Source organism: Pristiophorus japonicus, chromosome 2, assembly GCF_044704955.1.
Source record: "Pristiophorus japonicus isolate sPriJap1 chromosome 2, sPriJap1.hap1, whole genome shotgun sequence".
In the NCBI taxonomy this organism is placed as follows: Eukaryota; Metazoa; Chordata; class Chondrichthyes; family Pristiophoridae; genus Pristiophorus; species Pristiophorus japonicus.
This window is the reverse complement of record NC_091978.1, coordinates 152,652,982-152,941,339: the sequence shown is the minus strand read 5'-3', so window position 1 is coordinate 152,941,339 and position 288,358 is coordinate 152,652,982. Positions and strand designations below refer to the sequence as shown.

At 44.1% G+C, this 288,358-nt stretch overlaps 2 protein-coding genes across 2 annotated transcripts; both read right to left on the bottom strand.

Moving 5' to 3' along the window:
- Positions 1-11,284: 11,284 nt before the first annotated feature.
- Positions 11,285-12,202, bottom strand: LOC139228981 (spore coat assembly protein ExsA-like). Its single transcript, XM_070860621.1, has one exon. The coding sequence runs from the start codon at positions 12,200-12,202 to the stop codon at positions 11,285-11,287; it is 918 nt and encodes a 305-aa protein (XP_070716722.1).
- A 131,682-nt stretch (positions 12,203-143,884) lies between these two features.
- On the bottom strand, positions 143,885-261,337 carry kdr (kinase insert domain receptor (a type III receptor tyrosine kinase)). Its single transcript, XM_070869976.1, has 30 exons — positions 261,031-261,337; positions 254,301-254,382; positions 247,351-247,553; positions 232,772-232,896; positions 232,207-232,375; positions 225,069-225,208; positions 216,635-216,806; positions 214,914-215,031; positions 213,113-213,288; positions 210,980-211,133; positions 202,048-202,180; positions 201,650-201,758; positions 197,139-197,489; positions 196,657-196,803; positions 195,600-195,731; positions 189,879-189,985; positions 189,295-189,430; positions 188,598-188,702; positions 183,115-183,228; positions 179,528-179,616; positions 170,656-170,812; positions 170,270-170,361; positions 169,650-169,772; positions 168,895-169,006; positions 168,664-168,763; positions 167,689-167,794; positions 163,269-163,414; positions 156,684-156,777; positions 154,730-154,815; positions 143,885-146,978 (listed from the first exon to the last, which is right to left on the bottom strand). The coding sequence occupies exons 1-30, from the start codon at positions 261,092-261,094 to the stop codon at positions 146,780-146,782; spliced, it is 4,041 nt and encodes a 1,346-aa protein (XP_070726077.1). The 5' UTR covers positions 261,095-261,337; the 3' UTR covers positions 143,885-146,779.
- Between the last annotated feature and the right edge of the window lie 27,021 nt (positions 261,338-288,358).

Genomic DNA, 288,358 nt, shown 5'->3' with positions numbered 1-288,358 from the left:
CGGTTAAGTGTCAAAGACCTTTCTAAGGTCAAAGAAGGCCATGTACAAGGGTTGGTGCTGTTCCCTGCATTTTTCTTGGAGTTGTCGCACCGTAAAGTTCATGGGCTAGACTTTCCACGTTTTGTGCATGCTTAATACCCATTTAACATCCATTTTACTGCTGAAATGACGTATATCGCCCTTTGAGCCGCAAAATGGAAACTGACAGGCATTCTTCAGAAACTTATTGCCGAGCGTTACTTTCCGCATGTAATTAACGCCGTGATTCAATAATACCGACTTCCTTTTTTTTTGTCAAAGACAACATTTTGTGAAACTAACGCCCAGGAGATCGCTCACTGCTTCACATCACCCACAATATCACTCGCCCAAAACACCGCCCAGAAAAAGTGGAACTGTTCTGAATTAAAGCCAGCAGTGTGGCTCCCATTTTTAAAATCTCCAGTTGCTTCATTCAAAAGGCTGCTTCAACTTCGGGGTTGTTTGCATTGACTCTAGACTTCTTGGGTGTAGTGACCATCTCAACAGACATATTTTCAGACTCTGCACTATTGGGGGAATACACTAGGTGTATTTTAGATGAAATTATTGCTTCTGACATCCCTGCGGACATGCACCTCACTTCCTTCCCCTTCCCCTTCTCCTCACCTCTAACCCTTCCCCCTCCTCGCTCGTCAGCGCCTGGCTGAGGAGCTCCTCAAGCGGTGGCTCATTTGGGGGGATGAAGGCAGAGGCGGTGGTTGCACGGGAGCGGGGGTGCCGAAGGGGCAACATTCTCTAATGCAGAAGCAGGATCTTGGTCCTTGCTCTCATCTGTTGTTCGCAGTCGTGGTGCGGAACTTGGGGGTGGAGTGCCATGCTCTGGGAGGCCTGCAGTGTTCCTGGCTATCTCATCCAGGGCCTCCTCCACCTCCAGAATGTACTCAGTCATGGTGGCCAGCTGTCTGGATATACCCCCCCAATGCTTCAATGAATTGGTCACCAAGGTCTACAGTCCTCCTGGATAACTGTAGCATCTCTCCGCTCTCATGTGGTGCTCGTGGACGTGGCAGGTCTGGTCCACAAGGCCTCCGTGGGGTCGGCGCCGTCTTGGGGACAAATTGGGTGCCCTGTGGCGAGGTGCTTTGGGCCGGTACCTCCCAGAGTGGAGGCGAGAATGACCCAAGGACCACTAGATGGCTTTGGGGTGGAATGGCTTCTGGAGCGTGGCGATGCAGGTTCCTCGAAATCGACGCGCTCATCCATGGAGAACAGACTCAGCGGATTGATGGGCGAGAATCGGAGCTCGTCAGCTCCAGATGTAAGATTGTCCGGAGAGTTGGGCCCCGCACCCCCACCTTCTGGCCTCTGTGGTCTTGCCTGGGGCCGCGCTGCTGGCTGAGTTGCAAAACACCAATGAGGTTATTCGAGAAGAGGATGCTAGGATCACAAGGTGAGTCCAGCGCTACACACAGCATATGCACAACAAAAGCACCACCGCTCTCAATCATCAGCCATCACATTTCATGACCAACACATTTGCATTGCAATGATTTTCATTATGCCAGCATTATTTCGAGATCAATTTTAGAAATCATGTATCATATGATTGGGTGTGGCATCTATTGACTTTCCATCACACAAAGAAAGCAGAAAAGGGGTACTGAGGTGAATGATCGGCCATGATCTTATTGAATGGTGATGCAGGCTTGAAGGGCCGAATGGCCTACTCTTGCACCTATTTTCTATGTAAACTTTACTCACGTGGCATCACTTCAAGGTCTGCAGATGCTTCCGGGGCTGTCCGGGTGTGCTTCCCCATGAGTGCGAGCACTCGCTCCTCCATGTCAGTGAATTTGCTGGGGACTGATGGCCCCCCACCCGTTCACCTCTGCATGGACCTCATCGTCAATAGCTTCTTCTGTAAAAGGCGACAGGATGACATGGCATGAGATCATTGCGTGATATCATTGCTAGGTACCGTCACAGAGACTGATACATAACCGACAGATGTAACCATGGTTATGATAATTATCATTCTTTACCTAAAGACGGGCAGCGTGACCGCAGGCTTTGAGTAAAACATTCAGGGTAAAAGTGGAAGACCTCACATCTGTTGATGGTCACTCATGACTGTTACAAATCAAATTATATAAATACATGCACTTATGTAATATTTACTCTTGCGGATCCCACAAGGCATTCCATCATTTGCGGCATTGGTTGCCCTCACGCACCCCGTTGGCCACCGATGAGATCACCTCTGCTATCTCTGTCCATATCTTCTGGTATGCCTTTGGGGTGGGCTTCCCACGCCCTCCCTGTGCCAAATCACCCCAGCATAACTCGACCTCCTGCAGGAAGGTGACATTGGCCTCATCCGAGAACCTCCTGGCTCTTTTGCGCCTTCCAATGTGCTCCTCTCCCACCTCACTGCTCACTCTACCATCAGTCTTCACAGCGTGCAGTGATGCCTCCTCCTCTCCCTCCATTATAGGCCAAATTCAGGCAAATATGTGGCTAGTAACAGCTAATTTTTGTTTCCCTATTTTCTGTAAAGCTCAAGCCTCCCTCCTTCCTCCCAAAGCAGCCACATCACACCCAGCCACGCCTTCAGTCCCTCAGCTCTCTCTCTGTCTGTCTCTCTTGTGCATGTCATGATGACCCTTGACCTCTTGAATCGCAGGAATCGAGCGTTGCCATGCCGTTGCTAAGATGGCAACACTTTACGGCAGCAGGTCAGCGAGATTTAATGCTACCGCCTACTTCATATTGCTCGCGATAATGCCCAATTTCAAAAATGGAGACTAGGTGCGTTTGAGACTAGGCGATGGTAAAAACCCATTTTTACCACCCACGCTGGAAATAACTCCCATTTTTGTGCAATGCACAAAAGTGTGAAATCTAGCCCCATGTCCATTGTACCCCGTAGTGGACGGAATCCGCACTGTGACTCCGGGAGGAGGTCCTCAGCCACAGGGAGAAGACGGTTGAGGAGGAGTCTAGCGATGACCTTCTCAGTGGCTGATAACAACAGGGAGATTCCTCTGTAGTTGCCGCAGTCGGACTTGTCCCCTTTTTAAAAGATGGTCACGATTACTGCATCTCGGATCACCTGGCATGCTCTCCTTCCAGATGAGGTCATTTATTCATGCCAATAATGCCTCTCCGCCATACTTTAGCGCCTCAGCGGGGATTCCATCCACTCTTGCTGCGTTGTTGTTCTTGAGCTGACAAATGGTCTTTTCGACCTCGTGCAGGGCTGGGGTTTTGCTGAGATGGTGACGGGTAGCATGCTGTGGGATGGAGTCGGACACACATTTCAAAGGCAGAGTCTCGGGTTAAGGAGATCTTTGCAGTGCGCCTTCCAGCGGGTCCTGACTGCCTCGGTGTCCTTGAGTGTCTCCCCATTCTTGGCCAATAGTGGGATGGGTCCTTGGGCCGTAGGTGGACTTGACTACGGTTAAGAATCCTCACACATGACTGTCGGTCAGCTATTGAATCTCCTGTGCTTTCTCCACCCACCATCTATTCTTTCGGTCACAGGTTTTTTGTTGGATATCGGCCTTAAGCCATCTGCAAAGCTGCTTTGCTGCTCCCGAGTTGGATTGTTGTTTTGGGTTCAAAAATGCCATGCACTTGCGATTTATTAGCTCTTGGATCTCCTGGTCATTCTCATCAAACCAGTCCTGGTGTTTACTGGTTGAGTGACCAAGCATCTCTTCGCAGGCACTGGTTATGGTGGTCTGAAGGGCAGACCAAGTGCTGTGGGCATTCTGCGTCTCAGTTATCAAGGGTCACTAGATAAGCAGTGAGGTGCTGGCTATATAGGGTCTCTTAGCTGGGTCTTTGAGTGCCCCGGCGTAGGTTTTTTTTTGTGGTACTGCTTCTGCTGCTGTCACCGCTTTGGGGCTATGTTGATGGAACAGATTAGGCGGTGCTCCATCCAGCAGTCACCAGCTCCTGTCATGGCGCCGGTGATGCGCACATCCTTGCGATTCCTGGCTCAAATGATGACGTAGTTGAGCAGGTGCCAGTGTTTGGAGCAAGGGTGTTGCCACGATGTTGTGCACTTGTCCCTCTGGTGGAACAAGGTGTTAGAGATGACAAGCATTTTGTCAGGAGCAGAGTACCGCTGGAGTTGGATTTCCCTACCCCTTCTCTGCTGATAACCCCTCCCCAGAGGTTTGTGTCATTATATTAAGAGCATGGGGATAACTAAAGAAAGGGTAGGGCCTATTAGAGACTGAGGGTAATCTCTGTGTGGAGGCGGAAGATGTTAGTATGGTTCTTAATGAATACTTCGCATCTGTTTTCACAAAGGAAAGGGGCAATGCAGATACTGCTATCAAAGAGGAGTGTGAAATTCTGGATGAAATAAACATAGAGGAGGTATTAAGGAGTTTAACAGCTTTGAAAGTAGATAAGTCCCCAGGCCCGGATGAAATGCATCCCAAGCTGTTGAGTGCAGTAAAAGAGGAAATAGCCGAGGCCTTGACCATCATTTTCCAGTCCTCTTTGGATTAGGGCATGGTGCTGGAGGATTGCTAATATGGTACCCTTGTTCAAGAAAGGGATAGGCCAAGTAATTACAGGCCAGTCAGCCTAACTTCAGTGGTGGGAAAATTATTGGCAAACATCATAAAAGACAGGATAAATCTACAATTTAAAAAAAGCAAGGAATAATTAGGGACAGTCAGCACGGATTTAAGGGAAGATCGTGTTTGACTGACCTGATTACCTCCTTGAATTTTTCAATCAGGAGGGTCAATGTACGCACTACCCTCAATGCAGTGTACATGGACTTCAGCAAAGCTTTTGATAAGGTCCCACATGGAAGATTGGTCATGAAGGTTAAAACCCATGGGATCCAGGGCAAAGAAAAAAGTTGGATCCAAAATTGGCTGAGGTTGGAAGCAAAAGGTAATGGTTCATGTTTTTTTGTGACTGGAAGGATGTTTTCAGTGGGGTTCTGAGGGCTCAGTACTGGGTCCCTTGCTTTTTGTGACATCAATGCTCTAGATTTGAATATCGGGAGTATGATTAAGAAGTTTGCGGATGACACTAAAATTGGCTATGTGGTTGACAATGAAGAGGAAAGTCATGGACTGCAGGAGGATATCAATCTACTGGTCAAGTGGGCAGAACAGTGGCAAATGAAATTTAATTAATGATTTAAGAAAGGGAAAATAGACTAAAAGTAAACTAGCACAAAATATAAAAACAGATAGCAAGAGTTTCTATAGGTATATAAAAAGGAAAAGAGTGGCTAAAGTAAATGTTGGTCCCTTAGAGAACGAGACTAGGGAATTAGTAATGGGGAACATGAAGATGGCAGAAACAAAATATTTGTTCAGAGTATCAGTCTTTATGGTAGAGGATACTGACACTATTCCAACAGCAGATAATCAAGGGGCTATGGGCGGGGGCGGGGGGGGGGGGTGGGGGGGGGTGGGTGTGGAGGAGGAACTTAAGACAATCACTAAGGAGGTGGTACTCAGTAAGATAATGGGACTAAAGGCAGATAAATCCCCTGGACCTGATGACTTGCATCCTAGGGTCATAAGATAAGTGGTGGCAAGGATTGTGGATGCATTGATTGTAATTTACCAAGATTCCATGGATTCTGGGGAGGTCCCAGCAGATTGGAAAACTGCAAACGTAATGCTCTTATTTAAAAATGGCATCAGACAAAAAGCAGGCAACTATAGACCAGTTAGCTTAACATCTGTGGTTGAGAAAATGTTGGAGCTAATTATTAAAGAAGCAGTAGCAGGACATTTGGAAAACCTTCAGCATGGATTTATGAGGGGGAAATCATGTTTGACAAATTTGCTGGAGTTCTTTGAGGATGTAACGAACAGGGTGGATAAAGGGGAACCAGTGGATGTGGTGTATTTGGACTTCCAGAAGGCGCCACGTAAAAGGTTACTACACAAGGTAAAAGTTCATGGGGTTGGGGTAATATATTCGCATGGATAGAGGATTGGCTAACTAACAAAGAACAGAGAGTCGGGATAAATGGTTCATTCTCTGGTTGGCAACCAGTAACTAGTGGCGTGCCACAGAGATCAGTGCTGGGACCCCAACTATTTATGATCTATATTAACGACTTGGAAGAAGGGACTGAGTGTAACATAGCCAAGTTTTCTGATGATACAAAGATGGGAGGAAAAGCAATGTGTGAGGAGGACACAAAAAAATCTGCAAAAGGACATAGACAGACTAAGTGAGTGGGAAAAAATTTGGCAGATGGAGTATAATGTTAGAAAGTGTGAGGTCAAGCACTTTGGCAGAAAAAAATCAAAGAGCAAATTATTATTTAAATGGAGAAAGATTGCAAAGTACAGCGGGACCTGGGGGTACTTGTACATGAAACACAAGGATAGTATACAGGTACAGCAAGTGATCAGGAAGGCCTTTATTGCAAAGGGGATGGAGTATAAAAGCAGGGAAGTCTTGCTACAGCTATATAAGGTATTGGTGAGGCCGCACTTGGAATACTGCGTGCAGTTTTGGTTTCCATATTTACGAAAGGATATACTTGCTTTGGGAGCAGTTCAGAGAAGGTTCACCAGGTTGATTCCAGAGATGAGGGGGTTGACATGAGGAAAGGTTGAGTAGGTTGAGACTCATTGGAATTCAGAAGAATGAGAGGTGATCTTATCGAAATGCATAAGATTATGAGGGGGCTTGACAAAATGGATGCAGAGAGGATGTTTCCACTGATGGCGGAGACTAGAACTAGAGAGAATTATCTTAGAATAAGGGCCAGCACTTTTAAAACAGAGATAAGAAGAAATTTCTTCTCTTGGGGGGGGGGGGGTTGTAAATCTGGGATTCACTGCCTCAGAGCTGTGGAAGCTTGGAAATTGAATAAATTTAAGACAGAAATAGACAGTTTCTTAAATGATAAAGGGGTATGGGAAGCGAGCGGGGAAGTGGAGCTGAGTCCATGATCAGATCAGCCATGATATTATTGAACGGCTGAGCAGGCTCGAGGGGCCGTATGGCCTACTCCTGTTCCTATTTCTTAGTTATTAATTCAGAGAAGTGTGAGGTAATGCACTTTGGGAGGGCTAATAAGGAAAGGATATACACATTAAACTGTAGACCATTTAGATGAACAAAGGGACCTTGGAGTGTTTGTTCACAGATCACTGAAAGTAACAGGCCAGGTGGATAAGGTGGTTAAGAAGGAATACGGAATGCTTGCCTTATTTGGCCGAGGCACAGAATACAAGAGCCGGGAGGTTATGCTTAAATTGTATAATACTCTGGTTAGGTCACAGCTGGAATACTGCGTGCAGTTCTGGTCGCCGTATTATAGGAAGGACGTGATTGCACCAGAGAGAGTGCAAAGGAGATTTACTCAGATGTTACCTGGAATGGAAAATCTTAGCTATGAGGACAGATTGGATAGGCTGGGTTTGTTCTCATTGGAATAGAGGAGACTGAGAGGAGACCTCATTGAGGTGTATAAAATTTTGAGGGGCCTGGATATAGTGGATAGCAAGGGCCTATTTCCCTTGGTGGAGGGGTCAATTATGAGAGGGTATAGTTTTAAGGTTGTTGGCGGAAGATTTGGAGGGGGTTTGTGGGGAAGCTTCTTCAAGCAGATGGTTTTGGGGGTCTGGAATTCTCTGCCTGGAAGTGTGGTTGATGCAGAAACCCTCAGCATATTTAAAAGGTGCTTGGATGGGCACTTGAAGTGCCATAACCTAGAGCTTGTAAGTGAGATTAGACTGTGTAACCTCTTGTTGGCTGATGCAAATACAATGCTAAGTACTGCAGGGAATCGAATATGGCCAGGGTGATCCCCTGGACTAGTTTCCATCATCTGGATGGGTCGGAGAGGAATTTTCCCAGATTTACTTTCCCTAATTGGCCTGGGTTTTTATCTGTTTTTGCCTCTCCCAGGAGATCTCATGGCTGTGGATGGGGTGGAGTGTAAAATGTTGCGGTGTAAGGGTATTGTAGTTGTTTGGAGCAGACTGGATGGGCCAGTCTTAACCTTTCTGCCTTGTTCATTGGTTTATATGTAACTTTCAAGGCTGCTGACCGAGGGCCGTGTGGCCTTTTTGTCGGCCGGCGTGGACGCGATGGGCCGAAATGGCCTCCTGCACTGTAGATTTCTATGTTTCTATATTGAAACCCATTGAAGCAGTTACACCATATGCACAGGTTTGATACTGGTAATATTTCTGAAGTTATACAGTCAGACAATGTCGAGCTATATTACTCGCCAGCACTTTTCTCATCAGGGAAAGCAAAAATGTTTAAAATTTAAAGCAATTACTTGGACAATCTTTTTTTAAAAAAAAGTTTGTTTCACACTGATGGAGCAAACCAGAAGCAGCATAAGACTATTTGCGTCAGTTAGACTTGCAGTAAAGCAATAATCTGAATTAATTAAAATTTGGTGAAGTTAAACTGTGGTTATCCTGCTCATTCTGCATCAATAACACACAAACTGCATCTCGCTGAGTGGAGACATGCAACATAGCTGCCTAATAAAGTAAGAGTAACTGAAGCTGTAACATAAGCACTAAAGTGTATTGCAGAAATCCCAGTTGGGTGTAATAAAACATGTTTTCAGGTTCCTTCCTCATGCCCCTAATTAACACCCGGGCTGGCTCATATATCGAATAACTGCTTCAAACATGATACTGATGTTGTTTGCAGGTTACTGACAGTTTTATTTTCAAAACAAACTGCAAAAGGAGAGGTTCCAAGTTAGATGACTGCTGTTTTGAGGATTAGGAAGTCCATGCCGATAGATAAGATTTAACTGCATCATAACAGAGGCTGTCAAAAAAACTTATCTTTATAATACTCTTCCCTTGGGTGAATTTTGGCTTCAGTGCTCCTGATGCACTGTTTGACCCTCTGGGAAACTGTATTGGGAATATAGGGAGCGTGTCCAAATTCCTCACAAAGGTGTCAGCTGTGGCTCACTCTGTCCTGAGTCAGAAGCTTGTGCATTCAAGTCCCATGCCAGAGACTTGAGCGTCAGCCTAGAATTTGTGCACCAGTGCAGTACTAAAGGAGTGCTACACTGTCGAGGTGCCACCTTTTAGATGAAACGTTAAACTGAGCCAGATGGGCCCAAAAGATCCCATGACACTATTTTGAAGAGCAGGGAAGCTCTTTACGCTGTCCTGGCCAATATTTATCCCTCAACCTACATTACTAAAGTAGATTATCTGGTCATTATAATTATGTTTAGAATAACTCCTCAAGACTGTACATCTTCAGCTCAAACTGTTGTGACCTTGGTGTCTTTTTATTATAACTCCAGAGTGAGGGAAGCAGCATGGTAGATTACCTTTTTTTAATACCTGCTTGTCTAGGGTGCACAAGTGACCCTTGGGTTGCCTGCAGGTGTGCCCTCTGGTGGCAAGTCTTACACATTGGTGAGGTTTACATACATAACATCACTTATTTTTCCCCCTCCCCTAAAGTCTTGTGTACAAGTTATTTACAGGTTGTGGCACTCTGCATTCCCGGGTTGATCGCCTGAGTTGAAGTCCTGGCATGGGTGAGTTGGTCAGATCATTGCTGCATGGCCGAGCTGCTGGTCTGATTGGATTGTCGAGCATGGTGGTTCATCCTCGTGGTTGACAGCGAGCTAGATTGTGTTGCTGGGGGTCAGATCCTTTCACAGTAGTTCCTGGTTATCTATAGTTTGCAGTTTGATCTGGTCCAAATGCTTTCTTCGTTTGCCCATTGCATGGTTTCACAACAAATACTCGATTTTCATCACAAAAACTCCATTCCCCTCTTTGGCTAATACAATGCCAATCTGGGGCTATGATCATGATCTACATCATTTATTCTGATGTCGCGTGGAGGAGCCGTACAATCATGGTGCATTCTCTGCTGATAGCATACGGAAGGCTCGGTTCTGAGTAATTCAGTCCGGTGACTGCATAGCACCCGGGATAGCCCGGTCTGTGGGGAGACTACCGTGACACATGTGGTGCTCGGCTTTGATTTAGGCTGCCCACTCTGGACTATTGTTGCTGACCCTAAGGTCCAGCAAGCCAAGGATGGCAGATATGGCCTTGAGACTTTCAGTAGTGGCGGGAGGCTGCATGAGCCCCGTGGATCCTGGGACATGGTATGGAGGCTGAGGACCACCAACTGTGTGTAGCCTCCCTGCCTTTCTTGACAACGTTGCAGGGATTGCACCATAGGGGCCAATCTGATGGGATGAGCATTAAGTCTTTGCGACGGATAAGCTGCAACATCCCGTCTAGCGGTTCGCCGTTAGCAGGCGAGAACTTGGGATCCTGGGTGGTCCAAGTCCTAGTCTGGGGAGCCGTTACGGTTGACCCTTCAGTTTCTAGCACTTCCATAACAACGAGCAGGTCTTCAGGCTGCGCCGTTTCCACCCCGGTGGTGGGCAACGGTAGCCAACTGAGGGCATTAGCGCCATTCGCAGTGCCTGGCCTGTGGCGGATCATGTTACAGTGTTAGACCTATTCGAGAAAAGGCAATGATAATAGTGCCTGAGCTCTCCAAAAACTGTAATTGACAGCTTGTCTGACTCGAGCAAATATTGGGACACTCTTTGGTACGTCTCTTTTGTCCCGTGAACGCAGGCTACTGCCTTGGGTAACTCATTGGATACATGTACAACCGGTTGGGGTTCACCCGCTACTTTGGCTTGTTGTAAGGTGCCTCCGTCCCCATATGATGCATCATTTGCCACGAATGGGCGCTCACATGAGTTACACAGTGCAAACAACTTGGAACGTAGTGGGTTCCTGGCCTTCTCAGCGGCCGCCACAAGCCCCAAGCCCAGTCGTCTTCCTTGCTGGGCAACACCTGCCTTGGTTTTGTTGTGGCGACATCTCGAGGTCTGGGCGCCCTCTTGTCTATGTCCGTGATGCCAACTATTAGGCTTCATCGTCATCATCATATTAGGCATCGTCGTCGTCTTCATATTAATCATCATCATTATCATATTAGGCATCATTGTCGTCATCATCATCATGGTCGTCATCATCATATTGGGCATCATCATCATCATCATCATCACCATCATATTAGGCATCATCATCACCATCATATTAGGTATCATCATCATCATCATCATATTAGGCATCATACTCATCATCACCATCATCATGTTAGGCATCATATTAGGCATCATCATCATATAAGTCATCATCATCATCATATTGGGCATCATCATCATCGTCATATTAGGCATGATCATCATCATCATATTAGGCATCATTGTCATCAGGCATCATCATCATCGTCATCGTCATATTAGGCATCATTATCATCATTATCAACAGGCATCATCATCATCGTTGTCGTCATCATCATCAGGCATCATCATCGTCATCGTTACATTAGACGTCATCATTGTCATCGTCATATTAGGCATCATCATAGGCATCATCAACGTCGTCATCGTCATATTGGGCATCATCATCGTCATATTAGGCGTCATCATCATCATCACCATATTAGGTGTCATAATCATCGTCATAATATTCGGCATTATCATCGTCATCATCATATTCGGCATCATTTTTGGCGTCATCATCTTCATCATATTCGGTGTCCTCATCGCCATCATATTAGGCATCATCATCATCATCATCATGTTAGGCATCATCGTCATCATCATATTAGGCGGCATCATCATCATATTCGTCGTCATCATATTAGGCAACATCATCATATTAGGCAACATCATCATCATATTCGTCGTCATCATATTAGGCAACATCATCATATTAGGCAACATCATCATCATATTAGGCATCATCATCTTCATCGTCATATTAGGCATCATCATCGTTATCATAATCGTTATCATAATCATCATCATATTGGGCATCATCATCAACAGCATCATCATATTAGGCATCATCAACAGCATCATCATCATATTAGGCATCATCAACATCATCATTATCATATGAGTCATCATCATATTAGGCATCAGCGTCATCATCATATTACGCATCATCATCATCATCATAATATTAGGCGTCATCATCATCATATTCGGCGTCATCATTGCCGCCATCATCGTCGTCATCATTGGCATCATATTCGGCGACGTCGTCGTCATTGACATCATCATCATCGGCATCATCATTATCATATTCGTCATCATCACCATAATCGTCAACGTCTTCATCATCATATTAGGCAGCATCATCATCAGCAACATCATATTAGATGGCATGATCATCTTCATCAACATCATCATCATGTTAGGCATCATCATCATCATCATTATCATAATTGGCATCATCATAGAAACATAGAAAATAGGTGCAGGAGCAGGCCATTCAGCCCTTCTAGCCTGCACCGCCATTCAATGAGTTCATGGCTGAACATGAAACTTCAGTACCCCATTCCTGCTTTCACGCCATACCCCTTGATTCCCCTAGTAGTAAGGACTTCATCTAACTCCCTTTTGAATATATTTAGTGAATTGGCCTCAACTACTTTCTGTGGTAGAGAATTCCACAGGTTCACCACTCTGGGTGAAGAAGTTTCTCCTTATCTCGGTCCTAAATGGCTTACCCCTTATCCTTAGACTGTGACCCCTGGTTCTGGACCTCCCCAACATTGGGAACATTCTTCCTGCATCTAACCTGTCGAAACCCATCAGAATTTTAAACGTTTCTATGAGGTCCCCTCTCATTCTTCTGAACTCCAGTGAATACAAGCCCAGTTGATCCAGTCTTTCTTGATAGGTCAGTCCCGCCATCCCGGGAATCAGTCTGGTGAATCTTCGCTGCACTCCCTCAATAGCAAGAATGTCCTTCCTTAGGTTCGGAGACCAAAACTGTACACAATACTCCAGGTGTGGCCTCACCAATGCCCTGTACAACTGTAGCAACACCTCCCTGCCCCTGTACTCAAATCCCCTCGCTATGAAGGCCAACATGCCATTTGCTTTCTTAACCGCCTGCTGTACTTGCATGATAACCTTCAATGACTGATGTACCATGACACCCAGGTCTCGTTGCACCTCCCCTTTTCCTAATCTGTCACCATTCAGATAATAGTCTGTCTCTCTGTTTTTACCACCAAAGTGGATAACCTCACATTTATCCACATTATACTTCATCTGCCATTCATTTGCCCACTCACTTAACCTATCCAAGTCGCTCTGCAGCCTCATAGCAACCTCCTCGCAGCTCACACTGCCACCTAACTTAGTGTCATCCGCAAATTTGGAGATACTACATTTAATCCCCTCGTCTAAATCATTAATGTACAATGTAAACAGCTGGGGCCCCAGCACAGAACCTTGCGGTACCCCACTAGTCACCGCCTGCCATTCTGAAAAGTACCCATTTACTCCTACTCTTTGCTTCCTGTCTGACAACCAGTTCTCAATCCATGTCAGCACACTACCCCCAATCCCATGTGCTTTAACTTTGCACATTAATCTCTTGTGTGGGACCTTGTCGAAAGACTTCTGAAAGTCCAAATATACCACATCAACTGGTTCTCCCTTGTCCACTCTACTGGAAACATCCTCAAAAAATTCTAGAAGATTTGTCAAGCATGATTTCCCTTTCACAAATCCATGCTGACTTGGACCTATCATGTCACCTCTTTCCAAATGCGCTGCTATGACATCCTTAATAATTGATTCCAGCACCTTACCCACTACCGATGTCAGGCTGACCGGTCTGTAATTCCCTGTTTTCTCTCTCCCTCCTTTTTTAAAAAGTGGGGTTACATTGGCTACCCTCCACTCGATAGGAACTGATCCAAAGTCAATAGAATGTTGGAAAATGACTGTCAATGCATCCGCTATTTCCAAGGCCACCTCCTTAATTACTCTGGGATGCAGTCCATCAGACCCTGGGGATTTATCGGCCTTCAATCCCATTAATTTCCCCAACACAATTTCCCGACTAATAAGGATATCCCTCAGTTCCTCCTCCTTACTAGACCCTCTGACCCCTCTTATATCCGGAAGGTTGTTAGTATCCTCCTTAGTGAATACCGAACCAAAGTACTTGTTCAATTGGTCCGCCCTTTCTTTGTTCCCCGTTATGACTTCCCCTGATTCTGACTGCAGGGGACCTACATTTGTCTTTACTAACCTTTTTCTCTTTACATATCGAGAGAAACTTTTGCAATCCCTCTTAATGTTCCCTGCAAGCTTCTTCTCGTACTCCATTTTCCCTGCCCTAATCAAACCCTTTGTCCTCCTCTGCTGAGTTCTAAATTTCTCCCAGTCTCCGGGTTCACTGCTATTTCTGGCCAATTTGTATGCCACTTCCTTGGCTTTAATACTATCCCTGATTTCCCTTGATAGCCATGGTTGAGCCACCTTCCCTTTTTTTATTTTTACGACAGACAGGAATGTACAATTGTTGTAATTCATCCATGCGGTCTCTAAATGTCTGCCATTGCCCATCCACAGTCAACCCCTTAAGTATCATTAGCCAATCTATCTTAGCCAATTCATGCCTCATACCTTCAAAGTTACCCTTCTTTAAGTTCTGGACCATGGTCTCTGAATTAACTGTTTCATTCTCCATCCTAATGCAGAATTCCACCATATTATGGTCACTCTTCCCCAAGGGGCCTCGCACAATGAGATTGCTAATTAATCCTCTCTCATTACACAACACCCAGTCTAAGATGGCCTCCCCCCTAGTTGGTTCCTCGACATATTGGTCTAGAAAACCATCCCTTATGCACTCCAGGAAATCCTCCTCCACCGTATTGCTTCCAGTTTGGCTAGCCCAATCTATGTGCATATTAAAGTCACCCATTATAACTGCTGCACCTTTATTGCATGCACTCCTAATTTCCTGTTTGATGCCCTCCCCAACATCACTACTACTGTTTGGAGGTCTGTACACAACTCCCACTAACGATTTTTGCCCTTTAGTGTTCTGCAGCTCTACCCATATAGATTCCACATCATCCAAGCTAATGTCTTTCCTAACTATTGCATTAATCTCCTCTTTAACCAGCAATGCTCCCCCACTTCCTTTTCCTTTTATTCTATCCTTCCTGAATGTTGAATACCCCTGGATGTTGAGTTCCCAGCCCTGATCATCCTGGAGCCACGTCGCCGTAATCCCAATCACATCATATTTGTTAACATCTATTTGCACAGTTAATTCATCCACCTTATTGCGGATACTCCTTGCATTACGACACAAAGCCTTCAGGCTTGCTTTTTTAACACCCTTTGTCCTTTTAGAATTTTGCTGTACAGTGGCCCTTTTTGTTCTTTGCCTTGGGTTTCTCTGCCCTCCACTTTTCCTCATCTCCTTTCTGCCTTTTGCTTTTGCCTCATTTTTGTCTCCCTCTGTCTCCCTGCATAGTCATCGTCATCATATTAGGCATCGTCATTATATTAGGCATCATCATCATATCAGGCAACATCATCATCAACATCATCATCATATTAGGCGGCATCATCATATTGGGCATCATCATCATCATCATCATCATCATATTCGACAGCATCATCATATTCGGCATCATCATCTTCATCATCATATTCGGCGTCATCATCATAATCGGCATCATCATCATAATCGGCATCATCATCATAATCATCTTCTTCGTCATTGTATTAGGCATCCTCATCATATTAGGCAGCATCATCAGCGGCGTCATCTTCATCTTCATCATCATCATATATGGTGGCGGCATCATCATCATCATATTTGGAATCATCATCATCATATTCATCGTCATCATATTAGGCATCATCATGATATTTGGCATCATCATTATATTAGGCGGCACCATCATCATCATCATATTAGGTGGCATCATCATCATCATCATATTAGGCATCATCATCTTCATCCTCAAATTCATATTAGTCATCATCATTATATTAGGCATCACCATCATATTAAGCTTCATCATCATTGTCATCCTCATAATCGCCGCCATCATCATCATATTAGGCATCATCACCAGCATCATATTAGGCATCAGCATCATCATCATATTCGGCATCATCAACATATTAGGAGGCATTATCATCATCATCATATTATGAGGCATCATCATCATCATCATATTAGGCGTCATCATCATATTCGGCACCATTTTCATCATCATATTCGGTGTCATCATCGTCGTCATCATATTCGGCATCACCATTGTCATCATCGGCATCATATTCGGCATCATCGGCATCATCATCATCATTATCATATTCGTCAACATCATCATCATATTAGGCGGCATCATATTAGGTGGCATCATCATATTGGGCATCATCATCATCATATACGGCATCATCATCATCATATTCGTCGTCATCGTCATCATATTAGGCATCGTCATCATATTAGGCATCATCATCATATCAGGCAACATCATCATCGGCATTATCATCATATTAGGCGGCATCATCATCTTCATCATCATCATTATATTAGGCGGCATCATCATCCTATTAGGCATCATCATCGTCGTCCTCATCATCATATTAGTCATTATCATCATATTAGGCATCATCACCATTATCATCATCATCATATTAGGCATCAGCATCATGATCATCATCATATTAGGAACAATCTTCATATTCGGCATCATCATTGTCATCATCGTCATTGTCATATTAGGCATCATCATTGTCATCATCATATTGTGCATTATCATCGTCATATTAGGCATCATTATCATCATATTAGGCATCATCATCAACATCATATTAGGAATCACCATCACCATCATCATCATCTTCATCATCATCATTATATTAGGCGGCATCATCATCCTATTAGGCATCATCATCGTCGTCCTCATCATCATATTAGTCATTATCTTCATATTAGTCATCATCATCATCATATTAGGCATCATCATCATCATCATATTGGGCAGCATCATCATCATCATATTGGGCATCATCATCATCATCATCATATTAGGCGGCATCATCAGCATTATCATCATCATCATATTAGGTGGCATCATCATCTTCATCATCATTATATTAGGCGGCATCATCATGATCCTATTAGGCATCGTCATATTGGTCATCATCTTCATATTAGTCATCATTATCATCATATTAGGCATCATCACCATTATCATCATCATCATATTAGGCATCAGCATCATGATCATCATCATATTAGGCACCATCTTCATATTCGGCATCATCGTCATCGTCATCGTCATATTAGGCATCATCATTGTCATCGTCATATTAGGCATCATCATCACCATCATATTAAGCATCATCGTCGTCATCATCATCAGGCATCATCAGCATCATCGTCGTCGTCATCATCATATTAGGCATCATCATTGTCATCATCATATTGGGCATCATCATCGTCATTGTCATATTAGGCGTCATCATCGTCATCATCGTCATCATCATATTAGGCGTCATTATCATCATCATCATATTCAGCGTCCTCGTCACCATCATCGTCAGCATCATCGGCATCATATTCGGCGTCGTCATGATCATATTCGGCATCATCATCATATTAGGCAACATCATCATCTTCATCAACATCATTATATTAGGCGGCATCATCCTATTAGGCATCATCGTCATCCTCATCATCATATTAGGCATCATCATCAGCATTATCATCATCATATTAGGCATCATCAGCACCATCATCATATTAGGCATCATCACCAGCATTATCATCATCATATTAGGCATCATCATCAGCACCATCATCATATTCGGCATCATCATCATCATCATCATATTAGGCATCGTCATCATCATATTAGTCATCATCATCATCATCATATTAGGCATCATCATCATCATCAGCATCATATTAGGCATCATCACCAGCATTATCATCATCATATTAGGCATCATCATCAGCACCATCATCATATTAGGAGGCATCATCATCATCATCATCATATTAGGCATCAGCATCATCACCATCATATTAGGCAGCATAATCCGCATCATCATCATATTAGGCATCAGCATCATCATCATATAAGACATCATCATCATCATCATCATATTAGGTATCAGCATCATCATCATCATCATCATATTAGGCATCATCTTCAGATTAGGCATCATCATCATCATCAGGCATCACCGTCGTCGTCGTCACATTAGGCATCATCATTGTCATCATCGTCATTGTCATATTAGGCATCATCATTGTCATCGTCATATTGTGCATTATCATCGTCATATTAGGCATCATTATCAGCATATTAGGCATCTGCATCAACATCATATTAGGAATCACCATCACCATCATAATCATCATCAGGCATCATCAGCATCGTTGTCATCATCATCAGGCATCATCATCGTCGTCGTCATAATAGGCATCATCATCACCATCATTGTCATCGTCATATTAGGCATCGTCATCGTCATATTAGGCAGCATCATTGTCATCGTCATATTAGGCATCATCATTGTCATCATCATATTAGGCGTCATCATCATATTAGGCGTCATCATCGTCATCATCATATTAGGCGTCATCATTGTCATCATCATATTAGGCGTCATCATCGTCATCATCATATTAGGCGTCATCATCGTCATCCTCATATTAGACGTCATCATCATCATCATATTAGACGTCATCATCGTCATCATCATCATATTAGGCATCATCATCATCATCATATTAGGCATCATCATCGTTGTCCTCATCATCATATTAGTCATCATCAAATTATTCGGCATCATCATCATATTAGGCATCATCATCATTATATTAGGCAGCACCAACATCATCATCATCATTAGGTGGCATCATCATCATTATCATATTAGGTGGCATTATCATCCCATTAGTCATCATCATCGTCATCCTCATCATTATATTAGGCATCATCATCATATTAGGCATCATCATCATTATCATCCTCATAATCATCATCATCATATTAGGCGGCACCAACATCAGCATCATCATCATATTAGGCATCATCATCATCATCATATTAGGCATCATCACCAGCATCATATTAGGCATCATCATCAGCATTATCAACATATTAGGCATCATCATCATATTAGGAGGCATCATCATCGTCATCATCATCAGGCATCATCATCATTGTTGTCACATTAGGCATCATCATTGTCTTCGTCATATTCGGCATCATCATCATCATCATATTAGGCATCATCATCAACATCATGTTAGGCATCATCATCAGCATCATCATATTAGGCATCATCACCAGCATCATATTAGGCATCATCATCAGCATCATCATCATATTAGGCATCATCATCATATTAGGAGGCATCATCATCGTCATCATCATCATCAGGCATCATCATCGTCATCATCATCAGGCATCATCATTGTATTCGTCATATTCGGCATCATCATCATCATCATCATATTCGGCATCATCATCATCATCATCTTCATCATATTAGATGGCATCATCATCTTCTTCATCAGCATCATATTAGGCGGCAGCATCATCGTCATCATCATATTAGGCGTCATCATCTTCATCATCATATTAGGCATAATCATCGTCATCATATAGAGTACCATCATCACCATCATCATATTCGGCATCATCTTCGTCATCATCATAATCGGCGTCCTCATTGCCATCATCGTCGTCGTCATCATCGGCATCATATTCGGCATCGGCGTCGTCGTCATCATATTCGGCATCATCAACATCATCATCATGTTAGGCATCATCATCATCATGTTAGGCGGCAGCATCATCATCATATTAGGCGGCATCATATTGGTCATCATCATCATCATCATCATCATATTCATCGTCATATAGGCATCATCATCATATTAGGCAACATCATCATTGGCATCATCATCGGCATCGTCATCATCATCATATAAGGCATCATCATCAGCATCATCATCATATAAGACATCATCATCATCATCATATTAGGCATCAGCATCAGCATCATCATCATATAAGACATCATCATCATCATCATCATATTAGGCATCATCATCATATTAGGCATCATCTTCAGATTAGGCATCATCATCATCGTCGTCGTCATCATCATCAGGCGTCGTCGTCGTCACATTAGCCATCATCATTGTCATCATCGTCGTCGTCATCATCATCAGGCATCGTCGTCGTCACATTAGCCATCATCATTGTCATCATCGTCATCGTCATATTAGGCATTATCATTGTCATCGTCATATTATACATTATCATCGTCATATTAGGCATCATTATCATCATATTAGGCATCATCATCAACATCATATTAGGAATCACCATCATCGTCGTCATCATCAGGCATCATCAGCATCGTTGTCATTATCATGCATCATCGTCGTCGTCATAATAGGCATCATCATCACCATCATCGTCATCGTCATATTAGGCATCATCATCGTCATCGTCATATTAGGTGCCATCATTGTCATCATTGTCATCATCATATTAGGCGTCATCATCGTCATCATCGTCATCAGCATATTAGACGTCATCATCGTCATCATCATATTAGGCGTCATCATCATCATCATCGTCATCATCATCATATTAGTCATCATCATCATCATATTAGGCTCATCAGCATCATATTAGGCATCATCATCAGCATCATCATCATATTAGCCATCATCAGCATCATCATCACATTAGGAGGCATCATCATCATTATCATCTTCATATTAGGAGGCATCATCATCATAGGCATCAGCTTCATGATCATCATCATAATAGGCTTCATCATCGTCATCATCATATTAGGCATCATCATCGTCATCATCATATTCAGCGTCATCATCATCTTCATATTCGGCATCATCATCATCAGCATATTCGGCATCATCGTCATCAGCATATTCGGCGTCATCATCGTCATCATCATATTTGGCGTCCTCATCGCCATCATCATCATCGACATCATATTCGGCATCATCATCATCATTGTCGGCATCATCATCATTATCATATTTGTCAACATCATCTCCATCATCATATTCGTCAACATCATCACCATCATCATCATATTAGATGGCATCAGCATCTCCATCGTCAGCATCATATTAGGCATCATCATCATCATCATATTAGGCGGCATCATCATATTGGGCATCATCATCATCATATTCGGCATCATCATCATCATATTCGTCGTCATCGTCATCACATTAGTCATCGTCATCATATCAGGCAACATCATCATCATCGGCATTATCATCATCATCATCATATTAGGCGGCATCATCATCTTCATCATCATCATTATATTAGGCGGCACCATCATCATCCTATTAGGCATCATCATGGTCATCATCATCATCATATTAGGCATCATCATCATATTAGGCATCATCATCAATATCATCATCATCATATTAGGCAACATCAGCATCATCATCATCATATTAGGCATTATCATCATCATCATATTAGGCATAATCATCATCATCATATTAGGCATCATCATCATTATCATCATCATATTAGGCATCATCAGCATCATCATCATCATATTAGGCATCATCATCATCATCATATTAGGCAACATCATCATATTAGGCCATCATCATTATCATCATCATCATCATATTAGGCATCAGCATCATCATCATATTAGGCATCATCAGCATCATCATCATATTAGGCATCATCATCATCAACATCATCATCATATTAGGAGGCGTCATCATCATTATCATATTAGGAGCCATCATCATCATCATCATATTAGGCATCAGCATCATGATCATCATCATATTAGGCATCATCTTCATATTAGGCATCATCATCATCGTCATTGCCATCATCATCGGGCATCATCATCGTCGTCGTCACTTTAGGCTTCATCATTGTCATCATCGTCATCATCATATTAGGCATCATCATTGTCATCGTCATATCAGGCATCATCATCATCATATTAGCCATGATCATTACCATCATTACCATCATATTAGGCATCATCGTCGTCATCATCATCAGGCATCATCAGCATCGTTCTTGTCATCATCATCAGGCATCATCATCGTCGTCATCATAATAGGTGTCATCATCGTCATCGTCGTCATCGTCATATTAAACATCATCATTGTCATCATCATTTGGACATCATCATCGTCATAGTCATATTATGCGTCATCATCGTCATCGTCATATTAGGCGTCATCATTGTCATCATCGTCATCATCATATTAGGTGTCATCGTCGTCATCATATTTGGCATCATCATATTCGGCGTCCTCATCGCCATCATCGTCGTCATCATCGGCATCATATTCGGCGGCGTTGTCATCATCATATTCGGCATCATCATCATCATCAGCATCATCACCATCGGCATCATCATCGTCATCATCATATTCGGCATCATCATCATAAGCGGCATCATCATCATCATCATCATAATCATAATCGTCATCGTCTTCGTCATCATATTAGACATCATCATCATATTAGGCAGCATCATCATATTAGATGGCATTATCATCTTCATCATCATCATATTAGGCGACATCATCAACATCATCATCATGTTAGGCATCATCATCATTATGATCATCATGTTAGGCGGCGGCATCATCATCATATTAGGCGGCATCATCATATTGGGCATCATCATCATATTCATCGTCATCATATAGGCATCATCATATTAGGCAACATCATCATATTAGGCATCATCATCATCATCATATTAGGCATCATCATCATCATCATCATATTCGACATCATCATCGTTGTCCTCATCATCATATTAGTCCTCATCATCATCATATTAGGCATCATCATCATATTAGGCATAATCATCATTGTCATCATCATAATCGTCATCATCATCATCATATTGGGCATCATCATCAGCATCATCATATTAGGCATCATCATCAGCATCATCATCATATTAGGTGGCATCATCATCATCATCATCATTATCATATTAGGCGGCATCATCATCATCCTATTAGTCATCATCATCGTCATCCTCATTATATTAGGCATCATCATCATATTAGGCATCATCATCATTGTCATCCTCATAATCGCCATCATCATCATCATATTAGGCGGCACCAACATCAGCATCATCATCATATTAGGCAACATCATCATCATCATATTAGGCATCATCATCAGCATCATCATCATATTAGGCATCATCATCATATTAGTAGGCATCATCATCGTCATCATCATCATCAGGCATCGTCATCGTCGTCATCATAATAGGTGTCATCATCGTCATCGTCATCATCGTCATATTAAACATCATCATTGTCATCATCATTTGGACATCATCATCGTCATCGTCATATTAGGCGTCATCATTGTCATCATCGTCATCATCATATTAGGTGTCATCGTCGTCATCATATTTGGCATCATCATATTCGGCGTCCTCATCGCCATCATCGTCGTCATCATCGGCATCATATTCGGCGGCGTCGTCATCATCATATTCGGCATCATCATCATCATCAGCATCATCACCATCGGCATCATCATCGTCATCATCATATTCGGCATCATCATCATAAGCGGCATCATCATCATCATAATCATAATCGTCATCCTCTTCGTCATCATATTAGGCATCATCATCATATTAGGCAGCATCATCATCATATTAGATGGCATTATCATCTTCATCATCATCATATTAGGCGACATCATCAACATCATCATCATGTTAGGCATCGTCATCATCATTATGATCATCATGTTAGGCGGCGGCATCATCATCATATTAGGCGGCATCATCATATTGGGCATCATCATATTCATCGTCATCATATTAGGCAACATCATCATCATTGGCATCATCACCGGCATCATCATCATCATTATCATATTAGGCAGCATCATCATCATCCTATTAGTCATCATCATCGTCATCCTCATCATTATATTAGGCATCATCATCATATTAGGCATCATCATCATTGTCATCCTCATAATCGCCATCATCATCATCATATTAGGCGGCACCAACATCAGCATCATCATCATATTAGGCAACATCATCATCATCATATTAGGCATCATCATCAGCATCATCATCATATTAGGCATCATCATCATATTAGGAGGCATCATCATCGTCATCATCATCATCATCAGGCATCGTCATCGTCGTCGTCACATTAGGCATCATCATTGTCTTCGTCATATTTGGCATCATCATCATCATATTAGGCATCATCATCATCAGCATCATATTAGGCATCATCATCAGCATCATCATCATCAGCATCATCATCATATTAGACATCATCATCATCATATTAGGAGGCATCATCATCATTATCATCATCATATTAGGAGCCATCATCATGATCATCATCATATTAGGCATCAGCATCATGATCATCATCATATTAGGCATCATCTTCATATTAGGCATCATCATCATCAGGCATCATCATCGTCGTCGTCACTTTAGGCTTCATCATTGTCATCGTCATATTAGGCATCATCAATGTCATCGTCATATCAGGCATCATCATCATCATATTATGCATCATCATTACCATCATTACCATCATATTAGGCATCATCGTCATCATCATCAGGCATCAACAGCATCGTCGTTGTCATCATCATCAGGCATCATCATCGTCGTCATCATAATAGGTGTCATCATCGTCATCGTCGTCATTGTCATATTAAATATCATCATTGTCATCGTCATATTGGGCATCATCATCGTCATCGTCATATTATGCGTCATCATCGTCATATTGGGCATCATCATCGTCATCATCATATTAGGCGTCATCATTGTCATCATCGTATTCGGCATCATCATATTCGGCGTCCTCATCGCCATCATCGTCGTCATCATTGGCATCATATTCGGCGTCATCGTCATCATCATATTCGGCATCATCATCATCATCGGCATCATCATCGGCATCATCATCATCATTATCATATTCGGCATCATCATCATAAGCATCATCATCATCATCATCATAATCGTCATCGTCTTCGTCATCATATTAGGCATCATCATCATATTAGGCAGCATCATCATCATCGGCAACATCATCATCATCATATTAGATGGCATTATCATCTTCATCATCATCATATTAGGCGAACACATCAACATCATCATCATATTAGGCGACCACATCAACATCATCATCATGTTAGGCATCATCATCATTATCATCATCATGTTTGGCGGCGGCATCATCATCATATTAGGCGGCGTCATCATATTGGGCATCATCATCATCATCATATTCATCGTCATCGTCATCATATAGGCATCATCATCATCGGCATCATCATCATCATATTAGGCAGCATCATCTTCATCATCATCATATTAGGCATCATCATCGTTGTCCTCATCATCATATTAGGCATCATCATCATATTAGGCATCATCAGCATTGTCATCATCATAATCATCATCATCATCATCATATTGGGCATCATCATCAGCATCATCATCATATTAGGCAGCAACATCTTCATCATCATCATATTAGGCATCATCATCGTTATCCTCATCATCATATTAGGCATCATCAGCATTGTCATCATCATAATCATCATCATCATCATCATATTGGGCATCATCATCAGCATCATCATCATATTAGGCATCATCATCATCATCATCATCATATTAGGCGGCATCATCATCAGCATCATCATCATATTAGGCATCATCATCATCATCATCATCATATTAGGCGGCATCATCATCATCCTATTAGTCATCATCATCGTCATCCTCATCATTATATTAGGCATCATCATCATATTAGGCATCATCATCGTCATCCTCATAATCGCCATCATCATCATCATATTAGGCGGCAGCATCAGCAGCATCATCATCATATTAGGCATCATCATCATATTAGGCATCATCATCATATTAGGCATTATCATCATCATATTAGGCATCATCAGCATCATCATCATCATATTAGGCATCATCATCATCATATTAGGCATCATCATCATATTAGGCCATCATCATTATCATCATCATCATATTATGCATCATCAGCATCATCATCATATTAGGCATCATCATCATCATCATCATCATATTAGGCGGCATCATCATCAGCATCATCATCATATTAGGCATCATCATCATCATCATATTAGGCGGCATCATCATCATCCTATTAGTCATCATCATCGTCATCCTCATCATTATATTAGGCATCATCATCATATTAGGCATCATCATCGTCATCCTCATAATCGCCATCATCATCATCATATTAGGCGGCAGCATCAGCAGCATCATCATCATATTAGGCATCATCATCATATTAGGCATCATCATCATATTAGGCCATCATCATTATCATCATCATCATATTATGCATCATCAGCATCATCATCATATTAGGCATCATCATCATCATCATCATCATCATATTAGACATCATCATCATCATATTAGGAGGCATCATCATCATTATCATCATCATATTAGGCATCATCTTCATATTAGGCATCATCATCATAGAAACATAGAAACATAGAAAATAGGTGCAGGAGCAGGGCATTCAGACCTTCTAGCCTGCACCGCCATTCAATGAGTTCATGGCTGAACATGAAACTTCAGTACCCCCTTCCTGCTTTCTCGCCATACCCCTTGATCCCCCGAGTAGTAAAGACTTCATCTAACTCCCTTTTGAATATATTTAGTGAATTGGCCTCAACTACTTTCTGGGTGAAGAAGTTTCTCCTCATCTCGGTCCTAAATGGCTTAGCCCTTATCCTTAGACTGTGACCCCTGGTTCTGGACTTCCCCAACATTGGTAACATTCTTCCTGCATCTAACCTGTCTAAACCCGTCAGGATTTTAAACGTTTCTATGAGGTCCCCTCTCATTCTTCTGAACTCCAGTGAATACAAGCCCAGTTGATCCAGTCTTTCTTGATAGGTCAGTCCCACCATCCCGGGAATCAGTCTGGTGAATCTTCGCTGCACTCCCTCAATAGCAAGAATGTCCTTCCTCAAGTTAGGAGACCAAAACTGTACACAATACTCCAGGTGTGGCCTCACCAAGGCCCTGTACAACTGTAGCAACACCTCCCTGCCCCTGTACTCAAATCCCCTCGCTATGAAGGCCAATATGCCATTTGCTTTCTTAACCGCCTGCTGTACCTGCATGCCAACCTTCAATGACTGATGTACCATGACACCCAGGTCTTGTTGCACCTTCCCTTTTCCTAATCTGTCACCATTCAGATAATAGTCTGTCTCTCTGTTTTTACCACCAAAGTGGATAACCTCACATTTATCCACATTATACTTCATCTGCCATTCATTTGCCCACTCACCTAACCTATCCAAGTCACTCTGCAGCCTCATAGCATCCTCCTCGCAGCTCACACTGCCACCCAACTTAGTGTCATCCGCAAATTTGGAGATACTACATTTAATCCCCTCGTCTAAATCATTAATGTACAATGTAAACAGCTGGGGCCCAGCACAGAACCTTGCGGTACCCCACTAGTCACTGCCTGCCATTCTGAAAAGTACTCATTTACTCCTACTCTTTGCTTCCTGTCTGACAACCAGTTCTCAATCCACGTCAGCACTCTACCCCCAATCCCATGTGCTTTAACTTTGCACATTAATCTCTTGTGTGGGATCTTGTCGAAAGCCTTCTGAAAGTACAAATATACCACATCAACTGGTTCTCCCTTGTCCACTTTACTGGAAAAATCCTCAAAAAATTCCAGAACATTTGTCAAGCATGATTTCCCTTTCACAAATCCATGCTGACTTGGACCTATCATGTCACCATTTTCCAAATGCGCTGCTATGACATCCTTAATAATTGATTCCATCATTTTACCCAATACTGAGGTCAGGCTGACCGGTCTATAATTCCCTGTTTTCTCTCTCCCTCCTTTTTTAAAAAGTGGGGTTACATTGGCTACCCTCCACTCGATAGGAACTGATCCAGATTCAGTGGAATGTTGGAAAATGACTGTCAATGCATCCGCTATTTCCAAGGCCACCTCCTTAAGTACTCTGGGATGCAGTCCATCAGGCCCTGGGGAATTATCGGCCTTCAATCCCATCAATTTTCCCAACACAATTTCCCGACTAATAAGGATTTCCCTCAGTTCCTCCTCCTTACTAGACCCTCTGACCCCTTTTATATCCGGAAGGTTGTTTGTGTCCTCCTTAGTGAATACCGAACCAAAGTACTTGTTCAATTGGTCTGCCATTTCTTTGTTCCCCGTTATGACTTCCCCTGATTCTGACTGCAGGGGGCCTACATTTGTCTTTACTAACCTTTTTCTCTTTACATACCTATAGAAACTTTTGCAGTCTCTAAATGTCTGCCATTGCCCATCCGCAGTCAACCTCTTCAGCATCATCATCATTGGCATCATATTCGGCGTCGTCGTCATCATCATATTCGGCATCATCATCATCATCGGCATCATCATCGGCATCATCATCATCATAATCATAATCGTCATCGTCTTCGTCATCATATTAGGCATCATCATCATAATAGGCAGCATCATCATCATCGGCAACATCATCATCATCATATTAGATGGTATTATCATCTTCATCATCATCATATTAGGCGACCACATCATCAACATCATCATCATGTTAGGCATCATCATCATTATCATCATCATGTTAGGCGGCGGCATCATCATCATATTAGGCAACATCATCATATTAGGCAGCATCATCTTCAGCATCATCATCATCATATTAGGCAGCATCATCTTCATCATCATCATATTAGGCGGCATCATCATCAGAGAGACAGACTATTATCTGAATGGTGACAGATTAGGAAAAGGGAAGGTGCAACGAGACCTGGGTGTCATGGTACATCAGTCATTGAAGGTTGGCATGTAGGTACAGCAGGCGGTTAAGAAAGCAAATGGCATGTTGGCCTTCATAGCGAGGGGATTTGAGTACAGGGGCAGGGAGGTGTTACTACAGTTGTACAGGGCCTTGGTGAGGCCACACCTGGAGTATTGTGTACAATTTTGGTCTCCTAACTTGAGGATGGACATTCTTGCTATTGAGGGAGTGCAGCGAAGATTCACCAGACTGATTCCCGGGATGGCGGGACTGACCTATCAAGAAAGATTGGATCAACTGGGCTTGTATTCACTGGAGTTCAGAAGAATGAGAGGGGACCTCATAGAAATGTTTAAAATCCTGACGGGTTTAGACAGGTTAGATGCAGGAAGAATGTTCCCAATGTTGGGAAAGTCCAGAACCAGGGGTCACAGTCTAAGAATAAGGGGTAAGCCATTTAGGACTGAGATGAGGAGAGACTTCTTCACCCAGAGAGTGATGAACCTGTGGAATTCTCTGCCACAGAAAGTGGTTGGGACCAATTCACTAAATATATTCAAAAGGGAGTTAGATGAAGTCCTTACTACTCGGGGGATCAAGGGGTATGGCGAGAAAGCAGGAAGGGGGTACTGAAGTTTCATGTTCAGCCATGAACTCATTGAATGGCGGTGCAGGCTAGAAGGGCTGAATGGCCTGCCCCTGCACCTATTTTCTATGTTTCTATGTTTCTATCATATTAGGCATCATCATCGTTGTCCTCATCATCATATTAGTTATCATCATCATATTAGTCATCATCATCATATTAGGCATCATCATCATATTCGGCATCATCATCATAATCGTCATCATCATCATTATCATATTAGGCATCATCATCAGCATCATCATCATCATTATATTAGGCGGCACCAACATCATCATCATCATCATCATCATATTAGGTGGCATCATCATCATCATCATCATCATTATCATATTAGGCGGCATCATCATCATCCTATTAGGCATCATCATCATCCTATTAGGCATCATCATCATCATCATCATTATATTAGGCATCATCATCATATTAGGCATCATCATCATTGTCATCCTCACAATCGCCATCATCATCATATTAGGCGGCACCAACATCAGCATCATCATCATATTAGGCATCATCATCATCATATTAGGCATCATCATCAGCATCATCATCATATTAGGCATCATCATCATATTAGGAGGCATCGTCATCGTCATCATCATCATCATATTAGGCATCATCATCAGCATCATTATATTATTCATCATCATCATATTAGGAGGCATCATCATCATCATCATCATCATCATATTAGGCATCATCATCAGCATCATCATATTAGGCATCATCAACATATTAGGAGGCATCATCATCATCATCAGGCATCATCATCGTCATCGTCACATTAGGCACCATCATTGTCTTCGTCATATTCGTCATCATCATCATCATCATATTAGGCATCATCGTCAACATCATGTTAGGCATCATCATCATCATCATATTAGGCATCATCATCAGCATCATCATCATATTAGGCATCATCACCAGCATCATATTAGGCATCATCATCAGCATCATCATCATATTAGGCATCATCATCATATTAGGAGGCATCGTCATCATCATCATCATCATCATCATCAGGCATCATCGTCGTCGTCGTCACATTAGGCATCATCATTGTCTTCGTCATATTCGGCATCATCATCATCATCATATTAGGCAGCACCATCAACATCATGTTAGGCATCATCATCATCATCATCATCATCAGGCATCATCATCGTCGTCGTCACATTAGGCATCATCATTGTCTTCGTCATATTAGGCATCATCATCAACATCATGTTAGGCATCATCATCATCATTGTCATCGTCATATTAGGCATCATCGTCATCGTCATATTAGGCATCATCATCGTCATCATCGTCATATTAGGCATCATCATCATCGCCATCATCATCATCGTCATCATCATATTAGGCATCATCGTCGTTAACATCATATTCAGCATCATCAGCGTCATCATCATATATGGCACCATCATCATCATCATCATATTCGGCATCATCATCATCATCATCTTCATCATATTAGATGGCATCATCATCTTCTTCATCATCAGCATCATATTAGGCGGTAGCATCATCATCATCGTCATCATCGTCATCATCATCATCATCGTCATCATCATATTAGGCGTCATCATCGTCATCATCATATTAGGCATCATCATCGTCATCATCATATAGGGTACCATCATCATCATCATCATATTAGGCATCATCGTCATCATCATATTCGGCATCATCATTGTCATCATCATATTCGGCGTCCTCATCGCCATCATCGTCATCGTCATCATCGGCATCATATTCAGCGTCGTCGTCGTCATCATCATATTCGGCATCATCATATTCGGCATCATCATCGTCATTATCATATTCATCAACATCATCTTCATCATATTAGATGGCATCATCATCTTCATCATCATCAGCATCATATTAGGCGGCAGCATCATCATTGTATTAGGCGGCATCATCATCATCATCATAATATTAGGCGGCATCATCATCATATTAGACGGCATCATCATCATATTGGGCATCATCATCATAGAAACATAGAAACATAGAAACATAGAAAATAGGTGCAGGAGTAGGCCATTCGGCCCTTCTAGCCTGCACCGCCATTCAATGAGTTCATGGCTGAACATTCAACTTCAGTACCCCATTCCTGCTTTCTCGCCATACCCCTTGATCCCCCTAGCAGTAAGGACCTCATCTAACTCCTTTTTGAATATATTTAGTGAATTGGCCTCAACAACTTTCTGTGGTAGAGAATTCCACAGGTTCACCACTCTCTGGGTGAAGAAGTTCCTCCGCATCTCGGTCCTAAATGGCTTACCCCTTATCCTTAGACTGTGACCCCTGGTTCTGGACTTCCCCAACATTGGGAACATTCTTCCTGCATCTAACCTGTCTAACCCCGTCAGAATTTTATATGTTTCTATGAGGTCCCCTCTCATTCTTCTGAACTCCAGTGAATACAAGCCCAGTTGATCCAGTCTTTCTTGATAGGTCAGTCCCGCCATCCCGGGAATCAGTCTGGTGAACCTTCGCTGCACTCCCTCAATAGCAAGAATGTCCTTCCTCAGGTTAGGAGACCAAAACTGTACACAATACTCCAGGTGTGGCCTCACCAATGCCCTGTACAACTGTAGCAACACCTCCCTGCCCCTGTACTCAAATCCCCTTGCTATGAAGGCCAACATGCCATTTGCTTTCTTAACCGCCTGCTGCACCTGCATGCCAACCTTCAATGACTGATGTACCATGACACCCAGGTCTCTTTGCACCTCCCCTTTTCCTAATCTGTCACCATTCAGATAATAGTCTGTCTCTCTGTTTTTACCACCAAAGTGGATAACCTCACATTTATCCACATTATACTTCATCTGCCATGCATTTGCCCACTCACCTAGCCTATCCAAGTCGCTCTGCAGCCTCACAGCATCCTCCTCGCAGCTCACACTGCCACCCAACTTAGTGTCATCCGCAAATTTGGAGATACTACATTTAATCCCCTCATCTAAATCATTAATGTACAGTGTAAACAGCTGGGGGCCCAGCACAGAACCTTGCGGTACCCCACTAGTCACTGCCTGCCATTCTGAAAAGTACCCATTTACTCCTACTCTTTGCTTCCTGTCTGACAACCAGTTCTCAATCCATGTCAGTACACTACCCCCAATCCCATGTGCTCTAACTTTGCACATCAATCTCTTGTGTGGGACCTTGTCGAACGCCATCATCATATTCGGCATCATCATCATCATATTCATCGTCATCGTCATCATATTAGGCATCGTCATCATATTAGGCATCATCATCATATCAGGCAACATCATCATCATCATCATCATCATATTAGGCGGCATCAACATCTTCGTCATCATCATTATATTAGGCGGCATCATCGTCATCCTCATCATATTAGTCATCATCTTCATATTCATCATCATCATCATCATCATCATCATCATATTAGGCATCATCATCAGCATTATCATCATCATATTAGGCAACATCATCAGCATCATCATCATATTAGGCATCATCATCATCATCATCATCATATTAGGCATCATCATCGGCATCATCATCATATTAGGAATCATCATCTTCATCATCATCATATTAGGCATCAGCATCATCTTATTAGGCATCAGCATCATCATCATCATATTAGGAGGCATCATCATCATCATCATCATATTAGGCATCAGCATCATCACCATCATATTAGGCATCATCAGCATCATCAGCATCATCATCATATTAGGCATCATCATCATATTCGGCATCGTCATCAGCATTATCATCATCATATTAGGCAACATCACCAGTACCATCATCATATTAGGCATCATCATCATCATCATCATATTAGGCATCATCATCGGCATCATCATCATATTAGGAATCATCATCTTCATCATCATCATATTAGGCATCAGCATCATCATATTAGGCATCAGCATCATCATCATCATATTAGGAGGCATCATCATCATCATCATCATATTAGGCATCAGCATCATCACCATCATATTAGGCATCATCATCATATTAGGCATCATCATCAGCATCATCAGCATCATCATCATCATATTAGGCATCATCATCTGCATCATCATCATATTAGGCATCAGCACCATCATCATCATCATCATATTAGGCATCATCATCATCATCATCATCATATTAGGAGACATCATCAGCATCATCATAATCATCACATTAAGAGGCAGCTTCATCATCATCATATTAGGAGGCATCCTCATTATCATCATATCAGCTGAGCAGGCATCATCCTCATCTTATTCGAGGCATCATCATCATCATTATCATCATATTAGGAGGCATCATCAGCATCATATTAGGAGGCATCATCATCATCATCATCATAACCATATTAGAAGCCATCATCATCATCATCATCATCATATTGGGAGATATCATCATCATCATCATCCTCTTCATCATCATCATATTAGGAGGCATAATTATCATCATCATATTAGAAGGCATCATCATCATCATCACATTAAGAGGCATCATCATCATCATCATCATCATATTTGGAGGCATCTTCATCATCATCATCATATTAGGAGACATAATCATCATCAACTTCATCATCCAAATTAGGAGGCAGCATCTTAATCATCATCATCATCATGATATAGGAGGCATCATCATCATCGACATCATCACCATCATGATTATATTAGGAGGCTTCATCATCATCATCTTCATATTAGGAGGCATCATCATCATCATATTAGGAGGCATCCTCATTATCATCATATCATCTGAGCAAGCATCATCCTCATCTTATTCGAGGCATCATCATCATCATCATCATTATCATCATATTAGGAGGCATCATCAGCATCATATTAGGAGGCATCATCATCATCATAATCATATTAGGAGCCATCATCATCATCATCATCATATTGGGAGTTATCATCATCATCATCATCCTCTTCATCATCATCATATTAGAAGGCATCATTATCATCATCATATTAGAAGGCATCATCATCATCATCATATTAAGAGGCATCATCATCATCATATTAGGAGGTATCATCATCATCATCATCATATTTGGAGGCATCTTCATCATCATCATCATATTAGGAGACATAATCATCATCAACTTCATCATCCAAATTAGGAGGCATCATCTTAATCATCATCATCATCATGATATAGGAGGCATCATCATCATCGACATCATCACCATCATGATTATATTAGGAGGCTTCATCATCATCATCTTCATATTAGGAGGCATCATCATCATCATCATCATATTAGGAGACATCATCATCATCATCTTCATCGTGATTATATTAGGAGGCATCATCATCATATTAGGAGGCATCATCATCATCATCATATAAGGAGGCATCATCATCAGCAACATCATCATCATCATAGTTAGATTCATAATCATCATAGTCATCATAGGAGGCATCATCATCATCATCATCATATTAGGAGGCATCATCATCATCGTATTTGGAGGCATCATCATCATCATCATAGTTGGAGGCATCATCATCAGCATCATCGTCATCATATTAGGGGGCATCATCATCATCATCATCATATTAGGCATCAGCATCATCACCACCATCATCATCATCATCATATTAAGAGGCATCATCATCATTATCATCATATTGGGAGGTATCATCATCATCATCATCATCATATTTGGAGGCATCATCATCATCATCATCATATTAGGAGACATAATCATCATCAACTTCATCATCATCAAATTAGGAGGCATCATCTTAATCATCATCATCATCATGATATAGGAGGCATCATCATCATCAACATCATCATCATCATGATTATATTAGGAGGCTTCATCATCATCATCATATTAGGAGGCATCATCATCATCATATTAGGAGGCATCATCATCATCATCATAATCATCATATTAGGAGGCAGCTTCATCATCATCATCATATTAGGAGGCATCCTCATTATCATCATATCATCTGAGCAGGCATCATCCTCATCTTATTCGAGGCATCATCATTATCATCATATTAGGAGGCATCATCAGCATCATATTAGGAGGCATCATCATCATCATAATCATATTAGGAGCCATCATCATCATCATCAGCATCATATTGGGAGTTATCATCATCATCATCATCCTCTTCATCATCATATTAGGAGGCATCATTATCATCATCATATTAGAAGGCAGCATCATCATCATCATCATATTAGGAGGTATCAACATCATCATCATTTTAGGAATTATCATCATCATCATCATAGCAGGCATCATCATCATCATCATCTTATAGGAGGCATCATCAACATCATCATCATCATCATTATCATATTTGGAGGCATCATCATCAGCATCATAGTTGGAGGCATCATCGTCATCATATTAGGGGGCATCATCATCATCAGCATCATTTTATGAGGCATCATCATTATCATCATCATCATAATAGGAGGCATCATCATCAACATCATCATCATCATGATTATATTAGGAGGCTTCATCATCATCATCTTCATATTAGGAGGCATCATCATCATAATTATCATATTAGGAGGAAGCTTCAGCATCATCATCATATTAGGAGGCATCCTCATTATCATCATATCATCTGAGCAGGCATCATCCTCATCTTATTCGAGGCATCATCATCATCATCATCATGATTATCATCATATTAGGAGGCATCATCAGCATCATATTAGGAGGCATCATCATCATCATCATCATAACCATATTAGAAGCCATCATCATCATCATCATCATCATATTGGGAGATATCATCATCATCATCATCCTCTTCATCATCATCATATTAGGAGGCATCATTATCATCATCATATTAGAAGGCATCATCATCATCATATTAAGAGGCATCATCATCATCATATTAGGAGGTATCATCATCATCATATTGGGAGACATAATCATCATCAACTTCATCATCATCATCAAATTAGGAGGCATCATCTTAATCATCATCATCATCATGATATAGGAGGCATCATCATCATTGACATCATCATCATCATTATTAGGAGGCTTCATCATCATCATCTTCATATTAGGAGGCATCATCATCATCATATTAGGAGGCATCATCATCATCATCATCATCATATTAGGAGACATCATCATCATCTTCATCATGATTATATTAGGAGGCATCATCATCATCATATTAGGAGGCATCATCAACATCATCATATAAGGAGGCATCATCATCATCAGCAGCAACATCATCATCATCATCATCATATTGGTTAGATTCATAATCATTATAATCATCATAGGAGGCATCATCATCATCATCATCATATTAGGAGGCATCATCATCATTATCAACATATTAGGAGGCATCATCATCATCATATAAGAAGGCATCATCAACATCATCATCATCAACATCATCATCATCATCATTATCATATTTGGAGGCATTATCATCATCATCATAGTTGGAGGCATCATCGTCATCATATTAGGGGGCATCATCATCATCAGCATCATTTTATGAGGCATCATCATTATCATCATCATCATATTAGGAGGCATCATCATCAACATCATCATCATCATGATTATATTAGGAGGCTTCATCATCATCATCTTCATATTAGGAGGCATCATCATCATAATCATCATATTAGGAGGCAGCTTCATCATCATCATCATATTAGGAGGCATCCTCATTATCATCATATCATCTGAGCAGGCATCATCCTCATCTTATTCGAGGCATCATCATCATCATCATCATTATCATCATATTAGGAGGCATCATCAGCATCATATTAGGAGGCATCATCATCATCATCATCATAACCATATTAGAAGCCATCATCATCATCATCATCATCATATTGGGAGATATCATCATCATCATCCTCTTCATCATCATCATATTAGGAGGCATCATTATCATCATCATATTAGAAGGCATCATCATCATCATCATCATATTAAGAGGCATCATTGTCATCATATTAGGAGGTATCATCATCATCATATTAGGAGACATAATCATCATCAACTTCATCATCATCATCAAATTAGGAGGCATCATCTTAATCATCATCATCATCATGATATAGGAGGCATCATCATCATTGACATCATCATCATCATTATTAGGAGGCTACATCATCATCATCTTCATATTAGGAGGAATCATCATCATCATATTAGGGGGCATCATCATCATCAGCATCATTTTATGAGGCATCATCATTATCATCATCATCATATTAGGAGGCATCATCATCAACATCATCATCATCATGATTATATTAGGAGGCTTCATCATCATCATCTTCATATTAGGAGGCATCATCATCATAATCATCATATTAGGAGTTAGCTTCATCATCATCATCATATTAGGAGGCATCCTCATTATCATCATATCATCTGAGCAGGCATCATCCTCATCTTATTCGAGGCATCATCATCATCATCATCATTATCATCATATTAGGAGGCATCATCAGCATCATATTAGGAGGCATCATCATCATCATCATCATAACCATATTAGAAGCCATCATCATCATCATCATCATCATATTGGGAGATATCATCATCATCATCCTCTTCATCATCATCATATTAGGAGGCATCATTATCATCATCATATTAGAAGGCATCATCATCATCATCATCAACATATTAAGAGGCATCATTGTCATCATATTAGGAGGCATCATCACCATCATAATGGGAGGCGTCATCAACTTCATCATCATTATCATCATATTAGGAGGCATTATCTTCATCATCATATTAGGTGGCATCATCATCATCATCATCATATTAGGAGGCATCATCATCAGCAGCATCAATTTATTAGGCATCATCCTCATCATCATCTTCATATTAGGAGACATCATCATTATCATATTTGGAGGCATCATCATCATCATCATAGTTGGAGGCATCATCATCATCAGCATCATCGTCATCATATTAGGGGGCATCACCATCATCAGCAGCAGTATATTATGAGTCATCATCTTCATTATCATCATCATCATCATATTTGGAGGCGCCGTCATCAACATCATCATCATTATCATCATTATCATATTAGGATGCATGTCTTCATCAACATCAACATCATCATCATATTAGGAGGCATCATCATCATCATATTTGGAGGCGTCGTCATCATCATCATCATCATCACCATCATCATTATATTAGGAGGCGCCATCATCATCATAATCATCATCACCATATTTGGAGGCATCATTATAGTTGGTGGCATCATCATCATCAGCATCATCGTCATCATATTAGGGGGCATCATCATCATCAGCATCATATTATGAGGCATCATCATCATTGTCATTATCATCATATTAGGAGGTGTTGTCATCAACATCATCATCATTATCATTATCATCATCATATTAGGAGACATGTCTTCATCAACATCTCCATCATCATCATATTAGGAGGCATCATCATTATCATCATCATCATCATCACTATATTCGGAGGCGTCGTCATCAACTTCATCATCATCATCATATTAGGAGGCATCATCATCATCATCATCATATCAGGAGGCATCATCATCATCAGCAGCATCATTGTCATCATCATATTAGGAGGCACGTCGTCGTCATCATCATCATCATCATCATTATCATACTAGGAGGCACATCGTCGTCGTCATCATCATCATATTGGAAGGCGTCATCGTCATCATCATCATCATCATATTGGGTGCGTCATCGTCATCATCATCATCATCATATTAGGAGGCATCGTCATCATCACCATCATCATATTAGGAGGCATCATCGTCATCATCATCATCACCATTAACATATTAGGAAGCAACTTCATCATCATCATCATATTATGAGGCATCATCATCATCATCATAGCAGGCACCATCATCATCATCATTATCAACATATTAGGAGGCATCATCATAATCATCATATTAGGAGGAATCATCATTGGCATGATTATATTAGGAGGCATCAACATCATCATATTCGGAGGCATCATCATCATCATCATCATATTAGGAGGCATCATCCTCATCAGCAGCAGCAGCAGCATATTAGGAGGCATGATCATCATCATCATATTAGGAGGCATCATTATCATCATCAGCAGCAACATCATCATCATCATCTTCATATTAGTTGGATTCATCATCAGCATCATCATATTAGGAGGCATCATCATCATCATACTTGGAGGCATTATCATCATCATCATAATAATTGGAGTCATCATCATCAGCTTCATCGTCATCATATTAGGGGGCATCATCATCATCAGCATCATATTATGAGGCATTATCATCATCATCATATTAGAGGGTGTTGTCATCAACATCATCATCATTATCATCATCATCATATTAGGAGGCACGTCTTCCTCAACATCATCATCATCATATTAGAAGGCATCATCATCATCATCATCATATTCAGAGGCGTCGTCATCAACATCATCATCATCATCATATTCAGAGGTGTCGTCATCAACATTATCATCATCATCATCATATTAGGAGGCATCATCAGCAGCATCGTCGTCAGCATCATATTAGGAGGCAGGTCATCGTCGTCATCATCATCATCATACTACGAGGCACGTCATCGTCGTCATCGTCATCATCATCATATTGGGAGGCGTCATCGTCATCATCATCATCATCATCATATTAGGAGGCATCGTCATCATCATCATCAACATATTAGGAGGGATCATCATCATCATCATCACCATATTCGGAGGCATCGTCATCAACATCATCATCATCATCATCATATTAGGAGGCATCATCATCATCATCAGCAGCATCATCGTCATCATCATATTAGGAGGCACGTCATCATCATTATCATCATCATCATACTAGGAGGCACATCGTCGTCATCATCATCATCATAATCATCATATTGGGAGGCGTCATCATCATCATCATCATCATCATCATCGTATTAGGAGGCATCGTCATCATCATCATCATATTAGGAGGCATCATTGTCATCATCATCATCATCATATTAGGAGGAATCATTATCATCATCTTCATCAGGATTATATTAGGAGGCATCATCATCATCATATTCGGAGGCATCATCATCAGCATCATCATATTAGGTGGCATCATCATCATATTACGAGGCTTCATCATCATCAGCATCATCATATAAGGAGGCATCATTATTATCATCATCAAATTAGGAGGCATCATCATCATATTAGGAGGCATCATCATCATCATCATATTAGGAGGCATGATCAGCATCATCATATTAGGAGGCATCATCATCATCATCATCATCATATTACGAGGCTTCATCATCATTATCATCATCATATTAGGAGGCATCATCATATTAGGAGGTTTCATCATCATCATCATCATCATCAAATGAGGAGGCATCATCATCATCATCATCATCATATTGAGAATCATCATCATCATCATCATCATATTGGGAGGCATCAACATCATCATCATCATATTAGGAGGCATCATCATCATTGTTATCATCATATTAGGAGGCATCTTCATCAACATCATCCTCCTCATCATATTAGGAGGCGCTGTCGTCATCATCATCATCATCATATTAGGAGGCTTCATCATCATCATCAACATCATATTAGGGGACATCATCAACATCATCATCTTCATCATCATATTAGGAGGCATCATCATCATCATCATTTTAGGAAGCATCAGCATCATCATATTAGGAGGCATCATCATCATCATCATCGTCATATTAGGAGGCATCATCATCATCATCATTTTAGGAATTATCATCATCATCATCATATTAGGAGCCTTCATCATCATCATCAACATCATCATCATATTAGGAGGCACCATCATCATAATCATCATATTAGGAGGCAGCTTCATCAACATCATCGTCATATTAGGAGGCATCCTCATTATCATCATCATCATCTGAGCAGGAATCATCATCATCATCTTATTCGAGTCATCATCATCATCATCATATTAGGAGGCATCATCATCATCATCAATCATATTAGGAGCCATCATCATCATCATCATATTAGGGGGCATCATCATCATCATCCTCTTCATCATCATATTAGGAGGCATCATCATCATCATATTAGAAGGCATCATCATCATCATCATCATCATATTAAGAGGCATCATCATCATCATCATCATATTAGGAGGTATCAACATCATCATCATTTTAGGAATTATCATCATCATCATCATCATAGCAGGCATCATCATCATCATCATCTTATAGGAGGCATCATCATCATCATTATCAACATATTAGGAGGCATCATCATCATCATATAAGAAGGCATCATCAACATCATCATCAGCAACATCATCATCATCATCATTATCATATTTGGAGGCATCATCATCATCATTATAGTTGGAGGCATCATCATCATCAGCATCATCGTCATCATATTAGGGGGCATCATCATCATCAGCATCATTTTATGAGGCATCATCATTATCATCATCATCATATTAGGAGGCATCATCATCAACATCATCATCATTATCATCATCATCATATTAGGAGGCACGTCTTCATCAACATTACTATCATCATCACATTAGGAGGCATTATCATCATCATCATCATCATCACCATATTCGGAGGCGTCGTCAACAACATCATCATCATCATCATATTAGGAGGCATCGTCATCATCATCATCATCATGTTAGGTGGCATCTTCATCATCATTATATTAGGAGGCATCATCATCATCATCATCATATCAGGAGACATCATGATAATCATCATCATCACATTAGGAGCATCATCACCATCATAATGGGAGGCGTCATCATCTTCATCATCATCATATTAGGACGCATCATCATCATTATATTAGGAGGCATCACCTTAATCATCATCGTCTTCATATTAGGAAGCATCATCAACATCATCATCATCATCATCATCATATTAGGAGGCATCATCATCATCATCATATTAGGAGGCATCATCATCATCATCAGCATCATCGTCATCATCATATTAGGAGCCACGTCGTCATCATCATCATCATCATCATGATCATCATACTTGGAGGCACGTAGTCGTCATCATCATCATCACCATCATCATATTGGGAGGAGTCATCGTCATCATCATCATCATATTAGGAGGCATCATCACCATCATCATCATCATATTAGGAGGCATCATCGTCATCATCATCATCATCATCATCATATTAGGAGGCATCATCATCATCATCATATTAGGAGTCGCCGTCATCATTATCATCATCATCATATTTGGAGGCGTCGTCATCATCATCATCATCACCATCATCATTATATTAGGAGGCGTTATCGTCATCATCATCTTCGTCATCACCCTCATATTAGGAGGCGCCATCATCATCATAATCATCATCATATTATGGTGCATCGTCGTTGTCATCATATTAGGAGGCGTCATCATCATCATCATATTAGCAGGCATCGTCTTCATCATCGTTTTATTCTGAGGTGTCGTCGTCATCATCTTCCTCATCATATTAGGAGGCGTCGTTGTCGTCGTCATCATCATCATCATAGTAGGATGCGTCACCGTCATCATCATCATCATCATATTAGGAGGCATCATCATCATCATCATATTAGGAGGCATCATCATCATCATCATCATCATCATCACATCAGGAGGCATCATCATCATCATCATATTAGGAGGCATCATCATCATCATATTAGAAGGCATCATCATCGTCATCATCAGCATAATTATATTAGGAGGCATCATCAACATCATCATCATTTTTGGAGGCATCATCATCGTCATCATCATCATCGGCATTGTATTAGGAGGCATCATCATCGTCATTATCATCATATTAAGCATCATCATCATATTAGGTATCATCATCATATTCGGCATCATCATCATCATTTTAGTCATCATCATCATCATATTAGGCATCATCATCATCGTGATATTCGGCATCATCATATTAGACATCTTTATCATCATCATCATCATCACATTAGGCATCGTCATATTAGGCATCATCATCATCCTCATATTCGGAGGAATCATCATCATTATCACCATCATCATCATCATCATCATCATATTAGGAGGCGTCATCGTCATCATCTTCATCATCATCATCATATTCGGATGCTTCTTTGTCATCATCATCATCATCATCATATTAGGGTGCGTCATCGTCGTCGTCGGCATCGTCATCATCATATTAGGAGGCGTCATCATCATGATCATCATCATATTAGGAGGCGTCGTCGTCATCATCATCATATTAGGAGGAGTCATCGTCATCATCATCATCTTCATCATATTCGGATGCTTCTTTGTCTTCATCATCATCATCATCATCATATTAGGGTGCGTCATCATCGTCATCGTCATCATCATATTAGGAGGCGTCATCATCGTGATCATCATCATATTAGGAGGCGTCACCGTCATCATCATCATCATCATATTAGGAGGCATTACCATCCTCATCATCATCATCATATTAGGCGGCTTTGTTGTTATCATCTTCATCATCATATTAGGAGTCGTCATCGTCATCATCATCATCATCATATTAGGTTGCGTCGTCGTCATCGTCATCATATTAGGAGGCGTCATCATCATCATCATCATCATATTAGGAGGCGTCGTCGTCGTCATCATCATATTAGGAGACATTGTCGTCATCATCATCATCATCATCTTATTAGGAGTCGTCTTCGTCATCATCGTCATCATCATCATATTAGGGTGCGTCATCGTCGTCGTCATCATATTAGGAGTCGTCGTCATCATCATCATCGTCGTCATATTAGGAGGCGTCGTCATCATCATCATCATCATCATCATCATCATCATCATATTAGGAGTTGTCGTCATCATCATCATCATCGTCGTCATATTAGGAGGCGTCGTCGTCATCATCATCATCTTCCTCATCATATTAGGAGGCGTCGTCGTCATCATCATCATCTTCCTCATCATATTAGGAGGCGTCACCTTCATCATCATCATCATATTACTAGGCATCATCATCATCATCATATTAGGAGGTGTCATCGTCATCATCATCATCATCATCATATTAGCTTGCGTCATCGTCGTCGTCGTCGTCATATTAGGAGGCGTCGTCATCATTAATCATCATCATATTAGGAGGCGTCGTCGTCATCATCATCATCATCGTCATATTAGGAGGCGTCGTCATCATCATCATCATCATCATCTTCCTCATCATATTAGGAGGCGTCATCATCATCATCATCATATTAGGAGGCGTCGTCGTCATCATCATCATCATCATATTAGGAGGCGTCATCGTCATCATCATCATCATCGTCATATTAGGAGGCGTCGTCATCATCATCATCATCATCATCATCATCTTCCTCATCATATTAGGAGGCGTCGTCGTCATCATCATCATCATCGTCATATTAGGAGGCGTCGTCGTCGTCATCATCATCAGCATCAAATTAGGAGCGTCACCATCATCATCATCATCATCATATTAGGAGGCATCATCATCATCATCACATTAGGAGGCATCATCATCCTCATCATCATCATCATCAGCATCAAATTATGAGCGTCACCATCATCATCATCATCATATTAGGAGGCATCATCATCATGATCATCATCATATTAGGAGTCGTCGTCGTCATCATCATCATCATATTAGGAGTCGTTGTCGTCGTCGTCATCATCATTTTAGGAGGAGTCATCGTCATCATCATCATCATCATCATATTTGGATGCTTCTTTGTCATCATCATCATCATTATCATCATATTTCGGTGCATCGTCATTGTCGTCGTCATCATATTAGGAGGCATCATCTTCATCATCATTATCATATTAGGAGGCGTTATCGTCATCATCATCATCATCATATTAGGAGGCATCATCATCATCATGTTAGGAGGCATCACCATCATCATTATCATCATCATATTAGGAGGCTTCATCGTCATCATCATCATCATCATCATATTAGGGTACGTTGTCGTCGTAGTCATCATATTAGTCGTCTTCTTCATCACCATCATATTAGAAGGCGTCGTCGTCATCATCATCATCGTCATATTAGGAGGCGTCGTCGTCTTCATCATGATCATCAAATTAGGAGGCGTCACCGTCATCATCATCATCATCATATTAGGAGGCATCATCATCCTCCTCATCATCATCATCATCATATTAGGCTACGTCATCGTCGTCATCGTCATCATATTAGGAGGCGTCATCAACATCATCATCATCATATTAGGAGGCGTCGCCGTCATCATCATCATCATCGTCGTCATATTAGGAGGCGTCATCAACATCATCATCATCATATTAGTAGGCATCGTCGTCGTCATCATCATCATCTTCCTCATCATATTAGGAGGCGTCGTCGTCATCATGATCATCATCATATTAGGAGCCGTCGTCATCGTCATCATCATCAGTATCAAATTAGGAGGCGTCACAGTCATCATCATCATCATATTAGGAGGCATCATCATCATCATCATCATCATTATATTAGGAGTCGTCTTCGTCATCATCATCATCATCAACATAATCATATTAGGGTGCGTCATCGTCGTCGTCATCATCGTATTAGGAGGCATTGCCGTTATCATCATCATCATCATCATATTAGGATGCGTCATCGTCGTCGTCGTCATCATATTAGGAGGCATCATCATCATCATCATCATCATCATCATCATATTAGGAGGCATCATCACCATCATCATCATCATATTAGGAGGCATCATCGTCATCATCATCATCATCATCATATTAGGAGGCATCATCATCATCATCATATTAGGAGTCGCCGTCATCATTATCATCATCATCATATTTGGAGGCGTCGTCATCATCATCATCATCACCATCATCATTATATTAGGAGGCGTTATCGTCATCATCATCTTCGTCATCACCCTCATATTAGGAGGCGCCATCATCATCATAATCATCATCATATTATGGTGCATCGTCGTTGTCATCATATTAGGCGGCGTCATCATCATCATCATATTAGCAGGCATCGTCTTCATCATTGTTTTATTCTGAGGTGTCGTCGTCATCATCTTCCTCATCATATTAGGAGGCATCGTTGTCGTCGTCAACATCATCATCATAGTAGGATGCGTCACCGTCATCATCATCATCATCATATTAGGAGGCATCATCATCATCATATTAGGAGGCATCATCATCATCATCATCATCATCACATCAGGAGGCATCATCATCATCATCACATCAGGAGGCATCATCATCATCATCATATTAGGAGGCATCATCATCATCATATTAGAAGGCATCATCATCGTCATCATCAGCATAATTATATTAGGAGGCATCATCAACATTATCATCATTTTTGGAGGCATCATCATCGTCATCATCATCATCGGCATTGTATTAGGAGGCATCATCATCGTCATTATCATCATATTAAGCATCATCATCATATTAGATATCATCATCATATTCGGCATCATCATCATCATTTTAGTCATCATCCTCATCATCATCATATTAGGCATCATCATCATCGTGATATTCGGCATCATCATATTAGACATCTTTATCATCATCATCATCATCACATTAGGCATCGTCATATTAGGCATCATCATCATCCTCATATTCGGAGGAATCATCATCATTATCACCATCATCATCATCATCATCATATTAGGAGGCGTCATCGTCATCATCTTCATCATCATCATCATATTCGGATGCTTCTTTGTCATCATCATCATCATCATATTAGGGTGCGTCATCGTCGTCGTCGGCATCGTCATCATCATATTAGGAGGCGTCATCATCATGATCATCATCATATTAGGAGGCGTCGTCGTCATCATCATCATATTAGGAGGAGTCATCGTCATCATCATCATCTTCATCATATTCGGATGCTTCTTTGTCTTCATCATCATCATCATCATCATCATATTAGGGTGCGTCATCGTCGTCATCGTCATCATCATATTAGGAGGCGTCATCATCATCATCATCATCATATTAGGAGGCGTCACCGTCATCATCATCATCATCATATTAGGAGGCATTACCATCCTCATCATCATCATCATATTAGGCGGCTTTGTTGTTATCATCTTCATCATCATATTAGGAGTCGTCATCGTCATCATCATCATCATCATCATCATATTAGGTTGCGTCGTCGTCATCGTCATCATATTAGGAGGCGTCATCATCATCATCATCATATTAGGAGGCGTCGTCGTCGTCATCATCATCATCGTCATATTAGGAGGCGTCGTCATCATCATCATCATCATCATCATCTTCCTCATCATATTAGGAGGCGTCGTCGTCATCATCATCATCATCATCGTCATATTAGGAGGCGTCGTCTTCATCATCATCATCAGCATCAAATTAGGAGCGTCACCATCATCATCATCATCATCATATTAGGAGGCATCATCATCATCATCACATTAGGAGGCATCATCATCCTCATCATCATCATCATCAGCATCAAATTAGGAGCGTCACCATCATCATCATCATCATATTAGGAGGCATCATCATCATGATCATCATCATATTAGGAGGCATCATCATCATGATCATCATCATATTAGGAGTCGTCGTCGTCATCATCATCATCATTTTAGGAGTCGTTGTCGTCGTCGTCATCATCATTTTAGGAGGAGTCATCGTCATCATCATCATCATCATATTTGGATGCTTCTTTGTCATCATCATCATCATTATCATCATATTTCGGTGCGTCGTGGTTGTCGTCGTCATCATATTAGGAGGCATCATCTTCATCATCATTATCATATTAGGAGGCGTTATCGTCATCATCATCATCTTCATCATATTAGGAGGCATCTTCATCATCATATTAGGAGGCATCACCATCATCATTATCATCATCATATTAGGAGGCTTCATCGTCATCATCATCATCATCATCATATTAGGGTGCGTCGTCGTCGTAGTCATCATATTAGTCGTCTTCTTCATCACCATCATATTAGAAGGCGTCGTCGTCATCATCATCATCGTCATATTAGGAGGCGTCGTCGTCTTCATCATGATCATCAAATTAGGAGGCGTCACCGTCATCACCGTCATCATCATCATCATCATATTAGGAGGCATCATCATCCTCCTCATCATCATCATCATCATATTAGGCTGCGTCATCGTCGTCGTCGTCATCATATTAGGAGGCGTCATCAACATCATCATCATCATATTAGGAGGCGTCGTCGTCATCATCATCATCATCGTCGTCATATTAGGAGGCGTCATCAACATCATCATCATCATATTAGTAGGCATCGTCGTCGTCATCATCATCATCTTCCTCATCATATTAGGAGGCGTCGTCGTCATCATGATCATCATCATATTAGGAGCCGTCGTCATCGTCATCATCATCAGTATCAAATTAGGAGGCGTCACAGTCATCATCATCATCATATTAGGAGGCATCATCATCATCATCATTATATTAGGAGTCGTCTTCGTCATCATCATCATCATCAACATAATCATATTAGGGTGCGTCATCGTCGTCGTCATCATCGTATTAGGAGGCATTGTCGTTATCATCATCATCATCATCATATTAGGATGCGTCATCGTCGTCGTCGTCATCATATTAGGAGGCGTCATCATCATCATCATCATCATCACCATCGTCATATTAGGAGGCATCATCATCATCATCACCATCGTCATATTAGGAGGCGTCGTCGTCGTCATCATCATCATATTAGGAGGCATCATCATCATCATCATATTAGGAGGCATCATCATCATCATCATATTAGGAGGCGTCACCGTCATCATCGTCATCATTATATTAGGAGGCATCATCATCATCATCATATTAGGCGTCATCTTCGTCATCATCATCATCATCATCAACATATTAGAGGCGTCATCGTCATCATCATCATCATCATCATATTAGGGTGCGTCATCGTCATCGCCGTCATCATATTAGGAGGCGTCATCATCATCATCATCATCATCATATTAGGAGGCATCGTCGTCGTCGTCATCATCATCAAATTAGGAGGCGTCACCGTTATTATCATCATCATCATCATATTAGGAGGCATCATCATCCTCATCATCATCATATTCGGATGCTTCTTTGCCATCATCATCATCATATTAGGGTGCGTCATCATAGTTGTCGTCGTCATCATCATATTAGGAGGCATCATCATCATGATCATCATCATATTAGGAGGCGTCGTCGTCATCATCATCATCATATTAGGAGTCGTCATCATCATCATCATCATATTAGGAGGAGTCATTGTCATCATCATCATCATCATATTCGGATGCTTCTTTGTCATCATCATCATCATCATCATCATATTAGGGTGCGTCATCGTCATCATCGTCGTCATCATATTAGGAGGCGTCATCGTCATCATCATCATCATCGTCGTCATATTAGGAGGAGGCGTCGTCGTCATCATCCTCAAACTGGAGACATCACCGTCATCATCATCATCATCATCATATTAGGAGGCATCATCATCATCATATTAGGAGGCATCATCGTCATCATCATCATCATCATCGTCATTGTATTAGGAGGCATCATCATCGTCATCATCATCATATTAAGCATCATCATCATATTAGGTATCATCATCATATTCGGCATCATCATCATCATTTTAGTCATCATCATCATCATCATCAACATGTTAGGCATCATTAACATCATCATAATATTAGACATCATCAACATCATCATCATATTAGGCATCTTTATCATCATCATCATCATATTAGGCATTGTCATATTAGGCATCATCATCATCATCATCATATTAGGAGGAATCATCATCATCATCACCATCATCTTCATCATCATCCTCATATTAGGAGGCACGTCGTCATCATCATCACCTTCATCATCATATTCGGAGGCGTCGTCGTCATCATCATTATCATCATCATATTAGGAGGCATCGTCGTCATCATCATCATCATATTAGGAGGCGTCATCGTTATCATCATCATCATCATCATCATATTATGGTGCATCTTCGTCATCGACGTCGTCGTCATCATATTAGGAGGCGTCATCATCATCATCATCATCATATTAGGAGGCGCCATCGTCATCATCATCATCATCATCATCGTCATATTAGGAAGCGTCGTCGTCGTCGTCGTCGTCGTCGTCATCATATTAGGAGGCGTCATCATCATCATCATCATCATCATCGCATTAGGAGGCATCATCATCATCATGACTCCAATGCTCACCAGTCTTTCTTTTCTGAAATCATCGTAGAGCGGAATGGGCTGCATGGTAGCCTGACATAGGTTTCCGGTGACCTCATTACAGTCCTGCAGTCTGCTCCCTTGCGGATTGAAAATCATACTGAGGGAATGCCCAGCAATAGGAACATGGCAGGAACAGATGAGAGAACTGTGTCTCAGAGCCGCTCAACACATGATATTGTCCTGTTCCACTCGCATAATCCTTACTTTCGCAGAAAGAGGGCAGAACCAGGCAACCAGCACAGCATCAATTGTGGCATCAGCAGTTGCAGGTTTATCTTATGACCCAGAAGAAGGAGGTATGGAGCCAGCACCATCCCAGAGTTACTTGATGGTGACATCCATCAACCAGCTACCTCACTTCCTTCCCCCACCAGGGTAACACCTAGAAGAAACACTAAATTAGACAGTAGCACAAACTCACCATGTAGTCACACAAGGTACCACTGGGTTAAATAAAAATTCAAAACAATTACTTTTAGGGCAATTAAGTTATTTAACCTGTGTTTACACTTTTTCCAAGTGTTCATTTGTACAGAGGCGAATCTCTGCAGCAGAAGGTGAATGGCTGCTATGCATTATAGATGAGGTCAAATAGATGGTAGCTGTGGTGCATGGAGGGCCAGTTTAATGATGAGATGCATTCAGTAAATGTTCGTCCTGGGCCAACTTTGTCGATGTTTACACTTCTGGATTTGTCTCCTTGACTGCGGCTCTAGTGCAGCCGCCAACTTTTCAGCCTTGAGCTCACTATCAACCTCCTCAGGGACAGTCTGACCTGCCTCTCCCCTCCTGTTTTATATGGTTGTAAAACAACACATCTCGAGACTTGTTCAAGCAGCTGAATCTTTAATTAAGTATGCCAGTAGTGTGCCCTGTTTTTATTCTTGTAGCAAGATGCGCCTCATTATATTTGGTTACAGCCATGGTTCATGAATTTCAGACTGACATCTGCACAAGATAAAAGCTCACGGGGTTGGGGGTAGCAATACGGTGGAGGAGGATTTCCTGGAGTGTATTAGGGATGGTTTTCTGGAACAATATGTCGAAGAACCAACGAGAGGGCAGGCCATCCTAGACTGGGTGATGTGTAATGAGAAGGGACTAATTAGCAATCTTGTTGTGCGAGGCCCCCTTGGGGAAGAGTGACCGTAATATGGTAGAATTCTTTATTAAGATGGAGAGTGACACAGTAATTCAAAGACTAGGGTCCTGAACTTGAAAAGTAATTTCGATGGTATGAAGTATGAATTGGCTAGAATAGACTGGCGAATGATACTTAAAGGGTTGACGGTGGATAGGCAAAGGCAAACATTGAAAGAACAATTGTACATCCTGTCTAGAGTAAAAATAAAATGGGGAAACAGAAATATAGAAAATAGGTGGAGTAGGCCATTCGCCCCTTTGAGCCTGCACCACCATTCAATAAGATCATGGCAGATCATTCACCTCAGTACCCCTTTCCTGCTTTCTCTCCATCCCTTGATCCCTTTAGCCATAAGGGCCATATCTAACTTCCTCTTGAATATATCTAACGAACTGGCATAAACAACTCTCTGCGGTAGAGAATTCCACAGTTTCACAACTCTCTGAGTGAAGAAGTTCCTCCTCATCTCAGTCTTAAATGGTTACCCCTTATCTCTAGACTGTGAACCCTGGTTCTGGACTTCCCCAAAATTGGAAACATTCTTCCTGCATCTAATCTGTTGAGTCTGTCAGAAGGTTATATGTGTCGATGAGATCCTCTCTCATTCTTCTAAATTCCAGTGAATTCAGGCTCAGTCGATCCAGTCTCTCCTCACATGTCAGTCCTGCCATCCCGGAAATCAGTCTGGCGAACCTTCGCTGCACTCCCTCAATAGCAAGAACATCCTTTCTCATATTCCAGGTGAGGCCTCACCAAGGCCCTGCACAACTACAGTAAGACCTCCCTGCTCCTATACTCAAATCCCCTAACTATGAAGGCCAACATGCCATTTACCTTCTTCACTGCCTGCTGTACCTGCATGCCAACTTTCAATGCCTGATGTACCATGACACCCAGGTCTCTTTGCACCTCCCCTTTTCCTAATCTGCCACCATTCAGGTAATATTCTGCCTTCCTGTTTTTGCCACCAAAGTGGAAAACCTCACATTTATTCATATTATACTGCAACAGCCATGCATTTGTCCATTCACCGAACCTGTCCAAGTCACCCTGCAGCCTCCTAGCGTCCCCGTCACAGCTCACACCACCATCCAGTTTAGTGTCATCTGCAAACTTGGAGAGATTATACTCAATTCCTTCATCCAAATCATTGATGTATATTGTAAAGAGCTGGGGTCCCAGCACTGAGCCCTGTGGCACTGCACTAGTCACTGCCTGCCATTCTGAAAAGGACCCGTTTATCCCGACTCTCTGCTTCCTGTCTGACAACCAGTTCTCTATCCACGTCAATACATTACCCCCAATACCATGTGCTTTGATTTTGCACACCTATCTCTTGTGTGGGATCTTGTCAAAAACCTTTTGAAAGTCCAAATACACCACATCCACTGGTTCTCCCTTGTCCACTCTACTAGTTACATCCTCAAAAAATTCCCCATCATAAATCCATGCTCACTTGGATCTATCCTGCCACTGCTTTCCAAATGCGCTGCTATTTCATCCTCAATAATTGATTCCAACATTTTCCCCACTACTGATGTCAGGCTAACTTGTCTATAATTACCCACTTTCTCTCTCCCTCCCTCTTTAAAAAGTGGTGTTACATTAGCTACCCTCCAGTCCTTTGGAACTGATCCAAAGTCGATAGACTGTTGGAAAATCATCACCAATGCATCCGCTATTTCTCGGGTCATTTCCTTAAGTACTCTGGGATGCAGACTATCAGGCCCTGGGGATTTATCGGCCTTCAATCCCATCAATTTCCCAAACATAATTTCCTGACCAAAGGATTTCCTTCTCGCTAGACCCTTGGTCCCCTAGTATTTCTGGAAGGTTATTTGTGTCTTCCTTTGTGAAGACAGAACCAAAGTATTTGTTCAATTGGTCTGCCATTTCTTTGTTCCCCATTATAAATTCGCCTGATTCTGACTGTAAGGGACCTACGTTTGACTTCACTAATCTTTTTCTCTTCACCTATCTATAGAAGCTTTTGAAGTCAGTTTTTCTGTTCCCAGCAAGCTTCCTCTCATACTCTATTTTCTCTCTCCTAATTAAATCCTTTGTCCTCCTCTGCTGAATTCTAAATTTCTCCCAGTCCTCAGGTTTGCTGCTTTTTCTGGCCAATTTATATGCCTCTTCCTTGGATTTAACGCTATCCCTAATTTCCCTTGTTACCCTCGGTTGAGCCACCAGTACAAACTGGATGGTCTGCACTCAGGCAGGACCGGAACCAATGTCCAAGGGGGAGTGTTTGCTAGTGATGTTGGGGAGGGGTTAAACTAAGATGACAGGGAGAGGGGAACCTTTGCAGGGAGACAGAGGGAAGTAAAATGGGGGCAGAAGCAAAAGATAAAAAGAAGAAAAGTAAAAGTGGAGGGCAGAGAAACCCAAGGCAAAAATCAAAAAGGGCCACATTATAGCAAAATTCTAAAAGGGACAAAGTGTGTTAAAAAGACAAGCCTGAAGGCTCTGTGCCTCAATGCGAGGAGCATTCATAATAGGGTGGAAGAATTAACTGCGCAGCCATCTATTAACGAATATGGCATAAATAGCATCACGGAGACATGGCTCCAGGGTGACCAAGGCTGGGAACTCAATATCCAAGGGTATTTATGCTTGAACTGTATAAAACATTGGTTAGGCCGACCCCCTATGCTGAGACAATAGGGCTGGATTTTCGGTTGGAGGCTTCTTAGAGTGCTAATGGCGGCAAGGTGGCAAATTTTGCACCCTATAAAAGTTTGCACATCCGTCCGGAAAATTCACCCAAAATTCAGCTGCAATAATCGAGGATGCTAAATCAGGCATTATACACAGGCATTAAATCGGCCTTCCCAACCGAAAACTGCCACGCAAAAACATTACTTGCGCATGTGCAGAGGTCCACTATAGTTCCTGAGCCCAGCCGAATGTTTAGAGCGCGGTACCATAAGTTTGCGCATGCTCCGTTTCACCTGTGCACTTTGAGCAGAGCGGGAAAATGGAGGAGCAGGAAGGATGCCAGAGAGCACGCCACTTCTCAGCCACGGCCGCTGAGGCACTGATACAGGCCATTGAGAGCAGGTGGCCCGCCTTGCATCTTGCTGGAGGAAGGAGGCATGTGCCAAGAGTGTTTCGGAGGATTTGGAGCGAGATTGTGCAGGAGGTGTCTGCGACAGACGTGGTGCCTCGAACTGCGACACAATATCACAAGAAGTTTAATGACTTCACGAGGATCGTCAGGGTGAGTATCCTTTACATTAATGCACCCCTGCCATAGTTGCAAGATCACTGTCTCACACAATGTAAAGTCTTTGACGAAGCTGCCCCTTCTCTATGTGTTGTAGACCATGGTGTGGGTTGGTGAAGTCACCTAAAAGTTGGAGGCTCACTTCACCAGCCATGCCCTGCACATTCAGGTGGCGCAGACCCTCTTGTCCCCTATTCATTCTCACCCCACCTCGCACTACCATTTAACTCTTGATATGCGTTTGCCAAACGTCACCCTGAGCTGCAATCCTAGGTGGTTCCCACCTCCTCCCAGCCTTCCCATGTGCTCTGTGTGTAAATAAGCAGATTAAAATGCACATCTTTACACTTCCAGATAGTAGCAACTACTCAACTAAGAGCTGCATGAAGAGCTGCACAATCACTCACACCTTCTTCTTGTAGGTGAAATTGGTGCACAATTGTCAGGAGCAGCAGGATACCAGAGGTGGGGAGTCTGAACTTCAGGACCTCAATGAGGTTGAGCAGCAAGTGTCAGCCCTCATAGGTACCCCAGTTCGTGCGGTGGCGGGTGGCGAGGCAGGGCCTCCTATAGGTAGTGACGGTAGCCATCACAGACTGCTGCCATCGATGCTGAGGCAGTGGAATACACAGCCGGGCCTTCCAGGCCCAGAGCTGGTAGAGGGCGTCCAAGTAGTCCACCCATATTGTCTTGCCCACATACACAGCAGCCGTCAAGCAGCCTTGTTGTCGGCACTGAGGTCGCACACCAGCTGCACGTTTAGGGAGTGGTATCCCTTTCAGTTTCTGAATACCTTTGCATTGTGTAATGGTGCTCGCAAGGCCACATGTGCAGTTAATGAATCCTTGAACCCTCGGGAAGCCTGAAATTCTGCCAAACCCACATGCCCGCTCACTCTGGCTCTCCCTGCTCATTGGGAATGTTATGGTCCATTCTGCAGGAGTAAAGAGCCGTTGTGACATGGCGAATGCAACGATGTGCAATGTATTGAGAGATGCTGCATATATCCCCATCTGCAGCCTGGAAGGAGCCGGAGGCATAGTAGGCCAGCACCACAGTCACCTTCACTGCAATGGGCAGCGCAGTCATGGTGCCAATCTGAGCCTGCAGGTCTGCCTGCAGGAAATGGCATATCTCTGTCAGCACTTCCTTTCTGAAGTGCAGCCTTCTCACACACTGTTCCTCAGAGAGCTGAAGGTATGAGCGTTGCTGACTGTAAACCCGTGGGGGGGGTAAGACTCCTGTCCAGACGTCTACGGCCTCTCCTCATCCGTGGCCCGACATGGCCAACAGCCCTTCTATCTTGATGCCGCCTAACAAAAGCATGGAGTAGGAGATGCTGGCGAACCATTAAATTATTTTACTGAAGTTGTAAGGATCTTGTAATGGCAGATAAATCTGCTGCTTTTATGACAGAGGTTCACGCAGCGTTCTGTGTGGAAACGTTGCACTCAATGTCTCAGCATCAATTCTGACAATCCCACTCAGAATCTTATATGTTTCAATGAGATCACCGCGCATTCTTTGAATCACCAGAGAGTATAGGCCCAATCTACTCAATCACTCCTCTTAGGACAACCCTCTCATTCCTGGAATGAATCTAGTGAACCTTCATTGCACCGCCTCTAAAGCAAGTATATTCTTCCTTAGATAAGGAGACCAAAACTGTGCACAGTACTCCAGGTGTGGTCTCACCAAAGTCCTGTACAATTGTAGCAAGATATCTTTACTTTTGTACTCCAACCTTTAAAAATAAGATGGTCACCGGGGTGGCAGCTCCCTAGGGAGCTCCTCTGCTACAACAATTTTAACCTCATCATCTTCCATCATCCGACAACTTTTCAACCTCAACCTCCCCCCTCCCACTGTCTAAACTTCCCCTAGCCTTAATAGACCCTATTAAGGGGTCCATTTTCTTAATAGTTTACTTTAACACTAATGCTACAAATCCCACAAATTCAGGCCTACCTCGGGCATGAACCTTCCCTCCAAACGCCCACACCTCTCATCGGCGACTACGACGAACAGGCTACCAGACTTCCAGCGACCGAGCCTCCTACAACAGCGATCTGGGCCTGGACCTGGACCTCTTTCTTCGACGTCGACTCAGGTGCCTCACCCGATCCCCAATCCTCGACGATGCCCAGCGAGCCAGGTGAGCCTCCGCCCAGGCAATCGGGCCCCCTCCAACGTCGATTGGACCTCCACCCCTCCAACGACGATCGGGCCATTCCCAATGACAACTGGACCACCTCCAGCGGCGATCGGGCTTCCTCCAATGACGGCGGCTGGGCCTATCCTCCTCGGCGGCAATTGGGCCTCCTCCTCTCCAGCGATGATAGCTGACCTCCCCTCCTCCTTCAACGGTGGCTGGGCCTCACCTCCTCAACGGTGATTGGGCCTCCTCCCCTTCAGCGATGACTGGGCCTCTCCTTCCCCACTGGTGACCTGACCTCTTCTCCCCCAGCACGTGGTGAGTACCATGGCTGTGACCACCCTGACCTTCCACACTGAACTCCAGTGAACCGCTGACCATCTCAATGCCAACCAAGCTGCAGGCCACCTACCACCAAGGGCACTACTCGGTGCCGAGCTTGCGGCCAACATCTCGCCGTAGGCAACTAGGCTCATACAGCAGTGCCTGGTCTACAGTCGTCTTGGACCCCCTTGCCACTGGACCAAGACTTTGCTCAGCTAAGCCCATGTGGTAGTCTGTGTGCAACGACCACCCCACGCTAAAAGAACTCGTGCACACGCATCTTCCACTCATCTAATATGAAGTTTGGGACCTGGAACGTCAGGACCCTCATGGACAACTCCAACAGCGACAGACCGGAACGCCGCACCGCCATAGTTGCCTGGGAACTTAGACGCTTTGACATCAACATCGCTGCCCTAAGCGAGACCCAGCGGGCAGGGAAAGGCCAGCTCAAGGAACATGGTGGAGGTTATACCTTTTCCTGGAAAGGAAAACCAGAGGAAGAACGCTGCCTTCATGGAGTCAGCTTCGCAGTCAAAAACGAACTGGTTGGCCGCCTCAAAGACTCCCCCTGCGGGGTTAACGAACGCCTCATGACCCTTCGCCTTACCCTATCCAGGAACCAATGCGCTACAGTCATCAGTGCATACGCCCCAACACTCGGTGCAAAGGATGAAGCTAAAGAGGGTTTTTATTCCAACCTCGAGACAACCCTGTCCCGCGTACCCACGGGCAACAAATTGATCCTCCTAGGTGACTTTAATGCCAGGGTCGGCAAAGACACAGCCCTCTGGGGCGGCATGATTGGCAGAGAGGGGATAGGGAAATCCACCTCCAATGGCACCTTACTCCTGACAAAATGTCTAGAACACGAACTCCTCATCACTAACACCCTGTTCAGCCAGAGGGACAAATACAAAGCATCGTGGCAACACAATTACTCCAAACACTGGCACCTGCAGGACTATGTCATCGTCCGAGCCATGGATCGCAAGGATGTGCGCATCACGCATGCCATGACAGGAGCTGACGACTGCTGGATGGACCATCGCCTAATCCGATCCATCATCAATATAAACATAACCCCAAAGCAGAGAAGACAGCAGAAGCAGTGCCGCAAAAAAGTTAATACCGGGGCAGTTAAAGACCCAGCTAAGAGAGCCCTATAAAACCAGCGCCTCACAGCTAATCTGGCGTGCCTTGATGATCCTGAGATGCTCAATTCCCACAGTGCTTGGTCTGCCCTCCAGGCCTCCATAACCAGTGCCTGTGAAGAGACATTTGGTTAATCAACCAGAAAACACCAGGATTGGTTTGATGAAAATGATCAGGAGATCCATGAACTAATAGATCGTAAGCGCAGAGCATTTCTGAGCCTCAAGCAATAACCCAACTCGGGAGCTACAAAGCAACGTTACAGGTTGAGGTCCAACAAAAAACCCGGGACCTAAAGAACAGGTGGTGGATGGAGAAAGCGCAGGTGATACAACAACTAGCCGACAGCCAGGACATGCGAGGATTCTTCATTGCAGTCAAGGCCACCTACGGTCCAAGCTCCCAAGGCCCCACCCCACTGCTGGCCAAGAACGGGGAAACACTCATCAAGGACACCGAGGTGTCAGGGCCCGTTGGAAGGAGCACTTTGAAGATCTCCTCAGTCGAAACTCTGCCTTTGAGTCAAGTGTTCTCATCTCCATCCCACAGCATGCAACCCGCCACCACCTCAATGAAACCCCAATGATGCATGAGGTAGAAAAAGCCATAAAACAGCTCAAGAACAACAAAGCTACGTGAGCAGATGGAATCCGTGCTGAGGTGCTAAAATATGGTGGAGTGGCGCTGCTGGCGCAGATACATGACCTCATCTGTCTCATTTGGAGGGAGGAGAGCATGCTGGGTGAAAGATCAAAATTCATGGGAACCCCCCCCCCAGTGTTTGGGCTCATTGGAAAGGAAATTTAATTTGGGACTATCTATCTAAAGTTTGAAATCCTCAAGTGCTTATGAAAGAAACTACGAACTTTAATCGAACTTTGAACTTTTACAAGACAAATTCAAGTCTGTGGGCAGGCCTAAGGAACTAAAGGAGCCAACTTGATTATTGGAACTGTCTGGGTGTTGAGACTAAAGTAAATTGTCTGGAGAAATGGATATTCGAAAACCCTTCTCCAAACGAGACATTAACATTACAACAATAACTCAGATGGCCAGCCATCAAACGGAACCGAGAGAAGCCATCTTCAGCATGAATAAGAACAAAGGGCCCACTACAGCCTGTATGCAAATACCTAGCAAAAAAGGACATTGCAATTACCAAGCTAATATTTCCATCAGGATACAGATTTATGAGCAACCCACCCAAGATATATTAACTTTTAACGAGCCCGCCAAAATATTACAAAGAAATGTCAAGCCCGCCAAATTTAAGCAAAGAATTCTGGACTGATTTGGTGCGAAGATTAGGACAACTCAAATCGTATAACTGGCCCCCTGTTTTAACAGAGGGTATGCCATACTATGCCTGTGCCATACTGCAACTGTGTCATCAGAAGGGAGAGAAACCAATGCGACAGTTGTAAATTAACTTCTTCAGCCTCGAATTCCTGAAGTCCAAAAAGGAAGGAAGAATATTGCCATTGCGGCAGCAACCAACCACAGCCAACGTGGTACCTCCGAAAAATCACCACGATCGACCAATTTTGAAACAAAACTCCACAAGGAAGAAACCGAAGAATCGGAAGTTTCCACTCTACAATCTAAGTTCTGACTACCAACAGGTGAAAACATTACCTAAAGACACTTTGAACCTATTTCTAACGAAGGAAACCGAGTACTTACCCCATAGATCCAAAACGCGCTTTACTGCATCAGCGGACTCAACCCAACTGAAGATTGCACAGTAAGAAGTCTTCTCCGACATTCGGGGTATGGCAAGCAGAACCTACAGAATTCAATGAACCCCGAAATCGCGAACTACCGCTAACTGACCAGAAAGGATTGGTAAGCATAGTCCCTGCCTGCCCTGGAGTCGAACCTAGCTAGGATTAGGTATTTTGAGGTGGGAGGTGTAATTGTTACTGTAACCCTCTTTGCCTGTGTAATGTATTGTTCTTTATTAGAGTGATTATAAGTTTGACATTGTACTTCCTTGTCTGTAATAAAATCAAAGTTCTTTTGCATCAAACCAGTTGTCCTTTGCACTTTATCACCACCCCACCCCAAATAAATCCAGAGTCGAGAACCCAAGGGAGTGATTCAAACCACTCAAGTAGGTCAGAGGTGAACATGACCCCCGGGACCACCCCTTACAAAATGGCGACCGCGGCAGGACACTGGTATAAGGGTGTGATGCAGAGAGTGCTGGTTTGGGGGAAAGAACCAAGATGGAAGAGAGGATTTCCTCTTACATGTATAAGAAAGTGAATGTCACTAAGGAATGGGTGCTTGGCGTATTGCGCGCTGAGCGTCCAACGGACGCTGCAGCCCAGTGGACAGCAAGTGAGGATCACAAAGAAGCAGTAGAGAAGGCAATTTGGTTGGTCTGTCTACAGCGACAGGTCCAACTCCTAGACAAAACCATTGAGTCACTACAGGCAGAACTATGGGAATGCACAGAGGCCCACCAAGAAAAGGCTATGACAGAAGAGAGGTTATGGGGAGAACTCCATAAGCTAAAACAGGAAAAGACCCAGCTAATGGAAAGGTTTAAAAACAGTCAGGACTATTTTCAATGTCAGGTTACCGAGGCCAAAAATAATGAAAAGTTACTGCGGGAGGAAAGCACTCGCCTCACCCTACAAGCAAAAGAGCTCCAGGAAAAATTAAAAGATGTGCAGGCAGCGTATAAAGTAGCTAGCATTAATTGGTTTGAATCGGGAGACCACGGTCCCTGCCAGTAACAAATCAAAAGTTTAAACCTTGCTCTGTCCAAGGCAAAAGGCATGGCATGCCTAATAAACCCGGGTACGGCCCAGGTAAACCTGGAAGAGAAGGATGAAACTGTTCGACCACCACCTGTGGCACCGGTGACTACACTGGTGCAGCAGCAGGAGGGGCAAATGAGTTGCGAGGCAGACAGGGATAGTGAACCACCACTCCCTGTGGCACCAACTTTCAGCTCGGTCTGGCAGCAGGGAGGAGGGGTAGGCGAACCAGAACAAGGAGAGCCAGAACCAGGGCCAATGTGCCCGGTCCGGCAACAGAAGTTTCGCCTGCCCACCAGTGGCGGGGGTCAAGGGGCCCTGGAAAGCCAGTTTGTTGTTCCCCACACTCCCCAACAGCTTAGGGCTATGATAAGCCACCTGGGAAAGCTACCTCCAAAGGGAGACCCCTCGGTTCACTTTATGGAGGTGGAACAGGCAGGGGATATTAATGGGTGCAATGATGCAGAAATGACAAAGATGCTCCTCCTATCCCTGGATGGCAAGCTGCACCAGTCCTTCGCTACTGAGAGCAAAAGGGGACAGACAACATTTTCCGCCGTCCAGAAAGATATTTTAGAAGCCATGGGCTGCAATGATGGGAGTCCCTTCTCCAGAGTAGAGAAAACAGTGCAGCTCACAGGGGAAACCCCACAGGCTTTCGCAGACCGACTGTGACCTGTGCACCAGAGCGATTGTGTTGGGGACCTCGACCGAAATCACTTAAGCCCGGACGAGTTAGCCCACTGGTTCCGTAGCCTACTAGTTAATAGTTTACCCCGAAAGAGCCAAGGCTGAGGCCTGGTTTGACCCGAGAGATCCCCAAGCCACCGAATTGGGAGTGCTTAGGCAACTGACCCTAGCTTACCGGAACGGCAGAGGGACGGAAGAGCACCCACAAAAGGGAAGGGTCCACGAAATCCAACCTAACCAGGATAAGAGGGAATGGCGCCACAAGGGGGGGGGGGGGCAACCCCTCCGATACAAAATGTACCTGCTTTGGGTGCGGAAAAAGTGGGCACTGGAGAAAGGATTGTAGAAATCCTTGGAAGAGCAACGCAGGAAAGAGTTCTCCAGCCCCGGCCAAAAGGGCCGAGACCAATAAGCTAGTCCCTTCCCACTCGTTCGATACCTTCCTAACCGCACTCCGAACCATGTTAGATGGCCCTGGGAGGGTAGCCACTGCCACCGGTATCGAAATCCCATCTGCCTCATCCCACCCAAAACCGTGACTAGGTAAGGCACTGCCTGTCCACCTGTGTTCCCTCGAGTATGATGTGTAAGGGAGACCGACAGTTCAGATGGAAGTGGAAAAGGTGAAAGGGACTTACTGCTGGACACCGGTGCCTCAAGCACCCTTGTCTATGCAACCATCCCCGCCACCACTGTCTAGTGGGGTCCCCTACAGCCTGGTGGGTTTCACAGGCACTGAACAGACTGGCTCATTCTCCGTTCCACCCTCCATTCATTTAGGTGCACTCCACACTAAGTGGACTTGTGTCCTGATGAAGTGGGAACAGGAAGGGAGAGGGATCCTGGGGGCTGACTTCATCCTAGGCTACGGGATCCTAGTGGATTTAAGAACCCACTGTCTTTGGGGGTCAGTCTGTACGGGACAGGAGAGTGAGGTGATGGTTATCCCAGGAAAATGGGGAAAAGGGATGGTGTGCACATGAAGCCAAAGGAGGGTTCCGACCTTGAATCATTGGTTGGTAACACTCCGATAGAATACCAAGAATATGTGAGGAAAAACCTTGCAGCTTTTGCCACTCACAAACACGACTGTGGGAGAATAAACGGGGTCGAGGTTAGCATAGATGGGGACCCCATAACCCGATCACAGAAACAGTACAACTTCCCCAGGGAGGGAGAGGCAGACATGGAAACAGCCTTTGGTTCACTGGTTAAACAGGGGGTATTGAGACTAATAGCTACCCATGTGAACTCTCCATTGTGGCCGGTTAAGAAACCGGACAACTCCTGGAGAGCCACGGTGGACTATCGAGTACTCAACCGTAACATCCCCGCCTGTGCACCCATCGTTGCTGCTGTCGCCGACCTCATTGGAAGTATCCCAGCCTCCACGACCATCTTCACGGCGCTGGATATTTCCAACGGGTTCTGGTCTATACTTTTAAGAAGGGAAGATCAGTACAGGTTTGCTTTTACCTTTTAAAGGACAGCAATACACTTGGAACTGTCTCCCTCAGGGCTTCCACAACAACCCCAGTATTTTCCATCAGTGTGTGGCCAACTGTTTAAAGAGCTTCAGCAGACCCCAGCAGCTAGTACAGTATGTGGATGACCTGCTCCTGTTCACCGATGGGGGGGAGGAGCATGGCCCACTGCTGGCTGAGCTGCTGGAGCTGCTGAAAGAAGAAGGGTTTAAAGTAAACCCCAAGAAGGCACAGATCGGCCTGAAGGAAGTAAAATTCCTGGGACTGGCTGTGCGCGCTGGGGAAAGAGTCATTGGCAAAGCTAGAAGGGAAGCAGTGCAGAAGTTACCAGCCCCCAACACAGTAACAGAAGTAAGATCTTTTTTAGGGCTAACCGGGTACTGCAGAGATTTCATTGAGGATTATGCAGCCACCGCAGCCCCTCTGCTCCGACTCCTGCACAAGGGAGTGGAGTGGGAATAGGACAAAGGTTACGAGGCAGCATTTATCCAACTTGAGATAGACCTGCAGACCGCGTCAGCTCCAAGGGCCATCGATGGGGGTAAAGAGTTTTTCTTGGAGGTAGCAGCCAGTGCGGACAGCCTGAGTGCAGTACTGCTCCAAGAGCGGCACGGCCAGCTGAGTCTTGTGGTCTACTCCTCCAGGATACTCACGGACGTGGAGAAGGGATACTACAACTGTGAGCAGCACCTCCTAGCCACTCACTGGGCTGTGAAAAGATCACTGATCTTCACATGGGGGTCCCCTATCACACTCCTTACCCACTATACACCCACCCAAATGCTCCTGGATGGGAGAATCAAGGACGGGACAGTGAGCAGTGCCCGCATTGCTCGCTGGACCTTGCTCCTCTTACAAATGGACTTAAGGGTAAAGGGTCTCCACGAGCCAAGACTCACAACCAACATGATTTATCCAGGGGCAGCCCACCGGTGTTCCGTAGAAGGGGTATGGGAAATTAACATAAGCTTTCGGGCTGGGTTACACCCCACAGGCCGAGGGATCTATGTAGGCGGTTCAAGCACAGTATCTGCTCACGACTCACGGGCTGTGGAGTTTATGACCCCGAGGCAGGCATTGCCCTGCCGATTAAACTCCCCAGTACTATGAGCACCCAGCACGCTGAACTGTCTGCGGTGGTGTATGTAGTCACCCACCCCGAAGAATTCCCTACCCCATACACGATTTGCTCGGACAGTATGTTCACATGCAATTCATGTACAAAGTACCTGGCTGTCTGGTCCCGTCGCGGGTACACATCCGCGGGCGGGAGACCCCTGGCAATTAAGCCCCGACTGGAAAAGATCATGAAAGCCGTAGGGGAGGAAGGGAATATCTACATACATAAAGTGAAGGCACATTCCACCACTGAACCCTGTAGCAAGGGAAACCAGCAGGCTGACATGTTGGCCAAGCAAGGTGCCCACATGGGCAAGCTCTGGGAGCCGTACAACCCAGGTCCCATTGCAGCAGTCAGGGGCAGGATGGGGACGGCAGGGAAGGCAGGGATAGCTTTGCCCCCGGACCTAAAGGTGGTTCAGACCCAAAACCCCATCCTCAAAACTGAACACACTAGAAATAGGGGAAAGGGTAGATGGCCCGTACGGCACCGCAGCAATTGCCATTAAAGAAGGAATGCTGCTCAGGGGGGAGCAATGGGTAGTACCGCAACAACACCAGAGAGAATTCCACCAGCTGGCCCATGACGGTCCAGGAGCAGGACACTCCAGACCTGAGATCACTTGGCAACGAGTGGAACAGGCAGGGTGGTGGTCAGGATTCAGGGAAGATGTCCGCGAGTTCTATGCTAGCTGTCTGGTGTGCGCGGCCAACAACCCCGACCCCCAGAAAAGAAAGGTGTCGATGGGACATAGCAGGACGGTAGAGTGACCCTGGCAGTCGATCCAGATCGATTACATTGGGCCCCTATCCACTGTCCAGGGAGGCTACAAGTGCTGCCTAGTATTGGTGGACGTATTCACCAAATGGGTGGAAGCCTTCCCATGCCGAACAGCCACTGCCCTGGGAACAGCTAGGATCCTGGTCAGAGAAGTATTCTATCAATGGGGACTACCACAATATGTGGAGTCCGACCAAGGGAGTCACTTCACCGGGCAGTGATGCAGGAGACCCTTAAGATACTCGGCATCAAAGGGAAATGGCATGTCGCCCACAACCCGCAGTCATCCGGGCCTGTGGAGCGTTTAAACCGCACCATCAAAGAAAGGCTGTGCAAAGAGACAGGGGACTCACCCAAGGGGTAGGTAGAGGTCCTACCACTGGTCCTCATGGGGATCCGGGCCAGCCAGTCAAAGAGCACGGGGTACTCCCCATACGAGCTCATGACCGGCAGAGCCATGCGAACCCCCACCCATGTATTCGCCCCGGTACTCACGGAAGGTCAGCTTAGGCAAGCGAACCGGGACAGCTTTGTCAGGAATCGATTTGAACACCTTAAACAGATTCACTGGCAGGCTGCTAACAACATGGGAAAACAGCATCGGAGCAACCGGCTGCTGTTAGAACCCCGCAAGCATCATGAGTGGGAGATAGGGGACCAGGTTATGGTGAGGAACTACGCTAGAGGAGGGGTCTTTGAGGCACTGTACATGGGACCGTACCACATTGTGGACAAGGCAAGCCCCATTGTCTATGCCTAAAATTGCCCCGTCGTACAAAGTGGCTCCACATAAATCAATGCAAACTTTTCAACCCAGGGGCAGCAGCTATACGTAAGGGACAGCCAAAAACAGTGAACCGTGCTAAAGACAGGGAATTCCCACAGGGGGCGTGGCAGACCCACAGGCTGCACCTAGAGTGGTGGTGGACTGTGTTACTGGAGGAGCTATCCCCCCAATCATTTTGGACTTGGATGCATACACAGTAACCAGAGCCTTAAGCAGGACTCCCCGCACACTATGGCCAAAAACACCGTGGTCACCAGCGCCCCAATTTGAATGGTTCAGCCCCGGGAAAGAGACCAGCTGCGAAAGGGTACCTAAGGTCAGAGACCATTCCACGAGCAGGGACACCCAGCCAGTAGCCTCGGGCAATGAGGGAGCCCCAGAAGATATAGCGGTGGACCAACCATCAAGTGGGAGTCCCGAGCCCATCGCCCTTGACCAGGCAGAACCTCCAGGGGACGAAACAAACCTGGCAGCCACCCCCAAAGGAGTGTTGTGCTGCAGCACCGGAGGGGACGTTTCCCCCAATAGTGTGGGACTCAAACCCAACTCCGGTCAGGACACTCCGGGTCCTCCGGTACAGGCCGACTTACTACCGGCCCCGCTGAACACCCAGAGGCAAAAGAAGAAAAAAAGAAGGCAGGAATTAACCTGGCCACCCGGAGACGGGTGGCAGATGTACATATATAGCACAATATGAATTTAAGAATGTCTAGTGAGTAATTTAGAGTAGTGTAAGATTCATCCATGTAATGATAGTGATATATGTATTAGTTGCTGGAGTAAGGAAAATAATCTTCCTGTGCAGCTATTAAAAGAGGCACAGGCCGGGTAATACCCAGGAGTAAGAAAAATCTACTGGCATGACTATTAAGGGAAGCACCAGTGAGATAACAAGCAAAACGGCTGTGAGATAAAAGTTAGAAGCAGACATCAGTCCATAAGGAACTGAATAAGACAGTCAGCCGATTAAAGAATATACTATGTCTGAAAGGAAGAGAGCCCAAATTGGAACTCGGTCACCTTTGTCAAGCCAGAAAGCTTTCTCAGGGCTAGACAATCTGTTTAATGTGCCCCTACAGGAAAGAGAACAACATGGAAAGGGTCCTGATTCTGCTCACCCTGATAAGGATGAGCAGCGGCGGCCGAGGAGACGTGGAAGAATCCTTCATTTATGGGTGACTGCAGGGGGCAGCACAACGGGTGTGGAAGAACTCGCCATTTACGCCCACGAGGGAAGGTGGCCAGGGTGGCTGGGATCTAATTCTACTCGCTATTCCAGCCAGGAAGGTTTTACCTTCGAGTTCCATGCCCCCAGATATGGATCGTCGCTGCCTGAGTCAGTGTAATAGAGAGAAAACGTGTATGTTTGATTTGCAAAGGAAAGATTCCCCTGGGAAGATGGTGATGGCTCAGAAAACTCAGCAAGGATGCATGGGACCAGGAATCGGACTGGGAAATACTCAGTAATGATATGTGCCACACCATCACGGGGACACGGGGAGGAGTAAAAGTGTGTTGGGACAAATGGTGGGAATCTGAACAGGGAATTTACGTTTGCATTTGGGGATCAGAGAATATTTGTCCCACAGGCATATCGATCACCTTCGCCAGGCAACGGCAAGATGAAGGGGAAGGGATGGGGTGGGACTCCAGCCTACACAGGTGTGCAGTCCCACACTCCCCACTCCCAATTAACGGCACCGAACTAAAAGCACACATTAAGAAACCCCTGCCCACAACCCCGCCAGTATGCACAGTAATAGAAAGGTGTCCTACCACCACCAAGGGACCAGGGGACGGATTAGTATTGGTACCGACCGAAAAGGTGTTATATCAGGAGGTACATTATGCGGTAGCTTCAGTAATTTTAAACCTTACCGAGTACACCTACCTGCATGGTGCCCGAAGGAAACAGAGCTGCTATACCAGGCCCTACTTAGAGAAATGTTCAAGAAATTTTATGAGTTAGACTTTGGAAATGTAGACAAAGCAGACCTATACACCCTAAATGCTCGGGACACCATGGGCACGGGGAATCCTAGAAGGGGAATCATAAACGACGTTTTCACTGTCTACAATACAGGATCCTCTGTAATAAATAGCCAAGACGACATAGAACTGCAAACACAGATAAACAGTTTAAAGATCCAATTGAGCTCTTACAATCTGTTTTTATATTTCATGCTAATTTACTCTCATATTCTATTTTCTCCCTTTTTATCTTCCTTTGCTGGTTTCTAAAGCTCTCAGAATCCTTAGGCTTACTACTATTCTTTGCAACATTTTAAGCCTGTTCCTTTAATCTTAACTTCTTTCGTTAGCTGCAGATGGATTACCTATCCCGTGATAATTTCTTAATGGAATGTATGTTTGTTGAGAATTTTGGAATATTTCTTTAAATGTTCGCTACTGCTTATCTATCATCATACCTTTTAATCAAATTTCCCAATCTACCTCAGCCAACTCGCTCCTCATACCTATGTAATTGGCTTTGTTTAAGTTTAAAACTCCAGTTTCGGATATAAGAAAGTCACTTTGAAACTCAATATGAAAATTCCTAATTTATTCTGTCTCGTTACACAAAACAAGATCTAAATTAGCCCATTCCCTGGTTGGTTCCATGATGTATTGTTCTAGGGAACTGGCTCGAATGCATTCCATGAACTCATCCTCCAGACTTCCTTTGCCAATTTGATTTTCCTGATCTATATTAAGATTAAAATCCACCACTCGATTGCATATTGCATTACCTTTGTTACAAGCTCTTATTATTTCTTGACTATCACTTTGTCCAATGGCATATCTACTGTTAGGGGTCCTACAAACTACTCCCACCACCCTTTTCTGCCCCTTGATTCTACTTCCTGATCTTCTGAGCCAAGATCCTTTCTCACTACTGCACTTATGTCATCCTTTATTATCAGGGCTATCCCCTCCTGTTCCAGTCTACCTGTCTTTTCGAAACATCAAGCACCCGAGACTATTTAGTTCCCAACCTTTCTCCTTTAGATTATTACATTTCCCCTCATCTGCCCCCTCCCCCCACTTTTTAGTTTAAAGCCCTACCTACAGCCCGAGTTATTCGATTCGCCAGGACACTGGTTCCAGCCTGGTTTAAGTGGAGTCCTTTCCAATGGAACAGCTCCCTTTTTCCCCAGTACTGGTCCCAGGACCCCATGAATTGAAACCCCTTCCTCCCACACCACTGTTTGAGCCATGCATTTAACTCTCCGATCTGCTTGTTCCTACGCCAATTTCGCTCAGATAGTAATCCAGAGGTTATTACCTTAGAGGTTCTGCTGATTAATTTAGACCCTAGCCATGGCTAACTAAAGAAGTTGAGGAGAGTATTAGATTAAAACAAGTGGCTTAAAATGAGTAGTACAGGTTGAACCTCTCTTAACCGGGACTCCGTTATCCGGCACCACCCCTCGTCCGGCACCATTCCCAAGCACCATGTGGCGCATGCGCAGAAACTTCTCGGGGCCCGCCAGTCCGCTGTCACTTCTCAGGGCCTGCCAGCACTTCTCAGGGCCCGCTGGTCCACCGTCACTTCTCGGGGCCCACTCGGCCCGCCGACCTCCTCCTCCACCTCCCCCCCCCGCGATCTCAGGTGACCTTCCCCCCCCCCCCACCCTCAGGCGACCTTCTCTCCCCACCCCCCTCAATCCGGACCACCTCCCCCCACTGCCCCCTTCCCTAGGGCCGATGACCTCCCCTCATCAGGCAAAATCCCTCATTCGGCACAGGCCAGGTCCCGAGGGTGCCGGAAAGGGGGGTTCAACTTGTAATCGTAAGGTTTGGGAGAGTTTTAATAATCAGCATAGGATGACCAAGAAACGATGAAGTGGGAGAAAACAGAAAATGAGAGTAAACTAGCAAGAAATATAAAAACAGGTTGTAAGAGCTTATACAAGTATGTAAAAAGGAAGAGAGTAGCAAAAGTGGGTCCCTTAAAGGCAGTGACAGGAGACATTATAATGGGGAGTGAGGAAATAGCAGAGGCATTAAACAAATAATTTGGGTTGGATTTTCGGCTGGCGCGCACCTCTGTAAGCATCCCGGAGGAATGGTAAAGGGTGTCTAAATTCTTACCGCCGGGTGACCAGCTTTTACACCCTGGATGGCAAATTCGACTTAGGGATTCCAATGGCACAAAAACATACCGCCCTGTCCTATAGTTTCATTCAGATCATGGCGTCAATCGTCGTGCAACATTTCACTAGTGTAGCTGTTGCAAAATTAGGTGGAACGCCGCATTTAACGTCCACCCCAAGTGATGCCTGAAAAACCAGGTGGTCCCATGATTGAGTAGATGCTATTTGCCGCATGTTTAAATTGAAGGAGGAGGATCTTAATTCAGAGATCACATTGACTGCAACGTTTGCATACAGCACACTGTGTGAGCCTCAGACTTTAAATCAGTAGCTTTATCTGCCATTACAACCTCACAACCTCAGTGAAATAATTTAATGGGGGCATTACTAGTTCACCAGTGTATCTTGCTCCATCCTATTGCTAGGCAGTGTCAAGATAGAAGGGCTCTTGGCTATGTCGGCCCATGGATGAGAAGAGGTCAAAGATATCTGGGGAGGAGGCCTTACCCCCCATGGGTTTACAGGCAGAAATGCTCATATTCTTCTCATACACTCTGAGGAGCAGTGTATGAGAAGAATTGCTGCATTTGCCATGTCACAAAGGCTCTGTAGGCCTGCAGAATGGACTTCATAATGTTCTCAATGAGCAGGGAGAGCCAGAATGAGCGGGCATGTGGGTTTGGCAGAATTGCAGGCTTCCCGAGGGTTCATCAAGCCATTGACTGCACACCTGTGGCCTTGCAAGCACCATTACACAACGCAAAGTTATTCAGAAACCAAAAGGGATACCATTCCCTAAGTGTGCAGCTGGTGTGCAACCACATGCAGTGCACCCTCGCAGTGAATGACCGTTATCCAGGGAGTGCACATGATGCTTTCATCTTGCATTGTACAATTGCACTGTCTCACAATTGTTGCGGCCATCAGGGGAATGGCATGGCTGGCTGCTCGGGGTAAAGGATATGACCTGGCCACCTGGCTCATGACCCCCCTCTGCAACCCCACCACAGAAACGGAGCAGCGCTACAATGAGAACCATGCGGCCACCCGCAACATCATTGAACAGGCAATAGGGGTGCTCAAGCAGCATTTTCGATGCCTAGACCTGGAGGCAGCCTTCAATACTCCCTTCAACAGATCTCGGAATTTATTGTGTTGTGCTGCATGCTACACAACTTGGCCATCATGAGGGGCCAGGCATTGCCAGTGGGGATTGCAGCCCTATCTCAGGAAGAGGAGGACGACGAACAGGAGCCTGGCGAGATAGCAATACTATGGAGGAGGATTTCCTGGAGTGTATTAGGGATGGTTTTCTAGACCAATATGTCAAGGAACCAACTAGAAGGCTGGCCATCCTAGACTGGGTGATGTGTAATGAGAAAGGACTAATTAGCAATCTTGTTGTACGAGGCCCCTTGGGAAAGAGTGACCATAATATGGTAGAATTCTTTATTAAGATGGAGAGTGACACAGTTAATTCAGAGACTAGGGTCCTGAACTTAAGCAAGGTAACTTCGATGGTATGAGAAGTGAATTGGCTAGAATAGACTGGCAAAGGATACTTAAAGGGTAGATGACGGATAGGCAATGGCAAACATTTAAAGTTCACATGGATGAACTTCAACAATTGTACATCCCTGTCTGGAGTAAAAATAAAACGGGGAAAGTGGCTCAACCGTGGCTAACAAGGGAAATTAAGGATGGTGTTAAATCTAAGGAAGAGGCATATAAATTGGCCAGAAAAAGCAGCAATCCTGAGGACTGGGAGAATTTTATAATTCAGCAGAGGAGGAAAAAGGGTTTAATTAAGAGGGGGAAAATAGAGGATGAGAGGAAGCTTGCTTGGAACATAAAATATGACTGCAAATGTTTTTTTGGTATGTGAAGAGAAAAAGATTAGTGAAAACAAACATAGGTCCCTTGCAGTCAGATTCAGGTGAATTTATAATGGGGAACAAAGAAATGGCAGACGAGTTGAACAAATACATTGGTTCTGTCTTCACGAAGGAAGACACAAATAACCTTCCGGATATACTAGGGTCCGAGGGTCTCGTGAGAAGGAAGAACTGAAGGAAATTCTTATTAGGCGGGAAATTGTGTTAGGGAAATTGATGGGATTGAAGTCCGATAAATCGCCAGGGCCTGATAGTCTGCATCCCAGAATACTTAAGGAAGTGGCCCTAGAAATAGTGGATGCATTGATGATCATTTTCCAACAGTCTATTGACTCTGGATCAGTTCCTATGGACTGGAGGGTACCTAATGTAACCCCACTTTTTAAAAAAGGAGGGAGAGAGAAAACGGAGAATTATAGACCGACATCAGTAGTGGGGAAAATGTTGAAATCAATTATTAAAGATAAAATATAAGTGCATTTGGAAAGCAGTGACAGGATCGGTCCAAGATAGCATGGATTTATGAAAGGGAAATCATGCTTGACAAATCTTCCGGAATTTTTTGAGGATGTAATTAGTAGAGTGGACAAGGGAGAACCAGTGGATGTGGTGTATTTGGACTTTCAAAAGGCTTTTGACAAGGTCCCACACAAGAGATTGGTGTGCAAAATTAAAGCACATGGTACTGGCGGTAATGTACTGACGTGGATAGAGAACTGGTTGGCAGACAGGAAGCAGAGAGTCAGGATAAACGGGTCCTTTTCAGAATGGCAGGCAGTGACTAGTGGGGTGCCGCAGGGCTTAGTGCTGGGACCACAGCTATTTACTATATACATTAATGATTTAGATGAAGGAATTGAGTGCAATATCTCCAAGTTTGCAGATGACACTAAACTGCGTGGTGGTGTGAGCTGTGAGGAGGATGCTAAGAGGCTGCAGAGTGACTTGGACAGGTTAGGTGAGTGGGCAAATGCATGGCAGATCCAGTACAATGTGGATAAATGTGAGGTTATCCACTTTTGTGGCAAAAGCACGAAGGTAGAACATTTTCTGAATGGCGGCATATTAGGAAAAGGGGAGGTGCAACGAGACCTGGGTGTTATGATATATCAGTCATTGAAAGTTGGCATGCAGGTACAGCACCTTCATAGCTAGGGGATTTGAGTATAGGAGCAGGGAGGTCTTACTGCAGTTGTACAGGGCCTTGGTGAGGCCTCACCTGGAATATTATGTTCAGTTTTGGTCTCCTAATCTGAGGAAGGACGTTCTTGCTATTGAGGGAGTGCAGCGAAGGTTCACCAGACTGATTCCCGGGATGGCAGGACTGACATATGAGGAGAGACTGGATCGACTGGGCCTGTATTCACTGGAGTTTAGAAGGATTAGAGGGGATCTCATAGAAACATATAAAATTCTGACTGGACTGGACAGGTTAGATGCAGGAAAATGTTCCCGATGTTGGGGAAGTCCAGAACAAGGGAACACAGTCTAAGGATAAGTGGTAAATCATTTAGGACTGAGATGAGGAGGAACTGCATCACTCAGTGTTGTTAACCTGTGGAATTCCCTACGGCAGAGAGTTGTTGATGCCAGTTCGTTGGATATATTCAAGAGGGAGTTAGATATGGCCCTTACGGCTAAAGGGATCAAAGGGTATGGAGAGAAAGCAGGAAAGGGGTACTGAAGTGAATAATCAGCCATGATCTTATTGAATGGTGTTGCAGGCTCGAAGGACCAAACGGCCTACTCCTGCACCTATTTTTTCTATGTTTCTATGAGGCCCTAAATGGCTAGCCAGACCATCCACAGGGGAGGCAGCGTGGATATGCTGCCGGACCAAGAGCTGCATGTCAGCAGCTCATAATGAATCGGTTCTCTTGAATGGAGAAAGCTGAGGGAGGCAGATAATACTGGCTGCGCAATGTTTCACCACAATGGCACATCTCTGTTGAAGTTTACAATGATACACAAGACGCCAATGACAAACGGTCCAAGTAACATTTTATTGAATCAAACAAACAAACCCCCCCCCGCCAAAAAAAAAACCCAAACAAAATACAATGTCCTGTTGCAACGCACTCAAACACAATGAGATGGCCTTGGAAATAACGGATGCATTGACATTTTCCAACATTCCATAGACTCTGGATCAGTTCCTATGGAGTGGAGGGTAGCCAATGTAACCCCACTTTTTAAAAAAGCAGGGAGAGAAAAAACAGGGAATTATAGACCGGTCAGCCTGACATCAATAGTGGGTAAAATGATGGAATCAATTATTAAGGATGTCATAGCAGCGCATTTGGAAAGAGGTGGCATGATAGGTCCAAGTCAGCATGGATTTGTGAAAGGGAAATCATGCTTGACAAATCTTCTGGAATTTTTTCAGGATGTTTCCAGTCGAGTGGACAAGGGAGAACCAGTTGATGTGGTATATTTGGACTTTCAGAAGGCTTTCGACAAGGTCCCACACAAGAGATTAATGTGCAAAGTTAAAGTACATGGGATTGGGGGTAGTGTGCTGACATGGATTGAGAACTGGTTGTCAGACAGGAAGCAAAGATTAGGAGTAAATGGGTACTTTTCAGAATGGCAGGCAGTGACTAGTGGGGTACCGCAAGGTTCTGTGCTGGGGCCCCAGCTGTTTACATTGTATATTAATGATTTGGACGAGGGGATTAAATGTAGTATCTCCAAATTTGCGGATGACACTAAGTTGGGTGGCAGTGTGAGCTGCGAGGTGGATGCTATGAGGCTGCAGAGTGACTTGGATAGGTTAGGTGAGTGGGAAAATGCATAGCAGATGAAGTATAATGTGGATAAATGTGAGGTTATCCACTTTGGTGGTAAAAACAGAGAAACAGACTATTATCTGAATGGTGACAGATTAGGAAAAGGGGAGGTGTAATGAGACCTGGGTGTCATGGTTCATCAGTCATTGAAGGTTGGCATGCAGGTACAGCAGGCGGTTAAAAAAGCAAATGGCATGTTGGCCTTCATAGCGAGGGGATTTGAGTACAGGGGCAGGGAGGTGTTGCTACAGTTGTACAGGGCCTTGGTGAGGCCACACCTGGAGTATTGTGTACAGTTTTGGTCTCCTAACTTGAGGAAGGACATTCTTGCTATTGAGGGAGTGCAGCAAAGATTCACCAGACTGATTCCCAGGATGGCGGGACTGACATATGAAGAAAGACTGGATCAACTGGGCTTGTATTCACTGGAGTTCAGAAGAATGAGAGGGGATCTCAGAGAAACGTTTAAAATTCTGACGGGTTTAGACAGGTTGGTGCAGGAAGAATGTTCCCAATGTTGGGGAAGTCCAGAACCAGGGGTCACAGTCTAAGGATAAGGGGTAAGCCATTTAGGACCGAGATGAGGAGAAACTTCTTCACCCAGAGAGTGGTGATCCTGTGGAATTCTCTACCACAGAAAGTTGTTGAGGCCAATTCACTAAATATATTCAAAAAGGAGTTAGATGTGGTCCTTTATACTAGGGGGATCAAGGGGTATGGTGAGAAAGCAGGAATGGGGTACTGAAGTTGCATGTTCAGCCATTAACTCATTGAATGGCAGTGTAGGCTCGAAAGGCCGAATGGCCTACTCCTGCACCTATTTTCTATGTTTCTATGAAGTGCAGCAATGTACTTTAACTAATTACAGGCAGGAGTAACAATTTTCAGCACATGTCCCCAATGGGTCTAGTCCTTAATGCGACTTGGCCTGAGCTCTCCCCCCTTAACTATTAACCCCCACCCACGCCTACTGCTCCTACTCAATGAGGCCTCAGTGCCGACCACAAGGTTGCTTCAGGGCTGCTGTGTGTGTGGGCAAGACAGTACAGATGGCCTATGAGGAGATCCCGGACCAACTCTGGACCTGGAAGGACCGGCTGCAGACTGCTCCACCTCAGCATCGGCAGCAACAGTCTGTGATGGCTCGGGTGTGAACCACGTTATGTGCAAGGTCGGAGTGGCAGTGGTGGGAGCCGGAATGCTGTCATCTTGAGGAAGGACAGCACCTTCCATTTCCAGGGGACCACTGCCACTCACACGGGACTGAGCTTCAACATCCGGAGCACGATGTGTGACCATAAATTACTGGCCTGCTTCGGCACCATCACTTCCCCATTGGACAGAGGGGAACACGGAGAGGATGGCAGCAGTCAATGATCACATGGTATCACTTAGCTGTTGCGTGGCTTGTGTCTGCGATGTGATAGCTGCTGCCACATTACCAATGGCAAATGCCATCCCCTCTGGGACTCCACTATCACTGCTGGAGCCCATCTGCCTCTGTGAGTCGGCAAGGATGGGTTTGCTGGAGTCCTGAGATGCACGAGCATGCATGAGGCTGTCTCTGCCACACTCAGCAAATGCATCGATGCTCTGCGGGACCCTACCAATGCACCCATGAGGTCGCGGTGCATTTCCGTGTTCTCCCTGGACATAGCCACCAAGTCCAGGTCCACATCTGCTTCTCTCTGAGCAGGACTACTGTGCCGATTCATCCTCCGGGGAGCTGGGGGTTTCTGTAAGCCACTGGGGCCAGGAGCCTCAGACTCATCAAATCACTCAAAGGAGACATCAACCCCCAATGTTGTGTCCCCATTTAGTGGGACTGATGTGGTCTCCCCACTCGGTGAGACGGATGGGGTCTCCCGCTCAGGGAGCACACTGTCATCCCCTCCCTCATCATCTCCACTGTGGCCAGATGTCGATGGCTCACGGGAAGGCTGGCGCACCTCTGGCTAGTCATCTGTAAGCACAAAGGAACAGACGTGTGGCTGGCAACAGGGGAGAAGGCAGAGAGATTAGAGGAAGGTGGCATTGGACATCTATATGTAAAGGGGCTAGGCCACATGATATTGGAGGCAAGGAACTCACATCAATCGCTAAAGCCATTTACATACCGTCACTACCCGTAGGTGTCTCAGCCTTGCTGCCGGCCATTGTGAGAATTGGTGCCCATAAGGACCGAGACTCGCTGCTCCACCTCGGTAAGGTCCTGCAGATCAGGCTCTCTGCCTCCGGTCCGCTGCTGCTCCTTCCCATTATGCGCTAACTTGGCCTACAATAAGAGCACAAGAAGGTTGAGTAAGTATGCAGCTCCTCTTGTGCCACATGTGCCTTCCATAGTAGAATAGCTGCCACTGTCTGGAAGTGCAAATGTGTTCATTATAATCTGTGTGGCTGCAGACTGAGCATGTGGAAAGACTGGGAGTAGGTGAGAGCCAGGTAACATTGCAGTTCAGGATGACGTTTGGGTAACTCATATCAATAGTGGAAGGGGAGTGCGAGGAGAGGACACAATAATTCGGGAACAACAGGGTCCGCGCTGCCTGAATGCATAGGGCATGGCTGGTGAAGTGAGCCTCCAGCTTTCAGGTGGCTTCAACAGCCCATACCAAGGCCTGGAACACATACAGAAGGGACAGCTCCATCAAAGACGTTACATTGTGTGAGACAGTGATCTTGCAACCATGGCAGGGCTACATAAATGTGAACCTCATGAGGTCGTTAAACTTCTTGTGGCAATGGGTGGTAGTTCTAGCCACCATGTCTGCTGCTGACATCTCCAGTGCTATCTCTCTCTATATTCTTCTGAACACCCTTTGCACGGGCCTCCTTCCTCCCACGAGATGCAGTGCAGATCACCTCCTCTCAATGGCCTGAACCAGAGAGCCTCAGCGGCCATTGCAAAGAAGCAGCGAACTCTCTGGCGTCCCTCCTGTTGTGCCATGTCTCCCGCTCTGTGTGAAGTGGGCCAGTGGATCTGCGCATGTGCAAAATAAATCGGTGCGCTCTAAACGTTCACCTGGGCCCGGAAAGCATCTACGCATGTGCAAAGTGTAGAGCATTTTTTGACCCGCAGTTTTCAGCTGGGGCGGCCAAACACAGGTGTGTTATGCCTGATTTAGCGCCCTGATCATTAAACTTCAGTTTCGGACAAAATTTATGGACAGAGGCGTAAACCTTTCCAGGCGCTATCAGCACCACCCCGTCGTGATTAATGCCCCGAAGTCACCAAACCTGAAAATCCAGCCCTTTGTGTCTGTCTTCACAGTAGAAGACACAAAGAACATACAAGGGTCTAATGAAAGTGAGAAACTTAAAGTAATTAATATTGGTGAAGAAAAAGTGCTAAAGAAATTAATGGTACAAAAACCAACAAATCCACTGGACCTGATGGCCCAGACCCTAGGGTATTAAAACAATTGGTTGCCGAGGTAGTGGTTGCTTTGGTTTTGATCTTCCGGAATTTCCTACATTCTAGAATGGCCCCCGTGGATTAGAAGGTAGCAAATGTAACCTGGCTGTTCAAGAAATCGACCAGTTAGCCTGACATCAGTAGTGCCAACAATGTTAGAATCTATTATCAGGGATGTAGTAACAGGGGACTCAGGTAGAGTCAATATGGTTTTATGAAAGGAAAATTGTGTTTGACAAATCTATTAGAGTTTTTGAGGGTGTAACTAGCAGGGTAGATAAGGGGGACCAGTGGATGTAGTATATTTGGATTTTCAGAAGACATTCGAAAAGGTGTCACACAAGAAGTTATTACACAAGATTATGGCTCATGGGATTGGGGGTAATATATTAGCATGGATTGAGGATCGGTTAATGGACAGACAGCAGTAAGTAGGAATAAATGGGTCATTTTTGAGATGGCAAGGTATAACTAGTGGAGTGCCACAAGGATCGGTGTTTGGGTCTTAGCTATTTAAAATCTATAACAATGACTTAGATGAGCGGACTGAATGTAATATATCCAAATTTGTGGATGATACAAAGCTAGGTGAGAAAGTAAGCTGTGAGGAAGACACAAAGAAACTGCAAAGGGATACAGACTGGTTAAGTGATCGGGCAAGAAGGCGGCAGATGGAGTATAATGTGGAGAAGTGTGAAATTATCCACATTGGTAGGAAGAATGGAAAAGCTAAATATTTTTTAAACAGTGAGAGATGAGTAAATGTTGGTATTCAGAGAAATTTGGGTGTCCTTGTACATGAACCACAGAAAGTTGACATTCAGGTATATCAAGCAATTAGGAAGGCAAATGGTATGTTAGCTTTTATTGCAAGGGAGTTGGAATGTAAGAGTATGGAAGTCTAGCTGCAATTATATAGGGGTTTGGTGAGACCACACTATTGGAGATGCCAGTAAAGAAATTGGCCTTCGCTAGTACTGCTAATCGGAAGCCATTTTTATACCACGGTAAATTTTCTTTTCCATTGACGTGGTGCAAAACCGACTGCCGATTCGCTGTGGGCCCTTTGTGTGCAACTGGAGAAGTCCAATTTCACATCCTGCTGTCTTTCAGATGAAATGTTGAACAAATGTTGACTGTGGATGGGCAATGGCAGACATTTAGAGACCGCATGGATGAATTACAACAATTGTACATTCCTGTCTGGCGTAAAAATAAGAAAGGGAAGGTGGCTCAACTGTGGCTATTAGGGAAATCAGGGATAGTATTAAAGCCAAGGAAATGGCATACAAATTGGCCAGAAATAGCAGCGAACCCGGAGACTGGGAGAAATTTAGAACTCAGCAGAGGAGGACAAAAGGTTTGATTAGGGCAGGGAAAATGGAGTACGAGAAGAAGCTTGCAGGGAACATTAAGGCGGATTGCAAAAGTTTCTATAGGTATGTAAAGAGAAAAAGGTTAGTAAAGACAAATGTAGGTCCCCTGCAGTCAGAATCAGGGGAAGTCATAACGGGGAACAAAGAAATGGCAGACCAATTGAACAAGTACTTTGGTTCGGTATTCACTAAGGAGGACACAAACAACCTTCCGGATATAAAAGGGGTCAGAGGGTCTAGTAAGAAGGAGGAACTGAGGGAAATCCTTATTAGTTGGGAAATTGTGTTGGGGAAATTGATGGGATTGAAGGCCGATAAATCCCCAGGGCCTGATGGACTGCATCCCAGAGTACTTAAGGAGGTGGCCTTGGAAATAGTGGATGCATTGACAGTCATTTTCCAACATTCCATTGACTCTGGATCAGTTCCTATGGACAGGAGGGTAGCCAATGTAACCCCACTTTTTAAAAAAGGAGGGAGAGAGAAAACAGGGAATTATAGACCGGTCAGCCTGACATCAGTAGTGGGTAAAATGATGGAATCAATTATTAAGGATGTCATAGCAGTGCATTTGGAAAGAGGTGATATGATAGGTCCAAGTCAGCATGGATTTGTGAAAGGGAAATCATGCTTGACAAATCTTCTGGAATTTTTTGAGGATGTTTCCAGTAGAGTGGACAAGGGAGAACCAGTTGACGTGGTATATTTGGACTTTCAGAAGGCTTTCGACAAGGTCCCACACAAGAGATTAATGTGCAAAGTTAAAGCACATGGGATTGGGGGTAGTGTGCTGACATGGCTTGAGAACTGGTTGTCAGACAGGAAGCAAAGAGTAGGAGTAAATGGGTACTTTTCAGAATGGCAGGCAGTGACTAGTGGGGTACCGCAAGGTTCTGTGCTGGGGCCCCAGCTGTTTACATTGTACAATAATGATTTAGACGAGGGGATTAAATGTAGTATCTCCAAATTTGCGGATGACACTAAGTTGGGTGGCAGTGTGAGCTGCGAGGTGGATGCTATGAGGCTGCAGAGTGACTTGGATAGGTTAGTGAGTGGGCAAATGCATGGCAGATGAAGTATAATGTGGATAAATGTGAGGTTATCCACTTTGGTGGTAAAAACAGAGAGACAGACTATTATCTGAATGGTGACAGATTGGGAAAAGGGAAGGTGCAACGAGACCTGGGTGTCATGGTACATCAGTCATTGAAGGTTGGCATGCAGGTACAGCAGGCGGTTAAGAAAGCAAATGGCATGTTGGCCTTCATAGCGAGGGGATTTGAGTACAGGAGCAGGGAGGTGTTGCTACAGTTGTACAGGGCCTTGGTGAGGCCACACCTGGAGTATTGTGTACAGTTTTGGTCTCCTAACTTGAGGAAGGACATTCTTGCTATTGAGGGAGTGCAGCGAAGGTTCACCAGACTGATTCCCGGGATGGTGGGACTGACCTATCAAGAAAGACTGGATCAACTGGGCTTGTATTCACTGGAGTTCAGAGGAATGAGAGGGGACCTCATAGAAACGTTTAAAATTCTGACGGGTTTGGACAGGTTAGATGCAGGAAGAATGTTACCAATGTTGGGGAAGTCCAGAACCAGGGGTCACAGTCTAAGGATAAGGGGTAAGCCATTTAGGACCGAGATGAGGAGAAACTTCTTCACCCAGAGAGTGGTGAACCTGTGGAATTCTCTACCACAGAAAGTAGTTGAGGCCAATTCACTAAATATATTCAAAAGGGAGTTAGATGAAGTCCTTACTACTCGGGGGATCAAGGGGTATGGCGAGAAAGCAGGAAGGGGCTACTGAAGTTTCATGTTCAGCCATGAACTCATTGAATGGCGGTGCAGGCTAGAAGGGCTGAATGGCCTGCTCCTGCACCTATTTTCTATGTTTCTATGTTTCTAAAGACCCCATTTGCCTGTTCAGGTAGACGTAAAAGATCCCGTGTGACTATTTGAAGAAAAGCAGGGAGCCAACATTCTTCCCTCAACCAACACCACCAAATACAAATCATCTGTGTGATATATTCTTACAACATCACTAAAGCACATACACAAAAGATGGCTCCATTACATCATGTGACTTTGTCATATGACCCTTTTAATGTTATCTGCAGCAGTAGTTGCATTACCACAGTATTTCACTAGGCGGAGCAGTAATCCACCAGGAGGAGCTCTATATTACACTTCTCCCTCCTTAATGAAGAAGTAATCATAACAAAATAATTATCAAACATAACTTGCATGGTTAGACTCAACAAAAGATAAGGACTTATTTTGCCATATTTGCAAATCAAACTTATCCACTGGTTTTCTGTTTCGAAGAGGATACCTTCGCTCTTGAACAGAACCTTCCAAACGTGGCGTCAAACTTAGATTCATTCTAGGCTGAGCCTGAGGAGAGTTTTTCTCCAAGGGTAACCCTTGATCTACATTTTGATTTTCTACAACTTCAGACTGTTTGTTTACCCGACTCGGACTCAGACTTAAATTCTGACTTTTTCTTGACTTGTTTCTAGTACATCTGATATAGGATTTGCTACTGGTACTCTACTTGTTACAAGACTATCTGACTCATCAGAAATAATTGAATCATTCCAACATTCAACTCCATCCACATCTGTAGATAAAATATGATCAATGTGAACAAACTTAACCTGTCTGTGATCAAACATCTTGACCAAATATGTGCGAGGGACACATATCTTCACTACTCTTCCTGGTAACCACTTTAACCATTTATGGTGATGGTTCTTCATTCTCACTTTCTGATTCAATTTCACACTTCTCGCTCTTACTCTACCTCTATCTTATTCTCTTTTTGCCTTAATTGTCTCTCTTCTACTGACTGTGCCAAGTTTGGTTTTAATAGCGAGAAACTGGTTCGTTGCTGTTGTTTGAGAAACAACTCTGCTGGTGTTCTACCAGTCTGCTTCTTCTTCTTCTTAGGCAGTCCCTCGGAGTAGAGGATGACTTGCTTCCAAACTAAAAATGAGTTCTCCGGTGACTGATGAGTCCAATGCGAGACCTACGGTCTCTGTCACAGATAGGGCAGATGGTGGGTGAAGGAACGGCTGCTTGGGTTGCCATGCATGCCTTCTGCTGTTTATGCTTGGCTTCAGCTTGCTCCCGACGAAGAGACTCAAGGTGTTCGGCGCCTTCCCGGATGATTTTCCTCCACTTTTTGCGGTCTTGGGCCAGGGATTCCCAGGTGTTAGTGGGGATGTTGCACTTTATCAAGGAGGCTTTGAGGGTGTCCTTGAAGCGTTTACTCTGTAAACCTGGGGCTTGCTTGCCGTGTTGAAGCAACAAGTAGAGCTCTTATTTTGGGAGTCTCGTATCAGGCATGTGGATGATGTGGCCCATCCAACGGAGCTGATCGAACGTGGTCAATGCTTCAATGCTGGGGATGTTGGCCTGAGCAAGAACACTGGTGTTAGTGTGCCTATCCTGCCAATGGATTTGCAGGATCTTGCGGAAGCAGCGTTGGTGGTAGTTCTCCAGTGCTTTGAGGTGTCTGCTGTACATAGTCCATGTCTCTGAAGCATATAGGAGGGCGGGTATCACTACTGCTCTGTAGACCATGAGCTTGGTGGCAGTTTTGAGGTTTTGGTCTTCAAACATTCTCTTCCTCAGGCAACCGAAGGCTGCACTGGCACACTGAAGGCAGTGTTGGACTTCGTCATCTATGTCTGCACTTGTTGACAGTCGGCTCTCGAGGTATGCAAAATGGTTTACATTGTTCAAGACCTTGTCGTGGATTTTGATAATCGGGATGCAGTGCTGTGTGGCACAATCAGGTTGGTAGAGGACCTTTGTCTTATGGATGTTTAGTGTAAGGCCCATGTTCTCCTACGCTTCGGTGAAGGTGTTGACAATGGCTTGGAGTTCGGCCTCTGAGTGTGCGCAGATGCAAGCGTCGTCTACGTACTGTAATTCTATGACAGAGGATGGGATGACCTTGGATCTGGCCTGGAGGCGGAGGAGGTTGAACAGTTTCCCGTTTGTTCTGTAGATTAACTCCACTCTAGCAGGGAGCTTACTGAGAGTGAGATGGAGCATTGCAGCAAGGAAGATCGAGAAGAGCGTTGGTGCGATGAAACAGCCTTGCTTGACCCCGGTCTGAATGTGAATTGGGTTTGTGATGGATCTGTTGGTCAGGATCACGGTTTGCATGTCATTATGAAGCAGATGAAGGATGGCGACAAACTTTTGTGAGCAGCCGAATTTGATGAGGTTGCTCCATAATCCTCATGCTTGACTGTGTTGAAGGCCTTTGAGAGGCCAAAGAAAGCCATGTACAGGGGTTGGTGTTGTTCCCTGCATTTCTCTTGGATTTGCCACGCGGTGAAGATCATGTCCATTGTGCCCCTTAGTGGGTGGAATCTGCATTGCGAATCTGGGAGGAGCTCTTCAGCCACTGGGAGAAGGCGATTGAGGAGGATTCTTGCGATTACATTCCCGGTGGTCGACAGCAGGGAGATTCGTCTGTAAATACCTCCATCGGACTTATCGCATTTCTTGACGATGGTCATGATTATGGCATCTCTGAGATCCCCTGGAATGCTCTCCTTCCAGATAAGAGAAATTAGATCATGCATTCGCGCCAATAGTGCTTCTCCGCCATATTTTAGTGCTTCGGCGAGGATTCCATCTACCTTGTTGTTCTTCAGTTGTCGGATGACTTTTTCAACCTTGTGCTGGCTTGGGGTTGTGCTGTGGTGGTGGCGGGTAGCATGCTGCGGGATGGAGTCGAGGACTTCACGTCAAAGACAGAGTCTCGGTTAAGGAGATCTTCAAAGTGCTCCTTCCAGCGGGCACTGACTGCCTCTCTGTCCTTGATAAGTACCTCTCTGTTCTTGGCCAGCAGTGGGGTAGGGCCTTGGGTGCTTGGGCCGTAGGTGGTCTTGACTGTGCTAAAGAATCCTCGCATGTTGTGGTTGTTGGCTAGTTGCTGGATCTTCTGCGCTTTCTCCACACACCATCTGTTCTTTAGGTCGCAAGTTTTTTGTTGGACCTCGGCTTTGAGACGTCTGTAGAGCTGCTTTCTTGCTCTTGAGTTGTGTTGCTGTTTCCAGTTCAAGAATGCCTTGCGCTTGTGGCTTATTAGCTCTTGGATCTCCTGGTTGTTCTTGTCGAACCAGTCTTGGTGTTTCCTGATCAAGTGACCGAGCGTCTCTTCACAGGTGCTAACTATGGAGGCCTTGAGGGCAGACCAGGCGCTGCGGACACTCCGTGTCTCTGGGTCACTGGGAGTCATCAGGTTGGCTGTGAGGCGCTGGTTGAATAGGGCTTTCTTAGCAGGGTCTTTGCGTGCAGCGTTGATTTTGACGCGGCAATGTTTCTGTTGCCGTTGCTCTTTTGGGGCTCTGTTAATGGAGATGACAGTACGGATTAGGCGGTGATCCATCCTGCAATCATCAGTTCCTGTCATAGCATGGGTGATGCGTACGTCCTTGCGGTCCCTCACTCAGACAATGACGTAGTCTAGCAGATGCCAGTGCTTGGAGCAAGGGTGTTGCCATGAAGCCTTGTATTTATCTTTCTGATGGAACATGGTGTTGGTTATGATAAGGCCATCTTCTAAGCATTTCGTCAGGAGGAGGGTACGTTGAAGTTGGTTTTCCATACCCCATCTCTGCTGATCACAGCTCCCCAGAGTCCTTTCCAACTCTGGCGTTAAAATTGCCAAGGAGGATCAGCTTATCGCCCATTGGGACTTGGGACAGGGATTGTTCAAGGCTGGAGTAGAATTCCTCTTTGGTCTCCTCTGTAGCTTCCAGTGTTGGAGAGTGTGCGCTGAAGACCGTAGAGCACTGGTTCCGGGTTAGGGTGAGCTGAAGAGTTATGATGCGTTCATTTATCCCGCAAGGGGATTGTCTGAGACGGCCAACTAGCTCATTTTTTATGGCGAAACCTACCCAATGGAGGCGGCATTCTTCTTCTGCTTTACCTTTCCAGAAGGAGGTGTAACCTCCACCTTTGTTCTTTGAGCTGGCCTTCCCCGGCCCATTTGCTCTCGCTTAGGGCGGTGATGTCTACGTCAAAACGTCTGAGTTCCAAGTCCATGATAGCAGTGCAACGTTCTGGTCTGCCACTGTTGGGGTTGTCCATGAAGGTTCTGACGTTCCAGGTCCCGAACTTCATTTTGAAGGGTGAAAGATGCCTTTGCGTGAATTCTTTGAATGTGGGGTGGCTGTTGCACACCAGCTACTTTGCAGGCTTGGCAGAGCACGGTCTTGGTCCAGTTGCAAGGGGATCCAAAACAACTGGAGACCAGGCTCTGCTGTCTGGGTCTAGTACACACACATATTCCTACTGTCCTTTCTCCTTCCCACAGGTCCTCTCTCCCTGGGATTCATAGGATGCAGTGTAGACCTTATGACCTCACTGTTGGCCCATGCTGCTTCTTCCTTGGGCCCGACCCCGCTGCTGGTCCACACTGCGCCACTCCTGGGCCTCGACCTCGCCGCTCCTGGACCCCGACCTCACCAGTCCCAACCTCCGTTCCTCGCTGCGTCCCACCTCCGGCCTTGCCGGTCCTGTCCTCCCGCTCTTCGCCGACCTTCGTTGCTCACCGACCTCCACTCCTTGCTGACTTCTGCTCCTCCAACTCCTCGCTGACCTCTGCTCCTTGCCAACCTCTGCTCCTCGCCGACTTCGGAGCCTCCTGCACCTCTGGTCCTCCCGCTCCTCGCTGACCACCGCTCCTCACGCACCTCGCCGATCTCCGGGCCTCCTGCTCATCGCCGACCTCTGCTCCTCCCACACCTTGCCAACCTCCGGGACTCCCATTCCTCACCGACCTCAGAGCCTCCCGCTCCTCGCCAACCTCCGGGTCTCCCATTCCTGGGTCCCGACCCCACCACTGGGCTCGACCTCGCTCCGAGATACATCACCAATCAGCTACCTGGGTTCCCGTGATGCTGGTTTTGTCGCCCTCTTTGATTTTGTCGCCTTCTCAGGATGGCTCGCACTGCTCCCTAGTGCTCCTAGTATTCCCACCAAGGTTGGGTCAGCGCCAGTAGTTGCTTGTAATTTACCTTCGATTTTTAGCTGTTCTGCAGAACAAAGAGCCTCTCAAAGTATCTCTGAATCATCCATCAACAGAAATTTTAGTGAGGATAATCCGATTATCCTATTCTCATTTGCCAATGTGATATATCCTTACATCACTAAAGCACACACCCACAAGATGGCACCCACAAGATGTGACTTAGTCATATAACCCTTTTATTGTTATCGACAGCAGTGGTTGCATTACCACAGTAGTCCACTCGGTGGAGCTCTATATTACAATCTGGTCATTCATTTATTTGAGGTTGATAGGAGCGAATTGTGTATAAGTTGACTGCTACATTTGCCTACATAATGTACACTTGAAAAAAGGAAATTAATTGGCTGTGGAGTGCTTTGGGCTAGCCTGAGAACTTGAAAGGTCTTATATAAATTTAAGCTCTTTCTATCTATCTGGAGTAAATTTATATTGAGTTGATGCAGGAACATACTTTTATTTCTGATTTCTGTGACAATTCTAATTACACTTCAACTAGTTTGATTGCAGACTGACACAAGTAATTTGTCTCTATTTCCACACCTTGCTTTAATAGCCTTTATGATTTGTTGTCTGAAGGAACACGTGGAGTTTATTGTGAGTTTGTCATTGCCTGAGTGCAGTTAGGATGGACATCTTTTATGCACACATTTCAAAATAATCTCTTCATGAAAGTGATAAGGTGTTTACACAACCTTATCTTGAATATGCCAAGAAGCACTTAGTGGCCTTCACTGCTCATTAACATTCCCCCTACCCCTGGAAAGTTTTTATATTCTTGTTCTATATCTATAATTACAATCAAATAAGCAAATTATTGTATATCCAAGTGATCGGAAAAAGTATAAAGTCTTACCAATTAGTCTTCTCAGTTGCTCCTGCAGGGTTGATAACATGAATTATGTTCAAGTTCACTGCATTTAAGCCCAAGGCAGAAGATAGTTGAGCTGCCAGGTGTTGTATAATTGGATGTTAGTTGCATTTATTCAAAGTTACCTCCCTAGTAAATAAAAATAATTACTTCACCAACAAAAATGGATGTGACTTATGCTGTTATTTTTTACATTTCACAGAAACAGGGCTCTGTTGATCAGAATACCATGGTAAATGAAACATGGTTTTATGGAAAACAAGTCTACTAACCACAGAGAATTATTGAAAGACTAGTCTAGGACTGCCAAAAATAACCATTTCTATCATACATGGAAATACAGCAGACCGCAGAAGGAGAATAGTATGCTGAAACATGTGACAAGATAGAAGCGCTTTGCAGATAATAAAAGGGGGGAAAACAAGTTTCTGTCAGGACTAATAAAACTGATCATCCAATGGCTCAGTAGAACAATACATAACTTAATATGCAGTTGAACCATATTAAGTGCATAGAATGCAAAAGCAAGGAGTGTAATGTTGAACTTGTACAAGATCTGAGGCTGTAGTTCAGTGTATTGTGTGCTGTTTGGAGCATCCCATTATATAAAGGATATAGGACTAGAATTTGCATGCTTTCACCACCCGGTTTCTCAGCAGTATTGACCGTTTTGGGCGATAACTGGGTCGGCGAAAAATTCCGCAGCTGAGTCACTCCGGCAATTTTAAAGTTTCGCTGGGGAGAGGACTGCCGATGTGCAACGTCCAAAGATCACCCTGGCAGAAATAGCAGTGAACCTGGAGACGGAGAGAAATTTAGAACTCAGCAGAGGACGAAAAAGGGTTTGATTAGGGCAGGGAAAATGGAGTACGAGAAGAAGCTTGCAGGGAACATTAAGACAGACTGCAAAAGTTTCAATAGATATGTAAAGAGAAAAAGGTTAGTAAAGACAAACGTAGGTCCCCTGCAGTCAGAATCAGGGGAAGTCATAACGGGGAACAAAGAAATGGCAGACCAATTGAACAAGTACTTTGGTTCGGTATTCACTAAGGAGGACACAACCTTCCGGATATAGAAACATAGAAACATAGAAACATAGAAAATAGGTGCAGGAGTAGGCCATTCGGCCCTTCTAGCCTGCACCGCCATTCAATGAGTTCATGGCTGAACATTCAACTTCAGTACCCCATTCCTGCTTTCTCGCCATACCCCTTGATCCCCCTAGCAGTAAGGACCTCATCTAACTCCTTTTTGAATATATTTAGTGAATTGGCCTCAACAACTTTCTGTGGTAGAGAATTCCACAGGTTCACCACTCTCTGGGTGAAGAAGTTCCTCCGCATCTCGGTCCTAAATGGCTTACCCCTTATCCTTAGACTGTGACCCCTGGTTCTGGACTTCCCCAACATTGGGAACATTCTTCCTGCATCTAACCTGTCTAACCCCGTCAGAATTTTATATGTTTCTATGAGGTCCCCTCTCATTCTTCTGAACTCCAGTGAATACAAGCCCAGTTGATCCAGTCTTTCTTGATAGGTCAGTCCCGCCATCCCGGGAATCAGTCTGGTGAACCTTCGCTGCACTCCCTCAATAGCAAGAATGTCCTTCCTCAGGTTAGGAGACCAAAACTGTACACAATACTCCAGGTGTGGCCTCACCAATGCCCTGTACAACTGTAGCAACACCTCCCTGCCCCTGTACTCAAATCCCCTTGCTATGAAGGCCAACATGCCATTTGCTTTCTTAACCGCCTGCTGCACCTGCATGCCAACCTTCAATGACTGATGTACCATGACACCCAGGTCTCTTTGCACCTCCCCTTTTCCTAATCTGTCACCATTCAGATAATAGTCTGTCTCTCTGTTTTTACCACCAAAGTGGATAACCTCACATTTATCCACATTATACTTCATCTGCCATGCATTTGCCCACTCACCTAACCTATCCAAGTCGCTCTGCAGCCTCACAGCATCCTCCTCGCAGCTCACACTGCCACCCAACTTAGTGTCATCCGCAAATTTGGAGATACTACATTTAATCCCCTCATCTAAATCATTAATGTACAGTGTAAACAGCTGGGGCCCCAGCACAGAACCTTGCGGTACCCCACTAGTCACTGCCTGCCATTCTGAAAAGTACCCATTTACTCCTACTCTTTGCTTCCTGTCTGACAACCAGTTCTCAATCCATGTCAGTACACTACCCCCAATCCCATGTGCTCTAACTTTGCACATCAATCTCTTGTGTGGGACCTTGGGGTCAGAGGGTCAAGTAAGAAGGAGGAACTGAGGGAAATCCTTATTAGTCGGGAAATTGTGTTGGGAAATTGATGGGATTGAAGGCCGATAAATCCCCAGGGCCTGATGGACTGCACCCCAGAGTACTTAAGGAGGTGGCCTTGGAAATAGCGGATGCATTGACAGTCATTTTCCAACATTCCATAGACTCTGGATCAGTTCCTATGGAGTGGAGGGTAGCCAATGTAACCCCACTTTTTAAAAAAGGAGGGAGAGAGAAAACAGGGAATTATAGACCGGTCAGCCTGACATCAGTAATGTGTAAAATGATGGAATCAATTATTAAGGATGTCATAGCAGCGCATTTGGAAAGAGGTGACATGATAGGTCCAAGTCAGCATGGATTTGTGAAAGGGAAATCATGCTTGACAAATCTTCTGGAATTTTTTGAGGATGTTTTCAGTAGAGTGGACAAGGGAGAACCAGTTGATGTGGTATATTTAGACTTTCTGAAGGCTTTCGACAAGGTCCCACACAAGAGATTAATGTGCAAAGTTAAAGCACATGGGATTGGGGGTAGTGTGCTGACATGGATTGAGAACTGGTTGTCAGACAGGAAGCAAAGAGTAGGAGTAAATGGGTACTTTTCAGAATGGCAGGCAGTGCCTAGTGGGGTACCGCAAGGTTCTGTGCTGCGGCCCCAGCTGTTTACATTGTACATTAATGATTTGGACGAGGGGATTAAATGTAGTATCTCCAAATTTGCAGATGACACTAAGTTGGGTGGCAGTGTGAGCTGCGAGGAGGATGCTATGAGGCTGCAGAATGATAGGTTAGGTGAGTGGGCAAATGCATGGCAGATGAAATATAATGTGGATAAATGTGAGGTTATCCACTTTGGTGGTAAAAACAGAGAGACAGACTATTATCTGAATGGTGACAGATTAGGAAAAGGGGAGGTGCAACGAGACCTGGGTGTCATGGTACATCAGTCATTGAAGGTTGGCATGCAGGTACAGCAGGCGGTTAAGAAAGCAAATGGCATGTTGGCCTTCTTAGCGAGGGGATTTGAGTACAGGGGCAGGGAGGTATTGTTACAGTTGTACAGGGCCTTGGTGAGGCCACACCTGGCGTATTGTGTACAGTTTTGGTCTCCTAACTTGAGGAAGGACATTCTTGCTATTGAGGGAGTGTAGCGAAGGTTCACCAGACTGATTCCCGGGATGGCGGGACTGTCATATCAAGAAAGACTGGATCAACTGGGCTTGTATTCACTGGAGTTCAGAAGAATGAGAGGGGATCTCATAGAAACGTTTAAAATTCTGACGGTTTAGACAGGTTAGATGCAGGAAGAATGTTCCCAATTTTGGGGAAGTTCAGAACCAGGGGTCACAGTCTAAGGATAAGGGGTAAGCCATTTAGGACCGAGATGAGGAGAAACTTCTTCACCCAGAGAGTGGTGAACCTGTGGAATTCTCTACCACAGAAAGTTATTGAGGCCAATTCACTAAATACATTCAAAAAGGAGTTAGATATAGTCCTTACTACTAGGGGGATCAAGGGGTATGGCGAGAAAGCAGGAATGGGGTACTGAGGTTACATGTTCAGCCATGAACGCATTGAATGGCGGTGCAGGCTCGAAGGGCTGAATGGCCTACTCCTGCACCTATATTCTATGTTTCTATGTTTCTATGATCTTCGGCTGAGCATGGACCCGTAGGTAAGTATAAAAATAATTTTTTTAACTGCCCACGAGGATCAGTGGAGCTGGCGGTCGGTAAGTAGGTCTGCAAGAAAAAGGTAAGTGATTGGTTTTTTACTATTTATTTTCAAAATCTGTTGGGGTGATTTAATTTAAAAATGTTTTGGGAATGTTTTGGGGATTTTTTAGTTAGGTTTTTAAAAAAATTATTTTAATTCTTTTTTTGGTGTAAGGCCCAACCCACAGCCTCAGTGTAAATTTTTATAGATTATTTTATTTTTTGCCCATTTCCTTTAGACACTGCTGAATCTAGCTGAAATTGCACTTTTCCTCCCAGATTGGGGGTGCAAGGCCCATATTTTTCACTGGGCGGATTTTTAATTTTTTTTTTCGGGAAGTTTTCACCAACGATTATCTTCCCAGCCTTAGCGGTCTTTTGGGTGGCAATCGGGCGCTCGCAGGCTTTGGAGAAATTCTAGTCCATTGAGCTAGAAATTCAATTCTTAGCGATAACGGTATTTTTTTGCCAAAATTACCGTTATTGCATTCGCTATCACTATCAGGCCTGAAATTCAGCCTTTAATTTGCACAGCGGTAAAAATCAGCGTGGCACGAGGATTCACAGCACAAACCTCGAAATTCGCCAACTTTAGTCCGAGGCTGCAAGTTGGGCCTTGGGAGGGCGGAAAAACAACTAAAAATAAATCGGAAAAAAAAATCACAAAACATTTACAAGACACTTATCTATCAAACTGCTGCAAAAGAATTAAAATTAAAAACGTTAACTTACCTGTTTTGCAGGTCTTCACACTTACTGCTGCTCCAAGGGTTGCAATGCAGCTTTTTACATGTCGGTACTTTTTGCGCAAAATACGGGTGCGCACAGAGCCAAATTTTTGGCGAAAGCGATATTTCGCCTCTCTCCAGCAGTATTTGAAAACCGCCACCGCAAAATGTCAACGAATTTTCCACCAATCGGGTGTTCGCCAAAAAAGGTGAAATGGCACCAAAAACCTCATCGCAAAATCGCCGAATTTCCAGCCCAATATTGTAACAAGGGAGCACACATTTAAGACAATCAGAAAGAGTGTTAGAGGGGAGGTTAGAACAAACATCTAAATGCAGAAGATGATTAGAATGTGGAATGATTTGTTGCAGAAGTCTGTTGAAGTAGAGTCCATAAATACTTTTGAAAGTCAATTGAAAAAGGGCACTGGAAGTGAATGGCAGTTTTGGGCGAGAACCGGGTCTAAACTTGATGATTTATGAAACATAATGTCGGTGCAAATTCGATGGGCCGAATGGCCTGTTTCTGCATTTCAATACTCTAAGGTGCTAGGCTCAATCTGTGCTCTTCTGTGAATTAGCTGATCTCAGCTGAATATGAAACTTTTTGTCCAGAACATGTTTGATGGGAATTTAGTGCTAAACTGCATTGAGCAGATAAACTATCCAAACAAACTACTGTGAAAAAATATTTCTGTTCCATGTTTTACAACATGTTTTGTAAGAATCAAACCATTTTGATACCTCAAAGCAAACAAACAGCTTTATAGATCACAAGGGAAATAGTTTCTCTTGAGAAAAACTATTTTTAACAGACATTAATTAAAAACTTTCTCTTGCTTCTTCGTGACTGAATTCACTTTGCAGCAGATCATTCTAAAGGAAATCACTGGCTGGAAAAGGAAGGTAAACTGGGGCCGAAAAATTCAGAAGCTCTGGTATTTATATAAAACACTTGACTATTCACACAAATATCTAATTAAATTGCTATACTTGCCAATCTATAAAAGATTTGGATCTACTAAATTGGCCTGAATTAACTCATTGAATCGTCCTGAAAATTTAGATGTGCATCTTACATAGTATTGCATAATATTGATAGCACAGAAACAGGCCATTTGGTCCAACAAGTCTATGCCGGTGTTTATGCTCCACATGAGCCTCCTCTTACCTTTCTTCATCTCACCTGATCAACCTTATCCAATTTTACACACCTCGGCGTTCTACAAAAACAAATTTGACTTTTATATGAAAAAAAGTTAAAATTACTTGGTACAATTTTCATAAACGGGCTGTTTCCTATTAGTTGGATGCTACAATTTCATTTAGTCATTTTCATAAGTTGACTTCTGAATTATAAAAAAATAAATACATTAAACATGGTTACAAAAGTAGTTTCATGGTTTGAATATTTCCACTTTAGGTGGACAATCCCATCAAAGTTCACTGGAGAAAGTTAGTTTAGATTTTTAGAGAATTTTGACATGGCTCTTATACAGATTAAAATTTTGAAATTTGTAATCGGCTTTTTTGATTGTCATTCGCCATGGATGTGTTAAAAATAGCTGTAAATCTAGCTAAAAGAGAGAGGGAATTGAATATTTTATTTTTGAGTTTTACTTTTCTTCTGTTTAGCTCACAATTTATAATTACTCAGGTACTCCTTTCCAGCCCTTTGTCAGTGCCACTCTATAAGTTACTGTTTGAAGGCATTCAGGAGTAGTTCTGGATGACTCTTTTACAGGTTTTCAATCCAGTTCCTTTGGAGAACAACCTAGAGTTCATTTAACAGCTCCATGATAGGACAGATAAGATTGGATCTCACATGTGAAGGATTATGGGTATAAAGTTATGGCCACTATGTGCTATCACACTCATGGTTATGAACATATGAAAATGGCGGACAGGGAACAACCAGCTGGTCCATCAAGCCTATCTCACACCATGATGGCTAAACACTTCTTCCCTCATCCCCCTACCCCCTCACACCCACCCCAGCAGCCATGTAGGGGTTAAATCGGTTAGCCCCCAAAAACAGGCATGGGAATCGCGATGCATGATTAAGTGGAATGCCCATTGAGTGGAATGCAGGCAGCATGCTAACTGTGTGCTGTCTGCTAATTATAGTGATTTCTGAGTGCAGCAAGTGTTCACTGGCTGCACGCATTAGTAGGGGGGTCCAATATCATTATTAACTTGCACTATTTAAAGCTAGCCTGCACCTCTTAAAGATTGTGGGTGGAGCAGGTGCTGGGAGTCATTCTGCAACTGAATCTGACCTGGGAAAGAGCGAAGAATGGCTGACCATGAGAGAGAGCAGGTTCCCAAGTTTTCGGATGCAGCACTGGAGGTCTTGGTAGAGGAGGTGGAAAGGAGAACAGATATTCTGTCTCCTCAGTGGGGGGGGGGGGGGGGTAGAGGGGGCGGGGGGGCAGGAGACCCTCCAGACACATGATGAGAAGGCTTTGGGAACAGATAGCCATGGAGGTTAATGTCAGGAATGTAGCCTAAAGACCTGGATGCAGTGCCGGAAGAAGTTTAATGACCTCACACGAGTGGTCAAGGTTAGTGAATGCATCTTCAAATGCCATATCCTACCAACTGCACCACTAGCCTCAGCCACTTCTCAATTCACTACAATTCATCTACCAACAATCTCTATCAAACAGGACTCATACCCAACATTCATATACTTAACCTACCCTCACATCGCAAGCCTCACGCCCACATGTCACAACTTGCTTGCACTGACAGGTATTCAACCATGACAGCCACATCATCCAAATAGATTGCTCAACACTCACTGACATACTTCCCTCTCTCTTCCCTCATGATTAACTCTCTTCTGACTTACAATCTGCCACGTTTCACACATTACAACAGTGACTGCACTCCAAAAGTAATTAATTGGCTGTATAGTGCTTTGAGACATCCAGTGGTCATGAAAGGCGCCATATAAATGTAATTCTATCTGTCTTCTATCTATATATCTATCTATCTATCTATCTATCTATCTATCTATCTATCTATCTATCTATCTATCTATGGAGAGGCACGCCTGCATGTTCTAAACTCCATGGAGGAGATGGTGTTGGCTATTGTGGGAAGGATCATTGTTGAGGCCATGAGCACTGGCACGGCTGATGCCATTGTCATTGAAGTTGACGGTATCCTCATACCTAATCCTCCTCAGATCACACTATTCCCACATCCCTAACTCTCTTCTGACTTACAAACTGCAGATGGTGTAAGCATGCACTTCTTACTTTTCCTCTCCCCTCACAACAACACAACTCTTGTCCCTTTATCATTTCAGATACCCAAGAACTGCAACCTGCCCAGACAGTGGTGGAAGGGCAAGAAGACAGTGAAGATAAGGATACACCATCACTCGATTTCACCGTCACAGTCACCAGTGCAGATACTGACACCGCACGTAATTTCGAGGATGGAAACACTGGACACAAGTTTACTGCAACCAGGGCAGGAGGAAAGGATCGTGCAGGTGCCAGCTTCTCTCTGGCAAGAGGGAGTGAAATGAAGCTATCGCTCTTTGCATAGAGAGCTTCAGTGATCTCCTTTATGCAGCAGTGGCACTGCAAACTGCAAGATGTTGCTAATATCTTCAGAGGCAGCCTGGAAGGAGCCAGACGCATAAAAGTTCATAGCCACGGTCACCTTCACAGCCACTGGCCTTGCCCTACTCTGAGGTTGGAGTTGTGTCTGCAACATTTGGCAGATTTTAGTGATGACCGCCTTAGTGAAATGTAGACGTTTGGTACATTGGCCATGGGTGAAGTTCAGGTAGGAGATTTGCTCCTTGAACACCTTGGGTGGATATGGTCTTCTGCTGAGTCCCTTTCTCCCCTTCTTCTCTTCCTCCCTCTTCCCTCGTCCTGCTCTGTGTGGCTTCTGCTCAACCTCCCAGTCATGCTCAATGCCAAGACGAAGGCCTACCAAGCCATCCATGTCTGGGAGTCACTGGTCTGTGCAGAAGACTTGAAGTCAGCAGAAAAGTACTTTGGCTGCCAGACCACTGCTTTGAAAACAACTATAGAAAGCACCCAAACATGTAGAATCATAGCAACAGCCTGAAGAAATAAACCAGCAACTAACCTGTAAGTAGTTAATGGCACTTTAAGTAGCGTTGATGGGGGTTCCTTCATGCTGTTGCATGCGTGTTCAGCTGTGGGAGGTTTTGAGAGGGCACAGACTCGAGACTCCAATTTCGACCCCATAATCTCCTGGGAGAAAAAAAAACAGGGCAAATAAGGGAAAATACTCTGTGAAATTCCTCTCCAACCCAAGCAGGCAATCTAAACCAGACCAGGAGATCACATAGACACTTACCTTCTATGTTATACAATCTCTGCCCCAGTCAAGAACTGATCCACCTCCCTCTTGAAGGCATACAGAGAGCCAGCACCCACCACGCCATCTGACAACACATTCCAAAGGCTCACTGTTCTCTGGGAAAAGAAGAACTGCCTAACATCCAGTCTAGTCCTCTTACACAGTTCAACTCATGTCCCCTGGTCCTCCTCAATCTGCTAAACTGGAATCATCAATCAATAGGACAATAGCCAGCCCTTTAATTATTTTTCTCTCAGGTCACCTCTGCTCTAAAGTAAACAGACCAAGGTCCTTGAGCCAATCTGAGTAGCTCAGGTTCTTTAAGCTAGGAATCATTTTTGTAGCAATCTGCTGGACCTTTTCCAAAGCCAGTAGATTACACACCATGTGGGGCGATCCAAAACTGGGCACAGTACTCTAGATGCAGTCTGACCTGTACACTGTCAAAAATGGTGTCCTTTGATCTATACTGAATGAATCATAGAATCATAGAAATTTACAGCACAGAAGGAGACTATTTCAGTCCATCATGTCCGCGTCAGCCGACAAAGAGTTATCCAGCCAATCCCATTTACCAGCTCTTTGTCCGTAGCTTTGTAGGTTATGGCACTTCATGTGCACACCCAAATACTTTAAAAATGTGGTGAGGGTTTCTGCCTCTATCACTCTTTCAGGCAGTTAGTTCCAGACCTCCACTGTAATATAGAACTCCACCTAGTGGACTACTGCTTCACATAGTGGACTACTGTGGTAATGCAACTGCTGCTGTAAATACAATAACAGTCACATGGTGTAATGGAGCCATCTTGTGTGTATGTGCTTTAGTGATGTCATAAGAATATATCACATTTGGTGAATGAAAATAGGATCATTGGATTCCCTAGCTGAAATTTTGGTTGGTGGATGATTCCAGCCAAACAACACAGCAAATTTGAGAGGTTCTTTGTTTTGCAGCACAGCTAAAAATCGAAGGTAAATTACAAGCACACTTGGCAGAAGTGAAGAGTCAAGATGGCCTCGCCTATGGGAGTAATAGGGTCCTTGGGTGAGTTCCATTGTGACTGAGAGCCGTTCGGAACATATGTGGTGTGGCTAGAAATTTCTTTCACTGCAAATAGTATTGTCAAAGTCCCCGATGATGCAAACCATAACTGGGAAGTGTTAGAAAGAAAACAGGCTATTTTCTTGACTGAAATTATGAAAGCCTGAAAAATGTGCTTGTTCCCTTCAACCAGAAAGTCACGCCATTGACGGAGATTATAATCAAGTTAGAACAGCACTACAGTCCTGAGTCCCTGGAAATTGTTGAAAGTTATCGTTTTGGAATACGGGATCAATTCATTGATGAGAGTACCAGTGAGTAGATTGTAGCATTAAAAAATCTATCCATTCACTATCATTTTGGAAAATTTCAGGACCGAGCATTGCATGACCATTTTTTTTGTGGGATGAAAAATGAAGCACTCAGAAGAAAGTTATTGACAACCCCTAACTTGATTTTTGATTTAGCATGTTAGTCAGCTATGTCAATGGATGTGGCCGACAAATACTCCTGAGAATTTTGTGCCATTTCCAGTTGTCAGACAACTGAGGTGAATCACCTGCAAGTTAAAATTAAAAGACAGTTGGGCCCCAAGGCCTCAGCAACTGGCCAGGGTAACAACGCATTGAGGTGAGGCTATCGGTGTCAGGGACAACACATTGCTCAAAGTTGTCCATATGTGAAATCAGAGTGTTTCTTCTGCAAGAAAACTGGGCATCTTGCAAAGGCATGCCGACTGAAGAGTAAACCAACTTTTAAGGCTATACGTAGAAATCCCCAGACACTACATAGCATTGAAGAGCAGCAACAGGATGAGGAGGTTCTCGAGATAAGTCATCAGGAGCACTAGAGCACCTAATAATGATTCACGATATATCATCATCCATGTAGACATTGAAGGAACCAGAATACCCATGGAAATCGAAACTGGTACATCCGTGAGATTAGTACCGGAATTGTTATATCTTGACAAGTTAAATGATTTTCGAGAAGTTGAAGATGCAGCAGTGAGGCTACTCAGGAGAACCAATTCCTGTTGTAGGATGTATCACCATACCGTTGAAATACAAGGATCAATTTCAGAGCTTGCCTCTCTTAGTAGTGTCAGGAGACAAGCCTGCCTTAATAGGTAGAAATTGGGTGGAATCACTGAAGCTGGATTGGAATGAAACAAAATTTGCATCAAAAGATGATGTCATGAAACAGTATCCGAAGGTGTTCTATGAAACAGGCCGTCCAATCCAAGACTTCAAGGCGAGTGCCAGAGTGCAGAAGGATGCTAGACCAGTTTACTGTACCATATGCACTCAAGGGGAAAGTTGAGCAAAAACTCAAACGATTAGAAACAGAGAACATTATCGCTAAGGTAGATCTAATTGTTGTTGTACCTAAGTCAGATGGTAATGGTGATGCTTTGTCTAGGTTGCCATCCCCATCACAAGTTACGCCCAATAGGGAAGAAGTGTTCTATTTTTTATAATTGATGAACTGCCAGCCACAACTGAAGAGATTGGAAGAGCAACCAAACTTGACTCAGTTATGTCAAAGGTATATGATTTCACAGCAAATGGCTGGCCAAACCAGGTATCAGAGAAGGATATTCTTCCTTACTTCATTCGGAGAAATGAATTATCAGTGGATAAAGATTGTATCATGTGGAGTGCAAGAGTGGTTATTTCAAATAAATTCAGGTCCAAATTGTTAGGAGATCTTCATCACCAGCACCTGGGAATGTGCTTGACCAAGAGTTTTATACACAGTTACTTATGGTGGCCAGGTCTAGATAAATATATAGAGTACATCGTTAGTTAGTGTACAACATTTCAATTGGTAAGCAAGAAACCACCATTACAACCATGGAAATTACCTCCCAGGGTGTGGCAAAGGTTACATATAGATTTTGCTGAGCTAGAAGGACAACAATTGTTCATTGTGATTGATAGTCATTGGAAATGGGTAGAGGTGTTTTCGATGCGGAAAATAACAACAATTAAAACAATGGACAATTTGCGAAGATTGTTTTCTTCATATAACCACCCATGGTGCACAGTACAAATTCTAAAACATGCTCTCATCAAGCAACTGTTGGATCGAAATCCAAAGAAACGACAATTGTCATTGGACAATAAATTGGCTAATTTTCTAAGTACTTATCATAATACTCTTCATACAACTACTGGTAGACCAGAAGCAGAGCTGTTTCTCAAATGACAGCCACAGACCAGGTTCTCGTTGTTAAAGCCAAGCTTGGCAGTCAGTAGAAGAGAAACAATTAAGACAGAAATTTGGAATGATTCGATTATTTCTGATGAGTCAGATCGTCTTGTTACAAGTAGAGTACCAATAGAAAATCCTACATCAGATGTACTAGAAACAAGTTCAAGAGAATATCAGAATTTAAGTCTGAGTCCGAGTCAGGCAGACAAACAGTCTGAAGTTGTAGCGAGTCCAAATGTAAATCAAGGATTGCCCTTGGAGAAAAACTCTCCTCAGGCTCAGCCGAGAATGAGTTTAAGTTCAACACCAGGTTTGGAAAGTTCTGTTGAAGAGCAAAGGCATCCTCTTTGATACAGAAAATAAGTGGTTAAGTTTGATTTGTAAATATGGCAAAATAATACACTTTTTTTGCATTCATAATGCCGAATTAATGTCCATTTTGCCACTGAAATGAAGTATAATGCCCAGATATCGCCCATTTAGCCACAAAATGGAAACTGAAGGCCATTTTTCGGACATTTATCACCTAGCATTACTTTCCCCATGTGTGTAACGCCGGTAAAAAATAATAGCACCCACCCACTTTTTTGGGGCAGAATCATCAGAATGGGCATAACCAATGCCTATAGTATCGCCCAGCGTTACTTTCCACACGTAATTAATGGCGAGATTCAATAATACCGCCCGCCCACTTTTTTTTTCCCAAATTAACGCCCAGGAGATCGCCCAGCATCACTTTCACCACCTCGCACACATCTCGTCCACAATGTCATTCGCCCAAAACACCGCTCAGAAAATGTGGAACTGTTCTGATCGAATCACAGCAGTGTGGGCACCATTTTTTAAATCGCAGGTCGCTTCATTCAAAAGGCTGCTTCGACTTCGGAGGAGTTTGGATTGACTCTGGAGTTCTTCTCAGGTGAAGTGACTATCTCAACAGACATATTTTCAGACTCTGGACTATTGGGGCTTATTGTAGGTATATTTTAATGAGGAAATTATTGCTTCTGATCAATCGCGATTATACTTTCATTGCAATGGGGCCAGCAATTTCTCAGCCTGCATCGATTAATACGCAGAGGCTGCAGAGTGCAAATGGCTCAATGTCTAATGCACATCATTATGTCCCCAATTTAGGATGTGCCAGAATGAGGAGGAGGGCCAGACCATACAAACCCCGCACTTACAGGGAGAAGAGGTCGTATCTCGATGGGTCAGAGCACACCTGCCTTCGGAGACTGCACTTCCACAAAGTGGTGACCAATGAAATATGTGAGCTCATCAGGCCACAAATGCAGCCTGCCTTCAGGACATCAGTGTTGGTTGAGGTCAAGGTCACCGCGGCACTGTCTTTCTACGCGTCCGGTTCCTTTTTGGCCTCTGTGGTCGAGTTTTACCCTCTTTCTCACCATGCCACACATCGCTGCACTAGACAGGTCACGGAGGCCCTGTACGCGTGTAGGATGGATTTTTATCAGCTTCCCATGATCACGGAGGCTCAGACCGATAAGGCAGGAGCGTTCTACCACATTGCTAAGTTCCCCAGGGTGCAGGGAGCAATACAGTGCACTCACATCACCATGTGGCCACCTTCTCAGGACCCAGAGCTTTTTCGTAACAGAAAAGGATTTCACTCACTGAAGGTCCAACTAGTTGTCGACCACAACCAGATCATAATGGCAGTGAATGCCAAATATCCGAGCAGCTTCGATGAGGCTCATATCCTGCGTGAGAGCGCTGTCTCTGACATGTTTAAGTATCAGCCACAAGGACAATGCTGGATGCTTGGTGACAACCGATATGGCCTAGCCACCTGGCTGATGACCCCCCTGCGTGACACCCACACCAAAGCAGAGAAGCGATACAACCAGAGCCACAGAGACACACGCAATGTGGTCCAGAAAACAATAACTGTGCTTAAGCAGCGCTTTAGATGCCTGGAGCACTCAGGAGGGGAGCTACAATACAACCCTGAGCAAGTAGCTAAATCCATGGTTGTGTGCTCCATGCTGCACAACTTGGCTATCAGAAGGGGACAAGAATTGCCAGAAGGGTCTGATGGTCCAGCTCAGGAGAGAGAGGAAGAGGAGGACGAGGGGCTGGGCACTGAGCTGGAGCCAGACAATCAGGCTGACTGTGCAACCATGGCCACGCCCCCCTCCAGACCACAGGAAAGGGCCTGTGGTGGCTACATAGCTGCAAGACTCTTGCGTCAGGAGCTCATGACTGAACGATTTGCCTGAAAGAACATTGCTGTGAATGACAACGCTGATACACTGCTGTGTGTGTGCAGCTCAGACATCAATGATGGACATCACCTTGCTGCCAGTTAAAGTTTAAGTTGATTGAAGTTAAGTTTTATTTAACCCTTTCATGTTAAGGAATCACCAGTGTGTAATGGTCCAGTTATCTGAGACAATGCGCAACTACGTTATGTTGAAGAAAATTTTTTATACAACCATTGGTCTGAAATCATAAGTAGCACGAGCAAAGTAACCCCACCCCTGCCTCCACCCCACTTTTTCGACCATTGACATCAATCAAATGGTCAACATGTCCAGCAACACAGAATATAAAGGCAAAGCAGGAGGGTGGCCCCCTCCCCCCATACATTATAACAAATTGCATACACCCAGATGGAGATATAACACAGCCATCACCTGCGGACATGCACCTCACTTTCCTTCCCCCCTCCCCTTCTTCTCCCCACCTCTACCCCTTCCCCTCCTCGCTCCATGCCGCCTGGCCGAGGAGTTCCTCAGGCGGTGCCTCATTGGGGGGAATGAAGGCAGTGGCGGTGGTTGGGTACAGGAGCAGGGGGTGCCGAGGGGGGAACATTCTCTGATCCAGAAGAAGGATCTTGGTCCTGCTCTCATCTGTTGTTCGCAGTGGTGGTGCGGAACCTAGGGGTGGAGTGCCACGCTCCGGCACCACTGGGAAGCCTGTGCCAGCCTTGTTCCTGGCTATCGCATCCAGGGCCTCCGCTATCCACGGAAAGTATTCAGTCATGGTGGCCAGCTATTGGGATATGCCCCCCACTGCTTTGATGAGCTACAGTCTACAGTCCTCCTGGACAACTGTACCATCTCTCCGCTCTCATGTGGCGCTCATAGAACAGACCTGCCGCATCCATGAAACCTCCGCGGGGTTGGCGCCGCCCTGGGGACAAATGGGGTGCCCTGTGACGAGGTGCTTGGGCCCGGTACCTCCAGAGTGGAGGCGGGAATGACCGGAGGAGCACTAGATGGCCTTGGGGTGGAATGGCTTCCGGAGCATGCAATGCAGGTTCCTCGAAGTCCACGCTCCCATCAGTAGAGAACAGACCCAGCGGATTGACGGGCAAGATCGGAGCTCCTCAACACAAGATGTAGGATCGTCCGGCGAGTCCGGCCCCGCGCCCCCACCTTCTGGCCTCTGTGGTCTTGTCTGGGGCCACACTGCTGGCTGAGCTGAAAAACACAAATGAGGTTATTAGAGGAAAAGAGGGTGCTAGGGTCACAAGGTGATTTCAGCGCTACACATACCATATGCATGCTAAAAGCACCACTGCTATCAAAATCATCACAGACATCACATTTCATGACCATCAACACATTCTTTGTTGCAATGATTCTAATTAGGCCAGTATTATTTATAGAACAATTTTAGAACTGTTATGTATGCAATAAAGGTTCAGACTGAGTACTGTTTAACTAAGCAAGGTACAACCTTGCCTATGCTTTATTTAGTCCCAAAGTGCCTGACTCAAAATGGCTGGCCTTTTATACCAGAGCAGCACCATGTGCGTGTTGCCCAGTGGCCTCCAACAATGACACCATCTGATGGCTACAAACAGCATGACATACATGACAATACCCTCCTCTGAGATCTAATCACAGTCTTTCACAGGTTGAGACGGTCCGGTGCTTTACACTGCCGGGTTGACTGTCTCAGTTCAATTCCGGCCTTGGGTGAGTGTGTGGAGTCTGTTGTGGCTGGTGGCTGGATGACTGACTTGTTGGGGGTGGCAGTAGCCATGTCAGGAATTGAAAGTCCATTTTTATTGAACAAGTCCGTGATGGAAATTCCGGGTTCACTGATGACCCTTGAGTTCACAGCAGGCTGCTGGTAGGTTGGTTGGTCGTCGACGGTTTCTTCGTCCGACTGCTCTGGCTCATCTGTGTGCCTCAGCTTTGTTTGATCCATGTGTTTCCTGCAAGTTTGCCCATTCTTGAGCTTAATAACAAATATTCTGTTACTCTCCTTGGCCATGACTGTACCAGCGATCCATTTGGAACCCTGACCATAATTCAACACATATACAGGATCATTAACAGAAATCTCGCGTGACACAGTTGTGCAATCGTGGTACGCTTGTTGACTCTGTCTTCTGTAATCAACATGATTACTTAAAGCTGGGTATACAAGAGATAACTTGGTCTTAAGACCTCTTTTCATCATGAGTTCAGCAGGCGAGACTCCTGTGAGTGTGTGGGGTCTTGTCCTGTAACTCAGCAGTATGCAAGACAAGTGGGTTACTCTCCTCATGCTTTGCTTGATAATTTGTACTGCACGTTCTGCTTGCCCGTTGGATGCAGACTTGAACAGTGCTGACCTTACATGTTTTATGCCGTTAAGTTTTACAAACTCCTGAAACTCCTGAAACTCCTGACTGGTGAAGCACGACCCATTGTCGCTTACCACTATGTCAGGCAGACCATGTGTCACGAACATGACATTGAGATTCTCTATGGTTGCCGTGGACGTACTGGATGACATGCTTATGTATTCTATCCACTTCAAATAAGCATCCACCACCACCACCACCAGGAAGGGACCTGCAAAATCTACATGGATCCTTGACCAAGTTTTGGATGGCCATGACCACAGACTCAGCGGCGATTCTGCTGGTGCGTTGCTGAGCTGTATGCAGGTGTTGCACTGATGCACGCATGCTTCTAGCTCAGAATCACTATACCAGGATGTGTGCTGTATAACTCATGCACAAACTTCTCTCTCCCTTTCTTAGGAATTACAACACGATTACCCCACAATATGCAATCTGCTTGAATAGACAGTTCATCCTTGCAACGAATGTACGGCTTGGCCTCCTCGCACATTTGTTTAGGTATGGCCGACCAATCTCCTTTGAGGATGCAACCCTTCACCACCGATAATATCGGGTCCTGGCTGATCCAGGTCTTAACATGTTGAGCCGTGACAAGGGTGCCTTCACTCTCAAAAGCATTCATGATTAACATTAAATCTGCCGGTTGTGGCGTTTCCACCTCCAGGGTGGCCAACGGCAACCAGCTCAAAGCATCGCACAATTCTCTGTGGCAGGTCTGTGGCGAATGACATAATCATAAGCAGATAATGTCAGTGCCCACCTTTGGATGCAGGATGAAGCGTTGGTATTGATACCTTTGCTCTTGGAAAACAACAAAATGAGCGGCTTGTGATCGGTCTCTAATTCGAACCTCAGACCGAACAGGTAATGATGCATCTTTTTAGCACCGTACACACATGCTAAAGCTTCTTTTTCTATCATACTGTAGGGTCTTTCTGCTTTAGACAAATTTTTGGATGCATACGTGACAGGTTGTAGTTTCCCCGACACATTGGCTTGTTGTAACACGCAATCAATTCCATATGACGATGCATCACAGGCTAAAACTAAATGTTTACATGGGTCATAATGTACCAGCAGCTTGTTCGAGCAAAGCAGATTGGTGACTTTCTCAAAAGCTCTGTCTTGCAATGTGCCCCACACGCAGTTGTTGCCTTTTCTCAATCGCATGTGCAGTGGTTTAAGTAAGGTGCTCAACTTAGGTAGGAAGTTAACAAAGTAGTTGAGTAGACCCAGGAATGAATGCAGCTCCGTCACGTTCTGCAGCTTGGATGCATTCTTGATGGCCTTGGTTTTCACGTCAGTAGGTCTGATGCCATCAGCGGCGATTTTCCTCCCAAGGAATTCAACCTCCGGTGCCATGAAGACCCACTTCGAGTGTTTCAGTCTGAGTCCCACTCTGTCCAAACGCAGTAGAACCTCTTCCAGGTTGTTCAGATGTTCCTCTTGGAGTCATGACAGTGATCAGAATGTCATCTTGGAACACGACGTTTCTGGGAACGGACTTCATTAGTGTCGTGTATGGAAAAAGAGTAGACTGAACACTGTGAGCTCAAAGTAAAGTGTGACCTTAGTCTTATATTGCAGGTCTCCAGAGTGCCTCTCCAATCTGTGAAGCCACCTTAAATACCTGTGCTCCCAAGGGATTATGGGATCTTTGGGACTCCAAGGGATGAACCCTCTGGTGGCTGTACAGAGTAAATACAAGTATACATATATAACAACATTCCCCCCCACAAAGTCAATAGTGTAACTATTTACAATGTGAGTCGCTCTGGGGCCCTTCTTGCCCTGGTTGATCGTCTCAGTGTGAAAGCTGGTGTTGAATCATTTCTTGGGCCCCCGCTAGGCTGCTGTGCAGCTGGCCTTGCTGGGCTGCCTGGTGTGTTGGGCCCTCGCTGGGCTGCTGTGCAGCTGGCCTTGCTGGGCTGCCTGGTGTGTTGAGCCCTGCAGGGCTGCTGTGGATGATGGGTTCTGCTTCGTGGCCAACAGTGGTGCCGGTTGCCACTGGTGTATATGTTGGGGGATCAAAAAAGGTAGGGTCCAAGGTGGGTTGCTCAGGATAGTCCGTGAATCTGATTTTGATTTGGTCCAAGTGAATGAGTCCATTTGAAAGTTTCCGGTGAATGAGTCCATTTGAAAGTTTGACCCGAAACACCCTGCTTCCCTCTTTGGCCACAACAGTGCCGGGAAGCCACTTGGGACCTTGTCCATGATTTAAAACAAATACAGGATCATTGATTTCAACCTCGCGTGACACATTTGCATTATCGTGGTATGCACTTTGTTGAAGCCGCCTGCTCTCTACCTGTACCTGTAGATCAGGGTGAACTAACGAGAGCCTTGTCATAAGTGCTCTTTTCATGAGCAGTTCAGCAGGTGGGATCCCAGTGAGCGAGTGGGGTCTCATGCATTAGCTAAGCAGGACTTGGGATAGGTGAGTCTGCAGTGAGCCTTCAGTTACCCTCTTCAAGCCTTGCTTGATGGTTTGCACTGCTCTCTCTGCCTGACCATTGGACGCTGGTTTAAACAGGGCAGATGTGACATGTTTGATCCTGTTATGGGTCATAAATTCTTTGAACTCAGCACTGGTAAAACATGGCCTGTTGTCGCTCACCAGGACATCTGGTAAGCCGTGTGTGGCAAACATGACCCGCAGGCGTTCAGTATTCAATCCACTTGGAGTACGCGTCTACAACTACAAGGAACATTTTACCCAAGAACAGGTCTGCATAGTCGATGTGTACCCTAGACCACGGTTTGGAGGGCCAAGACCATAAATTAGCGGCGTCTCCCTGGGTACATTGCTTAACTGCGAGCATGTATTACATCTGTGAACGCAGGACTCTAAGTCCGCATCAATACCGGGCCACTATACATGGGATCTGGCTATCGCTTTCATCATTACGATGCCTGGGTGGGTACTGTGGAGGTCATTGATAAAGGTGTCTCTGCCCTTCTTGGGGACCACTACTCGATTGCCCCACAGAAGGCAGTCTGTCTGTATAGACATTTCATCTTTGCGCCGCTGGAACGGCTTTATCTCTTCCTGCAGTTCCACTGGGACACTGGACCAGCTCCCGTGAAGCACACAGCTTTTCACTAGAGATAATAAGGGGTCCTAGCTTGTCCAGGTTTTGATCTGTCGGGCAGTGATGGGTGATTGCTCACTCTCAAATGCTTCCATAACCATGGCTAGATCTGTGGGCTGCGCCATTTCCACCCCCGTGGTGGGCAATAGCAGCCTACTGAGAGCATCGGCGCAGTTTTCTGTGCCTGACCTGTGGCGGATGGCATAGTTGTATGCGGACAACATGAGCGCCCATCTCTGGATGTGGGCCGATGCATTGTTATTTATCCCTTTATTCTCAAAAAACAGGGATATGTGGTTTATGGTCAGTTTCCAATTCGCATTTTAGCCCAAACAGGTATTGATGCATTTTTTTTACCCCATAGACACACGCTAATGCTTCTTTTTTCATCATGCTGTAGGCTCTCTCAGCCTTAGACAGACACCTGGATACATAAGCAACCAGTTGCAGTTTCCCGAAATCATTAGCTTGTTGCAATACACACCCGATGCCATATGACGACGCATCACATGCTGGTACCAAACGCTTACATGAATCATACAACACAAGCAATTTGTTTGAGCAGAACAATTTTCTCACTTTTACAAAGGCATTTTCTTGGCTTTTGGCCCAAACCCATTTGCCCCCTTTTCGTAGTAAGACATGTAGTGGTTCTAGCAGTGTGCTGAGACCCGGTAAGAAGTTACCAAAGTAGTTCAAGAGTCCCAGAAACGACCGCAGCTCCGTCACGTTCTGTGGCCTCGGTGCATTCTCGATTGCCTCCGTCTTCACGTTGGTGGGCCTGATGCCGTCCGCCGCAATACTCCTTCCCAAAAACTCCACTTCAGGTGTCAGGAAAACGCACTTCAAGCGTTTTAACCTGAGCCCCATGCGGTTGAGTCAACTAAAAACCTTCTCCAGGTTCTGCAGGTGCTCAACTGTATTCCGACCTGTGAGCAAGATGTCGTCCTGGAAGACCACGATGTGCAGGACCGACTTCAGTAAACTTTCCATATTTCTCTGGAATATTGCCGCCGCTGATCAGATTCCAAACGGGCATCTGTTATAAACAAAACGACCCTTGTGTATGTTGATGCAGGTGGGGGCCTTCAATGATTCCTCCAGTTACTGCGTCATGTAGGCTGAAGTCAGATCCAGCTTCATGAACGCCTTTCCTCCCGCCAGCGTTGCAAAGAAGTCGTCAGCCTTTGGTAGTGGTCCTGCAGGGAGAAACGATTGATAGTTACTTTGTACTCGCCACAGATTCTGATGGTGCCGTCTCCCTTGAGGACTGGGACAATAGGACTGGCCCACTCGCTGAACTCGATCGGTGAAATGATGCCCTCTCTTTGCAGCCAGTCTAGCTCGATCTCTAGCATTTCTCTCATCATGTACGGTACTGCTCTCGCCTTGTGATGGATGGGTCGCGCCCCCGGAAATAGGTGGATCTGCACTTTTGCTCCTTGGAATTTCCTGATGCCTGGTTCGAACAGCGAAGGAAATTGGTTTAAGACCTGGGCACACAAAGTGTCATCAGCGGGCGATAGCGCTCGGATGTCGTCCCAGTTCCAGCGTATCTTTCCCAGCCAGCTCCTGCCGAGCAGCATGGGACCATCGCCGATACCACTCAGAGTGGTAGTTTGTGCACCGCTCCATCGTAGGAGACCTTTATGGTAGCACTGCCGATTACAGGAATCAGTTCTTTCGTGTAAGTTCTTAATTTCGTGCGAACTGGAGTTAAGACTGGCCTTGAGGCCTTGTTGCAACACAACCTTTTGGAAGTCTTTTTGCCCATGATGGACTGGCTCGCGCCCGTGTCCAGTTCCATTGACACTGGGACTCTATTTAGTTCAACATTCAGCATTATTGGAGGACAATTCGTGGTGAATGTGTGCACCCCATGTACCTCTGCCTCCTCTATCTGAGGGTCTAGTTCGTCTTGATTCTGCGTGGATCTGTCCTCTGCAACATGGTGGTTTGCAGGTTTAACAGGCTTAGCAGCTCGCCTGCACACCGTTGGAGGTGTCCCATTGTTCCACAGCACTTGCAAATGTACTCTTTGAACTGCAGTGCCAACAAGGTGTTAATGGCCTTGCATTCATCACCCTTGATGGTGGACTCTGAGTCATCTGCAGACGTGCAGCTGCAGGTATGTGTGACCTGCTCTGTACGTTACAATTCGAAAACAACATCACTTTGTTCACAGTACTTGTAGCAGCACTTGTGTGCTGAGAGATTTGCTTCGTATTGTCACTGGTGGCAATGAACGCCTGGGCTATCGCTATGGCCTTACTCAAGGTAGGGGTCTCTGCAGTCAAGTGTTTGCGAAGTATGGTTTTGTGGCCAATGCCAAATACGAAAAAGTCTCTGAACATGTGCTCCAAATGCCCTTCAAATTCGCAATGTCCTGCAAGGCGTCTTAGCTCGGTGACATAACTCGCCACTTCCTGGTCTTCAGACCTTTTATAGGTGTAGAACCGGTACCTCGCCATCTGAACGCTTTCCTTCGGGCTCTTGGACCAGTGTGCACAAATCGTCATACGATTTCTCCGTGGGTTTCGCTGGAGTGAGTAAATTCTTCATGAGGCCATACGTTGGTGCCCCACAGCCGGTGAGGAGGATCACCCTTCGTTTGGCAGCGCTCTCTTCCCCATCTAGCTCGTTGGCCACAAAGTATTGGTCGAGTCGCTCCACAAAAGTTTCCCAATCATCTCCCTCCGAAATTTCTCCAGGATGCCCACTGTTCTCTGCATCTTTGGGTTCGCTATCTGTATCTCATCACCAGTTGTTGTATATGGAGAAAGAGTCAGACTGAACACTGTGAGCTCAAAGTAAAGTGTGACCTTAGTCTTTTATTGCAGGTCTCCAGAGTGCCTCTCCAACCTGTGAAGCTTCCTTAAATACCTGTGCTCCCAAGGGATTATGGGATCCCTTGGGACTCCAGGGGGTGAGCCCTCTGGTGGCTGTACAGAGTAAATACAAGGATACGTATATAACAATTCGACTTTCCATATTCCTCTGGAATATGGCTGTAGCCGAACGAATTCCAAATGGGCACCTGTGGTAAATAAATAGTCCTTTCTGCGTGGTAATGCACGTAAGTCTCTTCGACTTCTCGACCAACTCCTGCGTCATATAGGCCGACATCAAGTCCAGTTTTGTGAACGACTTCCCTCCGGCTAGCATCTCAAACAAGTCATCGGCCTTCGGTAACGGGTACTGACCTTGTTTCGAAACCCTGTTGATCGTAGATTCTGACTGTGCCATCACTTTTCAACACAGGAACAATGGGGCTGGCCCATTCATTAAATTCGACAGGTGATATGATCCCTTCATGCTGGAGTCTGTCCAGTTCAATTTCGACCTTCTCCCTCATGGCATTGCCCGAGCTTTATGATGAAGGGATCTTGCATCTGAATCCAGGTGGATCTGCACCTTGGCTCCCGTGAAGTTACCGATACCCGGTTCGAACAGTGAGGGGAACTTGCTCACTACTTGGGCACATGTATCTTCCTCCTCCGACAACGCCTTTATGTCGTTCCAGTCTCATCTGATTTTCTTCAACCAGCTCCCTCTGAGCAGTGTTGGACCATTGCCTGGAACAATCCACAGTGGTAACTCGTGAACTGTACCTTTATGCGACACATTAATTTGTGCACTGCCAATTACTTTTACCAATTCTTTGGTGTACGTGAGCAGCTTGGCGTTAACAGGGCTCAGCCTGGGCCTCGCAGTCTTAGTATTCCACAGCTTATTAAATGCCCTCTCGTTCATGATCGATTGAGTCGCTCCTCTGTCCAGTTCCATCGATACCGTTATCCCGTTAAAATTCACATTAATCAAAATTGGTTCACTCTTGGTTATGAAAGAGTACAGTCCATACACTTCCTCCTCTGGCATCTCGGATTGCATATCCGGATCTGCGCTAGTCTGACTCTCATCCTCCACATGGTGTGTCGCAGCTCACTTGCTCATCTGCGGACACTTGCGCTGGAGATGCCCCACTCTCAGACCGCCTTTGCAACTATATTGCTTAAATCGGCACTACTGGTGCCGATGATTTCCCCCACAACGCCAACACGGAGAAGTCGGATACATTTCCGCTGGCGGACTTTGGGCAACCACAGGTTTCGCGAACGCAGCCGGATAGGCCCTGCCATGTGCCGCTCTTCCGAACCAATCGCATTTACAGTACTTGCTGAGGTTCGGTTCTTCACCAATATTTGCTTTAAACTCCTGTCCGCTGTCATACATGATTGAGCGATCTGGATGGCCCTTTTTAAATCCAACTTCTCCACCGCCAAAAGTTTGCGCAGGATCACCTCGTGGTTGATACTGATAACAAAGAAGTCCCGCAGCATGTCTGCCAACACTGTCCCGAACTTGCATAGTCCCGCTAGACGTCTCAGGTCGGCAACGAATTCCGCTGCGCCCTGGCCCTCCGATTGAACGTGTGTATAAAACCTGTATCTCGAGATGATGATGCCGTTGTCTGGCTTGATGTGCTCCAGTACCAATGTACACAACTCCTTCTCCGTTTTCTCTGTTGGATCACTAGGCATGAGTAGATTCTTTATCAGACCGTAGATCTTTGAACCGCACACAGTGAGGAACACGGCCTGGCGCCAATCTGCATCGTCGACCCCCTTCATTTTGTTGGCCAAGAAGTACTGGTTCAAAGGGCTCACAAAGTCTACCCAATCTTCTCCCTCCACGAAATGCTCTAAAAATCCAATTGTGCTCATTTTGCAAACAAAGGTTCTTGTATTCTCATCGCCAAATGTTATGCATGCAATAAAGGTTCAAATTGAGTTCTGCTTAACTAAGCAAGATACGTCCTTGCCTGTGCTTTATTTCATCCCAAAGTGCCTGACTCACAAAATGGCTGGCCTTTTATACCCGAGCAGCACCATGTGCGTGCTGCTCAGTGGCCTCCAACAATGACACCATCTGGTGGCTACAAACAGCATGTACATACATGACAAGAAATCATCTATTATATATGATTGTTCAGATATGAGTGGGTGTGGCATCTATTGACTTCACATCACGCAATAGTATAAGCATTACTCACGTGGCATCACTTCAGGGTCTGCAGATGCGTCCGTGGCTGTCCAGGGTTTCTTCCCCACGAGTGCGAGCACCCGCTCCTCCATCTCAGTGATGTTGCTGGTGACTGGTGGCTCCCCACCCATTCGCCTCTGCACGGACCTCATCGTTGATAGCTTCTTCTGTAAAAGGTGACAGGACGACATGGCATGAGATCATTGCGTGATATCATTGCTAGGTACAGTCACAACCAAGTGGATGCTACCTGACCCTCTAGTATTTACTGTCTAAGCCAGTTTGACGGTACGGATAAATAGCATGTGAAGCTTCAGCGCTATACTTTGTGGCTTTTAATTTGATACTGTATGTTGAAGCATAGGAATATTAGATATTGTGCAACTGAGGCACACTCCTGAATGCAAGATGCTTGTGGGAGTGACCAAAACCACTGTACCGGCAGCCCTGGGAGCAGCGTGGAGGCATGCCACCACAAGGTACAACACAAGCTGGTGCAGGAGGGCAACGGCAGCGAAGACTGACGTCAGCAAGGTCCAGGTTGGTGATTGGTGCGTGGGCAGATGCAGCAGAAGTGGCGAGAGGGGCGAAGGAGCTGTGAGAGACTGTGGAGGGATGTGACCTGGGCCCAGGAGAGGCGTGAGTTTGGGGCCAGGGGCCCAGGGGCAGCACGGGCCAGCCCACACTGCGATATGTGTGCGCACTAGGTCCGTGCAGCAGAGCAGGTCTCCAGTTCTCTAGGGTAATCTTTGCCACTGGACCAAGACCTAGTTCTGTCAAGCCCGTGTGGTGGCTGCTGTGCCAGGGCCACCACGCATTAAAAATTCCACGCACGGGCATCTTCCAACCTTGAGAATATAGTTCGGGTTCTTCATTCAAAACAGCTGTAAACTCATCCTTTTTTTTGGCGTGGAAGCAAGTCATCGTCATTTCAAGGGACTGCCTATGATGACTATCACAGAAACTGATAAGACACATAACCGACAGATGTAATCATGATTATTATGAAAATGATCATTCTTTACCTAAAGACGTACACCGTGACCACAGGCTTTGAGTAAGACATTCCTCGTAAAAGTGAAATACCTCACATCTGATGATAGTCACTCATGACTGTTACAAATCAAATTATATAAATACATAAATACATGTAAATCAATGTAATACTTACTCTTGCGGATCGCACAAGGTCGTTCCATCGTTTGCAGCATTGGTTGCCCTCACGAACCTCGTTGGTCGCCGACGAGACCACCTCTGCTATCTCAGTCCATATCCTCTGGTAGGCCTTCGGGGTGGGCTTCCCATGCCCTCCCTGTGCCAACTCACCCCAGCGTAATTCGACCTCCTGCAGGAGGGAGGCATTTGCCTCGTCCGAGAATCTCCTGTCTCTTTTGCGCCCTCCAATGTGCTCCTCTCCCAGCTCACTCTTTCCAGTGTCATCTCCACATGCTCCTCCTCTCTCTCCATTATAGGCCAAATTCGAGCAAATATGTTGCTGGTAACAGCTAATTTTTGTTTGCCTACTTGCTGTAAAGCTCTAAAGTCTCCCTCCTTCCTCCCAAACCAGCCACACCACACCCAGCCACGCCTTCAGTCCCTCTGAGCTCCCTCTCTCTCTGTCTCCTCTTCTGAACATATCATGATGACCCTTAACCTCCTGAATCGCGGGAATCAAGCGTTGCCATGCCATTGCTAAGGACGGCCACACTTTACGGCAGAAGGTCAAAAAAAATTTATGTTGACGGCCATTTCATGTCGCTCGTGGTAAAGCCCATTTTCAAAAATGGAGACTAGGTGCTTTGAGAATGGGCGAGAACCCGAAAATCTGAAAACCCTTTTTTACCGCCCACGTCGGCAATAATGCCCATTTTTGGGCAATAAGCACAAAAGTGGAGGTTCTAGCCCCTAGCACTTCCAGTCACAAAAAATACCCATCAACCATTACCCTTTGCTTCCTGCCTCTGAGCCAATTTTGGATCCAACTTGCCATTTTGCCTTGGATAGCATGGGCTTTTATTTTCCTGACCAGTCTGCCATGTGGAACCTTATTAAAAGCCTTGCTAAAATCTATGTACACTACATCAAATGCACTACCATCATCGACCCTCATTGTTGCCTCCTCAAAAAATTGAATGAAGCTAGTCAGATATGACCTTCCCTGAACAAATCCATGCTGTCCTTAATTAATCCATGCCTTTTTAAATGAAGATTTTTCTTGTCTCTCAGAAATGTTTCCATTAATTTTTCTACCACCGAGGTTCGGCTGACTGGCCTGTAATTACTCAGTCTATCCCTTTCTCCTTTTTAAACAAGGGTACAATGTTAGCAATCTGCCAGTCCTCCGGCACCACACCTGTAGCCAGAGAGAATTGGAAAATGATGGTCAGAACCTCTGCTATTACCTTTATGATTTCTAATAGGCCCTACTCTTTCTTTAGTTATCCTCTTGATCTCAATATATTTATGGTTTTCCTTGATTTTACTTGCCAAAATGTCTTCATGCTCTCTCTTCGCTTTTCTAATTTCCTTTTTAATTTCACCCTTGCACTTTCTATACTCCTCTAGGATTCCTGCAGTATTGAGCCCTCGGTATCTGCCATAAGCCTCCCTTTTTTTCTTTATCCTGCCCTATATGTCCCTTGACTGGGCTCTAGATTTGTTAGTCCCACCATTTTACTTTGCTCTGAACCCTCAGGATCTCCTCCTTGAATGCCTCCCACTGCTCTGACACTGATTTACCTCCAAGTAGCTGTTTCCACTCCACTTTGGCTAAATCACATCTCAGCTTAGTAAAAATTGGCTTTCTCCCAATAGAGAACTTTTATTCTGGTCTAGCTTTGTCCTTTTCCATAACTACCCTAAATCTAGCTGAATTATGATCACTAGCACCAAAATGCTCTCCCACTGATTCCCCTTCCACCTGCCCAACTCCATTCCCTAAAACTAAGTCCGGAACCGCCCCCTCCCTTGTTGGGCTTGCTACATACTGGCTAAATAAATTCTCCTGAATACATTTTAGGAATTCCACACCCTCTATACCTTGCACACTAATTCTATCCTAGTTAATATAAGGGTGGTTGAAATCCTCTACGATTACTGCCCTATAGTTTTTGAACTTCTCAGAAATGTGTCGACATATTTGCTCTTCTATCTCCCTCTGACTGTTTGGGGATCTATAGTACACTTCCAGCAGTGTGATCACCGCATTTTTGTAATTCAATTTAACCCATATGGCCTCATTTGATGATCCTTCTAACATATCATCACTCTTCACAGCTGTAATTGTTTCTTTAATCAATACTGCAACCCCCCTCCTTTTTTACACCCCTCTCTGTCCCATCTGAAAACCCTGTAATGAGGAATGTTGAGCTGCCATACCTGCCCTTCTTTCAGCCATGTCTCAGTAATAGCTATAATATCATACTCCCAAGTGTCTATCTGTGCTCTCAGCTCATCTGCCTTATTCTCTAGACTTCTAGTATGGTTCTAATAATACAACCCAAGACCTGTTAGCATTAGTTACAGTTTCTGTACATTGGTCATGAACCTTCAGTTATCTGTGGACAATAACACCTTGATCTTTGCCCCTCTCGATCTCTCTCAGTATGTAAGTTGCAACTTCTGAACACTATTTTTGGTACATGCTTGAGAGCTCATTTATTATTGTACCATATTCTGGCACAAAATCCTTCTTAGCATAGAATTGTTAAATACCAAATTAATATGCATTCATTCTTGCGAATGATCACATCTTCTCATAATACCTTTGCATCATGATTTACATAGAAACATTGAAACAGAGAAATTAGGTGCAGGAGCAGGCCATTCGGCCCTTTGAGCCTGGACCGCCATTCAATAAGATCATGGCTGATCATTCAACCTCAGTACCCCTTTCCTGCTTTCTTTCCATACTCCTTGATCCCTTTGGCCAAAAGGGCCATATCTAACTCCCTTTTAAATATAGCTAACGGACTGGCCTCAACAACTTTCTGTGGAAGAGAATTCCACGGGATAATCACACTCTGAGTGAAGAAGTTTCTCCTCATCTCGGTCCTAAATGGCTTACCCCTTATTCTTAGACTGTGACCGCTGGTTCTGGAAATCCCCAGCAATGGGAACATTCTTCCTGCATCTAACCTGTCCAATCTGTCAGAATTTTATATACGTTTCTGTGAGATCCCCTCTCATTCTTCTAAACTCCAGTGGATACCAGCCCAGTTGATCCAGTCTCTCCTCATATGTCAGTCCTACCATCCCAGGAATAAATCTGGTGAACCTTCGCTGTACTCCCTCAATAGCAAGAACGTCCTTCCTCAGATTAGGGGACCAAAACTGAACACAATATTCCAGGTGTGGCCTTACCAAGGCCCAGTACAACTGCAGTAAGACCTCCCTGCTCCTATATTCAAATCCTCTAGCTATGAAGGCCAACATGCCATTTGCCTTCTTCACCGCCTGCTGTACCTGCATGCCAACCTTCAATGACTGATGTACCCTTACACCCAGGTCTCGTTGCACCTCCCTTTTTCCTAATCTGTCACCATTCAGATAATATTCTGTCTTTCTGTTTTTGCCACCAAAATGGATAACCTCACATTTATCCACATTATACTGCATCTGCCATGCATTTGCCCACTCACCTAACCTGTCCAAGTCTCTCTGCAGTCTCTTTGCATCCGCCTCACAGCTCACATCGCCACTCAGCTTAGTGCCATCTGCAAACTTGGAGATATTACATTCAATTCCTTCATCTAAATCATTGATGTATATTGTAAATAGCTGGGGTCCCAGCACTGAACCCTGCGGCACCCCACTAATCACTGCCTGCCACTCTGAAAATGACCCGTTTATTCTGACTCTCTGCTTCCTATCTGCCAACCAGTTCTCTATCCACGTCAATACATTACCCCCAATACCATGTGCTTTAATTTTGCACACCAATCTCTTGTGTGGGACCTTGTCAAACGCCTTTTGAAAGTCCAAATACACCACATCCACTGGTTCTCCCTTGTCCACGCTACTAGTTACAGCCTCAAAAAATTCTGGAAGATTTGTCAAGCATGATTTCCCTTTCATAAATCCATGCTGACTTGGACCGATCCTGTCACCGCTTTGCAAATGCGCTGCTATTTCATCTTTAATAATTGATTCCAACATGTTCCCCACCACCGATGTCAGGCTAACTGGTCTATAATTCCCTGTTTTCTCTATCCCTCCTTTTTTTAAAAGTGGTGTTACATTAGTTACCCTCCAGTCCATAGGAACTGATCCAGAGTCAATAGAATGTTGGAAAATAATCATCAATGCATCACTTTTTCAACATTAAAACTCTGAAGTTAGGCCAACTGCAAACATGTCATAATCCATATGTTTTCATGATTAACAGTCACCAGTCTATCTAATTATGTAATTAGAGCAATCCAATTGCTTTGGATTGTTTCTGAGATCGAACCATGATATCGTAGAAACTTGCATTGCCAAGTGAGGCCATTTGGCCAGTTGAGACTGTGCCAGCTCTTTGTTAGAGCAATTCAAAAATAATCCTATTGCCCTGCTCTTTCCTCATAGCTCTATATCTTGCTCTGTTTCAAATATTTGTCCATATCTCCCATAAAAGAACATAGATATGGTCTCACTGGAAAAGGGAAGGTTGAGATGTGATATGATTGCTACTTTTAGGAGTCCACATGGAGTAGATAATGTACACCATGCTCTTTCACCATGTTCAGAACAGTTGATCTGAAATCATGGCCTGTGTTTGAAGGTGAATAAATTCAAACCTCATTTGCATAAACGTAGGTCCGGAATTTGCAGTTGTAATAACAGCGAAATTGTCAGTGCTCACTGTCATTTCTGCGTAAAACTGACAACTTTTGGAGCACAGAAATCCAGAAGTTGTTGTCAGTGATACGCTGCTCCTGCACAGGGTGTGCTGTTGCAGTATGTGCATATGCAATCAACACAGGATCAGTGATTTGACATGAACTTCAAGTTTTTGCACATTATTCTCGCTGCAAATAACATTGGAAATGTTAAGCCTTGTTAAATGAGGTGTAACTGGGCTTTTAAAAGCATATTAAGTCATAATCACTGCTGAACAACCTCTATGGTCCTGAAAAACTAATTTTCTAAGTGTGGAGTTTCATCCCCTCCATTCCATAATAAACATTTTATGATTTTTAAAATAATTAAAAATGATTTCACTTTATTTTTAAAAGTTTGTTTATACTATTTCAGCTTCTATCTTAATCCCATAAGTATCTCCCAATCTTTATTTCACTTTCTGTAAATGATTAAAAAGTGAATTATAATCAGTGCTTTTTACTTCCTCGTTTGCTGTCTATGAAAATTTTTCAATCTGACTGGCCACTTGATGATGTCACTGTTGCTGGATGCCACAGATTCTCTATAGATGGCACCAGGTTGAAATTGACATCGAAATAGGGGAAATCGAAGCGTGAGAGCCCATTAAATCTTTGTGGGCAGCATTCTTTGAGGTTAGCGGTGAGTGCCATCCCGTCACCACTGGCCGCAAAATCCAAGTCAAAAGGGCCTGTTATTAGTTAGACTTGCCCTTACACATGTGACAAGTTACTGAAAGTGAGAGCTGATAATGTTTCAGCGAGGGAAACAGGGCATCTGTAGCCAACATTGTTAATGGTTCTCTCTCCTCAGGTACTGTTCACCTCTCCTTCAAATCTGCTGTCATCACCCCTCTCCTCAAAAAAAACCCTTGACCCCACTTTACTTGCTAGCTATCGCCCCATTTCCAATCTCACTTTCCTGTCCAAAGTACTTGAACGTGTTGCCTCCCAAACCCGTGACCATCTTTCCATAACTTCAATGTTTGAATCCCTTCAATCTGGTTTTTGCCCCCTGCCACATTATTGAAACGGCTCTCATCAAAGTCACAAATTACATCCTTTGTGAGTGTGACAAAGTTAAACTAGCCCTCCTCGTCCTTCTGAACCTGTCAGCAACCTTTGACACAGTTGACCACTCCATTCTCCTCCAACGCCTCTCTACCAACGTCTAGGTAGGTGCGACTGCATTTGTCTGGTTCCATTCTTATCTATCTAATTGTATCCAAAAAATCTCCTGCAATGGCTTCTCTTCCCACTCCCACATCGTTACCTCTGGTGTCCTGTAGGGGGTGGTGTGTTTGTCAGCCTTTTCTGGCCTTGACGGTTCGAATAGTCCCACTCCCTGGTTCTAGGGCTTGGAATTATTTAGGGGATGTGATAGATGTAGACAGACAACTGTTTGGTGCAAGAACAAATATTTTATTTAGAAAATAGCACACCACACTAATTAACTTAATAGCATCTAACAAAATGTACAGAAAAAGGGGGAAAACTTACACGCAATGGGTACAGGGGTTATGCAATGAAAAAAAAACACCTCCCACCACTACACTAACTAAGTTAGGCTCTGAAATTGCAGGGACTATGCTCACCAAAGGATTTCTCCACAGTATAGACCAGTTGCACACTGCTTTCTCTCTCCTCAATCTTGTGGATTCTTTGGCTGGTTGCGGTGTCTTTGGTATTAGCATTGGTCGACGTTTTGATGGTAAATACGTTTTTTCCTTGAGTCAGCGCTGGATGATTGTTGGTTTTTCAGTGACTCCGAGGCTTCTTGTTGCGTTGCTGTAACCTCGTGTGGCAAGTTAGATGTTTCAAAGCCAGAGTCAAAAAGCCCAGAGTCCAACTGCTTTTCCAGAGTGTTCTCGGGTACGTTTCTTCAAAAGTCTTTCCTCAGCCCAAAGGTTACCACCCAAGCTACCAGCAAGGCCCCCAGTTATACCTGAGAGGCTGCTTAAACTCTCGCACCAAAACTCAGGTGCACAATTGATTTTTGATGAATGCTTTTGTGCGATTTTGGCAGGCTGATCAACTCTAATGTGATCCCTTTGTGAGAATTTTGGTGGGCTGATTGAGCATTGGCATGATACAAGATTCCCAAAGGTGTTGATGGGATTTTCGAATGGTGCTGTTAGAATGTAATCAGGTCTTGATACTGTCCATTGTGTGTTTTGCTGATGCCAGGGTTTTTCTGTATAGCCGTTTTAAGAACTATTAAAATATGCATGTATCTGGGTCCCTGGTAAGTGGGCCTTTGTTAGACTGCTAATGTCTCCCTGGGGCCTGCCTCCAAGGTGGGTTAGCAGCCATTTCCCTATGCAGACCCAGCATACAATTTAAAATGTCCAAACTCCATCTAAAAGGCCCTAGTTTAGTCCAAAGGCACCTAATAGTGAGATATTTCTGTCCACATTTCTCCTCCAAAAGTCTAACACAGTTCCCTCTTAAATTCCAGACACATGTCCATTGAGTAGGGGGTCCCAGAATTTTGTGAATCCTACAGTCCCCCAAGGATCTGTTCTTTGCCCCCTCTTATTTCTCATCTATATGCTGCTCCTTGGAGATATCATCCAAAAACATGGAGTCAGTTTCCACATGTACACTGATGACACCATTTTTCTCGACCCCTCTATGGTCTCTAAATTGTCAGATTGTTTGTACGACATGAGCAGAAATTTTCTCCAATTAAATATTGGGAAGACCGAAGCCATTATCTTTGGTCCCCATCACAAACTACGTTCCCGAACCACTGACTCCATCCCTCTCCCTAGAATGAATCTGAAGGAGAACAAGACCTAGGTGTCATATTTGACCCTGAAGTTAGTTTCCAGCCACATATCCGCAGCATAACTCAAACCGCCTTTTTCCACCTCTGTAACATTGCCCGCCTCCATCCCTGCCTCTTCTGCTGCTGAAACTCTCAGTCATGCCTTTGTTACCTCTAGACTTGACTACTCCAACTCATTCCTGGTCGGCCTCCCACATTCTACACTACGTAAACTCGACGTCATCCAAAACTCAGCAGCCCGTGTATTAACTTGCACCAAGTCACGATCACTCATCACACCTGTGCTTTCTGACCTACATTGACTCCCGGTTAAACAACACCTCGATTTCAAAATTCTCAACCTTGTTTACAAATCACTCCATGCCTTGCCCCTCCGTATCTCTCTGATCTTTTTCAGCCTCACAATCCCACAAGATGTCTGCGCTCCTCAAATTCTGGCCTCTTGAACATCCCTCATTATAACTGCTCTACCATCGATGGCCGTGCCTTCAGCTGTTTGGGCCCTAAGCTCTGGACCTCCCTCCCTAAACCTCTCCGCCTCGCTACCTCTATTTCCTCTTTTAAGACGCTCCTTAAAACCTACCTCTTTAAACAAGCTTTTGGTCATCTGCCTTAATTTCTTCTTTGTGGCTCGGTGTCAAATTTATTTGTTTTGTTTTGTTGTGAAGTACCTTGGGATGTTTACTTTGTTAAAGGCGCTATATAAATAAAAGTTATTATTATTAATATCTGGGACCTGAGTGAACAGGGTAAGCAACCGTGTATCATATTAACCAGTCAAATTGAAGGATTGTGAAATAACCAGTGCAAGGACTGAGACCGAAGTGTAAATTAGAGTGGTGAATTCAATGTCAAATCAGATACAGAAAGAAAAATAAACAGAGGGAAAGAAAGATTGAATTAAAAGAGAAAGATAAAAGAGACAGAAAGGAAAAGTAAAAAAAGTTAACATTTTAAAATCTCCAATGACAGTTAAAACCTGAAGGAATGAGACTCTACGCTTGTAATAGTTAATTTTCATTACCAGACAGTTTGATTGGCAGTAATTAATATTTATCACATTGTTAAATGGGTCATCATCATAGGCAGTCCCTCGGAATCGAGGAAGACTTGCTTCCACTCTTAACATGAGTTCTTAGATGGCTGAACAGTCCAATACGAGAACCACAGTCCCTGTCACAGGAGGGACAGATAGTCGTTGAGGGAAGGGGTGGGTGGGACTGGTTTGCCACACGCTCTTTTCGCTGCCTGCGCTTGATTTCTGCATGTTCTTGGTGTTGAGACTCGAAGAGCTCAGCGCCCTCCCGGATGCACTTCCTCCACTTAGGGCGGTCTTTGGCCAGAGACACCCAAGTTTCAGTGGGGATGTCGCACTTTATCACGGAGGCTTTGAGGGTGCCCTTGTAATGCTTCCGCTGCCCACCTTTGGCTTGTTTGCAAGTAGAGCACTTGCTTAGGGAGTCTTGTGTCTGGCATGCGAACGATGTGGCCTGCGGAGACATCGTTTGTGGTATTTCTCCAGTGACTTGAGGTGTCTGCTGTACATGGTCCATATTTCTGAGTCATACAGCAGGGTGGGTATTACTACAGTCCTGTAGACCATGAGCTTGGTGACAGTTTTGAGGGCCTGGTCTTCAAACACTCTTTTCCTCAGGCAGCCGAAGGCTACACTGGCGCAGTGGAGGCAGTGTTGGATCTCATCGTCAATGCCTGCTCTTGTTGATAGGATGCTCCCGAGATAAGGGAAATGGTCCACGTTGTCCAGGGCCGTGCCATGGATCTTGATGACTGGGGAGCAGTGCTGTGCGGCGAGGACAGACTGTTGGAGGACCTTTGTCTTACTGATGTTTAGTATAAGGCCCATGCTTTCGTATGCCTCAGTAAATACGTCGACTATGTCCTGGAGTTCAACCTCTGTGTGTGTGCAGACATCGTCTGCATACTGTAGCTCCACGACAGTGGTTGGGGTGGTCTTGGATCTAGCTTGGAGACGGTGAAGGTTGAACAGGTTCCTACTGGTTCTGTAGTTTAGTTCCACTCCAGCGGGGAGCTTGTCGACTGTGAGGTGGAGCATGGCAGCGAGGAAGATTGAGAAGAGGGTTGGGGCGATGGCCTTCTACATGGCCTTCTTCCTTTGACCTTACAAAGGCATTTCACACTGTCAACCGCGAGGTCTATGGAGCGTCCTCCTCCGTTTCGGATGCCCCCAAAAGTACATCACCATCCTCCGCCTGCTCCACAATGGCATGCAGGCCGTGATCCTTACCAACGGATCCATCACAGACCCCATTCACATTCGGACCGGGGTCAAGCAGGGCTGCGTCATCGCCCCAACCCTCTTCTCAATCTTCCTCGCTGTTAAATGGGTACTGAGAATTCAAATGACTTGATTTAATTTGCTGTGGCGAGTTTAGATTGTATCCACAACACAAATACAGCAACTTCACGTCATTGAATGTTTCTCAATGGTGAGTCAGAGAGTGAGATACTGTTTTCACTAAGCTAACGGCAGAGCAGCGAGATTTGGACAGCAACCTTTTTATTTTTTGAATTTAACTGCACATCTACCTGTATTTTGTTGTACAATTTGCGCATAAATAACAGCCAGCGCCAATAGCCTGGCTGTTATTTTGACAGCAAAATCTAGCGCTGTTTTTTTAAATATATTACTGCAACTATAGATGTTTTATACAGGTGCAACTGAAATCCAGATCTGAACAAAACACCTTTCTCTCGGTATTTAAAATCTAACCAATACACTTTTATAAAATTACAATGATTTTACTTTATAAATATCACATCAGCCTGTAAATATATCGATGTGGATAATTTGACATCTGGTATAGGTTTCATTCAGTTACATAAAGAAGAAAAATGGAGAGCAAATGACTAAAAGTATTAAGATTTAACAATTGTGGTAGCCTTTCACACTTACTGATTTCCTTATAACATTTTGACCAAACTAGGTAAGTACTTCCTTACTTGAATCAACACTAAATTACAAAATATTCATCCAGCCACAAATAGTGCCCAAAAATAAAACAAAACATTCAATTTGGAGTTTCTGCTCAATTGTATTGTTTTTTTCACTGCAACTCTCCCGATATCGGTATAACTGGCGCAAAAGATCGCAGAATTAAGCACAAATTGCGTTCAGCGCCACTCGAGTTTCCGCGATCCTTTGCGTTAGTTTAAAAAAACATCGTGCTAGTGTTGTGTATGCAATAACTGTTAGACTGAGTACTGTTTAACTCCAAGAGATATGACCTTGACTCTGCTTTGTTAAGGCCCAATGTGCATATTATACAAAATGGCTGGCCTTTTATACATGGGCTGCACACACGTGCGTGCAGCTTAATGGCCTCCAACAGTGACGCCATGTAGTGGCTATTGAACCAAAAGGTACATACATGACAGCTAGAATAAGGCCCTGCCTACAGAACTGGATTAATCACCTTTGGGAGTTTCTGTTAATTGCAGGCATTTGAGGAGGCTCCAAAAATTAAGCTGAGTCTTTTGGGTGCAAGGACAAGAATAGGTATGCTTTGAAAGATTTTGAATGAATTTTGTTTCTAATTTTCAATGGAACTGACTACTGTACTCCAATATTATTAAAAAATAGTTTGGTATATTATTTTAAGTCATTTTCACTAATTTAAAATCGAATTACTCACAGTTGGTGTATTGACACTCAGATTGAAAATGCTTATTTTTTTGTGATAAATCCATGCTCAGCTGTGTTATCAAACTTTACCAAGTTACCACTCTTAAATATATCAGAAAATTATGTTTTAAAATGCTGTCGAATTGCAGTGGTTCCTGGCAGAGATTGCATTTGGCCATATGCAAATGAGATTGAATGGAAACTCGGGAAAAATAAACATTTTTCAAAACGGGCTCAATTTAGGGCAAAATTTGCGCCAGAATCACCGATTGTGCCTAAAGCGGAAATATTTGCCCAAACACTTTACTGGAAATGAATCTTAAATTTGTATGAAAAGATAGGGGTCTGTGGATCATAACCATTTCTTCATATTTAGACAGTGACTCAAATTCTTTGGCATATTTTCCTAAGAACTTATTGTAGGCCTATATTCTTGTGTGGATAATTAAATTTTTTTTACAACTGGAAGGCAAAATTCCATTAATGCTGCTGCTATTTTAAAATACTTCTAATGTAAGTTATGTTAAACTTGCTGCTGTTTCTGCTGTTCTGAGGCAGACCAATAACCCACAATCCATGGACTATGTACAGACAGCATTGATATTGTATCTTTGACTAAATGTGATATCGTAATAGTTCATAGTTCACTGTGCCTTATCTAAAACTTTTTCTGATGATGTGAAACTAAGAACAATGGTGTTTCTGTAGCACTGAGTAGACTGTATGCTAAAATTTCCCTTAATTGTAATAGATAAGATACGGCTGCCACAGTTACATGCAGGAGAATCCACTTTAATTGAATTTAGTAAGTGGCGGCAGTATTAGCTGTAAGTATTCCAGCACTGCAGCCTTCTGCTTCCACCTCTTATCCAGACACTGATTCTCCTCAGCCATTTGGGAGTCATTTCACACTGGTTCTAATCTCTGATCAGGAAAGGAACCACTTACATATAAATCACAGGCTCCAGTACAGGAAGGTTTGTAAGTACTTTTATGAATAGTTAAGGAAATACTCGGGTCAACTCAGAAAAATAGCTAAAGTCTCCATTAAAATTGTTGCAAGAATGAACTTTGTAAACTGAACGACATAAAGTTAGTAACTGTAAAGCCCGCTGTTAATAGCCAGATATTTGGCTTCAATCAAATATTTCCTGTTATAATTTCTAAATATCTGTCAAAAATTGAAGATTTCAACTCATACTTTCTAGGCTATCTGGTTAAATGGTTAATGAGTTTGTGGAGTAAGTAACAGCATACTGTAGTTGATGCCTGCATGTAGTTCAATATTAAGCCTTACTCATGTGTGGGCATTGATGGTGAATATAGGCAGACTTTTTGAACTCGGAGATATTAGAGCCAAAACTGATCCCATTCTCATTCAATGGGGTGGGTCTTGACTTTGTGTAATGGTGCAAAATAAGTGACAGCGAATCAGCAGCCCGTTTTACGTCTCTACTGCATTTACATTGAAGTCAATGATAATAAAAATCAGCAGGGATGTGAAGCGGGCTGCCGATTCACTGTCACCAGTTTCATATTTCGCACAAAGTCAAAATCTACCCAGCTGGCGTCACTTGATAGAGATCACCTGTGGAATCCTGGCCAATTTTCCACTCCTCAATGCAGAGGCGGTAAGGACAATTATAGATCCCTTCTCCCTGACTACAGCTAACTCAGAACAGACTGTGAATCGAACCTGGGACTTCCCTGCTCCATATGACTCATTTACTAAGCAATACTTGGATATCTGTCCAATAACATAGCAAATAACACAATACGCATTTTGTGCTTGTAGAACAAACAGAAAACCTAAAAAGGAGATTTTCCTGGGTCTGTGCCAAGGTGTAGTGAGCATCTGGGTGCAGTAAAATCGGAAGATCCAATGGATTCCTTTACAGACGTGTGCTCCAACCTGCCATATTTTCCAATATTTGCTGAACCCAGGTGATCCAGTGCACTTGGGTGAAGATCCAGGAAAGTCATCCCTTATGTGTTCGGATCACTTTATTATGAGTTCCCACTTTAAGCTTGTATATGAGTAGTCATGGAATGTTGAGGGTACGATAATCTAAAGGGCAACTCAACCCAGGTCTTGCAGATATCCTAGCGACTTGTGCAAGTCAACTATAAGTTTACACATTTCCTAATGATTTAATTTGCTCTATGTGCCTGTTTTAGTGCCCCAGTTAACATGTTTGCGTAAGTTCCTGTCTGTACTATTTTAACATAGTTGTTAGCTCATCTATTTGAAACTGATTAATGAGTGTATTAAAATAATGCAGAGAAAATTTATGCAAACATATAAACTGATGCACTAGGAATAGTGCACAGTTGAAATTAAACTCATTAGTGGCTGTGCAACCCGAATTGCCGCAATATACCCAGGCACATGTAGCAAGGAGTATGGAGAGGTCCATTAGTTGAATCAGTGCAAACACAGAAGGGTAATTGTCTGCACTGCCACCTATAATGGGAGAATGTTGTAATTCAACAGAGTCTCAGCTTCACAAATACGTCGACTGCTGCTACAGAGTCTTTGGGCTCCAATTCGCTGAGATGCCATTGTTCGGCTACACCCTGCTTGATCAGATTGAAACAACGTTGAAGCACGTATTCACAGACCTTGTTGCTATCAACAGATCTGTTCCTATTGCAGATCAGTGCCCAGCAACTGGAGTAGGCACAGATAAGGCTACTGTCTTCAGGGTGACGTTAGGTGCAGCCATTCCAACCTCCATCTGCAAATGACAGTAGATTATCAGAAAGCAGACTGAGCCAGTTAGCTGCAGCAGCAGCCGACATGGCTGAATAAGTTGCAGGCCTGTCTCTTGAGGCAACCCAACGGCCAATTGATTCACTGAAATCTGCAACTAGCCAATATACTTACTCCTTTCACAGAAAAAGCACTTAGAAGAAGTCAGAGATTAGATGGTGCAAACAATCCACCAGAACTAAAAGGAAGGGCCATGGGAAAAGAAAGTCATGTAAAATAGAAAAATTACCAGTGAAGGAGGCTATTTAACCCATCATCACTGTGCTGATGCATACTCTTCAACTAGAGCTATTCTTTCTAATCCCATTACCTACCTTTACCCCACATCCTATTTATATTGTTCCTTTTCAAATATTTATCCAATTCCCGTTTAAATGATGTGACCATTTCCAGGAGTTTCTGACTCGCCTTGTGAGGTGTGAGACTTTCGCCTGCCCCTTTCAAACCAAATTATGGCAATGGGGTGGAGGAACTGAATATTTTGCCCAAATATGTTCATGCATATTCAAATAACACAGCAATGATTTAAAAACTTTATATAACATGTTTCCTGACAGCACAGAAATGCTGGAGGTGGGAGGGGGGCAGGGGGTGGGATGGGGAGAGGGTGGAGGTTTAAAATTAAATCCCCAAAGGGATTTTGAATATAGTAAAATAACTATTTTGTCTTCAGCTGGCCTGGAGGCAGCTGGCCCCTATCCATTGCTCCAGGTGCCCAAGGCCAGTTGCACTTGACCTTTCAGCCAAAGTTTGCACGAGTTCTTAACCATTTAGAATTTATTTAGACTTGAAGTAAAAAATTGGGCCCACTGTATCTTTATTGATGTTCACATTGATATTCGATGATTCTTTGAATGTTAACTTAATTTTTTTTCTGAAGTGAACACCACCACAGCATCTTCACTAGTTCCCATCATCATCTGACCAGAAACCAACTGCTTTAAGTGTACTGAACCCTGATTGTTTCAGTCCAGTGTTACTGAAATTCTGTTTTGCTGCCTTCAGTGCTTTTTTTTTTTACTTTGCTGTTTCACAGTAACCTCACTTTATCGATGAAGAAAAACAACGTTTTTAAAAAAGTATCTAGAAATAAAGAATAATATAATTTGTATTTAACAGCAACTTAACTTTTTCAAATCATAACAATTGCTCTTAAATGTTCAAATCCTTCTCAAAAGCACATGGTAAGAATCTGGCTAGGACCTAAATGCAATCTCCAGGCACTTATTTTCAAAGGTCTCCAAGCAGGACCTAATGTCATTCACTGAGAGAGCTGCGTTCAGAAAGAGGTAATATAATTCATGGGTTGACGTTGATATGGCACACCTCTAGTTGTTCAGTGAAGCCAATCCTGCACTGATATGGGTTGATAATCTAATATTGTGAAAGCTCATTTTAAATACATATGAAATTATTCCTGAACTTATTTTATTGTGATCTACACAAGCTGCAGTCTGGGGAATGAAATGGGACAAATAACAAATGATCAATGTGAGAGCAGAAGAATGATTGGAAATAGCACTCGGAATATAATTCAGTTCAAAGTAAAAATAGACTGGACTGGAAAAAGGCCCTGTTTAGTGAGATATGAAAGGATATGGTTCAAATTGGGGGAGTGGAAATGTCAGTAAACAAGATAGTGGATCTGCAATGGGAGACACTGGCCTCGATATTAACCCCACCCCCCGACGGGCAGGTGTCGGTCATGGCAGAGGATGGGGGGTTTTAAAAATGAAAAAAACAAGGCATGCGACCCTAACACGCCATTTTTACAGTGGCAGGTTTCATGGTGATCAAGTGTCCTGCCATGCAGAGGTGGGAAACATCAATAACATAGTTAAATCGAGCTCCCACAATGCAATTGGGAGCCTGATTTAAATTTTACAGATGTGTCATGGGTTTCCCAGAGCTTGGGAAATCCAGCAGTAAATGGGTGGTGGGAGCTGCCGGAGTGCCTTGTCTAGTGTCCGTGTTGGCCAGGAGGAGCAGGAGTGCCTCCTCCAGCACCTCAAGGAAGTCGTCAGCCTCCCCTGTGATAATTATGACCTCTCTCTCCCCCACTCCTGCGATGGCCTCTCTCCCCACCTACCCCTGCTCCCCAAGCTCCAATCGCAAACCTCGCTATATATTACTATTCTTTCATTGTCACTGGATCAATCTCCTGGAATTTCCCACAACACCTTTGTTGGAGCAACAAAGACTGCAGCAATTCAAGGAGAAGGCTCATCACCTCTCAGGGCAACTAGGAATGAGCAATAAATGAAGCCATGCCAGGGACGTGCACATTAAAAGAGCACATCTAAGAAATTGTACAAGGTTAAGCCACAAAGTACTTTGTGCAGATTTGGGCATCCCATTACAGAAAGGACATTAAAGCCATAGGGGATGAAATTCATTATTGTCCCGTTTAGGGGCAGTAACATCTGGGAGGCGTGAAACTTAGCACCAGGCATGGAAGTCCCGTCCCTCTCGATAAATTAGGGTTACTGCCCCCAGAAGGAAGTGGAGCACCAAGCTCCTGAGTGCACTAATGGGTCTCGACACTGGCTACGGCATTGTGCCCTGATCTCTTGCGCCCGGAGATCACGACATCATTGCCATGCGCATTGCCCCGTTAGCATTCCGGCCCCGAAACTGGATTTCACCCCTGCAGCTGCCCCTGGCACTAACAGTGACAGCTTCGGGGGACACGTAGCATGCGGCCAATCGCTACCGGAGTGAAAATTAAATGCGAGATGGCCGAGTGTAGAAAAAAAACATACCTGTTTGCTGCTGCTCCAGATGCGGTTTCTTTGTGGGGTCGTGATCATGATCGCTCAGCCCAGCACTCTGCTTGATTGCTGGGCTGATCGTGTGACACCCCCACTCCTTGGTGGTGCAGGTAGATGCCTTTTCCTTCTGTAGAGTTAGCAGCGTGGGCCCTTCACTTTAATTGAGGGAAGAGCCCCTCAGAAGTGGCAGCGCTACACGGCAAAGTGCCTAGCGCTAATGGGAGGAACAAATGCACCAAATTTCTAGCCCAATAGTGTACAAAGTAGATTCACCAGAATAATACGAAGAGTAACAATTTAGTTATGAGTAAACTCTTGAAATATTGGGACTATTTTCGTAGTAGCAGTGAAGGCTAATAGAGATTTTCTTTTTAATTATGAAAAGTTTTGACAGAATGAATAAGGAAATACTAATTTCCCTACTTGGGCATTGGTCATGAGGTATCATCAATTTAAAGTCTATTTTGAGAGTTAGGAGAGAGAATTGGAGAATTTTCTACACATGGAACACACCATCCTTTCCCACAGAGAATAGTTGAGGCAGAAACCATTCCATCTAGTAAGGGAAGAGTAGATGGATATTGAAATGAGAAGAAGATATAGGGCTATGGGTAGAAATTAGTGCATTGGGATTAGTTTTGGATTGCTCCAGCAAAAACTCTGGCATTGATATGATGGGCCAAATGGCCTCTTTCGTCACTAAACATTGTCACTAAATATTGTCATTAAATATAGTCACTTATATATTTGCTGTAAACTTTTATGGTCCTGTAGTTCTAATTGTTCTACTTGAAACAGGATTTCTATAAAAACCCGTTTGTAAATTATAGCAGTTAATTATATATTACATTAAATGCGATGAGCTCCTGGTTGTCTTTCTATTTATCTGCCTCTGCTGCCTTCCTCCTTACCTTTGTTGTCGCTACCCAAGTCCATCTTTCCTGCAACTCTATGTTTGTATCTCTCCAATCAGGTTTTCACCTTTGCCATAGCACTGAAACGAGCCCAACCAAGTCACAAATCACATGACCATGGTGCACTATCTCTCTTCATCCTCCTTGACCTGTCTGTACCCTTTAACATGTTCAGCCACACCATCCTCTTCCGATGCCATTTCACCGTTACTCAGCTGAGTGAGACACGAGTGGGTTGGTTCCACTGTTACCTATCCAATCGTAACCAAAGCATCTACAGAAATGATTTCCCTTCCTGCCCCACATCGTTACCTCTGGAGTCCCTAAGGATCTATGTTTCTCCCCCTCCTCTTCCTCGTCAACATGTTGCCCCTTAGCGACATCATCCAAAGGCATGGGGTCAGGTTCTACATGTACACTGATGACACCCAGCTCCTACCTCTCCATCTCCAATCCATACTCCTGTGTTGTCAGACTGTTTCTTTTGGCATCCCATCTAGTCCTGGATGAGCTGCAATTTCCTTCAGTTAAACAATGTGACGACCAAAGCCATCTTGCTTACATCTTCTTAACGCCCTCCACAATTATGTCTTTTCTTACAAACCCTGTTTGGTGCATTTCTGAAGCAGTAACAGCAGTGATACCAAAGTCGCTCCGAGGAATTTCCCAGCTTATGTATTGGTTTACTGGTCAATGTGCTGGTCTGACATCTCAGTGCTCCAATGCATTGTGCTACTTAATGGTGGGACATTGGAATTGTCTGTGATTCCTTATTCACTGAATCTCTGATCTCTGTCATACCATCATGGGACAAAGAGAGGCCAGGTAAATAAATATTCCAATGGCAGGTAAATAAAATCAAGGACGCAGTTACCTCAGGATGCTCTAGCCCAACTCTGGCTGGTAGGTTATAGAATAATATTGGAGGAACATGGGATTAAATTATCTGTCCACTTTTAACTAAGGATACATGAGTGGGAGATCAACAAAAGATTAGGGGAAAAAATTATCATTTTGCAAAAAATAAACTATAGCCAATCTCTACAAAAAATAATCACATTATTCTTTATGAGATTCATATATGTTGAGAAACTGGATTGCAGCATATTTTGCTGCAGTCCATTCTTGTTAAAATCCTTGGGAAGGCTATCTTTTTTCTGGGTATCTATGTTTGGAGTTATTATATTGTTTTATGGCCAACATAACACAATAGAACTGATACAGTCAAACTATTAGTTAATTTTCATTGATAGCATTATTTAAAAAAATAAAATAGATATTGATAATATTAATATATCTGCCTGTCCACAATTCCATCATTTGTTACATAATGAGAAGCAACTGTGTATCATCTCTGAAATTTGATACACTTATAACTGAAAGCCAATTTGCATGCCAGTAAAATTTTAGTCAGTAATGATTTATTGGATAACGACTCCTATTCCACCTGGCAGCTGGTCATTGGATTGCTGCTAATGTGCAATAACAGCAACAGTATCTTAGGGAATAATTGCTTAATGTATAATCAACGCTTTATGTTCTAGACACCGTTGTCAGACAAAAGCTGTTCCTTTCTCTGGCAATGACTAGAGCCATCTCAAAAGAACTTTGATTTTATTATATCTACTGTGCGGTGAAATAAAATGTTATAGAAACATAGAAACATAGAAAATAGATGCAGAAGCAGGCCATTCGGCCCTTTGAGCCTGTACCACTATTCAATAAGATCATGGATGATCATTCACCTCAGTATCCCTTTCCTGCTTTCTCTCCATTTAGCCGTCAGGGCCATATCTAACTCACTCTTGAATATATCTAAAGAACTGGCATCAACAACTCTCTGCGGAAGAGAATTCCAGAGGTTAACAACTCTCTGATTGAAGAAATTTCTCCTCATCTCGGTCCTAAATGGCTTACCCCTTATCCTTAGACTGTGACCCCTGGTTCTGGACTTCCCCAACATCGGGAACATTCTTCCTGCATCTAACCTGTCCAATCCCGTCAGAATTTTATATGTTTCTATGAGATACCCTCTCATTCTTCTAAACTCCAGTGAGTACAGGCCGAGTCGATCCAGTCTCTCCTCATACGTCATCCTGGGAATCAGTCTGGTGAACCTTCGCTGCACTCCCTCAATAGCAAGAATGTCCTTCCTCAGATTAGGAGACCAAAACTGAACACAATATTCTAGGTGAGGCCTCACCAAGGCCCTGTACAACTGTAGTAAGACCTCCCTGCTTCTAGACTCAAATCCCCTAGCTATGAAGGCCAACATACCATTTGCCTTCTTCACCGCCTGCTGTACCTGCATGCCAACTTTTAATGACTGATGTACCATGAAACCCATTTCCTAATCTGCCGCCTTTCAGATAATATTCTGTCTTTGTGTTTTTACCACCAAAATGGATAACCTCACATTTATCCACATCATATTACATCTGCCAAGCATTTGCCCACGCACCTAACCTGTCCAAGTCACCCTGCAGCCTCTTAGCATCCTCCTCACAGCTCACACCACCACCCAGCTTAGTGTCATCTGCAAACTTGGAGATATTACACTCAATTCCTTCATCTAAATCATTGATGTATATTGAAAATAGCTGGAGTCCCAGCGGCATCCCACTAGTCACTGCCTGCCATTCTGAAAAGGACCCATTTGTCCCGACTCTCTGCTTCCTGTCTGCCAACCAGTTCTCTATCTACGTCAGTACATTACCCCCAATATCATGTGCTTTAATTTTGCACACCAACCTCTTGTGTGGGACCTTGTCAAAAGCCTTTTGAAAGTCCAAATACACCACATCCACTGGTTCACCCTTGTCCACTCTACTAATTACATCCTCAAAAAATTCCAGAACATTTGTCAAGCATGATTTCCCTTTCATAAATCCATGCTGACTTGGATCGATCCTGTCACTGCTTTCCAAATGCGCTGCTATTTCATCTTTAATAATTGATTCCAACATTTTCCCCACTACTGATGTCAGGCTAACCAGTCTATAATTACCCATTTTCTCTCTCCCTCCTTTTTTAAAAAGTGGTGTTACATTAGCTACCCTCCAGTCCATAGGAACTGATCCAGAGTTGATAGACTGTTGGAAAATGATCACTAATGCATCCACTATTTTTAGGGCCACTTCCTTAAATACTCTGGGATGCAGACTATCAGGCTCTGGGCATTTATCATCCTTCAATCCCATCAATTTCCCGAACACAATTTCCCGACTAATAAAGATTTCCTTCAGTTCCTCCTTCTCACTAGACTCTCAGTCCCCTAGTATTTCTGGAAGGTTATTTGTGTCTTCCTTTGTGAAGACAGAAACAAAATATTTGTTCAACGAGTCTGCCATTTCTTCATTCCCCATTATAAATGCACCTGATTCTGACTGCAAGGGACCTATCTTTGTCTTCACTAATCTTTTTCTCTTCACATATCTATAGAAGGATTTGCAGTCAGTTTTTATGTTCCCAGCAAGTTTCCTCTCATACTCTATTTTCCCCCTCTGACTTAAAATCTTTGTCCTTCACTGCTGCATTCTAAATTTATCCCAGTCCTCAGGTTTGCTGCTTTTTCTGGCCAATTTATATTCCTCTTCCTTGGATTTAACACTATCCTTAATTTCCCTTGTTAGCCACGGTAGAGTCACTTTCCTCGTTTTATTTTTGCTCCAGACAGGGATGTACAATTGTTGAAATTCATCCATATGTTTGCCATTGCCTATCCACTGTCAACCCTTTAAGTATCATTCGCCAGTCTATTCTAGCCAATTCACGTCTCATACCATCGAAGTTACCTTTCCTTAAGTTCAGGACCCTAGTCTCTGAATTAACTGTGTCACTCTCCATGTTAATAAAGAATTCTACCATATTATGGTCACTCTTCCCCAAGGGGCCTCGCACAACAAGATTGCGAATTAGTCCTTTCTCATTGCACATCACCCAGTTTCGAATGGCCAGCCCTCTAGTTGGTTCCTCGACATATTGGTCTAGAAAACCATCCCTAATACACTCCAGGTAATCCTCCTCCACCGTATTGCTACCAATTTGGATAGCCCAATGTATATGTAGATTAAAGTTGCCCATGATAACTGCTGTCCCTTTATTGCATGCATCCCTAAGTTCTTGTTTGATGCTGTCCCCAACCTCACTACTACTGTTTGGTGGTCTGTACACAACTCTCACTCGCGTTTTCTGCCCTTTGTTATTCCGCAGCTCCACCCATACAGATTCCACATCCTCCAAGCTAATGTCCTTCCTTACTATTGCATTAATTTCCTCTTTAACCAGCAACACTACCCCACCTCCTTTTCCTTTCTGTCTATGCTTCCTGAATGTTGAATACCCCTGGATGTTGAGTTCCCAGCCTTGGTCACCCTGGAGCCATGTCTCCGTGATGCCAATTATCTCAATATTCATTAATTGCTGCCTGCGCAGTTAATTGGTCCACCTTATTACGGAACACTCCTCGCATTAAGGCGCAGAGCCTTCAGGCTTGTCTTTTTAACACACTTTGCCCCTTTAGAATTTTGCTGTAATGTGGCCCTTTTTGCTCTTTTGCCTTGAGTTTCTCTGCCTTCCACTGTTACTTTTCTTCTTTCTATCTTTTATTTCTGCCCCCATTCTACTTCCCTCTGTCTCCCTGCATAGGTTCCTAGAGAAGTCTTGTTGCAGTTATACAGGGTATTGTTGAGGCCACATCTGGAATACTGCGCACAGTTTTGGTTTCTGTCATGTATGTACATGCTGTTTGTAGCCACCAGATGGTGTCATTGTTTGAGACCACTGAGCAGCACGCACATGGATCTGCTCTGGTATAAAAGGCCAGCCATTTTGTGAGTCAGGCAATTTGGGCCTAAATGATGCAGAGCTAGTTTGTACCTTGCTTAGTTAAACAGCACTCAATTTGAACCTTCATTGCATACATAACAGTTTCCATATTTAAGAAAGGATATACTTGCTTTGGAGGCAGTTCAGAGAAGGTTGACTAGGTTGATTCCAGAGATGAGGAGGTTGACTTATGAGGAAAGATTGAGAAGGTTGGGCCTCTACTCATTGGAATTCAGAAGAATGAGAGGTGATCTTATCGAAACGTATAAGATTATGAGGGGGCTTGACAAGGTGGATTAAGAGAGGATGTTTCCACTGATGGGGGAGACTAGAACCAGAGGGCATAATCTTGGAATAAGGGGCTGCCCATTTAAAACTGAGATGAGGAGGAATTTCTTCTCTCAGCGTGTTGTAAATCTGTGGAATTTGCTGCCTCAGAGAGCTGTGGAAGCTGGGTCATTGAATAAATTTAAGACAGAGATAGACAGTTTCTTAACTGATAAGGGAATAAGGGGTCATGGGGAGTGGGCAGGGAAGTAGATCTGAGTCCATGATCAAATCAGCCATGATCATATTAAATGGCGGAGCAGGCTCGAGGGGCTGTATGGCCTACTCCTGCTCCTATTTCTTATGTTCTTATATTCTAATGGAGGAGTGATGTTGGAGGAAGATGGGGTGGTCATTGGAGTCAAGTGCTACAGAGGGGTTGAAAAGGACAAGAAGGGATAGTGTGCCATGATCACTGTCACAGAGGATGTAATTTGTGACTTCCTACATATAAAGGCCAGGCATAGGTATCCAAACAGGATAGTCATTAGCTTATTATTCGACAAGGCCCAATTTGAACCCATACTATCTTGTGGGACAGGCTTGATGGACCAGCTGGTCTTGTCCTGTCTGGCAATTTTGTATCCACAATAGGTAGCAGAAATCTTTCACGAGTGTCAATGGTGAATGCATTGCCACCATCTTCCTCACATACAGACACACACCATATCGATTGAATGAATGGTATTGTATGGGTCTCTGTGGCATATCCTTTATATCCAAAATGTGTCCCCCTACTGCCATGTCATTCAGAATCAAGTAAAATATTCATAGGTGTTAGAAAATGTTTTATAGAACACAACTGAAGAATTTTCCATAGTGCCCCTATGTGAAATAAGTACAGTCTATTTATAACATTATAATTTTGGCCTGGACTTTGAGGCAAGAATAATGCTGAGGCTAACAGCGCTATTAAAGAGTAAATCAGACAGCAACTTCCGGTGTCCACACATGTGCAATTAAACACAAAAATCAGGAAGTTGCTGTCTGAGTTGCCCTGCCCCTCCAGAAGCTTCGCTCTAACAGTAGCTCGTTGACAGACATGGCATTCACATACATAGAAGGACGAGAATTTGTAGTATATATCCACTAGATACCCGCTAAAAATGCAAGGAGTATAGGAAATAAGGCAGATGAGCTGAGAGCACAGATTGACACTTGGGAGTACGATATTATAGCTATTACTGAGACATGGCTGAAAGAAGAACAGGTATGGCAGCTCAACATTCCTGGTTTCAGACGAGATAGAGAGGGGGTAAAAAAAGAGGGTGGGTGGTTGCAGTATTGATTAAAGAAACTATTACAGCTGTGAGAAGGGATGATATGTTAGAGGAGTCATCAAATGAGGCCATTTGGGTTGAATTAAACAACAAAAAGGGGCGATGACACTACTGGAAGTGTACAATAGACCCCCAAGCAGTCAGAGGGAGATAGAAGAACAAATATTTGGGCAAATTGCTGCGAAGTGCAAAAACTAGAGAGCTGTAATAGTGGGGGATTACAACTACACTAATATTAACTGGGGAAAAGGTAATGTGAATAGTACAGAGGGTGCAGAATTCCTAAAATGCATTCAGGAGAACTTCTTTAGCCAATTTGTAACAAGCCCAACAAGGGAGGGGGCGGTTCTGGACTTGGTTTTAGGGAATGAAGAGGGGCAGGTGGAAGGGGTATCAGTGGGGGAGCATTTTGGTGCTAGTGATCATAATTCAGTAAGATTTAGGGTAGTTATGGAAAAGGACAAAGGGGGGCCAGGAATAAAAGTTCTCAATTGGGGAAAAGCCAATTTTGCTGAGCTGAGATGGGATTTGGCCAAAATGGACTGGAAACAGCTACTTGGTGGTAAATCAGTGTCAGAGCAGTGGGAGGCATTCAAGGAGGAGATTCTGTGGGTACAGAGCAAGTATGTTCCCTTACAAAAAAGGGTGGTGCTAACAAATGTGGGAAAGCGGGTTGTGTAGAGGACACAGAGAGGCTGAAAAGAGATTTGGATACGTTAAGCGAATGGGCTAAGGTTTGGCAGATGGAATACAATGTGCGGAAAGTGTGAGGTCATCCAACTTGGGAAAAAAAAACAGTAAAAGGGGATATTATTTGAATGGGGAGAAATTACAACATGCTGAGGTGCAGAGGGACCTGGGGGTCCTTGTGCATGAATCCCAAAAAGTTAGTTTGCAGGTGTAGCAGGTAATCAGCAAGGCGAATGGAATGTTGGCCTTCATTGCGAGAGGGATGGAATACAAAAGCAGGGAGGTCCTGCTGCAACTGTATAGGGTATTGGTGAGGCCACACCTGGAGTACTGCGTGCAGTTTTGGTCACCTTACTTAAGGAAGGACATACTGGCTTTGGAGGGGGTACAGAGACGATTCACTAGGCTGATTCCGGAGATGAGGGGGTTAACTTATGATGATAGATTGAGTAGACTGGGTCTTTACTCGTTGGAGTTCTGAAGGCTGAGGGGTGATCTTATAGAAACATTTAAAATCATGAAAGGGATAGACAAGATAGAGGCAGAGAGGTTGTTTCCACTGGTCAGGGAGACTAGAACTAGGGGGCACAGCCTCAAAATACGGGAGCCAATTTAAAACCGAGTTGAGAAGGAATTTCTTCTCCCAGAGGGTTGTGAATCTGTGGAATTCTCTGCCCAAGGAAGCAGTTGAGGCTAGCTCATTGAATGTATTCAAGTCACAGATAGATAGATTTTTAACCAATAAGGGAATTAAGGGTTATGGGGAGCGGGCGGGTAAGTGGAGCTGAGTCCACGGCCAGATCAGCCATGATCTTGTTGAATGGTGGAGCAAGCTCGAGGGGCTAGATGGCCTACTCCTGTTCCTAATTCGTATGTTCTTATGTTCTTATGTTCAAATCTAGAGCTCCCTGGATGGCAACGAACATACAGGGTAAGATAAAGAAAAAAGGGAAGCTTATGACAGATACCGAGAATTCAACACTGCAGAAACTCTAGAGGAATATCAGGAAAGCAAAGAGAGAGCATGAAAGAATGTTGGCAAGTAAAATCAGGGAAAACCCAAAGATGTTTTATAAATAAATTAAGAGCAAATGGATAACTAGAGAAAGAGTGGGGCCTATTAAAGACTATAAAGGAAATCTGTGTGTGGAGGCAGAAGACGTGGTTAGGATTCTTAACGAATACTTTGTATCCGTTTTCACAAAAGAGAGGGGCGATGCAGACTTTGCAATGAGGGAGGAAGAGTGTGAAATATTAGATGAGATAAACATAGTGAGAGAGGAAGTATTAAGGGGCTTAGCAGCTTTGAAAGTGGATAAATCCCCAAGCCCAGATGAAATGTATCTCAGGCTATTAAGAGAAGCAAAAGAGGAAATAGCAGAGGCTCTGACCATCATTTTCCAATCCTCTCTGGCTACAGGTATGGTGCCAGAGGATGGAGGACTGCTAATGTTGTACCATTGTTTAAAAAGGAAGAAAATGATAGACCGAGTAATTACAGGCCAGTCAGCCTAAAATTATTGGAAAAAGTCCTGAAGGAAAGGATAAATCTTCATTTCGAAAGACAGGGATTAATCAAGGACAGTCAGCATGGATTTGTCAAGGGAAGTTCGTGTCTGCTAACTTGATTGAATTTTTCGAGGAGGTAATCAGGAGGGTCGATGAGGGTAATGCATATGATGCCGTGTATATTGATTTTAGCAAAGTTTTTGATAAGGTCCCACATGGTACGAAAGTAATAGCCCATGGGAGCCAGGGCAAAGTGACAAGTTGGATCCAAAATTGGCTCAGAGGCAGGAAGCAAAGGGTAATGGTTGATGGGTGTTTTTGTGACTCAAAGGCTTTATCCAGTGGGGTTCCACAGGGTTCAGTGCTGGGTCCCTTGCTTTTTGTGGTCTATATCAATGACTTGGACTTAAATGTTGGGGGTATGATTAAGAAGTTTTCAGATGAGACTAAAATCGGCTGTGTGGTTGATAATGAAGAAAAAAGCTGCGGACTGCAGGAGATATCAATGTACTGGTCAGCTGGGCAGAACAGTGGCAAATGGAATTCAATCCAGATAAGTGTGAGGTAATGCATGTGGGGAGGTCAAACAAGGCAAGGGAATACACATTAAATGGTACGACACTGAAAAGTGTAGAGGGACAAAGAGACCTTGGAGTGCAGGTAACAGGCCAGGTAGATAAGGGGGTTAAAAAGGCATATGGAATACTTGCCTTTGTTAGTCGAGGCGTGGAATACAAGAGCAAGGAGGTTATGCTGAAACTGTATAAAACACTAGTTCGGCCGCAGCTGGAGTAGTGTGTGCAGTTCTGGTCACCACATTACAGGAATGATGTGATTGCACTGGAAAGGGTGCTGAGGAGATTTACAAGAATGTTGCCTGGACTGGAGAATTTTGGCTATGAGGAAAGATTAGAAATGTTGGGTGTGATTTCTTTGGAACAGAGGAGGCTAAGGGGAGACCTAATTGAGGTGTATATAATTATGAGGGGCCTGGATAGAGTGGATAGGAAGGCCCTGTTTCCCTTGGCAGAAGGATCAACAACCAGGAGGCTTAGATTTAAAGTAATTGGGGGGAGGTTTAGAGGAGATATGAGGGGAAATGTCCTCACCCAGAGGGTGGTGGGGGTCTGGAACTCACTGCCTGAAAGGGTGGTAGAGGCCGAAACCCTCACCGCTTTTAAAAGATACTTGGATGTGCACTTACAGTGCCGTAACCTACAGGGCTGCAGACCGAGAGCTGGAAAGTGGGATTAGCCTGGATAGCTCTTGGTCGGCTGGCGCGGACACAATGAGCCGAAATGGCCTCCTTCCATACTGTAAATTTCTAAGATAAACACGCCAGCAAAAGTTAGGGCTTGTTCATTCACGTGTAAGTGAATTTTTAACGGTGTGAAAAGTCTTAGTTACTCCGAAACAATCTCCCTGGCATTGAAAATTTACTTTTAAAAGTGTGAAGTGTCATTCATTTAGATTTTAATTATTGCCGGAGATTAAAAAAAATGAAAACAATTTTGTTTTGAGTGATGATGTTTCTTCTTCTTCACTCTCCTCTCCTTCTTCTACAACCACTGGCTGGGCAGATTGAATTTCTTGGGTGTCTGAAATGAGGAAGGCACAAGCATAGCGTTATGGTGAGGGAAGGGCAGGAAAGCAAGAGCTGCATGCTTACACCATGTGAAGATTGTAAATCAGAAGATATTGTGGGATGAGGGGGAAATGTGATATGAGAAGGAGGATAACGTTTGAGGATACAGGTTGAGTGTCCGAAATCCGGAGTTCCAAAATATGTAATGTTCCGGAATCTGGATATTGGGTCGATCCGGGGTGGGGTCATCTGGAAACCGGAAAATGTTCCAAATTCCGGATTTCCCTCGTCTCGGCGGCCCGACCGCCCGCTCCGACCTCGCCCCAGCCCGAACTCGCCCCGGTCCTCAGTGGCCCGCCCTCGCCCCGGCCCTCAGTGGCCCGACCTCGCCCCAGCCCGACCTCGCTCTGGCCCTCAGCAGCCGGACCTCGCCCCGCCCGTCGGTGGCCTGACCTCCGGCCTGACTTCGCCCGCCCCGGCCCTCGGCGGCCCGCCCTTACTCCAGCCCTCGGTGGCCCAACCTCGCCCCGGCCCTTGGTGGCCCGACCTCCGGCCCGACTTCGCCCGCCCTGACTTCGCCGCGACTTCGCCCGCCCTGGCCCTCGTCGGCCCGACCTCGTCCTGGCCCCGGCTGCCCTCCTTCTCAGCCCGGCCCCAGATCCCCCCTTCTTCCGCCAGCCCTGGCTCTCCCCCTTCTCCCCCCTCTCCCCCTTACCTTGGCTGCCAGACCCCACCTACCTCGACCAGGCATTCCAAAATCCAGAAGTACCCAGAATCTGGAGCGGCCTCGGTCTCGAGGTTTTCAGATTTCAGACGCTTAACCTGTCTCAGCAACTTGTATTCTTTCAACCCCGCCGCTGGCCAACGGCTCAGCCATGCCCCTGCCAAGATTGACCAGCACCGTCTCATTCAAGGGGGTGAGGTGATGCAGGATTCCTCTCCCCTGCCAGTTAAGTTCTGCTGGCACTGGTTGTGTGTCACCTTTTTCTGCAAAAGAAAGGAAAGTGTGTCAGTGAATGTGGTGCAATATGTTTGGATGATGAGCCTGTCATGGTTGAATAGCTGACAGTGTGTGCAAGCTGTGAGATGAATGTGAGATATGAGTCATGATCATCACAGATTGTTAGTAGCTGAGTAATGGGAGTGTGGTGCATTGAGCAGTGTATGAGGCTAGTGGTGCAGTTTGTGGGATGTGACATTTGAAGATGAATTCACTGACCTTGACCACTCGTGTGAGGTTATTTAATCTTTTCCTGCGCAGCACCCACATCCTTGGGGCTACACTGTGGGCATTCACCACAGTGGCTGTCTGCTCCCACAGCACTTCGCTTTGTTGCCTGGATGGCCTTTTGGGCTCCGATGGAAAGAGAACCTCTCTCCTCCTATTGACCTCCTGCACCAAGGTATCCAGTACTACATCAGAGAACCTTCGTGTACACTCTCTCCCCTGTTGTGTCATCAGCCAGTTGAATTATCTGGTGCAGGCAGAATGCACTACCCTTTAAAAGGTGCAGTCTGCCTTTAAGTAGTGCAGGCTAACTTTAATTGCTGCGAGCCTTGCACAAACCCAGGTCCCCTGCTGAACGTTCAGCCACTCAGCAGCATATTCAGTGCTGGGCTGAATGCCACAATCATGGAAATGAGCAGGCAGCACAAAGTTCACGTGCTGCCTGCAGTCCTCCAAACAGGCGCCATTTTCAGTGGCAAATTAATTTCCAGACCCATGTCTTTGAGAATATTCAGAACACGTACTAGGTTCGTTCCTTTAATGTAAATCCAAAGTCCAAAAAGCATTAAGAATATAACCACAAAAAAATTCAAATACATGAAAAATGTTTATTAAAAATTTTTACAGAAGTGAACGGTTTACACATGGTTCAATTCGCAAGAACTCTAAAACAAAACAAAACCTTTTATACATTCAACATGCATTCTCTTTTGAGATTTGAGATGCATTTAGTTTGAAAACTTTAAACAGCTTTGTGAACATTACATTTCCAGTTTTAAACCAAGGCTGAGTTCAACGAATTTTCATGGACCAAAAACGTGCTGGTAATAAATGGGGCAATTAAACACTGGGGGTTAGATTTGAACTTTCACCGCCGGGTGAAAAACTGTGATAGCGGAACTGCTGCCCATCATGCACCCCACCCGATTCTTCTTTCCACTGAAGTCATCGTCTGGCTGAGGGACATGTGACAGACTCCTTTGCATATGATTGCATTAATTCAACTAAAGAAATAAAAACAATCATTAACTATTGGATAGTTTGATGGCAATGTTTTTAAGGAAAAACTTTTTTGCTGTTTGTTCCTCATGTAGTGACAGTTTAATCCTTAAACATTAAACATATGTTTGCTACTGAGCAAAATCATCCAAGGATGAATAGCCCCTGAACCGTGCTTCCTGATCCCTGAAGGTTGCTTACCTTGAATGTGGTTTGGTTTAATCCAATTTGTTGAGATACCCTCATAGAAATCAGTTTGTTTTATATTAGAAATGGATTGGATAAGAAGAAATGTCCCCATTAAAACACATTGCTTACTAATCAATGTCTGTTCTATTGGCACTTTGTATGTGTCTTACATTATAAGAACTTAAGAAATAGGAAGTAGGAGTAGGCCATTCAGCCCTTCGAGTCTGCTCCACTATTCAATAAGATCATTGCAGATCTTCCACCTCAACTCTACCTTACCGCACTATCCCCATATCCCTTGATTCCCTTAGTATCCAAAAATCTAACGATCTCTGTCTTGAATATGCTCAACGACTGAGCATCCACAGCCCTCTGGGAAAGATTTACGAACCTTTGAGTGAAGAAATTTCTCCTCATCTCAGTCCTAAATGACCAACCCCTTATTCTGAGACTGTGAACCCGAGTTCTAGACTCCGCAGCCAGGGGAAATATCCTTCCAGCAGTTACCCTGTCAAGCCCCTTAAGAATTTCATATATTCCAATGAGATCACCTCTCATTCTTCTAAATTCAAGGGAATATAGGCCTAGTCTACTCAATCTCTCCTCATAGGACAATCCCCCATCCTAGGAATCACCCGAGTGAAACTTTGTTGCACTCCCTCTAAGGCAAGTATATCCTTCCTTAGGTAAGGAGACCAAATCTGTATACAGTACTCCAGGTATCTCATCTGCCTAACAACAGAACAGCTTGTCTTGCAATGTAGAACTTCCTTCCATAAGGACGTATGAGAATTCCAAGTACAAAGTTAATTGGTCACAAGAATGTCAGTGCATTCAGATCAATAATTGACAGATTGATGATAGAAGAAGTAAGCTGTTGCCAATATCTATAGGTTCCACCAAGAAGTGCATTGTCCAACATCAGAACAGGCTGCGTGGGAGAGAGTTAGATAAGATGGTAGATTGAATTGTTTGGTCCTTTCTACGTTTAAAGGCCTGACCAGCAAGCAAGTTTACAATAACATATCAATTTATTTTTCTTTAAAATTACCAAATTTCTCTACTATAAAACATTGATTTTCTATAGCATTATTGTTGATAAACTGGATACAAATCTAAAAAATTACAAAAACATAATATATGTACAACAGCATGAACTGCCTTGAGCAGATGTGTATTAATCTGTAATGCTGCATGTCTTTTGAAATAATTCATTTTTGGAAGACAAAAGACAGAGAACCAGAGAACTAACATGAATAGCTGCTCAAATACTCCCTCTATATAAAGTAACTTTGTAAAAAAAGATCTTTCAATTATGAAATAATACATTGATCATGTTGGGGCCTTTTCCATGGTGATTGTGCAAACAATAATTAAGGCTCCATCTATTCACATTCAAAAATAGTAAAAGAGATGTATTTTGATCAATATATATTATACACAGCACAATCTAATCTTTATTAACTTCCTCTTAGATGCCTACATACGTTTAGTTGGAAGCATTTTATTTTGATTGCCATTCAATAAAAAGAGTGTATGTACCACCAGATGAACCTTTCATAGTTTTCCTATTTAATCAATCCAACATTCCTTGAAACATGGCAGTAAAGAAAGTATACTGTATACAGCATGTTCATTCAATGAAAACCTTATTATCTGTGTTCAATATATTACATTTATTTGAGAATCTGCAGACATTCAACACTCAGGTACTATAAATAGGTGCCTATCTATACTTCCTCTCTCACATTCTCGCTCCGCACACACTCAAATGTCTAACTGCAGAGCTATTCATCTAACAGGAATGAAATGTACTTTGCAATATGGGATTTATACACTCAGACAGTTTCATTGTCTATTAGGAACCCAGTCTTAGTAACCAGGTAACTTTCAATCGTGCAGTGTTTCATTCAACAAAAGCATCTCCACAGCCTAGAATTGCTTGAAGTTTAGTAGGCAACTTGATGCAATGCCTTATTGTGAAGTGATGTTGGGCACCAACATAACAGTCAATGTTTGCCACTTTTTCCAGAAAGCAATTATGACAGCCTTGTTTCTTCCTTGTGTGCTGTGTGATGGAGTTTATGTATTGGACATCCAAGGCTACTGGAACTGAACTGACAAAAGTAGAACAGACTGGAGTTAGCTCAAGTACTTGGCCTAATGAATTGCTCATCAGTAAAGCTGAACAGTAGATATATTATTGGCTGCTAGTTACTCCACTGCCCTTATCTACTATATAAAGATACCTAGTGTCAATATTAATAATAGTTCTAGTGGCTAGAACAGTCAAAGTTCATACTTTGACAATATTTGAAATAACATATGTGGTAACTTTATACAATTAGGTGAATTTGCTACAACATGGCATCCTCTGAGTTTTGTATTGAATTCTTAAACAGGTGGTGCACTGTATCGGATCACATGGTTGTAATCAGCTGGTAAGGTGCAGTAATTTTCCTTTGTTTTTGCTTCTTCATTGATGTAAGGAGCTGTGTCCGTGTCGTCAGAATGGTATCCTGACTGATAGCCACTCGTCTGGTTGGATACGTCAGATGTCACAGATTCTTTACTTTTGCTAGGAATTAAAGCACTGTAGATAAAAAGAAAATATATGTTATAATTTAAGTATATCATTTAGAAATATTGTGGGCACAAAAATACAATTTGAAGGCATTCTCTCCATTCACTTCCAGGAGTTGGTTTTGAATCCAGACCAAACTGATTGGATGAAAGTCTCCTCTGTCTGTTGGCCATAAGAGTCATACATGAAATGGATTGGGTGAATGCCAATCCAATACCTGGCATGTGCCTAAGTGCAAAGCTACCTTTAAATTGACACAAGTTCCACTGCACGTGCATTTGTGGTGTTATTGCATTTGGTTACAGTTTCTGCACACAGAGGAGATATCCCTTGGTTTTCTGGTTTCCCCTCATTTACATGCTGCTGGTGCACTCCCAATGCCTGATGCAACTTGTACTGGGAGCATGGAGACTAGGAACACCTGTTGGCGACAAATGGTCCAATTCTGCTTCTGCTGTGTGTTGTGCCAATGGGTCATGTGTCTGCCAGTCCCCTAGGGGAATATCAAAGAGCCCTGGAGGTCATGCTGAGGGCGGTGATGCCAAAGTGGCTTGCTGTTTTTGGGGCACTGTCCTTGGCATGCTGCAGTCAGCATTCCCTGGGCAGAGTAGCTGAACAGATAGATGCAGATTCTGTGGTATGGTCTTTACCCAACGCTCCTTGGATTGGCACAAGGCTACAGTGACCTCCTACAATCCAGTTACACCTGCCTCTACTCCTCTTCACCTTCCATCTCATTTAAGGACAAGGGGAGATCCCAAAGGCTTTTCCATGATATCCCCAGGACATATCAGCCAGACTTTCTTCAATGGTGTGTGGAGCAAAACTTAAATTCAAACCAAAAAAAAGGGCAACAAATTAAAGATCTAGTTCAAAGAAACTATGAGCGAACAAAAATATAATTCAAAGTAAAAACAGCCCTTAAACCACAACTGTAAAATCACCCCAAAACATTAGAAAGGTCAGCTTTAAGAGTACAAAGCAAAATACTACAGATGCTGGAAAGCCAAAATGGAAACAGAAAATGGTGGAAATACTCAGCCGGTCACGCAGCATCTGTGGAGAGAGAAATAGAGTTAACGTTTCAGGTCAATGATTTTTCGTCAGAACTGGAAAAAGTTAGAGATGTAACAGATTTTAAGCAAGTGCAGGGGCAGGGAAAGGGGGAGGGGAGGAAAGAACAAAGGGAAGGTCTGTGACAGGGTGGAAAGCAGAAGTGATTAAATGACAAAAGGTATGATTGTACAAAGCAAAAGGAGATGGTAATGGGACCAGTAAAGGAACAAAATATGAGTCTCGAAGAGGTGTAAATGGGACTGGCAGAAGCAGCAACAGCTGCCTTCTGAAAACATATGGGCAGAGGTTATGATCTGAAATTGTTGAACTCGCTGTTGAATCCAGAAGGCTGTAAAGTACCTAATTGAAAGATGAGATGCTATTTCTCGAGCTTTGTTGGAACAGTCCAAGAGGCCAAGGACAGAGAGATCAGAGCGGGAGTGGAGCGGAGAATTAAAGTGACAGGCGATCGGAAGCTCAGGGTCGGGCATGCAGACTAAATGCAGTAATCCAATCTGCATTTGGTCTTCTCAATGTAGAGGAGACCACATCATGAACAGCGATTACATTATACTAAATTGCAAGAAGTACAAGTAAATCGCTGTTTCACCTGGCAGGAGTGTTTGGGGGCTTGGACAGTGGGAAGGGAGGAGATAAATGGGCAGGTGTTGCCTCTCCTGAACTTACACGGGAAGGTGCCGTGGGAAGGGGAGGGGGTGTTAGGGGTGATTGAGGAATGCACCAGGGTGTCGCAGAGGGAATGGTCCTTTCGGAATGCTGAAAGTGGAGGGGGGGGTGGGGGAAGATGTTTCACCTAGAAGGAATGTTTGGGGCCCTGGACAGTGGGAAGGGTGGAGGTAAAATGGCAGGTGTTGCATCTCCAGCTTTAAGAGTAATTCTAGTGGCTGCTTACTTTTAGGAGTATGCAGCACTCAAGGGTTTACGGTGCACAGCATGACGTTGCACCAATGGCATGACTCATCAGCAACATGCCCATGGATGAATTAAATTAGTACTGCTCCCCTAGTACAGGCCCAGCGGAAAATCAAGTGCCAATTGGATGCAAGGCCTCTATCCCAATTGCCACTCCCTCTGTACCTGCGGGTGTATAAGAATGGAATTTCAGCCCTTAAATTGTCTTTCCTACTCAGACAGATGGCTGTTTTAGGAGGATTACTTCTCTGAGCAAGAGGGAAGCTTTTTTCTATATTCAGCTGTCTAAAATGGCAGTGCTTTGTGCTGATAATTGGTTATCTGAACTGTGAAATTGTTCAGATTCTCAGCACTAATATCTTGCATTTTTCTGTGCACAAAAGGCATCCTTTCCCAAAATATATTATTATATATCTGTGAAATAAAGGTGAGATTTCAGTTGCATTATGTTAGAGTCAATATGAGTGAATAGCAATCTCTTAATGAAATCTCCATAGGTTGTAAATCAAACTAAAATGATTCCAGCTCTGAAAATCTGTGGACCAGTGATCCCTCCACTTATGTCAGGATTGAGCTTGCTGGGAACCTCTGCTATTGATCGCATATTTCTCCAGCGATTTGAGGTGTCTACTATATATGGTCCATGTCTCTGAGCCATACAGGAGGGCGGGTATCACTACAGCCCTGTAGACCATAAGCTTGGTGCCAGATTTGAGGGCCTAATCTTCGAACACTCTCTTCCTCAGGCGGCCAAAGGCTGCGCTGGTGCACTGGAGGCGGTGTTGAACCTCGTCGTCGATGTCTGCCCTTGCTGATAGTAAGCTCCCGAGTTATGGAAAGTGGTCCACGTTGTCCAGGGCCGTGCCCTGGATCTTGATGACTGGAGGCAGTTCTGTGTGGCGGGGTCAGGTTGGTGGAAGACCTTTGTCTTACGGATGTTTAGTGTAAGGCCCATGCTTTTGTACGCCTCGGTGAAGATGTTGGCGATGATTTAGAGTTCAGCCTCTGAATGTGCACAGACGCAAGCGTCGTCCGTGTACTGTAGCTCAATGACAGAGGATGGGACGATCTGGCCTGGAGGCGACAAAGGTTGAACAGGTTCCCACTGGTTCGATAGTTTAGTTCCACTCCAGCGGGGAGCTCGTTGAGTGTGAGGTGGAACATTGCAGCGATGAAGATCGAGAAGAGGGTTGGCATGATGATGCAGCCCTGCTTGACCCCGGTCCAGACGGGGATTGGGTGTGTGTTGGATCTGTTGGTCAGGATCATGGCTTGCATGTCATCGTGGAGCAGGCGGAGGATGGCGACAAACTTTTGGGTGCAGTTGAAACGGAGGAGGACGCTCCTTGTGGTTAACAGTATCAAAAACCTTTGTAAGGTCAAAAAAGGCCATGTACAAGGGTTGGTGCTGTTCCCTGTATTTCTCTTGCAGAAACATCCATTAACTACTATATTTAAACGGGCCTATGTAACCTGCGCTTTTCCCGTGCCCATTAGCGTGCTCACTTTGGCTGCCGCTCCTGACCCGAGCCATTCAATACTTTTCCACTTTTCCATCTCTTTCCTTTTCTCTTTACCCCTCCCTGACCATTCTCTCCTGTCACCCTGCCTCCTTTCATCTCTCCTCTCTCGAATACTCTGCCCTCCCAAATCCCTATCCCAATCCTTCATTACTCTTCGACCTTCCTACTCTCCAGCCGCCATCACAGGCTTAGCTCCCTCCTAGATAAGCCGACAGCTTCCTGTGTGCCTCTCTTGGCATCCTACAAAGGGCCCATCGAGGCATTCATCGCTGCATCCTTACGAGCAGCAACCCCAACTGTCCCATCCTACTCTCTCGCCGACCTTCCCGCCCAGTGCACCCACTGGGGGCTAATTTTGCCAATCTCCTCCCCGTCCAACTCACCACCCCCAGCGTTGATTCTGAGGAAGCTGGCAGTGGGGCATCCCTCACCGACCATCTCCGCATCTCCCTCCAGGACGTCCGTTCACTTGCGAACAAAGCCCTTCCCAAGCATGAGATTATCGTGGATAATTGCATCAACATCACAGCCCTGACAGAAACCTGGTTGAGGGGCAATGACACCTTACTCTTAAATGAAGCCTCTCCACCTGGCTATACCTTCCACCACTTGCCCTACTCAGACCGCCGTAGTGGCGGTGTGGCTATCATCAGCAGATCACAACTTGGTCTGTTCCCCTACTCCTCCGTCACTTTCTCCTCCTTTGAGCATCTCACCCTATTCCACCCCTCTCACCTCGCACTTAAAATTCTCATTCTCTTCTGACCACCCAAGTACCATAAACATTTTATGATTGATATTTTTTCACTACTTTCCTCCCTCTGCCTCTGCACCGAACGACTTCACATCCTTCGTGATTTCAACCTCCATCTCAATTCATTATACTCTCTCTCCTCTGAGTTCAGTAGCCTCCCTTAATCTCTCCCTCCATGTAAACTCCCCAACCTATATTCACGGCCATCTCCTCAACCTTGCCATCTCTCGTGGCCTCGCTACTCCCATCGTGTCAATCTCAGATAAGGCCATCTCTGACCACTTGCTCATATCGCTCTCCACCCACATCCCCCTTCCACCCTCCCCCCAACCCTACCTCCTTCTGTGTCCGTCCCTAGAAAAAACTCTCTCCCAACTCTTTTACAACTGCACTTATGAACTCTCAACTGTCCAGCCTTTGGCCCTCCATTCACCATGATATTTCTGCAGCTACCGATCTGCTCAATCACACCCTCACCACCAACTTTGATGCCCCAGTCCATGTTAAAACAATTACTCTCTCTCACCCTGGCCATTCTCCCTGGTACAGCCTTGATCTTCACTTGCTTAAGTTCAAGGGACATAGAGTTGAACGGATATGACGGACAACTGGTTTAGCCATTCACTGCCAGATCTGGCTGGACCACATAAAGCACTATCGGGTCCTGCTCTCGTTTGCCATAATTGCTCACTATGCCAGAATCATTCTGGAATGTAAAGATAAACCCCGGCTTCTGTTCTCCACTGGTAACCATATTTTTAAACCCATCTCCCCAGTCTCCACCCTCACCTCCAACAATGTGTGAAGAGGTCATGGACTTCTTTGCCTCTAAGATTGAGACCATATGTTCGACCACCTCTGCCTCTTCCCTTCCTTCCCCTAGCCCACCGGGCCAAATTTCCTCTAAAGATTTCCCCTGCCCTAGTCCTGATCTTACATCTTTCTCCAGTTTATCTCTGAACTCCAGTCATGACCTTTCCGAGCTCATCCTGTCCATGAGACCCACTTCCTGCTCCCTTGACCCTATTCCTATTAAACTTTCCAGCTTCCTTTTCTGGCTTCCATGTTAGCTGACATTGTTAACGATTCTCTCTCCCTCAAATCTGCCGTCATTACCCCTCTCCTCAAAAAAACAACCCTCTACCCCTCCATCCTTGCAAACTACCACCCCATCTCCGACCTCCCTTTCCTCTCCAAAGTCCTTGAACATGTTGTCGCCTCCCAAATCCATGCCCATTTTTCCCACAACTCCATGTTTGAATCCCTCCAATTAGGTTTCCGGCCCTGCCACAGTACCGAAACCGCTCTCAAAGTCACAAATGACATCCTTTGTGACTGTGGCAAAGACAAACTATCCCTCCTCATCCTTCTTGACTTGTCTGCAGCCTTTGACATGGTTGACCACTCTATCCTTCTCCAACGCCTCTCCACCGTCGTCCAGCTGGGTGGGACTGCACTTGCCTGGTTCCATTCTTATATATCTAATCATAGCCAGAGAATCACAAGAAACGGCTTCTCTTCCCGCTCCGCATCATTACCTCTGGTGTCTCCCAAGGATTTATCCTTGCCCCCCCCCCCCCCCATCTACATGTTGCCCCTTGGCGACATCATCCAAAAACACAGCGTCAATTTCCACATGTACGCTGATGACACCCAGTTCTAACTCACTACCATTTCTCTCGACCCCTCCACAGTCTCTAAATTGTCAGACTGCTTGTCCGACATCCAGTTCTGGATGAGCAGAAATTTTCTCCAAATATTGGGAAGACCAAAGCCATTGTTTTCGGTCCCCGTCACAAACTCCGTTCCCAAGCCACTGACTCCATTCCTTTCCCTTACTTCTGTCTGATGCTGAACCACACTGTTTGCAATCTTGGTATCATATTTGACCCTGAAATGAGCTTTCAACCACATATCTGCAGCATAATTAAGACCGCCTATTTCCACCTCCGACTCCGCCCTTGCCTCAGCGCATCTGCTGCTGAAGCACTCATCGATGCCTTTACCTCTAGACTTGACTATTCCAACACACTCCTGACTGGTCTCCCACATTCTACCCGATGTAAACTAGAAGTGATCCAAAACTCAGCTGCCTGTATCCTAACTCGCACCAAATCCCATTCATCCATCAGCCCTGTGCTCGCTGACCTACATTGGCTCCCGGTTAAGCAACGCCTCGATTTCAAAATTCTCATCCTTGTTTTCAAATCTCTCCTTGGCCTCACTCCTCCCTACCTCTGTAATCTCCTCCAGCTCCACAACCCCCCTGAGGTATCTCCGCTCCTCTAATCTGCCCTTTTGAGCATCCCTGAATATAATTGGTGGCCGTGCCTTCTGTTGCCTCGGCCCTAAGCTCTGGAATTCCCGACCTAAACCTCTCTGCCTCTCTACCTCTATTTCCTCCTTCAAGATGCTCCTTAAAACCTACCTCTTTGTCCAAGCTTTTGGTCACCTGCCCTGTTTTCTCCTATGTGGCTCAGTGCCAAACATCTTATCTCATAACGCTCCTGTGATGCTCCTTGGAACATTTCACTTATATAAATACAAGTTATTGTTGTGATAACGCCTTTATGTCTCCTCTGAGATACAGCAGAATAACATTGTGCTGTTTTAATATCATACGATTAAAAAATCTATTTAATACTAACCAACAAAAGATAATATTGTCTCCAAACACAGTCCATTCTAATTCCATTGGGAGGTATTTCAGATATCAGTTTGCTAGCTCATCACAAACCAATTTCCTCAACATAAACCTATAGCTGCCAAAATAATTCCACATTTGTCAGTTTTTGTCCAGGTTCTAAACTCCATGATTAGTAACGACTGAATGATTTAAAACAAAATTGTTATACAGGTACTCCCACAGGGAAATATTTTTCAGTCTGGTTATTGTAAAGGGACAATGCAGTCAAACTACTGAAGAAAGATACCCTAGAAATGAAAAGGTAGAACAGCCTCTTGTTCGGGCTGTAGGTGTCCCTGAAATTTCACAATGTTGAGGAGGGGGTGTGTCTTGCAAAATTTGTCAATGTCTTCCTAAAATGTATGACACTCATCAATGAATTTCACAGGGGTTTGTCGAAATTCAGGTGCTCCACATAACACGGCCAGCCTATGAAAAACATATAATCCTGTCTGTGTAATGCATGATATAAAATTACATGCTTAGTTGGACAAAAGTTCACCTCAGATAGAAAGATAAGTGTATTTGTGATCCTTGCTTCAGCTGTCAGAAGACATCTGTGCTCACTGTGATTGCATCATCCGTCAATGATTAAAGCACTTCTGAGGCTAGAAGTTACTGTTGGTGATATTAACAGACGAACACACACTTTGGAAAAGAAAATCTGGCGAGGTGAAAAACGGGCTGGTGATTTATATCATCCTTGTGACAAAAGTAATACATGGCTCTACTATCTTCAAACTCCGCAAAGAAATCATTTTCTCATGAAGACAATTACTATAAACCGCCATGGATAATAAAAGCTTACCTAAATGCCAAAGTCTGACTCTGCCTTGTTTCCAGTGTTTGAAGTTCCTCTGATGCAAGTATCATGCCACTGTCAGTCTGGTTATCCTAGTCAGGGAAAAGTACTCAGTGAAGACAAGTAAGCACTTCATAAAGCAAGGAATGAGAAAGAGCCAATCATCTCGCTAAGCCTGCTCCTTCCACAGATCATGTGCACCATAGCCTATCATGGATTCTACTTCACTTGTTTGATCTTCTGAGAAAAAGTTTGATATAAAATGCATCCTGATTCCCAAAGGCAGTTGAGCAAAATAGCGGTGTATTCATACACACTGAAAACTCGTGTATTAAATCCTAACCTACTATCCTACATCGAAAGTGCGAGGTTATGCACTTTGGCAGAAAAGAATCAAAGAGCAAGTTATTATTTAATGGAGAAAGATTGCAAAGTGCTGCAGTACAACAGGACCTGGGAGTACTTGTGCATGAAACAAAAAAGGATAGTATGCAGCTACAGCAAGTGATCAGGAAGGCCAATGGTATCTTGGCCTTTATTGCAAAGGGGATGGAGTATAAAAGCAGGGAAGTCTTGCTACAGTTATACAAGGTATTGGTGAGGCCACACCTGGTATACTGCGTGCAGTTTTGGTTTTCATAGTTACGAAAGGATATACTTGCTTTGGAGGCAGTTCAGAGAAGGTTCACTAGGTTGATTCCAGAGATGAGGGGGTTGACTTATGAGGAAAGGTTGAGTGGGTTGGGCCTCTATTCATTGGAATTCAGAAGAATGAGAGGTGATCTTATAGAAATGAATGAGATTATGAGGGGTCTTGACAAGGTGGATGCAGAGAGGGTGTTTCCACTGATGGGGGAGACTAGATCTTAGAATAAGGGTCCGTCCATTTAAAACTGAGATGAGGAGAAATTTCTTCTCTCAGAGGGTTGTAAATCTATAGAATTTGCTGCCTCAGAGAGCTGTGGAAGCTGGGACATTGAATTCATTTGAGAAAGAAATAGACAGTTTCTTAAATGATAAAGGGATAAAGGGTTATGGGGAACGGGCAGGAAAGTGGAGCTGAGTCCATGATCAGATCAGCCATGATCTTATTGAATGGCGGAGCAGGCTCGAGGGGCCGTATGGCCTACTTCTGTTTCTATTTCTTATGTTCTTATGTATCAACTCACTCTCCACTCCCCACTCTCTATTCCTTCCCTTAGTAGCTCAACACAATGTTCCCTCAAATGTTATTCTTGTGCATGGTCTCTCTAACTGGCTCCATTCAAATTTTCACCCATGCGCTGTTATTTCCATTGCAAAGCCAGGGAGCAGCCTGTGCAGGAGCTTCAGACCGCTGTGCGGAGCCTGTGCGGGAGTTCCAGACCGCTGTGCAGAGCCTGTGTGGAGCCTGTGGGGGACCTTCAGACTACTGTGCGGCAGCGTAGCTTAGCGGGAACGTTGCACAGGACTCTGTATCCCCTTGAGTCTTTGATCTTATCAGTGTGTCCTTATGTTGTCCTTGTTTAAAACATACTTATTTATCTGCTTTTCTAAGTAGTTAATTGATTCAGCCTCAATTGCTTTTTCTGGCAATCTGTTCCATACCCACATATCAACTACTCTGTGGAATGTTTCCCCAACTTCTAGTCTCACCTTTTTTATTTGTTCTCAGGATGTGGGTGACACTGGCAGAGCCTCATTTATTGCCCATCTTAATTGCCCTGAAAAGATGATGGTGGGTTTTCTCCTTGAACCGCTGCTGTCCTTGTGAAAACAGTACTCCCACAATGGTACTGGGCTTGTTAATTTTGAATCTGTTCCCCCCATTTCTATGCTCAAAGCTCGAACTCAAACTGCTTGCTTACATCTGCAATATCTATGCTCGATTTATCTTAACACCCTTAAGAAACAAATAAGAATGCAAGTCTATGTTTTCTACTTTGTAAAGTAAGACTTCATTTTATGTGTCTAAATATACCTCTTGCACAATGACAGTTGTTTGTTCCACTGGTACTTCATCAAATGTTTTAACGCTCTCAGGCCTGCTTCGCTTTTTACTGCCATTAAGGTATCTAGAAAAAGAAACAAGACAGAGCATGGTAGACAGTGCTAAAAACACCTGCCCTGAAAATCCAGAAAGGATTTATTTTCCAATAGATATCATTGTAGCAATATCATTGATTAGTAGGTACAATTCTTTCCTAAATTAACTCATGTAAGGAACGAGTCTGCAATCCAGCACTCCCAGCAGGGAACGCACAAGCAGTGCTACTCAGGATAGTGCCCGTGATTTATCAACTAATGAGCTTCACATTTTCTAAGATTCCCTCCCTGTGAGCACTGGTGGGGGCACCGAATCATGGAATCATCCTGTAATCTTGTGGGATTCACAGACCATTTGTACTAGTAGAAGATATTGTTAATTCATGGAATAATAATAAAAGAAGCATAAAACACGAAAGAATATTACTAACAGTGACCAATTTGAAACCTTTTAATGGAGAAACCTATGGTGAGATAGAAACAGTAGCTTAAGAAATCTGTACTGAATATTTGCCCTCTTTCTAAAATGCCATCAACAAGACAGCAGAAATTCACTAGAGAGTTTCCAGTGAACATTTTCTTTCACAAGTTGGAGTTTTTTTATACTGCTAAAAACCAATAAGTTGCCTGTTTTCAGTATTTCCTCCTTTTTTGAGGGATTTCTTTCCCAGTATGATTTCACAAATAAATGTAGGCAATGTTTACAACTGAAGGAGAAGATAACCCTACAAATTGATGCTATCCGTGATTTAAAATACATAATTCACTTACTGTAGCATCAAATGGATATGGATGGAGCTTCTTATGACAAAAATATACCCGTATGCAACTAATTTCCATAGACACTGCTGACAGTGCTTCTGAGTAGATTCGGTGCCCGGATATTCCTGTTCCCTAAGCCATTGCATAGGCTGAAGCAGTGATCCATCCACCTCTGTGAACGGGATTATTTTATTTGTATCTGCCTGCACTGTTTTCAAATCCTTCTGGACACACCATATAATTCCTACAGTCGAAAGATTGAGAAAACCACTTGTTCCTAATTGTCTATAGAAACATAGAAACATAGAAAATAGGTGCAGGAGTAGGCCATGCGGCCCTTCTAGCCTGCACCGCCATACAAGGAGTTCATGGCTGAACATGCAACTTCAGTACCCCATTCCTGCTTTCTCGCCATACCCCTTGATCCCCCTAGTAGTAAGGACTACATCTAACTCCTTTTTGAATATATTTAGTGAATTGGCCTCAACAACTTTCTGTGGTAGAGAATTCCACAGGTTCACCACTCTCTGGGTGAAGAAGTTTCTCCTCATCTCGGTCCTAAATGGCTTACCCCTTATCCTTAGACTGTGACCCCTGGTTCTGGACTTCCCCAACATTGGCAACATTCTTCCTGCATCTAACCTGTCGAAACCCGTCAGAATTTTAAACGTTTCTATGAGATCCCCTCTTATTCTTCTGAACTCCAGTGAATACAAGCCCAGTTGATCCAGTCTTTCTTCATATGTCAGTCCCACCATCCTGGGAATCAGTCTGGTGAACCTTCGCTGCACTCCCTCAATAGCAAGAATGTCCTTCCTCAAGTTAGGAGACCAAAACTGCACATGATACTCCAGGTGTGGCCTCACCAAGGCCCTGTACAACTGCAGCAACACCTCCCTGCCCCTGTACTCAAATCCCCTCGCTATGAAGGCCAACATGCCAATTGCTTTCTTAACCGCCTGCTGTACCTGCATGCCAATCTTCAATGACTGATGCACCATGACACCCAGGTCTCATTGCACCTCCCCTTTTCCTAATCTGTCACCATTCAGATAATAGTCTGTCTCTCTGTTTTTACCACCAAAGTGGATAACCTCACATTTATCCACATTATACTTCATCTGCCATGCATTTGCCCACTCACCTAACCTATCCAAGTCACTCCGCAGCCTCATAGCATCCTCCTCGCAGCTCACACTGCCACCCAACTTAGTGTCATCCGCAAATTTGGAGATACTACATTTAATCCCCTCGTCTAAATCATTAATGTACAATGTAAACAGCTGGGGCCCCAGCACAGAACCTTGCAGTACCCCACTAGTCACTGCCTGCCATTCTGAAAAGTACCCATTTACTCCTACTCTTTGCTTCCTGTCTGACAACCAGTTCTCAATCCATGTCAGCACACTACCCCCAATCCCATGTGCTTTAATTTTGCACATTAACCTCTTGTGTGGGACCTTGTCGAAAGCCTTCTGAAAGTCCAAATATACCACATCAACTGGTTCTCCCTTGTCCACTCTACTGGAAACATCCTCAAAAAATTCCAGAAGATTTGTCAAGCATGATTTCCCTTTCACAAATCCATGCTGACTTGGACCTATCATGTCACCTCTTTCCAAATGCGCTGCTATGACATCCTTAATAATCGATTCCATCACTTTACCCACTACTGAGGTCAGGCTGACCGGTCTATAATTCCCTGTTTTCTCTCTCCCTCCTTTTTTAAAAAGTGGGGTTACATTGGCTACCCTCCACTCCATAGGAACTGATCCAGAGTCTATGGAATGTTGGAAAATGACTGTCAATGCATCCGCTATTTCCAAGGCCATCTCCTTAAGTACTTTGGGATGCAATCCATCAGGCTCTGGGGATTTATCGGCCTTTAATCCCATCAATTTCCCCAACACAATTTCCTGACTAATAAGGATTTCCCTCAGTTCCTCCTTACTAGACCCTCTGACCCCTTTTATATCCGGAAGGTTGTTTGTGTCCTCCTTAGTGAATACCGAACCAAAGTACTTGTTCAATTGGTCTGCCATTTCTTTGTTCCCCGTTATGACTTCCCCTGATTCTGACTGCAGGGGACCTACATTTGTCTTTACTAACCTTTTTCTCTTTACATATCTAGAGAAACTTTTGCAGTCCGTCTTAATGTTCCCTGCAAGCTTCCTCTCGTACTCTATTTTCCTTGCCCTAATCAAACCCTTTGTCCTCCTCTGCTGAGTTCTAAATTTCTTCCAGTCCCCAGGTTCACTGCTATTTCTGGCCAATTTGTATGCCATTTCCTTGGCTTTAATACTATCCCTGATTTCCCTTGATAGCCACGGTTGAGCCACCTTCCCTTTTTATTTTTACGCAAGACAGGGATGTAAAATTGTTGTAGTTCATTCTTGCCATTCTTCAGATGGCCACTGGGATGTATGCGAAACATCCAAGTGATAACTCATCCTCCAATCTTCCCTTGCTCTCTGCACACACAGTTCTGGCCTCTGCTCAGTGCCATCCCAAAATGAGGATGCTGGGACTGGGAGAATCAAACTGAGAGAATCAGACTGAGAGCATCAAACCTGCATTTAACTGTGTGGCTCCTCAAAATGTTGCCGCAATGTGTCACTATGTTCATGTAAATCTAGGGGCTGAGGGGAGGGAATTCCCACGTCGGAAACTTTCTCAGACCCGGCCTCTATACCATGAATACTCTGGAAGGCAGGATGAACCTGGCATACCAGTTGGCTCAGTGGTGGAAGTTGGGTACACCAGTGAATCCAGACCTAGAAAAGCCTACAGAAGGGGCTGATACACCTGTGTGTCAAATTATGCAAAGAAGACACCAGTGGCCCCCATCAAGCAGCCATCAGTGCACCCAGTTCCTGATGCCCCTCCTCCAAAGAAATGCCACAGTGCCACGGGCATCCGCCAGTAGTATTCCAAACAAATGACCCCCACCCTGACCCTGGATATCTCACGGAGTCAGGAGCAGACATGGAGTGTGCTCCCTCTGCTGCTCTTCCACTGGTGAAAAGGGACAAGGATTTTCAGCCCCATGATATTTTAAGGTAATTGCACCAAATATTACCAATTGTAATTGCTATCATCCATCCCTTGATTCTGAAAGTATTCATCTATTTATCTTATTCACTATCCGCTATCAGGTAATGATGTTATTATCTATGGTCATTTATAGTACAGGTTGGATCTCCCTTATCCGGGACTCCCTTATCCAGCACCACCCCTTGTCCGGCATGATTCTGGTGGCTGGGGGCGCATGCGCAGAACGTGGCCAACCTCCACTCCGACTTTGGGGTCGTGCCGACACTCAGCCCACTGGGGGCCCACCGACACTCGGCCCACTGGGGGCCCACCGACACTCGGCCCACTGGGGGCCCACCGACACTCGGCCCACTGGGGGCCCACCGACACTCGGCCCACTGGGGGCCCACCGACACTCGACCCACTGGGGGCCCGCCGACACTCGACCCACTGGGGGCCCGCCGACACTCGACCCACTGGGGGCCCGCCGACACTCGGCCCACTGGGGGCCCGCCGACACTCGGTCCACTGGGGGCCCGCCGACACTCGGTCCACTGGGGGCCCGCCGACACTCGGTCCACTGGGGGCCCGCCGACACTCGGTCCACTGGGGGCCCGCCGACACTCGGCCCACTGGGGGCCCGCCGACACTCGGTCCACTGGGGGCCCGCCGACACTCGGCCCACTGGGGGCCCGCCAACACTCGGCCCACTGGGGCCCGCAAACACTCGGCCCACTGGGGGCCCACCGACACTCGGCCCACTGGGGGCCCACCGACACTCGGCCCACTGGGGGCCCGCCAACACTCGACCCACTGGGGGCCCGCCAACACTCGGTCCACTGGGGGCCCGCCAACACTCGACCCACTGGGGGCCCGCAAACACTCGGCCCACTGGGGGCCCACCGACACTCGGCCCACTGGGGGCCCACCGACACTCGGCCCACTGGGGGCCCGCCAACACTCGGTCCACTGGGGGCCCGCCGACACTCGGCCCACTGGGGCCCACCGACACTCGGCCCACTGGGGCCCACCGACACTCGGCCCACTGGGGCCCACCGACACTTGGCCCACTGGGGCCCACCGACACTCGGTCCACTGGGGGCCCGCCGACACTCGGTCCACTGGGGACCCACCAACACTCGGTCCACTGGGGGCCCGCCGACACTCGGCCCACTGGGGGCCCACCGACACTCGGTCCACTGGGGGCCCGCCGACACTCGGCCCACTGGGGCCCACCAACACTCGACCCACTGGGGGCCCACCGACACTCGGCCCACTGGGGCCCACCGACACTCGGCCCACTGGGGCCCACCGACACTCGGCCCACTGGGGCCCACCGACACTCGGCCCACTGGGGGCCCGCCGACACTCAGCCCACTGGGGGCCCACCGACACTCGACCCACTGGGGGCCCGCCGACACTCGGCCCACTGGGGGCCCGCCAATACTCGGCCCACTGGGGGCCCGCCGACACTCGGCCCACTGGGGGCCCGCCAACACTCGGTCCACTGGGGGCCCGCCGACACTCGGTCCACTGGGGGCCCGCCGACACTCGGTCCACTGGGGGCCCGCCGACACTCGGCCCACTGGGGCCCACCGACACTTGGCCCACTGGGGACCCACCGACACTCGGTCCACTGGGGGCCCACCGACACTTGGCCCACTGGGGACCCACCGACACTCGGCCCACTAGGGGCCCGCCAACACTCGGCCCATTGGGGCCCACCGACACTCGGCCCACTGGGGGCCCACCGACACTCGGCCCACTGGGGGCCCGCCGACACTTGGCCCACTGGGGGCCCGCCAACACTCGGCCCACTGGGGCCCCGCCAACACTCGGCCCACTGGGGGCCTGCCAACACTCGGCCCACTGGGGGCCCGCCGACACTCGGCCCACTGGGGCCCACCGACACTCGGCCCACTGGGGGCCCGCCAACACTCGACCCACTGGGGCCCACCGACACTCGGCCCACTGGGGACCCACCAACACTCGACCCACTGGGGCCCACCGACACTCGGCCCACTGGGGACCCACCGACACTCGGCCCACTGGGGGCCCGCCAACACTCGGCCCGCTGGGGGCCTGCCAACACTTGGCCCGCTGAGGCTGCGCTGACACTCGGCCCACTAGGGGCCCGCCGACACTCGCTGGAGGCCCGCCGACACTCGGCCCACTGGGGGCCCGCTGACACTCGGCCCACTGGGAACCCACCAACACTCGGCCCACTGGAGGCCCGCTGACACTCAGCCCGCTGTGGCCATGCCGACACTCGCTGGGGCCTACTGGGGGCCCACCAACACTTTACGACCCACCCAGGGCACTGACCTTCCCCGCCTCCCCGACCACAAGCCACCTCCCCACCCCACCCGCCCCCTCCCCCCTCCCCTCGGGCTGACCTCCCTTTATCCGGCAAAATCCCTTACTTGGCACAGGCCAGGTCCTAAGGGTGCTGGATAAGGGAGATTCAACCTATAGCTATTTCAACTGGTAAAAATTTTAATCTCTCTACTAGTGTTAATACTTTGAATTTTATCTACTGTTGGATCTTTTCATAATTTTTTCCGTTCACTGTTCTATGTTACACCCCTACAACATTTATGTGTAACCCTGGTCGGACCTACACGTCAACTGGAATGGCTAAGGAATGTTTCCTCTTATTTTCCTTCTGATCACAGACACATAAAGGCTGCCTTCAGGAATGGTAGGATGTCCATCAGATCATTACCGTATTCCTGCTGTATTGTCATAATGGAATTGTGGATCACTCCCTTCCTCTTCCTCTGTACAGGAAGCAGGTGAAGTTGGCAGAGAAAGCCCGGAATCATCTTCTATAGTCAGTGACATGTTAAGTGGAATATAATCCTTGCCATCCTAAAAAGTGCAGAAGAGAAGCATTTTTATCTGTGCTATATACACTGCTTGCAGAAAAAAAAGACAGAATTCAACATGACAGCTTTTGTCTGCCCACTGATTCAAACCTACATTAAGGTTTGAACAAGCTACATTCCAGGCAAAGTTATCTTCACTTCCCATATGCACTGCTATCCATCTCATTTATTTAACAATAAATCAAAGTCCTGCAACATTTGTGAATTACATGGAATTTAATTTCGGAATAATAATTGCAATTAATGGGAAAGGTATAATTCAGGGATAACATCACAAAAGGGATGGCATAGTATTACTCAGAGCTGTTGAAAAGATTAAGCCAACATGTACACTGTAAGTAAAATATTTATTTTATTAAAGTCACTCTTGGGATGTTGTTGGATATTTAGTATTCCTTAAAAGGGTCCCAGTGAATGCTGTAAAATGGACGTGGCTGCAGTGTTCTCCCTCTATCTCTGAGAAATAACCCTTTAATGTCTAGAAACGTTTTTAACCACATGCTGCTAAATATCATCATCATCATAGGCAGTGCCTCGATATCAAGGAAGACTTGCTTCCACTTGCTTCCACTTTGAAAGTGACTGAACAGTCCAATACAGGAATTACAGTCTCTGTCACAGGTGGGACAGACAGTGGTTGGAGTAAAGGATGAGTGGGGAGTCTGGTTTGCCGCACGCACCTTCCGTTGTCTGTGTTTGTTTTCTACATGCGCTTGGCGACGAGACTCGAGGTGCTCAGCGCCCTCCCGGATGCTCTTCCTCCACTTAGCGTGGTCTTGGGCCAGGGATTCCCAGGTGTCGGTGGGGATGTTGCACTTAATCAAGGAGGCTTTGAGGGTGTCCTTGAAGCGTTTCCTCTGCCCACCTGGGGCTCGCTTGCCGTGTAGGACTTCCGAGTAGAGCGCTTGCTTTGGAAGTCTCGTGTCAGGCATGCGGCCAATGTGGCCCTCCCAACGGAGCTGGTCGAGTGTGGTCAGTGCTTTGATGCTGGGGATGTTGGCCTAATTGAGAACATTGACTCCCAGTGGATTTGCAGGATCTTGCAGAAGCAGCGCTCGTTGTATTTCTCCAGCGCTTTGAGGTGTCTATTGTATATGGTCCACATCTCTGAGCCATATAGGAGGGCAGGTATTACTACTGCCCTGTAGACCATAAGTTTGGTGCCAGATTTGAGGTCTTGGTCTTCAAACACTCTCTTCTTCAGATGACCGAAGGCTGTGCTGGCACACTGGAGGCGGTGTTGGACCTCTTCGTCGATGTCTGCCCTTGCTGATAGCACTCTCCTGAGTTATGGAAAATGGTCCACGTTGTCCAAGGCCACGCCGTGGATTTTGATGACCGGGGGGCAGTGCTGTGTGGCGGGGTCAGGTTGGTGGAGGACCTTTGTGTTACGGATGTTTAGTGTAAGGCCCATGCTTTCATACGCCTCAGGGAAGATGTTAGTGATGGCTTGGAGTTCAGCCTCTGAATGTGCGCAGACACAAGTGTCGTCCGCGTACTGTAGTTCGAACACAGATAATGGGATGACCTTGGATCTAGCCTGGAGTCGATACAGGTCGAACAGGTTCCCATTGGTTCTATAGTTTAGTTCCACTCCAGCAAGGAGCTTGTTGAGAGTGAGATGATGCATTGCAGCAAGAAAGATTGAGAAGAGCGTTGGTGCGATGACACAGCCCTGCTTGACCCCGGTCCGGACATGGATTGGGTCTGTGGTGGTTCCGTTGGTCAGGATCAGGATTGCTAACTATAAAGGCAGAGGGGTGAAGGTACTGGAAACACCATCTACTCTTGACTGGACTCCAGCCCAAATCCTGGAGACAGGATTATTTGAATAATAGGGATATAAATAGCAACCATGGTTTTGCACTCGTGACGCTCCGCTGAAGGCACATGGCTTTGCATAATTTACAATGTAGATATCATATGACGACATGACATATGACCATAATCTCAATACATTTTCAGCAGGCAATTAATTTAAATAAGTTTTTTAGAAGTAGGTTTGGTCTGCTCAGTTACTAACATATGTGGAAATCTATCACAATGTGTAAGAGTCTCCGAACCAAGCTACTGAGAAATTCACAAAAGTATAGCTGCTGTTTTGTTTCTTGTTCAAATTTACAGCATATTCAGTTTCTTTTTTTATACATAGTTGCTGGTTGTCTAATGGCAAGTGCATGCTTTCGCCCTGCAGTGTCAGATCTTTCCATCGCCTGACATAACTTCACAAACCCCAGAAAAAAGATGTATGTGGCATTATGCTGTTATTCCGTGGTTTCCTTAAACCTTCTGGCCAAGCTACAACAGATGAGTGGGAAAACCCTCGTGGAAATTCACTCTCTAAGTGTTCAGCTCACAAAAATAGACCACCACTAATCTTCCCACTACTTGTGCAGACTCTCCTCACTTATTGTGTGTTTTTAGCTCCAATCCCTCAACATATGCCCTAAAAGTGTGAAATGAGTGACCATCTTTAAAAAAAGGGACAAGTCCGACTGCGGCAACTACAGAGGAATCACCCTCTTGTTGGCCACTGGGAAAATCATCACAAGAATCCTCCTCAACCATCTTCTCCCTGTGGCTGAAGAGCTTTTCCCAAAGTCGCAGTGCGGATTTCGTCCACTAAGGGGTACAACGGACATGATCTTCACCTTGCGACAACTACAGGAGAAGTGCAGGGAGCAACACCAACCCTTGTACATGGCATTCTTTGACCTCACAAAGGCCTTTGATACTGTCAACCCCGAGGGACTATGGAGCGTCCCCCTCCGTTTCGGCTGCCTCCAAAAGTTTTTCACCATCCTCCGCCTGCTCCACGATGACATGCAAGCTGTGATCCTGACCAATGGATCCACCACAAACCCAATCCACGTCTGGACCATGGTGAAGCAGAGCTGCGTAATCGCGACAATGCTCTTCTCAATCTTCCTCGCTGCAATGCTCCATCTCACACTCAACAAGCTCCCCACTGGAGTGGAACTAAACTATAGAACCAATGGGAACCTGTTTAACCTGTATTGACTCCAGGCTAGATCCAAGGTCGCCCCATCCTCTGTCATCGAACTACAGTACGCGGAAGACGTTTGCATCTGCGCACATTCAGAGGCTAAACTCCAAGCCTTCATCAACACCTTCACCGAGGCATGCGAAAGCATGGGCCTTACATTAAACATCTGTAGGACAAAGGTCCTCTACCAACCTGACCCCGCCACACAGCACTGCCCCCGGTCATCAAAAGCCATGGCGCGGCCTTGGAGAACGTTGATAGTTTTCCATACCTCGGGAGCCTATAATCAGCAGGGGCAGACATTGATAACAAGATCCAACACTGCCTCCAGTGTACCAGCGTAGCCTTCGGTCGCCTGAGGAAGAGAGTATTTGAAGACCAGGACCTCAAATCTGGCACCAAGCTTATAGTCTACAGGGCTGTAGTGATACCTGCCCTCCTATATGGCTCAGAGATGTGGACAATATATAGTAGATACCACAAAGAGCTGGAGAAATACCACCAACGCTGCCTCCGCAAGATCCTGCAAATCCATTGGGAGGATAGACACACCAATGTCAGTGCTCTTGATCAGACCAAGATCCCCAGTATCTATGCACTGACCACACTCGACCAGCTCCGTTGGGTGGGCCACATCGTCCGCATGTGCTCTTTTCAGAACTCCTACACGGCAGGTGAGCCCCAGGTGGGCAGAGGAAACATTTCAAGGACAGACTCAAAGCCTCCTTGATAAAGTGCAACATCCCACCGGCACCTGGGATTCCCTGGCCCAAGACCACCCTAAGTGGAGGAAGAGCATCCGGCAGGGCGCTGAGCATCTCGAGTCTCAAGTGAGGACAAGTGCAGGCAGCGGAAGGAGCGTGCGGCAAACCAGACTCCCCACCCACCCTTTCCTTTAACAACTGTTTGTCCCACCTGTGACAGAGACTGTAATTCCCGTATTGGACTGTACAGTCATCTGAGAAATAATTTTTGGAGTGGAAGCAAGTCTTCCTCGATTTTGAGGGACTGCCTATGATGGTAACTTGTGCAGCTAGGATCACCCTCAGTAGCTTCTAGAGCTATCTAGTGGTGAATGGGAAGAATCCACCCCCAGTGAATGGGGTTCTCTTCCAGGGCCCATCAATGACCCAGGATGGAATACTACAGAACTGTGTGGTTCAGGTATTAGGCTGTTGTTTGTGTAACCTAAGAAAATCAATCGAAACTATGTTGTAACGTATATACATTTTAACAAAGGGCAAGATTACCTGTTGAGCATTTGACTCCAGTACGTTTCCTAGGTGTTCCACTAGTTCAGAAAAGATAGGCCTCATTTTGTGATCCCCATGCCAACAGTCCAGCATTGTCTGATAGCTGATAGGAGAGAACAATTAGCATGTTCAACATTTATTTCGATACAGAATGAAGTAATTAACTCAAAGGGGCCTGTTCATGTCATATTTGTGGATCCTGCATGTGTATATATTAGTTGTGTGTGTGCGTGTAGACACTGGGTAGGGAACTAATAACTAATAACAACATTGTAAGTTCTTTTAGGTGTCAGCCTTGGTTTTGTCACCTTAGTCAGAAGCTTGTGGGTTCAAATCCCACTCTAGAGCATATAACCTCGATTGACACTTCAGTACAATACTGAGAGAATGCCGTCTGTTTGGAAGAGATGCTAAACTTTGCTCTATGACTCCTTCTTGATATGTGGAAAATTTCAGCATTAAATTATGTTCTATCACTTTTCAAAACAATACACTTGGACAACAATATTAACTGAATATCCTAATTTATCAATGGATTATAGTCAATGAAACAAAGAGGGGCGATGAGGAGAAAATTTTTTTATACAGTGAGTTGCTGTGAGCTGGAATGGATTGCTTGAAAGGATGGTGGAAGCAGATTCAACATTAACTTTCAAAAGGGAATTGGATATGTACTTAAAAAGGGAAAAATTGCAGGAGTTTGGGGAAAGAGAAGGGTAGTGGGTCCTATTGGATGGCAATTTCAAAGAGCCGGCACAGGCATGCTGAGCGAATGGCCAGTTCTATGCTGTAAGATTCTATGAAAATAACACAATCTTGGTAGAATAAACATTCGTGCAGGTATTATTCTTATGTGCAGGATTACAGAATTGTGTGATTGAATGAAATTTGGGCAAATACTTTTAAAGTGCTATTGCTCTATTAGTGAGAATCTACAGAACAAGAAAATGACATGGCAATACTAGGACTTACATTTCTGCTGTTGCATATTCAGGACATCTCATTCGTGTGCCTTCTTTAAGTCTTTGACAAAATTCTTCATCAATCTGAACGCCAGGGTATGGAGAGGCACCTGGGAAGTGATCGGTAGGAATAAGAGGACACATCAGTTTTGTTGGGAAAATCACTTCTCTTTTCATCACATTCACTGCAAATCTTTTTCTAATTATTCAACACCAAGAGGACATAACCGAAAGCACTCACCCAATGAGAATATTTCCCACAGTAGAACCCCAAAAGACCACACGTCACTCTGTGTTGTATAAACTTTATCAAAGATAGTCTCTGGTGCCATCCATTTAAGAGGTAGCCGTGCCTAGAAAAGAATAGATTATTAGTTTACTGTACAAATTCTTACCTAAATATTCAATAGGATGACTTAAAGATGCATTCTTTTACATCCTAAAGGGTAATCATATAGGTTGCATGAAGGTAAGCAGTAAATTCAATAGAGTTGTATTTATTGATTCTGTCTTATTGACCTATATACAGTAGGAGCTCTTCATTAAAGGCTTCACTTCCAAAGGATAATTTTAAGAAATTGCACACCTGGTGCAGAGGCCTGGTTATAGGGAGGGCACAACCCATGTGTGCTTTGCTGTGCAACCAAGATTTCATAAAATGTTACAACTTTTGGGACTGCTTTAAATATTCTCTTGGTTTCAGCAGCACTGGTCACTGCCATAACTGGACTCAGCAGGGTAAATTTTATTTTTCAGCACATGGACAGTAATGGAGTGGATCACTCACCTATCATACAACCAGCTCAATTTTCATTCCATTAATTTTAATGGAATTAAAATCAATCAGGTTCTATAATGCATGGGCGATCCACTTCACTATTATCATTAATTACCATAATTTCAATATATGCATGCCATGATTCACTCAGTTCCAATTACTGAGCTGCAGCTCAGAGACAATGCTGTACTTGTAGAATTTCATTTTCATGTACTTACATCTCCTTTTCTAATGTAATCTGGGTCCTTATAAACATCCCGAGCCAAACCAAAGTCGCAAATCTTCACCACATTGTTCTCTGACAAGAGTATATTGCGTGCAGCCAGATCCCTATGGATGCACTGAAAATGGAAAATAGAAATCTATTATTCTTGCCCTTTTTTCTCTTTCTCTCTCTCACTTTCTCATGAGGCAGTGCAGATCACCACCATCTGTGCAGTCATTGGATTGGCAGCAGGCGGCAGCCTTGTTGGGTCTGGTAGAGAAAATACAGGAATGTCATTGAGGTGCCTGAGTGAATCCTTTTGTCTGCAGGAACAGGAGTTACAGCTGCTTTTAAAAGAAGCCAATGCACATGGCACATGGTTGAGAACAGAATGGGGTAGATCTTGACTTGTATAAAATGAGTGATAGCGAGTCATCAGCCTGCTTTACTTCACTCTCGATTTTTATTTCCATCTACCCCAATGTATTTAAAAGAAGGCCGTGAACGTGGTTATAACAGAATGTATTTACAAAAGGGTAATGCACAATTGGTGAAGGTTCATTATTCTGCAATTTGTATGGGGATGATGTGTATGGGAGATTATTGAAAGGGGAGGATGTTATGGTTTCTTACCTTTCGTGATGCCAAGAACTCCATGCCCCTGGCTACCTGGAAGCTGTAAGAGATAAGGTCCTCCATTGTCAAACAGCTCTTGTAAAGGTCATCTGCAGTTGTAAGAAAGAAAAGTGTGAGCTGATGGAGCTGGGCCAAAGGAGCAGTCTCCATTTTAAAGGACATTTATGTGCATCTTTTATACCAATTTCCAATTATTATTTTTCAATATTAGCCCTCATTTGAAAATTGATTCATCCAAAACTACGGCAAGAAGCTTTTAAATATGGAATGAACATTTTTTCATATGTGGTATTTTTTGTTCATCACAATTTCAGAAATTAAACAAGGATGCCCCACCAAAGATAGATTTGTGGAAATTGGAAAGAGATGTATCATCACTTTACCTTCCTCCTCTTCTACATCATTCAGTGATTTGTCTTCTGCAAATCCAGAACTGGTGGAGCTCTCACTACTTGCGATGCTGTCCAAGCGCCGTTTAAACTCACTCTCCATCTCAGCAGGATCTTTGTCTTTTATCTGTCTTAACTTCAGTGCTTTACTCTGCAGCAAGGGGAGAAACAGGAATTCAAATTATAATTAAATAGAACATTTTTACATGTATACAAAAATTATTTTAAACTGAAAAATTATTATACAATACATACAAAAGTATGATAACCTAGCAAATTAGTTGTTGTTTGGGGTGGGTGATAGGAAGAGCACTGATGGACCTGATGGTCTTTTCTCAGCTTTCTGTTCATATGGTGGAGGGATGAACCTTGAACAGATCATGGACAGATTCTGCTGCCTGTGATCCATTCTCAGTCCCAGACTGTCACACGCAGGATCATAACTGATTATAATTACTGAGCATTTGTAGAAATTGCTGTTAATTTCTATGTGGTTCTTAAGATTTTCCACCATTGATTTGAGCCTGTAGTCTGGCTGTTTTAATCCTATCATGTGAAATGACTCAGTCATATAGGAATTCTGTTGGCAGTTTATTAATTTCACTGAGACAATAGGATCATAAGAGGGCAACAAACACAGGGTAGCGTGGAAATATCTTTCTTCTGTGCTCTGCTCCCATTGTTTTCAATGGGGGAATGTCAACTGAATTGCATTAACTGTAACCTCTAGCTTGCTAGGTTGACAAAAAGGAAATCTCTGTCTCCACTTTTTTAATAAATTGTTCTTTTTAAATTATTGAATGATACAACAAAGGTATTTGCCTAACAACAACAACTTGCATTTATATTGCGCCTTTAATGTAATAAAACTTGGTCAAAGAGGTCGTCTTAAAGCAAGAGAGAGGTGGACAGGTTCAGGGAGCAAATTCCATGAAGTTAAGGCCTAGGCATCTGAAGCACGGTTGTCAATGGTGCAGCAAAGAAAATCGGGAATGTGCAAAAGGCCAGAATTAGAGGAGTGCAGAAACCTAGGAGGGTTTTGGGCTGTAGGAGGTTAGAGAGATAGGAGGGGTGACATCATTTGAACATCAGGATGAGAATTTTAATTTCAAGGTCCAGCTCAAAAGCAACACCAAAGGTTAAAAATATTAAAAAAATAGATTAAGGCCATCTAACATTCAGATCATTCTGTAATTACTCCAAGAGATGTTACATCACCTACCCCATAGTTTGATACTTTTGAAAAATCTGACCAACTTACACCATATTTTTCAATTCCAGATCATTTATGTAGATTGGAAGCAATCGGGACCCAACACCGTTCTCTTCTGAACTCCACTGAGAATGTTTCTTCAAACCCAACATCACTCCCCTAACTAGTAGCCACTGCTACTTTGTCCTTCAGACAGTTTTTTATCCACCTTTAAGGTTTACCGTGGATAGCCACTGACTCAGATTTTAGTAGCAGCCTTGCGTGGAACTTTATCAAAGGCACAGGCACAGTGGGCCCAATGGCCTCCTTCTGTGCTGTGACATTCTATAATTCTATGAAGTTTAGGGATACAATATCATAAGACTTTCCAGATTTCACTTGAGATGCAACTTCCTCAGAACGTTCTAGGGAGGTTGGTGAAACAGGATCTACTACTTTTGCGACTGTACTGGCTGCCACTCAGTAACTTATTTTCAAGATTGTTCCTGTTGACCAGTTACATTATTTTGTCAGTTACTGATGGAAGACTTTAAGGTCTATGGTTGCCAAGGTTTGTTACCTTGCTTAAAAAAGATACTATGTTGGCTTGTTTCCAACCCTGTGGAACTTCTCCTGTATTCATTGAGTCCCTCATGACAACTAATAGCACTTTATTGATTTTGCTCTTAGTCCCACTTTGCATCATTGTGTATATAGTGTCACTCCTGGGGACTTATTAGTTTTGAGCCTTTGAAGCTTATCTGTCACATCCATACAAATTAATTAATTGACGGGAACATCGAGTGGCTTCCATTACAGATGTGCGAACCTCCACACCTGATTTTCCTTTCTGCACTGCAGCATGAAGACAAAAAATCTATCCAATTCAATTTAGTTAGAGAACCTTCTATAATGGGTGACATGTCCTCTCTAGTGATTACCTCCAGGCAATCAATGATAAACTATTTTAGTTCCCCTTCAGTTGCATCCTTAAGCAATCCTTCTTTACTAATCCACCTATTTCAATTTTCTCCAGTATTTGCGCTGTTTTTTTTGGAGCAGGCTGTTTTTTCTGGCCTCACTTAAAAATCCCGAGTTTCCCCAATCAATTTGTTAGTTACAAATTTTTTAAGTCAGTTTTTGTTTCAGCCAAAGGGGGCGCAACCAGACACCTATGCCACTTCTGGCCATTAAGGGAAGTTTGGCCAGCTGAGAGTTATTCCAGTTCTGATTAGACCAGTTTATGAAGCCTGTCCTGAAAAACCTTCGCCAGAGTTAAGGAAATCGGCGCAGGTAAGGAAAACGGTGCAGCAGATGCACGGACACACTGAAAGAATTGAAAAACACATAGCAGCAATTTACCTCCAACCCCGCTCGAAGGCTGTCCGGTCCCATTCTCGGTCCCCGGTTCACACACACAGTCCGGTCCCATTCTCGGTCGCCGGTTCACACACACAGTCCGGTCCCATTCTCGGTCCCTGGTTCACACACACACCGGTCCCATTCTCGGTTCAGAGAGAGAGAAAGAGAGAGAGAGAGGGAGAGAGAGAGAGATTTTGTCCCTGGTTACCATGGCAGCCCAATCTTTTTGGCACAGGTCAAGGCTCCACCCCCAAAACTAGCTTGGATGATGTGGAATCTGTAAGGGTAGAGTTGCGGAATACCAAAGGGCAGAAAACAATAGTGGGAGTTGTGTACAGATCAAAAACAGTAGTAGTGAGGTTGGGGGCATCATCAAACAAGAAATTAGGAATGCGTGCAATAAAGGTACAGCAGTTATCATGGGCAACTTTAATCTACATATAGTTTGGGCTAACCAAACTGGTAGCAGTACGGTGGAGGAGGATTTCTTGGAGTGTATTAAGGATGGTTTTCTAGACCAACATGTCGAGGAACCAACTAGAGGGCTGGCTATCCTAGACTGGGTGATGTGTAATGAGAAAGAACTAATTAGCAATCTTGTTTTGCGAGGCCCCTTGGGGAAGAGTGACCATAATATGGTAGAATTCTTTATTAAGATGGAGAGTGACACAGTTAATTCAGAGACTAGGGTCCTGAACTTAAGGAAAGGTAACTTCGATGGTATGAGACGTGAATTGGCTGGAATAGACTGGTGAATGATACTTAAAGGGTTGATGGTGGATAGGCAATGGCAAACATTTAAAGATCACATGGATGAACTGCAACAATTGTACATCCTTGTCTGGAGTAAAAATAATACGGGGAAGGTGGCTCAACCGTGGCTAACAAGGGAAATTAGGGATAGTGTTAAATCCAAGGAAGAGGCATATAAATTGGCCAGAAAAAGCACAAACCTGAGGACTGGGAGAAATTCAGAATTCAGCAGAGGAGGACAAAGGGTTTAATTAGGAGGGGGAAAAAAGAGTATGAGAGGAAGCTTGCAGCGAACATAAAAACTGACTGCAAAAGCTTCGATAGAGATGTGAAGAGAAAAAGATTAGTGAAGACAAACGTAGGTCCCTTGCAGTCAGAATCAAGTGAATTTATAATCGGGAACAAAGAAATGGCAGACCAATTGAACAAATACTTTGGTTCTGTCTTCACGAAGGAAGACACAAATAACGTTCCAGAAATACTAGGGGACTGAGGGTCTAGCGAGAAGGAGGAACTGAAGGAAGTCCTTATTAGGCAGGAAATTGTGTGAGGGAAATTGATGGGATTGAAGGCCGATAAATCCACAGGGCCTGATAGTCTGCATTCCAGAGTACTTAAGGAACTGGCCCTCGAAATAGTGGATGCATTGGTGATCATTTTCCAACACTCTATCGACTCTGGATCAGTTCCTATGGACTGGAGGGTAGCTAATGTAACACCACTTTAAAAAAAACCGGGGGGAGAGAAAACGGGGAATTATAGAATGGTTAGCCTGACATCAGTTGTGGGGAAAATGTTGGAATCAATTATTAAAGATGAAATGGCAGCGCATTTGGAAAGCAGTGACAGGATCAGTCCAAGTCAGCATGGATTTATGAAAGGGAAATCATGCTTGACGAATCTTCTGGAATTTTTTGAGGATGTAACTAGTAGAGTGGACAAGGGAGAACCAGTGGATGTGGTGTATTTGGACTTTCAAAAGGCTTTTGACAAGGTTCCAAAATTAAAGCACATGGTATTGGGGGTAATGTATTGACGTGGATAGAGAGCTGGCTGGAAGACAGGAAGCAGAGAGTCGGGATAAACGGATCCTTTTTAGAATGACAGGCAGTGACCAGCAGGGCTCAGTGCTGGGACCCCAGCTATTTACAGTATATATCAATGATTTAGATGAAGAAATTAAGAGCAATATCTCCAAGTTTGCAGATGACACTAAGCTGCATGGTGGTGTGAGCTGTGAGGAGGATGCTAAGAGGCTGCAGGGTGACTTGGACAGGTTAGGTGAGTGGACAAATGCATGGCAGATGCAGTATAATGTGGATAAATGTGAGGTATCTACTTTGTGGGCAAAAACATGAAGGCAGAATATTATCTGAATGGCGGCAGATTAGAAAAAGGGGAGATGCAACGAGACCTGGGTGTCATGATACATCAGTCATTGAAGGTGCAGCAGGCGGTGAAGAAGGCAAATGGCACGTTGGCCTTCATAGCTAGGGGATTTGAGCACAGGTGCAGGGAGGTCTTGCTGCAGCTGTACAGGGTCTTGGTGAGGTCTCACCTGGAATAGTGTGTTCAATTTTTGGTCTCCTAATCTGAGGAAGGACGTTCTTGCTATTGAGGGAGTGCAGCGAAGGTTCACCAGACTGATTCCCAGGATGACAGGACTGACATATGAGGAGAGACTGGAGCGACTTGGTCTGTATTCACTGGAGTTTAGAAGGATGAGAGGGGATCTCATAAAAAAATATAAAATTCTGACGGGATTGGACAAATTAGATGCAGGAAGAATGTTCCCGATGTTGGGGGAGTCCAGAACCAGGGGTCACAGTCTAAGGATAAGGGGTAAGCCATTTAGGACCGAGATGAGGAGAAACTTCTTCACTCAGAGAGTTGTTAACCTGTGGAATTCTCTTCCGCAGAGAGTTATTGATGCCAGTTCGTTAGATATTTTCAAGAGAGAGTTGGATATGGCCCTTATGGCTAAAGGGATCAAGGGGTATGGAGAGAAATCAGGAAAGGGGTACTGAGGTGAATGATCAGCCATGATCTTATTCAATGGTGGTGCAGGCTTGAAGGGCCGAATGGCCTACTCCTGCACCTATTTTCTATGTTTCTATGTTTCTATGTAGATCACGCTAAAATGAAGAGATCCAATGGGAAAACATACAACACTTTTTTTTGGTGCACTTGGGCCCCCAAAAAATCGGGCATAACTCTTCAAGTACGCCAAAAAAATGCTTTGGGAAAAATTGAGCACATTGTTATAGCACTGGAAGAGTTTTTTACTGCTGAATTTTGCTTCTCAATTGCTCTTGTTTTTACTTCCTCTTTATCCTTCTGATTGCCCTTTTTAACATGTTTTGGAGGTTCCTGTATTCTTCCCAGTAGTTTTGTAACTTCACTTTCAACAGGCAAGTTCATTCAATCCAGCTGAACTATTAGCTAACATGTTAGGAAATATTTACATTTTACCATAAGCAAATTACAGACTTGCCCCATTACAGCAAATCCTCCTCCCACATAGACCAGCTACCATTTGTGGTAGGTGTGAACCAAAAGTAAATTATAGTTTTGTCATTCAGAAATTAACTTTCTTAATTTTCTACATAGTGTGAAATGAAAACCACCTGGCAAATCCTCCTCCACCCTCTTCCACCTGGCAGAATTTTTATTTATATTGAACAACTTCTCCTTTGACTCCACTCACTTCCTCCAAATGCCTGCCTTTTTGTGGGATATGTGGAACATTCTTTGTTCCAGTCCTACTCAGGTTCCTGCTCCGCCCCAAACTGGAAAATATCATTAACTTTGCTTCTAATTTCCCCCCTTCCCTCGTCTTCACATGGTCCATCTCCGACTCTTCCCTTCCCTTCCTCGACTTCTCTGTTTATATTTTTGGGGATAGGCTATTGACCAATATCCACCATAAGGCCATTGATGTCCACAGCAACCTTAACTACACATCTGCCCACCTTGCTGCCTGTGAGGACTCTATTCCATTCTCTCAGCTTCTCCATCACATATGTTCTAACCAAGCCATCTTCCATACTAATGCTTCTGATATGTCTTCCTTTCTCCTCAACCCAGGATCCCCCTCTACCATGGTTGACAGGGCACTCAACCATGTCTATTCCATTTCCTGCACTTCTGCTTTCCCTCCCTCCCAGAACCACGATAAGGTTGCCCTTATCCTCACCTTCAACCCCACCAGCTTCCATGTTCAACTGATCATCCTCTGCCATCTCTGTCACCTCAAGCATGATCCTACACATCTTCCCCTCCCCTCCCCTTTCAGCATTCCAAAGAGACTGTCCCCTCCCAGATATCCTGGTCCCCTCTGTTATCACCCTCAGAACTTCCTCCTCTTCCCACGGCACCTTCCCATGCAAATGGAGGGGATGCAAGACATGCCCTTTTACCTCCTCCCTTCCCACTGTCCAGGGCCCCAAACACTCCTTCCAGGTGATAGTGATTTTCTTGTACTTCTTGCAATTTAGTATACTGTATTCGTTGCTCACAATGCAGTCTCCTCTACATTGGGGAGAACAAAACACAGATTGGTAACCACATTGTGGAACACCTCCATTCACTCCGCCCCACTCGCACTCTGATCTCTCTGACCTCCACCTCTGTTCCAATGAAGCTCAATGTAAGCTCGAGGAACAGCACCTTGTCTTTCTATTGGGCACTTTACAGCGTTTTGGACCATTTCAGATCATAACATCTGCCCCCAGTTTTCTTTCGATGGCAACTATTGCTGATAATTGTGATATTCCCATTTACACCCCCTCTAGAATTATCTTTTGTGTCTTCACTTGTCCCATTATCATCTTTTCTGCCTCGCACTATCATTCCTTTTGTCATTTAATTTTTCCTGCCTTCCACCCTATCACAGACCTTCCCCTTTGTTCTTTCTTCCCCTCCCCTCTTTCCCTGCCCCTGCACTTGCTTAAAAAACTGTTAAATCTCTAACTTTTCCCAGTTCTGATGAAAGGTCATCAACCTAAAATATTAACTCTGTTTCTCTCTCCACAGCTGCTGCCTGACCTGCTAAATATTTCCAACATTTTTTGTTGTTATTTCAGATTTCCAGCATCTGCAATATTTTAATTTTGCTTTGGCAAATGAATTTTCTCTTCAGCCAGTATATTCATCTTAATATCCATACAGGGCAAGAGATGAATGTCGCTTACCCAATAATTCTTAAATGATAAGGGGATAAGGGGTTATGGGGAGCAGGCAGGGAAATGGAGCTGAGTCCATGATCAGATCAGCCATGATCTTATTAAATGGTGGAGCAGGCTCGAGGGGCCGTATGGCCTACTCCTGTTCCTATTTCTTATGTTCTTATGTTCTTATGCTAATAATGGACTCATTCTGTACCACTGCAACCCTACATTTCACTATTGGATCTAGTTGAGTACTGCTTAAGCCAGTCTGAGAGTTTACATAATTGTGTAGAGATGTCAGCCTTGGCTTAGTTGATAGCAATCTCGCCTCTGAATCGGAAGGCTGTGGGTTCAAGTCCTACTCCACTTGAGCACATAATGCAGGCTTATACTTCAGTTCAGTTCAGTAAAGTACTGAGGGTGTCCAGCACTGCAAGAGGTGTGTGGTTGAATTTTCGCTACGTTGCCATTTCTGTTCGCGCCACGGAGGAACGGTAATGGAGACGGCAATGGTTCCCGGGCGGCCGGCCAATTCCCAGTGCCCCACCAGGAAAATAGTCCCTGGTTTTGCGGGGCGCAGAGAAGCACCGCTACGGAGTGTTGAGCCGGTGTGCAACGCCGTTGGTTTTGACTGCTCTTTGAAATTTGTTGTGCGATGAATCTTTCGCATCCCGTAACGCGCCGTGGTGGGAACGCCTGGAAAACCAGAGCTGTCCCGGCAGTGGTGAGTGATGGAATTGGTGAATGAGGTAAGTTTGATTGATTGGTTTTGTTTTATTTTTGCAATGTAACTTATTGTGGGGTGTTTAAGGTATTGGGAATGTTTGTTGTGTTTTTAGGTGCGATTTTATTTTGCCACAGAAGCCTCTCTTAGGGCACTCCAAGGCCAGCTCTTTAGCAACAGATTTTCAGTTGCTCAGCCAGCCTTGTGCCCTAAAAGAGGTGTGTTACGCCTCCCTTAGTGCTCCACCCCACACTCAGGGCCCAGCTGATGAATTTTGCTGACTGAGGCGCAAACTGTTTTGGACGCAAACCTTGCCGCCCCGCCCCCATTACTGCCCGAAATGAGCAGAACTGAAAAACCAGCCCCACATGGTCTTTTAAGTGAGGTGTTAAATCGAGGTCCTGTCTGTCCTCTCAAAGATCCCATGGCTACATCACTAAAAAACAGATTATCTGGTTATTGTCTCATTGCTGGTTATGGGACAGTGCAGTGTGCAGATTGGCTGTCACATTTCTTTACATTATACCAGTGACTACATTGCAAAGGCACTGAATTCTTTCAATTAATTTAGAGTTGGAGGACTTCTGTGAGCTTTTGAATCTGGGCCTCACAGGAAATCTTATACCACAGCACAGTAATATGTAGTACAGAGTAACAGAGATTTACCTTGTAGGGAACATAGTCATTTCGCTTGCTTCTCAAGTAGTTTGACAGGTTCCCATACTTGCAATATTCAACAATCACCATCAATGGTCCTGGAGATAGAACAGCAGGATTAATAGTATTAATAGTGGCCAGAAATGCACAAGATAACTATTCTACTCTGTCATGTTGTTTACATTAAATTCTGGTTATTGTATTACACAAATTATCAATGAAATGTATGCAATAATCGCACCAACACAAACCCTGCATATCTGTGAAACACAGGATTATTCTTTTGTAGTATTTCAAATTCTTCTATCAATAATTTATCATTGCAGTTAATAACTATTAAATAAAGAACATGTCGAGCACGAGATTAGTTTAATGGTAGAGATCACTGGTTCACAATTCTATTGTCAATGACTTGAGGCCTACCAACGAATGACACAGAAAGCCACCAACCAACTGAAAGCACAAAGCTATTGCTAGTTAGCACTGACTGTAATATCTATAAATGTGTGCAGTATGATCCATGCAAGTGCCACTAGCTGATCTGTAGCTTTTGGTTTAGTTCTGTTCTGTATTGCACCTATAGTCACAAAGCTGGGGTTACATATGAAGCTTTAAATTTACCAGCTGCTTTCCATTAGTTTCTCACAGTCAGTTTATTGAACTTTAGAGACTTACTGGTGTATTCTCTATCACTGATTATAGGAATGTTAAAATCCCTATTTTTCAGGTTTAACTAAGACTAATATTTCTTCCATGTACAATCACGTGTGTGATATATTCTTTACGACCTCACAAACACAGACTCCAAGATGGCTGTTAACTCAGGAACTTGTCAGGAGACCTGACCTGTTTATTCTTGTAAACAGCAATGGCAGCATTATGACAGTAGTCCATTGGTGGAACTATATTGCAGTGTGTTTTCCACTGGCATTAATCTTTCTTTGGTATCAGTGGTAACACTGGCGATCTAAGCACTCCCAACATACTTCATATAGTGTGGCTTTCTAACTTCTAAAGCAGTCCAGCTACATAACTAGTTTATGTAACATGCAACGATGTTAAGGCAGCTGAAGAGTGCACAGTTCTGGGCTTCTATTGGTTAGCTGAGCACGAGTAAAGCACAATTTACAGACAATTCTATGTCCAAAATTATGGGTGCAATCCTGATGAAATATAGAGTCTTTTCAGATCAGTAGGAATCAATGCCACCAGAGTGCCTGGAATAAAGATAAATGGTGTATTCTCAATTACTTCAATTGTGAAAGAGGTTATGAAGATGTTTAATTACTTATGTAAAAGTAAGAAAGTATATCATATTTACTGTTCTCCTTAGAGTTAAAGTAAGATTTAATAGAGGTGTTCAAAATTATGAGGGGTTTTGATAGAGTAGATAGGGAGAAATTATTTCTACAGGCAGGAGTGTCGGTAACCAGAGGGCACAGATTTAAAATAATTAGTAAAAAAGCCAGGGAGGAGATGAGGAGACATTTTTTTTATTCAGCACGCTGTTATGATCTGTAATGCACTGCCTGAAAGGGTGGTGGAAGCAGATTTAATAGTAACTTTCAAAAAGGAATTGAATTTGTACTTAAGAGAAACATTTGAAGAACTCTGGGGAAAGAACAGGGTAGTGGGACTAATTGGATAGCTCCTTCAACGAGGAGACATAGGTACAATAGGCCAAATGGCCTCCTCGTGTGCTGTATAATTCTATAATTCTATATGTAAAGGAAAGATCATAATCTCCGATATGAATTTTGAGGTCATCTGTGGCAAGCTGGTTATAATGGAGAGGGTTGATTCCCTAATCAAACACTCCCAGTGAGGAGCTATCACTGGTCACAAAACCACAAACCCATCCTTATATGAGCCTACCTTATTTCAAAGTAACTTCCTTGTTATCAATACATAGATGTAAAAGAGTTATCATAAAATCATAGAATGGTTACAACACAGAAGGAGGCCATTCGGCCCGTTGAGCCCATGCCGGCTCTCTGCAAGAGCACTTCAGCTAGTCCCATCTGCCCTATCCTTGTAACATTGCAATTTTTTTTCATTCAGCTACTTATCCAATTCACCTTTGAAAGCCACGATTGAGTTTGCTTTCAGGCAGTGCATTGCAGATCCTAACCAGTCGCTGTGTAAAATGTTTTTTCTCATGTCGCCTTTGGTTCTTTTGCCAATCACTTTAAATCTGTATCCTCTGGTTCTTGACCCTCCCACCAATGGGAACAGTTTCTCTCTCTCTACTTTGTCTAGACCCAACATGATTTTGAACACCTCTATCAAATCTCCTCTCAACCTTCTCTGCTCTAAGGAGAACAACCCCAGCTGCTCCAGTCTATTCACATAACTGAAGTTCCTCATCCTCATAAATCTTTTCTGCACCCTCTCTAAGACCTTCACATCCTTCCTAAAGTGCAGTGCCTAGAACTGGACACAATACTCCAGCTGAGGCCGAACCAGTGTTTTGTAAAAATTCATCATAACTTCCTTGCTTTTATACTCTGTACTTCTACTTATGAAGCCCAGGATCCTGTATACTTTTTTAAACTGCTTTCTCAACCTGCCCTGCCACCTTCAACGAATTGTGCACATACACCCCCAGGTCTCTGCACCCACTTTAGAATTGTACCCTTCAGTTTATATTGCCTCTCCTTGTTCTTCCTACCAAAATGTAACACTTTGCACTTTTCTGCGCTAAATTTCATCTGCCACGTGTCTGCCCATTTTATTTGCCTGTCTATGTCCTCTTGAAGTCTATCACTATCCTCCTTACTGTTCACTCTACTTCCAAGTTCAGTGTCAACTGCAAATTTAGAAATTGTGCCCTGTACACCCAAGTCCAAGTCATTAATATGTATCAAGAAAAGCAGTGGTCCTAGTACCGACCCCTGGGGAACACCACTGTGTACCTTTCTCTAGTCCGAAAAACAACTGTTCACACACAGGTAGAATCATTATAGAATGATTTTCACTATACTTTCTTCTTAACTTGTTCATAAATCTTTAAGTCATGGCAGAAGTGTTTCGTGATTCAGAAGATGTAATTTGCCTGGCTCACCACAGTTAAAACCATAGGACCATAAATTGGTAAAAACTATCTTCATGCATCCATTGTCAAAGGTGTTGGGAGCACTGAGGAAGGCTACCATGTATTTACCAGGTAGACTCAGAACACGTGGAGTTGGTATAAATGAAGGATACATAGGAGAATAATGGAGAAGTAAGGTGTCCACCTGACCTTCACATAGCTACTTTGTTAAAATTCCTGCCTGGGCTATTGCCTTCCTGTTTCTTTAATCAAGCATAATCCAACTTCCATATGGTCATGGTCAAATTAGGTGAACTCATTTTTGAGTTATTTTAGGAGTCATTTCCAACATTGCCAGAAGTGCAAAGATGAACAATTACTCCTCCACTGTCTTGCAAAGATAGTCAGATAAACTGTCTGACCCCTGTATCAACAAAATCATATGGGAGATGGATAATAATAAAAGTAGCTGCCACCATGATTTATTTTTTCATAGGAAAGGGCAGTAAGCAAGCTGCTGTCCCGAAAGTGGCCAGATAGGGAAGAGATTGCATGGGCTCACCTCCCACTTTTGTGCAGGCTCCCAGCAGGTTCACCACATTAAGGTGATGGCCGATGTGAATAAGAATCTTCAGTTCGGACATCAATGCTCTTTGTTCACTGGAAGTTGCTCCATCTAAAAATAGCAATCAGATAAATGAATATATTCCTTTCTATTGCAAACAAGGCAAGTCCAGAGGATGGGCCCCCATGCAATGACATTTGCATGCAATAACATATATGTACAGAAATGTGTATAGAATGGCTGCAGAAATTTAAGCAAGACACCACAAAATGTCAATGTTTGCAAAACTTTAAAGAGTTCACTTTGTGCGGGAGTATTTATCGCTGACTACATTAAGCTGCCTGTTTTGAGATTATGAATTAAAATTACTTAACAAATGTTATATTCTATTAAGAGAATTCATTTCATATGCTGCAGTTTCATCTTTGAAATGATGATGGTATCTATTGGGGAGACCAAACGCAGATTGGGTGATCGCTTTGCTGAACACTTTGTTCAGCCTGTAAGCGTGACCCTGAGCTTTAGGTTGCCTGTCATTTTAATTCACTGCCCCACTCCTACTCTATCCACTCTGTCCTCGGCATCCTACACTGTTCTAATCAAGCTGAAGGAACAGCACATCATCTTTCGATTAAGCACTTTACAGCCTTCCGGAAACAACGTTGAGCTCAACAATTTCAGATCATAACCCATTTTTATAGACAGCAGCTATTGGCAAAGATTTTACTAGTGTCATTCACACCTCTAGACCTATCTTTTGTTACTTTACTTGTCCCATCACCATCCCCTTTTGACTCTCACCATCCCTTTGTCATTTAATCACTCCTGCCTTCCACCCTATCACAGACCTTCCCTTTAGTTATTTCCTCCCCTCCCCCTTTCCCTGCCTCTGTTCTTGCATAAAACCTGTTACATCTCTAACTTTTTCCAGTTCTGATGAAAGGTCATCGACCTGAAATGTTAACTCTGTTTCTCTCTCCACAGATGCTGTCTGACCTGCTGAGTCTTTCCAGCGTTCTCTGTTTTTATTTCAGATTTCCAACATCTGCAGTATTTTGCTTTTGCAAATATCTCGTTAGATTTTTAAATGAGCTTATACACTAATAAATATTAGTTATATGTCAGAATTTGACTGGTAAATAGTAAAATGAAAATAACATCATATTTTATATAGATAACCCGAGGTGAAGGGTCAAACGCATCATGCAAGAGATCACCACCATTGAAAATCCATGGTAGTAAAGAACAAGTAATCCCTGATAAAGTGCAACATCACCACTGACACCTGGGAGTCCCTGGCCCAAGACCGTCCTAAGTGGAGGAAGTGCATTCGGGAGGGCACTGAGCACCTCGAGTCTCATCACCGAGAGCATGCAGAAATCAAGCGCAGGCAGCGGAAGGAGCATGCGGCAAACCAGTCCCACCCACCCTTTCCCTCAACGACTATCTGTCCCACCTGTGACAGGGGCTGTGGTTTTTGTATTGGACTGTTCAGCCACCTAAGGACTCATTTTAAGAATGGAAGCAAGTCTTCCTCGATTCCGAGGGACTGCCTATGATAATGATGATATGACATGTTTTTCAGGGTCCCAGCATTTGATTCTTTATTGTGACTGACTTACATTTATAACCCATAGGATATTTATATGCATTCCAAAATAAATCATCGACATTGTTTAAATGACAACGTAAACAATTAACTTTAAAATAGATAGGCTTCAAAAATCCATGGCTACAGCCATTGCAATGAACACTCAAAGATGGTCTTATGAGGGAAGAGTCTCTGACCATCTCTTACAAGGACAATGTCTAAAGGGGTGGGGGGGAGGCAAGATCAGGGGTAAAGACCTGTTCTTTAAAGGGACTTTTATCTACGGGCTGCTGGTGTTTGGGGGAGGGGGGCAGGTAGTGGGGAGATAATGTTGAAAGGAGTAAAACGTGGAACATCTACCTTCAAAGTGATTGTCAACTTATGTTCTTCCCATCAATAGTGCTGCCATCCATATTTCAGCCACCCTCTTGATATTATAGGCTAGATTTTATGAATTCACACCCTCAATGCGGAGCTTTATGCACTCGGAATTTACATCAAGAATTAGGGCACAGAGGCTAGTCGGCACCATGGGAGCTCTGCTCCCTAATTCTCCAGGTGCATTGCAGGTCTGCAAATGCCCTGTTAGGTAGAGGATTTTTACCTTAATTCAAAATCATTGATTTTCTTCTATTGACTATTCAAAAAGTTGTAAATTGATTGAGATTTGGAAACATGCTAGTTTGGAACAATTCTTTTGCTAAGGGTTAGAGTTTATTTCTGCTTGATAGTTCAGAGTCTAACTAGAGGGATGGCAGGGCAGCTCAGTTCCGTGGATTGCGCATCCTGTGGCATGTGAGAAGTCCTGGATGATTCGCGCAGCCTGGACGACCATGTGTGCAGGAGGTGTCTCCAGCTGCACCAACTCGAGCTCCGCGTTTCGGAGCTTGAGTGGCGGCTGGAGTCTCTGCGATGCATTCGCAAGACTGAGAGCAACATGGATAGCACGTTTCTAGAGGTGGTCACCCTGCAGCTTAAGAGTGTGCAGGCAGAGAGGGAGTGAGTGACCAGGAGACAGAAGAGGAGAACTAGGCAGGTAGTACAGGAGTCCCCTGAGTCCATGTCGCTCTCCAACCGGTATTCTCTTCTGAGTACCGGTGGGGACGATGGTGCCTCTGGGGAGTGCAGCCAGAGCCAAGTCCACAGCAACACGGGTGGCTCAGCTACAAAGGGGGTGAGGAAGATGAATGGAGGAGCTGTAGTGGTAGGGGATTCAATAGTTAGGGGAGCAGACAGGCGTTTCTGCAGTCGCAGACGAGACTCCAGGATAGTATGATGCCTCCCTGGTGCCAGGGTCAAGGATGTCACCGAGCAGCTGCAAGGCATTCTGGGGGGAGAGGGTGAATAGCCAGAGGTCGTGGTCCATATTGGAACCAATGACATAGGTAGAAAGAGGAATGAGGTCCTGCAGACAGAACTTAGGGAGCTAGGAGAGAGATTAAAAAGCAGGACCTCAAAGGTAGTAATTTCCAGATTACTCCTGGTGCCACGAGCTAGTGAGTGCAGAAATAGGAGGATAGCGCAGATAAATGCATGGCTGAAAAGAGGGAGGGCTTTAGATTCCTGAGGCATTGGGACCGCTTCTGGGGGAGTTGACTAACTTGATTGGTTCAGGCCTAATATGTGCCCTTAAAGAAAAAGGGTGGGACTAACAAATCTAGAGTCCCCTGGATGTCAGGACATATAGGGTAAGATAAAGAAAAAAAGGGAAGTTTATGATACCGAGGGCAAACTACTGCAGAATATCTAGAGGAGTATAGAAAGTCCAGGGGTGAAATTAAAAGGGATGTTAGGAAAACAAAGAGAGAGCATGAACAATTCTTGGCAAGTAAAATCAAGGAAAACCCAAAGATGTTCTATAAATATATTAAGAACACGAGGATAACTAAAGAAAGGGTAGGGCCTATTAGAGCCCATGAGGGTAATCTGTGTGTGGAGGCAGAAGATGTGGGTATGGTTCTTAATGAATACTTTGCATCTGTTTTCACAAAAGAGAGGGGCGATGCAGATACTGCTATCGAGGAGGAGGAGTACGAAATATTACATGAAATAAACATAGTGAGAAAGAAGGTATTAGGGGTTTAGTAGCTTTGAAAGTGGATAAGTCCCCAGGCCCGGATTAAATGTATCCCAGGCTGTTAAATGAAGCAAAAGAGGAAATAGCAGAGGCTTTGACCATCATTTTCCAATCCTCTCTGGCTTCAGGTGTTGTACCAGAGGACTGGAGGACTGCTAATGTGGTACCTTTGTTTAAGAAGGGAGAAAGGAATAGACCAAGTAATTACAGGCCAGTCAGCCTAACCTAGTGGTGGGAAAATTATTGGAAAAAGTCCTGAAGGACAGGATAAATTCACATTTAGAAAGACACAGATTAATCAGCATGGATTTGTTAAGGGAATGTTGTGTTTGACTAACTTGATTGAAATTTTTCGAGGAGTTAACCAGGAGGGTTGTTGCGGACAGTGCATATGATATAGTGTAAATGGATTTTAGCAAAGCTTTTGATAAGGTTCCACATGACAGATTGGTCATGAAAGTAAAAGCCCATGGGATCCAAGGCAAAGTGGGCAAGTCGTACTCCTCCTCCTCGATAGCAGTATCTGCATCGCCCCTCTCTTTTGTGAAAACAGATGCAAAGTATTCATTAAGAACCATACCCACATCTTCTGCCTCCACACACAGATTACCCTCATGGGCTCTAATAGGCCCTACCCTTTCTTTAGTTATCCTCGTGTTCTTAATATATTTATAGAAAGCAAAGGGTAATGGTTGATGGGTGTTTTTGTGACTGGAAGGATGTTTCCTGTGGGGTTCCGGAGGGCTCAGTACTAGGTCCCTTGCTTTTTGTGGTATACATCAATGATCTAGACTTGAATATAGGGGCTATGATTACGAAGTTTGCAGATGAGACTAAAATCGGCTGTGTGGTTGATAATGAAGAAGAAAGCTGCGGACTGCAGGAAGATATCAATCAATTGGTCAGGTGGGCAGAACAGTGGCAAATGGAATTTAATCCGGAGAAGTGTGAGGTAATGCATATAGGGAGGGCGAACAAGGAAAGGGAATACACATTAAATGGTAGGTCACTGAGAAGTGTGAAGGAACAAAGGGACCTTGGAGTGTAGGTCCACAGATTCCTTAAGGTAGCAGGCCAGGTAGATAAGGTCGTTAAGAAGGCATATGGAATACTTGCCTTTATTAGCTGAGGCATCGAATATAAGAACAGGAGGATTATGCTTGAACTGTATAAAACACTGGTTAGGCCACAACTGGAGCACTGCATGCAGTTCAGGTCACCACATTACAGGAAGGACGTGATTGCACTGGAGAAGGTACAGAGGAGATTGATGAGGATGTTGCCAGGAATGGATAATCTTTGCTATGAGGACAGATTGGATAGGCTGGGTTTGTTTTCCTTGGAACAGAGGAGGCTGAGGGGAGATCTCATTGAGGTGTATAAAATTATGAGAGGCCTAGATATAGTGGATAGAAAGGGCCTATTTTTTTTAGCAGAGGGCTCAACAGCCAGGAGGCATAAATTTAATGTAATTGGTGGAAGGTTTAGAGGGGACTTGAGGGGAAATTTCTTCACGCAGAGGGTGGTGGGGATCTGGAACTCACTCCTGGAAGGGTGGTAGAGGCAGAAACCCTCACCACATTTAAAAGGTGCTTGGGTGTGCACTTGAAGTGCCGTAACCTGCAAGGTTATTGACCTAGAGCTGGAAAGTGGGATTAGGCTGGATAGCCTCTTGTTGGACGGCACGGACATGGTGGGCTGAAATGATCTCCTTCCGTGCTGTAAACTTCTATGATTCTATGATTCTATGTCGAGGTTCAACAGCCTTATAATGACACTTTTCAGAAAGAAATCTTTCCAACTTTCATTTACCTTTCAGCATTTTTACAGCAACAGTTTTACAAGTAGAGATTTTTTCAATATTAAATGCAGCTGCTTCAACCACTTTGCCAAAAGCACCACGACCCAATGGTTTGCCTGATTAAAGAAATACAAAAGGATCTTTCAATTATTAAAATTATCTGAAATAATAAATCAGTTTCTTTGAATGTTCTTGGCAAATACCACACTATAGGCAATACAAATTGGGTGTTTTCAGACAATGGTGCACAACATTAAAGAGATGTTTTGCGGACAACTCAACTGATGTAATGTTATTAACGGACCTGCTGTATACTGAAGAACAGGTCAATATTATCATCAATAGATAAATATAGAAATGGCATACATCTGCAGCAACGAGCCATCTACTAAAGAACAGATTTTATTACATTCTTATTGACTACATTGTTATTACTGCCTCTGAAATTTGATAAACATGTATGGCACAATGATACCTGGCTCTAACCAATCCTGTGCTTTATAGCTCTCTGTTACAGATTTTAAAATCCTCAACAAAACTTGCAGGCAAAAGCCTTTTGAGTTACTAATACAGAATAAAGTATATCCCAGTATCATGTCAACAATAAACTTTGTACGAATTAGTAAGCGATTCAGAGATTTTGTATGTGGGTTTTATTCTAAAGGGGCGAATATAAATGACAGCAACATGGGGGGTGGGGTATCTCACCTAATTTAAGTCTATCCCTGGGAAATTCCCATTTACTGGCATCATACGACAGCCGCTCACACTGTTCATCCATAGGTATTTCATCGGGGTCCATGATGATTGACAAGTAGCCTGGCTTCAGTTCTGCATCACTGGGCTGGAAAAAAGTGACAAGTCAAGTTACTTTAACTGCCTGCTCTGTGTTCACAGAGTGGTCATGCTCACTTTAGCGATTGTTGAGAAAAGACACAGAGCAGTCAATGATCCAGAATTAAATGTTGCCAAACAAACAAAAGCACACATCACACCGGCTAAACTGAACATGCATGCCTAGCTCGCAATTACTTCAGATTTCATTGTAATACACGAGGACGGTTCTGAGCATGCAGCATTGGGCAAAAAGCCTTTTTTTCCCATGAATGGCAATTCTAATTAACACACATTAGTCAATCCTTCGTTAAATCATGCAGCAGCATTACGGAAAGAAAGAAATGTGTGTGTTGTTTTAAACACAAAGGAAAGATCAACATGAAAGGGCTACAGTCAGTTTTCATTTGTCAGGCAGCGTAAGTTCCCGTGGGACAATGGTGGGATTGTTTTATTACCCGCTTTATTGTTCTAAAGATGATTATTAGAAGCAACCAAAAGAACATGGCAATCACTCCGGTGCCAACCAGGATAATCAGCTCGAGGTTTGTCTTGTCTTCAACTCCTAGAACAGAAGAAAAAAAATCCTTTCGGTTTGCTGGAGGTGCATGTAATCATAGATAGGTGGAAATTTATAGAGGAAACGATAAATACACAAATAGAGCCCTACATAGCTACTGAAACCGCTGGAAAATAGAAAGAACAAGATGAGCTTGTAATATACAAATTACATTATGTAAAAAATAAAGTGTCATAGTACAATTCAGTATCCACATGATTTACTACTTTAAGAAAATGCAGACCATTCTCTTTATATTACAGAGAATAAGCAACAGAAAGAAAGAAGAAAGACTTGCATTCATATAGCACTTTCACAACCACCGGACATCCCAAAGCGTTTACAGCCAATGAAGTACTATTTGAGTGTAGTCACTGTTGTAATGTAGGAAACGCGGCTGCCAATTTTCACACAGCAAGCTCCACAAACATCATCATCATAGGCAGTCCCTTGGAATCGAGGAAGATTTGCTTCCACTCTAAAAAGTTCTTAGGTGACTGAACAGTCCAATATGAGAACCACAGTCCCTGTCACAGGTGGGACAAACAGTCGTTGAGGGAAAGGGTGGGTGGGACTAATTTGCCGCACGCTCTTTCTGCTGCCTGCACTTGGTTTCTGCATATTCTTGACGATGGGACTCGAGGTGCTCAGCGCCCTCCCGGATGCACTTCCTCCACTTTGGCCAGGGACTCCCAGGTGTTGGTGGGGATGCTGCACTTTATCAAGGAGACTTTGAGGGTGTCCTTGAAACGTTTCCTCTGCCCACCTTTGGCTCGTTTGCCGTGAAGGAGTTCCAAGTAGAGCCCTTGCTTTGGGAGTCTTGTGTCAGGCATGCAAACAATGTGGCCTGCCCAGTGGAGCTGATCGAGTGTGGTCAGTGCTTCAATGCTGGGAATGTTGGCTTGGTTGAGGACGCTAACGTCGGTGCGTCTGTCCTCCCAGGGGATTTGCAGGATGTTGCGGAGCCATCGTTGGTGGTATGTCTCCAGTGACTTGAGGTGTCTGCTGTACATGGTCCACATCTCTGAGCCATAAAGGAGGGTGAGTATTACTACAGCCTTGTAGACCATGAGCTTGGTGGCAGATTTGAGGGTCTGATCTTCGAACACTCTTTTCCTCAGGCATCCGAAGGCTGCACTTGTGCACTGGAGGCGGTGTTGAATCTCGTCGTCAATGTCTGCCCTTGTTGATAAGAGGCTCCCGAGCTTTTAGTAATAGTCCACGATGTCCAGGGTCTATGGAGCATCCTCCTCCGTTTCGGCTGCCCCCAAAAGTTCGGCACCATCGTCCGCCTGCTCCACGACGACATGCAGGCCGTGATCCTTACCAATGGATCCATTACAGACCCAATCCATGTCCGGACCGGGGTCCAACAGGGCTGCATCATCGCACCAACCCTCTTCTCAATCTTCCTCGCTGCCATGCTCCACCTCACAGTCAACAAGCTCCCCGCTGGACTGGAACTAAACTACAGAACCAGTGGGAATCTGTTCAACCTTCATCGTCTCCAGGCCAGATCCAAGATCACCCCAACCTCTGTCGTCGAGCTACAGTACGCAGACTATGCCTGCGTCTACACACATACAGAGGCTGAACTCCAAGTCATATTCACTGAGATGTTCAAAAGCATGGGCCTTACACTAAACATCCGTAAGACAAAGGTCCTCCACCAACCTGTTGCCACCGCACAGCACTGCCCCCCAGAAACAGCAATGTGATAATGACCAGATAATCTGTTTTAGTGATAATTATTGGCCAGGACATCGGGGATAACTCCCCTGCTCTTCTTCTAAATAGTGCCATGGGATCTTTTATGTCCATCTGAGGTTTAACATCTTATCCGAAAGACAGCACCTCCGACAGTGCAGCACTCCCTCACTGGAGTGCTTAAGTCTCTGGAGTTGGACTTGAACCCACAACCTCCTGACTCAGACGCAAGCGTTACCAACTGAGCCACGAATGACACTAATATAAAACATATGTGCAAAATAATGCAGTCCAAATCTTTATAAAGCACAGGCAGATCTTCTTTATGTTGCTCATAGATCGACTGCAGGACAGTGCTCATGCATTCTGCTGTCGGCTTGTGCACGCATTGTGGTGGGGGGTAGGTGTGCGGGTGCTCCTTATATTTATATTTGAGTTATTTGGTGCAATTCTTGGAGCCTGGAATGGGTTATTTTAAAAATATTACATTGTTCTTCCATAGTGTTACTTATTCATTACAACAAGTTGCACTTATATAGCGCCTTTAATGTAGACAAATGTCCTAAGGTGCTTCGCAGAGGTGTAATCAGATGAAAGTTGGATGCTGAGCCAAAGAAAGAGATATTAGGAAAGGTGACCAGAAGCTTAGTCAAAGAGGTTGGTTTTAAGTAGTGTCTTAAAGAATGGACATATAGGTGGAGAGGTGGATGCGTTTAGGGAGTGAATCCAGGGTGTACAGCCCAGATGGTGAAAGGCATGGCTGTCAATGGTGGAACAACGGGGGGGGAGGGGGAGACACAAGTCAAAGTTCAAGGTACACAGAGTTCAGGCGTTGAGTTGTATTGATGGGGAAGGTCACAACGATAGAGAGGGACAAGGCCAAGCGATTTAAACATGAGGATAAGAATTTTAAATTGGCGGACCTGGAGCCAATGTAGATTATCAAGGACAGGTAATGAAAGAAGTTCAAGTTGTAAGTTTATAAACTAATGTCATTATTAATTGCAATGAGCAACTCATTGATTTATATTATAAACAAAAAATGCTGGAACACACAGCAAATCTATCACCATCTGAAAAATGAAAAAACAGGTTCATGTTTCATGTGTAAATCCTTCATTAGAATGAGTCTTTACCTAAAATATAAACTTTCGGTCTCAGTTGATGAAGGACTTGGATGTATATTTCTAGTAATTTCTGCTTTTATTCTAGATTTCTATCATTTTTATTTTTTTATCTCTAATTTATAATTGCACTGTATATAGATACCTTACATTTTGTCAATAAGTAAAATAATTATAAAATGTATTATATTCCGTGAGTAATTAATTAACTTCAATTAGTAATGGGAATCATTGGATTCAGTCAACACCCTAATTTAATTATTATATTGTCACCAATTAACTTAATTATTAATTGTCAGTGATTGAGTAAAAATGTACATGAATTTACAATTTATTAGCTAGCACCACACAATTGTTGCTTTCTAAAAAGAATTACTATTAAAATAGTATATGTTACATGGTATGTGGATGTTAACAGTTTGGGATGTGGATATTAGGAAGATTGTAATGTGAATAATAAGGGACAAGATGCACACAGTAAGGTTTAAATGTTTTAAAACACAGTTTTAGTACATCGGTGTATAAATATCCTTTGATTCTGCACAGCAAAAATAACTATAGTTGATGCACATCAAGATTTGCTTGACCAGCGAGGAGAATCAGCAGACACAGGTGGAGACTGGCTGAACTGCAACCTTGAATTAAATCAGGTGCAGGAACAGAAGAAAGCAAAGGAATGGGAAGTACAGGGTCAGTACAGTGGAGATGTTGAATCTTATTGTACTTAGAGTGGACCACGTAAAGTAACCGTCACAGCAATGGCCCAGATTTTGCGTCAGCGTCAAATGAATGGTGCTCGCTGTTTACTTCACTTACAGCCCCACTGTACTGACCCTGTACTCCCCAATTCTTTGCTTTTCAATTCCTGCATCTCCCCACAGATTTTTCATGGGCTTTTGCACAGCAACTTACGGTCATCAGGAGTCCGATGCGGTGCCCTCTACAGGGGATTAGGGACCTGTGTGAACAGGGCAAACTGCATGTCGCCTTAACCAATCAGATTGAAGAATCCTTACTGATACACACAGGGGGGATTTTAAGCCCAAAAAATGGATGGGTTGGGGTCGGGTGGGAAGCTAAAGAGTTAAAAAATCTGTATTCTAACCCCAACTCGCCTTCAACCCACCAACTTTTTGTTTTAATGGAGGTGGGACTGGGGGCAGCCAACCAACCCACTCGCAGGAGGCAGGTTTGCACTTTAAATATTATAATGAAGCTCCATGGTCATGATGATCCACCATTTTAAATTTAACATTGGCCGGGCTGGTTTCCCAGGCCACGGAGTACCCACCAGCTAAAGCGAGGCAAGAAGTGCTGAATCCAGGATGTAAGTGCCTTTCCACTTACCTGCTGGATCCAGGGTTCCTGCCTTGCCAACTCCCCACAATCGGACAACCCCCGACCCTTCCAATCTCCCCAGGACCTCCCGCTGAGGCCTCCAAACCCCCCAGCAGGACCTCTGATCTCCAACCCATCCTTCGGCTTTCAAACCTCGGCCCCCAGCCTCCAACCCCCCTCCGGAACCCAACCTCCCCTCCAGCCCCCGATTCCCCTCTGGCCCCAGTCACCTTCTGACCTCCCCCCACTCTGGTCCCATTCACCTTCCAATCTCCCCCTTTGGTCTCCAATCTCCATCCGACATTCTCCCTCCAGCCCCCGATCCCGCTCCGGCCTCCAATCCCCCATCCCCTGATCCAGCCCTCTCTCCTTTCTGCAGCCTGGTGCCGCAGGACTACCTGCCCGACAGCCAGCCAGTCTTTCCATCTGGCTGGCTATTGAAGGGAACCAGTGATTCTAAATGCTAATCAGGGCTGCCATTATATTCGGCAGAGCCTGTGGGAAATCCGTTCTCCCGGGTTTCCAGAGCACTTTCCACCCCCTATTCCCCACATCCTGCACTACCTCCACCCCCCGCCCCCACCTGCCACCTACCTCCAAATTAAAATTCCAGCCGCAGTGTCTAAAGCACGAAGTGTAATTTAGAATATTTAATTCAATGTAAAATCATGTACAAAAAGTGAAATAAAGAGTCGGAAAGAAAGATGGGATTAAGATCAAGAGATAAAAGAGACAGTGAAAAAGTTTTTAAAAGTTTATTTTAATTTTTTTTTAAATCTCCAACAATAATTAAATCTAAAGGAATGAGACTCCACACTTTCTAAAGTAAATTTTCGGTGTCAGCGAGGTTTGTTTGGCAGTAATTAAGACTTATCATACCGTTAAAAATTTATTTACACTTGAATGGACAAGCCCTAACTTTTTCTGCCGTGTTTAGTGGGTGAGTACCACAGCTTCACGCCTTTCCATGTATGTGAATGCTGAGTCTCTCGATGAGATACCGTTAGAGCGAAGCTTCTGGAGGAGCAGGGCAACTCGGACAGCAACTTCCTGATTTCCATGTTTAACTGAGCATGTGCGGACGCCAGATGTTGCTGTCTGATTTACTCCTTAATAACGGTGAACACTGACAGCCTCACCGTTATTTCTTCCTGCAAAATCTGGGCTAATTTGTTTCAACCGCTCACCATTTTAATAGTATATAGAAAGCAACAATTGTGCTGTGCTATCAAACAAATTGTAAAACTATGTGCATTGATAATATATAGCATCTTTACTATTGCAAACAATAATAGCAAATATGAGATAACTTGTGTCATTACAGCCTTACATTGTGGTCAAACAGTTAGAAATGCTGCCTCTTGACTGAGCAATATATCACATTCCTGCTCCAAACCACCCAGTTGTTATTCTGCCTGAAAATCTGTTTTTCTTCTTAACAGCTTCCTAACCTTCTACAGCAATCGCAGCATAGGTCTCCGCACAGCCCTGCACATTGCAAGCCTCACATTTGTACATCCCTTCGTCTTCCTTCTTCAGTCTCTGGATGGTCAAGGTCCTGTTCAGCTCCCCTAGAACAATGCCTGGCAGGACACAGACACACAGTGTTAAGTGAGTGAGACACCATTTCCTGCACCAGTCAAAATATTTCAATTCACAGTGTGGACAAAACGACAGGATACGTTGAATAATGAGGCAATATAAAAGAATAATAGTAATCACACCGCCAAACACATGTTCTTTTTTTCTACAACAGCTTATTGTTTCTTGTATATTATCTGAAAACATTTACAAATTTATTTGTTAGCTTTCTGCATATACTGTGAAGCAATGAATATTTGCTGTTAGTTTCAATTTGTATCTGTTAAACATTTATTTCCTTTTTTCCTCCACTCTAATTTTCCCCCTCTCCTCCTCTTCTGAAGATAATGATGGGGTACATCTGCACAATGATGGCCATCCTCCAGTACCTCCACTGGAGTGGACATTCTTGCTGCATGAGACAGCATGCTTGCTATTTGACTACAGGAGGCATCAGAAGAGCCAACTTCCATCATCACCCAATGTTATACATGTTTCACCGGGAATTAATGGACAGTGATAAAAAAACAGGAACCCTGGCTGTTTTCTTTTTAGATTATAGACAGAGTGTGAATGTATAGAACTATCTCCTTAAAGGCACAGTCATAAACATTTTTACAATCGATGCAATGGGAATAATTTTGACTTTGGCTATAATGTAAAGTGGGTGTTAAAGGATCAGCTGCCCATTATACATGTCTCATTGAATGGAAATGAAAATCACGAGGGATGTATAAAGGGCAGCTGATCTGATAGCACCCATTTTACACTAGTGCCCAAAGTCAAAATTACTCCCAATTAATGTCATCATGTTGTATATCCCTAGTTTGGAGATTTTGTCTTCCAAGACAGATTTGAAAGATGGTACTGTTACTTTAGATATATAGTCAACATAAATATAATACTGAGCAACTACAAGCACCCTACCTGACACTTCCAGAAGCTGCTTGTCATTTTTATACCATATAATGTGTGGGCTTGGTGCCCCAACCACATCACATTTCATCTCTATAGAAGAGCTCATGTTCACTGTTTGGTCTGTCAGATTCTGAAGCACCAATGGAGCCTGTTGAGCTGAAACGAAGATCAGAACAAACTTAGTCAACCAATATCTTTAAGAGCTGTCGCACACAACTAATTTTTAGAATTGTTAAATGATAGAATGACATGAATAGAATTGAAAATTGAACTGAGGCAGGTGGTTACTGCTTTGTACTAAATATGTTTATGACCAAATTCACCATTTAAAACTGAATGAAGATGCTGACAGTGGCTGCCCAAAATCAGAAAATGCTCCATTCCACATTGTCATTAATTCTCACTGTGATGCACAAGTATTCACCAAAATAGCAGCAACACAATGGTTGCATATGATACAATCTATCAGTTCATAGTGTTTTTTATCTCACCTTCTACAGAAAGAGTCTTCATCACACAGTTCTTTTCACCTGTCTTTTTATTCTGAGCTTCACAAAGATAGACTCCTTGATCTTGAAGAGATACATTGCCAAAGCTCAGTTCGACGGTGATATTTTCGGTCTTGTGGCCAGCAATCATCCTCCAGGTCATCTCCTGTGCATCACGTTGGAGGTGTTCACAAGGGAGGATGGCTAAGGTGCCACGGTGGCGTTGGAGGATCGTGGGGTGCAGCTTGTACCACTTTAGGTTCAGATATGTAAATCTGTCCGCTCTGCACTGAAGAGTTACATTGTCCTTTTCAATGGGATGGTCAGTAGGCTGCAAATTCATTTCAAGGCCCTCTGAAAAATCAAACACATAAATCCAATTAATTGTTTTTTCTATAAAACTGCTCTGAAACACTGATTCATGTACCAAAATGTGCATGTTGTCTTCTGAGTTCTATACATTTTCTGACTTTTACTGATGAAAACATTAAGGGGCCGAAATTGCCCACCACCCGAAATAAGTCGCACCTGCCACTCTTGAAGTGTTCCGGCCACCCCAATGCTTGGGCGGTGAACCGGAGAAATTCAGCACTTCGTGCTTTTTTGTTGAGTGGGGCAGAAGTGGCCTCATCATCAGGGCAGAAGTGTGAGTGGGTGGAGTGGCTGTCACTAGCGGGGCAGAAGTGTGGGTGGTTCAAGTGGCTGTCACTAGTGGGGCAGAAGTGTGGGTGGGTGGAGTGGCCGTCACTAGCAGGGCAGAAGTGTGGGTGGGTGGAGTGGCTGTCACTAGCGGGGCAGAAGTGTGGGTGGAGTGGCCGTCACTAGCGGGGCAGAAGTGTGGGTGGAGTGGCCGTCACTAGCGGGGCAGAAGTGTGGGTGGGTGGAGTGGCCGTCACTAGCGGGGCAGAAGTGTGGGTGGGTGGAGTGGCTGTCACTAGCGGGGCAGAAGTGTGGGTGGAGTGGCCATCACTAGCGGGGCAGAAGTGTGGGTGGAGTGACCGTCACTAGTGGGGCAGAAGTGTGGGTGGAGTGACCGTCACTAGTGGGGCAGAAGTGTGGGTGGAGTGACCGTCACTAGCGGGGCAGAAGTTTGGGTGGGTCGGAGTGGCCGTCACTAGCGGGGCAGAAGTGTGGGTGGGTGGAGTGGCCGTCACTAGCGGGGCAGAAGTGTGGGTGGGTCGGAATGGCCGTCACTAGTGGGGCAGAAGTGTGGGTGGGTCGGAGTGGCCGTCACTAGTGGGGCAGAAGTGTGGGTGGAGTGGCCGTCACTAGCGGGGCAGAAGTGTGGGTGGGTCGGAGTGGCCGTCACTAGTGGGGCAGAAGTGTGGGTGGAGTGGCCGTCACTAGCGGGGCAGAAGTGTGGGTGGGTGGAGTGGCCGTCACTAGCGGGGCAGAAGTGTGGGTGGGTCGGAGTGGCCGTCACTAGTGGGGCAGAAGTGTGGGTGGAGTGGCCGTCACTAGCGGGGCAGAAGTGTGGGTGGAGTGGCCGTCACTAGCGGGGCAGAAGTGTGGGTGGAGTGGCCGTCACTAGTGGGGCAGAAGTGTGGGTGGGTGGAGTGGCCGTCACTAGCGGGGCAGAAGTGTGGGTGGAGTGGCCGTCACTAGCGGGGCAGAAGTGTGAGTGGGTGGAGTGGCCGTCACTAGCGGGGCAGAAGTGTGGGTGGTTGAAGTGGCCGTCACTAGCGGGGCAGAAGTGTGGATGGGTCGGAGTGGCCGTCACTAGCGGGGCAGAAGTGTGGGTGGTTGAAGTGGCCGTCACTAGCGGGGCAGAAGTGTGAGTGGGTGGAGTGGCCGTCACTAGCGGGGCAGAAGTGTGGGTGGTTGAAGTGGCCGTCACTAGCGGGGCAGAAGTGTGGATGGGTCGGAGTGGCCGTCACTAGCGGGGCAGAAGTGTGGGTGGTTGAAGTGGCTGTCACTAGTGGGGCAGAAGTGTGGGTGGGTCGGAGTAGCTGACGCTTGAAGTCATCAGCGTTGATGACATCATCGCGCTGGCGCATCACAATGTCCCTCCCTACCAATTAAAGTGGACACTGGGCCTCCAGGGAGGGTTTCAGCTGAGCCAGGGGGCGCTAGGCTGTCTGTTGGCGGCCCGGCTGAACCCGTGGCCATAATTGACCTGGCAGTCGGCCAACAAAAAAAATAACATGGAGTCACCGGCAGTGCCACCTCCCCTTTAAGGGCAGCCGTGCCACCAAGCCACAGAGAGGGTACCGACAGCAAAAGCTGTCAGTGGCACCGACCGGTGGCGGCGCCGCTCCCATGGGATAATTCCGGGAGAGGAGCAATTTCCTGCGGGGCAATTTCGAGAATGGGTGGTCGCCGGTCGGTAAGGGATCGGCACGTACGCGCCGCGGCGGGAAAATGGGCAGAGCGGTCCTCTACACCGCTCCAAAACTGAGGAGGGGCAATTTTTAAAATAGCGGCCCCTCCGCAGAGACTCGCCGGCCATTCTGCACCGCTTTGAGGCGGCCACGGGCCTGATAAAAAAGGGACAATTTCTGCCCTTAATAGGTATAGTTTTCCTTTTAAAATGCACATATATATTTAATGCTGACAAACATAAGATACTTCAGATATATATTAATGTCCAAAATAATTACAGTCTTAGTTATAAAATTAATTTCCCTTATTTAGATTTAGTCACATATCATTTGTTTATTTTTTTCATGAAGTGCACAAAATTAAAAGGCTTTAATTAGAAGAGGTTCTGTTTGGCCTGGTCAGTCTAGCCAAAACTATTTGTGGGCCAAATATTACAGCTGGCAGTATAGTAAATATACAGAGCTGTAGCCAAGGGGTGAAAACAACATACTGCACCTGGGGGTCTTCAACTATTAAAAGGCATCCATGCTTTGTCTTTTTTTTATTAACATACTGTTTAATTTTTTTTTAAATTTCACCTAAATTAAAACTTTTTTCCCACTCTTTGCATGCAATTATAACTGTTGCTCTGCAACATTTTATGAACACAAGGTTCATAAACCATTAAACCAAAGAGGGCCAGGGAGCTGTGCTGCATAAACTGCCTTGCACACACACACATATTTATATATCTGCTAAAAGATTATGATACTTCATTAAACAAAACTTTAGGAAAATGGAACTGCGTCTTCAGCAAAGACTGATTTCTGAAGCCAATGAGGTCACATGAAATTGTTTTCTATGCAAGAAATAAAGAGCTTCCCGAACAGTTCACACACTGGATTTTGATGTCAGAACTTATTTAAATAAAAACTGACTCAAATCCAATGAGACTATGAAAAAAATGAATTAATTAGTCAGAAATTTTTACAAGTGTTTAACGCTCATAGAAAGACAGTGTGTCACAAGTACTGTGCGCGTGACTGTATTACTAAGCAAAACATTTGTATCTGTTTTGAAGAAGTCAGTATTTAACTTACAAGTTGGTCAAGAGCATCATGATAGAAACGTAGAATATGACTTGTTACTTGGACAGTACAGGTTTCACATTGTTAATAATTATGGTCAGTGTTTCCATCAAGCTGTCTCTGGGGCCACGAATAATGCTTGCCTGTGCTATCCTAATGAGGCCTGCAGACTCATTTGCAGTGGTCCTGCCACCAGCCTCATTAGGCGCAAGCACTGCATTTAGTTTGCGCTCTGATTTGTGTGCAATCCAATTTCTAGGCCATTGTTTTCAATGTGAGTGGATGAGTAGATTATGACTGTGCGTTTCTGCCCACCCGCAACCTACCCCCGTCTCCCAGACTACAACTGGAACAGTGGCAGACTGCCTTCAATCACGAGTGCATGTGCCACTTCACCTAATAATAAGAGGAAGGTGATCAGGTAGGTTACACTTTTAACAAAAATATATTTTTAAAGGCATTAAAAGATTTTAAAAAGAAGTCAACAACTTTTTCAGTACTCTCTATTCGGTTGAAAGTACAAAATATGCTTATTTTTAAAATAAATAAAAATAAAACACAATGCTCTTTAAATTCTTTTCATCACCTCTCTTCCAAAATATTTTCAGATTGGATTGATGATCTTTCTCATTAAAATCTCTTTGTTTAAAACGTTAAGGTACATTTTGAGGATTAGCGCTTCCAATGTAGAGTTTCAGGTGCAGAGATCAATTCTATTCATGTGGCCTTCCATCCATTAATTGTAATGGGAAAAAGTCAAGTAGACCTTCAGTGACTGAAACTCTCATGCCAGGTGTGCTAATTCGTGAAATCTGCCCCTTCATTACTTTGACTTATTAGAATTAGCTTAAGTAGATGAAAATGACACATTCACAACTTGTTTACAAATTTAGAGTTGTCTATTGTAAAGCTATTTGGGACAAAGAGCTTATTTACTGTATGACTCAATCCTTGATTCATAAACAGCAGCTTCTTCATGAGCTGAGCAGCTGCACTGTATACTGGACAAGTTAACTGTTTGTAATTATATAGTTCACAAATCTTAAAGTTCAAGTCTGAGCAGACCTTCAATCTCTCCATGGGATTTGTTTTAATGAGGTGCTGCAGCAGACATGATGTACTTACTGGTTACATGAAAGAAGATAACCCTCTCATCTTGTCCCACTTTGTTAATAGCCCGACATCTGTACATAGCGCAGACATTTGCTGCCTGAATCACAAGGGTACTGACCATCTAGTAGGAAACATCAGAAAAGTAGTACCATATAAATAACGAATGCACAGCGAAGAGCTCACATATCAGTATGTCTTCTGATCAAAGAAGTGCATAAAAAAAGAAACACTTGCTAGCAATAAAATTAAAATATAAGACTCAAAACATTAGTTAAGTCTCACTGGTAATTAATGTTAGCTAAACATTGGAATGCACTGGTAAGCTTTTTAAGACTACTGAGTAAATATTGCTGTTTAACATATTTATTTTATTAGTTGCACATAGCCATATTTGTTAATAGTTAATTCACCTTATGTTTCCCTTCAAGAAACATAATTCGAGGCTCTGTGCTTTCAATCTTGTTGCTGCCATCATTGTCATTAATGTTCTTCCAGTTTTCATTTTCATATGACTTATAGGAGGATTCCAATTCTCCTTGATAACTTTTGGAAAGAAATTGACATCAGTGAATCTAGTGAGAAATGATATTGACTCAAATGATCAGGATGTTGAAACAGTTTGAGTGGAGATAAGGAATAATAAGGGGAAAAAGTCACTGGTGGGCATAGTCTATAGGCCCCCTAACAGTAGCATCTCTGTTGGTCAGAGTATAAAGCAGGAAATAGTGGGGGCTTGTAAAAAGGGAACAGCAATAATCATGGGTGATTTTAACCTCCATATTGATTGGATAAATCAAATTGGTCAAGGTAACCTTGAGGAAGAGTTCATAGAGTGCATGAGGGATGGGTTCCTTGAGCAGTATGTAACGGAACCAATCAGGGGGCAGGCTATCCTAGATCTGGTCCTGTGTAATGAGACAGGATTAATAAACAATCTCCTAGTAAAGGATCCCCTTGGAATGAGTGATCATAGCATTTCAAATTCAGATGGAGGGTGAGAAAGTTGGATCTCAAACCAGAATAAATAAAGGAGCTTAAATAAAGGAGACTACAAAGGTATGAGGACAGAGTTGGCTAAAGTGGACTGGGAAAATAGATTAAAGTGTAGGATGGTTGATGAACAGTGGTGTACATTTAAGGAGATATTTCACAACTCTCAAGAAAAATATATTCCAGTGAGGAGGAAAGGGTGTAAGGGTAAGATAGCCATCCGTAGCTAACTAAAGAAATAAAAAACGGTATCCAATTAAAAACAAGGGCATACAAAGTGGCCAAAACTATTGGGAGGACCGAAGATTGGGAAGCTTTTAAAAAAATGTTTAAGAAAAGGAAGATAAACTATGAAAGTAAACTAGCACGAAATATAAAAACAGATAGCAGGAGTTTCTCTAGGTTTATAAAAAGGAAAACAGTGGCTAAAGCAAATGTTGGTCACTTAGAGGACGAGACCGGGGAATTAGTAATGGGGAGCATGGAGATGGCAGAAACTCTGAACAAATATTTTGTATCAGTCTTTACGGTAGAGGACACTAACAATATTCCAACAGTGGATAGTCAAGGGGCAATGGGATGAGGAACTTAACTGTTATGTATGTACACTTTATGTATTAACTATGTAAACAAGCATGATGTACCACCAGAGGCCACTACTGTTGGCGGCCCCAGGGGTTACCTGCCCAGGTGTGCAGGCCATATAAGAAGGTGCCCACCATGCTGCGGCTTCACTCTAGAGTTGAAATAAATGGGCTAAGGCCACACCAGTTTAAGCACAGTACAGAGCCTTGTGGAGTCTTTATATATGTATTAAAGACATAACAATTGGCGACGAGCAATGGATCAAGAACTTTCACTCAATCATGGCTGCTGTTGGTACCTTAGAGAAGTTTGCAGAGGGTGAAGATTGGGAAGCCTTTATCGAGCGGCTAGACCAGTACTTCATGGCCAACAATCTGGATGATGAGAAGCTGGAGGGGAAGAGCAGGGCGATTCTCTTGACCAGCTGCGGGTCCAAGGTCTATGGCCTCATCAGGGATCTGCTTGCACCAGTGAAACCAACGGAGAAGTCATAAGCAGAGCTACACACAATGATTCTGGAACACCTCAAACCGACGGAGAGCATCCTAATGGCCAGGTATACACACCGCCGCCCGGAGGGCCAGGATATAGCGAAGTACGTCGATGACCTAAGATAACTTGCGGGACTGTACGAATTTGCCGAGTTCCTGAACGATGCATTGCGCGACGTTTTTGTGATTGGTATATGCCACGAGGCTACCCTTCGCAAGCTACTGGCTGCCGAAACCATTGTTGACCTGAAGAGGGCCAACACCATAGGCCAGATGTTCATGTCCTCAAGTTGCGATACCAAACAGATGATCTATTCCCGGAATCAAAACTTACTGGAAAGTACCGTGCAGAAAATAACGCCGTTTGCAGGCAGTACTGTTGAACAAACAAAGGCTGTACATGGCAGAACTTACATGCCTGCTGTTGCTAGGCCAAGCATGACTCAGAGTCCACCAAGGGATGTAAATGCGAATCCATTAACACAATGCTGGTGTTGCGGAGGTAATCATAGGGGCCATCAATGTCGGTTTAAAGGCTCTGAGTGCAAAAGCTGCAGAACAATGGGCCACCTCCAGAGAATGTGCAAAAGTACTGTGACTCACCACGTGGCAGAGGAGTCATAGAAACATAGAAACATAGAAAATAGGTGCAGGAGTAGGCCATTCGGCCCTTCGAGCCTGCATCGCCATTCAATGAGTTCATGGCTGAACATGCAACTTCAGTACCCCATTCCTGCTTTCTCGCCATACCCCTTGATCCCCCGAGTAGTAAGGAGTCCATCTAACTCCTTTTTGAATATATTTAGTGAATTGGCCTCAACAACTTTCTGTGGTAGAGAATTTCACAGGTTCACCACTCTCTGGGTGAAGAAGTTTCTCCTCATCTCGGTCCTAAATAGCTTATCCCTTATCCTTAGACTGTGACCCCTGGTTCTGGACTTCCCCAACATTGGGAACATTCTTCCTGCATCTAACCTGTCTGAACCCATCAGAATTTTAAACTTTTCTATGAGATCCCCTCTCATTCTTTTGAACTCCAGTGAATACAAGCCCAGTTGATCCAGTCTTTCTTGCTCTGTCAGTCCCGCCATCCCGGGAATCAGTCTGGTGAACCTTCACTGCACTCCCTCAATAGCAAGAATGTCCTTCCTCAAGTTAGGAGACCAAAACTGTACACAATACTCTAGGTGTGGCCTCATCAAGGCCCTGTACAACTAAAGTAACACCTCCCGGCAGAAGATTTTCAGTCCGGTGAGGACTATGGAGAATTAGCGAGAGAGACAACTCAGGCTGAGGAAGCAGTGTATAGGATACACACCTTCACTACAGAAAGTCCTCCCAGGTTGATGAAAGTCGAGTTAAACAGCATTCCAGTCTCCATGGAGTTGGACACGGGGTTGAGTCAGTCAATTATGAGCCAGAAGGCGACAGAGCACAACGACCCGAGCTGATCCCTATTCAGGCAAAGCTGCACACCTACACCAAGGAACTGATACCAGTTATTGGTAGTGCGGACATAAGAGTATCCCATGAGCGAGCGGTGCATGATTTACCACTGTGGTTTGTTTCAGGTGATGGGTCCACGCTGCTTGGTAGAAGATGGATAGGGAAGATTCAATGGAACTGGGAAGACCTCTGTGTACCTTCTCCAGTGAATGATGTCTCCCATGCTCAAAGGCTAAGTAAGCCCCCACCTTCAGCTGAACCAGGCATCGAAGTGCAGATCCATTTGCAGATCCCCGAGACAGAGGTCGTTTATCACAACCAGGAGGAGGTAAAGTTCAACCGAGCAGTGGTACAGGCACAGTACCCACCACCCAAACCTGACGACCTTTTCGCGACAATGGAAGAGGTTCCAGGTCGACCAAGCAGAGTGGGACTCCGGCTGAAACGATCCGAATGTGCCTTCCCGACGCCAGAGGCAGAATCCCTGGGGAGGAAGATCGCGGCAGTCGGCATCACGGACACAGACAAGAGTGCGTCCAGACCACGGAACAAAAGTGCATCCAGACCACGGGACGTGAGTGCGTCCAGACCACGGGACGAAAGTGTGTCCAGACCATGAGACGAAAGTGCGTCCAGACCACGGGATGTCACTGCAACGAAACAGAGGCATGTGTTGCCCAGCAAGGAAGATGACTGGGCTTGGGCAAAGGTAAAGGGGCAGACATTGAGAAGGCCAGGAACCCACTACGTTCCAGTACGTTGTTTGCACTGTGTAACCCATGTGAGTTCCTTTTCGCGGCAAATGATGTATTATCATATCGGGTCGGGGGTACCTTACAACAAGCCAAAGTAGCGGGTGGACCCCAACCAGTTGTATATGTATCCAACAAAGTATTTGTAGCAAGTGATGTATTATCACACGGGGTTGGGCATGTTGTACAGCAAGCCAAAGTAGCAGGTGAACTCCAACCGGTTGTACATGCATCCAATAAGTTAACCAATGCAGTAGCCTGCATTCATGGGACAAAAGAGACATACCAAAATGCATCCCAATATTTGCTCGAGTCAGACAAGCTGCCAATCCCACAGTTTTTGGAGAGCAAAGGCACTATTATCAATGCTTTGTTTCGAATATGTCTAACACTGTCTGTGCACTGTAACATGATCCGCCACGGACCAGGCACTGAGAACGGCGCTAGTGCCCTCAGTTGCCTACCACCGGGGTGGAAACGGCGCAGCCTGCAGATCCGCTCTTTGTTATGGAAGTGCGAGAAAGTGAGGGGTCAAACGTAACGGCTCCCCAGTTTAGGACCTGGACCAGCCAGGATCCCACGTTACCGCCTGCTAACGGCGAACCGCTAGACAGGATATTGCAGCTTATCCGTCACAAAGACAAAATGCTTATCGCATCAGATTGCCCCCTATGGGGCAACCCTGCAACGTTGCAAAGAAAGGCAGGGAGGCTACACACAGTCGGTGGTCCTGGGCCTCCATACCATGGCCCAGGATCCACGGGGACCACGCGGCCTCCCGCCACTACTGAAAGTCTCAAGGCCATATCGGTCATCCTTGACTAGCCAGACCTTAGGGTCAGCGACAATAGTACGGAGTGGGCAGCCCAAATGATAAAGCTAAGCAGCACACATGTCATGGTAGACTCCCTACAGACCCAGCTATTCTGGGTGCTACGCAGTCACCAGACAGAATCACTCAGAACCGAGCCTTCCGTATGCTATCAGCAGAGAATGTACCATGACCGCATGGCTCCTCGACGTGACATCAGAATAAATGATGTAGAGCATGATCATGGCCCCAGATGCGCTGCTAGCACTGTATTAGCCAAAGAGGGGAATGGAGTGTTTGTGATTAAAATGGAGTGTTTGTTGTAAAATCATGCAATAGGCAAACGCAGAAAGCATTTGGACCAGACCAAACTGCAAACTGCAGATAACCAGGAACTACTGTGAAAGGACCTGGTCTCCAGCGACCCACCTGCACACACCAGATCTGCAACGGACCTCGCGACCAAACACAAGGATCATCCCACCATTCCCGACAGTCCAATCAGACAGTTACTCGCATCAAAGACTTTGGGGGGGGGAGGGGGGGGAATGATATTATGTATGTATACATTATGTATTAACTATGTAAACCAGAAGGCGCTATTGTTGGAGGCCCCAGGGGTTACCTGCTCAGGTGCGCAGGGCCGTATAAAAGGGTGCCCACCATGCTGCAGCCTCACTCTGGAGTTGAAATAAATGGGCTAAGGCCACACCAGTTTAAGCACAGTATAGAGCCTTGTGGAATCTTTATATAGGTATTAAAGACATAACATTAACACAATCACGATCATTAAGGAGGTGGCAGTAAGATAATGGGACTAAAGGCAGATAAATACCCTGGAACAGATGGCTTGCATCCTAGGATCTTAAGAGAAGTAGCGGCAGGGATAGTGGATGCATTGGTTGCAATTTACCAAAATTCCCTGGATTCTGGGGAGGTCCCAGATTGGAAAACTGAAAATGTAACGCCTCTATTTAAAAAAGGAGGCAGACAAAAAGCAGGAAACTATAGACCAGTTAGCCTGCCATCTGTGGTTGGGAAAATGTTGGAGTCCATTATTAAAGAAGCAGTAGCAGGACATTTGGAAAAGCATAATTCGATCAGACAGAGTCAGCATGGATTTATGAAGGGGAAGTCATGTTTGACAAATTTGCTGGAATTCTTTGAGGATGTAACGAACAGGGTGGATAAAGGGGAACCAGTGGATGTGGTGTATTTGGACTTCCAGAAGGCATTTGACAAGGTGCCACATAAAAGGTTACTGCACAAGATAAAAGTTCATGGGGTTAGGCGTAATATATTAGCATGGATAGAGGATTGGCTAACTAACAGAAAACAGAGAGTCAGGATAAATGGTTCATTCTCGGGTTGGCAATCAGTAACTAGTGGGTTGATGCAGGGATCAGTGCTGGGACCCCAACTATTTACAATATATATTAACGACTTCGAAGAAGAGACTGAGTGCAATGTAGCCAAGTTTGCTGACGATACAAAGATGGGAGGAAAAGCAAGGTGTGAGGAGGACACAAAAATCTGCAAAAGGACACAGACAGGCTAAGTGAGTGCGCAAAAATTTGGCAGATGGAGTATAGTGTTGGAAAGTGTGTGGTTATGCACTTTGGCAGAAAAAATCAAAGAGCAAGTTATTATTTAAATGGAGAAAAATTGCAAAGTACTGCAGTAGGACCTGGGGATACTTGTGCATGAAACACAAGAGGTTAGTATGCAGGTCCAGCAAGTGATCAGGAAGGCCAATGGAATCTTGGCCTTTATTGCAAAAGAGTTAGAGTATAAAAGCAGGGAAGTCTTGCTACAGTTATATAGGGTATTGGTGAGGCCACACCTGGAATACTGCGTGCAGTTTTGGTTTCAATATTTACGAAAGGATATACTTGCTTTGGAGGCAGTTCAGAGAAGGTTCACTAGGTTGATTACAGTGATGAGGGGGTTGACTTATGAGGAAAGGTTGAGTAGGTTGGGCCTCTACTCATTAGAATTCACAAGAATGAGAGGTGATCTTATCAAAACGTATAAGATTATGAAGGGGCTTGACAAGATCGATGCAGAGAGAATGTTTCCACTGATAGGGGAGACTAGAACTAGGGGGCATAATTTTAGAATAAGGGGCCACCCATTTAAAACTGAGATGAGGAGGTATTTCTTCTCTCAGAGGGTTGTAAATCTGTGGAATTCACTGCCTCAGAGAGTTATGGAAGCTGTGACATTGAATAAATTTAAGACAGAGAAAGACAGTTTCTTAACCGATAAGGGAATAAGGGGTTATGGGGAGCGGGCAGGGAAGTGGACCTGAGTCCATGATCGGATCAGCCAAGATCATAATAAATGGTGAGCAGGCTCGAGGGTCCATATGGCCTACTCCTGCTCTTATTTCTTATGTTCTTATGTTCATCAAATCATGCTTCCAAATTCAAAAAGATGTGTGTGTTTCTAACAAATCATGATTGTGTTCCCCAGTACCTCAGTGGACAAATATACTGCCCGGTGTAATACTGAATTTCCCTGGGTCAGTTCTGTTAGCTGATCTCAGATGGGGAAGTAATGTTAGTTTTATAACTGGTCTCAACACTCCTGGAGAACAAGTAACCAGGATCACCCTCCTGATAGCTGTGTGGATGTCAGAGTTGTTGAGAATTGGGCTTGGCTCTCACAATTGAATAGCTTGTTGGCACTCACTGTCTGACCTCACACATAGAGTGTTACCATGTGAGTGAGGCACCAGCGAGTTGTTACGGCTTGTGGAACTGTATTTTAACCAAACTGCGGAGGGGAAAAAAATCAAAAATGAAAAACAAATTCTGAGCATTTTATGCAATTAATGAGGACAAAAGTACAAACCAGAAAATACAATTTCAATCTTTTTGTTTGCTGCATTTGAAATAAAGGATTTTTCTACATACTTATCCAATTCTACTTTAGCAATTGATTTAATATTGTTTAAATAATATTGAATTTGGAGATGATACCTGAAAAAAAATAGGAGTATTCGAGTGCTGAGCAAGTGAATAAAAGTGTATTTTTGTTACTGTAACTAGACAGTATTTGAAGATATCTCCCTTGCACTGAATTAATCAGGACAGAATGTTCTAACATGACTTTAATATCACACTGATGAAGGGCGCACACCTTCATGAAAAAGCATCTGTAAATAAGGTTTGCCATACAAAAGATGCAGTAATGTAATTTGAACTGGAATGCATTATTGAGTCATTTGCAAGTATCGTTATTTTAATAAACATGAAGCTCATCCCTTCTAGCTCTCTTTTTCCAAACCAAAAATGGTTTGCAAAGCTTTTTTGTTATAAAGACAATGGTCTTTAAAAATATATTTTATATATTATCTATATATAAACATAACAAATATCGAAAAAAATCTCAAAATATTATTCAAACTCCTGAAGTGATTTCCAATTAGGATGCATATAAGGAAATAACTATTTTTGGAAGCAAAGCTTTGATAAATGAGGTTTGTTGCCAGAGATAATTCAACTCCTAAGGAAGATAAGGAGACAGAGAAACCTCTGCAGTCCTCAGTAAGATTCTTGCATCCGTGATTGGAAAGGGAAAACAATGGGGGTGGTGGAGGAAAGGCCGAGTGGAAGTTAGTGGCCAAACAAACAACAGGAAAGCAGATTGCCCAGGATTGTCATGCAGGAAGTCTACAGGACGTTCTGCTGGGCCAAGATAAGAGAGGCCTCTTGGGCCTAGTGTGGGAGGCTATCACTCATTGTGAACATCAATCAATATACTTCCTCTAGAATGAATACATCTTGCACACACACACACACAGTCAGTTTTTTATGTATTAGTTGCTGCATAGCACAAGTTGCTGTTTTACAAGTGGGTATTCGTTGAAGTACTGGGGGTGTGTCTCATGAAGTTCCGAAGGGCTTGCAGCATCTCGCACTTAGTTCTCAAATCCGTTATTAGATTTTATTACATCAGTAAGTCTGCTGAAACTGTTCCTTATTGAAATACTTTGGCTTTCCATAGCACGGTTTATGATCTATATATATATCACATATAAACATACCATAATGCTTCACTTTAGAAATTTTTTTTTGCTTCACAAGGACCATATGTAATGGTCGCAGAAGTTGATAAATGGAAAATGTATGATTCTCAAAGCAGTCTTGGGACACATAATGAATCAAGAAGCATGGTTTATACAGAACATGCATTCAAATATGTTTGTTTTTGAATCTTAATAATTAGATCTAATTATGAATGACATTATATTAATACTTACGAGAAAAAGTTACAGTTCTCTACTGGCTGCCATTCCCAAATAATCCTGTTGGGAGCAGGAATGCCATAGACAGTGCAGGTCAAAGTCTGTCTGCTTCCATAGTTGTAATAGTCAGTGTGTGTAGCCACTGCTTTTTCATGAATCTTTGGGGGAACTGCGAAAAATTAAAATTGCATTTTCAGAAATCATTTGATTTTGTGAATAGTACAGTAGCCTATTGGGTATGGTACTGGATATGCAATCCAAAGGTTCTGAATGCAAATCCCCCCATAGAAAGTTCTGAAATTTAACTCAATAAATGTGTTAATATGTGGGCTAGTACCTGGAAAAATAACCATGAGAGCTGCTGAAAGTGGCAGTGCAATGAAGGTTCACTAAATTGATCCCTGGGATGAGAGGATTGTCCTATGAGGAGAGATTTAGTAGATTGGGCTTATACTCTCTGGAGTTTAGAAGAATGAGAGGTGATCTCACTGAAACATATAGAATTCTGAGTGGGTTTGACAGGGTAGATGCTGAGAGGTTGTTCCCCCTGGCTGGAGAGTCTAGAACTAGAGGGCATTGTCTCAGGATAAGTGATCGGCCATTTAAGACTGAGATGAGGAGTAATTTCTTCACTCAGAGGGTTGTGAATCTTTGGAATTCTCTACCCAAAGTGCTGTGGTTGCTGGATCATTGACTATATTCAAGGCTCAGATAGATAGATTTTTGGACTCTTGGGGAGTCAAGGGATATGGGGATAGGGCGGGAAAGTGGAGTTGAGGTTGAACACCAGCCATGATCTTATTAATGTTGGAGCAGGCTCGAGGGGCGTATGGCCTACTCCTGCTCCTAATTCTTATGTTCTTATGAGTTGTTATAAAAACCTAACTGGTTCACTAATGTCTGTCAAGCAAAAGAGCCTACCACCCCTACAGCTCTGGCTGCATGTGACTCCAGACCCACACTATTTTATTGATTCTTAATGCCCTCAGGTCAACTAGGATGGGCAATAAATACTGCTTTGCTGGTGTTGCTCAAATGCCAAGAACAAATTCAGAGATAAGTCCTAAACATAATTTGAACAGACCCATTTAAAACAGAGAAAAAAGCTGTGGAATTTTTATATACACTGAGAGATCCAATTCAAAATAAAATAATGGGGTGGAATTCAACATCGACAGGGCTGCAAAATCGTCGGTGGCGGATTGGCTACCCGTTATATACCCCGCCCAATTTTCTTTTCTGCGACTTCAACGGAAAAGAAAATGGGGAAGTGTGTAGAATGGGCGGCCGATCCGGCATCACCCTTATGTGTTCCCATCAAAGTTGAATTCCAGGTTTTAAATCTGGTATTTTGTGGAATAAAAATATAAACACATAAACATTCAGTTGAGCCATAAGTCCAAGATAATCTATCAGTTTTATATCTAAGGATGTATTCATAATACTTTTGGAACTTAAATAAATACCCTTAAGTTCAAAAGCAAAATCTTGCAGATGCTGGAATCTGAAATAAAAACAGAAAATGCTGGAAATACTCAGCAGGTCGGGCAGTATCTGTGGAAAGAGAAACAGAGTTAACATTTCAGGTCGATGATCAGGTTGTAGGGTCATCGACCTGAAACATTAACTCTGTTTCTCTCTCCACAGATGCTGCCTGACCTGCTGAGTATTTCCTGTTTTTATTACCCTTGTTAAATTGCCTTCCACAAGCAGACCAACCGTCTCCCCTTCCTCCACAGCATGTGTGAATTTATATGCCAGAAGGAAAGTATTGGTTGCACGCACTATGAATATTATAGTAAAATCTTTGCTCCATATTGAATTGGTATGGTGAAATCTCATGGGTAAGTGTCAATGTAATGAGTTCCAATGCATTTAAATCCAGGGTGAGAAACAGCTCAGTATATCTTGTGCAAGTAAGCCATCTTCTGCTCTAGTACATTCACAAATCTGTGGAGCTTCTAACCTCTCTCAGTATTCCCTTCCTTCTATAATCTATATGCTTTAAAAACTCAACTGATAGTTACTTTCTGATTTACCTCATCTTTTCTCCAACCATGGTGGTGTCTTACACCAATGGCTTTGACCTATCACATGAAATTCTTCAGTAAAAAATCGCCTGCGATTACAAATTTTTCCATTTCTTACCATTTACTATGAGTTGCATCGTGTGACACTGCTCTTCTTTTGTCATTGGATTCCTGAGTATAATTGTGTAATTGCCAGTATCCTTCTCAGTCACATCACTGATCATCAATGTATATCCAACTTGCTTTATCCTGTAGTACGCTTGATCCTTACAAATCGACTTTCCATTCTTGGTCCTATAAAAACAAGCCATTGGAAGTTGTTCAGAAGCACTTTGGGATTTTGTTACACTGTATTTATGTCAACAACAAAAATATAAGTCCTTTTAAGCATTAATAGAGCAGCCATTAGAAAGTGTCCAATAAAATGTGTACAGCATTACGGTAATAAACATTTCAGTACATTTGCCATTGAATAAGGAATTTTTGATTGATTATGCACAGAATGCACTAGAAAAGGCTGGAAGCTTTTATTATTTTCTTTTGTAATAATTATCATTTTTAAAATGTGCATTTTACCATGAATTAAGGTTTACTGGCCAGGCCATTTGATTCAATTAAATTATCTAACAAAGAGGAATAATGCACATTTTTATTAGATTCTGAAATTACTAATTTAATATCTGATTTTAAATCTCTGAAATTCTTACAAAAATTATTCTTAATTGTCTTGTGCATATTGTTGGTGTACTGCTTGGTGCCAGATTGGTGCAACATCCCCACTGACACCCAGGGAATCCCTTGCCTGAGACCGCCCTAATGGAGGAAAAGCATCCGGGAGGGCGTTGAGCACCAAGAGTCTCGTCGTCGAGAGCATGCAGAAAACAAGCGCAGATAGCAGAAGGAGCATGCGGCAAATCAGACTCCCCACCCACCCCTTCCTTCAACCACTGTCTGTCCCACCTGCGACGGAGACTGTAGGTCCGCATTGGACTGTTCAGCCACCTGAGAACTCACTTTTAGAGTGGAAGCAAGTCTTCCTCAATTTCGAGGATGATGATGATGGTGTACTGTGCCAAAAATATTCAAATCTTGAAAACCAGGGGGCTCAATTTTCCCCAGTGATTTGCGCCATTTTTTTTGAGCAGGCTTCTTTTTTTCTCCTAAATTTTAAAAAACCACAGTTTCCCCAATCAGTTAGTTACAATTTTTTTAGGTTAGTTTTTTTTTCAGCCAAAGGGGGCGTAACCTGCCACCCGCGCAAATTTTGGCCGTTTAGGCAAGTTTGGTCAGCTCAGTTACTCCAGTTCTGCTTAGGCCAGCGTATGTGGCATCTGCAGAAAAACCTTCTAGAGAGTTAAAGAAATCGGCGCATGTAAGTGCAGCAGATATATGAGCGAGAGAGAGAGAGAGAGAGAAATGTGTTTTAATGTGTTGTGAGCTGACTGTATGTTTCACTTTGCAGCCTCAGCTCGCATTGTGTCCCTGGTTACCGTGGCAGTCCAATCTGTTTGGCGCAGATCAAGGCTCCACCCCCAAAACTAAAGGACAGGGTAGGCCATGCCAAAATGAAGAAATCCAACAGGGAAACTTAGAACATTTTTTTTTGGCGTACTTGGGCCCCAAAAAAACGGGCGTAACTCTTCAAGCACGCCAAAAAAAAGCTTTGGGGAAAATTGAGCCCCAGGAATGCACTGTTCAATTTATTGCACTCTGTTTCAGCATTCCAATTGCTCAAAGACATTCACCATTTAATATAAATATATGTCAAAATTAATTATAAAATTGACAATTTTATGTCATAGAATAAATGTAAACAATGCTCTATTGTATATAACTGAAAATTATAATAATGTATATAGAAAGTTGGTTCCTTAAAAGTAACTGTATTTATTTATTTATATAATTTATTTAGCAATTACCATTTCATTTCTGGTTGGGGATAGGCTGTAACCTTCACTGGAATTTTGACATTCCTTGCTTTCAGCACTGTCTCGACTATCGACCTGGCTTTGTGATCTATGAAGATGAAGGGTTTCTCTGAAAGCACATAATGAAAACAAAGTCAGATCCAAAAAGCTAATGTTCTTATTGAAAACATGAGGCTTGGGAATCTCTGAGCGCCAGAAGAACTGTCGCTGTTTGTGTAAGGCAGCATTCTTCATTATATTTGTGTGAGCAAGTTGGGAAAACAAATGTTAACGTTCAGCAAAAGTGTGTGAAAAGTAGGCTTCCAGCACTGCCAAAATGATGTGAAGAGTGCTCAGTCATCACTAAAAGGAACATTTATTTTGTCAGGAATGCCATTCTCCAAACAAGCTATGGCTGCCTTACTTGATTCCCAAAAAGCATAATTTTCAGCTAACATTATCCTGTCTTCAGCAGTGGAGGGAACATTTAATTCCAGATTAGGGCTTTTCTCCTCTTTTTCTGTTAATTTTGCCTCATCCCTTCTGATGATATTGGTTTCCCTTCTGATGATATTGATTCCTTGTTGGGGGAGTGGGTCTATGGGCACCAGTCCCCTTCATGTCCCTTACTCAAGTAGCCATTTGTCACGTGTGAGTTTACATAGGGAGTATTCACAAGCTTTTTGGGGGCAGCATCTTCGTCAAATCCAATGCATTCCTCACTAGATATCCAAACATGCACACTTTCAGAGGTGTATCTGGATAGTGATCGGGAGCAAGAACCTGGCTAATTATCCCCTCACTAGCCATGGAGCACTGAGGCCAATTGAAGTGCCTCACCACCATTCTGGCTGAGATAAGCTGATTCAAGGCCTAACTAGTCTTTATAGCCTAAAGTCATTTCCTTAACCAGCCAAGCCTTCAGGGGAGTGAAGATGATATTTTTCCAGAAATTGTTTTTATGGATCCTGTATGAGAGGGGTTAATAAGCATCATATATAACATCAGAGATTGTAGATTTTGGTAAGTGAGGGTCCCATCTAATCTCATTTTAGGTGCAGGAGTTACATATAGGAAGTGCTATTCAGCAGTAGGGCAGAGTCGTGGGAGATTTACTTTAATCTGTCTATGCTATAGCTGACCTGAGCATGCTTGATATTGATAATTGGGTAACTGAAATTGGGAAGAGTTCCATTTCTGAGCACTAACATCCCTCAACATTCTGAGCACAAAAAAATTGAAAATGTTTGGATGATGATATTATCAGTAATGATGGTTTATGTAATAAAAGTGAATAAGTGAATCTACTTGTATCATAGTGAATGATTCTTGCAAAATATATTGGAGGAACTCAGAGATTCACGTAAAACAAAAAGTATCCATTTTACTCATAAAATTAAGATGCACTTGCCATGGACCTTAGAATAAAAAATGTTTATCCACATTATTGTGGATTAGGACTGAACTTAAGTTGTCAGTTGATAAATCCAGGCTATTCCTTTTAACAAGTAAACAATTTAAATTTTGAAATGACAAATGTGTTCTGAACACTTCCACTGGCTAGTTGATTCGATGTAGAAACTTTCAGTTCAGCACTACATTTGCCAGTGATGGTCAACAATGAATTTCTTTTCTTCTAATTGTTAACAATGGTGTGCTTGAAAAATGTTTTACAAGAATCCCTCCTGAGTTGTGTTCATGTATTTTACAACACGTCATACAGAAGATCTCACCATGGATGATGACATCAGTACTGTTCTCCTTTGTCATGGCTCCACTGGAAGCAATGCAGAAATATCTCCCTTCAGCTCTTTTTGTCACATTATCAATAATCAGAATGCTTGAGATCTCCAGCTCATTGAGTAAGTCTTGTTTCATTGTTTTGAAGAATAAGTGTGGATTATGCTGTAATTAACAAGAGTTAACATTTGTAAAAGACCCAATACAATGGGGGAGATAACAGGTTCATTTGCGCCTCCCGTAGCCACCATCAGGGGACAGTAATGAGGTGCAAATGGTTTTGCGACTGGGCGCGGCAAGATCAACTACTTCCGCCATATTCGGTGGGAGTTTTGCGGCGTTGCTACAGCGTTGTGCCCCAATTTTCTTCGCCTAGAGATCGTGACATCACATGTGCACCGTGACATCAATGATATAGGTAAAAATCGGGATGAGGTCGTACAAGCTGAAGTTAGGGAGCTAGGATTTAAATTAAAAAGTAGGATCTCAAAGGTAGTAATCTCAGGATTGTTACCAGTGCCACGTGCTAGTCAGAGTAGAAATAGCAGGATAGTTAAGATGAATACGGGGCTTGAGGAATGGTGCAAGAGGGAGGGATTCAAATTCCTGGGACATTGGAACCAGTTCTGGGGGAGGTGGGACCAGTACAAACTGAACGATCTGCATGTGGGCAGGACCGGAACCGATGTCCTAGGGGGAATGTTTGCTAGTGCTATTGGGGAGGATTTAAACTAATAGGGCAGGGGGATGGGAACCTATGCAGGGAGACAGAGGGAAGTAAAATGGGGTCAGAAGCAAAAGGTATAAAGGAGAAAAGTAAAAGTGGAGGGCTGAGAAATCAAAGGCAAAAATCAAAAAGGGCTAAATTACAACATAATTCTAAAAGGACAAAGAGTGTTAAAAAAACAAGCCTGAAGGCTCTGTGTCTCAATGCAAGGTGCATTCGTAATAAGATGGATTAATTAACTGTGCAGATAGGTGTTAATGGATATGATCGCCTAGTCTGAGGAAGGACATTCTTGCTATTGAGGGAGTGCAGCGAAGGTTCACCAGACTGATTCCCGGGAGGGCAGGACTGACATATGAGGCTAGACTGGATTGACTGGGCCTGTATTCACTGGAGTTTAGAAGAATGAGAGGAGATCTCATAGAAACATATAAAATTCTGACGGGACTGGACAGGTTAGATGCAGGAAGAATGTTCCCGATGTTGGGGAAGTCCAGAACCAGGAGTCACAGTCTAAGGATAAGGGGTTAGCCATTTAGGGCTGAGATGAGGAGAGACTTCTTTACTCAGAGAGTTGCTAACCTGTGGAATTCTCTACCACAGGGAGTTGTTGATGCAAGTTCATTAGATATATTCAAGAGGGAGTTAGATATGGTCCTTACGGCTAACGGGATCAGTGGGTAGGGAGAGAAAGCAGGAAAGGGGTACTGAGGTGAATGATCAGCCGTGATCTTATTGAATGGCGGTGCAGGTTCGAAGGGCCGAATGGCCTACTCCTGCACCTATTTTCTATGTTTCTATGATGTAATTGGGATAGCGGATACATGTCTCAAGGGTGACCAAGGCTGGGAACTCAATAATCTAAGGGTATTCAATATTCAGGAAAGATAGACTGAAAGGAAAAGGAGGTGGGTAGTGTTGCTGGTTAAAGAGGAGACTAACGCAATAGTAAGGAAGGATATTAGAGTGGATGAGGTGGAATCTGTATGGGTAGAGCTGCGGAAAAGCAAAGGGCAGAAAACGCTAGTGGGAGTTGTGTACAGACCACCAAACACAGTTTACTGACTAATAAGGATTTCCTTTAGTTCCTCCTTCTCGCTAGACCCTCGGTCCCCTAGTATTTCCGGAAGGTTATTTGTGTCTTCCTTAATGAAGACAGAACCAAAGTATTTGTTCAATTGGACTGCCATTTCTTTGTTTCCCATTTTAAATTCACCTGATTCTGACTGTAAGGGGTGGCAACAAACAGGAAATTAGGGATGCGTGCAATAAAGGTACAGCAGTTATCATGGGTGACTTTAACCTACATATAGATTGGGTGAAACAAACTGGTAGCAATAAGGTAGAGGAGGATTTCCTGGAGTGTATAAAGGATGTTTTTCTAGACCAATATGTCGAGGAACCAACTAGAGAGTTGGCCATCCTAGACTGGGTGTTGTGTAATGAGAGAGGATTAATTAGCAATCTTGTTGTGCGAAGCCCCTTGGGGAAGAGTGATCATAATATGGTAGAATTCTTCATTAAGATGGTGAGTGACACAGTTAATTCAGAGACTAGAGTCCTGAACTTAAAGAAAGGTAACTTCGACGGTATGAGACATGATTTGGCTAGGATAAACTGGCGAATGATACTTAAACGATTGACGGTGGATAGGCAATGGCAGACATTTCAGGATCACATGGATGGGAACTTCAACAATTGTACATCCCTGTCTGGTGTAAAAATAAAATGGGGAAGGTGGTTCAACCGTAGCTTACAAGGGAAATTAGGGATAGTGTTAAATCCAAGGAGGAGACATATAAATTGGCCAAAAAAAGCAGCAAACCTGAGGACTGGGAGACATTTAGAATTCAGCAGAGGAGGTCAAAGGATTTAATTTGGAGGAGGAAAATAGAATCGGGAGTAAGCTTGCCGGGAACATAAAAACTGACTGCAAAAGCTTCTACAGATACCTGAAGAGAAAAAAATTACTGAAGACAAATGTAGGTCCCTTACGGTCAGAATCAGGTGAATTTATAATGGGAAACAAAGAAATGGCAGTCCAATTGAACAAATACTTTGGTTCTGTCTTCATTAAGGAAGACACAAATAATCTTCCGGAAATACTAGGGGACCGAGGGTCGAGCGAGAAGGAGGAACTAAAGGAAATCCTTATTAGTCAGTAAACTGTGTTAGGAAACTTGATGGGATTGAAGGCCGATAAATTCCCAGGGTACTTGAGAAAGTGGCCCTAGATATAGTGGATACATTTGTGGTCATTTTTCAATATTCTATAGACTCTGGATCAGTTTCTATGGACTTGACAGTAGCTAATGTAACCCCACTTTTTAAAAAAGGAGGGAGAGAGAAAACAGGGAATTATAGACTGGTCAGCCTGACATCAGTGGTGGGGAAAATGTTGGAATCAATTATTAAAGGTGTAATAGCAGCGCATTTGAAAAACAGTGACAGGATCGGTCCAAGTCAGCATGGATTTATGAAAGGGAAATCATGCTTGACAAATCTTCTAGAATTTTTTGAGAATGTAACTAGTAGAGTGGACAAGGGGGAGCCAGTGGATGTGGTGTATTTAGACTTTCAAAATGCTTTTGACAAGGTCCCACACAAGAGATTAGTGTGCAAAATTAAAGCACATGGTATTGGGGGTAATGTACTGACATGGATAGAGAACTGGTTGGCAGTCAGGAAACAAAGAGCAGGAATAAACGGGTCCTTTTCAGAATGGCAGGCAGTGACTAGTGGGGTACCGCAAGGTTCAGTGCTGGGACCCCAGCTATTTACAATATACATTAATGATTTAGACAAATTAATTAAATGTAAGATCTCCAAGTTTGCAGATGACACTAAGCTGGGTGGCAGTGTGAGCTGTGAGGAGGATGCTAAGAGGCTGCAGGGTGACTTGGACAGGTTAGGTGAATGGGCAAATAAATGGCAGATGCGGTATAATGTAGATAAATGTGGGGTTATCCACTTTGATAGTAATAACAGGAAGGCAGATTATTATCTGAATGGTGATAGATTAGTGAAAGGGGAGGTGCATCGAGACCTGGGTGTCATGGTACAGCAATTGAAAGTTGGCATACAGGTACAGCAGGCGGTGAAGAAGGCAAATGGCATGTTGGCCTTCATTGCGAGAGGATATGAGTATAGGAGCAGGGAGGTCTTACTGCAGTTGTACAGGGCCTTGGTGATGCCACACCTTGAATATTGTGTACAGTTTTGGTCTCCTAATCTGAGGAAGGACATTCTTGCTATTGAGGGAGTACAGCGAAGGTTCACCAGACTGATTCCCGGGATGACAGGACTGACATATGAAGAAAGACTGGATCGACTAGGCTTATATTCAATGGAATTTAGCAGAATGAGAAGGGTTCTCAGAGAAACATATAAAATTCTGACGGGATTGGACAGGTTAGATGCAGGAAGAATGTTCCCAATGTTGGGGAGGTCCACAACCAGGGTTCACAGTCTAAGGATAAGCGGTAAGCCATTTAGAACCGAGATGAGGAGAAACTTCTTCACTCAGAGAGTTGTGAGCATGTGGAATTCTCTACCACAGAAAGTTGTTGAGACCAGTTCATTAGATATATTCAAAAGGGAGTTAGATGTGGCCCTTACAGCTAGGGGGATCAAGGGGTATGGAGAGAAAGCAGGAATGGGGTACTGAAGTTGCATGATCAGCCATGATCATATTGAATGGTGGTGCGGGCTCGAAGGGCCGAATGGCCTACTCCTGCACCTATTTTCTATGTTTCGATGCCGCGGTAGTGCCGCAGACCCAAAATTGTGTTCCACCCCCTGCAGCAGAGCTGGACGAAAACACAGACTGCTGCAGGAGGCATGCATCGGGCAGCCGACCACTTCGGGATGATGCTTAAAGACGAGGTGACCAAGGTAAGGAAAAAAAAAACTTACCTTCTCTCTTGTAGCTTTTTTCACAGGTTTCTGCATGCAATGATCAGTTCGGCACTCTGGTTGAGTGCTGGGCTGATCCCTTGGGATCACGGCTGTTGCCGTGGAGAAGGTAAGTTGTTTATCCTTTGCAGAGCCTGCATTGACGGCCCTTCCCTTTAAGGGAGAGAAGGAGCCTTTCAATGCAACAGCGCTACACAGCCCAGTATGCAGCGCTACTGTCAATTGTGCTCTCATCATATCATCATCATAGGCACTCCCTCGGAATCGAGGAAGACTTGCTTCCATTCTTAGAATGAGTCCTTAGGTGGCTGAACAGTCCAATACGAAAGCCACAGTCCCTGCCACAGGTGGGACAGGCAGTCGTTGAGGGAAAAGGAGGGTGGGACTGGTTTGCCGCACATTCTTTCCGCTGCCTGCGCTTGTTTTGTGCATATACTCGGCGATGAGACTCAAGTCACTCAGAGCCCTCCCGGATGCACTTCTTCCACTTAGGGTGGTCTTTGGCCAGGGACTCCCAGGTGTCAGTGGGGATGTTGCACTTTATCAGGGAGGCTTTGAGGGTGTCCTTGTAACGTTTCCTCTGCCCACCTTTGACTCGTTTGCCATGAAGGAGTTGCGAGTAGAGCGCTTGCTTTGGGAGTCTCGTGTCTGGCATGTGAACAATGTAGCCTGCCCAAAGGAGATGATCAAATGTGGTCAGTGCTTCAATGCTGGGGATGTTGACCTGGTCAAGGACGCTAATGTTGGTGCGTCTGTCCTCCCAGGGGATTTGTAGGATCTTGCGGAGGCATCGTTGGTGGTATTTCTCCAGTGACTTGAGGTGTCTACTGTACATGGTCCATGTCTCTGAGCCATACAGGAGGGTGGGTATTACTACAGCCCTGTAGACCATGAGCTTGGTGGTAGATTTGAGGGTCTGGTCTTCGAACACTCGTTTCCTCAGATGGCCGAAGGCTGCACTGGCGCACTGGAGGCGGTGTTGAATCTCTTCATCAATGTCTGCTTTTGTTGATAAGAGGCTCCCGTGGTATGCGAAATAGTCCACGTTGTCCAGGGCCGCACCATGGATTTTGATGACTAGGGGGCAGTGCTGTGCGGTGAGGACAGGCTGGTGGAAGACCTTTGTCTTATGGATGTTTCGTACGCCTCAGTAAATACGTCAACTATGTCCTGGAGTTCAGCCTCTGAATGTGTGCAGATGCAGGCATCGTCCGCAGAGGTGGTCAAGGTAAGTAAAAATAAACTTACCTTCTCTCTTGCAGCTTTTTTCACAGGTTTCTGCCCACGACGATCATTCTGGCACTCTGGTTGAGTGCCGGGCTGATCCCGTGGGATCACGGCTGCCGTCGTGGAGAAGGTAAATTGTTTTTCCTTTGCAGAGCCTGCAGCGATGGCCCTTCCCTTTAAGGGAGGGAAGGAGCCTTTCAATGCAACAGCACTATATGGTCCAGTGTGCAGCGCTACTGTCAATTGTGCTCTAGGAAGGAAGTGGAGCGCTTGATTTAGCACTCCACTTCCTTCTTAGAGCGCAAACAGCAAATTTTTTTAAAGTTTGAAATGATTAGCGCCTAGTGCTAATTTTTCAAACTTGTTAAAATGATTGTTAAAGATCACCTGAAAAAGAGTAGGGCATTCTTCTGGTGTCCAGGCCAAGATTCCTCCCTCCACAAAAACAGTTTTTTTTTGTCATTTATCTCACTTGCTGTTTGTGGAACTTGGTTGTGCTTAAATTGACTGTCACATTGCGTACATAATAACAGTGATTCCACTTCAAAAGTAATTCATTGTATGTGAAGTTTTTTGGGCATCCTGAGAATCTGTCATAAAGCTATATAAATGCAAGTTCTTTTTTCCTATATTGAGAACAAAGCAAAGCTTTATAATGAGGCCTGACTTTTGGGCTGTGCACAGAAATTCAACATTAATTCAATGAAATATTGCTGATAGTGAGAAGATTGTTATACCCTAGTCATATCCTGCTAGTTGTAGAGGATAGCACTCCCAACTTGAAATCTCAACTAATATTTCAACTAAGTTTTTCTCTTGGAGGCCAGGCAGTATAATTGTCTGTTGGAAAAGAGGAAATACAGTTCAGGAAGAGGACACAGGGGTTCTTTCCTGTACTGGTCAAACTCACCTCCAGGTTAATTAATGAAGGAATGTTACTGATGTGGACATATCTGTGTATTAACCCATCTCATAGAAATATAAGAAGTGAAATGTTAACTTTGGGCAATGGTGTAAAATGTGTGATATTGAATTAGCCTCCCACTATTCACCCCGACTGATTTTCCTTTTCATTGAAATCAATGGAAGGAAAAATTGGACGAGGTGTATAATGGGCAGTCAATTCGCTATCATCCATTTTACTCCATTGCTCAAAGTTAAAATGACCACCAGGAAAACATGGAATGAGAAATTGTTTATTACTCTATCAAGCACATTAATTCCAAAGACCATGAGGAATCTACCCTACCCTCTTGGACTCATTTAGCTTCCTTAGGGAAAAGCCCATAAAGCCGATAATATTTTTCATCTTCAAAAGGGGCCAGATGTTGCTGGATTGGGGCATCTCGTGACATTCCGCATTAGTTTGACTTTCAATTGCACATTCAAGTTTTAAACATTTTTGCCAACAAAGTTTCTGGAAATGTGAGCTGATAACAACGCAGCAAGGGCAACAGGGCATCTGTGGACTTTGGTGAACAATGAGACAAACAGGGTATCTCTTTAACCAATGAGATTAAAGGATTAAGAAATAAACAGAGGACTGAGAAGCAGGGTGAATTAAAGTGTGTGAATTCAATGTTAAATCAGGTATAGAAAGAGAAATAAAGAAAGGGAAAGAGAGGTTGGATAAGAGAGAGAGAAAAAAAAAGAGACTGGAAGTTAGATTTTAAAATATTAATTTAAAAGTTGACATTTTTTTAAATCTCCCAAAACAATTTACAACTTGAAGAAATATGACTCCACACTTATTACTGTTTACTTTCTGGACAAGAGAGGTTGAATGGTAGTCATTAACAATTATCACATCGTTAAAAAGCTGCTTGTGCCATTAATTACTAGACTTAACTTTCTGTGGCGGGTTTAATGAGCAATTAATGTGCAATTGCAGCAACTTCATGAAAATCTTGGATGGTTAAGCCATTTTCAGCAGAGCTGTGCAAATCGGCTAGCAACTTTTTGTGGCAATTCGCAATTCATGGGATATCTCTTCCTCACCAAATGTTTCTGGCCAATTTGCGCATTAATAATGGCGTGCTTTGTTCAGACACTTAGTTTTTCATCAAACTCTGGCCCTTCATAATTCTACTGTTCAATTCTGGCCTGCTGCCCTTCTTAGACAATATTGGTGTCACCTTACCCAACAGCAAAGGTAAATGTCCCATGGAGTATTTGATCATCTCAGTCTATATCTATCCATATAACACAAATCCATTAAGAGTTTTCGGAGTTTTTCACCTCCATGTGTATGGAGCACAACAAGGATTCACTGACAATCTTATTTCATTCAATACTTGTATTTGATTTGCTATTTTACATTTTCCTGTTAAACACCTTCACATAAAATAATAGTGTAAACTTGTGACTACCATGAGATTACTTCCTTCAACCCAATTTTCTCATCTTCACTCCCCTTCTCTATTGAAGACACTAAACTCATGCTTGGAGTATTAGACATTGAACCCAGGACCTTTTAGTTCTGTAGGATTTGTCCCATAAAAATATTTACATTTACTTTTCCCAACTAAGCAAAGCCTCAAGGTCTTCATATGTGATACCTTCACTCCAGGATGGTTCCAATCAAAGTTCAGCAGTACATTGACCTCAGTTCTGGCAGTGCAGTTGAGTATCAAGCGTTCTCCTACTGCCAACTCCACTGGGGACGGAGGGTTCAATGTAAGCTCATGAATCTTGGTTCCTGCAGGAAGGAAAATAAAGTCTAAAGGTGGTGTAGTTTGGTTGATGTTTGAGAGCTACCATTTTGGGGCTGAAGTGAAAGGATAAATAACACAATTATCCAATGCACAATGGCACAATAATAATAGAAATATGTTACTAGTCATGAGAAGTGTATTGAGGGATGCAGATAATATTACAAATTGTGGGGATGTTTTGCATTGTGCACTAAGTATATCAAAATTTAAATCTGTTTATAAAGAACACATTTACAATTTCACTACATGAAGTGGGGAGAAAATCTCCCTGTATTAGCAAATACCATCGAAATCCCTGATGTTGTGATAGACCTAAAATTGTGTATTTTTTGTGACACATGCCGTCTTCTGTGTTTCCATTTATGAGCTTTCCGAGTTTTGTTCCTGGAGTTCTGACTTTTGGCAGCACACCAAAATGCTCCTTTGCCCCATTATTATAGCTACCAGGTTTCACCATGGAGCTCTGTATCATGTGGCGACAAGAGTTTGTTTGTTTTGAGTTGACACTGCTCCAACTAGCAAGCAGAGTGTTTGACTGAAAAATAATGGCCCGAAAATTGCGGTCGGAGACTTCCTGCGGGCAAACGCCTCCAACCGAAAAACTTTATCTGAAATTACCTTGTGGTCCCAGAGGAACGTATACTTATGGTCCGAGGCCTAGATGCATAACCCTATAGGCACACCCATCCCAGGAACGTAAGCGCAACCTGGGATCACGTGGGCCGAGACCACCAATCACAATATAATATTCTCATTGATAATAATGAGAGCTCTGTTTGTACGAGCTCCCATTACTATCATGAGAATACCCCCAAAAACACAGAAGTACAACACAAGAAATTTTAAAAAACAACTCAAATATTTAAAATTAATTCAAATTGAATTTAATTAAATGTTTAGAATTTTTAAAAAAATTTTAAAATACGTTTTAACAGGGTTACAAAAAAACATACCTTAATGGACAGGAATTTTAATATAAAAATTGGTGATAACATTTAATTTTTCTATGTTTTAAAACACTTATGCTGGTAAAAGTAGGCCGCACGCCTGCTTTTACCAGGCATAAGAGTTTGAAGGACATTCACTGGGCACGAAGTGGGCAAATAGCCCAATCTCTGCCCCACAAATGTTCTTCTTCCAGGGATGCATGCGCTCTGTTAAAAGACATTTTGATAGATTGCAAATGCTGGCTCTCGGCGCATACACATCACGTGCCAAGAACCGGTACTTTCGAAACCTCTTCAGGTATGTGTGCACATCGTATGTACCCAGAGAGGCCGCAATTTTTGGGCCAATATATTTTCTTTTGGCTAGCTTGGAGTACAAGATTTTAATCAATATGGTCTACTATAACAAAGAACTCGGTACTTGTTTATTTTTGAGTATCGTACAAGTATCTAATAAAGAACACAGCCCTTCTAAAACCATATGAGGTCAGTAGATTTTTTTTTTAAAGCGTCCTCCATTAAACTGTATTTCAAATGTATGTCTCTAATAGATAAAAATGGGTATGATCTGATTGCCATTACAGGGACGTGTTTGCAAGGTGACCAGGACTGGGAACTCTGTTGATAAAGGATGGAATCACTGCAATAGTGAGAAATGATATTGGCTCAAATGATCAGGATGTTGAAACAGTTTGGGTGGAGATAAGGAATAATAAGGGGAAAAACTCACTGATGGGCGTAGTCTATAGGCCCCCTAACAGTAGCACCTCTGTTGGTCGGAGTATAAACCAGGAAATAGTGGGAGCTAGTAAAAAGGGAACAGCAATAATCATGGGTGATTTTAACCTCCATATTGATTGGGCAAATCAAATTGGTCAGGGTAGCCTTGAGGAAGAGTTCATAGAGTGCATAAGGGATGGGTTACTTGAGCAGTATGTAACGCAACCAACCAGGGGGCTGGCTATCCTAGATCTGGTCCTGTGTAATGAGACAGGATTAATGAACAATCTCCTGATAAATTATCCCCTTGGAATGAGTGATCATAGCATGGTTGAATTTCAAATTCAGATGGAGGGTGAAAAAGTTGGATCTCAAACCAGCATGAATAAAGGAGCTTAAATAAAGGAGACTACAAAGGTATGAGGGCAGAGTTGGCTAAAGTGGACTGGGAAAATAGATTAAAGTGTAGGACAGTTGATGAACAGTGGTGTACATTTAAGGAGATATTTCACAACTCTCAAGAAAAATATATTCCACAAAGGAAGGTATCCAATTAAAAAAAAGGGCATACAAAATGGCCAAAACAAGTGGGAGGACAGAAGATTGGGAAGCTTTTAAAAGCCAGCAAAGAATGACGAAAAAATGATTAAGAAAGGGAAGGTAGACTTTGAAAGTAAACTAGCACGAAATATAAAAACAGATAGCAAGACTTTCTATATGTATATAAAAAGGAAAAGAGTGGCTAAAGTAAATGGTGGTCCCTTAGAGGACAAGACTGGGGAATTAGTAATGGGGAACATGGAGATGGCAGAAACTCTAAACAAATATTTTGTATCAGTCTTTATGGTAGAGGACACTAACAATATCCAACAGTGGATAGTCAAGGGGCTATAGGGAGAGAGGAACTTAAGACAATCACAATCACTAAGGAAGTGGTACTCAGTAAGATAATGGGAATAAAGGTGGATAAATCTCTTGGACCAGATGGCTTGCATCCTAGGATCTTAAGAGAAGTAGCGGCAGGGATAGTGGATGCATTGGTTGTAATTCATCAAAATTCCCTGGATTCCGGGGAGGTCCCAGCAAATTGGAAAACGCCCCGAATTTAAAAAAGGAGGCAGACAAAAAGCAGGAAATTATAGACCAGTTAGCCTAACATCTGTGGTTGGGAAAATGTTGGAGTCCATTATTAGTAGCAGGACATTTGGAAAAACATAATTCAGTCAGGCAGAGTCAGCATGGATTTATGAAAGGGAAGTCATGTTTGACAAATTTGTGGAATTTTTTGAGGAGGTAACGAACTGGGTGGATAAAGGGGAACCAGTGAATGTGGTGTATTTGGACTGCCACAAGGCATTTGACAAGGTGCCACATAAAATGTTACTGCATAAGATAAAAGTTCATGGGGTTGGGGGAAATATATAAGCATGGATATAGGATTGGCTAACTAACAGAAAACAGAGAGTCGGGATAAATGGTTCATTCTCGGGTTGGCAATCAGTAACTAGTGGGGTGCCGCAGGGATCAGTGCTGGGACCCCAACTATTTACAATCTATATTAATGACTTGGAAGACAGGACCGAGTGTAACATAGCCAAGTTTTCTGATGATACAAAGATGGGAGGAAAAGCAATGTGTGAGGAAGACACAAAATATCTTCAAAAGTACATAGGCAGGCTAAGTGAGTGGCCAAAAATTTGGCAGATGGAGTATAATGTTGGAAAGTGTGAGGTTATGCACTTTGGCAGAAAAAAATCAAAGAGCAACTTATTATTTAAATGGAGAAAAATTGCAAAGTGCTGCAGTACAGCGGGACCTGAGGTTACTTGTGCATGAAATACAAAAGGTTAGTATGCAGATACAGCAAGTGGTCAGGGAGGCCAATGGATCCTTGGCCTTTATTGGAAAGGGGATGGAGTATAAAAGCAAGGAAGTCTTGCTACAGTTATACAGGGTATTGGTGAGGCCACATCAGGAATACTGCGTACAGTTTTGGTTTCCATATTTAAGAAATGATATACTTGTTTTGGAGGCAGTTCAGAGAAGGTTCACTAGGTTGATTCTGGAAATGAGGGGGTTGACTCATGAGGAAAGGTTGAGTAAGTTGGGTCTCTACTCTGTCGAATTCAGAAGAATGGGAGGTTATCTTATTGAAACGTATAAGCTTATGAGGGGACTTGACAAGGTGGATGCAGAGAGGATGTTTCCACAGATAGGGGAGACTAGAACTAGAGGGCATAATCTTTGAATAAGGGACCGTCCATTTAAAACTGAGATGAGGAGGAATTTCTTCTCTCAGAGGGTTGTAAGTGTGGAATTCGCTGCCTCAGAGAGCTGTAGAAGCTGGGTTATTGAATAAATTTAAGATAGAGATAGACAGTTTCTTAACCGATAAGGGGATAAGGGGTTATGGGGAGCGGGCAGGGAAGTGGACCTGAGTCCATGATCGGATCAGCCATGATCGTATCAAATGGCGAAGCAGGCTCAAGGGACCGTATGGCCTATGCCTGCTCCTATTTCTTATGCTCTTATGTTCTTATGTTCTCTGAGGGGCTTTGTATGTTTTAATATGTCTAATTTATTTCAGGGCTTAAACAATAACTGAGGTTTTGACTCTCATCAACATCACAGATATTTTAACACAAACTGCAACTGTTAAAAACAAACTGTAAACATAAGTCATATGAGTCATAATCAAAGATGTAAATATAATTTTGCACTTGGATTTCCATCGAGGTCCTGACACAGAATTACACAGAAATGACAACATGGTTGTTTGGTCCAATCACTCTGTGTTGGTATTTATTTTCCACATGAGCAGGTGCCCAGTCAGTTCCAGGTACAACAAGTAATCACGAAGGCAAATGGAATGTTGGCCTTTATTGCAAGGGGGATAGAGTATAAAAGCAGAGAAGTCCTGCTAAAATTGTACAGGGTATTGGTGAGGCCACACCTGGAGTACTGCGTACATTTTTGGTCTCCGTATTTAAGGAAGGATATACTTGCATTGGAGGCTGTTCAGAGAAGGTTCACTAGGTTGATTCCGGAGAAGAGGGGGTTGACTTATGAGGATAGGTTGAGTAGGTTGGGCCTATACACAATGGAGTTCAGAAGAATGAGAGGTGCACTTATTGAAACTTATAAGATAATGGGGGGGCTCAACAAGGTGGATGCAGAGAGGATATTTCCACTCATAGGGGAAACTAAAACTAGGGGACATAGTCTTAGAATAAGGGGCCGCCCATTTAAAACTAAAATGAGGAAAAATTTCTTCTCTGAGGGTTGTAAATCTATGGCATTCTCTGCTCCAGAGATCTATGGCGGCTGGATTATTTAATATATTTAAAGTGGAGATAGACAGATTTTTGAGCGATAAGGGAGTAAAGGGTTATGGGGAGCGGGCAGGGAAGTGGAGCTGAGTCCATAATCAGATCAGCCATGATCTTATTGAATGGCGGAGCAGGCTAAATGGGCCAAATGGCTTACTCCTGCTCCTATTCCTTATGTTCTTACGTTCCCATATTTCTTTATCCCCCATTCCTTCAATTACTTATCTAATTTATCCTTAAATGGTGACCTGGTCCCCGCTTCAGTTAATATTTTTTAATACGTCCTGATTTCCCATTTTTTTGAGTACTGGGGCATTATTTGAACCCACTGATTGAAATTGTGCTTAAATCTCTCTGGTTTCAGTGGTGTGCTTTTTGCTCTACACAGATTTGTGATGCGGTGCAGAAACCCTGCACATCGCAACAGGCTGAAGGCCCTCAGGGAGTCAATCACTGAGATTACTCAGATGGTGAATTCCCACTGCCAGACATGCCATCATATTTCGATGCAGGGCTAAGATCGAGACCTTATCCAAAGAAAATGAAAGAAAATCAAAGGGTGAGCTAAGTTCATGCGCCTCCTCCCAACAGGTTACAGAGTGATTTTGGCATTCTAATTTTACCAATCAGGTGGCTATCTATGACATGAAGAAACATGATGTAAACAAATGAAATAACTCAGAAAAAAGACAAACTTCTAAGGGTGCAGCCTCAACCAATTACAGTATCAATCTCATGTCAGCTGAATTTGAAGTGGACTAAATTCTACAATGAATTGGCTGTGTAAAAGCAATCAAATCATTTACTGGAGGAGAGCTAGATTTCCTGTTGACAAAACTGGAGACACAGTAGTATAAACGATCCCCCAACCTGAACCTCAATCCCAGCAGGCAATAAGCATGAAGTGACATCCTACTGTCTGTAGCTGTGCTCAGGGTTATCAGCCAGCAGAGCAACCCCACTGTGAGAAGCAGTATAAACTAGCAAACTCCGATTAACTATTATCTCAGTACACAGATTGCACTGTAGTACTTTTAAAGTGAGATACATATGGGCCACGGTACAGATGTTTTATGTTATAGACTGATAAACATCCATATTATTTTCAGCAGGGAATCTTTTCGACTATGCATTAGAATGTTTCCCCAAGTCACTGAACTGTGCTCTCAGTTATACTGTAATCATAACCTCTTGAGTAGAAATTGTGCAGTAAAAAGCTGGGGCGATTTTCATGCACCTACTGCACCATTTGCACATCAAAATAGGGCTGTTGCAGGACCAAAATAGTGTAACTGGTTGAAGATTGGTTCGCGCCTGTGCTTATTTTCGGATGAATCTTAATCTAAAAGGCAGAAGCTTTCTCCAGAAACTGGCAGGGTCAAATGACATAGTTCTGACCCCCAAAGCCATTTTTTTGTCTCTGCTCGACAGATTACCACCAATGCCTGCTCCCGCCCGCCAAATATGGCCACATTAAAGGGATCCTCAGCTGCAGTCAAGGGAATCTGAATGCTGGCTTGGCATAATTTTTTTATGATAGATTCTTATGAGTTTTGAGGCTTAAAGACTTCCACCAATAATGCCCTTGCTGCAATAATTTTGCCCACGGCTCAAAACTGGTTTCTTCATATCATTCCCGATGCTTCCAACCTCTCCCCTTTAAAAGTGTTGCTTCAGGCATTTGAAAAGCAGTCACCCTGCTGAATATCCCACCACCAGATCGATGAGTCGCCTATAGGGAATGCATTTCACACTGGCAACTCGCGTGAAATAAAGTATATGAGGTCTGGCCAAAAAATGGTAGGGGTCCTATGAAAACACCTTCGGGCAGGCACAGCACATGTCCCACCCGCATAATATCCACTCGGCACTGACATCACCCCACTGCATGCATTTTTCAAAATCAAACAATTGTTCTGTACTGAAAGTTAAATATGAAATTTAAACTTTAGCCTTTTCAATTTAAATGTACAAAATGCTCCTTACCTAAAACTACCACTACATAAATATTGGAATGATAGATTCTTCCATTTACTGTTGTCTCACACTGGACCAGTCCTGCATCTCTGATCTTCTGACTCAAAATAGTGAAACCTTTCTGATTGTCCCAGAAAGTTGTCATTCCATCAGGAACAATGTATTTTTCCGGATATTTCTGTTCAAACATTAAACATGGATTACTTAGCGGACTAAAAAATGTAATATTAAAATACTATTAACAACTATTGTTAAGATTACATATTATGATTATTATACATTATAAAATATGCTTTATAGTATACTACTTTACAATAGACTAAAGTGATGGTTTAACAGAGGATTAAGATCCTTCCCATTTCGGAGAGGTCTCCAGTATTTAAAAATGCTTGCAAACATAAAAAAATAAAATTATCTTGAAAGTGATCACGTAGAGAAGGTCTACTTACAACATTATATTAGACATATATGTACATTTATAACTTGAATAGTGTGGCAGTTATAATGCAAACTATATCAATATAAAATGGGCAAGTTATATGATGCAGTAACATAGATAAGCAATTATATTTACCGCATGTAGGGTCACATTAAGATCCGGTATGGAAACCTTGCATGGAATGACCAGCGTCTTGGTTTCAGTTATGTATAGAGCTTCTGGTATATCAGGGTGGAAATTCACAAAGGGAATTTGATCATCTAAAATGTAAATAACACATCTGTTTAGCTACAAAGATGGGGTGATCTGTTTTAACCTGCAGATGCTTCTGAAGCATATCTTGGGATATCAACATATGTTGGTGACATTGATTAAATCCTTGGAGCCATATACTTGCAAAGTCCTTTAAGACATTGGCTTCATTGGACTATTCTCTTGAAACAACGGCAATGGTTTCTGGTGGCGATAAGAATAAAGAGAAAAATATACCTGGCACCTCACCAGTTGACTTCACGGTACCAAGACTAAATGGTTAGGTGCCAGGTGTATTTTTCTTTTACAAAAGCAAAATACTGCGAATGCTGGAAATCTGAAATAAAAACAGAAAATGCTGGAAATACTCAGCAGGTCAGGCATCTGTGGACAGAGAAACAGAGTTAACATTTCCGGTTGATAACCTTTTGTCAGAACTGGATAAAATTCAAAATTTAACAGATTTTAAGCAAGTGCAGGGGCAGGGAAAGTTGGGAGGGGAGTAAAGAAGAAAAGGGGAGTTCTGTGATAGGGTGGAAGGCAGGAGAGATTAAATGACAAAAGGTATGATTGTACAACGCAAAAGGAGATGGTAATGGGACCAGTAAAGAAACAAAAGATGGGTCTAGAAGAGGTGTAAATGGGACTGGCAGAATCAGCAACAGCTGGCATCAGAAAAAATAGGGGCAGAGGTTATGATCTGAAATTGTTGAACTCGATGTTGAGTCCAGAAGGCTGTAAAATACCTAATTGAAACATGAGATGCTGTTCCTCGAGCTTACATTGAACTTCGTTGGAACAGTGTAAGAGGCCGAGGATGGAGAGATCAAAGTGGGAGTGGAGCAGAGAATTAAAATGACAGGTGACTGGAAGTTCGGGGTCACACTTTCGGACTGAACAGAAGTGTTCCACAAAGCGGTCACCCAATCTGCGTTTGGTTTCCCCAATGTAGAGGAGACCACATTTTGGGCAGCGAATACAGTATACTAAATTGCAAGAAGTACTTTTTCACCTGGCAGGACTGTTTGGGGGCTTGGACAATGGGAAGGCAGGGTGTAAAAAGGCAGGTGTTGCATCTCCTGAACTTACACAGGAAGGTGCAGTGGGAAGGGGAAGGGTGTTATGGGTGATTGAGGAGTGGACCAGGGTGTTGCAGAGGGAATGGTCCTTCCAGAATGCTGAAAGTTGAGGAGAGGGAAAAATGTGTCTGGTGGTGGGATCATGCTGGATATGGCAGAATTGCAGAGGATGATCTGTTGAACATGGAGGCTGATGGGGTGAAAAGTGAGGACAAGGGGAACTCTATCATGGTTCTGGGAGGGAGGGGAAGGGGTGAGGGCAGAAATGCAGGAAATTGAACGACAAGGTCGAGTGGAATCCTCGGTTGAGGACAAAGGGAGACATAGCAGAGGCATTAGTATGGAAGGTGGCATCATCAGAACAGATATGACAGAGACGGAGAAACTGGAAGAATGGAATAGAGTCCTTACAGGAACATGGGTGGGAGGAAGTTAGTCCAGGTAGCTAAGGGAGTCAGTGAGCTTATAATGGATGTTTGTCGGCTGCCTATCCCCAGAAATGGATGAGAAGTCGAGGAATGAAAGGGAAAAGTCAGAGACTGACAATATGAAGGTGAGTCGTTGAGGAGGCGGCGCGGGAGTCCTGGGAGGCCTATAAAGGCCCAACAGTCGGAGGGGCAGCAGTGAGTCATCGAGGAGGCGGTGCGAGAGTCCGGGGAGACCTATAAAGGCCCAACAGTTGGAGGAGCAGCAGTGAGTCATCGAGGAGGTGGCACGGGAGTCCGGGGAGACCTATAAAGGCCCAACAGTTGGAGGAGCAGCAGTGAGTCATCGAGGAGGTGGCACGGGAGTCCGGGGAGGCCGATAAAGGCCCAACAGTCGGAGGAGCAGCGGTGAGTCATCGAGGAGGTTGTGCAGGAGTCTGGGAAGGCCAATAAAGGCCCAACAGTCGGAGGAGCAGCGATGAGTCGTCGAGGAGGCGGCTCAGGAGTCCAGGGAGGCCTATAAAGGCCCAACAGTCAGAGAAGCAGCAGTGAGTCATTGAGGAGGCCAGCTGGTGCAGGGAGAGAAGGCAAAAAATAAGCAAAAAGAAATCGAAGGGTGAAGTCACAGCCAAGGGGGGTAAGTGATTGGCTGGCGCTTGGTAAGTCGTTTTTCTTCTTTTCTTTTCCTTTATTAGCAGGTAAACTTTGGCATTGTTGCCAAATTAAGTTAATTTAAGGGTTAAGTCATGGCAGGTGAGCTCAGACCCATGTCATGCTTCTCCTGCGCTATGTGGGAACTCAGGGACGCTTCCAGTGTCCCTGACGACTACATGTGTGGGAAGTGTATCCTGCTGCAGCACCTGACAGACCGCATTGCGGCACTGGAGCTGAGTATGGATTCACTCTGGAGCATCCGCGATTCTGAGGATATCGTGAATAGCACGTTTAGTGAGTTGGTCACACTGCAGCTAAAGGTTACTCAGGTAGATAGCGAATGGGTGACCATCAGGAAGAGCAGTGGAAGAAAGGTAGTGCCGGGGTTCCCTGCGGTCATCCCCCTCCAAAACAGATACACCACCTTGGGTACTGTTGAGGGGGATGACTCATCAGGGGAGAGCAGCAGCAGCCAAGTTCATGGCACTGTGTGTGGCTCTGCTGCACGGGAGGGCAAGAATAAGAGTGGGAGAGCTATAGTGGTAGGGGATTATATTGTAAGGGGAATAGAGAGACGTTTTTGTGGCCGCAATTGAGACTCCGGGATGGTATGATGCCTCCCTGGTGCAAGGGTCATGGATGTCTCGGAGCGGCTGCAGGACATTTTGGAGGGGGAGGGTGAACAGCCAGTTGTCGTGGTGCATATAAGTACCAACAATATAGGTAAAAAACGGGATGAGGTCCTACAAGCTGAATTTAGGGAGCTAGGCGTTAATTTAAAAAGTAGGACCTCAAAGATAGTAAGCTCAGGATTGCTACCAGTGCCACGTGTAAGTCAGAGTAGGAATTGCAGGATAGCTAAGATGAAAACGTGGCTTGAGGAATGGTGCAAGAGGGAGGGATTCAAATTCTTGGGACATTGGAGCCGGTTCTGGGGGAGGTGGGACCAGTACAAACCGGATGGTCTGCACCTGGGCAGGACCGGAACCAATGTCCTCGGGGGAGTGTTTGCTAGTGCTGTTGGGGAGGGTATAAACTAATATGGCAGGGGGATGGGAACCTGTGCAGGGAGACAGAGGGAAGTAGAATGGGGGCAGAATCAAAAGAAAAATGAAAAGTAAAAGTGGGCCGAGAAACCCAAGGCAAAAATGAAAAAGGGCCACATTACAGCAAAATTCTAAAAGGGCAAAGTGTGTTAAAAAGACATGCCTGAAGGCTCTGTGCCTCAATGCGAGGAGTATTCATAACAAGGTGGACGAATTAATTGCGCAGGCAGCTATAAACAAATATGATATAATTGGTATTACGGAGACATGGCTCCAGGGTGACCAAGGCTGGGAACTCAACAGCCAGGGGTATTCAACATCCAGGAAGGATAGACAGAAAAGAAAAGGAGGTGGGGTAGTGTTGCTGGTTAAAGAGGAAATTAACGCAATAGCAAGGAAGGACATTAGCTTGGATGATGTGGAATCTGCATGGGTAGAGCTGCAGAATACCAAAGGGCAGAAAACATTAGTAGGAGTTGTGAACAGACCACCAAACAGTAGCAGTGAGGTTGGGGACAGCAACAAACAAGAAATTAGGGATGCATGCAATAAGGATGCAGCAGTTATCATGGGCGACCTTAATCTACATATAGATTGGGCTAATCAAACTGGTAGCAATACGGTGGAAGAGGATTTTCTGGAGTGTATTAGGAATGGTTTTCTAGACCAATATGTCGAGGAACCAACTAGAGTGCTGGCCATCCTAGACTGGGTGATATGTACTGAGAAAGGACTAATTAGCAATCTTGTGTGAGGCCCCTTAGGAAAGAGTGACCATAATATGGTAGAATTCTTTATTAAGATGGAGAGTAACACAGAGACAAATTCAGAGACTAGGGTCCTGAACTTAGGAAAAGGTAACTTCGATGATATGAGACGTGAACTGGCTAGAATAGAGGGCGAATGATACCTAAAGGGTTGACAGTGGCAATGGCAAACATTTAAAGATCACATGGATGAATGTCAACAATTGTACATCCTGGTCTGAAGTAAAAATAAAATGGGGAAGGTGGCTCAACCATGGCTAACAAAGGAAATTAAGGATAGTGTTAAATCCAAGGAAGAGGCATATAAATTGGCAGAAAAAGCAGCAAACCTGAGGACTGGGAGAAATTTAGAATTCAGTAGAGGAGAACAGAAACTTTAATTAGGAAGGGGAAATAGAGTATGAGAGGAAGCTTGCTGGGAACATAAAAACTGACTGCAAAAGCTTCTATAGATATGTGAAGAGAAAAAGATTAGTGAAGACAAACGTAGGTCCCTTGCAGTCACAATCAGGTGAATTTATAATGGGGAACAAAGAAATGGCAAACCAATTGAACAAATACTTTGGCTCTGTCTTCACAAAAGAAGACATAAATAACCTTCTGGAAATACTAGGGGACAGAGGGTCTAGTGAGAAGGAGTTTGATAGTCTGCATCCCAGAGTGCTTAAGGAAGTGGCACTAGAAATATTGGTGATCATTTTCCAACAGTCTATTGACTCTGGATCAGTTCCTATGGACTGGAGGGTAGCTAATGTAACACCACTTTTTCAGAAAGGAGGGAGAGAGAAAACGGGGAATTATAGACTGGTTAGCCTGACATCAGTTGTGGGGAAAATGTTGGAATCAATTATTAAAGATGAAATGGCAGTGCATTTGGAAAGCAGTGACAGGATCGGTCTAAGTCAGCATGGATTTATGAAAGGGAAATCATGTTTGCCAAATCTAGAATTTTTTGGGGATGTAACTAATAGAGTGGACAGGGGAGAACCAGTGGATGCGGTGTATTTGGACTTTCAAAAGGCTTTTGACAAGGTCCCATACAAGAGATTGGTGTGCAAAATCAAAGCACATGGTATTGGGGGTAATGTATTGACGTGGATAGAGAACTGGTTGGCTGACAGGAAGCAGAGAGTCGGGATAAATGGGTCCTTTTCAGAATGGCAGGCAGTAACTAGTGGGGTGCCGCAGGGCTCAGTGCTGAGACCCCAGCTATTTACAATATACATCAATGATTTAGATGAAGGAATTGAGTGTAATATCTCCAAGTTTGCAGATGACACTAAGCTGGGTGGCAGTGTGAGCTGTGAGGAGGATGCTTAGAGGCTGCAGGGTGACTTGGACAGGTTAGGTGAGTGGGCAAATGCATGGCAGATGCAATATAATGTGGATAAATGTGAGGTTATCCACTTTGGTGGCAAAAACGCGAGGGCAGAATATTATCTGAATGGTGGCAGATTAGGAAAAGGGGTGGTGCAACGAGACCTGGGTGTCATGGTACATCAGTCATCAGGCATGCAGGTACAGTAGCCGGTGAAGAAGGCAAATGGTATGTTGGCCTTCATAGGTAGGGGATTTGTGTATAGGAGCAGGGAGGTCTTACTGTAGTTGTACAGGGCCTTGGTGAGGCCTCACCTGGAATATTGTGTAGTTTTGGTCTCCTAATCTGAGGAAGGATGTTCTTGCTATTGAGGGAGTGCAGTGAAGGTTCACCAGACTGATTCCCGGGATGGCAGGACTGACATATGAGGCGAGACTGGATCGACTGAGCCTGTATTCACTGGAGCTTAGAAGAATGAGAGGGGATCTCATAGAAACATAAAATACTGATGGGGCTGAACAGGTTAGATGCAGGAAGAATGTTCCCAATGTTGGGGAAGTCGAGAACCAGGGGACACAGTCTAAGGATAAGGGGTAAGCCATTGAGGACCGAGATGAGGAGAAACTTCTTCACTGAGAGAGTTGTTTACCTGTGGAATTCTCTACCGAAGAGAGTTGTTGATGCCAGTTCTTTGGATATATTCAAGAGGGAGCTACGGCTAAAGGGATCAAAGGGTATGGAAAGAAAGCAGGAAAGGGGTACGAAAGTGATGATCAGTCATGATCTTATTGAATGGTGGTGCAGGCTCGAAGGGCCGAATGGCTTACTCCTACATCTATTTTCTCTGTTTCTGTGTTTCTATATGAGGGAAGGGTGGAAATTGGAAGCGAAGTGAATGAAATTTTCTAGTTCAGGGCGACAGCAGGAAATGGCACCGATACAGTCATCAATGTATTGGAAAAAGAGGTGAGGGAGGGGGCCTGAGAAGGATTAGAAGGAATGTTCCACAGATCCCACAAAAAGGCAGGCCTAGCTAGGACCCATGTGGGTTCCCATAGCAACATCTTTAATTTGGAGGAAGTGAGTGGACTCAAAGAAGTTTTTCAATATGAGAACAAGTTCAGCCAGGTGGAGGACGGTGATTGTGGATGTGGGCTGGTTGGGCTTCTGTTCAAGGAGTGCCCTCAGATCATCATTGGTGGGGGATGGATGTGTAGAGGGATCGGACATCCATAGTGAAAAGGAGATGGTTGGGCTGGAAACTGTTAAAGTGGCAGAGGGTGTCAGAAGAGTCGTGGATGTAGATGGGAAGAGACTGGACAAGGGGAGATAAAATCGAGTGGAGATAGTAAGAAATCAGATCCGTGGAGCAAGAACAGGCTAAATGATGCAGTCTCCTCTACATCTGAACTTTCTGTCCTTGACCTCTTACACTGCTCCAACAGCATCGAGGAACAGCATCAATTAGGCACTTTGCAGCCTTCTGGACTCAACATCGAGTTCAACAATTTTAGACCATAACTTCGGCTCCTATTTTTTCAGATGGCAGCTGTTGATGATTCTGCCATTCCCCTTTAAATCTTTTCTAGAGCCATCTTTGTTTCTTTATTTGTCCCATTACCATCCACATTTGCTACATACAATAATACCATTTGTCATTAAATCACTCCTGCCTTACACCCTATCACAGACCTTCCCATTTGTGCTTTCCTCCCCTCCCTCCTTTCCCTGCCCCGCACTTGCTTAAAATCTGTTACCTCTCTAACTATTTCCAGTTCTGATGAAGGATCAATGACCTGAAACAATAACTCTGTTTCTCTCCCCACAGATGCTGCCTGAGCTACTGAGTATTTCCAGCATATTTTGTGTTTTTCCATTGTTTCTCTACTGGTAGTGGACTGGTTTCCCATATTTGACATTCAGGATTGAATGCCAGCCTTCACTCGTTTACCAACTTAAGGAGCAGGTTTTGCCATACTTGCCACAGTGAGTGTAAGATCCATCACTCAGAAAATCCCTATTTTCCTATTCTTCATTTGTAGGAAGGCACCATAAATTCAAGAGTATGGGAAACTAAAATATATTAAGTGTTGTGTATAGAAGAACTCCACGAGGTTGAGTACTGTGAGCTAAACTTAGTGTGTCCTTAGTCTTCTTCATTACAACTCCGGAGTGCCTAAACAACATGGCAGCCAACCTTTTATACTGGCCCGGCACATGTGTGTAGGTGACCATTAGGACTCCAACAGTCGTGCCCTCTGGTGGCAAGTATTACATAGTTACATACGTAACATCACACCCCCCCCACCCCCCAAAGTCTTCGGTACAAGTTATTTACAAGTTGAGGCGATCCGGAGCCCTTTGGTCCCTGGTTAAGTTCAAACCCTGGCGTGTGTGAGTTGGTCGGGGACCATTGCTGCGCTGCACTGCACCGCGGCTGGTCTGACCTGACTGTCAGAAATGGTGGGTTCATCCTCGTGATTGACAGCGAGGTCGATTGCTGGTTGGGTATGTGTTGGTGGATCGTCGATGGTGATGTCCTCATCAAGTCATTCCTGATTGTCAGTAAATCGCAATTTGGACTGATCTAAATGCTTTTTGCACATTTGACCATTTAATAGTTTGATTATAAACACCCTATTCTCTTCCTTGGCCAAAGCAGTGCCAGCAACCCACTTGGGACCATGACCATAATTCAGGACAAACACAGGGTCGTTAACATCAATGTCACATGAAACAGCCGCGCGATTGAGGTACATGTTCTGCCGGTGTTGCCGGGTTTCCACGTGATCATTGAGAACCGGGTGAACTAGGGAGAGCCTGGTTTTGAGGGCTCTCTTCATTAACAATTCTGCCGGGGGAACCCCGGTGAGCGAGTGGGGTCGCGTCCGGTAACTGAGCAGAATGCGAGACAAGCAGGTCTGCAGGGAGCCATCCGTCACGCGTTTCATGCTCTGCTTGATTGTTTGGACTACCCGCTCCATTTCACCGTTAGACGCGGGCTTAAACGGAGCAGACCTGACATGCTTGATGAAATTGCGGGTCATAAACTCGTTGAATTCCAAGCTGGTGAAACACGGTCCATTGTCACTGACGAGGACGTCGGGCAAGCCAAGGCTTTCAATGATGACTATGGACGTACTGGATGATATGATTACGCATTCAATCCATTTGGAGTAAGTGTCCACTACTACTAAAAACATCTTTCCAAGAAAGGGGCCGGCAAAATCTACTTGGATCCTGGACCATGGTTTGGAGGGCCATGACCACAGACTCAGTGGAGCCTCCCTTGGTGCATTGCTCAGTTGCGAGCAAGTGTTGCACTGATGCACACATGACTCCAAGTCCGAGTCAATGCCGGGCCACCAAACATGCGACCTGGTAATTGTCTTCATCATGACAATGCCTGGGTAGGTCATGTATAAACGTTTCCCTGCATTTTTTGGGCAAAACCACGCGATTACCCTATAAGAGACAATCTGACTGGATGGACATTTCATCTTTGCATCGATGAAACGGTTTAATTTCATCTTGCATTTCCCCGGGAACGGCCGACCAGTTCCCATTTAAGTCACAACTCTTTACTAATGATAGCACAGGATCCTGGCGGGTCTGCGAGCTGCGCCATTTCAACCCCGGTGGTGGGTAATGATAGCCGGCTGAGAGCATCGGCACAGTTTTCAGTGCCTGGTCTGTGGCGGATAACATAGTCATAAGCGGATAATATTAGTGCCCATCTTTGGATGCGGGACGAAGCATTGGTGTTTATACCTTTCTCTCTGAAAACAGCTAAATGAGCGGCTCGTGGTTAGTTTCAAGCTCAAACCAAAGTCCAAATAGGTATTGGTGCATTTTCTTAACCCCATATACACATGCTAATGCCTCTTTCTCGACCATACTATAGGCTCTCTCAGCCTTAGACAGACTTCTAGACGCGCATGCAACCTGTTGAAGTTTGCCCGATACATTGGCTTGCTGTAACACACAGCCGACCCCGTGCGATGAGGCGTCACAAACTAGCACTAAACGTTTACATGGATCATAGTGTACAAGTACCTTATTTGAACATAGCAGGTTCCTGGCCTTCTCAAAGGCTGTGTCTTGAGATTTGCCCCAAACCCAGTCGTCACTCTTATGTAGCAACATGTGCAAAGGCTCTAACAACGTGCTTAACCCGGGTAGAAAGTTACTGAAGTAGTTGAGGAGTCCCAGGAACGAACGCAGCTCCGTCACATTCTGTGGGCTGGGTGCATTCTTGATGACCTCGGTCTTTGAGTCCGTGGGCCTGATGCCATCTGCCGCAATCTTTCTCCCCAAAGATTCGACTTCTGGCACCAGAAAAACACAATTGGAGCATCTCAGCCTGAGTCCCACTCTGTCGAGGCGAATTAGGACCTTTTCCAGGTTGTGTAGGTGTTCGATGGTGTCACGACCGGTGATCAGAATGTCGTCTTGAAACACAACGGTGCGCGGAACAGATTTCAGCAAACTCTCCATGTTTCTCTGGAAAATGGCTGCAGCCGAGCGAATCCCGAAAGGGCACCTGTGGTATATAAACAGCCCTTTGTGTGTGTTGATGCACGTCAGTCTTTTCGAAGATTCAGCCAGCTCCTGTGTCATGTAGGCGGAGGTTAGGTCCAACTTGGTGAACAACTTCCCCCCCGCTAACGTTGCGAACAGGTCATCCGCCTTGGGCAGCGGGTACTGGTCCTGTAGTGAGACTTAGTTAACCGTTAGCTTGTTGTCTCCGCAGATTCTGACCGTGCCATTGCTTTTCAACACCAGAACAATTGGACTGGCCCACTCGCTGAACTCGACTGGCGATATGATTCCTTCGCGTTGGAGTCTGTCCAGTTCGATCTCGACTTTCTCCCTCATCATGTACGGAATCGCCCGAGCCTTGTGATGGATGGGCTGTGCATCGGGGCCAAGATGGATCTGCACCTTGGCACCTGTGAAGTTGCCGATGCATGGTTCGAATAGCGAGGGAAACTTGCTCAGCACTTGAGCACATGAGGTGTCATCCACTGAAGATAGTGCTTTGATGTCGTTCCAATTCCATTTAATCTTTTCTAGCCAGCTTCTGCTGAACAGTGTTGGGCCATTGCCTGGAACAATCGACAATGATAGGTCATGCGCAGCTCCATCATACGATACCTTCACTGCCGCACTTCCAATGACTGGTATGAGCTCTTTGGTGTAGGTACGCAGCTTTGCATTAATCGGGCTCAGTTTGGGCCTTTGTGCTTTATTGCCCCACAGTTTCTCGAAAACCTTCTAGCTCATTATTACTGACCCACACCCGTGTCCAACTCCATGGATACTGGAACTCCATTTAATTTGACTTTCAGCATTATAGGAGGGCTCTTGGTGCTGAAGGTATGTACCCCATACAGTTCTTCCTTGGGATGAGTTGCCTGTGCTGCGTGATCCACGCCGGATCGATCATCCTCTGCCACGTGGTATGTCGCAGCATGTTTGCACATTCGCTGCAGGTGCCCCATTTTTGTGCAGCCTTTGCAATCATAGTACTTGAATCGACATTGATGGGCCCGATGATTACCCCGCAGAGCCAACACGGTGCTAATGGATTCACATTCACCCACGATGGCGGACTCTTAGTCATCACAGGTCTTGCAGCCACAGACGTATAGGCCCAGCCATATGCAGTTCGGCCTGCTAGCGACGTCATTTTATGCACAGTACTTGCCAGTGAGCTTTGATGTTGAGAAGATATCTGTTTGGGGTCGTCGTCCATGGCCATGCATGCCTGGGTGATCGCGATGGCCCTGCTCAGGTCTAGGGTTTCAGCAGCCAGCAGCTTTCGAAGAATGACCTCGTGGCTGATGCCAAGCATGAAAATGTCCCGCAGCATTTGCCCCAACGCAGGTCCAAAATCGCAAGGTCCCGCGAGGCGTCTCAGGTCGGCGACATAATCTGCCACGCCCTGGCCCCCAGAGCAATGGTGCATGTAAAAATGATATCTGGCCATGAGGATTCTCTCCTTCGGCTTGAGATGATCCCGAACCAGCGTGCACAACTCTGTATATTCCCTCTCCATTGGTTTTGTCGGTGCGAGCAGATTCTTGATGAGGCCGTATATTTTAGGCCCACAGATGGTGAGGAGAACCGCCCTGCACTTGACCGTGTTAGTGTCTCCTTCCAGCTCGTTGGCCACGAAGTACTGGTCGAGACACTCGATGAAGGCTTCCCAATCATCACCCTCTACGAATCTCTCTAACATTCCAATAGCAGCCATGGTTGCGTGAAGGTTCGTATTCTGTTTCTCGTCACCAATTGTTATGTATAGAAGAACTCCATGAAGCTGAGTACTGTGAGCTAAGCTTAGTATGACCTTAGTTTTCTTTATTACAACTCCAGAGTGCCTAAAAAACATGGCAGCCAACGTTTTATACTGCACCTGCACGTGTGTGTAGGTGACCATTAGGACTCCAACAGTTGCGCCCTCTGGTGTCAAGTATTACATAGTTATATACATAAAATTAAGGACCTGCAAATTTGCAATTATACCAGGATTGCACTAACCACTCAGGGTCAAAGGGAGGCCACCTAATTTGCATTGAGCTGGAGGGCACCCACACCACTACAGACGTATCACTAATATTTGCCTGCCCCATTCAGCCAGAAAATCTGATACCTGCCCACCTTTGGGAAGGGGGTTGGGTGTTTGCCCAGGTTTCCCCAGGCCTTATTGTGGAACCACTCAGCCCCCTGTGAAATAAGTTCAGTACAGATTTTTAAAATGTTTCTTAAATTTCATTCTTTGATCATCCAAGTTACTTCCCTGACTTGGACCGCATTTTGGGGCCCACTTCGGCACATATGGAGGCCTGTATGCCTCATCTCTTTTGACATACTGGCCTCCAGTCCTATGCCGGGTCTCGACTGGGCCAGGAAAGCGCAAACTCCTCGGGTAAAGAGGCCCCAATCTTCCCACGCCAGACCATCTCCTGACATCACTGGTCTTGCAAGGGGTGGGCAATGGATCCGCTCCTTACAAGGCTATCTGGAAAATCCGAGAAATGGAGGGGGCTGATGCAGCCAGCTCCCTATTGTTTCCTGGTGCGATCTGCCGGACTCACAGCAGGAGTATGGTGGGAGTAGCAGAAGCCCCAAAGAAATTGTGGGCTTAAATTTTTTGATTCATGTTTTTCTTTCAATTAGAGTTTTACTGAAACAATTTCCATATGAAGCAATATCAAATAATTACAGAGTTATTTGTGTCACACTTAAAGTTCAGTGGCAATGAGAACATAAGAAATAAAAGCAGGAGTAGGCCATTCGGCCCTTTGAGCCTGTTCAGCCATTTAATAGGATCATGGATGATGATTGACCTCAACTCCACCTTCCCCCACTGTCCCCATATCCCTTGATTCACTTAGTATCCAAAAAACTATCAATCTCTGTCCTAAATCTACTCATTGACTGAGCATTCACAACTATCTGGGATGAAGAATTCCAAAGATTCACAACTCTTTGAGTGAAGAAATTTCTCCTCATCTCAGTCCTATTTGGACGACCCCTTATTCTGAGACTGTGACCCCTGCTTCTAGACTCCCCAGCTAGGGGAAGCATCCTCCCAGCATCTACCCTGTCAAGCCCTGTAAGAATTTCATACATTTTAATGCGATCACATCTCCTTCTTCTAAATTCTAGAGAATGTAAGTCTAGTCTTCTCAATCTCCTCAACGATGAAGTAATTTGTCATGAACGTTTGATAAGGGTTTGCTTTTCTCCTTCCAATTTTGATACAGATTCAAAATACACTGTAAATGTACAAAAATGTCAGTATTGGGGTAAAAAGTTCCAAATGGCTTGTGACAAATTGTATATATTACCATTGAACGAAATGACTTTTCAGCAAGGCAAATTTACAAAAATTCTCTGAGGGAACTTTGTATCAGCCTGAACATCTACAGTCACATTAGCAATAATAAATCAATCAATATATTTTATTGCAACTCCTGTGAAATTCAATGAGACTTAGAGCTTGAGGGAACTCAGAAATTGCTCACAAATGTGATGTTAGCCAATCAATCTCTTCAGCATCTCATCAGCTGTAATAGAGCTATTGGATGTAACTAAGGTACAAGCTAAAAGAATGTCAACCTATGCCAGAGACCAATGTTTGAGTTATCTTTCAGACTGTTTATATTCAATGTAGATACAGTACACAAAGGTTTTCTTTATTTATACACACTGATGGATTTTTTTTTTGCCTGATTCATTTTTAAAATAAGTTATCTTACAAAATATTTTAGTAAGTGAATTACATCAAGTATGAATAAGATCCTCAGGACAGCTAGCTTTAAATGAAGCACACAGCTTTTATTTCAATAAATTTCTAATGTGCTCTTCAAAAAGTGTAATTTTGTTCAGCATAACAGTTGTAGGAGGATCTCAATCCTCTATTATAAAAGTTACTGTTTGAGGTTGATTCACAATTAGCCAAAATATAATAGCACGGCTGACATAAAATGCACTGAGTCAAGGACACCAACCAGGAAATTGGTGTTTTTTCTCATTATAATCCTGTCTGATCAGTAAGACAGAAGGAAGTGCTGCAGGCAATCTGCATTTAACCACATTGCTTTGGAAATCGGAAAACAGGAACCCAATGGAGGTTAACCTCAGCATGTGGTGGGCTTTAATGTGGGTACACTGCTCCAGTTGAAGCAAAGGTAATCATTTGTACGGCCTCTGATAAGAATCTGTATCTGCTACCACAAAAGAGGCATTGCCGTGAGATCAAAGAGTAAAAGAATATGAATACACATGCTGTAGGAAATACAAGTTTAAATTGAAATGCTACTTACTGGAGAAAATGTAACCAGTTGAATTTGAGCTCTGATTGTGTTTATTTGCATAAATTGAATTCATTTGGTTTTGCTCCCATTTTCACATGTGCTACAACTAATCAGTGAATAATGTTAAGATCAAAAAACGGTTAGCTGTAATATTTATCTTCATTATTTTCCTATTAAATTACTACATTGAAACATTTTTAGATCATAATAAACAGACAGAAGAAATGCCAAAGAGGGAGTAATGACAATGGTGAAGTGGAAATATTTGCTGTTTTCCAGAATTTACACAACAAATTTCTTTCCAAGGACCATATGTCAAACAACTTTAAAAAAAAATGTTCTTACCCTGAACAAAGACATAGATACTTGCTACTTGGAGCGGAGAATGCTTGTGGATACAACGGTATGTTCCAGTATCATTTGCAATGGTTTTTGTCAGAATGAGAGTTTTACAAAACAAAGTTCCTTTGGTGCAGTCACTCAATGATATCCTGTGCTCCATGCTGCTGTGATTTCTGGGCCATGACCACTCCAGCGGTCCCTGTCCGCTACAGCAAACATACAAAAGCAACATGCTCTCAATTAGAAATGCAGAGCTACTTTAAGATTTAAATAAAATTAGTCTATTTTAAAAGGCTCAATCATAAACAACCATAAAATCTCTTTGAACAAAATGAATGTACTATACTTTTACTAATTTTCCCCATTACCCTTCCTAAAAGCAATAAAGACAAAAATACAAATGACATTATTTAACCAGATTTACTTTACATTTATAGATTGGGTTTTTTCAGGGGAGGGAATGCAATCATCATTTCAAGTAGAAATTTAAAAATAATTCATATGTAGAGAATATTATAGAGCTCATAGTGGTGTATAGTGAGATTATTTCATGAGTGTGAAAGACTGATCGTCCACAGTAATACAGACAGCTGCAATACAGGAGAAAAGCAAGAGTGGAGGGCAGAGAAATCAAGGGCAAAAATCAAAAAGGGTCACATTACAACATAATTCTAAAAGGACAAAGAGTGTTAAAAAAAAAGCCTGAAGGCTCTGAGTCTCAATGTAAGGAGCACTCGTAATAAAGTGGATGAATTGACTGCACAGATATCTGTTAACGGATATGATGTAATTGGGAATTTGGAGACATGGCTCCAAGGTAACCAAGGCTGGGAACTCAACATCCAGGGGTATTCAATATTCAGGAAGGACAGACAGGAAGGAAAAGGAGGTGGGTAGCGTTACTGGCTAAAGAGGAGATTAACGCAATAGTAAGGAAGGACATTAGCATGGATGATGTGAAATCTATATGGGTAGAGCTGCGAAACATCAAAGGGCAGAAAATGTTAGTGGGAGTTGTGTACAGACCACCAAACATTAGTAGAGAGGTTGGGGATGGCATCAAACAGGAAATTAGGGATGCGTGCAATAAGGGTACAGCAGTTATCATGGGTGACTTTAATCTACATATTGATTGGGCTAACCAAACTGGTAGTAGTACTGTGGAGGAGGATTTCCTGGAGTGTATAAGGAATGGTTTTCTAGACCAATATGTCGAGGAACCAACTAGAGAGCAGGCCATCCTAGACTGGGTCTTGTATAACGAGAGAGGATTAATTAGCAATCTGGTCATGCGGGGCCCCTTGGGGAAGAGTGACCATAATATTGTAGAATTCTTCATTAAGATGGAGAGTGACACAGTTAATTCAGAGACTAGGGTCCTGAACTTAAAGAAAGGAAACTTCGATAGTATGAGACGTGAATTCGCTAGGATAGACTGGAGAATGATACTTAAAGGGTTGACGGTGGATAGGCAATGGCAGACATTTAAATATCACATGGATGAACTATAACAATTGTACCTCTCTGTGTGGTGAAAGAATAAAAAAGGGAAGGTGGCTCAACCGTAGCTAACAAGGCAAAGTGGAGAAAGTGTTAAATCTAAGGAAGAGGCATATAAATTGACCAGAAAAAGCAGCAAACCTGAGGACTGGGAGACATTTAGAATTCAGCAGAAGAGGACTAAGGGTTTAATTAGGAGGGGGAAAATAGAGTAACAGAGTAAGCTTGCAGGGAACATAAAAACTGACTGCAAAAGCTTCTATAGATATGTGAAGACAAAAATATTAGTGAAGACAAATGTAGGTCCCTTGCAGTCAGAATCAGGCGAATTCATAATGGGGAGCAAGGAAATGGCAGACCATTTGAAAAAATACTTTGGTTCTGTCTTCACTACGGAAGACACAAATAACCTCCTGAAAATACTAGGGAACCGAGGGTCTAGCGAGAAGGAGGAACTGAGGGAAATCCTATTAGTCAGGAAATGATGTTAGGGAAATTGAAGGGACTGAAGGCCGATAAATCCCTAGGGCCTGATAGTCTGTATCCCAGAGTACTTAAGGAAGTGGCCCTAGAAATAGTAGATGCATCGATGGTCATTTTCCAACATTCCTTGGATTCTGGTTCAGTTCCTATGAATTGGAGGGTAGCTAATGTAACCCCACTTTTTAAAAAATGAGGGAGAGAGAAAACAGAGAGTTATAGACAGGTTAGCCTGACATCAGTGGTGGAGAAAATGCTGGAATCAATTATTAAAGATGTAATAGCAGCGCATTTGGAAAGCAATGACAGGATCGGTCCAAGTCAGCATGGATTTACGAAAGGGAAATCATGCTTGACAAATCTTCTAGAGTTTTTTGAGGATGTAAGTAGCAGAGTGGATAAGGGAGAACCAGTGGATGTGGTGTATTTGGACTTTCAAAAGGCTTTTGACAAGGTCCCACGCAAGAGATTTGTGTGCAAAATTAAAGCACATGGTATTGGGGGTAATGTATTGACGTGGATAGAGAACTGGTTGGCAGTCAGGAAGCAAAGTATGGGAATAAACGGGGCCTTTTCAGAATGGCAGACAGTGACTAGTGGGGTGCCGCAGGGTTCAGTGCTGGGACCCCAGCTATTTACAATATACATTAATGATTTAGACGAATGAATTGAATGTAATATCTCCAAGTTTACAGATGACACTAAGCTGGGTGGCAGTGCGAGTTGCGAAGAGGATGCTAAGAGGCTGCAGGGGGACTTGGACAGGTTAGGTGAATGGGCAAATGCATGGCAGATGCAGTATAATGTGGATAAATGTGAGGTTATTCACTTTGGTGGCAAAAACAGGAAGGCAGATTATTATCTGAATGGTGACAGATTAGTAAAAGCGGAGTTGCAACGAGACCTGGGTGTCATGGTACATCAGTCATTGAAGGTAGACATGCAGGTACAGCAGGCAGTAAAGAAAGCAAATGGCATGCTGGCCTTCATAGCGAGAGGATTTGAGTATAGGAGCAGGGAGGTCCTACTGCAGTTGTACAGGGACTTGGTGAGACCACACCTTGAGTATTGTGTGCAGTTTTGGTCTCCTAATCTGAGGAAGGATGTACTTGCTATTGAGGGAGTGCAGCGAAGATTCACCAGACTGATTCCCGGGATGGCAGGACTGACATCTGAGGGAAGACTGGAGCGGCTAGGCTTATACTCACTGGAATTTAGAAGAATGAGAGGGGATCTCATAGAAACATATAAAATTCTGATGGGATTGGACAGGTTAGATGCAGGAAGAATGTTCCCGATGTTGGGGAAGTCCAGAACCAGGGGGTCACAGTCTAAGGATAAGGGGTAAGCCATTTAGGACCGAGATGAGGAGAAACTTGTTCACTCAGAGAATTGTGAACCTGTGGAATTCTCTGCCACAGAAAGTTGTTGAGTCCAGTTCATTGGACATATTCAAAAGTGAGTTAGAGGTGGCCCTTATGGCTAAAGGGATCAGGGGGTATGGAGACAAGGCAGGTGTGGGGGACTGAGGTTGCATGATCAGCCATGATCATATTGAATGGCGGTGCAGGCTCGAAGGGCGGAATGGCCTGCTTCTGCACCTATTTTCTATGTTTCTATGGGCCCAAGTTTCCACATGATTCGCGCCTGATTTTTAGGAGCAACTGGTGGAGAACGGACTATTTTAGAAATCGCAATTCTCCACATTTTTTTTTCTGCAGTTCGAGTCAGGTAGAACAGTTCGAGTTTAGAACAGAATTTTTTCTTCAAAAGGGGGCGTGTCCGGCCACTGACGCCTGATTTGAAAGTTTCCACAGTGAAAATGTACTCCAAACTAAAGTAGAATGGAGCCAGTGAAGATTTTTGTAGAACTGAAAAACCTGTTCTACACATTACAAAATCAGGCGCAGGTTACAAATCAGGCGTCCAGAATGAGGTGGGGGGGGAAGGGAACTCATTAAATTCGACAATAAATCCTTATTTATACTTCTACAAATATTATACAAATAAATCCAACCTGAATAAACATTTATAAGCCAAGAAAAGATTAAATAAACCATCTTCCTACCTGTGTGAAAGTGCTTCAGCCAGGGAGAATTCTGCAGCCGTTCGTGCCGCTGAGCGGGAGGGGGAGAGAGAGAGAGAGAGGGGAGGGAGAGAGAGAGAGGGGAGGAGGGAGGGAGAGAGGGGGAGGGGGAGGGGGAGGAGGGAGGGAGAGAGAGGGGAGGGGGAGGGAGAGAGAGGGGAGGGAGAGGGAGAGAGAGAGAGAGAGAGGGAGGGAGAGAGAGAGGGGAGGGAGGGAGAGAGAGGGGAGGGAGGGATAGAGAGAGAGGGGGGGGGTCGGGGAACAGGAGCGCGGGTCGGGTCGGGTCGGGGGGGTGGCGCGGGTGTCGGGTCTCGGGTCGGGGCGGGGGGGGAGCGGGTGTCGGGTGTCGGGTCGGGGCGGGGGGGGGCGGGGGAGCGGGTGTCGGGTCGGGTCTGATCGGCGGGGCGGGGGGAGCGGGTGTCGGGTCGGGTCGGCGGGGGAGCGGGTGTCGGGTGTCGGGTCGGCGGGGGGGGGGAGCGGGTGTCGGGTTGGGTCTGGTCGGCGGGGGGGGGGAGCGGGTGTCGGGTCGGGTCTGGTCGGCGGGGGGGGGGGAGCGGGTGTCGGGTCGGGTCTGGTCGGCGGGGGGGGGGAGCGGGTGTCGGGTCGGGTCTGGTTGTCGGCGGGGGCGGGGGGAGCGGGTGTCGGGTCGGGTCTGGGCGCCCGTTTTTTTTCTTGTGGAAACTTGGGCCCATTGTTTCTATGTTTCTATGTTGCACCTCCACTACTGCTTAAATATGAACATTGCAATGAAAAGAAGCTCTAAAATATTACATTTTATAGAGCCATTTTGTATTCATGGAATAATGCCAGAACCAGTGCATTCTGCTATTGATAGTGCTTTGTTTTAGGAACATCAACATATACTGGATTTTATTAAAGCTTTTGATAAGGTCCTACATGGCAGACTGGTCACAAAATAATAGCCCCTGGGATCCAGGGCAAAGTGGTAAGTCGGATCCAAAATTGGCTCAGAGGCACGAAGCAAAGGGTAATAGTTGATGGGTGTTTTTGTGATTGGAAGGCTGTATCCAGTGGGGTTCCGCAGGGCTCAGTTCTGGGTCCTTTGCTTTTTGATGTATATATCAATGACTTGGACTTGAATGTTGGGGGTATGATTAAAAAGTTTGCAGATGACACTAAAATAGGCTGTGTGGCTGATAATGAAGAAGAAAGCTGCGGACTGAAAGAAGATATCAATGTACTGGTCAGGTGGGCAGAACAGTGGCAAATGGAATTCAATCCAGGTAAGTGTGAGGTAATGCATTTAGGGAGGTTTAACAAGGCAAGGGAATGCACATTAAATGGTATGACACTGAAAAGTGTAGTGAAACAAAAGGACCTTGGAGTGCAGGTCCACAGATCCCTGAAGGTAGCAGGCCAGGTAGATAAGGTGGTTAAGAAGGCATATGGAATACTTGCCTTTATTAGTTAAGGTATGGAATACAAAAGCAAGGAAGTTATGCTTGAACTGTATAAAACACTGGTTAGACCGCAGCTGGAGTACTGTTTGCAGTTCTGGTCACCACATTACACGAAAGGTGTGAATGCACTGGAAAGGGTGCAGAGGAGATTTACAAGAATGTTGTCTGGACTGGAGAATGTTGGTTATGAGGAAAGATTGAAGATGCTGGGTCTGTTTTCTTTGGAACAAAGGAGACTAAGGGGAGAGCTGATTGAGCTGTATAAAATTATGAGGGGCCTAGATAAAGTGGATAGGAAGGACCTGTTTCCCTTGACAGAGGGGTCAACAACCAGGGGGCATAGATTTAAAGTAATTGGGAGGAGGTTTAGAGGAGATACGAGGGGAATTTCTTCACCCAGAGGATGGTGGGGGGGTATAACTCAGTGCCTGAAAGGGTGGTAGAAGCAGAAACCCTCACCATATTTAAAAGATACTTGGATGTGCACTTAAAATGGCGTAAACTATAGGGCTACGGACCAAGAGCTGGAAAGTGGGATAGGCTGGATAGCTCTTGGCCGGCTGGCACGGACATGATGGGCTGAAATGGCTTCCTTCCGCGTTGTAAATTTCTATGATTCTATACTGGGATATTCAGCTTTGTGAGGTGAATTGGTTGCAGGCAGTGCGAAGGGGAAATCCAAGGAAGAAATCTATCATCTCAACTGGAGTTTTTTTCAATCAATCCAACAACTAACAATTTTATGTTCAAGATGAAGACTTTTGAACTGCTTATTTACAAAAATATCAGTGTCAAATTCAATGTCATTACATTAAATATGGATTTTGAGATATTTTGAAAAAATTCTAGTAAGAGTAAGAATATCTGAACATCTAAAAAGTTGTCCACTTGTCATCTTTGTTGACAGAGTGTAATCTGAATCATGGACTGTGAATGATAATATCACTTGTTTTTATTGCACTGCAGTGAAAGATGATTAGAGTTTATTGTGAAATTTCCATAACAGACATATAACCAATTGTGATTCTGTAATTGTTGCAATTTCATTCAAAGTTATTGCTAATCAATATGCTTCAGTACAAAACAGCTTGAAATGGCGGATAGTTGTCTATTTTAAGATATGGGATGCATTTAATGCTCACATAATCAATTATAAACAATACAGTAACACAAGTGTTAACTTGTTTATCTTTAATACTTCCACAAAGACAATGGAATGTTATACAAATACATTAAGTGTATGTCCACGGATATTGCCAACTGTAATTTTTAGGTCATAGTTGATATACATAAAGGTAGGTAGATAGATAGAGAGAGAAATAGATTGAATACACAGAAATACACACATCTGTACGTAAAGACAAAGATATTTACAAACATACAAATTAAGTACAATGTTATGTGATATATATAACGCATTTAGTTTAAAAGTATTAGTTCATGTAAAATGTAGGACTTTCTCTTACCTGCAAATAATTATCAAAGTGTCATTAGCATTAATTATATGTTCTTTATTCTGGATACTAAGAAGTGGCAAAGAGTAGGAGCCTGCAAATTAAAATAGCTGATTAATTTTAAGGAAAAACATCTGTACAAACTAAATAGAGTGAATACACCTAAGCATATTAGTTTAATTATTATAGACATGCCGAAGTGAACTTCAATACTGAAAAATCTAAACTCTTGTGGAATTTGTGTGAGAACAGATTTTTGCCAAAACAAATTGGGGGAGAAATTGGCCTCCTTTGTGTCTCCCATTAGCGCCTCCGGGGATTTCCGACTGGGTGCGGCGAAAGTACTGATGCTCATGAACTTCCCTTGCAGGTCAGTGCTGGTAAACCTTAACGCCTCGATCTCCTGTGCCCCGGAGATCGTGACATTATCCGGTGCGCAACGACCCATTACCGCCCTGGATTCTAAATTCGCTTCACCAGGCATCGCCGGGCATCAACAACGGCAGCTGCAGGAGGCAGTGTGAGCTCGGCCAGCCACTGGGGAATGGAAATTAAAGGCATTGGTGGTCAGGTAGGCTAAAAAAAATGTTTCACTGCTCTGTGTTGGTTTTTGAATGATTGATCACCCCTGCACTCTGTTAGAATGCTTATGGCTGATCATCGCGTATTGCAAGTGCCATCGCCAACTAGTCAAATCCTTACCTTGCAATGCACTCAGCATTGGCCCTTCCCTTTAAGAGAGGGACGGAGTCTGTGATTTCAGCAGCGCTGACTGGGACATCTGTGCCACGCTCTGCCACTACTATCCCTCTTGCTTCGTTTAGCACTCCAAGGGAAGTGGTAGTGCTTGATTTAGCTCTCCACTTTCCTCCTAGAGCTCCAAACTGGAAGTTTGCATCCGCTGGAATTGGGTAGTGCCTGGCAATACTTTTGCACTCCCACAAAAGTTATCACCCCAAATGGGCAATTTCTAGCCCATTGTCTTTGTTTTACAACACTTGTTTGCCACCTCACTATTTTATTAGCTTTATTAAATGGAAACCTGTCAGGAATAGCTTCCATGTATCAGTTGTCAATTGACATCCCATTATGTATAGTGCACAAGGGTGTAGCCAAGACTAGAAAATGTGTAACAAGTATTTGTAGGGAGATAGGAAGGACATTCTTCTAGGGAGGGTCCATTGACTGTTTTCTCTGAGGAACCTTATAAAATTATAATTTAAAATATACATTTTCTTGCACTTGACACTATTTCTGCTGAAATATTTGAGGATCCAGACAAAGATTGGAGGCTGTGATAGAAAAATTAGGATGAAGTAGTGGAGGTCCAACATGTTCAAGAAAATTAATAAATTACATTGTTATTCTTTTTTAAAAAGTCTCAGTAAATTTATTGCATGAAGTTGTTATGATAAATAACAGACAAACCTTTCTATCTTGACAGTCTATCACAAATTCTCCAATAAACAATGCAAATGTGCATCTACATTACACTATATTGGCTACAAATCTCATATTAATTTTGCATGAAAGATGTGTTGTTAAATATAGGGTGTGTTTTAGCTGTAAGTTCATTGAATAAAGCCTGACTCTACCAGAGTTAGGAGAAACATAAATAATGTGTCATAAAAAAGATGAAGCAAATTGTTAATTTATTTAATGCAAAATATGGTGACCAAATTTGAAAAGTACTTTAGCAGAAAGTATTTTTTTTAATGTATTCGAAAGGGATCTGCTGCATGACAAACTTAGTTCAGTAGCCAGCATGGTGACACAGAAGCCATTTTTAGAGAATGCCACTTCTGGCTGCAAAAGGAACCAGGCCTGCGCAAAAATGTCTTATTCAAGCTATTTAACTTTGATAATAATGTATTAACACTTTGAGGAGTCTACATTAACATAGTCAAAGTACTGTGGCAATGGAAGTGATGCTCTTTGGGTGCTGCCTGCAATTTTAATTCTATGAGCTGAGCTCATGTTATATGTGAGGTCAGCTCCTTTACATAATATTGTAGTGCTATCAGCACACAGCACATGAAGCAAATGGACACATTAAATGCTGCCCACAGCTCTTAATAGTTGCTGGTCATCTTAAAACTGTACTGCTTTGCTACAAGGTAGAAATGGCTGAATCAAGCCTAGGATGATGAACAGCACTCTTCCAGAATAGACTTTTGGAGGTCCTGTTGCAGGAGGTACTGGAGAGAAGTGCAATCCTTTTCAGAGCAGGGGATGCACTCTCTGAAGACTAGCACAAGATTATCTGGATGGAGGTAGCACAAGGTGTGAATGTTATCTCAACTGGTGCCATGCTGGGAACAGATGAGGAAGAAAGTTGCTGCTCTCTAAATTGCCATGATAAGCGTGCTCATGCTTTGCTTAATTTTACAGTGTTGCCTAACAATGAATCTTAACAGCAATAGCACGTCATTGTAAGTCTGGTGGCTCTTCACAGAGGGAGAATGCATGGCACATTCCCTCACTTATTTTCCAAATACACAGCCATGTGCATATTTAGCACTGGACTCTATGCTGCCATTTCAGTGTGTTTGCTTTGTGGCCAATGAAATGTGGCAAGGAACAAACACCGAGCACACAGCCAACACTAGGTACATAAGGATATGCCTGCTACTGATTGAGGCAGGTTCTCCTCTTCTTCCCCTATCACTTTGAAAGCTGAGGTTGCATAAGACCCACCTGATTTCAATCATCTGGGATACCAAGGCCAACCTGTGTTACATGCTTCCTCTGATCCTGCATTTCTCCTACGGAACCAGTAGAGATTGAGACGTGGGGTACTCATAGATCCTAATTAGACTGAGCTCAATTACAGTTCCCTTGGCTAAGTGATGGCAGATGAGGTCCAGCTTTAAGAAGGAGCAATAGTGAAACCCATGAAATAAACAACCAAATCGCTGTGTCAAGATTTTGCAATGCCTAATAGATTGCTTTAAAGAACTGGAGCCAACATGGCTGAAGGGCCAACCAACCATCATCTTTTTTATTAGTGCTGAGCTCCAACAGTGCTGCTCAGGTACAGAAACCATGTTATAAGGCAAGGCCCTCAAACATTTTTGGAGGTATAATTGACTCTAGCACAGGACTGGTATGCTGGCCCTCAGTGCCACAGCTGATTTCCCATTGCATTACCCTCACGGTATGTACAACAGGTGCTTAGCAGGCAAAAATAGCACAGCTCAACCCCACTCCATGCATATGGTTACCAGGCATCACATTATTAGCCTCATAAGTAAAAAAGTTGTGTCTCTAAATTGTAATTAATTTAGAGCATTTCAATTTAATTTTTGACTTTCATCAGCTGTAGCTCAAACTGCTGCTAAACTTCCAATAGTGTAAGCTATGACAAACTTGGCATTTTGAATTGTAATGGAAGACTGAAAGATTAAAAGACCAGAATCCTATTGAATATGTGTGATATGTGTGTGTATGTGTTATATACGTAGGTGTATGTTAACACATAGACACACACACATTTATATATTTGTGAAAAACAATTGAAAGAGGCCATCATGCGAGTGGTGGAGGCAAAACGCTGGAATCACTAAAGAAACAATTAGATATGGGGAAGTGTCAAATTGTTTTGGAAAGATGAATTACAATGGGCCAAATGGCTTTCCTCCTCTATAAGTATCTTGTGATCTTGTGTGGCATAGTACACCTACTATTGAACCACAAAATATTTCAAGTGCATATATCAGAAAAATTAAAAATGCACAGCATTCTCTAGTTCTATACTCAGCTTCCTCAAGAAAGTATCATTTGATACAGTTTCTGTAAAAGGCAAGCAGTGCACTTCATCTGATCCACAAAAACTGAGCATTCAAAAGGAAATGTTTGAATAACTAGGTGAACACAATGGCGGGGGGGGGGGGGGGGGGGTGATGTACTGATGGGACATCCAGAGTACTTTATTCTGAAATGCAGTCGTTCTGAACTAGTTGCTGACAAAGAGATTACTGTCTCTTCAAATCGCAGTGCGTTGTTCTGCAGCCTTTATCATAACAGGATGAAGGACAGATGGTCAAGCAGTAGCTGGCTGATTGAAACCTCACAAACTCTGGACAGAGTGCTGATTTTCTGATATTGCCCAACTTCAAGGACTTATAAAGGATGTGAAATATTGGAATAAAATGAACCATCAGCAGATGATCTCATTCTTTGGGGAATTCCAAGGTTTTCTCTAAACATTTTTAAAAATTACAATATCAATAAAAAAAATTCAAAGTATTACATAATTAAGTCCATTGGGAAGTGATCTGAACATAATGCAATTATAGAAACTGTATAAAAAAGCGTATATATATGTCCTTATATTTTAGACTGTAATCTTTATATAAATGTTCCTTATGGCCAGCTAACAGTTCACGATTACCGTCATTAAAATGAATCAGAGTGACTGATAAAGTAATGTGAATGGTATAAATGTTCTACTAATATTGTGCAGCATAGACATTATTAGTCTCTCTATCTCGGAAGGGTGCTGGAGGAACAAACAGTTCTGGATCCAAATCCACAATTTAGTTCAGTTTAAAAGTATGTACAGATTCACCTCATTAGAATGACTGCTGTCTGTTCTTGGGTACTTGCACTTATTGTCTAACAGATTTCCTCTGATCAGCAACTACTCCCACGTCTCCTGCCCGTCTGTCATGGGCTACTTCAGCGAGACAATCCGCGTTGACAGCAGACTTCAGCAGCTCGCTTGCCCCCCACTGCCAGCCGCTCACCTTTAATCAGCTGCTGGGTAACTGCAGTGAATTCAAACCCTTGTAAAAGTGAATAACGGCCCAGAGAGTTTCAAAACCTCTCTGCCCCGGGGCCTTTTCCAATTTCCTTTTCTCGGAATACATGGGAAGACTGGCGGTTTTAATAAAATAGTTTTGTTCTGGTGTCTTTCCCTCCGGCTGCCAGGTTCCGTGCTCCATGATTTGAAAATACGAGGGATGCCGAATCACACGATGAAATCGAAGTGTATTTGTAATATTCAGAAAACTGGGAGCTGTTTTATATGTGTATATTGCATCTACGCAGTTCTATTTGTTTTGGACAAGTATTCGGATTGTCTCAGTTGGATGACACAGAGTAGATCTGTTCCAGACTGGAGTTACTTGTATTTAGGTGGGAATGTAGCTCGGGCCCTTTTCTACTCAGGCATCGATAAAACTGCTGCTCGGTCGTTTATTTTTCTTAAATAAAAACAGAAAATGCTGGAAATCTCAGCGGGTCAGGCAGCATCTGTGGAGAGATACAAAGTCAACATTTCGGGTCCGCGACCCTACCTTTATTTGTCTTCTTGCTTTAGCAAGAAAAGCTGAAGTTTATTGGTTGTTGGCCAAGCTGATGTTTAGAGATCGGGGATGAAGTGAGACACTAAATGAGACCTCAATCCGTAACACCGACGCCCCCCTCCCGAGACCCTGAGCAATATTCTCAATGTGCAGCAACTTCACGGTACCCTGCTTCGAACATTTGCTGCTTTGGTGCAGATACGAATAAAAGATGCACATAGGGGCATCTGTTGTTCATTTCCTAATTTAAGGACTGCAGAAATGCGAAATCGCCATCACCTCACCCCCCCCCCCCCCCCGCGGCCACTAGGCCCATCTGCACTCTCACATCAGATACTTGTTATTTACTCAAAGGTGTTAACCCCGAGCTACTGAGGGAGCCGTGCTTAGCAATCAGTAATCTGATTGATTTTGGTCACTGTGTGTTCGAGTTTTCCCCAAACGAATGTATTCGGTGAATCTCGATCACTTCGGCAGAATATGCACTATTGACAGATTCCCACACCATAAACCAAAAGAAGAGTAATTGGACATAATTTTAGCTAATCTTAACATAACTGAATTTTGTACAAAAATGCGGATTCCCCGCTCGACTTTCTACAACCCTTTTGCCCTAACAATGTATTCGACGGACGGCAGGACCCTGAGGGAGACTTTGTGCGAAGTGCAACTGACCAGTGGCAGGCTGTCTATTGTATTGTAAATTAAATATAATTACAAAGCTTTAAAAAAATCCTCAATTCTTCATAACTAACTGATTATTGTTAGAATTTCCTTGCTTTGATAATCCAAATATATTTTCGATCATCACGATGATAAAGACCAGTTTTGTATCCTAACCCCTGCTTTTTAACATCATGAACGTGACCCTGCAATTTGCTGTTATCTGCCTGTCTCAGAGTATGTGACTGTTTAACGGACTCAGCAGCGTTGCATTATAACAATTTGCACTAACCAAAACATCAAAATCATTTTAAGAAGCGGCCTCAGGTCGGCTTGTCAGACAGCCAAAAGTTGGACTCTGCTTTGCAATTCATAAGGCTAAGGTAGAAGCTGTTTGTTGAGTGGGTTTTGAAAAATAACAGGTCGATCTCTCCGCTTCTGGATGCAATAGGTGTTTCACATAATCAAGTTTATATAATCTCAATAATTCAGTATTTAATGTGTACACCTAATACTCAGGGGTTAGTTTCAAATGCAATGAAATATCGCACGTGATGGGGTTAAATTCCGATTCAATATAAAACTGAATTGCATAACGTGCTCACTAATTTTCAAAACGAATTCAAATTTGCATTACGACACAATTTCTATATTTGTGGGTTACCTATTGCGATTCTACTTGACTTGTGCTCTTAATTCCTCGATTTGAATTTGGTGCCATTAAATATTACACAACAAAATTGCTATGTTTGCTTGCAGATAGCCCTCACCCGTTGCATCTGAAATCTCCATCCGCAGCCACACCAACAGCGCGAAAACCAATTTTTCCGACATGTCACAATAGAAATTCCAGGATCCAGAATAACGTGGCGTCCAGTGGACTATTCGATCAGTCACTGTTCCAATCAATCAATATTGGGTGATTCCAATCTCACAGCCACATTCTCTCACTGGCGAGCGGGTAGTGCAACGTATTAAAGTCACTTTTAATTCACTGGACCTTAAAAGGATCTGCAAAAGTTGATAAAGTGATAATCCTGTAGTTGTTATTCTAGGTCGTCCTGCAAAGGAAGATGTTGTACTTTGGGTTCGGTTGGATGAGTATCAAGTTTTAGTCTGAATGGACATGGTAATTTGCCGGTTATATACAGGAGGAGGTCCCAGGCCGCGAAAGTTGATCCACCCGTCACGTGACGTAAGAGTGCAGTGGATCCTTTATCAAAAGGGGAAACACCCAAAACAAACTAGAAAGGGACGTTATCACGAAGTTCACTGCAGAAAGTGCAGTAAGTGTATGTGGATTGTTGGATCGCCCACAAAAAACAAGCTCGGATTAAAAACGCACACTGAAAACTGTAAACATCATTCGCACAATGTTAAAAATAGGATTATGTTTAAAATAATAGTTATAAAATGCGATAGCAAATCTTTATAAATGTTGTAATTATGCAATACGGCGACACTTCAACGTTACCGCTATTTTCAGAAAGTGAAGGGAAGTTCTGTCGGTCCCGTCCAATAATACAAATACTCTAAAGAAAAAGTTTATTACACAACGTGGAATGTGTATTAGGTTTTTATGTGTACTCACAGTATCTCCAAATTATATTTGCATTTACCACAAATCAAGCAATGAGATGTTTAAAGAGAATTTACCCGAACTTGATGCACTAAGCACTTATTACCGTCTAGTGATTGGGATTTGTCATTTAAATTGCACACATAGCTTACTTAAAGTTATCAATAAAAAGTGGCGTCAAATTTCTTCGCTGTTGAGTTCTGCAGTGAGTTCCAATCCAACACAGCCTGATGATTTATCTGCCTTGACTGGTTTGTAATGGTCCTGTGTGAAATAGGTTTGAGCAGCCTCAGTGTCAGTCCGGGCCCTGGTGGGTGTGGATCGACAGCACAAAGCTGCTAAAATTTGGATCAAGCCGGGAGCTCACGAATAGCACAGAATAGCGGGTATAGGAAATGGAAATTGTGTTTTTTTTTAAGTTTGAGAGTGCAGAGGAAAGGGAGCGTCACTCTGCATTTTCTTGTGCTACATTGATCCTAATGCTGGCACTAGGTGCATAAACTGTACAAGTGTCTGATTCACCAACAGAGGCACCTTTTCCTTAATGAGCACAAGGGTCACCAAACAAATAAAGCTAATTAGATAATTTCAGTTTAATACATCCAGATAACACATTTAAAGGTAATTTTAAACATTAGCGTGTTGCCTTATATTGAAAAAGACATTTGAATGCCGGTGACACATTGGTGCTTTTCTTTCGTGCTTTACAAAAGCTTTGTCATGTTGGTGATTTGTTTCCTCCCTGCTGTCTTTCCTTTATGAGTTATTTTATCTGCATTCATTTCAATTTCAAACCAGATTTGACGTTCACTGCCACGTGCATGTTTAAGATTCTCTCCTCACGCCCTAACCTTTGACCCGTGAGCCGAATGCCCGGTGACTGCAATGAATCCACTATGAGTAAGGCAAAGAAGTCATTGGGGATGCACAGCACAAAACTATTTTTAATTTGACACTGGCCGGCAATAATTGGCGATCTCATTCAGTGTAGCTAGTGGGAAACCCGGGGAAAGAACATTGGTATGGCTGGGTGAGGCTGAGATATTGAAGCAGCGTCGAGGTAGCTAACCTGACCTGGGGGTGTTGATGGGACCGGGTCCTTCGATGGGAACGTGTTCAATCCCTCCCCCACCCCCCGCATTGGTATCCCTCACATTGATAAACACACAATACACACAAAAAGCTATCAGTAAATAGTCCTTCGAGTTGTCATTGCAGCCCCAGAAAGGAAAGACTTATACCAGCGATTCCCCACAATATTGGGCTCCTGATCTCAGTCATAGCGATGCGAGGAGAAGCTGACTTTAGCTTTGTGGTATATACAATTTGTTTGGACCTTGGATTATTTCATATATTTAACATTTTGAAAACACCGTTTGTCGTTAGATGACTACAAATAAATCACTGAAGCTCCATTCTGATGGCGTGTGCTACTATCGAAACGACTCAATTGTTTTGGAGACATACACTTTCATACATCTGTTTAAAAGCCAGCTGTTATGGACATTGCATGAGACCTACACGGTCCTACCTCAAGCACAGTACTCGATGTTGTTTACAGTCATTTAAGAACTTTTGCAACAGCACATTTTCCATTAAACATCGACAAAAATATTTATTTTGTATTACTATGATGTTGGATACTGTAAATGTAAAGGCGATCGCTGCATGCGACTTCGAAAGCAGAGAAAGACTGAATTAAGTTGGTTGTGTTTCTCCCTTTAAAAGGAGATTACACTGTCCTAGATTACCCATGAAAATTAATCAAATGGTTAAGGTGTCAGAAATTATGACCAAGCATGAGCCACCATATTTAGTGAGGAGTATGGGAAGAAAATCAAGCAGAAAAACGGAGACAAAAAGATTTGCATCAGTACAGCGCCCTTCACGACCACTGGATGTCCACAAGCACTTTACAGCCAATGAAGCGTAGTCACAGTTGTAATGTAGGATACCTGGCAGCCAATTTGCGCACAGCAAGCTCCTACAAACAGCAACGTGATAATGACCAGATGATCTGTTTTAGTGATGTTGGTTAAGGGATACATACAGACCAAGACACCGGGATAACTCCCTGCCCTTCTTCAAAGTATTGCTATGGGATCTTTTATGTCCATCTGTTCAACGTCTCATTCGAAAGACAGCACCTCAGACAGTGCAGCACCCTCAGCGCTGCACTGGAGTGTCAGCTTAGATTTTTGTGCTCAATTCTCTGGAGTAGGACTTGAACCCACAACCTTCTAACTCAGAAGCGAGTGCTACCCACTGAGCCACGGCTGACACACACACAAAGCAAAATCCATAGGACAGTAAAATATACCTAAATCTCAGAAGAAAGTAAAAGTTGTCAATTGTTTGTGATTTGAATGCTGATATCTCCAGGGCACAAAGGATTAGATACAAATAAAATGAATATAGTGTGAAAGGGAAAGCTATGTGAGTGAAAGACTTCGCAAGTTAAGCACATCATTTTTTCCTGGATAATTAGAAATGAGAGGATTTTGTTCATATCAAACTGCATTGTCTTCGAAGCTACATGGTGGCTGCACCGAGCAACGAGACCTAGGTGTCATGGTACATCAGTCATTGAAGGTTGGCATACAGGTGCAGCAGGCAGTAAAAAAAGCAAATGGCATGTTGGCCTTCATAGCGTGAGGACTCGAGTATAGGAGCAGGGAGGTCTTACTGCAGTTGTACAGAGCCTTGGTGAGGCCACACCTTGAATATTGTGTACAGTTTTGGTCTCCTAATCTGAGGAAGGACATTCTTGCTATTGAGGGAGTGCAGTGAAGATTCATCAGACTGATTCCCAGGATGATAGGACTGACATATGAAGAAAGACTGGATCGACTAGACTTGTATTCAATGGGATTTAGAAGAATGAGAGGGGATCTCATAGAAACATATAAAATTCTGACGGGATTGGACAGGTTAGCTGCAGGAAGAATGTTCTCGATGTTGGGGAAGTCCAGAACCAGGGGTTCTGGATAAGGATAAGGGGTAAGCCATTCAGGACCGAGATGAGGAGAAACTTTTTCACTCAGAGAGTTGTGGGCATGTGGAATTCTCTACCACAGAAAGTTGTTGGGGTCAGTTAGTTAGATATATTCAAAAGGGAGTTAGATGTGGTCCGGCTAAAGGGATCAAGGGGTATGGAGAGAAAGCAGGAAAGGGGTACTGAGGTGAATGATCAGCCATGATCATATTGAATGGTGGTGCAGGCTCGAAGGGCCGAATGGCCTACTCCTGCACCTATTTTCTATGTTTCTATGTTTCTGACATTGGTTTGGTCAGATTGCGTGCGGTTCAGTGTTCCCGACTGGTGCTGCCTGGTACCGACGTTGTTATGTTTGATTCAGCAAAAATTGTCAACATTTTGCGAGTTCCTCATAAATTTGAAGACGTGGAGAAGTTTTTATTTCACGGGTCTTGATGCAATAAACATTAGGGAACCTTCTTAACCTTTGAAAATGGGGAAGTAGCCCGATTGATGGAGTATTTGTGTTGCGCTTATCTGTATAACTCGCCAGTATTAACTACCAACAGCTAATGTAGCGGAAGTCGTTCCGAGTTGATAGGGGCAAACACTAAAGATTAATCCTAATAAAGGCGCTGTCTGTCCTTTGCGAGTTCTCAAAGGACTCGCAAGACAACACCCAACACACCAGAAATTGGACTCAGATAGACGAATTTCCATCAATGTGTTTTGGGTGATCTGAAATAATCCGTGTTATGATTTGCCCAAGAAAAACATATTTGTATGGGATGATGCCGATCAATTGCCCCAATTATAAAACATCGCAGAAAAATGTAATATTAGTCACCAGATTCCCCCACAGATCTGTCTTTCAAGTCACACGTTGCTGGTTTGCTAATTTAATAATAGATTTTATTTGTCAACAGCACCACTGTTGAGAACGATATTAACAGTAGGAGATCCTATCTGTGATCGTGAGGGCCATTTGTCCAGCTATGCTTTACACAAGGACTAACTGTTTCACGACATTAGATAAAACAAATTAGTGCGACACATCGGAAAAGCTGCCTTCTCTTAAGTGCTTTCGTTCCACAATAGGCGAAGACATCCTGCTCGAAGGAATGCTTTTCCTCCCTGCTTCTGATGTCCCGCAGTCACGCCTGACGAGTTTCTGTCACGATTTCCAGTTTAGAAGAGAACTTGTTGGGTTTCTGGGCCTCTGTTAGATAAGCGCTGTATATCGTCTGTGCACCCGACTCGCTTTGCCTGGCTCTTATCAATGTAAAAAAATAAACTTTTAGTTCATGTGCAGGCCAAGGTGGCAGTGTTACAACAGTGCACGCAGTACACAGTCCAGTAGTTAATTCAAGTGCCTGTCCAATCTCATGAGGGTGAGTAACAAGGGGTCCTTTTCTGACTTTGACAGCGAGTGGAAATGCATTTTGGAAATTCAAACAGGCTCCACACGATTTTCTGGCCATTAATTTTAAATAGTTGGAAAATCATGTGCAGCATGAGCCTGAAATGTCAATATACACTTCAGGCGACAGGCTGCCTTGCACTTTATTATGTACCCCTTCAATGGCTAGCCCAGAAACTCAGCTGAATGTGTCTTCTATGAATGCCTGGCTGAACTAGCGTTTCTGAATTGATATTGTTAGGTATGTGAACCTCACCTGTGTGTAAGACTTGCCACTAGAGGGCACACCTGTGGGAGACCGATTGGTCACCTGTGTATCCTGGAACAAGCAGGTATAAAAGGTAGTTCACCACGCTGCTGCCTCACTTTGGAGTTATATTAAAGAAACCAAGGTTACAATGGTTTGAGCTTACAACACAGTCTCGTGGAGTTATTCTGAACTTAACCACTGGCGACGAATTACAGATCACAAACTTTCACACGAAATGGCTGCCGTAGGTATTCTTGAGAGATTTGTTAAGGGTGATGATTGGGAAGCCTTCGTTGAGCGTCTCGACAAGTACTTCGTGGCAAACGAGCTGGACACAGCTGAGATGGAGACCAAGTGCAGGGCGATTCTCCTCACCACATGTGGGTCGTCGGTATATGGCCTCCTCAAAGATCTACTGGTCCCAGACAAACCAACGGACAAGACTTACACAGAGCTGTGCACGCTGGCTCGGGAACACCTCCAGCTGAAGGAGAACACCTTAATAGTCAGGTATCCTTTTTATACGCACCATCACTCTGAGGGCCAGAACGTGGCGAGCTTTGTCACTGACCTAAGACACCTTGCGGGACAGTGTGAATTTGCAGGATCATTGGGGGAAATGTTGCAAGACTTTTTCATGCTCGGAATTGGCCACGAGGCCATCCTCCGCAAACTGCTGTCTGCCGAATCCTTAGATCTGAGCAAGACCATCACGATAGCCCAGGCCTTCATATCCACAAGCGACAACACGAAACAGATATCTTCACAGCGTCGAAGCTCACCGGCATGTACTGTGCATAAAATAATGCCTTCAGCAGGCAGAATTGTACACGACCGCAGGGGTCAGGCCTAGGGTGACTCAGAGGCCGTTGTGGAGTGCTAATGTGAATCCATTAACACCATGCTGGCACTGCGGGGGCAGTCACAGAGCCCATTAATGTCGATTCAAGCACTATGTTTGCAAGGGCTGTGGAACAATGGGTCCCCTCCAGCAACCTCGGACTCACCACGTGGCAGGGTCAGCAAAGAGTGACCGATCCAGCATGGATCATGCTGAACGAGCAGGAGAGGCAACTCAACTGGAGGATGAGGAGGGAGTGTATGGGATACATATCTTCACCACCAAAAGCCCTCCGAGAATGTTAAAAGTTAAACTTAACTGCATTCCAGTCTCCATGGATTGGGACACGGGGGTGAGTCAATCAATTAGGAGCCAGAAGGCTTTTGAGAAACTGTGGAGTAACAAGGCACAGAGGCCAAAACTGAGCCTGATTCACACTACGCTGTGCATTTACACCAAAGAACTCATACCTGTTATCGGCAGTGCGGCAGTGAAAGTATCGTATTATGGATTGGTGCATGATTTACCACTATGGATTGTACCAGGCGATGGCCCAACGCTGTTTGGCAGGAGCTGGCTAGGCAAGATCCGGTGGAACTGGGACGACGTCAAAGCACTGCCCTCGGTGGATGATGCCCCGTGCGCCCAGGTGCCAAACAAATTCCCGGCGTTATTTGAGCCAGGCATCGGCAACTTCACAGGCTCCAAAGTGCAGATGCATCTTGTTCATCACAAGGCCCGAGTAGTCCCATATAATGATGCGAGAGAAAGTCGAAATCGAGCTGGACAGACTCCAGCGAGAGGGAATCATATCGCCGGTTGAGTTCAGCGTGTGGGCCAGTCCCGTCGTGCCGGTACTAAAGAGCGATGGGACGGTCAGAATCTGTGGGGCCTACAAGGTGACGATCAACTGAGTCTCGTTACAGGACCAGTACCCGCTACCCAAAGCGGAGGACTTATTCGCAACGCTAGCAGGAGAAAAGTCGTTCACCAAGCTAGACCTAACCTCCACTTACACGACACAGGAGTTGGCTGAACCATCAAAGAAGTTGACGGTTCAGCATCAACACGCACAGGGGACTGTTCATGTACCATAGGTGCCCCTTTGGGATTCGCTCGGCGGCAGCCATCTTCCAGAGGAACATGGAGAGTCTGCTGAAATCGGTTCCATGCACAGTGGTGTTCCAAGATGACATCTTGATCATTGGTTGCAACACCACCGAACACTTGCACAACCTGGAAGAGATTCTAAAGCGACTGGACAGAGTGGGACTCAGACTGAAATGTTCCAAGTATGTTTTCCTGGTGCCAGAGGTTGAATTTCTTGGGAGAAAGATTGCGGCATCGGACCCACGGACTCCAAGTTGGAGGCCATCAAGAATGCACCCAGACCACAGAATGTGACGGAGCTGCGTTCGTTCCTGGGACTCCTCAACTACTTTGGTAACTTTCTACCGGGTTTGAGCACTTTGCTGGAACCCTTCGATTTATTGCTATGCAAGGGTGATGACTGGGTTTGGGGTAAATCTCAAGAGACAGCATTTAATACGGCCAGAAACCTGCTATGCTCTAACAAGTTACTTGTATTGTATGAATCATGTCACTCCTAGTATTAGCATGTGATGCGTCGTCGTATGGGGTTGGTTGTGTGTTACAGCAAACTAATGTTTCAGGCAAACTGCAACCGGTTGCCTGAAGTTTATCCAAAGTTGAAAGAGTCTACAGTATGGTTGAGAAAGAAGCGTTAGCTTGCTTATAGGGGGTTAAGAAAATTCACCAATATCTATTTGGACGCCGGTTCGAGTTTAAAACTGACCACAAACCGCTTACTTCACTGCTATCAGAAACATAGAAACATAGAAAATAGGTGCAGGAGTAGGCCATTCAGCCCTTCGAGCCTGCACCATCATTCATAGAAACATAGAAACATAGAAAATAGGTGCAGGAGTAGGCCATTTTGCCCTTTGAGCCTGCACCGCCATTCAATGAGTTCATGGCTGAACATGCAACTTCAGTACCCCATTCCTGCTTTCTCACCATACCCCTTGATCCCCCTAGTAGTAAGGACTACATCTAACTCCATTTTGAATATATTTAGTGAATTAGCCTCAACAACTTTCTGTGGTAGAGAATTCCACAGGTTCACCATTCTCTGGGTGAAGAAGTTTCTCCTCATCTCGGTCCTAAATGGCTTACCCCTTATCCTTAGACTGTGACCCCTGGTTCTGGACTTCCCCAACATTGGAAACCTTCTTCCTGCATCTAACCTGTCTAAACCCGTCAGAATTTTAAACGTTTCAATGAGATTCCCTCTCATTCTTCTGAACTCCAGTGAATACAAGCCCAGTTGATCCAATGTTTCTTGATATGTCAGTCCCGCCATCCCGGGAATCAGTCTGGTGAACCTTCGCTGCACTCCCTCAATAGCAAGAATGTCCTTCCTCAAGTTAAGAGACCAAAACTGTAAACAATATTCCAGGTGTGGCCTCAACCAAGGCCCTGGACAATGGTAGTAACACCTCCCTGTCCCTGTACTCAAATCCCCTCGCTACGAAGGCCAACATTCAATAAGATCATGACTGATCATTCACCTCAGTACCCCTTTCCTGCTTTCTGTCCATACCCCTTGATCCCTTTAGCCATAAGGGCCATATCTAATTCCCTATTGAATATATCCAATCAACTGGCATCAACAGTTCTCTGCGGTAGAGAATTCCACAGGTCAACAACTTTCTGAGCGAAGAAGTTCCTCCTCATCCCAGTCCTAAATAGCTTACCCCTTATCCTTAGACTGTGTCCCCTGGTTCTGGACTTCCCCAACATCGGGAACATTCTTCCTGCATCTAACCTGTCTAGTCCCGTCAGAATTTTATATGTTTCTATGAGATCCCCTCTCATCCTTCCAAACTCCAGTGAATACAGGCCCAGACGATTCAGTCAGTCCTCATATGTCAGTCTTGCCTCCCGGGAACCTTCGCTGCACTCCCTCAATAGCAAGAACGTTCTTCCTCAGATTAGGTGACGAAAACTGAACACAATATTCCAGGTGAGGCCTCACCAAGGCCATGTACGACTGCACTAAGACCTCCCAGCTGCTATACTCAAATTCCCTAGCTATGAAGGTCAACATACCATTTGCCTTCTTCACTGCCTGCTGTACTTGCATGCCAACTTTCAATGGCTGACGTACCATGACACCCAGGTCTCATTGCATCTCCCCTTTTCCTAATCTGCCGCCATTCAGATAAAATTTTGCTTTCGTGTTTTTGCCAGCAAAGTGGATAACCTCACATTTATCCACATTATACTGCATCTGCCATGCATTTGCCCATTCATCTAACCTGTCCAAGTCACCCTGCAGCCTCTTAGCATCCTCCTCACAGCTCACGCCGCCACCCAGCTTAGTGTCATCTGCAAACTTAGAGATATTACATTCAATTCCTTCATCTAAATCATTAATGTATATTGTAAATAGCTGGGGTCCCAGCACTGAGCCCTGCGGCACCCCACTAGTCACTGCCTGGATCTGTTTATCCTGACTCTCTGCTTCCTGTCTGCCAACCAGTTTTCGATCCACGTCAGTACATTACCCCCAATACCATGTGCTTTAATTTTGCACACCAATCTCTTGTGTGGGACCTTGTCAAAAGCCTTTTGAAAGTTCAAATACACCACATCCACTGGTTCTCCCTTGTCCACTCTACTAGTTACATCCTCAAAACATTCTAGAAGATTTATCAAGCATGATTTCCCTTTCATAAATCCATGCTGAATTGGACCGATCCTATCACCTCTTTGCAAATGTGCTATTTCATCTTTAATAATTGATTCCAACATTTTCCCCACCACCGATGTCAGGCTTACCGGTCTATAGTTCCCCCTTTTCTCCCTCCTTTTTTAAAAAGTGGTGTTACTTTACCTACCCTTCAGTCCATAGGAACTGATCCAGATTCGATAGACTGTTGGAAAATGATCACTAATGCATCTAGTATTTCTAGGGCCACTTCCTTAAGTACTCTGGAATGCAGACTATCAGGCCCTGGGGATTTATCGGCCTTCAATCCCATCAATTTCCCTAACAATTTCCTGCCTAATAAGTATTTCCTTCAGTTTCTCCTTCTCACTAGACCCTCGGTCCCCTAGTATTTCCTTCATGAAGACAGAACCAAAGTATTTGTTCAACTGGTCTGCCATTTCTTTGTTCCCCATTATAAATTCACCTGATTCTGACTGCAAGGGACCTACGTTTGTCTTCACCTAATCTCTTTCTCTTCACATATCTTTAGAATCTTTTGCAGTCAGTTTTTATATTCCCAGCAAGCTTCCTCTCATACTCTATTTTCCCCCTCCTAATTAAACCCTTTGTTCTCCTCTGCTGAATTCTAAATTTCTCCCAGTCCTCAGGTTTGCTGCTTTTTCTGGTCAACTTATATGCCTCTTCCTTGGATTTAACACTATCCTTAATTTCCCTTGTTAGCCACGGTTGAGCAACCTTCCCCGTTTTATTTTTACTCCAGACAGGGATGTACAATTGTTGAAGTTCATCCATGTAATCTTTAAATGTTTGTCATTACCTATCCACCGTCAACCCTTTAAGTATCATTTGCCAGTCTATTCTAGCCAATTCATGCCTCATAACTTTCCTTAAGTTCAGGACCCTAGTCTCTGAATTAACTGTGTCACTCTCCATCTTAATGAAGAATTCTACCATATTATGGTCACTCTTCCCCAAGGGGCCTCGCACAACAAGATTGTTAATTAGTCCATTCTCATTACACATCACCCAGTCTAGGATGGGCAGCCCTCTAGTTGGTTCCTCGACATATTGGTCTAGAAAACCATCCCAAATACACTCCAGGAAATCGTCCTCCATCGTATTGCTACCAGTTTGGTTAGCCCAATCCATATGTAGATTAAAGTCACCCATGATAACTGCTGTACCTTTATTGCACGCATCCCTAATTTCTTGTTTGATGCTGTCCCCAACCTCACTACTACTGTTTGGTGATCTGTATATAACTCCCACTAGCGTTTTCTGCCCTTTGGTATTCCGCAGCTCCACACATACAGATTCCACTTCATCCAAGCTAATGTCCTTCCTTACTATTGCGTTAATTTCCTCTTTACCCAGCAACGCCACCCCGCCTCCTTTTCCTTTCTGTCTATCCTTCCTGAATGTTGAATACCCCTGGATGTTGAGTTCCCAGAAAGCAAAGGTATCAATACCAATGCTTCGTCCCGCATCCAAAGATGGGCACTAACATTGTCTGCATATGACCAGGCACTGAGGACTTCGCTGACACCCTCAGTTGGCTGCCATTGCCCATCACCGGGGTGGAAATGGCACAACCAGCAGTCTTGCTTCTGGTAATGGATGTTTATGAGAGTGAGGGGTCACCCGTCATGCCTCACCAGATCAGGACCTAGACCAGCCAAGACCCCCTGCTATCACTAGTAAAAAGCTGCATCCTCAATGGGAGCTGGTCGGCGGTTCCCGGGGAAATGCAAGATGAAATTCAGCCTTTTCACCGACGCAAGGACGAACTGTCAGTCCAATCAGATTGTTTCCTATGGGGGAATTGCGAGATTTTGCCCAAAAAGGCAGGGAAACGTTTATACGGAACCTACACTGTACCCACCCAGGCATAGTCATGGTGAAGGCTATCGCCAGGTCGCATGTCTGATGGCCTGGCATTGACTCCGAATTAGAGTCATGCATACACCAATTCGACACTTGCTCACAGCTGAGCAACGCACCCTTGGAGGCCCCCCTGAGCCTGTGGTCATGGCCCTCCAAACTGTGGTCCAGAGTCCACATAGATTTCGCTGGCCCCTTTCTAGGGAAGATGTTTCTCGTAGCGGTGGACGCTTACTCAAAATGGATTGAATGTCTAATAATATCATCACGTACGTACACTGCCACCATTGAAAGCCTTAGGTCCATGTTCGCCACCTATGTTTTGCCCGACGTCCTTGTCAGTGACGATGGACCATGTTTCATCAGCTTGGAATTCAACAAGTTCATGACCCGCAATGGCATTAAGCATGTCAGGTCTGCCCCATTTAAGCCCGCATTCAATGGCCAAGCGGAACGGGCAGTCCAAACCATCAAGCAATGCTTGAGACTCGTAACGGACGGCTCCTTGCAGACCCGGTTATCTCGGGTCCTGCTCAGCTACTGGACGCACCCCCACTCGCTCACCGGGATTCCCCCTGCAGAGTTGTTAATGAAGAGAGCACTCAAAACCAGGCTCTCCTTAGACCACCCGGATCTCAATGATCATGTAGAAACCCGGCAGCACAGGCATAATGTGTACCATGATCACATGGCGGCCTCGCCTGACATTGAGATCAATGATCCGATGTTTGTTCTAAATTACGGTCACGGTCCCAAGTGAATTGCTGCCACTGCCTTAGCCAAGGAGGGGAATAGATTGTTTGTTGTGAAATTGTTGAATGGGCAAATGTGCAGAAAGCACCTGGATCAGACCAAACTGTGATTCACGGACAACCAAGAACAGTTTGAAGAGGGCTTTACCATCTATGATCCACCAACACACATCCAACCAGCAATTGACCTCGCTGTCCACCACGAGGATGAACCCACCTTGCCCGATCAGACCAGCCGAGCTTCAGTACAGCAATGATCCGCCCAACTCACCCATGCCAGGATTTCAACTCAGGTGATCTACCAGGGAACGCAGACCACCAGATTGCCTCAACCTGTAAATAACTTGTACTCAAGACTTTGGGGGGAAATTATGTTATGTATGTGAACCTCACCTGTGTGTAAGACTTGCCACTAGGGGACACATACATGTGGGAGACCTATGGGTCACCTGTGTATCCTGGAGCAAGCAGGTATTAAAGGCAATATAACACGCTGCTGCCTCACTTTGGAGTTATATTAAAGAGACCAAGGTCACAATGGTTTGAGCTTACAACACAGTCTCGTGGAGTTATTCTGAACTTAACAGATATCCTGTTGGTCAGTAGCTATATTCTCCTCTGGTCTTGATTGTGGGTTGAGCTCCTTCTCCTCCCTGGCTGGGGTCTTTTGTAGTACAAAGTTATGCAGCATATAGCAGGCAACAATGATGGTGGAGGCTGTAATGTTAGTCACTATGGAGACACCTAAAAGACTACTCCAAGAAATGGTTGGTATGCTGTATGAGGATCTGGGTAACTGTGTAGTAACAGTGAAGGTACAAGGGGCTAGCTTTTCTCTCTGAAGAGCCATCATTACAGTTTGTCTTCACCTGCAAAAACCCGACATTGCTGAATATCTCAAGATTAAAGGAATCTGTTTATGTAGGCCATTGTATTGCGTCGCGAGGTCAAGATAGTCACGTGAGTGCCATCAGTTACCACCCCGCCCGTACCACCATCCACCATCATCACCATCCACCATCACCCACCATCATCACCCACCATCATCACCCACCATCATCACCCACCATCACCATCCACCATCACCACCCACCATCATCACCCACCATCATCACTCACCATCACCCACCATCATCACCCACCGTCATCACCCACCATCATCAACCACCATCACCATCCACCATCACCACCCACCATCATCACCCACCATCATCACCCACCATCATCACCCACCATCACCATCCACCATCACCACCCACCATCATCACCCACCATCATCACCCACCATCACCATCCACCATCACCACCCACCATCATCACCCACCATCATCACCCACCATCACCATCCACCATCATCATCCACCATCACCATCCACCATCACCACCAACTATCACCATCCACCATCATCACCCACCATCATCACCCATCACCACCCACCATCACCATCCACCATCATCATCCACCATCACCACCCACCATCACCACCCACCATCACCACCCACCATCACCACCCACCATCATCACCCACCATCATCACCCACCATCACCATCCACCATCACCACCCACCATCATCACCCACCATCATCACCCACCATCACCATCCACCATCATCATCCACCATCACCATCCACCATCACCACCAACTATCACCATCCACCATCATCACCCACCATCATCACCCATCACCACCCACCATCACCATCCACCATCATCATCCACCATCACCACCCACCATCACCACCCACCATCACCACCCACCATCACCACCCACCATCACCATTCACCATCACCATCCACCAACATCATCCACCATCACCATCCACCATCATCACCCACCATCACCATCCACCATCACCATCCACCATCACCACCCACCATCACCACCCACCATCACCATCCACCATCACCATCCACCATCACCATCACCACCCACCATCATCACCCACCACCATCCACCATCATCACTCACCATCACCATCCACCATCACCATTCACCATCACCATCCACCATCACCATCCACCATCATCACCCACCATCACCATCCACCATCATCACCCACCATCACCACCCACCATCATCACCCACCATCATCACCCACCATCACCATCCACCATCATCATCCACCATCACCATCCACCATCACCACCAACTATCACCATCCACCATCATCACCCACCATCATCACCCATCACCACCCACCATCACCATCCACCATCATCATCCACCATCACCACCCACCATCACCACCCACCATCACCACCCACCATCACCACCCACCATCACCATTCACCATCACCATCCACCAACATCATCCACCATCACCATCCACCATCATCACCCACCATCACCATCCACCATCACCATCCACCATCACCACCCACCATCACCACCCACCATCACCATCCACCATCACCATCCACCATCACCATCACCACCCACCATCATCACCCACCACCATCCACCATCATCACTCACCATCACCATCCACCATCACCATTCACCATCACCATCCACCATCACCATCCACCATCATCACCCACCATCACCATCCACCATCATCACCCACCATCACCACCCACCATCATCACCCACCATCATCACCCACCATCACCATCCACCATCATCATCCACCATCACCATCCACCATCACCACCAACTATCACCATCCACCATCATCACCCACCATCATCACCCATCACCACCCACCATCACCATCCACCATCATCATCCACCATCACCACCCACCATCACCACCCACCATCACCACCCACCATCACCACCCACCATCACCATTCACCATCACCATCCACCAACATCATCCACCATCACCATCCACCATCATCACCCACCATCACCATCCACCATCACCATCCACCATCACCACCCACCATCACCACCCACCATCACCATCCACCATCACCATCCACCATCACCATCACCACCCACCATCATCACCCACCACCATCCACCATCATCACTCACCATCACCATCCACCATCACCATTCACCATCACCATCCACCATCACCATCCACCATCATCACCCACCATCACCATCCACCATCATCACCCACCACCACCACCCACCATCACCACCCATCATCATCATCCACCATCATCATTCACCATCATCACCCACCATCACCACCCACCATCATCACTCACCATCACCATCCACCATCATCACTCACCATCACCATCCACCATCACCATTCACCATCACCATCCACCATCACCATCCACCATCATCACTCACCATCACCATCCACCATCACCATCCACCATCACCACCCACCATCATCACCCACCACCATCCACCATCATCACTCACCATCACCATCCACCATCACCATCCACCATCACCATCCACCATCACCATCCACCATCACCATCCACCATCATCACCCACCATCACCACCCACCATCACCACCCACCATCACCAGTCAAGCTGTGTGGCTGCAATTTCCCAAGAGATGCTCCCTGAAAGTGTCACACCTCGATGGAAGTGCAGGATTGTGGAATTACCCCTGACATATGTTCCCAGCGTGAAAAGCTCTGAGCCAGGAGTTGAAATTTGTACAAGCTCTGTTTATTAATACATGAAAGAGGGAAGAAGGAAAGCACAGGATTTAATTTCTAGGACTATCTGTGACATGCCTCCCACAAAATGTTGATTTTAAATGGTATGTTGGCCTTCATAGCTAGGGGTTTTGAGTATAGGAGCAGGGAGGTCTTACTGCAGTTGTACAGGGCCTTGGTGAGGTCTCACCTGGAATATTGTGTTCAGTTTTGATCTCCTAATATGAGGAAGGACGTTCTTGCTATTGAGGGAATGCAGCGAAGGTTCACCAGACTGATTCCCGGGATGGCAGAACTGACATATGAGGAGAGACTGGATCGACTGGGCCTGTATTCACTGGAGTTTAAAAGCATGAGAGGGGATCTCATAGAAACGTATAAAATTCTGATGGGACTGGACAGGTTAGATGCAGGAAGAATGTTCCCGATGCTGGGTAAATCCAGAACCAGGGGACACAGTCTAAGGATAAGGGGTAAGCCATTTAGGACTGCGATGAGGAGAAACTTCTTCACTCAGAGAGTTGTTAACCTGTGGATTCCTCTACCTTCAGAGAGTTGTTGATGCCAGTTCATTGGATATATTCAAGAGGGAGTTAGATATGGCCCTTACGGCTAAAGGGATCAAGAGGTATGGAGAGAAAGCAGGAAAGGGGTACTTAGGTGAATGATTAGCCATGATCTTATTGAATGGTGGTGCAGTCTCAAAGGACTGAATGGTCTACTCCTGCACCTATTTTCTATGTTTCTATGACACTTTATTTGGTGAATTTTCCAATATTTCAGAATCTACAATGAACATGAGGATTCCATTTTCTGCATCTAAAAAGGATGGGATATTTGCCAAATTTACTGAAAAATACTCTAGTACGATTTGCCATTTGGTAGTTTGTTACTTTTGTATATATTTTAAAACCTCTTTCTCTCAGTAGCAGCAGGCAGTCCATTACTGTGAGAAATAAAACACTTCTATTAACAAAAAAAGTTGAATTTTTACATTGAAATGATGCATTCTAATTTTCAACACTTCCATACATTTGGGTTTGATTTCCCAAATGCCATCACAGAAATCACTCTCCTCTCTCTAACCTCTTACAGTTGGCAGACACTCTAACCACCCCCATCAAGGCCCAACCTTCCTCTCAATATACAGAGGCACTCTATCTCTGCCAGACTTCCCCCGCACCTCCCCTGCCACTTCTAGTTCCAAATCCTTTCTCCCCAGACTTTACATTGGCATTCCACTTCCTTGCCCTCTCCCCCACACCCCCGCCCCCCCCGCCACCCCACCCCACATAGTTCAAGCTGGCATTCTCCCACCCTCCCAATGTCACTTCTTGTTTAGAAACATAGAAAGAAACATAGAAACTTACAACGCAGAAGTAGGCCATTTCGGCCCATCATGTTCCAGTGGCCGTCGAAGAGCCGCACGGCCCTCGGTCAGCAGTCCTAAAGGCTACATGTAAACCTATGAACAATGGCGGAAAGGTAACAGCACCCAGCCCAACCAGTCCATCCCACGCAACTGCAACACCCCTTACACTGAAACATTCTACACTACACCACAACCAGAGCCATATGATCTCCTGGGAGAGGCAAAAACCAGATAAAATCCCAGGCCAATTTGTGGGAAAAAAATCTGGAAAAATTCCTCTCCAACCCATCCAGGCAATCGAAACTAGTCCAGGAGATCACCCTGGCCGTATTCGATTCCCTGCAATACTTACCATCATATCTGCGCCGGCCAACAAGGAGTTACCTAGTCTAATCCCAATTACCAGCCCTGCAGGTTACGGCACTTTAATTGCCCATCCAACCATCTCTTAAACGTGGTCTCTGCAGCAACACTCTTCTAGGCAGTGAGTCCCAGATCCCCACAACCCTCTGCGTAAAGAAGCGCCCACCCCTCCACCCCACCAAATCTCCTCTAAACCTTCCATCAACCAACTTAAAACTATGTCTCCTCGTAGTAGACCCCTCCACCAATGGAAATAGGCCCTTTCGATCCACTATATTCAGGCCCCTCAATATTTTGGGCGCCTCAATGAGGTCTTCTTGCAACCTCCTCTGTTCCAATGAGAACAAACCCAACCTATCCGATCTGCCCTCATTACTAAGATTCTCCATTCCAGGCAGCATCTTAGTAAATCTCCTCTGCACCCTCTCTAGTGCAATCACGTCCTTCCTATAATGCGGCGACCAGAACTGCACGCACTACTCTAGCTGTGGCCTAAACAAAGTATTATACAATTTAAGCATAACCTCCCTGCTCTTATATGCTATGCCTCGGCCAATAAAGGCAAGCATTCCATATGCCTTCTTAACCACCTTATCCACCTGGCTTGCTACTTTCAGGGATCAGTGGACAAGCACTCCAAGGTCCCTTTGTTCATCTACACTATTAAGTGGCCTACCATTTAATGTGTATACCCTTTCCTTATTAGCCCTTCCAAAGTGCATTATCTCACACTTCTCCGAATTAAATTCCATTTGCCACTGCTCTGCCCACCTGACCAGTAGATTGATATCCTCCTGTAGCCCTGACTTTCCTCTTCATTATCAACCACACAGCCAATTTTAGTGTCATCTGCAAACCTCTTAATCATACTCCCTATATTCAAATCTAAATCGTTGATATATACCACAAAATGCCCTGCGGAACTCCACTGGAAACATCCTTCCAGTCACAAAAACATCCATCAACCAATATTCTTTGCTTCCTACCTCTAAGCCAATTTTGGATCCAACTTGCCACTTTGCCCTGGATCCCATGGGCTTTAACCTTCGTGACCAGTCTGCCATGTGGGACCTTGTCAAAAGCTTTGCTAAAGTCCATATACAGTACATCGTATGCCACAAAAAACCCTCATCAACCTTCTTGGTTACCTCCTCAAAAAATTCAATCAGGTTAGTCAAACATGATCTTCCCTTAACAAATCTGTGCTGACTGTCCCTAATTAATCCTTGCCTTTCCAAATGTAGATTTATCCTGTCTTTCAGGATTTTTCCAATAATGTTCCCATCACTGAGGTTAGGCTGACAGGCCTGTAATTACTCGGCCTATCCCTTTCTCCCTTCTTAAACAAGGGTACTACATTAGCAGTCCTCCAATCCTCTGGCACCATACCCAGATCCAAAGAGGACTGGAAAATGATGGCCAGGTTCTCTGCTATTTCCTCTTTTACCTCGCTCAACAGCCTGGGATTCATTTCATCTGGGCCTGGGGACTTATCTACTTTCAAAGCTGCCAAACCCCTTAATAATTCCTGTCTCACTATGTTTATTTCATCCAGAATATCACACTCCTCCTTGATAGCAATATCTGCATTACCATTTTCCTTTGTGAAAACAGATGCAAAGTATTCATTGAGAACCTTACCAACATCTTCCACCTCCACACAAAGATTACCCTCATGGTTTCTAATGGGCCATACCCTTTCTTTAGTTACCCTCTTACTCTTAATATATTTATAGAACATCTTTGGGTTTTCCTTAATTTTATTAGCCAAGAATTTCTCGTGCTCTCTCTTAGCATTCCTAATATCCTTTTTAATTTTGCCTCTTAACTTTCTATATTCCTCCAAAGATTCTATAGTATTTAGCCGTTGGTATATGACATAAGCTTCCCTTTTCTTTATCCTCCCCTGTAAGTCTGTAGACATCCAGGGGGCTCTAGAATTGTTATTCCCACCCTTTTTCTTTAAGGGCACATGTTTGGCCTGAGCCTTCCGCATCTCCTCCTTGAATGCCTCCCATTGTTTCGATACTGATTTATCCACAAGTAGCTGTTTCCAGTCCACTGTAGCCAAATCACTCCTTAACTTAGCAAAATTAGCTTTTCCCCAATTTGGGACTTTGGTTCCAGGCCTTATCCATAACTAACTTGAATCTGACTGAATCTCTCTTCTCTCCTCAGCAGCACACCCAGGATCTTCCCTCTCTCCCCTGCTTCAGTGCCATTCCGGGCTTCCTGTAGCTGCTTTAAGCCAAAGTGATTGAACACGCTCCTCACAATTTTCCAATATGTGCTGCGATAGGGCAACATTCCAATTTATCATGGAGTATTAAAAAAACAGCCCCTCAAGACCTGAATTGTGCTCCCAATGGGCAAGACTCCATGGCAAGAGTGCAATTTCATAAAATTACTCCTTACATTTTTTCCAGTTCAGGGATTTCTACTCATGGCCTTAGGTGGGATTGTTGCAGTTGAAGTTTTGTTTACCCAGACCTTTGACATTGAAACATAAAAACATAGAAATTAGATGCGGGAGCAGGCCATTCGGCCCCTCGAGCCTGCACGGTCATTCAATAAGATCATGGCTGATCATTGGTTTCTGAGTTACAGCTCCCAGAAGTCTGAGATACAGCAATGGGAAAACAGATTCTGAGCATTTCATGGAAAGCTATTTGGAATAATCTGTTGCTTCTATTCAACACATTTGGCTGTTCTTCTAAAATGTACCTCGTAGTTATTTGGGATTTTACAAGCGTATCTAATATATATTACAAATTGTGCGCCCTTTCCTCCTTTCTCTGAGAAAGACTTTGATAGCTGCCACTCCATAATGAGCAGGTTTCCAATCCTTAAAACCCCTCTGAACAAGATTTCATCACTCCAATCCCTCCTTCCGCACTGAGAAAAATATCAGCCACCCATCCCCCACGCTACTGAGCAAGAAATGGAGGCCCATTGAAAAAATGCAGTCGGTGAAAAGCAGTGCATTTCTGATAGTGAACAGAAATGCCAAGTCTGTGCAAAAAGTATTATTCACTGAGTGTAGAGCCACCTCACTCCATGCTCCCCCACCCTCGGAACAAATTTAAAGCCAGGCCCTCTGAACGAACATGATTTGGGCCACACAACCCCTCCCACCTCTGATAAACATTACAGGAAATATGTGATTGCATTACAGAGAGTACAGAGGAGATTTACGAGGATGTTGCCTGGACTGGAGAATTTTAGCTATGATTAAGATTAGATAAGTTGGGGTTGTTTTCTTTGGAACAGAGGAGGCTGAGGGGAGACCTTATTGAGGTGTATAAAATTATGATGGACCTAAATAGAGTGGATAGGAAGGACCGATTCCCCTTAACAGAGGGGTCAATAACCAGGGGGCATAGATTTAAAGTAAGTAATAGGAGGTTTAAAGGGGATGTGAGGAAAAATGTCTTCACCCAGAGGTTGGGGGGCTGTGGAACTCACTGCCTGAAAGGGTGGTAGAGGCAGAAACCGTCATTGCATTTAAAAAGTACTTGATAAGCATTTGAAGTGCCGTAGTGCCGTAAATGCATGGCAGATGCAGTATAATGTGGATAAATGTGAGGTTATCCATTTTGGGGGCAAAAACATGAAGGCAGAATATTATCTGGATGGCGGCAGATGAGGAAAAGGGGAGGTACAGCGAGACCTGGATGTCATGGTTCATCAGTCACTGAAAGTGGGCATGCAGGTACAGCAGGCGGTGAAGAAGGCAAATGGTATGTTGGCCTTCATAGCTCGGGGATTTGAGTATAGGAGCAGGGAGGTCTTCGTGCAGTTGTACAGGGACTTAGTGAGGCCTCACCTGGAATATTGTGTTCAGTTTTTGTCTCCTAATCTGAGGAAGGACGTTCTTGCTATTGAGGGAGTGCAGTGAAGGTTCACTAGACTGATTCCAGGGATGGCTGGGCTGTCATATGAGGAGAGACTAGATCAACTGGGCCTTTATTCACTGGCGTGTAGAAGGATGAGAGGGGATCTCATAGAAACGTATAAGATTCTGACGGGACTGGACAGGTTAGATGCGGGAAGAATGTTCCCGATGTTGGGGAAGTTCAGAACCAGGGGACATAATCTAAGCATAAGGGGTAAGCCATTTAGGACTGAGATGAGTAGAAACTTCTTCACTCAGAGGATTGTTAATCTATGGAATTCCCTGCCGCAGAGAGTTGTTGATGCCAGTTCATTGGATATATTCAAGAGGGAGTTAGATATGGCCCTTACGGCTAAGGGGATCAAGGGGTATGGAGAGAAAGCAGGAAAAGGGTACTGAGGGAATGATCAGCCATGATCTTATTGAATGACAGTGCAGGCTCAAAGGGCCGAATGGCCTACTCCTGCACCTATTTCCTATGTTTCTATGTTTCTATGTAACCTACAAGGCTACGGACTAAAAGTTGGAAAGTGAGATTAGGCTGGATAGCTCTTTGTCGGCCAACATGAACACGATGGGCTGAATGGCCTCCTTCTGAACTGTAAATTTCTATGATTCTATGATAAACAGGATTTGATGCCTTTCCCTTCCACTGAGTAGATTGTGCCTATGCTCTCTGGAAGAATGAGAGGTGATCTCATTGAACCATATAAGATTTTGAAGGGGTTTGACAGGGTAGATGCCGAGAGGTTGTTTCCTCTGATTGGAGAGTCTAGAACTAGGGGACATAATCTCAGGATAAGGTATTGGCCATTTAAGACTGAGAAGAAGAGGAATTTCTTCACTCAGAGGGTTGTGAATCATTGGAATTCTCTACCCAAAAGAGCTGTGGATGCTGAATCATTGAGTATATTCAAGGTTGAAATAGATAGATTTTTGGACTCTGGCGGAATCAAGGGATATGGGGATCGGGTGGGAAAGTGAAGTTGAGCTCGAAGATCAGTCTTATTGAATGGTGGAGCCGGCTCTAAGGGCCGTATGGTCTACTCCTGCTCCTAATTCTTACATTCTTATGTGTTATGTTTTTAAGTACTGGCTACATTGCTCATTCCATCCTGCCAATGGCTACCAGTTCCTTACCCCACAACTCCTCACTGCAGTTCCCCCTCACACCCTATCCCTGTCGCTCTTCATTTACCATTTTACAGTACCCCTCCCAGTTACTGCCTTTCTCAACCACAGCATGTCCTCCCACCTGCCGGAATTTCACATCCCTCAATGGCTAACTGCTCCACGCCTCAATCCCCCTACCCTTGCTGATTTCAATTCCCTTTCCTCAGCACTCCTTTCCTCTCCCCTCTCCCCTTCTGTCCTCCTTCCCCTCCTCATTTCTCTTCTCCCCATCCCCTCCTCTCCCACTGTCTTGTCTCTTCCCTCGTCTACCATTCCCCTTCCCTCTTCCCACTCTGGCAACTCCCCTCCCACCTCTCTTTCCATGCCTCCCTCTTTCCCCTCCCCATTATGTTTGTCTCCTCCTCCTTCCCCTATCCTCATCCTTTCCTGCACACTGGTTCCATTCCCCCATGCTCTGCTTGATCTGAAAAATTCTAATTGGCCTTGACTGCTCATGATGTGTCTGTCTGATGGGAAAATAAAAGATAGTAAATACATTTTACAGTGGTGCAGTTAGGATGTACTGGAATAAATGTTCTTATCACTACAGGAAAATGAGAACGCATGGAATGAGAAAAAGCCATTTAGCCAATTGTACCCTGTACACTGTCATGAATTCAATCCCATCAATTTAATCACCTGAAAGAAATTATGCATAAATACACTCTGATCTGCAAAAATGATCAGGCTACCTATCAATTCCCACATCTCCACTATTTAACTCTGGACTGCCACCATCCACAAAAAGCACATGCATCAGCATGTCCTAGGAAGTATTTCATCATCTCAGTTTCTACCTATCCCTATAGCCAATCCCATTGCCAATCAAATAGTTGTTCGGCTCCTTTTGGAAGAAGTTAATCAACACTGCGTCAATTGCTTTGCTAGGAATGATCAGCCATGATCGTTTTGAATGGCGGTGCAGGCTCGAGGGGCTAGATGGCCTACTCCTGTTCCTAATTCTTATGTTCTTATGTTCTTATGAATCTATTTTGCATATTTTGTGTGGAAAAATTCTCTCTCATCAGTTAAGCAAATTCAATAATATTGACAATTTAAAGTTGCTACACAAGAAAAACACTCACAATAATTTATTGTGTGAACATGCTGGGCAAAAGCCATGCGAAAACAGGCTATCTAATTTGGTCTACAGGTATCATCATCATCATAGGCAGTCCCTCGGAATCAAGGAAGACTTGCTTCCACTCCTGAAGTGAGTTCTTTGGTGGCTGAACAGTCCAATACGAGAGCCATAGACTTTGTCACAGATGGGACAGATAGTCGTTAAGGGAACGGGTGGGTGGGACAGGTTTGCCGCACGCTCTTTCCGCTGCCTGCGCTTGATTTCTGCATGCTCTCGGTGTTGAGACTCGAAGAGCTCAGCGCCCTCCCGGATGCACTTCCTTCACTTAGGGCGGTCATTGGCCAGGGACTCCCAGGTGTCAGTGGGGATGTCGCACTTTATCAGGGAGGCTTTGAGGGTGTTCTTATAATGTTTCCACTGCCCACCTTTGACTCGTTTGCCGTGAAGGAGCTCCGAGTAGAGAACTTGCTTTGGGAGTCTCGTGTCTGGCATGCGAACTATGTGATCTGCCAGGTATAGGCCTGAGATGAGTATCTGACAATGAAAACTCAAGCAGAAAAGATTAATCAATAATCCCTTCTCTGAATGGCAGGTTTGTCACAACAAGATGTGTCAAATTATGGCAGTTTTTTGCTGTGGGTTAGTGTATACCATTAACATGATGTCGGGGCTTCAATGTGTCCCAACTACATCGACCATGAAACTTTGCAAGTCATGTGCATGTATACAGATTCCTAATTCGGTCATCAGTTGTGTCCGTGGGTGCATTTTTGCCAATGTTCCAATGGGATAATTGTGTTGTATTTTGCTGTTCTTCTTTGGGTTTAGTGTACAAGTGTTATGTCGGTAGCAGAAATGCACAAAAATGGCAGAGGCCCCCATATCACTATTCCTGAGTTGTCCAAGGCTAACACTCAATTCCCTGATCAGAGATCATGATTTGATCAAAAAAAAGAAAGTCAGTGAATAAGCCTTGGCTTCGGCCAAGGTCTAGCAGCCAGTGGGTGAAGAGGTTGTATTTAGTGAGCATGATTTGCAGGAGATGAGCAGAACCAATGGAGAAATGGCAGCTAAGATTGTTTTTTCTCAGTTGAAACTTCCTTATGTTCTTACACAAGAATTTCCTCGGCTTCTCCCGATTGGCCACTGCAACTTTGGTGGAAACCCCACTTACAAGTGTAAAAAAGGGTTTTCACCAATCTTCTACTGAAATTACAGTTGACCGATCAGGAGAACCCCCACCCTTTGGAAATTTACCCCCTTAGTCTCCAATAGACTAGGGTATTTGGACCATCAACATACCATGCATGTGGATATTCCAACAGCTCAATATTGCATGAGTATGGATCTACAAAGAGATACTCCACAGATCTTTTAGAAATTATGCTCTCAAATGTAAATTAGTTGGTAAATCTTCAAAGGAATATGTCCAGATTATGGTGTTCTAAAGATAAATGTCAAAATACATACTGTACTGTGTGAGCAGCCATGGAAAGTGGATTTACCACTACCACTAACGTTGCAAACAATTTTGTTTAGTTTCTTCGGTCCTGTACAATAATATACAGGCTTTAATGTTGTACTGTTGTCTGCCCTCAAATACAAAGACCTGGAAGGACCGACAAACACAGTCACAGAAACAGAAGATGCTGAAAATATACAGTGGGGCATTCAGCAACTGGAATGAATAATAAATTGAAATTTGACTTGGATTTTTCATCAGAATGTTACTACACACAAACCTATCTTTTCCTTTCAGATGCAAATAGCAGTCTCAAACTGGAATCTCTAGTGTAAATGGCCCCATTACACTTGCAGAATTAACTGACACAAGCAACTCCTGTTGAGTTTTATTTTTGTTTCCGTTTTTCTTTTTGTTCTAACATTTATTGCCCTTTAATAGAAAAAAAATCAAAACTGGAAACAAAAAGTACAACATAGGCCAATTTCAAACAGTGAGAGGAGCAGTTTATTACTTTACATGGGGGGAAAAGCAATGTGTAAGGAGGACACAAAAAAACTGCAAAAGGACATAAATAGGCTAAATGAGTGGGCAAAAATTTGGCTGATGGAGTATAATGTTGCAAAGTGTGAGGTTATGCACTTTGGCAGAAAAAAATCGAAGAGCAAGTTATTATTTAAATGGAGAAAAATTGCAAAGTGCCGCAGCACAGCGGGACCTGGGGGTCCTGGTGCATGAAACACAAAAGGTTAGTATGCAGATACAGCAAGTGATCAGGAAGGCTAATGGAATCTTGGCCTTTATTTCAAAGGGGATGGAGTATAAAAGCAGGGAAGTCTTGCTACAGTTTTACAGGGTATTGGTGAGGCGACACCTGGAATACTGCGTGCAGTTTTGGTTTCCATATTTATGAATGGATATACTTGCTTTGGAGGCAGTTCAGAAAAGGTTCACAAGGTTGATTCCGGAGATGAGCGGGTTGACTTATGAAGAAAGGTTGAGTAGGTTGGGCCTCTACTCATTGGAATTCAGAAGAATGAGAGGTGATCTTATCGAAATGTATAAGATTATGAGGGGGCTAGACAGGGTGGATGCAAAGAGGATGTTTCTACTGATGGGGAACCTAGAACTAGGGGGCATAAACTTAGTATAAGGAGCTGTCCATTTAAAACTGAGATGAGGAGGAATTTCTTCTCTCAGAAGGTTATAAATCTGTGGAATTTGCTGTCTCAGAGAGCTGTGGAGGCTGGGTCATTGAATAAATTTAAGACAGCAATAGACAGTTTCTTAACCGATAAGGGAATAAGGGGTTATGGGGAGCGGGCAGGGAAGTGGACCTGAGTCCATGATCGGATCAGCCATGATCATATTAAATGGCAGAGCAGGCTCAAGGGGTCAAATGGCCTACTCCTGCTCCTATTTCTTATGTTTTTATGTTCTTATGTAACCTTTACTGATAAGAGGCTATTTGCTGCCTATTTTTAGACAGTAAGAGTAGAAACATAGGAACAAGCAAAGGCCATTTAGCCCCTTGATCCGACTTCACCATTCAATTAGAACATGGCTGATCTGTACCTCAACTCCATTTACCTGCCTTAGTTCCATATTTCTCGATATGCTCACGAAACAAAAATAAGAAATAAGTACAATTGCTTTGAGCACTGGTGAACAATGGCTGGCTAGTGAGCTTTGTGCTTGGAAATGTTAGGC

Coding starts and splice junctions, on each gene's coding strand:
- kdr (XM_070869976.1), bottom strand. CDS start 261,094: ATGTCGGAAAAATTGGTTTTCGCGCTGTTGGTGTGGCTGCGGATGGAG. Junction 247,554..254,300: donor ACTTTGATAATTATTTGCAG/GTAAGAGAAAGT, acceptor TGTTTGCTGTAG/CGGACAGGGACCGCTGGAGT. Junction 225,209..232,206: donor TTATGTAGTGGTAGTTTTAG/GTAAGGAGCATT, acceptor TCCTTCCTGCAG/GAACCAAGATTCATGAGCTT.
- LOC139228981 (XM_070860621.1), bottom strand. CDS start 12,202: ATGATCATGCCATCTAATATGATGTTGCTGATGATGATGCTGCCTAAT.